At 44.2% G+C, this 238,591-nt stretch overlaps 2 protein-coding genes and 1 long non-coding RNA gene across 4 annotated transcripts; all 3 read left to right on the forward strand.

The window, feature by feature from the left end:
* Positions 1 to 62,517: 62,517 nt before the first annotated feature.
* med13a (mediator complex subunit 13a) lies at positions 62,518 to 181,874 on the forward strand. Its single transcript, XM_014137886.2, has 30 exons — positions 62,518 to 63,117; positions 72,626 to 72,860; positions 94,453 to 94,621; positions 128,545 to 128,690; positions 143,065 to 143,280; positions 143,442 to 143,636; positions 145,472 to 145,634; positions 147,238 to 147,348; positions 151,006 to 151,770; positions 153,053 to 153,272; positions 157,935 to 157,965; positions 158,456 to 158,577; positions 159,427 to 159,517; positions 160,282 to 160,493; positions 160,753 to 160,961; positions 164,225 to 165,159; positions 165,369 to 165,536; positions 165,922 to 166,145; positions 166,860 to 167,049; positions 168,867 to 169,293; positions 169,469 to 169,679; positions 169,896 to 170,087; positions 172,556 to 172,779; positions 173,145 to 173,287; positions 173,412 to 173,570; positions 174,169 to 174,357; positions 174,512 to 174,663; positions 175,901 to 176,065; positions 176,444 to 176,544; positions 180,763 to 181,874. Exons 1-30 carry the CDS (start codon positions 63,052 to 63,054, stop codon positions 180,893 to 180,895), a joined length of 6,564 nt encoding a protein of 2,187 aa, XP_013993361.2. The 5' UTR covers positions 62,518 to 63,051; the 3' UTR covers positions 180,896 to 181,874.
* Positions 181,875 to 182,984: 1,110 nt separating this feature from the next.
* ints2 (integrator complex subunit 2) lies at positions 182,985 to 205,492 on the forward strand. 2 transcript variants are annotated; one of them, XM_014137883.2, is made up of 25 exons: positions 182,985 to 183,569; positions 184,135 to 184,460; positions 185,029 to 185,167; positions 185,382 to 185,484; positions 185,675 to 185,788; positions 189,598 to 189,728; positions 189,935 to 190,105; positions 190,203 to 190,423; positions 190,655 to 190,780; positions 192,431 to 192,502; positions 193,235 to 193,349; positions 193,791 to 193,859; positions 194,096 to 194,230; positions 194,494 to 194,673; positions 197,043 to 197,154; positions 197,815 to 197,919; positions 198,402 to 198,566; positions 200,866 to 201,067; positions 201,885 to 202,010; positions 202,311 to 202,518; positions 202,864 to 203,145; positions 203,663 to 203,770; positions 203,954 to 204,059; positions 204,335 to 204,511; positions 205,018 to 205,492. In XM_014137883.2, exons 2-25 carry the CDS (start codon positions 184,168 to 184,170, stop codon positions 205,197 to 205,199), a joined length of 3,642 nt encoding a protein of 1,213 aa, XP_013993358.1. In that variant the 5' UTR covers positions 182,985 to 183,569; positions 184,135 to 184,167; the 3' UTR covers positions 205,200 to 205,492. The 2 variants fall into 2 exon arrangements, with proteins under 2 accessions (XP_013993358.1, XP_013993359.1); XM_014137884.2 differs by having other exon boundaries at positions 184,143 to 184,460.
* Positions 205,493 to 208,258: 2,766 nt separating this feature from the next.
* On the forward strand, positions 208,259 to 209,027 carry LOC123726145 (uncharacterized). The gene is made up of 3 exons (XR_006758465.1): positions 208,259 to 208,524; positions 208,673 to 208,815; positions 208,928 to 209,027. It is a non-coding gene; the product is annotated as an uncharacterized lncRNA (long non-coding RNA).
* Positions 209,028 to 238,591: the final 29,564 nt, after the last annotated feature.

Here is a 238,591-nt window from a genome sequence, read left to right on the forward strand (position 1 = left end):
ACTACCAGTGAAGAAGCGGAGAGAGTATTAAAGGCTCTAAAATCCACACTCGAGAGTGTAATATTCATATGTGAATACATACTGAATTATAATTGGATGCATTTTACCGCCGTATCATACTGTGCGGTGATTGGTTAAGACCACCCAGACGGTTAGGTCATGGGCAGTTGATCGTGGTTGGAGATAGGCTAACATGTAGTTGTAGCTAGTTAATAAAGAGTTATGTTAAGAAACATCCTGTAGTTCTGCGTTTTATTATTTTGTACAAAGTGTACAAAACAAAACAAAGTGTACAAAACAAAACAGTGAAAGCTGAGTTGCTGAGAATCCCTTGTTTGAAAAGTTGGATCATTGTTAGTAATGTTCACGGGTCCCCTGAAGGAAAGAGGAGAAGAGGAAAAATGTAGCTACCTGCTCCTCTGGATCGGTGAAAAAGGGAGAGATATTTACAACACATGGACACTTACCGAGGCTGAATCAAAGGTACTGAAAACATACTACGATCGTTTTGAAGCATATGTTGTGCCGAAGACTAATACAATTTTCGATAGGTACAAATTCCATGAGAAAGTACAGGGAGCTAGCGAGTCTTTTGAACAGTTTGTGACTGAGCTGCGTCTGCTTGTGAAAGACTGTGAAACAAGGATGAGATGGTCAGGGACCGTATTGTATTTGGAATACACTCACCGCGAGTGAGAGAGAAACTTTTGAATGTTGGGTCTGAGCTAACGCTGGACAAAGCTATCGACATAGCCAGATCTCACGAGCTAGCACAGGCTCAGATGAAAACCATTTCGCGCCGCAGCACGAGCGCATCACGTGAACAAGCAGTGCACGCAGTCAGGCAGACATCAAAGCACACCTCCGGTGCCCAGAGAGAGTGTTTCAGAACGGAGAGAAACATAACTCCAAAACAGAGCGACACAGACTCAAAACGCCCCAAAACATGTGGATATTGTGGATACAAAGTGCATGGCGAACAAGGAAATTGCCCAGCTAAAGGCAAACAGTGTACTAAATGTGGTAAATGGAATCACTTTGCAAAAGTGTGCAGAGCTTACCGTGGAAAAACAGTACACACAGTGAGTGAAGATGAAATGTCAATCAAAGAGTCAAATGATGATGAACTGTTTATTGATTCAGTGACACAGAAAAGTCACATATCAGAGACAGAGCAAGCCTTTGCTGACATTGAGATAGGAACACAAGGCACAAAGCTAAAGTTCAAACTAGACACTGGTGCACAAGTAAACATTATTCCTCTGAATAAGTACCGCAGCTTGACATCTGAGTGCGAGCTACAGCCCACCATGCGCAGACTGAATGGTTATGGTGGTGAACAGCTCCCAGTAAAAGGCACATGCACTTTCAAATGCAAATACAAGGAAAGTGACATGATGTTGGACTTTTACGTTGTTGACACTAGAGCACCTGCAGTGCTAGGTCTTAAAGCATGTTTAGACATGGACCTCATCAAGCTAGTTTTATCAGTAACAGCACCAGTAGAGACAGAAAATGTACAGCCTTCCCTGTAGCTCAGTTGGTAGAGCATGGTGTTTGCAACACCAGGGTTGTGGGTTCGATTCCCACGGGGGGCCAGCACAGAAAAAAAAATGTATGAAATTGTATGAAATGTATGCATTCACTACTGTAAGTCTCTCTGGATAAGAGCGTCTGCTAAAATGACTAAAATGTAAAATGTTACTACACTGCTACTACTACTACTGGAGGAGTTTGCTGATGTCTTTACAGGAATAGGATTATTCCCAGGAGAATGTACCATTCACCTTGACCCAGACGCAACCCCTGTGGTCTACCCACCGAGAAAGATTCCCCTTGCTCTCCGTGCCCGTCTGAAGAAAGAGTTGGAGAGCATGGAGCAATCTGACATAGTCACCAAGGTTACAGAACCGACTGACTGGGTAAACGCGTTAGTGGTGGTGGAGAAACCACGCACAGGCAAGCTCCGAGTATGCCTCGACCCAAGAGACTTGAACAAGGCTATCAAACGGCCCCATTACCCTTTACCGACGCTAGATGGTATCACGCACAAGCTAGCGGGAGCACACTACTTCAGTGTCATGGACGCTAGATCATGCTACTGGGCTATCAAGCTCACAGAAGAGTCATCTAAGCTCACAACATTCAACACACCGTTTGGACGCTACAGGTTCCGTCGCCTGCCTTTTGGGATTATCTCAGCCCAAGACGAGTTTCAGCGAAAGATTGACGAAGTATATGAAGGCCTCGACGGAGTTGTGGCAATTGTGGACGACATCCTTGTTTATGGTCGAACCAAAGAGGAGCACGACCGAAACCTCCGCGCGATGCTGCAAAGGTCCCGTGAGAGAGGAGTCCGGCTCAACCCCGAGAAGAGCACAGTCAGCGCTACAGAGGTCAGCTACTTCGGACATCTTCTCACAGCGAATGGAATCAAGCCAGATCCACAGAAGATCTCAGCCATAAAAGAAATGGAGCCACCAAAGAACCGTGCAGAGCTGGAAACAGTGCTTGGCATGGTCAACTACTTAGCCAAGTTCGCACCCAGCCTCTCCAATGCTAATGCACCCCTGCGTCAACTGCTAAAGCAGTCCAGTGAGTTTCTTTGGGACAAGCAACACGACATTGCTTTCCAGAATGTGAAAGACTTGATCACGAGAGAACCAGGACCAATCCTTGCCTACTACGACCCCAACAAAGAGCTCAGACTCCAAGTGGACGCGTCAAAGTATGGACTAGGTGCAGTGCTACTGCAAGAAGGAAAGCCCATCGGCTACGCTTCCAAATCTCTCACAGACTGTGAAATCAACTACGCTCAAATCGAAAAGGAGCTCTATGCCATTCTGTTCGGATGTAAACGTTTCCATCAGTACGTATATGGACGACAAGTCATTGTGGAATCCGACCACAAGCCCCTTGAGTCAATCATGAGGAAACCACTAGCTGCAGCCCCGCCAAGGCTACAGAGAATGATCCTTCAACTACAAAAATACGACTTCACAATCACTCACCGTCCAGGCAAAGACATCCCTGTCGCAGACACACTCTCCAGGAAGTTTCTTACCTACAAGGACAGCAGCCTCAGTGAGGGCATGGACATGCAAGTGCACACTGTGTACAGCAACTTACCAGTTAGTGACACGAAACTGAAGGAGATCCAAGCAGAAACAGAAAAGGACTCACAACTCACACAGCTGAGGAAAGTCATACAGGATGGATGGCCTGAGGAGAGGAGAAAATGCCCTCAGAGCGTCTCAGAATTCTGGAACCATCGTGATGAACTATCACAGATCAACGGAATCATTTTCAAAGGAGAGAAAATCATTATTCCTACCAGTCTCAGAGAAGAGATTTTGACAAAGATCCATGCTGGACACATGGGCATGGAAAAGTGCAAACAGAGAGCACGGGACATTTTGTTTTGGCCTGGAATGTGCAAACAAATAGAGGACATTGTTGGTAGATGCACCATCTGTCTTGAAAGACGCCCCTCAAACACCAAAGAGCCAATGTTACCTCACTGTATCCCAGACCGACCCTGGCAGGTTGTGGCAACCGATCTGTTCACCTGGAACAACGAGGACTACATCGTAACAGTGGACTACTACAGCAGATACTTCGAACTCGACAAGCTTCACAGCACCACATCTGCAGCTGTGATACACAAGCTGAAAGCAGCCTTCGCCAGGCATGGCATTGTAGAGACTTTAATATCTGACAATGGGCCCTGTTACAAATCAAATGAGTTTGAATCCTTCACAAAAGCATGGGAGTTCACACATGTCACCACAAGCCCACATTACCCTCAAAGTAATGGCCTTGCTGAAAAATCTGTGCAGATTGCTAAATCACTCATGGACAAAGCAAAAGCAGACAAGCGAGACCCCTACCTCAGTCTCCTTGAATACCGCAACACTCCAGTTGACAACTTCAAATCACCAGCCCAGCTGTTGATGAGCCGCAGACTTCGCTCAACCCTTCCCAGCACCAACCAGCAGCTGCAACCTGAGGTTGTCAGCTACAAGGAAATGCATGAAAAACGTGCACAGAGACAACAACAACAAAAGCGATACTACGACAGGTCAGCTAGACCACTGCCACCACTGATCGACGGAGAGTCAGTTAGAATCCAGGAGCATGGCCTCTGGAAACCAGCAGTCGTCATCCAGCCAGCTGACACTGAACGTTCATATCACGTCCGCACAGCAGAAGGAGCAGTGTAACGCCGCAATCGTCGTCACTTACTGAAAACAAAAAAACAACACACTGATGAGATGAACTGTTCCCCTGAAAGAGAACGTGATGGACTAAACACACACACAGCACAACATACACCACACTTACCTGCAACACCACAAGAGCTGTTGACTGACACAGAAGCATGCTCAACATCATATCGCACAAGGTCAGGAAGAGAGGTCAAGCCCAGAGCTGTCCTCGACCTGTGAAATGTCAAAGGGTGTAGGCGGATCGCTGCCCTAAAAGCGTTCCAGACTGTAAACTTGTTATTGAAAGTTCACTTGACATGCTTTGGTATTGTATTTGTTTCAAATGTTAAGATGTCATTTCTACAGTGAAAGCTGAGTTGCTGAGAATCCCTTGTTTGAAAAGTTGGATCATTGTTTCAGAGTCTATGTTGATTCAGTTGGTGTATTATGCAATATAAATGGTTACTTACCTTGAGTTCAAACTACAGAGCATGTATCCAAAAGAAAAGCTTAGAATATGTAAAACATTTGTATTTTGTTTAAAAGAAGGGGGATGTAATATTCATATGTGAATACATACTGAATTATAATTGGATGCATTTTACCGCCGTATCATACTGTGCGGTGATTGGTTAAGACCACCCAGACGGTTAGGTCAAGGGCAGTTGATCGTGGTTCGAGATAGGCTAACATGTAGTTGTAGCTAGTTAATAAAGAGTTATGTTAAGAAACATCCTGTAGTTCTGCGTTTTATTATTTTGTACAAAGTGTACAAAACAAAACAGAGAGCAACAGAAGAAAGGGTGGGAAAGAATGGAAGAGACGAGGAGAAAAACTCTATAAAGAATGGATAGAGGATGGTTGGGTATTGTCCCCCGATGGAGTTCCCACAGGAGGCGAGCCAGGTAGAATACTGGGAGCATTGAAGCGGAAAACCCAGAAAGCAGAGGGGGAATGGAAGAAAGAGGGAGAATCCAGAAAAGGTAAAATCAAGAAAGTAATGGAGAATGCCAGACTGAAGGAGAGAATAGGACTGGCAATGATGGAGAAACTTAAGAAAATGTGGAAAGAAAAACAAAGTAACGAGGAGGAACAGGAAAAGACAGAGAGAAGGGAACCAAAGATACTGTGTGGAACATTCGCCGAATCCTATAGAATTGTAACCACCGAAAGGTGTCTTATTTTTATGCTAAAGTGTTGAAAGAAGTATTTTATAAATTTGGAGATATACATGGTATTTTTTAAAGTCTTGGACATATCATAAGCGTGAAGCCGAAAGAGAGATAAAGTTGTAACATTGGTTTTAATCTTATGATAGAGGTAAGGCAGAACGCTGTTTGAAAAGAGGTAATGTTTTTCCCTACGGGTAAAACGAGGAGAGTTGGTTGTCAGCACTGGACTATATGTGGCTGGAAGCGATTCTGGTCTGAATAATGGAATCGTAAAAGTTTTGTGATAAATTCTGGTTATTGATTCGTGGTTTGATTGTTTAGTAACACCAGTAAATTGAACATGGCATGGAAAATGTTAAGTCAGTAAAGTGAATTGCAGGTGGAGTTAATTTTATATTTACAGGGACGGTGCACATTAAACACAGTAGTGTATAATGGCAGGGTATTCCTAGCAAACAGAATGGGCCGGTTCGGAGACAAACTGAAGGGGTTTTAAGGTTTTTTAGCAATCTTGGGTCAAATTAGTCAAATAGTACGTTAAATATGGGGGTTACATAGATTGGAAGTACAGTATTGTATCCAAGGGTAGTGTATTTCAATTAAAGTACACAGAACCATTGAGGAAGTTTAAAACGAATGATTAATGATTTGAGGAAGTACAGTGGAGTTATTATTAGGTTTTGTTTGTAGTTAACGTTTGGGTTTTTGAATCGGTATAGTATGATGAAATGCTGACCAAGTGGTTATTTTATGGAAAAAGGAGCGCTTAGCTCTCTTTGGGAAAAATTCCTAGGGACAGGATATCTTAAAGGTGTATACACATGGCATTTTGGAAGTTTTGTTTTCTGAGTTTGAATCAAGCACGTGAAATTATTTTGATAGGGAATGTTCTGGGAACCTGGGATACAAAATGTAGATACAGTTCTTAGCCTTCATTTGTCTAATGTAGTAAGAACCACGGTTCTGAAAGGGTGGTATGACTTTTGACCCCTCTGGTGACTTTTCCTTTTGTGGTCTGATCAGCCGCAATGAAAAGCCATTTGGATGGTGAATTTAAGGTCATTTGTGATACTGACTTTAAGGAAATTTGTAGAACTGATAATTATGATGGAGTTAAAGTTCTTAGACACAAGTGATAATTTTGAACCAATGAAAAGACAGAAGGATGATAAGGGTACAATAATTTTTCTTTGTGGAGTAGTTCAGATTAGTCATTTTGATCTGATTATGTTATGTGAATATCGTTTGATAAATAGGGGTATTTTTTACATTATCTAGATACGTTTATTTTCCCTTAGGAAGTCAGCTGTGGTTGTAAGCAGTGGAAGAGATTTAACACAACAAGGCTGTGGAATTGACATAATAGTAATATTATATTTTGTTGTGAATAAGTTTAATAATGGTAGACTTATGTCAACAGGACAGGAATATATGACATCTGTAGGTGATCCAGGATCATTGAGGGTATCGAGATACATTTAACCTGTTGGGGGTAGGGGGCAGTATTTACACGGCCGGATAAAAAACGTACCCGATTTAATCTGGTTACTACTCCTGCCCAGTAACTAGAATATGCATATAATTATTGGCTTTGGATAGAAAACACCCTAAAGTTTCGAAAACTGTTTGAATGGTGTCTGTGAGTATAACAGAACTCATATGGCAGGCCAAAACCTGAGAAGATTCCATGCAGGAAGTGGCCTGTCTGACAAGTTGTGTTTCATCTTGGCTCTTTTTATTGAAGACTGAGGATCTTTGCTATAACGTGACACTTCCTACGGCTCCCATAGGCTCTCAGAGCCCGGGAAAAAGCTGAACGATATCGAGGCAGCCTCTGGCTGAAACACTTTATCGCGTTTGGCAAGTGGCCGATCAGAGTACTATGGGCTTAGGCGCGTGCCCGAGTCGACCCCATGCTTTATTTTCTTTCGTCTGTTTACCTAAACGCAGATTCCCGGTCGGAATATTATCGCTTTTTTATGAGAAAAATGGCATAAAAATTTATTTTAAACAGCGGTTGACATGCTTCGAAGTACGCTAATGGAATATTTAGAAATGTTTTGTCACGAATTGCGCCATGCTCGTCACCCTTATTTACCCTTTCGGATAGTGTCTTGAACGCACAAACAAAACGCCGCTATTTGGATATAACAATGGATTATTTTGAACCAAACCAACATTTGTTATTGAAGTAGAAGTCCTGGGAGTGCATTCTGACGAAGACAGCAAAGGTAATAACATTTTTCTTATAGTAAATCTGACTTTGGTGAGTGCTAAACATGCTGGGTGTCTAAATAGCTAGCCCTGTGATACCGGGCTATCTACTGAGAATATTGCAAAATGTGCTTTCACCGAAAATATCGAGTGCATAGAGGAGTTCTGTATCTATAATTCTTAAAATAATTGTTATGCTTTTTGTGAACGTTTATCGTGAGTAATTTAGTAAATTCACCGGCAGTGTTCGGTGGGAATGCTAGTCACATGCTAGTCACATGCTAATGTAAAAAGCTGTTTTTTGATATAAATATGAACTTGATTGAACAAAACATGCATGTATTGTATAACATAATGTCCTAGGGTTGTCATCTGATGAAGATCATCAAAGGTTAGTGCTACATTTAGCTGTGGTTTGGGTTTATGTGACATTATATGCTAGCTTGAAAAATGGGTGTGTGAGAATTTCTGGCTGGGTACTCTGCTGACATAATCTAATGTTTTGCTTTCGTTGTAAAGCCTTTTTGAAATCTGACAGTGTGGTTAGATTAACGAGAGTCTTGTCTTTAAAATGGTGTAAAATAGTCATGTTTGAAAAATTGAAGTTTTTGCATTTTTGAGGAATTTGAATAACGCGCCACGGGATTACACTGGCTGTTGAGTAGACGCAAGCGTCCCACCTAGCCCATAGAGGTTAAACAATTTCCTGGGAAAGCAGAATACTGTACAGGAATTGGGGTTGGCCAGATTGAAGTACTCAGCCAACCCACGTCAGTTCACCTTAACTCCTGATGAGTACCAGTGTTATAGATACAAGAATGGCACCGAGAACTTGGATGATTTTAATAGATGGAAAGTAATTGTTAATGTGACTGACTTAGGTTTGAAAGATGAATAGAAAATTCTTAACCTCACAGCACCTATAACTGATGTAGGGTGGGCAATTACCAGCAAAGGACGCATACGACAGAAATTACCACAAAGGGTGGTTAGGAGCTTGCGCCCTGGGGTTATTGGTCCAACCAGTTCGAATTAGTTATCAGAGGCCAGTTATAGGAGGCTAAAGTAGGCACAGGAGGAGTTTTGACCAGGATGGGAGTAGCTTTGTCTAGATGGATGCTATTGGCATCCCCAGGGAAGTTCCAGATGAATACAAAGCTATGAATCAAATATGTGAAGGTTATAACAGTACATTATTTTGGTGGGTGACAATAAATGAAAATGTGTATTGAAATAATGACATCTTTTATAATCAACAGAGATTCATGAAGGAAACCGGGGATGCAGTAAAGAGGTTCTCTGACCAATTATCCGCCACCTCCCTCATGACCTGGTAAAATAGACTGACTCTCGATATGTTACTGGCAAAAGGGGATGGTGTAGGTAGAATGATTAGATTCATTGCTGTACGTACATTCCTGATAACACAGCTCATGTTTGGGAAATGGAAAAGTGTTGTAAGAACTGTATTATGGGCTGCTTTCACCTGTATGAGTGTGTTTGTTGTTGGGTCCCTTGTGCGAGAGGTCTCATTTCCAGGGTTCTGGAGAGATCGATAACGGAGCAGATGGTGAGATACGGACCGAGTCAAAGTTCAGACCAGTGGGACGGCTGCCTGTATAATCCCTTGTTTAAGAAAGTCTCTTACAGATGTTGTCAGAGCAACCGGAATGATGCCTTTGATAGAAGTGACCCCGGAGGACACTGAATCCAGCTCTGGGCAAAAGAAGGGTCTGTCTGAGGATGATCCTTGGTTTGCTGTTGAGGAAGTGGTTGAATAAAGCTTATCCAAAATGTTCTCATATGTATTGAATGTAGTGGAAGGTGGATGTGAAGGTTTTAAGTTCTGGGACAAAGAATCTGTCCCACACATGTTAGGTGTAGCCACTGCCGCAAGAAGGTCTTCTTTCTATAAGTTTTAAATAATATGTTCGGAATTTATTCTGTGTACTATTTGTCTTTCCTTATGTGAAGGTTTGAAGTTCCTGGGTGACTGGTAGTCAACCTAGTACAAGTGAGGTGTAGCCGGAAGGACTTGAGGGTTTATGTCTAATAATCTAAACATTAAATTGGAAAGTTACAATTGTGTTGAGTGACACCCTAGGGGGTGTCAAAAGGTGGAATCTCAAAAATGTCCCTGAAATTTTAGGAACTTAAGTATTCACACGTATCAGGTGTCAAAAGGGGGATTGTTAGGGTTTAACCAACTATTTGTTAGCATAACCTATATAAAATAACAGAGAAGCTATGCCACAATATTAAGTATATAAACTATAGATAATTGAATACTGCTATATGTTAGAGAAAGTGGCTCATGTGATGGTGGGTCATGTCCACAGAATGCTGATGCTTTAAAACAGGGTTTTGCAAGAGCTTTTTGCTGAACAACAGCAATAACAAGATAATGGGTGCAATGTAGGGGTTTTAGAGAACTGTGCATTGGGTAACAAGGTGTAGGCAGCTGACTTAGTGATAGGAGGTTGTGAAACCCATCACAAGGGGAGCATGTGAGGAACAGGTAGAGTGGAGAAACAACAGTATAAGTAAATCACTGGAAATTGAGTGGTTGCTGACTCTTGAGTATACACTAAGAAGATAAGATCCAACGCCAGGCAACATGTGATGCGTCACGAGGTTGGGACCAACCTGCACGCCAATGATAGGCTGGAGTAAGTCTAAACCACACCCAGTCTCTACTCTGACAGGCCCAGCAAGGAGGGGGAACTAAGTCTGTCAAGAAGTATTTAAAGAAGAACTTGTGATGACATTTCAGTTCTCTGTCTGCCCTGCGTGTGTCACGTCCTGACCAATATTTAGGTATTATATTTGGTCAGGACGTGGCAGAGGTATATTTGTTTTGTATTGTGGGGTTTTGTGTGTGGTGTAGTGGGGTGTGTTAGTTTTGGTATAGGTTCTAGGTTTGTTTTTCTATGTGTAGTTTTGGGTGCTGGACTCTCAATTGGAGGCAGGTGTTTCTAGTTGCCTCTGATTGGGAGTCCTATAAGTAGGTGTGTGTTTGTTTGGTAGGTTGTGGGTAGTTGTATTTTGCACTGCATTTATTCTGCCTGTAAAACTGTCACTAGTCTTTATTCGTTTTCTTGTTTTTTCTCCGTGTTCACATTCATTTAATAAATTAAGATGATGAGCACTAACTCCTCTGCGTATTGGTCCACGTTCTCCGACGATGATTTCGCTATATCGTCTGACGACAAAGATTTCTGTGACAGAACTACCCACCACAACAGGACCAAGCAGCGGAGAAAAGAGCGGGACGCGGAATATAGGCATTATTGTGAAAAGTGGACTTGGGAATAGATACTGGCCGGAGATGGCCCGTGGAAGAAGGCTGGGGTGGAACAGGAATGCTACGTTGGGACACGTCTGGCTAGGAAGCCGGAGAGGCACCCCCAATAATTTTTTTTGGGGGGGGCACACGGGTAGTAAGGCTGGGCGTAGGAAGAGCCATAAGCCAGCTACCCGTGAGTGCAGGAAGGGGCGAAGAAGGTGGAGAGCACCGTGTTTCGCCCTATCTCGCTCATACGCACGCACAGCCCAGTCCGCCCTGTACCAGCACCCCGCTTGTGCAGGGCTACTAGTTCCATCCAGCCAGGACGGGTTGTGCAGGCGGTGCGATCACGGCCACCTGTGCGCCTCCATGGCCTGTTCAGCCTGTTCCCGCTCCCCGCACTAGCCCTAAGGTGCGTGTGCCCAGACTGGCACATCCTGTACCAGCCCCACGCATCAGGCATCTAGTGCGTCAGCCCAGCCTTGCCAGTCTTGTGCCGCCAGAGCCGCTCGCCAGTCAGGAGTCGCCAGAGCCGCCCGCCAGTCAGGAGTCGCCAGAGCCGCCCGCCAGTCAGGAGTCACCAGAGCCGCCCGCCAGTAAGGAGTCGCCAGAGCCGCCTGCTAGTCAGGAGTCGCCAGAGCCACCCGCTAGTCAGGAGCTGCCAGAGCCGCCCGTCTGCCCGGAGCTGCCAGAGCCGCCCGTCTGCCCGGAGCTGCCAGAGTGGCCCGTCTGCCCGGAGCTGCCAGAGTGGCCCGTCTGCCCGGAGCTGCCAGAGTGGCCCGCCTGCCCGGAGCTGCCAGAGTGGCCCGCCTGCCCGGAGCTGCCAGAGTGGCCCGCCTGCCCGGAGCTGCCAGTGGCCCGCCTGCCCGGAGCTGCCAGAGTGGCCCGCCTGCCCGGAGCTGCCAGAGTGGCCCGCCTGTCCGGAGTCTGCCTGTGACCCGGAACCGAAGGGGTCTGTTTGTGACCCAGAACCGAAGGGGTCTGTTTGTGACCCAGAACCGAAGGGGTCTGTTTGCGACCCGGAACCAAGTGGGTCGGCCTGCGACCCGGGACTGAGGGAATCTGCCTGTGACCCAGAACCGGGTGAGTCTGGCTACGATCCCAAAATAGAATTAATTAACTGTGAATGTAATGAGTCTGCCTACAGCCCGGGACCGAAGGAGTCGGCCTACGACCTGGAACAGAAGGAGTCTGCCTACTGTCCAAAGCCAAACAAGTCTGTCTACGGTCTGCAGGGCAGTAGGCCAGAACAGGAGCCACCTCCAATATAGGTGGGTTGGGGAGGGGGGGGTGTAGCACAGTGCCGTCGTTGACGGCAGCCACCCTCCCTTCCCTCCCTTTAGTTTAGGGGGTTTATTTTTGTATTTGGTTTTCTTTATGTTGGTGCATTCGGTGTATGCACCTTTAGGGGGGGGGGGGGGGGGTAATGTCACGTCCTGACCAATATTTAGGTATTATATTTGGTCAGGACGTGGCAGAGGTATATTTGTTTTGTATTGTGGGGTTTTGTGTGTGGTGTAGTGGGGTGTGTTAGTTTTGGTATAGGTTCTAGGTTTGTTTTTCTATGTGTAGTTTTGGGTGCTGGACTCTCAATTGGAGGCAGGTATTTCTAGTTGCCTCTGATTGGGAGTCCTATAAGTAGGTGTGTGTTTGTTTGGTAGGTTGTGGGTAGTTGTATTTTGCACTGCATTTATTCTGCCTGTAAAACTGTCACTAGTCTTTATTCGTTTTCTTGTTATTTCTCTGTGTTCACATTCATTTAATAAATGAAGATGATGAGCACTAACTCCTCTGAGTATTGGTCCACGTTCTCCGACGATGATTTCGCTATATCGTCTGACGACGAAGATTTCTGTGCCAGCGTGGTGTTTCAGTGAGCCCGTATATACGAACAACATACTTACCACTCAAGTGTTTGCATTAATTAAAGTACAAAGAAATCAGAAGTTACTCTGTGCTGACTATTTTGTTCCGACACCAGATTCGAATTGACGTGACCCAACAGAAATAATTATAGAAAATACATTGAGGTGCTGTGTGACTTTAATTATACATATTTAGGAGTGTTTTGAAGTGCTATGATAGCATTTTAGGATTTGCAATAGCTGTGCAGGGTTCAACATTTCACCCTGGGCTGGGATGCTATGAACATTGATGTCCTTGCATGTTAAATGATCATGCAAGAAACAAAGAGCATTGAGAAATGTCTCTGTATGCAGTGTATTGTTATTTCCTGATCATGCAGTACTGTATGTTTGCTCTATGCTTCTGCAGTGGGCAGTGGATCAAACCCCTTCAACAGTGTTCATTTACCAGAGGAAACAAGCCCATCTTATTTGAACCTGAACAGGCTGTTAATATTCCTCTATTACCTGGGTCTATAGCCTCAGTCCCCAGGTGCTGCTGGGCCCCATGCCAGCCATCTGTTCCAGCAGGCACGGGGCCCGGCTGTGCTGGGCTCATCTGCAGCTAAGGCCAGTGGCTGGTGATCTCCCATTGTGTAATGGATGAGGCCTTCCCGCTGGAAGAGAGGGCAGCTGCCAGAGTGATACTCAGATTTATTTAGATATGTTCATTCCCACACATTCTCCAGAGACTTGAATGATTTAACACACACCAAACAATGTAAGCTCATGTAGAAAACCAAAACATTTAAAGGATTTTGTCACATCATTATTGTATGATCATACATATGATCTGCATATTCTGTACCTAGGCTAGCCATACACATACTGTTTAGATACTGTATGACACCTCTATAAGCGGATAAAACATGTTCTGACATGTTGTCCATTTATACAAGTCCTAAAGTATACCTCTTTCTCAATAAGCATCCTCCACAGAAGAATCTCTGCATATACTGTCTGTGATTGATGATATACTCCTCTGTAACCCCTCTCTGACTTATTTCTCTGAGAGGTTGTATTCTTTATTCTAGGTCTCCGGGGTTGCCTCTACAGTGAAGCACAGGCTAATATGAGCTGCAGCGCAAGGCTAGCTAGCTGTACCCAGTCATCATCCTGAAAGGAGGTTAATGTGGTGTGGCTGTGAGCTACTTCCAGTTCCCCTGCCTCTCATCCGCCTGCCTGCCTACTCACTGCCATGTAATTGTGTTATTACGTCGTAGGATTGTCAGAGGACTCCTGGGCCCCAGTGAAGATGTCTGAGCACGGAGCAGCAGTGCCTGTGGAAGTTAACTTGACATATAAATTGCTATCTGACTACCGGGAGATAGATAAATGCATCTCGCCAGAGAACAGATGCAGGGAGCAGTGACCTGACATCACTTTTGACAGACTCTATGTCGTCTCTTTCGCTTCCCCCCTCGTTTTTTTTCTCTCACTCACTTGTTGTCTCTCTGTTCACTTTGTCAGCTGCTGTTTTTTCCTTTGATATCTTTACTACAAGAGTTGCCACTGACGGAACAGTCTGAACCATGTTTGCCATGGGCTTACTGGGCTGTGTAGGAGTAGAGACAGGTTGGGGGCAGTTGGTTATGTATTGTGGTGAAGTGACTCTTGTTGTTGAGGTCACAAGTCAGGTCACAAACGTCATTATGAATATTTAGGTCAAATGCATATTGAATTAACCTGGTCTCTTTGTGCTGTTTTGCCAACGCATATGATGGGACTAAGCTAATGATGTACAACTTTCCCAGATGCTTAGCAATGACCTCGCAGTAAGAAAAGGAACTATCAGCTTACAGTTACATTGCATTCAGAATGTATTCAGACCCCTTGACTTTTTTGTTACGTTACAGACTTATTTCTAAAATTGATTAAATAATTTTTTCCCCCTCATCAATCTACACACAATACCCCATAATGACAAAGCAAAAACAGGTTTTTATACATTTGTGCAGATGTATATAAAAAAAAACGGAAATATCACATTTACATAAGTATTCAGACCCTCTACTCAATACTTTGTTGAAGCACCTTTGTCAGTGATTACAGTCTCGAGCTGATCGTGGACTACAGGAAAAGGCGGGCCGAACAGGCCCCCATTAACATCAACGGGGCTGTAGTGGAGCGGGTCGAGAGTTTCAAGTTCCTTGGTGTCCACATCACCAACAAACTATCATGGTCCAAACACACCAAGACAGTCGTGAAGAGGGCACAACAAACCTTTTCCCCCTCAGGAGACTGAAAAGATTTGGCATGGGTCCCCAGATTGTCAAAAATGTCTACAGCTGCACCATCCGAGAGCATCCTGACTGGTTGTATCACCGCCTGGTATGGCAACTGCTCGGCATCTGACTGTAAGACACTACAGAGGGTAGTGCGTAAGGCCCAGTACATCACTGTGGCCAAGCTTCCTCCAATCCAGGACCTACAAAATAGGCGGTGTCAGAAGAAAGCCCATAAAATTGTCAGAGACTCCAGTCAACCAAGTCATAGACTGTTTTCTCTGCTACCTCACGGCAAGCGGTACCGGAGCGCCAAGTCTAGGACCAAAAGGCTACTCAACAACTTCTAACCCCAAGCCATAAGGCTGCTGAACAATTAATCAAATGGCCACCGGACTATTAAATTGACCCACCCCCTCCATTTGTTTTGTACACTGCTGCTACTCACTGTTTATTATCTATGCATAGTCACTTCACCCCTACCTACATGTACAAATTACAAACTAACCTGTACCCCCACACACTGACTCGGTACCGGTACCCCCTGTATATAGCCTCGTTTTTGTTATGTTATTGTGTTACTTTTTATTATTGTACATTTTTTACTTTAGTTTATTTGGTAAATATTTTCTTAACTCTTCTTGAACTGCACTGTTGGTTAAGGGCTTGTAAGTAAGCATTTCACGGTAAGGTCTACACTTGTTGTATTCTGTGCATGTGACAAATAAAGTTTGATTTGATTTGAGTCTTCCTGGGTATGACGCTACAAGCTTGGCACACCTGTGTTTGGTGAGTTTCTCCCATTCTTCCCTGCAGATCCTCTCAAGCTCTGTCAGGTTGGATGGTGGAGTGTTGCTGCACAGCTATTTTCAGGTCTCTCCAGAGATGTTCGATCGGGTTCAAGTCCGGGCTCCGGCATCTCAAGGATGATCAATGAAAGCAGGATGCACCTGAGCTCAATTTCGAGTCTCATAGCAAAGGGTCTGAATACTTATGTAAATAAGGTATATATCTTTTTTGTGTGTAGATTGCTGAGGATTTTTATTTATTTAATACATTTTAGAATAAGGCTGTGACGTAACAAAATGTGGAAAAAGTCTAGGGGTCTGAATACTTTCCGAAGGCACTGTATGTTTCTGAAGTTGATGTCGTTCAACCTCTGTATGTTGTTAAGGAAACATGTGGTGATGATGTTATTGATTCTATCTTCATACAGTAATACAGCTGATCACACACCACAGTACATGTCTAGTCATTGTGCTCTGTTTATTGCAGCAAAACAGAGCAGATTCTGCGCCTCCATGCTCCAGCTCTTACAGTGATTCAAATCCAGCTATGTTTGTGCAGCTGAGGAGACAAAAGAGTTGACGACTGATTGATAGCCTGTTAGTTTGTAGAGATGTTGTTGTTGTGTGTGTGTGTGTGTGTGTGGCTTTTTGAGGTCACTCTTACAGCAGTCTGGAGACCCTCCAGTTGGCAGGGCATTGTGTACACGAATACCACATCTGTTATTTTGCAGCGTGGTGGTGGACTGGGCAAGGTAGGACCAACAGGGCCAGATAGACACATCCCAGCTAGCACATTTGGTTCTTTGGAAGTTGTGGGAACGTATGTTTTTGTTTTCATATTGGTTGTGGGAACAAAGCCATATGTTTCCTGACCGGTAAAACTTCTGTGAACAGAAGTGAAAATGTTGCCTGTTCTGGGAACATTTATTTTTTGTTTGCAAGTTTTCCTGGGAGAATAATATAAAAGAAGAAATATAGCATGTAAGTCAATAATTGTCAATAATTGTTCTATGGTTGTGTGTGTGGGTGAGAGGGTGTAAGTGGGTGTATGTGTGGCTATGTGTCTGTGAATGGAAGGGTGAATGTGGATGTGTGTGGGAGTTTGGGAGAAAGTGGGAGTGTGGAGGCGTGGGGTGTATGTTCTGTGTGAATGGATGAGTGGGTAGATGTCTAGAGGGGTGTAGATCTGTATGAGAAGGGGGAGATGGGAGGTTGGGATAAACTGGACCTGGGTGGGTAAAGGAGGACAAGGATGGGAGGGTGGGGCAAGCTTGGCTTGGGGGGCAAGGGGGATTCAATATGGGAGGTGGGGATAAGCTTGGTTTGGGTGGGATAAAGAGGGAGAACAGGGAGGGGGTGGTGGAGAGGGATGGATTTGGTTTGGGAGAGAGAGAAGGAAGGACTTAATTATACAACAATGTAATTGTATTTCTGTTTTCTTTTTTTATGACTTGTAAACCTGTGGTAAAATGAATAAGAGTTCTGGACAGATAAGCAAAGGATGTCAAACCATTATTATTCCTTGTTTGTCATTACAAGATTTAATGGTGGTTATTGGTGAGAATGGAGAGGGGCTATATCTGGGGTGTTGGAATGGGCTGCTGGGAGGGCATCAGACACTTTTCTGAGGTGTGTGTGGGGCCTCCACTCATCCCATCTCAGTCTCTCTGAGGACCCACTCACCCCAAGTAGACGTCCATCAGCCAATATACTTTGATTTAATTTACAAGGTAATATAAACCAACCACAGTATTTAAGGGTCAGTCTTTCTTCAAAAGTATGTACAATGTATGTACAATGTCTGCATCCACAGTCTTTTTTTGGGGTACATTACTAGAGGAGTTGGAGCTAAAAAGCCCTAAAAAGGCATTGCACCTCAAGTACAGATAGATATACTTTGCTTTTTGTTGGCTATATAATTATTTTGTGTGTTTTTTGTTAAATGTCTGCTCAGCCCACATGCCCACATGCTCTATATATGTAATGTATACAATACTATGTATTTATACTATGATCCTCCCATTCTATGGAATGCCCACCACTCTTATATGTCATGTCAGTTCAAGTGTTTTACTTGGTTCTTCAATGATAGATGGAACAGATATGGTAAAGTTTGATTCTATACAAGTAAAGACCAACAAAATCTAACTTATCACATGGAATGTCCACGGGCTCCATGATGGGGTAAAAAAACATGGTTTTCTCAAACACCTATAGAGATTGTCAGCAGATGTGTGAAATTTTAAAAAGGATACATTTAACATTTAAAGAGGAGCTGGGTTGGAGAGGCCTACGCTGCCACCCATTGTAATAACAGCAGAGGTATAGGCATCCTGATAAATAACATTTTCCCTTATATCCCAGCATACGGACCAAGAAAGCTGTTTTCTAATGATGAATTGTACCTTACCTGGTGAAAATACACATTGATTTCATTGTATATCCCACCAGGGACAAATCTGGGGGGTTTTAGATATAATTTAGGCTATATTCAATCAAATCCAGACAGGAACTATTATTTTAGCAGGTGACCTAAATCATACATTTAATAAGATTAACAGACATAGTAATAAAAAAGCCACATTTAGGGAGCCTCCAAAGAAGCTGAAAAATGTCATCTCTATCAGTAATTTACAGGACACCTGGATATTACTATTTCCAAATATAAAATACTATTCATTTTTTTCGAAAAGTAAGAAAAGCTATTCAAGAATTGACATTTTTAAAAATGCACTCAACAATTTACCGGATTCAAAAATGAATGATATAGTGATATCAGATTATTCTCCAGTATCATGCTTAATTACACCAATAGAAAATACATTTAGTGACACAATTTGGAGAATGGTCAGGTCTTCTGGACCTGAATAAAAAAATAAAAAATATAAACTTTACCATTACAAATGTAGACATAGAGGACAGAGAAAAGCCAACCCCCTATATAATTTGGGATGCCTTTAAGGCGTACATTAGGGGGAAAAGCCCAAAGAAAATATTTACAAGGTAAAGAATAAAATAAAATAACTTAAGCAGGAATACCATCTTTAACTTCTGAAGAAAGCCAACAACTACAGGTTAAACTCAAATAAAGCATACTACTTAATGGCAAATAAATCTGGTAAATATTCCGCAGCTCTCAGAAAACAAATACATGCTAAACCAGTTATAATTTTAAAATATAAAGAAAATAAGCGGTAATTAGAAACAATGCAATTAATGACAATTTTAAACATTTCTTTGCAAGTATATTTAAATCAGAATTAACAAAAGTGGGATGGATCCTAAAGTCTTCTTAGACTCAACAACTTTGAAGCAACTGTCAGCAGACAAAAAAGAATACTTAAAAACAGAGATCACCCAAGAAGAAATATTAGATACTGTTAAAACATTTGCATGGAGAAAGGCACCAGGAATGGATGGCTTTCCCATAGAATTCTATTAAACATTTTGGGACAAAGTCACCCACTATTTACACAAATGACAACACACGTCACTTAATTCTATACTTCCTAATTCCATGTATCAAACAGTTATTTCAGTTATATTAAAACCAGGAGAGTCCCCTGCTGATGATAGACCCATACGTTTAACAAATTATGACAATAATAAAGCTCATAAGGAATAGAATGGCAAAAGTCTTACTAGACTTGATACATATCTAGCAAACAGGGTTAATTAAAAAGAGACAATTACAAACAAATACAAGAACATGTTTCATTTTAATACAATATGCAAAAAAACAAGATATAGATTAGCAATAATGGCTGGTGATGCCGAAAATGACTTTCTGATAAAAAAAATGGGAAGCTTTCAACTTTCCAGCTGAAATAATACATTTAATAAAAAATGTGTATAAATATCCGAAAGCAAAAAATATACACAAATAATACATGATCTGATGAAATTTCTTTAGAAAGGGGCACAAGACAGGGATGTGACTTCTCCCCCCTCCTGTTTGCACTGGCAATTGAAGCACTTGCAGAAAGAATTAGACAGGACCCAAACGTAACAGGTATCAGTATTGGTAAACATGAGTATGAACTAAACTTATTTGCAGATGATCTCCTGATCTACCTGACCAATATCACTTTTATACAATGGGTTACCAATATATTCAAATACTGATTTACATATTTTCATTAAAAACATTATTTTTATGAATTTATTCATACCATAGATACTCGATGGGTAGAACAATACTCTTCTCATCAATTATCTTTAAAAAACAGTCAATCCTCCAGTAGCGAGTGTGCTGAGAGTCAGGAAGCAAGTTCAGGGAGTGAGTGTTTTAATAAATAAAAGTAACATGACACGAACAACACACAGACTTGACACAGAAACAGAAACAATAACGCCTGGGGAAGGATCCAAAGGGAGTGGCATTACCTCAGCAAAAAAAGAAACGTCCCTTTTTCAGGACCCTGTCTTTCAAAGATGATTCGTAAAAATCCAAATAACTTCACAGATCTTCATTGTAAAGGGTTTAAGCACGGTTTCCCATTGTCACGACTTCCACCGAAGTCGTTTCCTCTCCTTGTTCGGGCGGTGTTCGGCGTTCGGCGTCACCGGTCTTCTAGCCATCATCGATCCACTTTTCATTTTCCATTTGTTTTGTCTTGTTTTCTTACACACCTGGTTTCCATTTCCCTCATTAATTGATGTGTATTTAACCCTCTGCTCCCCCCATGTCCTTGTGTGGAATTGTTTGTTTGTAAGTGCTTGTACTCTATGTTACTGGTGTGCATCGGGTTTTGTACCCATGTAGGTTATTTTTGTATTGCCGTGGGTTTTGTATTAAACTGCTCCGGCTATTACCTATTTTCTGCTCTCCTGTATCTGACTTCACTGCCACCAGTTCCGCAACCCTTACACCCATGCTTGTTCAATGAACCATAAACAATTAATGAACATGCACCTGTGGAACGGTCGTTAAGACACAAACAGCTTACATGCGGTAGGTAATTAAGGTCACAGTTATGAAAACTTAGGACACTAAAGAGGCCTTTCTACTGACTCTGTAAAACACCAAAAGAAAGATGCCCAGGGTCCCTGCTCATCTGCGTGAACGTGCCTTAGAACGAACTGACTTTCCCCAGCAATACCTCCCAGTTTATGAGCTATTTCTCAGTTGGATCTTGATTTACACCACCATCATTACCTAGACTAATGAACATGAAACCAGTGGAATTTGAATATTTGAATTTGTTAATTAGGTGTAGAGTAGACACATTACACACAACGTCCAGTAGAGGGCGCCATATGTAAAGAGATTGGAGCCTGAAAACTAATAAACAGAGGCATATGAGGGAAATAGGTCTTCCCCTCAGTAACGTATTGTACACACCTTTATTCCCCTCAGTAACGTATTGTACACACCTTTATTCAACTGTCAAGGAATATTGAATAGTCAACTGGCTCTCAGACACCCATTCGGTTTGTGTGACTAGCGAGGGGTACAGTGTCTAAATGGGTACAGTTCGTGTGGCAGTCAGTCCAGAAGCCATGCACGGTTGCAGTTGAGTGATGTACATTTGGATGGTGTGCTACAGTTGTAGTGGTAGATCCTTGTGGTAGTGTGGCCACCAAGGTGAACAGAACCGTTCCACTGTGATCTCTGCCTACACACCAGTCCTTACTCAACTCAAAGCCTGGCTTTCCTCTTCTCCTGGTTGACTCGCCACCCACTCTCTCAACAGTCACCTTCCTCTCTACTCTCCCCTACACTCTTAGAAAAAAAGGTGCAATCTAGATCCTAAAAGGGTTCTTCGGCTGTCCCCATATGAGACATCTTTGAAGAACCCTTTTTGGTTCCAGGTACAACTCTTTTGGGTTATATGTAGAACCCTTTCCACAGAAGGTTCTACCTTGAAACAAAAAGGATTATTCTATGGGGACAGCTGAATAACCCTTTTTTCTAAGAGTGTAATGGATAGGCTGCTGCTACCTCCCGGCCGCTGTGGAGTGAGTGTGTATGTGTGTGTGTGTGTGTGTGTGTATGTCTGTGTCTGTGTGTGTAAGTGCTTTCAGGTGTAGGTGTGTGTGTCAGTGTGTGTCAGTGTTTGTATGTGTGCGTGTGTGTGTTTATGAGCTTACCAGCCACGGTCCATGCTCTCTTATTGTCACTGTGATCGATGTGTGTGCAATGGTTATCTGGGACATCACATTTAGTGGGCTGGGTGGCAGTAAGGACATAAGTAGCTTCCCCTCCTCCCCATCACTTCTTACTGTTGTGATGTAATGACGGTGTTGTCGCTCTACACACAGGGTAGGGGAGACTGGGGACACAACTGACCCGTGTTTTATTTGGCCCCGATCTCCCCTACAAATACTAAGCAGTATCCTCTTGAATATTCAATGTCCATTATTAATTAACCTTGATTTGCATTCTTTGTTATTTTTCTCTTCAGTGGTGCAATGTCAATGTGTGTATTGGAACAGCGTAGTCAAAGTGCCTCCCATCCCTCCGCAGTCATTAAGCATGAAAGACACTGTAAACAACAAGGCTTTTGAAAAAAACCTTAAGATGTGTTCCAATATCCACACTAGAATGCATGCCCAATACATTGCTTCATTGTAAGTGATATGCTAGTGTGGATATTGGAACACATCCTAAGGTGGTATTGCTATCCAGTTGGTATTGCTATTCAGTTTGCCACCCACTACATTATGTAGTGTCGATGGTGTATATCTCAGCAGAGGTTCTCCTAACTCCCCTGCTTTCTTGTGCTCCTCCTCTCCCAGAAGCTCCTCTTTCCAACAGCCTGGGCCCATATTCAAAAACCATCTCAGTGTGCTGATCTAAGATCAGGTCCCGACTGTCTATATAATTCTTATTCCTTATGATTTAAAAGGCCAAACTGATCCTATCTCAGAAGCACTCCTATTCCGAGAGTCTTTGTGAATACGAGACCTGGGCTCTGGGCTAACACACACGCACAACGCATGCACACCTCAGCCCCACATTCCGGAACAACCAGCACTTCCCTTAATCTGCCTCAGATTCGGGAGATGGAGCAACAGTTGGCTTGGCGGCCGGGAGGTGGGAGAGAGCTGTTGGGACAAGACCAGAGGAAAGGAGAGCTCCCGCTGACAACAGTGTGATGTATTTGTAAAACGCAGGGCATGTTGGTATTGGATTGATTCTCTACTCCCAGCTCTCCTACCAGCACTGTAAGGAACCACTGACTGAGAAGCTGATTTCTGACTGAGAAGCTGAAGTGCTGGTTTTCCCCAAAGTCTTGTGTAGACGTTCCTGCCACAGTTGTTTTTCCCATGATGTCTTGTGTGTGTGTGACATAATTCACCTTGTAAGAGCGTTTGATGGGTTGTGTTCCCTCCGTGGACAGATCTGTCCGAGCTAGCACATTTGGTTCCTTGGAAGTTGTGGGAACGTACGTTTTTGGGTTCCCATTGGTTCTGGGAATGAAGCCATACGTTTCCTGACCGATAATACGGAACGTTTTTAAACGTTCTGAGAACGGAGGGTAACATTTCGCCTCTTCTGGGAACGTTTATTTTTAGGTTGCTAGGAGGGTCTGAGAACATTTTACTATGGTTCCCTGGAAGTTTTCCTGGAATGTATTATTAGGGGAATTTCACCCTACGGGAATCTGGGCTTGTTTTCATCATGTCCGAGGCATTTCTAGGTCAGTGAGATGTGTTTCACACATAATTACCCGCGCTAAATGATACACCCTATGACGGCTTCCGGTGTATTAATCGTGCTCTGGGCATGTCCATCCCCCAAGGCAGGCTTTTTTGAAAGGGATGACGACATTAACAACACAATCCTTTGGGCAAACCTGAAAGAACTGACCAGACCACACTATTTTCAAGTGATTCCTCTCATCAATACTAATTCGACGATGGAGCATTTTTTGTTTACAATGTGTTCAACCGGAATATAGCAAAGCGGATTCTAAACAAACAGGGATTTAGCTTGAAGCTCAGCTACAGCTAATGCCAGGACCAAGAGGGCAGATGACAAATATGGTGGCTAGCTAAGTAAGTTGTTTTTCCTGCAAGCCACCTATCTAGCTAACTTTAGTTTGTCTACTGAAACCCATATTGTGTATTGCTGGCTAACACACTACTGTGTTACAGTGGCGGGAAATCTAGTTATTTTCTAGGTTGGTAGCTAGCTAGTCTAGCTAGCTAAATTAGCTAAACAACTACAGGTAACCATATCTATGACTAAAAATAGAAGCGGTTTTAAAATCAGAGATCTATTGTATCTTGATTGTAATACCTCTTCTCTTTTTAGTTGTAAATATGACTACTAAACAGCAAGCTATAACGTTACAACCAGCCATCTAAAGCTAGGTTTACCTGCAAATGTTAGCACATGACTGGAACTGGAGTTGGCTAGCTAGTTAGCTTAGGACCCGCTAACTTGTTACTATGCACCAGGCCTACCGTTTATAACTTTCTAGAAAACGTGTAACATCAGCAACTGTAAATCATTTTACTAGCTATGTAACATAATTGACAAGGGTAGAATTGGTTATGATTATGACCGTGGATTCATTTCTAAATCCCAAGATTATAGGCATGACGCAAGATAGGATTCCAAACAGATGTAAATAACAATTATTGGCTATCCAATTTAACTGTTGTAAATCTCAAAAACTGATAAGCTGGTTTTACTAAAGAAATATTTGCCTAAGCATGCCTGTTAGACATGGCTGTAGCTAGAAAACTGTCTGCCTCAACACATTATCACAGCTTATTGTGAAATAGACACAAATGACTTATTCGAAATTCGTGACAGGCACAAGAAAAATACCTTTTCGTATGTATTATATGATTTTCATCACAACGCATTTTGTGTGTTTTACACAATTTTCTTTCTTCATAACCCATTTGTGTACATTGCACAAATATATATATTTTTGTGGCTAACATTAGCTTGGCTAGCTAAGTGGCTAACGTTAGCTAGGTTAGGGATTAAGGTTAGGGGTTAAGGTTAGGGCTAGGTGTAGGGGTTAGGGTTAGTTAACATGCTAGTTAAGTAGTTAAAGGGTTAGGTTTAGGAGTTAGGTTAAAGGTTTAAGGTTAGGGTGAGGGGAAGGGTTAGCTAACATGGTAAGTAGTTGCAAAGTAGCTATACCCCCACTCATCCTCCACCAATTAACCTCCCTCCTATCGTTTCTGTCTTAAGTAACCTACGGTCTTATCTGTGAATGAAATGCACTGTATACAAAATCATGTACTGCACACACAAAAAAATAAAAATAATAAAATATTTTTTTGTGTGCCTTGCCTGTTACAAATTTCCAAAAGCAATCTGTGATACTAGGTTGGTCTGCCTATCTACCTAGGTACATTTGTACTGTCTGGTCACTGTGCAAAGGTTGAGAGTTATGCCATATTTGTTTCTATTAGGCTTGATATTGTTCTTTGCCTATGCACATATGAATGTTCAACTAGTCTACCCTGATGTGGTGGCACAGTTCAACTGTCATTCAAACTGTGCAATGGAGTATAGTTTATTATCTTTTTTTGTCTTACAGAAACTTCCCGATTCTACCAGTGAAATGAAAATGTGCTCGTTCTAGCTTGTGGTTTGGATAATGTTGATGTTAATGACAAACATTTAATGTTGTATACTGTAGTAATGACTATATGCTGTGGCAGAGACAAGGTGAAATTCCCCTTTAAAGTTCTGAGAACAGAAATTATAGGTTATTTTAAGATAATTAAACATATTTCAATAAGACTTTTAATAAAAATTATAGCTATGCATGGAATTAGTCCACCGTGCCACCAGGATGGAGCTAGCATGCAAAGCTATTAATTTTTGTCTATTTAAACAGACCCCATTTCAAGGAAACAAGCACTCATTAAGATCCTTTACTTAACAAAATAAAGGATAGAGAGAGTTTTGTTGATCCTGAAAACGGAATGCATATGTTTTTTATGGAATGTTTTCTTAACGTTCTGAGAATGGAATGTATGTTTTTAAATAACATTCTTAGAACGTTCTCTGAATGTTACTAACGTTTTCTTGTGTTTTTTTTAAGGAACGTTTTCTTAAAGTTCAAAGAGAACAGAAATGATAGGTTACTTTGAGGTTTTTGAATAACCTACTCAACTTTTTTTTCGCTCCAAGCACACATGGAAATTCACTTAGACATGAATTATGTAAACAGATTTCTTTATTGTGACATGGCATCAGTGAGATTTCAACCTATAATCTGCTGTTTTTCAGTAATGGAATTAGCCCACTGCGCCACCAGGAGGGAGCTAGCATGCCATGTTTTTTACAAAGCTGTCTATTCAAACAGACCCCATTTCAAAGGAAACAAGCACTCATTAAGATCAGGTGTGGCCAATTAATGGGAGCGGCCAACACACCTGAACATATTTAACAAGATAAAGGATAGAGAGAGTTTTGTTGACCCTGAAAACGGAATGTATATGTTTTTAAATAACATTCGTAGAACGTTCTCTGAACGTTATTAAAGTTTCCTTGTGGTTTTTATGGAAAGTTTTCTTAACGTTCTCGGAACAATTTCAGAACATGACTTTAAATTGAACCCTGAGGAAACCTGTAGGAAACGTTATCCTGAAGTACTGAAATTCCCAAAGAACAACGCTGTTTCTCAATGTTCTCAGAACAATGTCAGAACATTACTTTGAATAGAACCATGAGGAAACCTGTAGGAAACGTTATACTGAAGTACTGTAATTCCCACAATAAAAAGTTGTTTCTTAACATTCTCTGAACAATGTGAGAACATGACTTTAAACAGAACCATGAGGAAACCTGCAGGAAACATTATGCTGAAGTACTGAAATTCCCACAGAAGCACGTTGGTTCTTAATGTTCTCTGAACTATACTGAACAAAAATATAAACACGACATGTAAAGTGTTGGTCCCATGTTTCATGAGCTGAAATAAAAGTAGCGGATTTCTCAAAAATGTTTTGCACAAATTTGTTTACAGTATATCCTTTGCAAAAATGATTCATCCACCTGACAGGTATGGCATATCAAGAAGCTGATTAAACAGTATGGCCATTACACAGGTGCACCTTGTGCTGGGGACAATAAAAGGCCACACAACACAATGCCACAGATGTCTCAAGTTTTGAGGGAGCGTGCAATTGGCATGCTGACTGCAGAAATGTCCACCAGAGCTGTTGCTAGAGAATTGAATGTTAATTTCTCGACCATAAGCTGCCTCCAACATCATTTTAGAGAATTTGGCAGTACGTCCAATTGGCCTTACAACCACAGACCACGTGTAACCACGCCGGCCCAGTACCTCCACATCCGGCTTCTTCATCTGCGGGATCCTCTGAGACCAGCCACCCGGACAACTGATGAAACGGTCTGTAATGAAGCCCTCTTGTGGGGAAGAACTCATTCTGATTGGCTGGGCCTGGCTCCCCAGTGAGGAGTCTCGGCCTGGCTCCCCACTGGCTCCCCTTTTATTTCATACAGCCGGGAAGAACTATTGCATATCAGAGTGGCGGTAACTCACCAGCACTACCAGCATTACGACCAGTAATACGACTTCCCCGAAGCGGATACTTTGTTCACACCCCCCAGGGCAATTTAACTGATTCCAGAAGCCGACCCAAAACAATGTCGGCGAAGGAGAGGTACTCGGAGTGGTCTTCTAGTCCGACTTAGGAGGCATGCACACCACCCACCGCTTCCAAGTATATTACTCGTACATGTTCATTCTCTGGTTATTAAAGTTGACAAGCTCAGGGTGAGGCCTTCTTTCCAGCGAGACATCATGGATTGTAACATACTCTGTTTCATGGAAATATGGCTCTGTCGGGATATACTGTCTGAGTCGGTCCAGCCAATTGGGTTGTCAGTTCATCGCACTGACAGGATTAAATATTTGTCAGGGAAGAAGCAGGGCGGGGATGTATGTTACATGATTAATGACTCATGGTGTAGTTGTGATAACATACAGGAATTCAAGTCCTTTTGTTCACACGACCTAGAAATACCTCACAATCAAATGCCGACCATATTATCTCCCAAGATAATTTTCTTTGGTTATAGTCACGGCCGTGTATATCCCCCCTCAAGGCGACCGTTCCTCAGGTGCATGTTCATTAATTGTTTATGGTTCATTGAACAAGCATGGGAAACGAAGGTCATCAAAGAACTTTACTGGACTTTATGCGAACTGGAAATCACATATCCTGAGGCTGCGTTTATTGTAGCTGTGGATTTTACATATCGACTGTAGTATTCGCGCTACTAAAACACTCAACCTGTCACGTCCTGACCAGTGAAAAGGGTCCTTTGCCATAGTAGAATGGTCAGGGCGTGACAAGGGGGTTGTTTTGTTTGTTTTGGGGTTGTTTGTTTCTAGGGGAATGTGTTCTAGTTTTCATTTTCTATGTTTCGTTTTCCAGGTTTGGCTGAGTATGGTTTCCAATCAGAGGCAGGTGTCTTTCGTTGTCTCTGATTGGAAGCCATACTTAGGCAGCCCTGTTTTTCTTTGGGTTTTGTGGGTGGTTGTTTTCCGTATAGTCTGTGTACCTTACGGAACTGTTTGTCGTTTGGTTATTTTGTTTAAGTGTTCTCTTAAAATAAATAAAGATGAGCACTATACACACTGTGTCTTGGTCTGTTCACTACGAGCACTATCCTGCGACGGCTCTGCGCACTGTGTCTCCGGGGTGCTGGGAGGGCTCAGTTCGTCCTATGCCTGCGCTCCAAAGTGGGCATTGAGCCAAATGGAGAGGTGCGTGTAGCAAGCATCAGATCTCCAGTGCTCCCCCACAGCCCGGTTCGACCTGTGCCCGTGCTCTGGAGGGGCCGAGCTAGAGTGGGCATTCAGCCTAGAGGAGGTGTGTCAAGCCTATGCCCCAGATCTCCAGTGCTCCCCCACAGCCCGGTCTATCCTGTGCCTCCTTCATGGACCAGGCCTCCAGTGGGTCTCCCCAGCCTGGTCTGTCCTGTGCCTCCTCCACGGACCAGGCCTCCAGTGGGTCTCCCCAGCCTGGGGAATCCGCCGACAGAGTCGCCCGCCTGTCCTCCGACGCAGCCAGTGTCGCCCGCCTGTCCTCCGGCGCAGCCAGAGTCGCCCACCTGTCCTCCGGCGCAGCCAGAGTCGCCCGGTATGGCTGGTATGGCTCTCAATCAGGGACAGCTGTACAACGTTGTCGCTGATTGGGAGTCATACTTAGACAGCCTGTTTTCCTTTGGGGTTTGTGGGTAGTTAATTTTTGTTTAGTGTTTTGTTATATCTGACAGAACTGTTTGGCTGTCATTTTCTTGTTTTGTTCAAAGTGTCTCATTTACAATTAAATATGAGCACTCAACACGCTGCGCCTTGGTCTACTTCTTCAGACAGCCGTTACATATAGAGACAAAGTGGAGTCGCAATTCAACGGCTCAGGCACGAGACGTATGTGGCAGGGTCTACAGACAATCACGGACTACAAAAGGAAAACCAGCCACGTCGTGGACACTGACGTCTTTCTTCCGGATAAGCTAAACACCTTCTTCACCCTCTTTGAGGATAACACAGTGTGCCCGACGCGGCCCGCTACCAAGGACTGTAGGTTCTCCTTCTTCATGGCTGATGTGAGTAAGACATTTAAGCGTGTTAACCCTCGCAAGGCTTCCGGCCCAGACAGCATCCCTAGCCACATCCTCAGAGCAGGCGCAGACCAGCTTGCTGGAGTGTTTACGGACATATTCAATCTCTCCCTATCGCAGTCTGCTGTCCCCACATGCTGTCCCCATATCAAGATGGCCACCATTGTTCCTTTACCCAAGAAAGCAAAGGTAATTGGACTAAATGACAATCGCCTGTGGCACTCACTTCTGTCATCATGAAATATTTTGAGAGACGACTCAAGGATCATATCACCTCTACCTTACCTTACCTGACACTTGACCCACTTCAATTTGCTTACCGCCCCAATAGATCCACAGACCATGCAATCGCCATCACACTGCACACTGCCCTATCCCATCTGGAAAGAGGAATACCTATAGCTCAGCATTCAACATCATAGTTCCCTCCAAGCTCCTCATCAAGCTCAAGGCCCTGGGTCTGAACCCTGCCCTGTGAAACTGGGTCCTGGACTTCCCCAGGCTGTGAAGGTAGGAAACAACACCTCCACTTCGCTGATCCTCAACACTGGAGCCCCACAAGGGTGTGTGCTCCATGTTCACCCATGACTGCGTGGCCAAGCACGCCTCCAACTCAATCATCATGTTTGCAGACGACACAACAGTATTACTCTTCATTACCAACAATGACGAGACAGCCTACAGGGAGGAGGTGAGGGCTCTGGGAGTGTGGCTCCAGGTGCTCACTCAACGTCAACTAAAGATGATTGTGGACTTTAGGAAACAGCAGAGGGAGCACCCCGCTATCCACATTGACGGGACCGCAGTGGAAAAGGTGGAACTCTTCAAGTACCTGGGTGTACACATCACTGACAAACTGAAATGGTCCACCCACACAGACAGTGTGGTGAAGAAGGCGCAACAGCGCCTCTTCAACCTAAGGAGGCTGAAGAAAGTTGGCTTGGCACATAAAACCCTCCCAAACTTTTACAGATGCACAATTGAGAGCATCCTGTGGGGCTGTATCACCACTTGTACAACCACGGCAACTGCATTGCCCGCAACCGCAGGGCTCTCCAGAGGGTGGTGCTGTCTGCCCAACGCATCACCGGGGGCAAATTACCTGCCCTCCAGGACACCTACAGCACCTGATGTCACAGGAAGGCCAAAAAGATCATCGAGGACAATTATCACTCTATTATCCAGAAGCCGAAGTCATAGTCTGTGTACCTTACGGAACTGTTTGTCGTTTGGTTATTTTGTTTAAGTGTTCTCTTAAAATAAATAAAGAGGAGCACTATACACACTACGTCTTGGTCTGTTCACTACGAGCACTAACCTGCGACGGCTCTGCGCACTGTGTCTCCGGGGCGCTGGGAGGGCTCAGTTTGTCCTATGCCTGCGCTCAAAGCTGGGGCCGAGAGACTGAAAAACAGCTTCTATCTCAAGGCCATCAGACTGTTTAATAGCAATCACTAGCACCTAGAGTCTGCTGTCTATATACATAGACTTGAAATCACTGGCCACTTTAATAAACGGAACACTAGTCACTTTAATAATGTTTATTTATCTTGTATGACTCATCTCATATGTATATACTGTATTCCATACTATTCTTCTGTATCTTACTCTATGCCGCTTTGACATTGCTAGTCCATATATTTATACATTCTTAATTACATTCCTTTACTTAGATTTGTGTGTATTGGGTATATGTTGTGAAATTGTTAGATATTACTTTTTAGATATTACTGCACTGTCGGAGCTAGAAACACAAGCATTTCCCTACACCCGCAATAACATCTGCTAAACACGTGTATGTGACCAATATATTTTTTTTTATTTGATTTGAAATGTGCTGAGAATGTTCCAAAGCCAATCAACTATCCTGCACCATTCCCAGAAAGTTATGGGAAGGTTGTATTGCAAAATAAGCATAGGAAAACTACGCTCTCACCATATCTCGACATATGGTTCTCAGAACGTTATGTGCTAGCTGGGGTGTTAGTTGTGGGGCAGGTTTTGTGAATGCAGATTATGTCTCTCATGGTGAGTTATTGACTGTTTGATTGATAGAGTCTTGTCAATAGTAATGGCTCTAGTGTGGTTTTGCGCTGACGTGGCCCACACACAGATAGCAGACTGAAGTAGTCTGGACTGGACTGTAGGAAGTGGCCTGCGGTCTTCTCTTTTCTCTCTTGCTACTGGTCGCTCACCTCAATTGATTGCTTTAATTTGGCCTGTAATGGGCGGGTATCCTCCTATCTGTGATTGTTGTGTGTGTGTGCGAGAGGGAGGAATTGTGTGTGTATGTGTGTGTGTGTGTGTTTGCGTGATGCGCTGTGTTTAATTACTGCAGCAGATGAGTGCTGTGTGGCCCAGCGAGGCCCAGAGGAGTGGGAGGACCACAGCTCAAACAGGCTGAGCAGCGATGCCTGCTGCCGTACAGATACACACTACACCCCTATCCGGTGACTGTGTTACTGCACCGCCAGGGGAGAAGAGAGACAGGTCAAGACAGGGAGGTGTGATGACAGACTGCTTATCCATATTCCTCTCTCACTCTTATTATCCATGTCTGATAATTACGCTTTAAAAGCTGATGAAAGAAAGTGAGGTGTGGTATGCAGGAGTGTTTTTGCCTCTGTTATTCTGAAACCCATGTACAGTATATGTTATGTTAGAGTAACATCCCCTGCTAACTATGATGTAATCTCTCTGTTGGTATGGATTTACAGCGGTGTGAAGGGAGTATATGACGCCTGTTAGTGCTACACCCGTAGAGAAGAAGACCAAAAGAGGAGACTGTTCATGTCCTAATACAAACACTAGCGAGTGTAAATCACTTAAACAGATCTTCACCCTTCTCTCACCCCTTCTCTCTCTCTCTCTCTCTCTCTGTCTCTATCTCTCTCCCTTTTCCTCTCTCTCTCTCTCTCTCTCTCTCTCTCTCTCTCTCTCTCTCTCTCTCTCTCTCTCTCTCTCTCTCTCTCTCTCTCTCTCTCTCTCTCTCTCTCTCTCTCTCTCTCTCTCTCTCTCTCTCTCTCTGCTTTTGTTTAATGAAAACATGTTTACTCATCAGACTTTGGCGTCTTCCCTCTCTGGGCAGGAGTACCAGTTCCCCAGGGCTCTGGAGTGCATAGACACGACGTACATCGAAACACACACACCGAAACACACACACACACACACACACACACACACACACACACACACACACACACACACACACACACACACACACACACACACACACACACACACACACACACACACACTGTGATGGATTAGACTGGATGCAGATGATATAAACAGGCTTTTCAGCTTCTCTCCCCAAGCCCCCAGGGGATATATCCTCCTCCACCTGGATTTTAATCAGCTCTGATAACATTATCATAGTACATACTCATGTGCCAAAATATAGTGCCAATATACTTGTTTTATTACATATGAACTGAAAGTATGCAATGTGTTGTGTTTGATTAATGCCTTGCTGAATTAAAAAGATACTTGTGGAGATGGATTGTGGAAATTTTGATAAGCTGTTTTGAAGACAACTTCAACTCCCATGTGAGTACCAAAAATATTCCCAACTGAGTTGCCTACTAATACCCAAGAGAGTCCCATGATGCTCATGTGCAATAGCTGTGCCAAACAGATTGTGCACCGGATACCATGAAAACCGCATTCACAGTATCATTTGTTTACAAAGCAGTAACTCTTATCTGAAGTAACCACAACAACTGTTTTAATTATCAAACAATATTTCATGAATGTTCATTTGAAGTTTAGTACACACTTCCTAGTGATGTTGTTTCTTTGACCACACGGTCGTGTGTGTGTGTGTGTGTGTGTGTGTGTGTGTGTGTGTGTGTGTGTGTGTGTGTGTGTGTGTGTGTGTGTGTGTGTGTGTGTGTGTGTGTGTGTGTGTGTGTGTGTGTGTGTGTGTGTGTGTGTCTACCACCAGTCGAATGAATACCAGTTGTTTTTCTCTCTCACTAAGTAGATAATCTCACATTGATTAACAAAGCTCATTACAATTTCCAATCCAGCACAAGCTGCTGAGCTGTGCTCTATAGCGCTATAGGGTCTAACAACCTGCCATGTTGAGGAAAAAACATTATTTTAACTGCCTCTGTTTTTTCTGTTCCTCTATTTAGACATTTTAGTCACTCTCCATAATCCTTTACTTATGAACATCTGCTATGTTCTTCATAGAGGAAACACACACGTACGTTCGCACACACACGCGAGTTACGAACAGAGTTATGTTATATCCTACAAATATCTTAAGATTAATAAGTGGAATGAAATGTATGATGGCAAAAGGATGATGTAGACTTTATCATGTCCAATAGCTGTATCAAACAGATTGCGCACCAGGTACCACGACAACTGCATACACAGTATCATTTGTTTACAAAGCAGAAACTCTTATCCGAAGTAACCACTGTTTTCATTATCTAACAACCTTTTATGAATGCTAATTTTAATTTGTACAGGAGGTTTATGAGCCACACTAACAACAATAAAATCACTATTGAACAGTCTGCTCTGTCGTTGCAACAAACATGGAGAAACTAGCAAACACACTGTAAATATAAATCAGCCACTATATCCCACCAATATATCCCATCAATTATTATGTCATAATATTGTTGTTATAAGATTAATGTATAACATATTCTATATTTATTCTCCTGAGCTGTAGACAAGATAACGGATGTTTTTTTATTTCCCCACCCACCTTGTGCTCCCGCTCCTAGACACACAGAGAGAATGCTCTCCCCTGGAAAACATTTACTAGTTGTAAGGTTCTGCTTTTCTTTTCTTAGTCAACCTTGTGTTCTTTTTCTTTGTGACTTTAAACGTAGCCCTGTTTCTTTGTGTTCTGCAACGTTTTTGTTCATTGATTTCACCTGTGTTCGTTTCGCACCTGGTCTCATCAGCTCCCTATTTCCTTCAGTTCTTTCTGTTTGTATGGTTGTGAGGTACTGTTTGTTTTTGACTACCTACCTGTGTTTGACCATTGCCTGCCTGTGACCACGATTCCTGCCTTCTACGAAGGCTTAATAAACATCTGCTGTGCTCTGGGCGTGAATCTACACCTTTTTCTCCCTGAGTATTCACTACACTAGTAGCAGGACTGTGAACCTACACTACATTCCTGTAGGAATTCAATTGCCTACCCTCTCAATCTTCAGTGATGGAACTTATTACTCTGAAATAAATTAATTACTTTATCATACTTTGAATGTCTCATTTCTGGGAAACTACCTATGGTTATGTGGCTACACTGCATTGAAGTTTTGCTATGGCATAGTACAATTTTCTATTTCTTTTTTGTCTACAAGAAACCAGTACCATACAAAATGGCGCCGGAGAGAATGGCTGACGTTTTGCGTGATCCTAACAAACTATTATTTTGTTTGTTTTTTTGAGTTTGAACTTTTTCTTATTTTGTACATCTCTTATGATCGAAAATAACTTCTGGACATCAGAACCGAGATTACTCACCATGAACTGGTAGAAGCTTTTTCCTTTAACGAGTCCGACATGAAGGATATACTGCTTTCCCGGGAACAGGCCCAAATCCCCGTCATTTGCGTGAAGAGAAGACGGAGAAAAAGTGGACAAGGGTCATGCTGCCTTTTGAGAATTCATTGGCGAGCAATTAAACTCCCACTGTCATCCGTTCTATTCGCCAACGTGCAATCATTGGAAAATAAAATCGATGACCTACGAGCAAGATTAAACTACTAACGGGACATTAAAAACTGTAATATCTTATGTTTCACCGAGTCGTGGCTGAACGACGACATGAACAACAAACAGCTGGCGGGTTTTACACTGTATCGGCAGGATAGAACAGCAGCCTCTGGTAAGACAAGGGGTGGCAATCTATGTAAATTTGTAAACAACAGCTGGTGCATGATATCAAAGGAAGTCTCAAGGTTTTGCTCGCCTGAGGTAGAGTATCTCATGATAAGCTGTAGACCACACTATCTACCTAGAGAGTTTTCATCTGTATTTTCCGTAGCTGTCTACATACCACCACAGACTGATGCTGGCACTAAAACTGCACTCAATGAGCTGTATACGGCCATAAGCAAACAGGAAAACGCTCATCCAGAGGCGGCACTCTCAGTGGCCGGGGACTTTAATGCAGGGAAACAAATTCGTTTTACAAAATTTCCACCAGAATGTTAAATGTGCAACCAGAGGGGAAAAAAACTCTAGACCACCTTTACTACACACACAGAGAAAAGCTCTGTCTGTGCAGTAAGACAAAGCTCTCCCTCGCCCTCTCTGTTATTATCTATGCATTGTCACTTTAATAACTCTACCTACATGTACATATTACCTCAATTACCTCGACTAACTGGAGTCCTCGCACATTGACTCTGTACCGGTACCCCCTGTATATAGCCTCACTATTGTTATTTTGCTGTTGCTCTTTAATTATTTTTTACTTTTATTTCTTATTCTTATTTTTTTTTGTATTTTTTTAAACTGCATTGTTGGTTAGGACTTGTAAGTAAGCATTTCACTGTAAGGTGAACCTGTTGTATGTGACAAATAAAATGTGATTTGATTTGATATATAATAGTACCGTTATTCCAACGTAATGCAGTCTGCTGCTGCTGAGATGGAATTTGTCAGTAGGAAATCAATAGCCAGTGAGTGTGTGTGTGTGTGTGTGTGTGTGTGTGTGTGTGTTTTTCAGATTGCATGGGCTATGTAGATGCAGCACAGTGTGTATGTGTGATTGACTGCCTCCACTGAGCTGTGAGTGTGATCTGGCAGACTGAGCTCCCAAGGCCTGCCCCTCCAGCTGTGGGCTTTAACTTTTTACTCCTCTATCTGGGCTGGGCGGGGTGATCCGCACACATCCACACACACACACTCCCACACGCGCACACACATACACACACACACCAACAGTGGGCTCAAAACACAGCATGTGCACATCTTAAGCCCCTAATTAAGGCATTCACTTGGATACAATGTCGTTTGCTAACGCCCTCTCAATCTTCAGTGATGGAAAGTGTTGTGGGATTCTGGTCTCACAAGTCTGACGATCCTCTGGGCTGGAGGAGACTAGCAAAGGAGACTGTGATGGAGCCTCAGACTACAGACTGGAGCTCTTTTACAAACCCCAGCACATTGACATTGACGTGAACACTGAAATCTTGATTGATGTAATATGCTCTTAAATAAATAGATTGGTGACATTAGGTTAAAGATTATTTTGATTCTATAAGAGTGGTTTTGACAATTCTAGTTTGGGACTTTTCCACTCTCTCCCTCCCACCACCCTCCTTTCTCTCTGCTACCTGCTCATGCTGCTCAAATGGGCGTGTGAAATGTGAAATATGTAGGCGTATATTATAGGCATATATGTTATAGGCATATATATTACAGAATAATAACACAGTAGCACAAAGAGCATGTTTTCCTTTGTTAGCGCAAGGGCTCCTAATGCTAAACAATGAGGCTCCCTGTCTGGTTCTGAAGTGAATGTGAAGGTATGTAATAGCTGCGTGAGAGCTGGGCTAAGTGTGAGGAAGGAGAGAGAGAGAGAGAGAGAGACGCACTGAAAGAGTGGAGGCATGGGGTCCATCTACAGCAGACACAGTACATGGATCAAGCCATAACAGGCAAGGGGATCCAGTTGCTGCAAAACCAGAGGCCACTGGAGTAAATCATGACCTACACATCTCTAAGAGAGAGCGTGAGAGTGTGTGTGGGCTGCAATGGTACACCGCCTCCCTCCATCTCTCTCTAGATATTTTGTATTTCATTAGCAGGCCTGCTGTGAGCTCTGCTCTTTTGGCTTGTCTCCTCAAATATCAGCGTGACTCCGCCAGGGACCATTTCTAATGATTCTCATGGATGGCAGCATATCCAAATATACTTCACATCCAGTCCCATTGAAATTTATGGAAGCTGCACCACAATAGTCCTCTCTCTGTTTCCAAGTGGGATGGCTGCAGATGATGGTTTTTAATATAATCAATGTTCGTGTGTGTCCGTGTGTGTGTGTGTGTGTGTGTGTCCGTGTGCGTGCGTGCGTGCGTGCATGTGTGCGTGTGCGTTTGTGTGCATGTGCGTGTGAGACAGAGGCCCTTAAGTCTGGGAATGGATTGGTCCAGGAGCTGATACTTGAGACTGGGCTGGTGAGGCAGGCAGGCAAGTGCGGAGGATAATGTTATTTAAAGCATGTCATCATCTTAAAGGCATATTTTACTTTACAAGGGGAGGGAGTGTGTGTTTGTGTGTGTGTGTGAGTCTGTCTCTGTGTGAGTTGAGACGGTGTTTATCAGCTTGAGGAAGTAAAAATCATTGCACACTCTCTCCTCGGTATCGCTCCCCTCCCCTTCCTCTCTTTCTCTCTGGACAGGTACAGCTGTCACAGTGTCACTTTTCCCATCTATAATTGAGGAGTGCACAAAGCCCTGAAACTGTGTCATCCACTTCCAGTGGCTCCTGTTGAATAATAAGGCAGAACCATTGGGGACTGTAGGATAGGAGGGATCTGCACATGCACCTGCCTGTCCTGTGTCACTAGGTTGAGTAATCAGTCCCAGGTCCCCACCCCCGCCCCCGCCCCCGCCCCAGGACTCATATTCCCCTGGTCCTGTTGCTCCAGATGTGTTATGTATGGTCAGACCTGGCCTCAGTGGTCAGCTGTGTCGTGACTCATGTGTCTGTCTGGGGGTCATAGGGTTGGAGTGTCTGGATGGAACATAAAAGGCATCAAGCATAGCGTGTGTGTTGGGAAAGTAACCGAAAGGTCCCTGGTTTGAATCCCCGAGCCAACTACTGTAGGTGAAAAATCTGGTGATGTGCCCTTGAGCGAGGCACTTAACCCTAATTTCTCCTGTAAGTCGCTCTGGATGAGAGTGTCTGCTAAATTACTCAAATGTAAAAATGTAAATTGAACAGCAGAACACATCTGGGCCTACTGTTACACTGTGGTTATGGGGTGGTGCTTGGTGGTGAAGTTGAATTGGGTAAAGTTGATATTCAAATTAACAAAGCTTTGACTCTACAATTCTCAATCCCAATGGCAAAATTGTTATTTTAATATCTGACATTTACTTTAATTATATTATATGGTTATATTACCTACTACTATTAACTCTTTGGTGCTCTAAGCATTTGCTAAAAGTACATTGTTTGATTATTAAAATCTACTTGCCTTTATTCAAACCAACTGTTAATTAGTGAACTAGGCCTCCTGAGTGGCGCAGTGGTGTAAGGAACTGCATCGCAGTGCTAGTTGTCCCACTAGAGATCCTGATTCAAGTCCAGGCTCTGTCGCATCCGGCCGCGACCGGGAGACCCATTGGCCCAGCGTTGTCCGAGTTAGGGGAGGGTTTGGCCGGCAGGGATGTTCTTGTCCCATCTCACACTTGCGACTCCTGTGGTGGGCCGGGCACAATGCATGGTGACACGGTCGCCAGGTGTACGGTGTTTCCTCCGACACATTAGTGCGGATGGCTTCCGGGTTAAGCGGGCGCTGTGTCAAGAAGCAGTGCAGCTTGGCTGAGTTGTGTTTCGGAGGACGTACGGCTCTTGACCTTCGCCTCTCCCGAGTCCGTACAGTAATTGCAGTGATGGGACAAGACTGTAACTACCAATTGGATTGGGGAGAAAAATTTGGCCAACTAATGCTACTAGCTCTAAGATTAATTAACCACTGTGAGGTACATTATCAGGTGGGTTCATTCTCTCCCCCTTCCCCTCTCTCTCTGTCTCTGTCTTTCTCTCTGTCTCTATTCCCCCTTTCTCTCTCTTTCCCTCCCTCGCTCTCTCTCTCTCACTTTCTCTCCTCTTTTTCCCCCTTTCTCTCCTTTCCCACTCTCCCCTCTCTTTATCTCTCCCCTCTTTCTCACTCTCTACCTTTCTCTGCCTTATGTTTTCTATTTTCCCTCCCCCTCTCTCCTCCTCTCTTTTCTGATGGCAGGCCCTCAGTTCCACCTCAGTGTCAGGAATCAAAGCAGGCGGAGAAGTCCCAGGGAGCTGTGCGGTGGCATGTGTGTGACTGTGTGTGTGTCTGCATGTGGTGTGCGGGGAGACTGAGCCATCCACCCCCCTCCCCTGTCTTTGCATAATTAACCAACACCCTAGATAGAGGAGCCCTGATAATAATACCAGTCAACCCAGGTAATTATCACACATTCATTTGTGCCTTTAGAAAGTCTTTAAAAGACAAGTCACAGTGCAAAGACAGGAAAGACTAAGCAGACTAAAGTGCCTTTACTTGAAATACAATATTGAACCATATCAGTAGAGTAGAAAACGCTTGTGAAAAAGAGTGGGTGTTATCGACAATTTTCTATATGATAAAAAAAACAAGGAATGTTCAGTCCTTACACATAAAGGTATGGTGTTTCAAAGCACAGTAATCGGAGAGATTTAATTACTATGTAGTAGCTCAGCCAGGTTGTTCAAGATTGACGTCGAAATTGGACTTCGATCCATGTCCTGAGGATGTCTAGAAATACCTTCCAAACCGGCCAGAAGTCGGCTTGGGTTTTGCCAGGGCATTATGTCCGGGGGTGGTGGATGGACTTAATCCCATGACTCTGGATTAGAAGGTTGCGCGTTTGATCCCAGTCGTGAACACTAGTTTTATTATTTTTGGTTTTAGCCCCATCCCAAACTTCGAAATTTGATGTGTGAAGGAAAATGCTATGTTTGTTTGATAGTTTAAGCAATAACCAAAATAACCATAAAATGTAACAATAATTATCACACAGAAAAATGTTATGTTTGTGCTTTTCTAATAATCAATTCGACTGGGTTCATGCAAGTGACTGACTGATCGTACCTGGGAGGAATCCTCACTATCAGTATAAGCAATTTGGCAGTACGCCCAGAACATTGTTTTGAGAACTGAAAGGGGTGTCTCAGTTTCAAGGTCTCAGCTTGGAGAGAAGAAGCCTTGTGAGGTGTTGGTCACATGCATGAACCAAACGTTAATGATGAATACATTATGAATAATGAATAAGCTAAATCATGCAAATGTAACTTGTCTGTGTAAGCAGTATATAAGAGAGAGCTCCCGACCGACCTGTACTTTGGTGCATTAAGTTTGTTGGAACCTCTCCAGATTGCTGATAATAAAGAATGATTCATTTAATATTGACTTGTCTCTGGTGGTAATTTCCAGGACAGATGTTTGGAGAATGTGGATGAACGTATAATTCTGCAGTGAGATTGTAAAAGCTTGTTGAGTAACTTGTGTAAAATCTCCACTTCACAGGCGTTTGGCCAGGACATCCAAGAACTTGGCTGAGAGTGGATTTCCTCCATAACATGTTATGTCATGGTACCCTGAACAGGGGTCCTGGTGGAACTATAATACACCCAATACAAGAAGGGTCCAGTGGTGGTGAGTTATCAGTGTGAAATGGGGGAAGGAGAGGAGGAGAGGAGGAAGGGAGGAGAGGGATCTCAGGTTAAGATATATCTAGCTCTTCTCTCTGTCATAACTCATGGAACCATAAAGCGGTGTCACACACCAGGATTCAAAGGAGAGCGTGGCATAGGGTGTTTTACGACCATGACTAGAACTCACCGGGAGACAGCCCACTGTTCCTCAATGTCACTTTAATGGGGTGTTGGACACTGTTTTTTTAATGTACTTTTTGTTGTTATTGGTGTGTGTTTTTGAATATGTTTTTTAACTCAACCTATCAAAACTGTCACAATCGGGTTTGTGTTGAGGTCATTCCAATCTGCTTTTCTTCATTCACGGTGACATGGGAAGTTGAGATACTGTCTGTAGGTGAAAAAAGGTCATTATGGTTTCTCCGACAGCAGAGATGACTGACTTACTGTCTCCATAACATCCACGTTACAAGTCTTGGGGAAGAAGTTAAGCTACACTAAAGCGACCCTTATAGTTTACTTAAAAATATATAGTTAACTTAACTACAGTTACTTTGAAAAAGCAGTTTGCGACATCCACTAGGCCTACAAATGCTCCCCAACACTGCACATTACTGACGTAACTGTGGTTATCCAACCATCTGACTGCTTTTAGAGTCAGTAGATATTCATTGTGTCCCTGTGTATTTAATGTTTTGTGTTGTAAGTAGTATTTTTTTGAAGGTTCTGCTTTGACTGTCACTTGTCAGCTTTGCTGCAGGGTTATTACCCTATATCTTGATCAAGTCGGTATTGTATAAGATAATGTGTTCCCAATGACTTACCTGCTTAAATAAAGGTACAAAATAAAAAAATTAGAATTATACATGTCAATGTATGCTTTACAGTACCTTTGATATGTGAATCCGTATTTCTTATTGTGTAAACCCAAATGTGGAATAATAACAATTCAGAGCTGAGTGGTGCCAGGCAGGCAGGCAGGCAGGCTCTATGTTAATGCATTCAGTATCTGTTTGCCTGGAGGTTGAGAAGAAAGAACTGTAGTGTTTCCCTGTTTGTGTGTGTGTGTGTGTGTGTGTGTGTGTGTGTGTGTGTGTGTGTGTGTGTGTGTGTGTGTGTGTGTGTGTGTGTGTGTGTGTGTGTGTGTGTGTGTGTGTGTGTGTGTGTGTGTACGCATGCATGTGTGTTTCCCTGCCACTCAGCTGGCACACCACACCGCTCCATATGAAAGCAGACAGCTTCTCTCTACCAACCAACACTATTCATAGCTGTGACTGAGAGTGCCCCCAAGCAGAGCTTTATTTGTGTGTGTGTGTGTGTGTGTGTGTGTGTGTGTGCGTGCGTGCGTGCGTGTGTGTGAGTGGTGATTTGGTAGAAGAATCTTAAAGGCCCATCAAAGCCAACCATATCGGATAACATGAGTGAGTCTGTTCTCAGTGAAGCCTGGGTTTATATTATTATAGTGTGATTCCAAGAAACAGATTGTATGGTGTGTTCCATGCTGAAGAGAGAACAATTATTACTCAGTACATAAGTAAATGTTTTTCACCCTTACTGTATTTTGCTTAAGGGAAAACTTCTTTCACATTCCTTATGCTGGCAGGATATTTAAAATTGCAGTTAGAGGATAGTGATTCTATGCCATAGGTAATAGATGTAAACCCTCTCATTGGATGACAGCACCTTCTCTCCATTGGGGTGTGTGACTGTGATGTGGAGGGATGTCAGTGTGTGTGTGTGCGGGCATGCACGCTTGTGTGTGAGACGTGATTGAAAGTTACCGACGTCAGCAGAGTTTCAGGGGCATATGAGTCTCTCTGACTGCACAGGATTGGGGACACTTTTTGCATCATGGCATGTGCAGTAGAAACCGAATCATATATGGCAATAGTGTTTCTCTTAATATTTTTCTATATCTTATTAAAATGAAATCTGTAAAATGACTGTACTGTGTTATGAGAGCATCAGTGGTTGTGTGATAATTCATAATTCACAATGTAAGAAAGAAACTGCTGTAGAACGCTCCCAAAAACATCATCACATTACCTGTAAGCCATATTACAGGCACCGTTTGTCCCATGAGCTCAGATAGGGCTATTTTTCCCAGCGTCTCTGTCAGGCTAATTCTGAATGATTTCCCTCTCTCTGTATTCCTGAGTTGCCTGACAGGCATCTGAGTGTCTTTGGCCGCATCTCACTGAGCTGTCTAGGGAACCAGGGAGAATGTGATCTTTGCTGTGTGTATGTGTGTATGTGTGTGTGTCTGCATGCATGCCTGTGCTTTCCCGTGTGTGGTCATGTATGTCCGCCCATGCGGGTGCGAGTGTGTGTGCGTTTGTCTGTGGGCGTGCGTGCCTCAGTGTGTGTGTGTGTGTGTGTGTGTGTACAGTGAAAACCACCAGTCCTGGCCTCCTCCCCAGCCCAGTGCTCTGAGCCTGAGCGACGCTCATCAGACATCCTGTGTGTTTCTGGTGAGTAATCAGGTAATTGATCATAGAGACAGGTAATTATTTCTGTGCCAAACTCCCTGGCAAACCAACACCCCAGCTTAGAAGTATCCATCTGACTCCACTCTCCAACACAGTGGAATAGGAAACAGTGAGTAAGAGAGGCCAGGGAGGAGTAAAGATGGGATCTGAAGGGAATGGGATGTACGGCCAAAATAAAGCACTAAAGCCCTTAATTCTATAAGCTAAAGATTTGAGGCATTCAGCATCTGTGTATATAAGGCGTGTGTGCGTGTGTGCGTGTGTGCGTGTGTGTGTGAGTGTGTCAGATGACCACATCACCAGATGCACAATGGACAAAACTAAATGGGCAAACAATACAATTGACAAGCATTCAAAATCTTCAGGTCATTTGTGAGCTTTGCATTTCCTGTTTCAGTCATAATCAATCCCTGTCAGCACAGGTGTCAATACAGGTGAGTTACTCACATTCTAATCTGAATATGCAACTGAAATTGTGTGGTATAGTGGAATATGCAATTGCTTTCAATAGTTTCCTGCTTAATACAATTGATGACTGAGTCTTTGAAATCTGTGTCCTCTACATATTTCCTCTGAGCTATACTGTATGTTCCTGGTCCACATGGTATGAAAGGTGTGCTGATTGCAGGCTGTAGCTGTGACAGATAGCTTGCAGGAGGGCGTTTTCTTCCCCCTGGCCCAGTCTGACTACATCATAAGCCTTGCCTCTCAGCCTCTCAGTCTCACAGTTTCATTGGTGTCATTTGGGTTTGTTCTGGGTTAGTGAGTAAACCAATCTTCTTATATATACCCCCCTGTCTGTACTCTGCCTTGATTTATGAACAACCAATAACCAGAGCAGAGCTTTGGGGCCATTTGTAACCTGTCATTAAGATGTACTGGTACTGGTGGTGCAACCTGGTCTCAAAGCATTTTGTAGTATTCTGTAGGTAAATCCGAGATACTCAATTTAGTATGATATGTTATGTTTGGTATGGTTACTTGAGGCAAAAACAAAAGTAGGGTGGTTGGTCTGGGTGAATGGGTGGGCATATGACGTATTACTCTGTAAAATGTACGCTGAGAATCGGAAGCAAGTACAGGGAGTGAATTTAATAAATTACGGAACATGGAACTAAACAAGAAACACAAGTAGCGTACAGACATGAAACACAGAAACAGAGTCAATAACGCCTGGGGAAAGAACCAAGGGGAGTGACAGATATAGGGAAGGTAATCAGGAAGCTGAGGGAGTCCAGGTGAGTCTCATGAGGCGCAGGTGCGCGGAACGATGGCGGCAGGAGTGTTTAATAATGAATAAACTGGTGACGTCGAGTGCTGGAGAGGAGGAGTGGGAGTAGACGTGACAAATGCGAAAGTCTAGCAACCCAAAGGTTTCAAATTCGAATCTCATCACGGACAACTTTAGTATTTTAGCTAATTAGCAACTTTTCAACTATTTACTACTTTTTAGCTACTTTGCAACTACTTAGCAGGTTAGCTAACCCTAACCCTAATCTTAACCCTTTGACCTAACTTCTAAACTTAACTCTAACCCCTAACCCCTAGCCTAGCTAACGTTAGCAAGCTAGCTAAAGTTAGCCACCAAGCTAGACTTCGTCACATATCATACGTTTTGCAAATTCATAACATATTATACCATTTACAAATTCGTAACATATAATACTAATTGTAATTCGTAACATATCATACGAAATTAGTGATGGACATCCACAAATTAATACGTAACATACAAAACATAACATATCATACTAAATGGAGTGTCTCTCATTTACATAAAGAATAATACAAAATGCTCTGAGACCAGGTTGGGTGGTGAGGGGTTTTATTTTTGCAGACACATAGTTTATAACAGTCCAAAGTAAATTCAGTCAGTGTTCCCTCTCAGTGTATTGTGGAGGAGAGGAGACATCTATCCTCTGATGCTGTGAATAGATCAGACAAGGGGAAAGGGTTATGATATTGTTTGTTGTACAGTTTGTCTGTGGTATTAGCGCCGCATGGCCATCTGCACTAGAAGATCTTGTTCTCCTCACCTCTATCATTCTTTGTCATTTTTCATCTTCATGACTGAGAGTTTGCTTCCCTCCTCTTTTCCTTCCGCTTCCCTACCCCTCAGAATACCCTCTCTCCCTCCTTCCCCCTCCATGCAGTGAAGTGGCTGCGCTGCAGTCCTGTGGGCAGATATTATTCCTACTAGAGACAGCCACTTAACTTGACTACCGGATAGAGTATAGAGATAGCAGTGTGCTAAATGGAAATGTTAACTCTAGCGTGAAACCGATGCCATGGGAGACTAATCAGTTGTTGAAAAGTAAATAAACAAACAAAAGCTGCAGTGCAAATCTAATTTAGCCTGGACCTGGATGGACGTATGCTTCTTCTGCATTTCAAAGCGAGGGAAAATAATCCTGAACGTTGCTACGGCCTGAACTGTAAAACACAAGAGAACACAGAAAGCGTTTCCTTTGTCTCTGTAGAGAGGGAAGGAGGGAGGGAGGGAGAGAGAGGGGGAGAGTGAGGGGGTGGTTGAGAGGTATCATCCCCGCAGAGGTGAGAGGGGGAGATAGGAAGTGAAGGGGTGGGAAGTTGAAAGCAACGAGTCTGTATGACCAAGAAATTGTAGACATCACCATTAATTATGAATTTCTTCAATAGAAATCCCTCTAAATACACTCCCAGAACTGGCATTAAATTGGTTTCCTTTGAGCAATGGGGGGAGAGAGAGAGAGAGAGAGAGAGAGAGAGAGAGAGAGAGAGAATGTAGATGACAAGAAGTAAGAGGAAAGAGAGAGGAGAAGAGGGCAGTCAGAGAGAAAAAGCTAAGCAGACAAACCTGGAAACATAGCCCTAATCACATGAGAGGATGTTAAATATTCAGTGACAGAATAGAGGAATGTCTGAAATATAACTGCAGGCATTGTTAACATATGTCTACAACTATTTCAGTTCCGTTATTCATGTCAGTAGATTGCATATAATAGTAGAGAATTAATTTGACACCATAAATCAAATAATTGGTCTAGATTTGACAGCTGTAATGAAATAATAGCATATCTAAAGCTGGCTAATGTTTCAGTATAATTATATAGCAACTTATGCGCACTGTGCTATTTATGACCTTGTACGTTTGAGTTGTAGTACATGTAGTTAAGTATCGGTTATTTTAAGATTGAATACTGTCACTTTATGTTCATTATAATCTCTGGATATATCATGCTAGAAGCTAATGACATATGGTTAAGAACCATGTTGTAAAGGGGTGCGTAACTGGTGGCAGTGAAGTCAGACGCAGAAGAGCAGAACTAGGTAATAGCCGGAGCAGTTTAATATCAAAACCAATGGCATAAAGTCATAACCAATATGGGTACAAAACCCGACGCACAGCAGTAAACAAGTGCACAAGCACTTACAACAAACAATTCCACACAAAGACATGGGGGGAACAGAGGGTTAAATACACAACACTTAATGAGGGAAATGAGAACCAGGTGTGTAGGAAAACAAGACAAAACAAATGGAAAATGAAAAGTGGATCGACGATGGCTAGAAGATCGGTGACGCCGACCGCCGAACGCCGCCCGAACAAGGAGAGGAACCGACTTCGGTGGAAGTCGTGACACATGTTTGTAGGACCAGAATGAAAACATGCCTTTTAGAAATACGAGGAGTACCTTTCTCATATCTGAGAAACCCTCTGGGCCATCTCTGAATCTTAGTGTCAAAATACCCTTGACTTGATGCATTTAGGAAATTGCTTCTACCAATTACTGATAAGCATGCACCCATTAAGAAACAGACTGTAAAAACAACTAAATCCCTGTGGAAATAAGTCAGGCTGCACACCCGATTGGCAAACATACTGTAAATTGAGAAATCATGTGACTAAACTAAACAAAAAGAAGAAACTGTTCTACCAAACAAATATTAGGATATAAAGGATGATAGTAAAAAGCTTTGGAGCACCTTAAATTACATTTTGGGCAAAAAGGCAAACTCAGTGACATCCTTCATTGAATCAGACGGCTCATTCATCACAAAACCCTCTGATATTACCAACTACTTCAATCACTTTTTAATTGGCAAGATTAGCTAACTTAGGCATGACATGCCTACAACATACTCTTCATAACCATGCATAACTCAATCAAATGTATTTATAAAGCCCTTTTTATATCAGCAAATGTCACAAAGTGCGATACAGAAATCCAGCCTAAAACCCCAACAGCAAGCAATGCAGATGTAGAAGCACGTGGCTAGGAAAAACTCCACAGAGAGGCAGGAACCTAGGAAGAAACCTAGAGAGGAACCAGGCTCTGAGGGGTGGCCAGTCCTCTTCTGGCTGTGCCGGGTGGAGATTATAACAGTACATGGCCAAGATGTTCAAACTTTTATAGATGACCACCAGTGTCAAATACTAATAATCACAGTGGTTGTAGATCAGGTCAGCACCTCAGGAGTAAATGTCAGTTGGCTAGCCAGGCATTCAGAGTTAGAGACAGCAGGTGCTGTCACGAGTACTGTCTTCAAATTCCCTGTCATAAAGGAGCCAAGGCGCAGCATGCCGGTAATTCCACATCTTTATTGAAGGAAACCGAAAGCAAAACAATAAACAGGTACGCAGCAAGAAACGTAACGCACTGTGCAGTACACACACAGAAATAACAATAACCCTCAAACACAGGTGGGGAACAGGCTGCCTAAGTATGATTCCTAATCAGAGACAACGATAGACAGGAACCATACTCGGCCCAAAACAAAGAAATACAAAAAATGTCCTCAAAGAGTCAATTCATCTTGCAGCAGTCATAAAACATGTAACATCTAAAAATGTGAAATAAATTGCAAAGGATATTTACAAACAAATAGGCAGGGTAAGTGTAATTTCATAGTGCAAGTGCTAAGTGAAATTAGTCCAACGTGTTAAGTTGCAGAATGAATTCAGGGTGGAGTGGATGGGAAGAGTCAACCGCTATTTTATTCGCCTTATGGAGGGCTCTGCCCAGGTAAAGAGATGACAGTTCTTGCTGTAGCTGCCCCATGATTTTTCCACACGTCCTGACTATCTTGCCCAACCTATTTTTCTGTGCAACCTTGATATTTGTAACGATGTACACTGAGAGTCGGGAAGCAAGTTCAGGGAGTGAATACATTTAATAAATAAACAAAACAAGAAACACAAACAGCGCACCGATATGAAACGGGAACAATGACGACTGGGGAAGAAACCAAAGGAAGAGACATATAAGGGGCAGGTAATCAAGGAGGTGATGGAGTCCAGGTGAGGTCATTATGCACGTAATGCTGGTGATAGGTGTGCTCCTTAAAGAGCAGCCTGGTGACCTAGAGGCCGGAGAGGAAGCACACGTGACAATATTACCAAACCAGCAGGTCAAGCAGTATGACAGAATGCTCTCAATGAATGATTTATAAAAGAGAACCATGATGGTTAGATCAACATTAAAAAAGTGTAATTTCCATAGAAAATACAGTCTCTGTTGGCCTTTTTTAAAAATAGCGTCAGAACACTGATCCCAGGACAGCTTGTTGTCAATTTTTATTTAATTTATTGAACCTTTATTTAACGATGCATGTCAGTTAAGAACAAATTCTTATTTACAATGACGGCCTACCAAAAGGCTAAAGGCCTCCTGCGGGGACGGGGGCCTGGGATTAAAAATAAAAAATAAATACAATATAAATATAGGACAAAACACAATGACTAGCGTAAGGTATTTGTACTCCTCCACTATTTCAATGGGCTCACCTTTTATCAGTGATGGTGTGTGCATGGTAGTGTTCCTTTGAAAGTCAATCATCATGCCCTTTGTTTTTTATGTATTTAATATTAGATGGGATGACTTACACCAGACAGTAAAATCATTCAGAGCCGATCCGTGCTCTGTCTCATCCCCTTCGAGAAGACTGACCAAATAAAATAAAATAAAATAAAATTGTATTTGTATTTGTCACATGCGCCGAATACAACAGGTGTAGATCTTACAGTGAAATGCTTACTTACAAGCCCTTAAACAACAATGCAATTTTAAGAAAATACAAAAAAAAGTATGAGACAAGAATAACAAATGATTAAAGAGCAGCAGTAAATAACAATAGCGGGGCTACATACAGGGAGTACCGGCACAGAGTCAATGTGCGGGAGCATCGGTGTCGAGGTAAATGAGGTAATATGTACATGTAGGTAGAGTTATTAAAGTGACTATGCATAGATAATAACAGAGAGTAGCAGCAGCGTTCGGGGGGGGGGGCTCGGGGGGGGGGCAATGCAAATAATCTGGGTAGCCATTTGATTAGCTGTTCATGAGTCTTACGGCTTGGGGGTAGAAGCTATTTAGGAGAGCCTCTTGGACCTAGACTTGGCGCTCCGGTACCGCTTGCCGTGCGGTAGCAGAGAGAACAGTCTATGACTAGGGTGGCTGGAGTCTTTGACAATTTGTTGGGCCTTTCGCTGACACTGCCTGGTATAGAGGTCTTGGACGGCAGGAAGCTTGGCCGAGCAGTTGACATACCAGGCAGCGATGCAACCCGTCAGGATGCTCTCGATGGTGCAGCTGTAAAACCGTTTGAGGATCTGAGGACCCATGCCAAATCTTTTCAGTCTCCTGAGGGGGAATAGGTTTTATCGTGCCCGCTTCACAACTGTCTTGGTGTGCTTGGCCCATGTTAATTTGTTGGGAATGTGAACACCAAGGAACTTGAAGCTCTCAACCTGCCACACTACAGACCCGTCGATGAGAATGGGGGCGTGCTTGGTCCTCCTTTTCCTGTAGTCCACGATCAGCTCCTTTGTCTTGCTCACAGTGAGGGAGAGGTTGTTGTGACCTCCTTCCTATAGGCTGTCTCATCGTTGTGGCAATCAGGCCTACCACTGTTGTGTCATAAGCAAACTTAATGATGGTGTTGGAGTCGTGTTTGGCCACGCAGTCATGGGTGAACGGGAGTACAGGAGGTGACTAAGTACACACCATTGAGGGGCGCCAGTGTTGAGGATCAGCGTGGCAGACATGTTGTTGCCTACCCTAACCACCTGAGGGAGGTGTTTAGTCCCAGGGTCCTTAGCTTATTGATTAGCTTCGTAGGTACTATGGTGTTAATCGCTAAGCTGTAGTCAATGAACAGCATTCTCACATAGGTGTTCCTTTTGTCCAGTTGGGAAAGGGCAGTGTGGAGTGCGATTGAGATTGGGTCATTTGTGGATCTGTTGGGGCAGTATGCGAATTGGAGTGGGTCTAGGGTATCCGTGAGGATGCTGTTGATGTGAGCCATGACCAGCCTTTCAAAGCCCTTCATGGCTACCAACATGAGTGCTACGGGGCGGTAATCATTTAGGCAGGTTACCTTCGCTTCCTTGGGCACAGGGAGTATGGTGGTCTGTTTGAAACATGTAGGTATTACAGACTCGGTCAGGGAGAGGGTGAAAATGTCAGTGAAGACACTTGCCAGTTGGTCCGCACATGCTTTGAGTACACATCCTGGTAATCTGTCTGGCCCTGCGGCTTTGTGAATGTTGACCTGTTTAAAGGTCTTGCTCACATCGGCTACCGAGAGCGTCATCACACTGTCGTCCAGAACAGCTGGTGCTCTTCTGCATGCTTCAGTGTTGCTTGCCTCGAAGCGAGCATAAAAGGCATTTCAAATCAAATCAAATTTTAGCTCATCTGGTAGGCTCGCATCACTGGGCAGCTCGCGTCTCTTTCCCTTTGTAGTCTGTAATAGTTTTCAAGCCCTGCCATGTCCGATGAGCGTCAGAGCCGGTGTAGTAGGATTCAATCTTAATCCTGTGTTGACGCTTTGCTTGTTTGATGGTTCGTCTGAGGGCATAGCGGGATTTCTTCTAAGCGTCCGGATTAGTGTCTCGCTCCTTGAAAGTGGCAGCTCTAGCCTTTAGCTTGATGCGGATGTTACCTGTAATCCATGGCTTCTGGTTGGGATATGTACGTATGGTCACTGTGGGGACGACGTCATCAATGCAGTTATTGATGAAGCCGATGACTGAGGTGGTGTACTCCTCAATGCCATTGGATGAATCCCGGAACATATTCCAGTCTGTGCTAGCAAAACCGTCCTGTAGCGTAGCATCCGCGTCATCTGAACACTATCGTATTGAGCGAGTCACTGGTACTTCCTGCTTTAGTTTTTGCTTGTAAGCTTGAATCAGGAGGATAGAATTATGGTCAGATTTGCCAAATGGAGGGCGGGGGAGAGCTGTGTATGCATCTCTGTGTGTGGAGTAAAGGTGTTCTAGAGTTTTATTTCCTCTGGTTGCACATGTGACATGCTGGTAGAAATTTGTTAGGTAAATCGGATTTAAGTTTGCCTGCATTAAAGTACCCGGCCACTAAGAGCGCCGCTTCTGGATGAGCATTTTATTGTTTGCTTATGGACTTATAGAGTTGGTTGAGTGCGGTCTTAGTGCCAGCATCAGTCTGTGGTGGTAAATAGACAGCTACGAATAATATAGATGAGAACTCTTTTGGTAGATAGTGTGGTCTACAGCTTATCATAAGGTTCTCTACCGCAGGTGAGCAAAACCTCGAGACTTCTTCTTTAATATTAGACATCGCGCACCAGCTGTTATTGACAAATAGATACACACCCCCACCCCTCGTCTTACCAGACGTATCTTCTCTGTTCTGCCGGTGCATGGAAAATCCCACCAGCTCTATATGATCCGTGTCATCGTTCAGCCACGACTCGATGAAACAGTTGTTTTATGAATTCTCCAAGCAACAAACAAGACACTCAATGACAGTGACACATTTGGTTCAACAGTAATGTGAGCTCCATAGTGTGACAGGCCAGGCTGGGCTGTGAAGGGTTAACTCTGGGCCACAGACTCTTCTCTTTACTGTGCAGATAGAGTTCCCTGGGTCTCGGCAGGAATCCACCCTGAGTGAATGCAGTCAGTGGACCTCACATACAAGCTTCCCGACTGGGAGAGAGATGGTAGAAAAACATGGAAATCGCATTCACAAGCTCTCTGGGACCTGTTCTCTTATTCCTCTCTCCCTTTACTTCCCGTAGTAGACTCTGGATTGAGGCCCCTGTGTCAAGGAATGGTAGTCAGGCCTGGGCTGGTGCCTGGTGGGTATTGTTCTCTCTGTGTGTGTGTGTGTGTGTGTGTGTGTGTGTGTGTGTGTGTGTGTGTGTGTGTGTGTGTGTGTGTGTGTGTGTGTGTGTGTGTGTGTGTGTGTGTGTGTGTGTGTGTGTGTGTGTGTGTGTGTGTGTGTGTGTGTGTGTGTATGGTGTAGCGTGTGTTGTAGTGAGTGGCATATAGTAGTGGGCAGTTGTAAAGGCCATAGTATGACAGAGGGGCAGGATTCCAACCAGCCTCCCTGTGGGCTTATATTCCTCTGAGGCCATTGGCTGTCTGGACAGAGTGACTCATTATCAGCACCACAGAGAGATGAATCAGATGGGAAGAGAAAGGGCAGAGTGAACTGAGAGAGAGGAGAAGAGAGGAGAGGAAAGAAGATGATAGGAGAGGTAGCCTACCTCATAATACTGTACCTCACAATACTGCTCAGATTGGAGTGTAGCATTTGGACGGGGGAGGGAGAAGTTTCTTCAACCATAAACCATTCAACCATAAACCATTCAACCATAACGTAATCCAAAGCAGCACACTCCACCACTCCATACTGTAAACACAAGCACAGATGCAAGCCATACATAATTCATAAGCTTTGAGCAAGTGTGTAAATTGCTTTGCAAGGGTGCATGCTGAGATCGTTTATGGCATATTATACAATGGTTGGGTCTAATCCTGGATGCTGATTGGTTAAAACCACATTCCAGCCAGTGTCTATTCCACAAGTTACCACCGGCTAAAACAATGACGTTGAAATGCCTATTGGCTCTGTTCCATCTCACTGCGCAATCCGCTGTCTTATCAGCCCAGCCAGGCAATTTGTAAACTTGATCTCCACTAAAAAAAATCTAGACATTATCTCCCATTTATTTTAGACTAACATTTGAATTTCAACAGCGGAGATTTGTATAAACCTTGCTGTCTGTCTCTCCAACATTTGCAACGGTGTTTCAATATTGAAATTCGATCCCCAGCTGTCCCATAGTAATGAACGTGTTGGGAGTTGGGATGAGACAGGCAGGCAGCGTTTCTCAGCCAGTCAAAATCATGAATCAGCTGGCATCAATTTATGGATATATACAAATAGAAACAAGTAAAACGAAACGAAGTGCAGCTAGTTTGCTGTCTTTCCAGCTTCAGTTTGAAGTGATAGTGTTTGCTGTGTTATTGGCCAGCTCCTCTGAACAAAAGTGTCCTGACGAGAGAGCACATTTTCTATGCCAGGCGAAATCGGGCATCATTTTCTCATTGTTATGGATGTATCCAAATAAATGTCTCTAAAAAACAGCTTAAACAAATGCAAATGCAGCTACTTTGTTGTTATTCTGGCTGGACTGTTTGACGTGACTGTAAGTTAGCCGTAGTTGGCTAGCTCGCAGTCAAGGGATAAGAACGTTGCCAGCCAGTATGACAATGGAAAATTTAGAACAAACAACTTGGTTGCGTCCATAGATACAGAACAAAAAGACTGAACGACTGGGTCGCGTCTCTGGCAACCGAACCGTTAGAACGAACGACTAGCCGGTTTGGGTAGCAACCCTAGATTTATGTCGGTACTGTATCTTGTGGAAGGATGAAATAGTATGAACAAATTCATCAAAATAAAAAACATTGGTGAAAATATGTCAATAATTATTTGAATATGTTGGTAACCTGTTGTATAAAAGTGATAATGCCCTTGAAGCCGGTGTTTGAAGGATATATTGGCTCGACTTGGTCTTGGGCCTAACAACACCCGCACCAATATATCCTTCAAACACAGGCTTCGAGGGCATAATCACTTCATTGCACCATGTCTAATGCCCTCATACAGATGTTCACACATTCTCACGTTTATCCTCTCCTGGATGCTGATGGAGAAGACTGCTACCTCAGCAGATCAGGGCCTGTATCAGCCATACCTGCTCCCCTGATGAAAGTATGGCATATGGAATGCACATATTGTTGATGTCCCCATTTAATGGCAGATGTCTCAGTAATCAGTATAATTTCATATAAGTCTACTTTAACCATCTGATATTAAAACAATTTACTCTTCTGCCAAGGATGCAATAAAACTATTTTCAATTCAGTGTCTGTATATCTGTAAATAATTAAAGGAACCATCATGAGATTCAGCTATATACACACACCTCTGCCAAAAGCCTTTGTAATCATTTTGACCAATAACTGATAAGGTCACCTTCACCTAGCCTTTTCCCCATAAATATTGAGCTAGATACTATAAAAAGTTGATGGATATATCCTTAATAGTGTGTTTTCTGTCTGTTTCTCTACAGCTGCATTGAGGCCTTTAGAGGCTGAAGTTAGTAACTACATTCTGTGTTAGTGTTCCAGGAACTTCCAGGGCCTCCCAGTACCGGGCCAGGTGTGTGCCCCATGGGGATGTCTCTGTCTGGGGGGCCGGGTGAGTCACGTTGCCTGCCTGGCTGACTTCTGGGTCATATTCATTAGGCAGTAAACAGAAGAGAGACTGGAAGAGGGATGGACTTTCTTGAACTTGTCCAATAAAAAAATACAATGTTTTTGTATTCCGTTGCAAAACCTTTTGCTACTTTGTGCCCTAATGAATACCATCCTGGACTCAGTTAGGGGAAGCACCAGGAGGGCCGTCTCATAACAACCACCTCTGAACCAGAAAACCAGCAGGGCAGTCTCATAACAACCACCTCTGAACCAGAACTGATTGTGTTACTTTGCTACTCACCTCCTCTTAACATTCCACTGGTTCACTTTCTATTAAACATCTATCCATCAAACCAATATTTAATCTTGACTGCAATCTTCTGTTTGTCTGAAATATGGAATTGGATAGAGATCAATCATACCATACCACACCAAGTTTAAGCCTTTTCTGCAAGTGTTGCATTTCTTCTACCTTGTGTATGATCTTCTAATGTAATGAGCTTCCATGCAGGAACCTCAAGGGCATAGAATGCAATTGACACCCAGCCTGGAGGTCTAAAGGAATTGTATGAGCCCTGCTGCCTGGGGAAATGACTGCCTATTAATCAGCTAAGAAGACACATCTGGAACACATTGGCACTCTGGTGACTTGATGCTTTCCTTCCCAGAGAGAGGACAGCTTCCAATTAAGCAATTAAGAGATTTGGTATTTGGTATTTTATTAGGATCCCCATTAGCTGTTGCAAAAGCAGCAGCTACTCTTCCTGGGGTCCACACAAAACATGAAACATAATACAGAATGACATAATACAGAACATCAATAGAGAAGAACAGCTCAAAGACAGAACAACATACATTTTTTACATGAAGCATGTGAAGGGAAACTTGGCCTTTGAATGAGGGTCCTTTAGGTCTAATGCATGGAGCGCTAGTGGAGCAGCCCTCCAGGCATCATCATGAGACATGGTAATGATAATAATAATAGAGTTAATTTGCATAGCTCTTTTCATTACAGCAAGAATCTCAAAGAGGCGCTAGGCCGGGGATGGGCAACTTTGATGGGGGTGGGGGCCACAAAAAATCAGAACTCATCATGAGGCGCCGCAAGTAGTCCCCCCCCCCCCCAGAGTGAACATTTTTCAATGTTAGAGTTAATTTTGTTCAAATCTACACATTTTTTAATGCTAGTAGGCTGAAATTCTACACATACAAATGTTTTATTTTTGGTGTTCATTTAGTGCAATTCTACACATTTTGTCATAGGGTGGAGAGAAATATTTGCCGTTTTTAATATGATACCTGAGTGAGACTGGCCCCCAGGCCCCCAGGCTCTAATGCAATCTTGATTACTACAAGTTTAGATAACTGGTCGCTAGACTAACTTACCAATAAAAAAAAAGATTTGCTGACATGAGCTAATGGAGTGACTATCAGTGACTGCCATAACAAGAGAAAAACAGTTGATGCTCAACCAAATTTCTAAAGTGCACCTTGTGTATTTACTATTCTACCACGGAAACGTAAGTTGAGACCCCGACTGAGTTCCCCTTCGTTGGCCTTCAAAAGGGCTAGTTTCCATCCCTGCTCTAGGATATACACCACCACCCCATCCCATCTTCCCTACCTAAACTTGGGTTTAACCCCGGCTGGGCCAGGGCTCCCTCCCACCCCCCTGGCTCTGGTCTAATTGCTGCCTAAATCAGATGCAGGGGAAACTGTAGTGTGTGCAAACCTGACTGTTTCTCAGTGGTGGTTGGCCACATTGGCTAATGCTCTAGATGTCAGGACTTAGAACCCTTCTAGTTGTAGATCTGTGGTTGGGGGTTATTACATTCTCTCTACTAGCTGTTGCATGTTCCCCTTGTGTAATCGCCAGCTCACAAATGAATGAAAATAGTTACAAATAATTAAAACATTTGTGTAAATGTAGAGGAATTTCACACTGAAAATATCAAGCTGTTGATTGTTGATTTCATAAAATGCAGTGTGGGAGGTCATCTAGTGTAAACTAATCCCAAGTTTCACCATTAAGAAAATGACAAAGCACTCTGTCACAGAGAAACGTCAGACATGTTATAGCTCACTCTTTCACACAGCTCAGGTTCTTCTGACTGTCTGACAGTGGTCTAGTTAATGTTTTTCGCTGACTTCTGTGTTTGACGGCCTAATTTAAACAAGGATCTCATTCTTGCCTGGTAGGTTTCAGGAACAGAGTCTGTGCTCCCTTCATTTCCAGTTGCAGCAGCAGCAGACAGGGACCCAGGGAGGTGGGGGAGCTCATTTCATTAGCTTACAATTCATATTGAATTTATTAATCCCATGCTGTTTTCTGAAGGCTGGAGGCTGATTAAAGAGAGAGAAAAAAATCCTCGATATAGACACCTTTCCTCCATCTGCTCACAACGTGTGTGTGAGAGAGAGAGAGGGACAGAGAGAGAAGGAAGAGTGGGGGGGTGGGAAAGAGAGGCGGAGAGGGAGCAAGGGAGCCTTACAACGAGGGTCTGTGAAGACTGCAGCAGACAAAAGTGTGTCAGATCATTTACCAGTGGGGATACGTGACATCTTTTCTCTGGGCGGCAGCCCTGCAGAAAGGCTCTTGTATAGTTAGCAGCACAACAAAGGGATGGCCACAGCTTTATTTGTGACTCTAGAATGTTCCTGCACAGGCACTGTGTGAACCACCGCCCATACAAGTGGCCCCATTACTTCAACTGCATTGGGAGTAGGGAGTAGGGTGCTGCCATAACACAGAGCTGACTAGAGGTACACACGCACACACACACAGTGGCTTCAGAGTTGTAAAACAAGTGATGCCGCCAAACCACTTTATTCTCTCGAACTACAAAGACCCTGGCAGCCTTGGTTTTGACTCAGCTGAAAGAGCAGAGCACTGCTCTCTCTGCCCAACTGCCTTTAAGTGACAGAATCTGACACAGTTCAAAAAAGGCCCTTTAGCCAATAGCTGGTGTCTGTGCCACACAGGCCCTTGTTGTGTTGGACAGGAGTCTGGCCCTGTACAGCTCCACAATGTGTCTATCCCATGTCCCCATGCAAGGACATACCACAGGGAAGACAGCCAGACCTGCAATTACACCCAGAAAGGCTAGCCATATTAGGTCTCTTTCCAGAATGATGGTTTTCTTTGGGTTCCCTTGTTGACCTGAGCAGTGGAGGCTCCTCAGAGGAGGAAGGGGAGGACCATCCTCCTCAGTGAATTTAATAAAAAATATAAAATTTAAAACATTAAAAAAGTGATCTCTTTTAGATAAAACTATACTAAATATAATCACGTCAACAGATAATTGATTAAACGACACTGGTCACCACTAAACCTGAGCCACTATCAGGACATTAGGCTGATTGGGTGGAAAGGCTGTGTTTGACCCCTCAATCAGCAACATGCCTTTGAAACAGCAAAGGATCTGCTTTCCCAGCTCTCTACAGCGCTCTCAGAACACAGTTGTATACAAGACACAAATCGTATTTTGGATTATTGTCTTTTTTATTATCTTAATTCAGCTACTGACATAATGTGAATTGGTTCAAGAAGAGCCCCATATAGTGTTGACTTAATTCACCACATTACCACAGGTATATTTTCTGGCTACATTAGAGGCTATAAAATGTGCATATGGTTTTAGTATGCGTATAATTATGGCGGTTCTATTCATCTGTGAATTAACAAACCATGTGCATACCAGGCCATTGAAGAATATAATAAACCTACATTCTCTGAAAATGGATCCCTCAAGGGCTGACTTGAAAACCATTGAAGAAGGGAAAAAACAAATTAATACTTGAGTCCTGTGAGCTTTCATTTTTCAGATCAGCCCTCTGTGCCGTTTCAAACATAATTTCTTAAATACAAGCAGCAAAGGCTTGACTGTCACCAGGGCTTTTTAAATTTTAATAACTTTGCAGTCAGGTCCAAGTATCATTGTGGACAAATGGATGGGATAATTGCATGTTCTTATTGATATCACAAGCTCTTTACGATCCATCATACTATATTGGGTTTGTGAGCTATGTGTACTTAGGCAAATGCTGAATGAGGTGTGTGTGCTAGGTGTGTGTGCTAAGTGTGTGTGCTAGGTGTGTGTGTGTGTGTGTGTGTGTGTGTGTGTGAGAGTGGGGGTTGGGGTTGGGACTAGAGGTGTGCTAATTTATTTGAACATGGTGTTGACCCTCTTGATTACTAAAGCCATTTGTCCAGTGCAGAACTTAAGACAGGGCTATTGCCACTTAGCGTCTGTAAACAAGAGCTGTGCTGTTGAACTATAGACCTTTCATTCCTTCCCTGCCTGGCCTTCAATGCTAACTATGTGCCCACACACGCATGCACACAACACAGAAACACACACACATATATACACACACACACACACACACACACACACACACACACACACACACACACACACACACACACACACACACACACACACACACACACACACACACACACACACACACACACACACACACACACACACGCACACACACACATGCGGATGCCTTGGCTCTCAGAACAGCTGTGTCTGTCTGAGGAGAGAGAGAACACTTTCCTGGGTGGTCAATTTTATTGATTTACAGAAAGCTTTTTAAATTTGTCACGTGACTCTTCAGTAACGGCAATGTTCATCCTGTCTTGGGTTAAGATCACACTGTTGACTAAAGAGTCTGGATTGTTTTTCTGCTGGTTGCACACACACGTTCAGAAAACAACCTGGTCAACAAACAAAAATCTGGAATCTGGCTCCAATTCCAAACCAGTTCCAATGACATAGAATTTCCCTATAATTCACATTCCATGACTTAGCCTTGCCTATAAATCCAGATTTGAATCCATGTAGTTTTCAAATCAATATCAATTTGATAATAATTCACAATTGATTTCCAGCTGTTTTGACCACAATGAACGTCGAAGAATCCCATTATTATAACACTCTCAAGCTATTCAGGCTATTTACAGACCTCCAGATATCTGGCATTCCATTCACTCTACACTGTTTAGCTCACACACAGTCACTAATTTAGTGATCATTGCTCCAATATCCTGTTCCTCTTGTTGCTGTTCTCCTGTCTTGTTTAACCACATGTTTTCATTAAATGCAGATCATAGCCTCACAGGCAAAACCTCATATGTATTTTCCCCTTTCTTTCCACAGGATTTAGTTGAAGTACAGCAAGACCTTTAGACACATGCTGCACACAGCTTCTTTTGGTGCACAAACAGACAGGGACTGTAGACCATGTCGGTCAGATGTCCGTAGAGATTTGACAAGATAAGAACAATAAAAAATATCAGCAGATATAATAACAATCTGGTTAGTTTCCCATTAGTTACAATGTTATGTCAAATGTTTTACTCTTAACAATCCCACAGATACTTTATCGTTACCCAATTGTTTTTCATATCTAGTGGGAGCGATGATAAAGAGAGAGGAACAGGGAGAGATTATCAGTCCTGTCTGGTGGGAGATAGACATAAAAATGGGCAGGGGCATCATGCACCAATTATTTTAGAGGGGGCAGGAAGTACATGAAACAGCTTTTTCCTGCAATCTAGAGCCATAATCATTATGTCTAATTCTATGTAAAACATATGTGTATTGTTCTGCATAGGTTATCTAAGCATACCTCTTTACCTCTATGTGTCCCGTGTGGCTCAGTTGGTAGAGCATGGTGTTTGCAACGCCAGGGTTGTGGGTTTGATTCCCACGGGGGACCAGTACGGAAGAAAAAAATGTATGAAATGTATGCATTCACTACTGTAAGTCGCTCTGGATAAGAGTGTCTGCTAAATGAATAAAATGTAATGTAAATGTACCTGTTCAATTGTCATTTAAATGAATGATGAACATTGATTCTTTCCTAACTTTTATGGCTAAGGAGTGTAGTACAACTGTCACACTGGCCCAACAATGTATGGAAGCCTGCAAATGTGTCCCTTTCATAGCACACAGTAAATTGGCCGGTGTTGACTAGTGTTAACCATGTCATAATATATCATAACACCTGACATAACTTGTCATAACCTGTTATAATATGGTCATAATACTGTCATGACGCATATATTTTGACCTGTTGTGACACATATTGCATTATTTTATGGCTGGTTATGACACCTACATAAGAGTGTCAACACAAGGAAACACATTCATTTACACCATAGCCTACTTGTCAACAGTATGTTTTTGGAAATTCACCATCATTTTAACTGTGCACACATTGATGTCAGACATGCACCTACTCCAGTGCTCTTTTGCTGATGACTGGGATGAACGCAGGAGCAGATTTCAGGAGCAGAACAAGGCACCCTCTTTTTGACTGATGATTGACATAAAGGGCATGTATGTGATCGGCCTATCTGGCTTATATAATTATGATGGTCATAATGCTTCTTGACAGTGTAATAAAGTGTATTTTCTTAGTCCAAGTAAAGTGACACAGGATGGTCATAATGCTTCTTGAAAGTGTGTCATGAAGTGTATTTTCTAGAAGTTATGTAAAGGATTCATTACAACAACAACAACAACAACAACAACAACAACAACAACAAAGTAAATAGAAAAAAGTAAATAGCACACCCAAAGTACAAAGTAAGTTACAAAGTAAATAGCACACCCAACTACCTCATCCCCATATTGTTATTTATCTTCTTGCTCTTTTGCACCCCAGTATCTCTACTTGCACATCATCATCTGCACATCTATCACTCCAGTGTTAATGCTAAATTGTAATTATTTCGCATCTATGGCCTATTTATTGCCTTACCTCCCTAATCTTCTACATTTGCACACACTGTACATATATTTTTATTTTGTGTTATTGACTGTACGTTTGTTTATGTGTAACTCCGTGTCGTTGTTTTAGTCGCACTGCTTTGCTTTATCTTGACCAGGTCGCAGTTGTAAATGAGAACTTGTTCTCAACTGGCCTACCTGGTTAAAAAAAGGTGAAATAAACGACTTAAGAAACAACATTTCAAATGAAAGAAAACGTATTGGCAGGGGGTGTGTAGGTGTCATCACCTGCCATAAAATAATGCAATATATGTCACAACAGGTGTAAATTGGGCTAAATCGATTTAGCTTCTCAGAATTCCGTGCATTCATCACAATCAATTATCTGAAAAGTATTAACCTAACACATTTTCATACAAATGCAAGATCAAAGCTCAGTATCAATTGTATAAACATTTTTTTCAAAAATAAAAAATAACAAGTGCAGTCACCTTTTGGGTTTAAATTATTGAGTAAAATAGCTACTTCATCATGGCCGACTGTATTCAATAATCTTGAACGCTTGACAGCACATTTGTTAATATAATTTGTTCTCAGAATGGCGCAACAGTAATTTGTCACAGTTCATGGTACTTGTGGCCTGGGCAACTCGTGCATTGTATTAGCGTCGCGCGTGCTTTATGTTACTACAGCATTACAATAGTGTTATAATAGTGTTACATTGTACCCCCGCCTACACTGACACATTCGATTAGGTGAAAGTTTTTAGGGCTTTGCTGTGATTGCAAGGCCACACACCGTATGATGTAAATGTTGATGCAAGGAATGGATACATTTCTTTGTGTATGCACTAGGTGGTGCACTGTGAAAGTGGGTAAATTTAAAGGTTTGATCATTAGTAACAGAATCTGGTTGCTCAGTAGCGCCTCTTGCTCTCGCCTAGCGGCAATACCCATCAGTTACAGTGTTATTACACCCCTCATGACCACAATGAGCCAATAGGCTTTTGGAGGCAGAGTTCTCCCTGTGGCCGCCATTAAAGAAAGGAATCCATGAATTCAAATGGAACCAGAAGGATCAGAGACCGAAATAATGGTTAAAATGACCGTAGAGATAGGCATATGCCAATTTCCGATTGGTTTTTAAGGATGTTATTCGTTTTTAGATTGATTTTGATGGTGATGGAGGAGTAGAGTAACGTTTTTAGCAAAAACCGTTTTAAGCTAAGGGGGAGGGGGATAGTTGCTTCTTTGCTCTCCTTTTCTTTTTGTTTTAAGAGCATTTTTCGCTACATTTAAATGTTTTATTTCATGTGTATTCGAGAGGTCGATAGAGAGGTTGTGGAGGCGATATTTTGACTGCTTTTATTTTAGGGCGGACAATAGCATTCGAAGGGTTGTTGAATAACATTCTCCAGCCAATTGTTTAAAAATAATTATCGTTTATTACCTTATTATACATCTTGCAAAATACATTTGAAAATCTGTCTTTATTTTCCCGGGAACTGAAATGATGGAATGTTCGATCTCGCTGTGAAAGGATGAGTTCTTGTTTTGTACCAAACGGGGCCAGCTTGGAGGATTGCCACTCCAATCTATTCTGTCTGGTAAGAGATTTAAAACTAAAGGAAAAGCAGCCATTTTTAACTAGCTGAAAAGAGCGAGCTAACGTTAGTAGCCACAGCAATGGAAAAGCAGGCAGGGCCTGTCGAGCACTGCAATTCAAACATCATTCACTAAGGCAATGTTTATTTGCATACTTTGAAGTTGTGCAAGATTAAAGAATAATAGTGTTATCTGTCACTTGCAGCTGCATGCATGCTGTTTGCCATCACACATTTTCAGTTTGATCATATCCAATGCATTCCAGCCCTGAGAGTTTTAGGCAAAAAAAGTGCAACTAATGTAACGTGTGGTGATGATAAACATCCTAGCTACCTAGCTATCTATAGCAACGTTGAATACCATGCATGATTACATTTTTGTCTAGTTGTTTACTTGGTTGAATTAACGTTCCATATCATTATGCTTTTTATCGCATGCATTGTGTATCTTATTTATGTGACCTTAAAATAAACCCAAGCAGTTGGCTAGCCTGCTAATTAGCTTGCAATGTTGTTCATTTGCACAAATAGCAAACTAGCTAAATGGAAGAAACATTTGGCATTCGATCATGGAAAGTAAAGGCTCGTGAACATTGGCTTCTAATGTCAACTTCCATGTTCTATCGTGTTGTTGTTGTCAGTGGGCCCATGTAGTTGTGACGATACATTGATTGCTACATTGTTTCTTTTAAGTAGCCAATGAAGAGTTTAGCTACTGATAAATTGTAGCGTATTTGCGGGCTTATACTTTTCCTTTGAAGTTGTCAAGTTTGCTTTCCAATCATTTGTTGTTTACATTCTTGGCTCGTGCTCACCTAAAAGAGCTGAAATATTAAGAAACAACCATGTACTCTTGGATATTGTTAATGCATCTCTTTAGAATGTAGTACTTACATCCCGTCTGGCAAGTTTTCAAGTTGAATACATTTTTCATGACATATTAATGCAATTCACTGTTTTGTTTTATATCTGTGTATTTATTTGAATGTCTTAGTTCTCATAGTGCTGATTGATACTGTTGCTAGTCAGTCGTAAAACAATTGAATGATATAGCTATCAAAATACACAACCAAAAGTACATAATAGACTCAAGGAAAAAGCTCAGACGTTCCGTCTTGTCCCTCGCACTCCTACTACAAGCTAGACCAATCTATGAACTTCTCAGTAGTGCGCCAACTATATGTTTCCAGCAATGCATAGCATTTTTTTCTGTACAGTATGTACTGTATGACAGAGATGAACAATTCCCCTTCATGAAGGTTAAATAGATAAATATTGATGGACTTGAATCGTCCTTTTCCAAAGCATTTGACAGTAAAGCTGAATGAACAGGACAGGCTAGAAGTGAATGACTAGTTGCTGTATTGCAATAGTTGGGAGACATTTTACTGCAGACTGAGATGAGCATGAGACCAGTGCTGCTGTTTGCGGTCCTGTATGACTCACACTCTGAACAGGCATTGTGGTTTTAGGCTGAAAGAATGCAGTGAACACAGCTTGGCACTTTTCCCATAGCTAATGGTTCTCAGGAGTCTTATTGCAATGTTTTTTAAAATGTATAATTCTCGTTTGTTTTTTAAGTTAAGCGGCTTTTGCTTGCAAATTTCTGGGTGGTGAAGTTTGTTTGTAGATTAATTGGTATGTGTTATAGCACATTATTTTCATAAATCAATAGTCACGTCACAACGGCCCTGCTAGACTATGTCTTTTGTCAGGATAAGTTTTCAGCCTTGAGTAGAAGATAGTTATTGTAACGCTCATTTTGGGCCAGGCAGGATTAGAACAGACACTGCAACAGTGACAAAAGCCTGTGCTGCTGGAAATGCTGTAGACCGAGTGGATTTGCATTTCTCCAGAGTTTTCCAAGATGCAAACAGACTAGTTTCATGTTTTGCAGTGGGAGGGTGAGACCGTGACACAGAGAGATGCTAGTAGTGGTGGTGGGATGTCTATCTGTCTGCTCGGGGATGGTTTGAGCAACTTCACCTGTTGCTTGTCTCTGATTCAGAAAATTCTGAAAACTTTAATGTCCTAGAGGAAATTCATTTAGCAGCAGTCAAAGTACATACAGACAAGATCACATTAAAATGTAAAACACAACAACAGAAAAAAACAACAGATATGTACTTGCTGGGATATGTATTGTGATTCTCATGATTCTAAATATATTGCGATTTGATGCTCCAAACATCTTTCTCGCTATATGTCTGCTGCAGAGAGACGAGAGAGCATGAGAAACGCGTTTTGATCAGTCAGGGCAATATATACAAAAGTTCTGAAAACACGCTGGCTCACTATTTACAAAGAAGATGGAGAACAAGCTTTGTGATGAAAAATACCGGAGTTTTGCCGCACGTACAGTCTACTAGTGGTAGCTAATGCTACCTGCAGTAGCAAAACACTTTTTACAAATCGATACTTGGAGTCAAATATTGATATAATATTGTCCAAAATTAAAAATGCGATATGTAACTGTATCGATTTCTTCCCCTATCACTAATATATACAGAATATTTACAAAAAGTTGGCATGATAGTGCAAAGGTTTGCATGTCAAAATCTTTAGTGCTTAAAGTGCATGTAAGTCCAACATCTTCATTTGAACTATTGAAAATCGAATAATGAAGTAAGCTTTATGCAATATCTTTTTGAGTGCGAACTCATTACACCTTTTTGCTCATTTGAGCTATTGCACTTGGAGTAAAGCGGCTATAGGGGAATCTGAAGTCGCTGGGAGGGAGAATAGCAGGAAGGGAAAGCAAGGGAAGGGAAGGCAGCTGTTGGCACTTAGTGTGTTCCACAATGGGACCTGGAGCTGTGAGAGGGAAGGTGAGCATCTGACGAAAGGAGGGGTCGTAACCTGCAAATCCCAGACAGATTTTACATAAACTTTCTGAGTCTGTCAAATGGCTTTGCCCTCAGATTCCCCTATAGCCGCTATGGGAGTTTGGCCTGAAGGCCTCGGCATCTGAAAAAGGAATCTTAACTCGTACCCGGTTCTTGCACTTCTGGTGGGAGGACATTTTGCATACACAGTTGCTTACATACCTGAGCATTATACTAACACTCATGTCAGTTTGAAGGAAGCACACAGGTTTCTCTGACACGTTCAGACTGTAACTCAGATGTAGATTTTAAAAAGATAGATTGATTGATTGACTGCAGAAGGCACACAGACTTTTGCTGGCGCAATCTGCCTCTGGAAGATTGCCAGATAATATTAGCAGAGAATAATAGCCTAGTTTATGGATTGAAAGCTTGGACTTGATCTTTGACAGGGAGAGCGGCCATTCCGCGGCTTTGAAAAGCCTAACATTGACGGAAAAAACCTAAAAACAATTCAGAGCTTTCATCAAAAGAATGGATTGTGCGATGAAAATGCATTTCTGAAGAAGAATAAGTAAGACGGGCATATATGCAGGCTTACAGTCCAAGCGCCACCCGTTTCAGAAACAGTCAGTTTCTATAATTGCAGACGATCTGGTTTCACACAGTTTTTCCCCTCCCTTTTCTTTCCTTGCAGCACAGATGTTTCTCTGCAAGATGCAGGTGTCAGGTAGTTCCTCACACCACTATGTCTGCCACCATGAGAGAGAGAGGGCTTGGTGGATGAAGTTTCTGAAACAGAAACTGCAGCAACAGTAGTAGTATACTGGTGAAAGGAATAAGCTGTACAGCTGTACAGTAGCGCATACTTGATGAACCGGTAGGCTATAGGCCTATATGATAAATTAATATGGGCTTGTGAATGATGTCTTGACTGGAACAGCGTTTGAATGCCCTTGAGCAAAATTCCTGATGTGAGATATTTCCTATGATGTTGCTTGATGAATTGGTAATGCATGAAGAAGCTGGGAGTTGGTGTGCCTGCCAATCACAATAAATCCTAGCAATGAAAAACATGTAGGGACACGTGGGAAAGAGTAGTGTTGAGGAAAGTCATTTTTTTTTGTAGTCATATCTTATAAATTTGATAGATTGTGGCACTAAACTCAACAGCCTATGAGCTTTCAATATTTGGTATAAAATCTCTTTAAAAAAAATCTATATTTTGTAGTTACTGTTGCTCATCATATTCTAGTTAGATCATTGTAGTGTTTTGATATCTGTAGCATTCTGACTGGCCACTGTGGCCAGCGTATGGCCTTCCTGGCTGCCATGTTATAATGGATAACTAACTTGTTGTTGTGATCCACACCACAGAGCGCTCTGTTTTGACAACACCAACCCCCACCACTAATCTCCCAGTTTATACCCGTCTAGGCTAGACTAAAGACTAGTGATCTCCCAGTTTATAGCCGTCTAGGCTAGGCTAAAGACTAGTGATCTCCCAGTTTATACCCGTCTAGGCTAGGCTAAAGACTAGTGATCTCCCAGTTTATAGCCGTCTAGGCTAGGCTAAAGACTAGTGATCTCCCAGTTTATAGCCGTCTAGGCTAGGCTAAAGACTAGTGATCTCCCAGTTTATAGCCGTCTAGGCTAGGCTAAAGACTAGTGATCTCCCTGTTTATAGCCGTCTAGGCTAGGCTAAAGACTAGTGCGCCGCTACCACAACCAGGCTTAATCATTCGCTCACACTCGTAGTGTTTACATTGATTTAAATTTACCCGCCAATTTAATTGTAATTGTCTATTTCTAACAAAGAGAAAGTGACAGTTTGTCAACTTGAATATATCACCTGGCAGCGGAAAATAGCCCGTCTCAAGAAACTGTAGTAGGCCCAGTTCATGCAAATCAGTTGTCTGCCGTGCTGCAAGGATAGATAGATAGGTTGTGATGGTAGTGTTGGTCTTTGCTGTGTTTCAGTGTATGACATGGGCACTGAGTGTAAGCCTAAAACACTGGAAGGCATGATGTATTCGGAGGTGGGTGGTGTGTGTGAGAGACAGTGTATGGCCTCAGTGTAGGACATGGACACAGGAAGCGCTGACTGGTTGTACGTAAAATAAAATACATTTTTATTGGTTACATACCCATGGTTAGCAGATGTTAATGCGAGTATAGGAAAATGCTTGTGCTTCTAGTTCCAACAGTGCAGTAATATCTAACAAGTAATCTAACAAAATCACAACGACTACCTTATACACACAAATGTAAAGGGATGAATAAGAATATGTACATATAAATATATGGATGAGCGATGGCCGTACGGCATAGGCAAGATGCAGTAGATGTATAGAATACAGTATATACATATGAGATGAGAAATGTAGGACATGTAAACATATTAAAGTGGCGTTATTTAAAGTGACTAGTGATACCTTTATTACGTCCATTTATAAAAGTGGCCAGAGATTTGAGTCTGTATGTTGCCAGCAGCCTCTATGTTAGTGATGGCTGTTTAACAGTCTGATGGCCTTGAGATAGAAGCTGTTCAGTCTCTCGGTCCCAGCTTTGATGCACCTATACTGACCTCGCCTTCTGGATGATAGCGGGGTGAACAGGCAGTGGTTCGGGTGGTTGTTGTCCTTGATTATCTTTTTGGCCTTCTTGTGACATTGGGTGCTGTAAGTGTCCTAGAGGGCAGGTAGTTTGCCCTGTGCGTTGTGCAGACCGCACTACCCTCTGGAGAGCTTGCAGTTGTGGACGGAGCAGTTGCCGTACCAGGCGGTGATACAGCCCGACAGGACGCTCTCGATTGTGCGTCTGTAAAAGTTTGTGAGTGTTTTAGTTGACAAGCAACATTTTTTCAGCCTCCTGAGGTTGAAGAGGCGCTGTTGCACCTTCTTCACTACGCTGTCTGTGTGGGTGGACCATTTTTTGATGTGTACTCCGAGAAACTGAAAACGTTCCACCTTTTCCACTACTGTTCCGTCGATGTGGATGGGGGGGTGCTCCCTCTGCTGTTTCCTGAAGTCCACGATTATCTCCTTTGTTTTGTTGACGTTGAGTGAGAGGTTATTTTCCTGACACCACACTCCGAGGGCCCTCACCTCCTCCCTGTAGGCCGTCTCATTGTTGTTGGTAATACAGCCTACCACTGTAGTGTCGTCTGCAAACTAGATGATTGAGTTGGAGGCGTGCATGGCCACGCAGTCATGGGTGAACAGGGAGTACAGGAGAGGGCTGAGAACGCACCCTTGTGGGGCCCCAGTGTTGAGGATCAGCGGGGTGGAGATGTTGTTTCCTACCTTCACCACCTGGGGGCGGCCCGTCAGAAAGTCCAGGACCCAGTTGCACAGGGTGGAGTCAAGACCCAGAATCTCGATCTTAATGACGAGTTTGGAGGGTACTATGGTGTTAACTTGTTGGGGCTATGTGGGACGCTAGCGTGCCACCCGTGGTGCACCCTATCAACAGCAGGTGCATTTCAAGAGCGGCAAATTTGAAACCAAATAAATGTCAAAATTCAAATTTTTCAAACATACAACTATCTTACACCCTTTGAAAGATAAACATCTCCTTAATCTAACCACGTTGTCCGATTTCAAAAAGGTTTTACGGCGAAAGCATAAAGTTAGATTATGTTAGGAGAGTACATTGACAATAGCTGTGTGTAATGTTTTGTCAATTCAAAGCCAGGCGTCACCAAAACCATAAAACCAGCTAAAATGATGCACTAACCTTTTACAATCTCCATCAGATGACACTCCTAGGACATTATGTTAGACAATGCATGCATTTTTAGTTCTATCAAGTTCATATTTATATCCAAAAACAGCGTTTTACTATGGCATTGATGTTGAGGAAATCGTTTCCCTCCAATAACCGTCAGTCAAGTCAGCACCACAAATTAAATAATTAAAATTAGAAAACATTGGTAAAATATTATATTGTCATTTAAAGAATTATAGATTTACATCTCTTGAACGCAATCAACTTGCCAGATTTAAAAATAACCTTACTGGGAAATCACACTTTGCAATAATCTGAGCACTGCGCCCAGAAAAATATGCTTTGTCTGTATAGCAAACGGCCATGTTGGAGAGATCTAAAATCGAAAATACTATGTAAATAATCCATTACCTTTGATTCTCTTCATCAGATGTCACTTCCAGGAATCCCAGGTCCATAACGAATGTAGTTTTGTTCAAAAAAGCTCATCATTTATATCCAAAAAGCTCCGTGTTGTTAGCACATGATCTAAGCCAGCCGGACTTCTCGTCATGAACGAGGGGAAAAAATATATTTACGTTCGTTCAAACATGTCAAACGTTGTATAGCATAAATCATTAGTGCCTTTTTAACCAGAACATGAATAATATTCAAGGTGGACGAATGCATTCTCTTTTATAACGTATTGGAACGAGGGTACCCAACATGAACTCGCGCGCCAGAGTCTAATCGGCCATCACCGTTCCATGGCTCTTGTTCGGTCAGATCTCACAGTAAAAGACTCAAAACACTTTGTAAAGGCTGGTGACATCTAGTGGAAGCAATAGGAAGTGCCAAAACATTAATCAACCCCTGTGTGTTTCAATGGCATAGGCTTAAAGGTAATTCAACACATCAGGTATCCACTTCCTGTCAGAAAATGTCTCAGGGTTTTGCCTGCCAAATGAGTTCTGTTATACTCACAGACACCATTCAAACAGTTTTAGAAACTTTAGGGTGTTTTCTATCCATATATAATAAGTATATGCATATTCTAGTTACTGGGTAGGATTAGTAACCAGATTAAATCGGGTACGTTTTTTTATCCAGCCGTGAAAATACTGCCCCCTAGCCCCAACAGGTTAAATGCTGTACGTAGGGCCTGCTTTCTGATGAGCCTCAGCCAGCCGCCAGGGGTAGGCAGGCAGCTGTAGCAGTGGAGCGTAATGTTCCTGGTTTAACACTTCATAACCCTGTAGTACTCTGTGCTGCTGCTAGTGATTTACAACCAATGAATTTCTCTGAGTTGTGTTCCCCCTCTCTATAAAAGCCGGACAATGTTTGCTTATATAGAGCACACTCCCCAAAGCACTCATCATTAAAAAGGATTAAGGTGGTCAGAGCCCATTTACAAGCATTAGGGAGGTTTTGTTATTAGAGCATTGAACATGTTGTTCATGTTGTTCATGTTGAGATTGAAAGCACCTGAAGCTAAAGTGCACACAATTGGAACAAAAACAAGCCAAGGCTTTTTTTGCTGCTTCTCTCTTGAGCCACGATTCTTTCTGTTTATAATGAAGCCTTTCCTCTTGTTACCTATCTATCTATCTATCTATCTATCTATCTATCTATCTATCTATCTATCTATCTATCTATCTATCTATCTATCTATCTATCTATCTATCTATCTATCTATCTATCTATCTATCGATCGATCGATCGATCGATCGATCGATCGATCGATCGATCGATCGATCTATCTATCATCTCAATCCAACACTCTACGTCTTCCTTTATCTCTCTCCTTCTGCTATCTCTCCTCTGTCCATATTGTTATCTTCTTCCTCGATCTCTCTCCTCCCTCTGCCTCTATCTCTGTCTCTTTCTCCTCGCTCTCTCTCTGTTTTCCCATCTCCCTTTCCTCTATCTCTCTTTGTTTTTCTATTCCTGTGGCTGCCTGCCTGTGTGTCTTCTTGTCATAAGTGTTCCTCCTGATGAGGCGGAGGCTCCATAAAGGAGAATGAATGCTTTTGCTTTTTAAACGTTTACTGTAACACTAGAAGTCCTGGCCTCTTTGGACCTGCTTTCAGGCCAATAAGGACTCATTTTGACTTAACATTCTAACAGTCTAATACATACACTGAGTATGCCGAACATTAGGAACACCTTCCTAATGTTGCGTTGCATCCCCCTCTTTTGCCCACAGAACAGCCTCAATGGACCATTCTTGATACACCAGGAAACTGTTGAGCATGAAAAAATCAGCAGTGTTGCAGTTCTTGACACAAACCGGTGCGCCTGGCACCCACTACCATACCCCATTCAAAGGCACTTAAATCTTTTGTCTTGCCCATTCAACCTTTGAATGGCACAAATCCATGTCTCAATTGTCTCAATCTACACTGATTGAAGTGTATTTAACAAGTAACATTAATAAGGGATCATAGCTTTCTGTTGCCGATTGTTCACCTGTGGAGCGCATTGAATAGTGGTTGTTCTTGGAAAAAGTGATATTTTGAAATAGAGCTCATCTCTTCAATTTTGATAGATATTTGGCAATGTTAAGTGTTTTGGAAACCTCAGAATCTGTGCTTTCTGATACTATATAGAAGCATCTTACCTGCATGTGACAATGTAGGAGGATTTCAAAAAAGTCACTTTTTGGCGCCCCACTGAAAAAATGACATTTCCTCTTCAAACTGCTTATAACACATTCTGTTCGTGATCTCGAAATTCTAACAATATACAGTACGTGTGTTAAATATATGGAGGGGGCAATTTCAAAATGATCCCCATGGCCTTTCTAGTGTTAAAATGTTTACCCACGGGTACCTGGCTCCTGTGGCAGTGGCTGACTCTCTCCCTCCCTCCCTCCCTCCCTCCCTCCCTCCCTCCCTCCCTCCCTCCCTCCCTCCCTCCCTCCCTCCCTCCCTCCCTCCCTCCCTCCCTCCCTCCCTCCCTCCCTCCCTCCCTCCCAGGCTGATCTGACTGGGATCAAATGGAAGCGGTATGTGTGGCAGGGCCCCACCTCTGCGCCGATCCTCTTCCCGGTGACCGAGGAGGACCCCATCCTGTGCAGCTTCAGCCGCTGCCTCAAGGCGGACGTACTGAGTGTGTGGCGGCGGAGCCAGCGGCCCGGACGTAGGGAGCTCTGGCTGTTCTGGTGGGGGGACGACCCTAACCTCGCAGAGCTGATCCATCACGAACTTACAGGTGAGACAGGATAGAGGGAGTGGGCGCACGTACATACACAGACACACACTCACGCTAACCTGAATAGAATACCTGCCATGGTCCAATAACTTGAAACAGCAGTATTAAGCCTGTGTGATGGCTTTGGCTTATAATTTAAAAAATGTAGTTAGATGTATTTTTAACATTTTTATTAGTCACAGATGTAATTGCAGGATATAGTGATATTCTTCAGTTCTGAACTCCAACAGCGCAGGTCAAAAAGAGAAGTGAATGAAACAATAATACAAATAATAATAATAATAATATATACATATTTACAACTGTAACAATTATAAATAGTCGATTGGGGGGTGGGGGCAGGATAAATGTCCGTGGGGGGGAGTAGCAGGGGGGAAGTGACAGGTGAATGAAACAATAATACAAATAAGACTGAAGAATACAGTCCAAGCAACGGCCCACTCAGACCACGTTTAAGATTGCCTTTGCTGCACACAAGAGATAAATGAGGGATTCATGTTTCTTTCAATTAACCTTTTTATGCATTCATCGAAGGTTACAGAGCTGGTTAAATGGGTGATTATTGTAAAAGATCATGAAAAGGAGCCTCTTGAGTGCTGCAGACCTCAGAGCAATACCTAAGCCTATGGTGATAATGATGATAGTTAAAGGGCTGGTTGTATAATGTCAAATATTACAAGGTTCAGGGGCAGGGGTTGATTGTCAGGCTGACTGACGCTGTGAACTCTGGGGAGATCAATTCACTGTGAGAGCTTAGAAGGTGATAGTGTTAACCAGATAGCTCCCTTAGTTTCCCCCTCATCCCCTAAATGACAAGCAGCCAGCCTGGCAGAGAACAGCCTTCACCTGCAGGTCAACACTCACTACAGCCACCGTAGTTATTTCTTTCTGCGTGTGTGTGTGTGCACGCACTGTCTGCCTTATCGTGGCATCTAAGCGCCTTCTGCCCTCCAGCACACGATAAAGCAGCGCCCTGCACTTTGTGTCGCCGAGGCAATATCAGAAAGCTTATCGCATCTTCCCATTTAAAAAGGAGGATAGAAAAGAGGGTGGGGGGGAATGGATCCCTCCTCTCATGACTTCTGTGAAATGTTTTATATGCAGGAGCAACGATGCAGAAACGAGCCTATCACATCATGGAGGTCTGGCCTGGTGCTCTCTCTCTTTTCCCTCCTCCCTCCATCCTCTCACATTTCTTTCTTTCTACAGCAACAGTGGTTGATGGACAGAGACCATCTTTATTCATGCTCTCTGGCTGGGAGATTGAACTCCTGAGTCTGAGCCATGACACACACACCTGCACACAGACACACAGCCGGCCCGTGGCCCTCCTTCATTATGACATGTTGTGCTTGAAGTGGGCTGGAAGTGGAAGCTAAATGGCGTGATGGCAGCCAATCCAGCCCTGGTGGGCTGCGGTAATAACCTGCAGGGCTGGAGCATTAAATGAACTGTGTGTGTGTGTGGACAGCAGTGGGATGGAGCCTCTCCTTGGCGTGCTGGCAGTGAAAGTGTGAAGCAACACAGAAGATGGTGACAACGTGTGTGTTTTAGTGGCGGCGATCGGGCTGGCTGTTCCATCGGCAGTCATCTGGAATTCAGCCATTGTCAGCTGCTTAACACCTTGCCCTTTTTCCTCCGTGCAAGTGGCTGATGGGTTTGCCCTTTTCCTCCGTCAAACCGTCCAAGTCAAATTGGGGTAATCCCTGGAAATGTTAAGCACTTTTTTGTTTGTCATTTTTTTAACCCCCCTTATTGCAATGTTGGTGGTAAACATGAAAATCTGTTATATCCTTTCATGTCGGCAGCAGAAATGGTGGCGGCTCATTTTCCCCTTCCACGCTCATTAGATTAATGGCCTGAGAAAGTCTTTTAATTTTGAGCAAGTGCCATTTCTGTGTAAACAGTGGGCCAGTAATCCCTTTGAGAGAGAGAAGGGGGGGGGGGGGGGCAGACTGCTAGCTAGGCCCTGCACTATTCTCCCCATGTCGGAGGGGGACAAGTTACTCTGTTAGCCTGTTCTTTATCAGGACATTTGAGAAAACCAATTCTAATCTTCCTGTGGCCATGCACAAAAAATTATTCTGAGCAAGCGAACGGACGCGATTGCAAAATTAAACTGCTTGCATAGGGTTTTATCCTCATGCAAATACCCTCCTCCCCCCCGGCAGCCCTAGAAGCTGGTGGGGGGAGTCGCTCTCCTATCCAGGGGCATCCTCCACAGATAAATGCCAGCAGGGTTTCTTCCCGCGCTCAAAGAACGACTGATCTTTTTTGCATAGAAATTAGGACCAGAGGTCTGTCTGTCTGAGAGGGTAATTGTTTGGTGGTTAATTTCTCCCTGGTTCCTGTGCCTGCTACTTGTGTGCCCCCTTTCCCTCCCTCCATCTCTCCCTTCATCCCTCCCTCCTGCTCTGCCAGGCCCAAGTGGGCCTGCCTCCTATGGCAGTCACTCCCTCTCTCGCTTTCTTTTTCTTCATCTCTCCCTCCCTCTCTCTCCCCTGGGCATTACCAGCCCTCCCTACCTGTTCCCTCCCTCTGCTCCAGCCTCCACTCAGCCGCAGGTGACTCCAAGGCTGCAGACTGCAAGCTGCAGGCTCCACTTTGCAATCATGGCTCCCAGCCAGTCAGTTCCCCGTCTTTCTGATGAAATTGAAAAAGTTTCTCAAGCAGATGAAGCCCGGAAACAAAAGTTTAAAAGTAAAAAAAAACTTCTGGTTTAGTATCAGTTTGATTCAACCTTTTCAAGTGTTTACTCTTGTGGCTATTATGAAACCATACACACTATCAGCCCCTCTATATTGCAGTTGGACTGCGGGCCTCTTTACGCTACACTAGTTTGATGACGCATACTAGTTCCAGGACACACATTTTTTTGCAAGTGTGCAATGTGGTTTAGATGAGAAGCTCCTGTATAGTTTGAATCGCTGTCCTTATTTTGTTTGTCTGTAATATGGTATTTACGGAATGCTAGTAGCTGTACACACACAACGCAGGAATGTGGCTTTGGCCACACCACATCCAAGGCTAATGTAAGGATATTGTAAAGAGAAAGATGCAAATCGGATGTTGAAGAGAGATAGATCTTACTACACATTTTACTAATGTAAAACAGCCTAATATGAGCTTGCTGTGTGGGGGTTTAAAGGGAACGAAAGAGAGTTGTCTGTTGTGCAGAGCAGGATCTCTTATCAGCCCAGTCATCTCCATTGTGCTCCCTGGGGTGCCACAACTGAGCAGCACACGCATTCATTTATTACTGCATGTTGGGTCAGATCTCTAGAGAGGAGGGAGGGAGGGAGGGAGGAAAGAGGAGTGCACTTGTCTTTCAATGGTCCCTCTGCTGTTTAACGGATGGACAACTATGTTGTTTTGGATGTTTGTTCTGAGGGGAAGGAGATGTGCTTAATTTAGCTTCTCTTTGAAGGGTTTTATTTTAGTATGGATGTGTGTGGCACTAATAATCTGCTGGCATAGCTCTGCTCTTGTTAGTTTTTGTTGGCTCTGCCAAAGTCTTTACACATTTCCAGGCCTGCCCATTCTTTACTATTCAGAACAGCTCTGATGTGCACCTCTCAGGGCAGCGCCAAGCTCCAAAGGGCATATTTCAGTACACTGGAGGAGCAGAGCAAGCCAGTTTTCCTTTTTGTCTGCAGGTCAGGTCTTTGTTTCTCTTCCTTGCCCTGACACCTGTGAAGATGGCTGCCCCTCAGATTGAATGAGGCGTCTGGTGAAAATCCATCCATCCTGTGGGAAAGAGTAAAATATTGAATGCATATTGTTGTTTTTGTCAGCCTCTTTCGTTTCAATGTGGATGTCGATTAAGGCAGCCCTCCGCACCTCTCTGATTCAGAGGGGTTGAGTTAAGTGCGGAAGACACGTTTCAGTTGAATGCATTCAGTTGTAAAACTGACTAGGTATCCCCTTTCCCTTTCCGACCGACTCCAAAACTATCTCTAGGAGCACATCTTGATTGTGCCAGTTGCTCAAGGACGTGTGATTAAAACACAATTTATATGCCGCGGACCTAGTTTACTGTGTGTTCTTTTTTATTGTCTTTTTCTGCTTATGAAAATGGCAATATTCACAGGTGAAGTGTTTTAATTTGAGTGGGAAGGGCTGAAATAGGCTTGACATGTGCACACACACATACGCACATACATACATACACACACACACACACACACATACACTACCGTTCAAAAGTTTGCGGTCACTTAGAAATGTCCTTGTTTTTGAAAGAAAAAATATATAATTTGTCCATCAAATAACATCAAATTGATCAGAAATACAGTGTAGACATTGTTAATGTTGTAAATGACTATTGTAGCTGGAAACAGCTGTTTTTTAATGGAATATCTACAGTGGGGGGGAAAAGTATTTGATCCCCTGCTGATTTTGTACGTTTGCCCACTGACAAAGAAAGGATCAGTCTATAATTTTAATGGTAGGTTTATTTGAACAGTGAGAGACAGAATAACAACAAAAACATCCAGAAAAACGCATGTCAAAAATTTTATAAATTGATTTGCATTTTAATGAGGGAAATAAGTATTTGCCCCCCTCTCAATCAGAAAGATTTCTGGCTCCCAGGTGTCTTTTATACAGGTAACGAGCTGAGATTAGGAGCACACTCTTAACCTCTATGGGCTAGGTGGGACGCTAGCGTGCCACCCGTGGTGCACTCCATCAACAGCAGGTGCATTTCAAGAGCGGCAAATTTGAATCCAAATAAATGTCAAAATTCAAATTTTTCAAAAATACAACTATTTTACACCATTTGAAAGATAAACATCTCCTTAATCTAACCACGTTTTACGATTTCAAAAAGGTTTTACGGCGAAAGCATAAATTTAGAGTATGTTAGGACAGTACATTTACAAGAGTTGTGTGTAATGTTTTGTCAAGTCAAAGACAGGGTCACCAAAACCATAAAACCAGCTAAAATGATGCACTGACCTTTTACAATCTCCATCAGATGACACTCCTAGGACATTATGTTAGACAATGCATGCATTTTTAGTTCTATCAAGTTCATATTTATATCCAAAAACAGCGTTTTACTATGGCATTGATGTTGAGGAAATCGTTTCCCTCCAATAACCGGCAGTCAAGTCAGCGTCACAAATTAAATAATTAAAATTAGAAAACATTGGTAAAATATTATATTGTCATTTAAAGAATTATAGATTTACATCTCTTGAACGCAATCAACTTGCCAGATTTAAAAATAACCTTACTGGGAAATCACACTTTGCAATAATCTGAGCACTGCGCCCAGAAAAATACGCGTTGCGATACAGACTAGACGTCATGTTGGGGAGATCTAAAATCGAAAATACTATGTAAATAATCCATTACCTTTTGATTCTCTTCATCAGATGTCACTTCCAGGTATCACAGGTCCATAACGAATGTAGTTTTGTTCAAAAAAGCTCATCATTTATGTCCAAAAATCTCCGTCTTGTTCGCACATGATCTAAGCCAGCCGGACTTCTCGTCATGAACGAGGGGAAAAAATATATTTCCGTTCGTTCAAACATGTCAAACGTTGTATAGCATAAATCATTAGGGCCTTTTTTAACCAGAACATGAATAATATTCAAGGTGGACGAATGCATACTCTTTTATAACGTATTGGAACGAGGGTACCCAACATGAACTCGCGCGCCAGGTGTCTAATGGGACATCATCGTTCCATGGCTCTTGTTCGGTCAGATCTCCCTCCAGAAGACTCAAAACACTTTGTAAAGGCTGGTGACATCTAGTGGAAGCAATAGGAAGTGCCAACATATTCCTAAACCCCTGTGTTTTTCAATGGGATAGGTTTAAAGTCAATACAACACATCAGGTATCCACTTCCTGTCAGAAAATGTCTCAGGGTTTTGCCTGCCAAATGAGTTCTGTTATACTCACAGACACCATTCAAACAGTTTTAGAAACTTTAGAGTGTTTTCTATCCATATATAATAAGTATATGCATATTCTAGTTACTGGGTAGGATTAGTAACCAGATTAAATCGGGTAAATTTTTTTTATCCAGACGTGCAAATGCTGCCCCCTAGCCCTAACAGGTTAAAGGGAGTGCTCCTAACCACAGCTTGTTACCTGTAAAAAAGACACCTGTCCACAGAAGCAATCAATCAATCAGATTCCAAACTCTCCACCATGGCCAAGACCAAAGAGCTCTCCAAGGATGTCAGGGACAAGATTGTAGACCTACACAAGGCTGGAATGGGCTACAAGACCATCGCCAAGCAGCTTGGTGAGAAGGTGACAACATTTGGTGTGATTATTCGCAGATGGAAGAAACACAAAAGAACTGTCAATATCCCTCGGCCTGGAGCTCCATGCAAGATCTCACCTCGTGGAGTTGCAATGATCATGAGAACGGTGAGGAATCAGCCCAGAACTACACGGGAGGATCTTGTCAATGATCTCAAGGCAGCTGGGACCATAGTCACCAAGAAAACAATTGGTAACACACTACGCCGTGAAGGACTGAAATCCTGCTGCGCCCACAAGGTCCCCCTGCTCAAGAATACATATACATGACCATCTGAAGTTTGCCAATTAACATCTGAATGACTCAGAGGACAACTGGTGAAAGTGTTGTGGTCAGATGAGACCAAAATGGAGCTCTTTGACATCAACTCAACTTGCCGTGTTTGGAGGAAGAGGAATGCTGCCTATGACCCCAAGAACACCATCTCCACCGTCAAACATGGAGGTGGAAACATTATGCTTTGGGGGTGTTTTTCTGCTAAGGGGACAGGACAACTTCACCGCATCAAAGGGACGATGGACGGGGCCATGCACCGTCAAATCTTGGGTGAGAACCTCCTTCCCTCAGCCAGGGCATTGAAAATGGGTCGTGGATGGGTATTCCAGCATGACAATGACCCAAAACACACGGCCAAGGCAACAAAGGAGTGGCTCAAGAAGAAGCACATTAAGGTCCTGGAGTGGCCTAGCCAGTCTCCAGACCTTAATCCCATAGAAAATCTGTGGAGGGAGCTGAAGGTTCGAGTTGCCAAACGTCAGCCTCGAAACCTTAATGACTTGGAGAAGATCTGCAAAGAGGAGTGGGACAAAATCCCTCCTGAGATGTGTGCAAACCTGGTGGCCAACTACAAGAAATGTCTGACCTCTGTGATTGCCAACACGGGTTTTACCACGAAGTACTAAGTCATGTTTTGCATAGGGGTCAAATACTTATTTCCCTCATTAAAATGCAAATCATTTTATAACATTTTTGACATGCTTTTTTCTGGATATTTTTGTTGTTATTCTGTCTCTCACTGTTCAAATACACCTACTAGTAAAATTATAGACTGATCATTTCTTTGTAAGTGGGCAAACGTACAAAATCAGCAGGGGATCAAATACTTTTTTCCCCCACTGTACATAGGCGTACAGAGGCCCATTATCAACAAACATCACTCCTGTGTTCCAATGGCACGTTGTGTTAGCTAATACAAGTTTATCATTTTAAAAGGCTAATTGATAATTAAAACACCCTTTTGCAATTATGTTAGCACAGCTGAAAACTGTTGTACTCATTAAAGAAGCAATAAAACCGGCCTTCTTTAGACTAGTTGAGTATCTGGATCATAAGCATTTGTGGGTACGATTACAGGCTCAAAATGGCCAGAAACAAAGAACTTTCTTCTGAAACTCGTCAGTCTATTTTTGTTCTGAGAAATGAAGGCTAATCCATGCGAGAAATGGCCAAGAAGCTGAAGATATTGTACAGCGATGTGTACTACTCCCTTCACAGAACAGCTCAAACTGTCTCTAATCAGAATAGAAAGAGAAGTCGGAGGCCACGGTGCACAAGCAAGAGGACAAGTACATTACGGAGTCTAGTTTGAGAAACAGACGCCTCACAAGTTCTCACCTTGCAGCTTCATTAAATAGTACCTGCAAAACACCAGTCTCAACGTCAACAGCGAAGAGGCGACTCCGGGATGCTGGCCTTCTAAGCAGAGTTTCTCTGTCAAGTGTCTGTGTTCTTTTGCCCATCTTAATCTTTTATTTTTATTGGCCAGTCTGAGATATGGCTTTTTCTTTGCAACTCTTCCTAGAAGGCCAGCATCCCGGAGTCGCCTCTTCACTGTTGACGTTGAGACGTTGAGACATTTTGCGGGTACTACATTTTAGCTTCAAGACAAAAACACAGAGGTACTGCTAGCTAAAGCTAACAACGTGTCTTCATCAAGTAATGTTAGCCTATCAAAGATGAACGATTACCCCTCTAATACAAATATAAAATTACAGTAGGCCTACCTTACAAACAGTACAACAACCCATGCTTCATCTTTATCAATATCATGCAGATCATTAGGCTACATCTGGTAAAAGCAAATTGTGCCTGAAAACGTGGATATAATTCACCGGGGAGTTGAGATGTTGAGCTGTTTTATTTAAAGCCCATTCCCACCATGCAAAAATAAATTGCATATAGATCATACATATAGGTTATGTTTCTTCATTTGTAGCATTGTGTGGCAATTCGCACAGCAGGGCCGCCGACAAAACGTGTGGCGCGCTGGCATTTGCCTAAATACACAAGGGACAAAGTACTATTGTTTAGACTGATTCGCTTCATGATTTGTTTGACAGGATTTTTACATTTTCATCCTCCCTAGGGCCAGGGGTTTTTGCAGGATTCTTTTTGACCATATGACCTGATTAGACATTTTTTATTCCTGGAGTTTTACCTAGATTAGCCTGCCAGATCACAAAAAACTCTGGGCCCCCAACTTCAGAATGTAACGGGCTGTTACTGAAATTTCAGATAAAACAATTTAATCTCTTTCAAAAACATTGCTCTGCTTTTACCATTTATACTGTGGGAGTGTTGAGCTTGACGAGACGGTTTTGTTTACGCTGACGTGCTCGGAGGGGGGCAACTGTCGGGCGAGTATCGTGCGCGACACAACAGCATTTCCCTTTGCTATCATGAATGTGAAAACGGTCTAAGACTTCACTTGACAAGTGCAACTGCCTTAATAGTGTCAGTTTTCCTCCTTCTGGATATAACTGATAAACATTACATGATTAAGTGAGATGGAGTAGTTCAGGCTTATCTCAACACATATCCAAAAGGCTTTGTATTGTTATCTGGCCACACCTGGGGAAAAACATGAGTGTTTGCCCACCCAGATGTCCTGCATACAATTTGAACACAACCAAGCTGTAACCGCTCTCAATTACGTTAAGCTTGCTTGAGGTTGTTTGGATTAAGGTTGGTTGTGGTTGCAGCAGCACTGTAGCGGCAGGGCTGTTGATGTGGATCTAAGATAATTGGTGAGCAATATTCCCTATTAACCCAGGCTAAAGATTCTGAGCGCTTCGGTTTGACCCTGTTCTCTGTGTCAGCCGCGAAAGGCTTCTGAGATAAGTAAATGGATAAATCTACTCGACTGGCTTGTAGTTTACTTTTTAGAGATAGAGAGTCAGGGGGGGTTGATGCCTTTTGTGCTTTGGGATCCATTTTCCAGGGCTAATCTCCTGAATGTGACCCCCTCCCCTTCCCCTTCCCTCCCTGTTCTCTGATGGCTGGCTGGGGGGGCTGTGGGCCTGGTGCAGTGCATCACAGATGAGGATGGGGACTGGGAGGAACGCGGCCACAAGGCTCTAAAGTGCGACCATTTTAATTGCATATGCGGCAAAATATTTTGCTGTGCAACCTGGAATTTTTTATTTAGGAGCACTAGTGCGCCTAGAAAAATGTAGGATTCTAGCTTTTAACCCTTTCACGCGTGAGTTCCAAATATCTCTAACGGTCGCCTCAGCGTGAGTTTTTTTATGCACGTGATGTTCGAACGTTCTCTCCATTCCAGGATGTTATTGTTACATAAACAACAACACTGAATGGCTCAGAGTGGGGGTGAGAGGTTACCGTGATTGACTGCATGCACGCGCCATTTGTATCAATAAATCACTATCAGAAAATGTTTTGTGTGGTATTATTGATATATTTAGTATTTTATTGACGTTTTTCAATTACACGTGATAAATCATGCATTCCGATTTTTGCATAAATTGTAATGGGCGCATAGTATGTGTGTAAAATAATGTTTTGAAGGTTGTACTGATTATGATGAGCTAAGCTAATTCCAGCTATGTGTATGGAGCCATGTTTGTTGACATACAATGCATTCTGGGTTTCAAGTAATCATCCGTTTGACCAAAGATGTTATAACAAAATGAGGTGAGTAAGAGTTCACTCATTTTTTGAGGACTTCTGCAAATGAATGGTGGGATGTGAACGACAGTAGATGACACACCCCTTCAACATGCATACTGTAAACAGACCAAACTCATCTTGTCTTCTCTTATTATCTTCGGTTTCTGTGAGGAAACAATGCATGGCTGCGCGCTGAAACTAATCGACGGATTACTTTCAATTTCTAGAAAGTGTTTTACCTAATTATTTCGATCAATGGTGAGCTCACTCATGATGTGATTAATTATACATAGTAATTGCTATTAGCTAATTCATGGTATAGTTTAGTCAGCCGAGAGTTAGAAAATATGACCGCTTGTGTTGCTTCAATCTTTCCTCAGTTAGCGCTAGGACAAATGTAGCCTACATTTTTCCAGTTAGGATGATTGTGTTATGCTATAGATACTTCTGTGAATATCTGAACATTGCATCCAAAAATAAACTGCTCACATTCTGGACATAACTTTGTAAGGACTGTTTGTGTAAATAGTTTCTGAAAAAAGTGTGGCCAGCTCAAATGCTGATTGTTGCGTCATTCGAAACTGGCCGTTCTAAATGAGCGTTCTAAATGACTGTTCTAATCACACGGGGTGTGATCGTACGCTTCAGGGACCACTGTAGAACGATCACACCCCGTGTGATGGTACGTGTGAAAGGGTTAATATCTGAAATATGTTTTATTGTGCTAAATTTCTTTGTGTTCGCCAACATTTTTCAATTTAGGCACACGCGTGCTCCTTTTAAATAAAGCTCCGGCTCTGGGTGCCTGGGTGCTAGGCGGGCGGGTGCGCTCTCTCCCCTTACTCTGCTCTTGAAATGTTCATTCATTAGTAATAGAGACTTTGTGGAGCAAGCAGCACCACTACTGGTCCATCTCTCTCGGCTGCTTGTGGATGGATGGGAAGAGTGGGAAGGAGAGAAGGAGGGGGGGAAGAGAGACAGAGAAAGAGGGAGGAAAAGCTCCTCTACCTAGCCTGGATGGGAAAATCCCCTGGAGCCCTGTGGATCACAAGACATTCATCTTGGTGTTTAATGAGCTACCGACTGCAGCTTTAATTACCAGAGCATAGACACCTGTGACTGGAGGGACTGACCACCTCCAAAACCATGCCCTCTTACATTCACCTCTTAGCACAAACAAACACTGCTGGAATGGGCCCACAAACACCTGTGTGTGTGTGTGTGTGTGTGTTTACAGTTAGTGCATTCATCTTAAGATAGCTAAGTGGGACAAACATATCACTGGCATAGAAAGTACATTTTTCAGTAGAGTCAAAGCTAGAAGGGGGGGGGGGATTTAAGATATTGTTTGAAGAGGTAGGGTTTCAGATGTTTTTGGAAGATGGGCAGCTGTCCTAGCTTCAGGGGGAACCTGGGCTGAGCGGGAGCTGCCCTCCCGTAGGGGTGGGAGGGCCAAGAGACCCGAGGTGGCAGATGGAGTGATCGGGTTGGGGTGTAGGGTTAGCCTGAAGGTAGGGAGGGGCAGTTCCTCTTGCTGTTCTGTAGGTTAGCACCATGGTCTTGTAGTGTATGCAAGCTTTGACTGTAAGCCAGTGGAGTGTGCAGAGGAGCGGAGTGTCATGAGAGAACATGGGAAGGTTGAAAACCAGACGGGCTTCAGCATTCTGGATAAGTTGCAGGGGTTTGATGGCACAAGCGGGGAGCCCAGCCAAAAGCGAGTTGCAGTAGTCCAGACGGGAGAGGACAAGGACCTGGATTAGGATCTCGCCTCTTCCTGTGTGAGGTAGGGTTGTACTGCAGATGTTGTAGAGCATGAACCTGCAGGAGCGGGTCACTGCTTTGATGTTTGCAGAGAATGATAGGGTGTTATCCAGGGTCACTCCAAGGTTCTTTGCACTCTGGTAGGGTGACACTGGAGTTGTCAACCGTGATGGAGAGGTCTTTGAGGGGGCAGGCCTTCCCTGGGAGGAAGAGCAGTTCCGTTGAGGTTAAGCTTGAGGTGGTGGGCCAACCTCCAAGTTGAGATATCTGCCAGGCACGCAGAGATGCGTGTCACCACCTGGGTGTCAGAAGGGGGGAAGGAGAAAAGTAGTTGAGTGTCATCCGCATAGCAATGATAGGAGAGACCATGTGAGGATATGACGGAGCCGAGTGACTTGGTGTATAGAGAGAAGAGGAGAGGTCACCTGGTAGGAGCGGCCTGACAGGTAGGATGCAATCAAAGAGTGTGCAGAACCTGAGACGCCCAGCCCTGAGAGGGTGGAGAGGAGGGTCTGATGGTTCACGGTGTCGAAGGTGGCGGATAGATCTACGAGGATGAGAACCGAGGAGAGAGATTCAGCTTTGCAGTGCGGAGAGCCTCCGTGACACAGAGAAGAGCAGTCTCGGTTGAGTGACCTGTCTTGAAGCCTGACTGGTTAGGGTCAAGAAGATAGAGAGAGATAACGAGAAAGTTGATCAGAGACAGCACACTCAAGTGTTTTGGAAAGAAAAGAAAGAAGGGATACAGGTCTATAGTTTTTGACGTCAGATGAGTTGGTTTCTTGAGGCGGGGAGCAACTCGGGTCAGAGGGGACACAGCCAGTGGTCAAGGATGAGTTGATGAGGAATGGGAGGTCTCCAGAGAGGTCTGGTGAAGGGAGGAGGGTTTGGGGTCGAGCGGGTAGGTTGTCGGGGCGGCCAGACCTCACTAGTCACAGGATGTCATCTGGAGAGCGAGGAGAGAAAGAGGTCAAGGCGTAGGGTAGTTCTATTTGAGTGAGACCGGTGGACTCAGTAGGCTGAGTGAATGAGGAGCGGATATCATCAACCTTTTTCTAAAGTCATCCACTGATCTGTTGGAGGATTGTTTATTTTATTTTATTTAACTAGGCAAGTCAGTTAAGAAATAAATTCTTATTTACAATGACGGCCTACACAGGCCAAACGACACTGGGCCAATTGTGCGCCACCCTATGGGACTCCCAATCACAGCGGTTGTGATACAGCCTGGATTCGAACCAGGGTATCTGTAGTGACGCCTCTAGGAGGAAGGAGAAGGTGGAAAATAGTTTCCTTGGGTTAGAGACAGAATCTGGAAATGCAGAGTGGTAGAAAGTGGCTTTAGCAGCGGATACAGAGGAAGAGAATGTAAAGAGGAGGGAGTGGAAGGATGATAGGTCCTCCAGAATTGTAGTTTTCCTAAATGTTTGCTCAGCTGCCCGCATCCCTGTTCCGTATATTGGTATCTTGTGTCACCAGGCTCTTGGAGAGATCTCATACACTGGTGTCAGGGAGGTGTGTGCTGGTTATCGGTAGGGCTGTGACACTACCAGTAACTCTTTGGTCCTTTAAAAATCTGCTGTATGTAAAATATTGTGTGCTATAGCTTGGAAAATACTTAATGATGTGTGTTTCCAACATTAAGGCTGTTTTACTAAAGAAGTTAAAGCCGCTTTGTGTGTTGTTTCCTTGCAACGATACTAACGAGTATTATGATACTGGTATCGTTCTGGCTCTAGTGGTCGGCGCAGTGTGAGGGGAGTATGTGATTTGGGAGCTTCTTCTGAGAAGTCTCTGCTCTGTAGTGTGATCCTGTCTATGCCTGTGAAAGATTACTGCCTGCTAGGTCAGCTCATCTGGGACACCTCCGCCAAACGGGAGAGGGAGAGAGACATAAACCTGAATCTGAGCCAGGCTACTGTGTGTCTCTCTCTGCCTCTCTTTCTCTCTCTGGTCTCTCTCTGGTCTCTCTCTCCCTCTCTTTCTCTCTCTCTCTCCCTCGCTCTCTGGTCTTTCTCTCTTTCCCCCTCTCTCTGGTCTCTCTCTCTCTGGTTTCTCTCTCTCTCTTGCCGGCCAACCACATGCCAGCTAGCAACCTCCCACCTCACACAACAGCCAATTAACAGGCTGGAAGTAAGAGCCATGGAGTTAATTGGCCTATTAGCTGTTAATCTGACTGGGACCGCTCCTCCTATTTTGATATGGAGACAAATTTCACACATTGAAAACAATGTTGTTTTGTTTGGGTGAAACTGCTTATTTTAATTTGACAGTCTGTATTTCAAATGAGAAGAAGAGGCACTTTCCACATTGAGTGGAATGTTATAAGGGGTGGCCATTCAACATATAAGTTACTTGCTGCAGAGAAAAAAGGAGACAGGCCATCTTTTGTCCCTCCTTTGTCAGGGAAGAATGCTTTCTAATGGGTTGCTGTAAGGACTGTGGGAACTGTGTGTAAAAGTACCACTCTCCTTCCACATCAGTCAGTGGAAACAGGTTGCCCCCTCCATGGCTCTTATTGTGTCGGCTGCTTGCCTGCCTGTCGGGTATAGTCTTGAGACAATTCAAACGTTTCCTCTCTGTGATAACTTACTAGCTGCAGCTCTCTCTTTCTGCTCTGCACCACTGCTACACCCCTCAGTCACTCCTTCTCCTTTTTCCCTCCCGCTGAGGATGGACTGGCTGTCATTCACTCTCCTCTCATGGCCACACCCACTTCCCAGGTTGTTGTTAAAATTCAAGTTTTAGTGTTGTTTCTATGTGTTTTTGTTGGTTACGTTTTTTGACTTATATTAATAGTAGGTTTGGTCTGTGCACCTCTTTGTTTGTGTGTGTGTCTCTGACTGTGTCCAGAAAGAGTATTGCTCCTGTTCTCTTGGCTGTGGTGGACTATGAGAGACATAAGGTCGTTAGGAACGCTTGATGCAAACCAGATGCCTGTTTGCTTCTCTTCAGCGCTAGAGGAAAATACTAGAGAGGGGGGAGAGAGGGGGAGGGAGAGAGAGGCAGATGTGATCCTGACAGAGTAAAGCAGATGTGATATCTGTTTATGTAAATTAAGGTTTAGACGTTTCCCGTCATTTACGCAGGGGCTATTTTCTTCTTTTGTAAAAAAATGGATCGAGAAAAGGAATGCAAATTGGCCACAGAAGAAATGGCAACTTAGCTTTCGGTTCTTCATCAGCCTCTTGCTGTTTTATTGATAGATCTTTTTCCCCTCTCTTCACCTACTCCTACGCACTCTAACCCCATATGTGTTATTAGTAACAGTGAGTGGGGATCTGCCTATATTCAGTCAGGCCAGCATGGCTTTGCAATGGGATGATTCCCATGTTATCTTCTATAATCTACTGGTGTTGTTGTCAAGAACCAGCTGGCCAGGCTGGCTGGCTGCTTACTTGTTGTCATGAAATTGTGACCTTTGGACTGCCATGTCAGAGGAGGGTCGGTCGGCCGAGGCCTCAATGTTAAATGCTTATGAACAAACAGACGTAGAGAACAAGGGCTCCTGTCAGCCTACTGCACAGAATACAAGGGCAGCGCTCATTTTAGCTTGGAATACTATATATGGAGGGATGCCTGAGTTCCTCCTCCTACAGTTTCTGTTGTTTCCTCTACAGTGTTTCAAAGATAAGACATGTCAGTGTCTAAACACACACTTTTTGCTCGAAACCCACTCTTCTCAGCACACAGCTTAGGTTTTTTTGGCTGAATCTGAGATAGGTTTAGAAGCTGGCTCACAGTGTCCTGAGGGGCTAAGGAAAGGCATCTGAAAGAGGGTTGAAGGGGAGTTGAGGAATGGGGGATGTTTTGTAGTAGCTGGAAGGAGGGAGACTAGAGGTATGAAGAACATGGTCAAGCTCTGTCCAGGGTGGATGGACAGCTTTTTTCTTTTAGCATTGGGCAACCGAGTTAAAATGTCAGGCCTTTTTAAGTTTTTCTGGCGGCTGTTTACAAGTGCACCTGTGAAATGTAGCAGGCCCTCTACTTAAAGCCCTGAAAAATATATGAGCCCAGATCCTCTTAAACAAGCTGTTCAGCACTCACTGCTCTGCTTTGCCAAGGGCAAAAGGGCTTATTTTACTGTTGCTATGGGGGGCAAAGAAATCACAGTTTAAATTCCTTTTTCAGAGGCAGAGAGACGTATTCATTGATGTACCTTTATGTCCGTGTAGACTTTCTCCTCACCTAACTAAACTAATCTCTGTCTCCACAATGTAGGCCTAACACATTTTCATTTACCTGAAGTTTATAGCTGCACAGTTCGGTAGCTAGCTCAGAACTGAGTCTCGCCACAATAAGGAACAACATCTTGTCAAATAAGATACAGGGGATCATGTCTCGTGGTCATGTCTGGTGTTTATTTCTCTGTGCTGCACGGTGTTGCACACAGGGACAGAGGTTTGCTGGAGACATGTTTGAAAGGAGCTTAAGTGCTCTAAGATGTCTCACAGTGGCTGTTAGTGAGATTAGCAGAGCATCCAGGCCACAGCCGCTCATGATCCAGAAACAAACCCCACTATCAAAGTCGGGTAGTAAAGACACTGCTAGCCTGCTCTGTTTGTGCGATCTTGCCAAATCCTATGGTCACTGTCAAGACGGAACAAACTGGTCCGGGACCAGGATAGGGAAACTGCCTTCTTGTGTGGTATTCTATGCAGCAGCAGGCAGGAGCCCTTGTTCTCTAAGTCATCACGTGACAATGACCATAGGAGTTGACCAGACAGAGCAAACCAATCAGAGGCTAAGACAGTGCTCCTGGAGCTTCTATCTATCTATCTATAGACACACCTACTCATTCCAGGGTTTTTCTTTATTTGTACTATTTTCTACATTGTAGAGTAATAGTGAAGACATCAAAAGTATGAAATAACACATGGAATCATGTAGTAACCAAAAAAGTGTTCAACAAATGACAATATATTTTATATTTGAGATTCTTTAAAGTAGCCACCCTTTGCCTTGATGACAGCTTTGCACACGCTTGACATTCTCTCAACCAGCTTCATGAGGTAATGTAATGTAAATGTAATGAGGTAGTCACCTGGAATGCATTTCAATTAACAGGTGTGCCTTGTTAAAAGTTCATTTGTGGAATTTCTTTCCTTCTGAATGTGTTTATGCCAAACAGTTGTGTTGTGACAAGGTAGGGTTGGTATACAGAAGATATCCCTATTTTGTAAAAGACCAAGTCCATATTATGGGAAGAACAGCTCAAATAAGCAAAGAGAAACGACAGTCCATCATTACTTTGAGACATGAAGGTCAGCCAATCTGGAACATTTCAAGGACTTTGAAAGTTTCTTCAAGTGCAGTGGCAAAAACCATCATGATGAAACTGGCTCTCATGAGGACCACCACAGGAAAGGAAGACCCAGAGTTACCTCTGCTGCAGAGGAAAAGTTAATTAGAGTTAACTGCACCTCAGATTGCAGCCCAAATATATGATTCACAGAGTTCAAGTAACAGACACATCTCAACATCAACTGTTCAGAGGAGACTGCGTGAATCAGGCCTTCATGGTTGAATTGCTGCAAAGAAACCACTTGCTGCAAAGAAACCACTACTAAAAGACAACAATAATAAGAAGAGACTTGCTTGGGCCAAGAAACACGAGCAATGGACATTACACTTGTGGAAATCTATCCTTTGGTCTGATGAGTCCAAATCTCCAGGCTGTGTAAGGGCTATTTAACCAAGAAGGAGAGTGATGGAGTGCTGCATCAGATGACCTGGCCTCCACAATCACCCGACCTCAACCCAATTGAGATGGTTTGGGATGAGTTGGACCGCAGAGTGAAGAAAAAGCAGCCAACAAGTGCTCAGCATATGTGGGAACTCCTTCAAGACTGTTGGAAAAGCATTCCTCGTGAAGCTGGTTGAGAGAATGCCAAGAGTGTGCAAAGCTGACATCAAGGCAAAGGGTGGCTACTTTGAAGAATCTCAAATATAAAATATATTTTGATTTGTTTAACACTTTTTTGGTCACTACATGATTCTATATGTGTTATTTCATAGTTGTGATGTCTTCACTATTATTCTACATTGTAGAAAATAGTAAAAATAAAGAAAAACCCTTGAATGAGTAGCTGAACAAACTTTGTACTGGTACTGTATCTAGCCAGCCTGCAGTAGTGCTTTCACTTGACTCCTCTAACTGGGTACAGACACACTTCAGGCATGAATGGAAACTTGTAGTGAAATATAGCTGCTCTGTCCGTTTTCTGTGTGCTGCAGAGAAAATGACTTGCATTGTGTTTAAAAAAAAAAAGTATTTGTCATGAAGGAAAACAAAAACTCTCACCGAATACAAACATACACATACAGTTGAAGTCGGACGTTTACGTACACCTTAGCCAAATACATTTTACTCAGTTTTTCACAATTCCTGACATTTAATCCGAATAAAAAGTCTTAGGTCAGTTAGGATCACCATTTTATTTTAAGAATGTGAAATGTCAGAATAATAGTAGAGAGAATGATTTATTTCAGCTTTTATTTCTTTCATCACGTTCCCAGTGAGTCAGAAGTTTACATACAATCAATTAGTATTTGGTAGCATTGCTTTTAAATTGTTTAACTTGGGTCAAACGTTTCGGGTAGCCTTCCACAAGCTTCCCACAATAAGTTGGGTGAATTTTGGCCCATTCCTCCCGACAGAGCTGATGTAACTGAGTCAGGTTTGTAGGCCTCCTTGCACGCACATGCTTTTTCAGTTCTGCCCACAAATTTTATATAGGATTGAGGTAAGGGCTTTGTGATGGCCACTCCAATACCTTGACTTTGTTGTCCTTAAGCCATTTTGCCACAACTTTGGAAGTATGCTTGAGGTCATTGTCCATTTGGAAGAACCTTTTGCGACCAAGCTTTAACTTCCTGACTGATGTCTTGAGATGTTGCTTCAATATATCCACATAATTTTCCTGCCTCATGATGCCATCTATTTTTTGAAGTGCACAAATCCCTCCTGCAGCGAAGCACCCCCACAACATGATGCTGCCACCCCCGTGCTTCACGGTTAGGATGGTATTCTTCGGCTTGCAAGCCTCCCCCTTTTTCCTCCAGACATAACGACGGTCATTATGGCCAAACAGTTCTATTTTTGTTTCATCAGACCAGAGGACATTTCTCCAAAAAGTACGATCTTTGTCCCCATGTTCAGTTGCAAACCGTAGTCTGGCTTTTTTATGGTGGTTTTGGAGCACTGGCTTCTTCCTTGCTGAGTGGCCTTTCAGGTTATGTCGATATAGGACTCGTTTTACTGTGGATATAGATACTTTTGTACCTGTTTCCTCCAGCATCTTCACAAGGTCCTTTGCTGTTGTTCTGGGATTGATTTGCACTTTTTTCACCAAAGTACGTTCATCTCTAGGAGACAGAACGAGTCTCCTTCCTGAGCGGTATGGCGGCTGCGTGGTCCCATGGTTTTTATACTATTCTTTGTACAGATGAACGTGGTACCTTCAGGCATTTGGAAATTGTTCCCAAGGATGAACCAGACTTGTGGAGGCCTACAATTTCTTTTCCTAGGTCTTGGCTGATTTCTTTTGATTTTCACATGATGTCAAGCAAAGATGCACGGAGTTTGAAGGTAGGCCTTGATATACATCCACAGGTAAACCTCCAATTGACTCAAATAATGTCATTCAGCCGATCAGAAGCTTCTAAAGCCATGACATCATTTTCTGGAATTTTCTGAGCTGTTTAAAGGCACAGTCAACTTAGTGTATGTGAACTTCTGACCTGCTGGAATTGTGATACAGTGAATTATAAGTGAAATAATCTGCCTGTAAACAATTGTTGGAAAAATTACTTGTCATTCACAAAGTGAATGTCTGAACCGACTTGCCAGAACTATAGTTTGTTAACAGGAATTTTGTGGAGAGGTTGAAAAACGAGTTTTAATGACTCCAACCTAAGTGTATGTAAACTTCTGACTTCAACTGTACGTGCAAAAACAGCATTATTGTTTGCTGTTGGGGTGGGCTGAAACTGCACCATTTTGTTTCTCTCCGTAACTCACGCACTTTCAATATTTAAATATTAAATCACTTGGTTTTTCCATTGTGCTGATGATGGTGCTTGATAATTGATTGTTTTTTCAAGATGAGTGATGAGAAGAGAATCGGCCAATCCATCGGGTATCTCACTATACCCCCATATGCCATGTCTTGAAATATGCAGACAGGCGGATTAAAAGTATGTTTACATTGTAATACTTTTGACAGCCATGTTTCTAGCTCCACCCTCAACTTCTGGACTTGATAGCATTCTCAGAAAGCATGGATTATTGAGTCATTTTTTGTTTTACACTTAAGACATGACTCTGCCGTTGTGCTGTTGAATTTGTGCATTTTGTCTCTTGTCTAGCTTGTACTGGATTAAGCGTACATTTTCTTTAACTGTAATTTCGTTAGTTATGCCCCAACTTTCCCTACATCTTGTGTCTCTAACCCTGTCTCTCTCTCTCTCTCTCTCTCTCTCCTTCTCTCTCTCTCTCTCTGTCTATCTAACTGAGGACAGACAGACTTGCATTGTGTTTTCTTGGTGTAAAAATACTTTCCCGGTTATAGTTTGTCTTTTCTTCTTGCTTGCTTACGGTCAATAGATGATTTTCAGATGTCAGTAAAAGATATGACTGGTTATTTTGTTTCAAATCTATATTATGAGATGCCAGGTACAATATGCTGCCCACTTGAAATAGTAGGCTTGTGATTGTCATTTGCCTCCTGAAGAATACTTTATTTCTTTATGCTAAGATTTAGTGTGATATAATAATTGTATTTTCAGTGCAGTGTACATATGTCAGGTGCGTCGTAAAAGCTAGACCAAGGCGCAGCAGGTATCATGCTCATCTTCTTTATTTATTATAAGAGAACACTTAAACAAAATATAAACGAACGCCAAACAATAGTTCCGTAAGGACACAAGCACTATACGAAAAACAACCACCCACAAAACCCAATGGAAAACAGGCTGCCTAAGTATGGCTTCCAATCAGAGACAACAAAAGACACCTGCCTCTGATTGGAAACCACACTCGGCAAACCTGGAAAACGGAACATAGAAAATGAAAACTAGAACCAAAATCCCCAAGACAAAACCCCCCAAAACACAAAACAAACACCCCCTGCCACGCCCTGATCAACTACAATGACAAATAACCCTTTTACTGGCCAGGACGTGACAACATAGTGCAGCTGCAAGACATAGCTCACATCAACTTCCCTCCCTTTGCCTGTCTGGTCTTTTGATCCCCTTCACCTCTGCTAGGCATCTACTATACACTTCTGTCTACTGTTTTGGCATAGTCAGGATTCAGGAACTGTCTTATGTGTTGTTAGTGTAACATTAGCGTTTCTTGTAAACCACTAAGTCTTACCCGACTGAGTAAAACTGAGAAGACGGAGAGAAACGTTTGTGTGCATTAGGCCAATAAGTGAATTAATCATACATTAAGCCTAATACAGGCTGGTTAAATTATTCATATTCCTGGTAGTTTGTTCAACAGAAAAGTGAAACAGTGGAAATTGTAGCCAGTGTAGCTATATAAATTGTTTTTTGCAGCTGAGCTGATTAGCAAATTTGTTTAAAAAATATTTCTCTAACCCTGTCTCTCTCCGTCTGTCTATTTAGCTGAGGAGGACGGTGTGTGGGAGAGCGGCCTGTCCTATGAGTGCAGGACGCTCCTGTTCAAAGCCATCCACAACCTGCTGGAGCGCTGTCTCATGAACCGCAGCTTCGTACGCGTCGGCAAGTGGTTCGTCAAGCCCTACGAGAAGGATGAGAAGCCCATTAATAAGAGGTAGGATGCTCCTACTCACTCCTCCAGTTCTCTCCTTCTTCCTTCCCCTCTCCCCATTATCGACAGTCCTCCAGTTCTCTCCTTCTTCCTTCCCCTCTCCCCATTATCGACAGTCCTCCAGTTCTCTCCTTCTTCCTTCCCCTCTCCCCATTATCGACAGTCCTCCAGTTCTCTCCTTCTTCCTTCCCCTCTCCCCATTATCGACAGTCCTCCAGTTCTCTCCTTCTTCCTTCCCCTCTCCCCATTATCGACAGTCCTCCAGTTCTCTCCTTCTTCCTTCCCCTCTCCCCATTATCGACAGTCCTCCAGTTCTCTCCTTCTTCCTTCCCCTCTCCCCATTATCGACAGTCCTCCAGTTCTCTCCTTCTTCCTTCCCCTCTCCCCATTATCGACAGTCCTCCAGTTCTCTCCTTCCTTCCCCTCTCCCCATTATCGACAGTCCTCCAGTTCTCTCCTTCCTTCCCCTCTCCCCGGTGTCAACAGTCCTCCAGTTCTCTCCTTCCTTCCCCTCTCCCCATTATCGACAGTCCTCCAGTTCTCTCCTTCCTTCCCCTCTCCCCGGTGTCAACAGTCCTCCAGTTCTCTCCTTCTTCCTTCCCCTCTACCACTGGTGTTGTAGTAGCTCACTGAAGGATAGAATAAAGAGGGATTGAATACATCTGTCAATAGTTCAAGAACGTCTGATTTGTGCCTCATTTACACTTGGGTGCTGAGCTCTATTACTCAATCAGATAAGTACCCCTCTCTTCTTACTCTCTTTCCAGGTAGTCCCCATAGAGAAGTGTGTTTTCTGCATTGGTTAAATAAAGTTGTGAAGGTTTTGAATTGGAGAGCAGGGCTACAGACCCGTTCTTTCTACCCTGTTGGCTGTACTTCCAGGAAGTGTGTTGCCGAGCTGCAGCAGTGACTGAGTCGTCCCCTCTATCTGGTGGGGAGGATTTGTCTCTGTCAGTGTCTGGCCTCTGATAAGCGAAAGAGGCAGACAGCTGCTGAGGAGTAAACAACCGAGGTGGTGACACTCGGTGCTCCTCGCCACCCTAGTCAAAATATCTTGTAGGATTAGGGATTTTTTTCAATAGAATCCTATGGGATTCTCACAATCCTATAGGATTTTGTAACACCTCTATCAGAATCCTATTGGACAATTTTTTTCCTATTGGAAATAAAAAGTGATCTTATAGGATTCTTGTAGTCCTATAGGATATTGTGTCACCTGTATCAGAATCCTATTGGAATCCTATTAGACTACTTGGACAAATAATGCCACTTGAATAATATTTACATATCTTACATTACTCATATCACATGTATATACTATATTTTATACCATATATTACACCTTGCCTATGCCGCTCTGCCATCGCTCATCCATATACTTACATGTACATATTCTCATTCAACCCTTTAGATTTGTGTGTATTAGGTAGTTGTTGGGGAATTGTTAGATTACTTGTTAGATATTACTGCACTGACGGAACATTGATATGTCAGGGAATCAGTCTCAAGATCATTCATCAGTGATTTAAAAATACCAATCGGGACAAGTTCTTCCAGTTTAAAAGTATTTTGTAAGGCATTCCAAGACGATGGCGCAGAGTACATAAAAGCCCGTTTACCAAATTCAGTTCGGACATTTGGAACAGTTAACAAGATAAAGTTCCTCGAACGAAGAGAGTACCCACCACATTTCTCAACAATAAAAATGCCCAAATAAAAAAGGTAGTAAACCCAAAATGGCTTTGTAAATAAAAGTATACCAGTGACTGAGCCTACGAGTGACTAGAGAAGGCCAGCCAACCCTGGTATATAAAGTGCAGTGGTGCGTAAGGGTTTTGCAATTTAAAATAAATCTCAAAGTGCCATGGTAAAGGGTGTCAATTGATCTCAAACACTGAGCGGAAGCATTCATATATAAAATATCCCCATAGTCTAGTAAAGGCATAAATGTAGCTGATACTAGCCTCCTTCTGGCTTCAAAAGAAAAACAAGCCTTATTCCTAAAATAAAATCCTAATTTCAGCTTCAATTTTTTTGTAAGTTGTTGAATATGCATTTTAAAAGAGAGGCCATCATCAATCAAAATTCCAAGATATTTATATGAGGTTACAACCTCAATCTCCTTGCCCTGACAGGTAGTAATAGGTGAAAGGTTCAGAGGTCTATTTCTTGCTTTAGAAAACACCAGTAGTTTTGTTTTGTCAGTGTTGAGGATAAGCTTCAATTGAGACAAGGTATGTTGAACAGTATTAAAAGCAGTTTGCAAGTTCTGGAAAGCTTTTGTAAGAGATGAAGCACAACAGTAAATAACAGTATCATCAGCATAAAAATGAAGTTGTGCATTTTGGACATTTTTGTCTAAATTATTTATATAAATAGTGAATAAGAGAGGACCAAGTACAGAGCCTTGGGGCACACCATTTAAGACAGACAATTTAACAGACCTAAGCCCATCAAATTGAGTGCACTGAGTTCTATCAGACAGATAGTTAACAAACCATGCAACTGCATGCTCTGAAAGACCTACACTCGACAATCTCTGCCTTAGTATAGCATGATCAACTGTATCAAAAGCCTTAGAGAGATCAATAAAAAGTGAGACACAATGCTGTTTTTTGTCAAGAGCTTCAGTGATATCATTTAAAACCTTCATGGCTGCTGTAATTGTGCTATGCTTCTTCCTGAAACCCGATTGGTACATTGATAAAATAGAGTTAGTATATAAAAACTATTTTAGCTGGTCACTCACAAGGGTTTCAAGTATTTTCACCAGGGGTGACAGCTTTGAGATTGGCCTATAATTATTTAAAAGAGTTGGATCTCCCCCTTTTAAAAGTGGCAGGACAAATGCTGATTTCCAGATCTTTGGAATTTCATTACATTCCAGGGTTAGATTAAACAGATATGCAAGTGGTTCAGCTATGAAATCAGCTGCCAGATTTAAAAAGCAGGGATCCAAAAGATCAGGACCTGCAGGCTTTCTCTGATCTAAGGATTTCAGGGCCTTATGTACCACCTGCACTGAGAATGGCAAAAAGCTAAAAGTTTGACCAGCTCTCACTGGTTCATCAACACAAGGTTGTACAGAGACAGAGGACACTGAATCAAACAGTCTACCAGATGATACAAAGTGCTCATTGAAACAATTCAGCATTTCAGTTTTGTCATATATAGCAACAGAGTCCTTCAATACACATGACGGTAATTCATTAACATTACTGTTACCAGACATAGACTTAATAGCCTTCCAAAACTTTCTAGGGTCATTCAGGTTATCAGTGGTAACAGACATAAAATATTCAGACTTGGCCTTCCTGAGAAGAGAAGAACACTTGTTTCGTAACTGCCTAAAAACAAGCCAATCAGCATCAGAACACGATTTCCTTGCTTTAGCCCAGGCTAGATTACGGTCGTGAACAATGCAAGAAAGCTCAGACGAAAACCATGGATTATCCCTCCCTTTAACCCTGAACCTGTGGAATGGAGCATGTCTGTTTACTATTTGGAGAAAACCATCATTAAAGAATTTCCAGGCAGTTTCCACATCAGGGATAAGCTCAATCTTGCTCCAGTCAAAATAAAACAAATCATGAAAGAAAGCCTGCTCAATGAAACACTTCAGATTTCTCTTACGAATAAAACGCGGGTTAGACTTAGAAATCTTAGTATTTCTAATAGCAACAACAGCACAATGGTCACTTAAATCATTACAAAAAACACCAACCGCAGAATATTTATGTGGAACATTTGTCAATATCAAATCAATCAGGGTAGATTTATCTGGGCATTTTAGATTAGGGCGAGTGGGTGAGTTAATCAACTGGGTAAGATTCATAGAATTACAAAACATTTTTAAATCATCAGACACCGGCATTAACCAACACCAGTTGAGATCACCAATCAAAATCATTTCACTGTAAAGAAGTTTAGACATGAGGTGCGTCAAAGAAGAAAATGCATCACCGAGAGCAGAGGGGGGGTCTGTAACAGCCAATCACAGTTATAGAAAGACCCTTAGAAACCTCAATATTCAAAGCAAGAAATTCCAACTGTTTACAAATAGTTTCAGACTTTGCCACACTTATAGGGAATTTCGTTTTTACATATATAGCCACACCCCCACCTTTCTTAACCCGATCAGTGCGATAAACATTGTAACCAGTTATACAAATATCCGTATCAAGAACAGACTTGCTGAGCCAGGTTTCAGAAAACACAATTATATCAGCATCAGTTGATTTAGCCCAAATCCTAACCCCATCCATTTTTGACAACAGGCTGCGTACATTTAAATGAAAAATACCAAGACCAGATCTTGATTTAAAATCAGAGGGGGTTTGGAGACATTGCATATCAGGGCCAGGGTTAGGCTGCACGTTACCTGATATCAACAATCGAAGAATAACTAGGCACCTCTGTTTAATATCTTTGCACGGCTTCTCTTTTTTAAGAGACCTACTGCAAGCGAAGTCTACAAGTGAGTTTCCAGACAATACAAAACAGTCATTTAAAACCATTAGACTTTGGTAGTGACACAAATTCGTAATGTTCACATCATGCCACAAATACATCGGCACTTGGACGAGTGGAACGAGTGAAAAGGAGCGAGTTCCTGCAAACAAAATGGTTACCGCTAGCACAGGCTTGCAGTGTTAATTAACTACCAAGTTCAGTTCGCTGCCTGTGGTTGTGCATACAATCTCTTTATAACATTATTATTCTAACTGTTTTATCCTTCACTGTGCGTGAATGCAATAACTGTGAGTACAGTATTTGTTTCCTTGTGTTTCCTGACGAAGTTGTCAATGTTTTAGTAATTTTTTTGTCATTGTGCAGGATTTTATGCACTCATTTTAAAAAAAAATATTATTTTTTTACAATATATTTATTGGATGCACTCCAATATTGGATGCACGCTAGCTAAGAAACTACTGTTAGATACATTTTGCCTGTCAGCTGACTAGCTAGCTAGTTGTAGCCATTTGTATCTCATTTTGTAGTCACTGTATTATTATAGCAGATGAGAAATGTTTTTCTTCTTTGTTTTTGCTAAAAATACTGTATGTGCCTTATTGTAGGCAAGTCAAACCATCATGTTTTTGGACTCATTCAGCAGTTCTTACCCAATTAAGTAGAATACTAATGTAAATGTATGTTGAAAATTCCCTTTATATATCTAAAACATAAGTGGAAAATTATGCTGTTACTGCTTCCCGTTGACAATACATTTTGATAAATATCCCAATGTCAAAACACAGTTTTGAAGCTTCCAAATCAATAAACAGTTTGTGATATATTGAAAACATAAACATAAAATGTACTACCTACACATACGTGTGCTGAAATAGTAATCATATTACTTGTATTTGTTTTAAACAAGCACCTTATGAACTGCATATGCACCAAAAACCCTGTTGTTTTGACAAGTAGCAATGAATCACTCATATTGGGCTCCCGAGTGGCGCAGCGGTCTAAGGCACCGCATATTATCGCTTGAGGTGTCACTACAGACCCTGGTTAAATTCCAGGCTGTATCACAACCGGCTGTGATTGGGAGTCCCATAGGGTGGCACACAATTGGCCCAGTGTTTTCTGGGTTAGGGTTTCGCCAGGGGTAGGCCGTCATTGTAAATAAGAATTTACAATTAACTGGACTAGCCTTGTTAAATAAATAATTGAAGAAATAAATATTGGTAATGGGGAAATCAGGTTGTATGCACTGCTGAAACTAACTCAACTCAAAACCACATGAAACTGGGAATATCTGCTGAAGACAACAAGCTACATTTTGGAATTATTCATTTTGATTTGGGGGTCGCCGAAATAGAAATGCAACACTTTTTTGTCAATCACTCATATTGATATCACGTTAAAATCAATAGAATGAGAGGGGGAGTCGGGTTACAAGTCCTGTTCAAACTGACCTTACTAAAAAAAAACACAGAATCTTGGAATAATATGTACAGTACCAGTCAAAAGTTTGGACACACCTACTCACCTACTAAGGGTTTTTCTTTATTTTGACTATTTTCTACATTGTAGAATAATAGTGAAGACTTCAACACTATGAAATAACACATATGGAATCATGTAGTAACCAAAAAGTGTTAAACAAATCTAAATATTTAATATTTGAGATTCTTCAAAGTAGCCACCCTTTGCCTTGATGACAGCTTTGCACACTCTTGGCATTCTTTCAATCAGCTTCACAAGGAATGCTTTTCCAACAGTCTTGAAGGAGTTCACACAACACATATGCTCAGCACTTGTTAGCTGCTTTTCCTTCACTCTGCGGTCCAACTCATCGCAAACCATCTCAATTGGGTTGAAGTCGGGTGATTGTGGAGGCCAGGTCATCTGATGCAGCACTCCATCACTCTCCTTGGTCAAATAGCCCTTACACAGCCTGGAGGTGTGGTGGGTCATTTTCCTGTTGAAAAACAAATGATAGTCCCACTAAGCGCAAATCTAAAAAAAATCTATAATTTGGACTCATCAGACCAAAGGACAGATTTCCACTGGTCTACAGTCCATTGCTCATGTTTCTTGGCCCAAGCAAGTCTCTTCTTCTTATTGGGGTGTCCTTTAGTAGTGGTTTCTTTGCAGCAATTTGACCATGAAAGCCTGATTCACGCAGTCTCCTCTGGACAGTTGATGTTGAGATGTGTCTGTTACTTGAACTCTGCGAAGCATTTATTTGGGCTGCTGTCTGAGATTCAGTTAACTCTAATTAACTTATCCTCTGCAGCAGAAGTAACTCTGGGTCTTCCTTTCCTGTGGCGGTCCTCCTGAGAGCCAGTTTCATCATAGCGCTTGATGGTTTTTGCCACTGCACTTGAAGAAACTTTCAAAGTCCTTAAAACTTTCCAGATTGACTGACCTTCGTGTCTCAAAGTAATGATGGACTGTCGCTTCTCTTTGCTTATTTGAGCTGTTCTTCCCATAATATGGACTTGGTCTTTTACCAAATAGGGCTATCTTCTGCATACCAACCTTACCTTGTAACAACACAACTGATTGGCTCGAACGCATTAAGAAGGAAAGAAATTCCACAAATTAACTTTTAACAAGGCACACCTGTTAATTGAAATGCGTTCCAGGTGACTACCTCATGAAGCTGGTTGAGAGAATGCCAAGAGTGTGCAAAGCTGTCATCAAGACAAAGGGTGGCTACTTTGAAGAATCTCAAATATTAAATATATTTTGATTTGTTGTAAAAATTTTTGGGTTACTACATGATTCCATATGTGTTATTTCATAGTGTTTATTTCTTCATTATTATTCTACAATGTAGAAAATAGTAAAAAGGAGAAAAATCCTTGAATAAGTAGGTGTGTCCAAACTTTTGACTGGTACTCTATATCACTGGTTAGAGGACAACTTGTAGAATAATTTTGGATTGTTGCATTTTGTTTCAAGTGGGTTGCCAACGCAGAAAGTTAAACGCAAACTACTTTGTTAATCACTCATATCGGTCTCAATTTGAAATCAATAGAGCGGGGGCAAATGTTTGGTGTGTATGTGCTGTTTTAACTAACACTATTCAAAGGCCACAGTGAAATTGAAAATAATTCAGACATCACTGGTTAGAAGAGAATTTGCTGAAGACAGTCATCTAAATTCTAGAATGTTGGATGGAAGTTTTGTGAGGCTGTTGAAACAGGGATGAAAACAAATCAGTTGCTTTGTTGTTTAATTTCAACAAATCAAGACCAGCTATAGCATATCAACAGTGACAAATGTTGGCTGTTATTTGAGCGACTTTTATACAGAGAGCACCCCGAATGTTCCCTTCCATTTTGAGTTTGAAAATGATAGAATTCTGCTAAGTCCTAAAACCGCCGATGCGTATGACAAATCCAATAATATTGATCTGTTTTAAGCAATCGATTGTGTCCACAGACCCCAAACCAATCCAGATGTAGTGTGCATTGGTCAGAAAATGGACTAAAAATACCTGATCGTTTATGACAACTGATGCGTCCTCTCCGTTTGTACCAAACTGCATGTAACTGTGTTGACAGTCAATGATCTGCAAGTCATTTTGCATGCCGAGCCAACCCCAGGCAATATCAGTAGCCTAGTCAAACTGCGCACTGTACTCAGCATAGTGCGCTGATTAACACCAGGTAGGCAGCCTGAATATTGCTTATGTATTTCTGAGGTGAAGCTTGTGCAGATGAAATAACAGCCTAATGAGAGAAATGGCAGTCAGTGTGTTGTGGTGAGCAGCCAGAGCAGGGATTGAAAGGCAAATGAGGAATTATTGATAAGAGCCCCTAACTAACTAGCTAGGGGAGACAGGAGCTCTGTTCCGGCTCAACGTGGTGTCACGGTGCAGTCATCCCAGGGCATTGTGCGTTTTTGTTTTTGTACTAGCTAAATGTCTCACATGTTGTTGCCAGAAAGCCCAGGAAAGCAGTCGGGTGACAGGCAGGCAGCATTGTGAAAGCAGAGAGCTACTGGCTGGCTGGCCGGGTAGGGCCACAGGATCAGTGGATTCAGGATTCAGTGCTACTGTGGTATCATCCATAGTTTATTATCTGATGGTTGTTTGATTTTAATTTGATGGCTGTTGATGATCACATCAGAGGTTCCATCTCAGACAGTCTTTTTAAAGCCCCTGAAATATCCCCTCTTTCTTATTAAAAAGCACAAAGTTTTCATTGCTTTTGTATGGGAACACAATGGCTTAATTTTAGATAACTAATAATCATACTAATACCCTTAGTCTAGTGTGGCACGGCAGCCCTGCTCTCTATTTCTGCTGGCTGAGAAGACCCAGGCCCCAGTCGAGGAAAAGGAACAATGAGGTTTCCTCAGTCAGCCCTGGAATTCACAGCCAGCCAAGCCAAGCCCTCTCTCTCTCCAGTCTCCACTCCCTGTGCTACACAGAGACGGGGACAGGGTATAAATAGATCTACAGCTACCAAGAAAGAAACCAGCCATGTTCTCCTTAGAATGTTGTTGTTGTTCTTCACTCAGGACTTTGTTCATCTTCCGGCCAGATAGACGTGGAGGCCGGGGTTGTATTCATTAGACACCAAACGGAATAAACAGAACTGGAACAGTGAGGGACTACCTTGACTTGTCCAATAAGAATTGCTTGTTTTCGTTTTCCGTTTGAAAATGATTCAATAGCAGGTTAGCGTTTTTCGTCATGAATCTTGTTCTGGAGGCAGCTCTGCAGAGAGGTCACTAGCTGGCACAAACACAGTCATGAAATCAGATTTGAACCTTAACCACACTGCTAACCATAATGCTATCGCTGCAACTCCCCAACAGGCTCGGGTGAGGCGAAGGTCGAGTCATGCGTCCTCCGAAACATGACCCACCAAACCACCCTTCTTAACACCCGCCCGCTTAATCCAGAAGCTAGCCGCACCAATGTGTCGGATGAAACACCGCTCAACTAACGACCGAAGTCAGCCTGCAGGTGCCCGGCCCGCCACAAGGAGTCGCTAGAGCACGATGAGCCAAGTAAAGCCCGCCGGCCAAACCCTCCCCTATCCCGGATGATACTGGGCCAATTGTGTGCCGCCCTATGGGACTCCCAGTCATGGCCGGTTGTGACACAGCCTGGGATCGAACCCCTGCGATGCAGTGCCTTAGACCGCTGAACCACTCGAGAGGCCCAGCGCATGGTGTTTTAATGTTGTGCCCTGTCAGAACAGCTCGTCTATCTGGGGGATAATATTCTTTAAGAGGTGGTCTTAAACAGTTTTTAACTACACTTTCAAGAGGAAATTGCTTATTATCTTTTCTATTTAATAGAAAAGACTGTTGTTTGAGATGCTAGTATGTTACGTACACACAGTGCTGAGCTGCTGCTCAGGTTAGTGTTAAGACAGAGAGAAGGAGCTCTTTGCTTTACCTCCCCAGTGGCCAGCTCCAAGTCTCCCAGCTCTGTGGGTTTTTCACCATGGAGCCATTTAGGTTTGTCCCAGAGGAGCCACCGTAGAGGGCTGTTTTTCCCCCAGGGAACCTCCATCCACCAGGGTGGCGATACCTTTCATCTTGTCACACACTTTGCATCATTTCCAATCATAATTTCCCACTGCCCTGGAGGTCATAGAAGTGAGATTACTTTTCTGTTCTCCGAACAACTGGTCCAGGAATGGCTGAGTTTTTTAACTCCTAATTGAATGCAGTCTGACTGTCATAGGTGTCAACTGATCCTAGACCCGTGCATAAATGGTAGGCAAGGGAGTCTGAGTGTTGTTTACCATCTCCTGTGCTCTGTGATAGTTAGGTAAGAGTGTTTATTCACTTGTGTTGAATACAAATAAACGATTTTCTCAGATGACCTGGGTAAACCTGTTAGAGTGGTAGGCCATGCCATGCTGTCGTCACGCTGACCGTCCTGCAACTTAAAGTCACACTCTCCCAGTCACTATAATTATCTAACATCTTACATAAAGCAGGCTGCCTCTGACTGCAAAGTCACGGTTTCACTCTATGGGGACTTCTTCTTTTTCGTCTCACTGTCAGACAAGATGCTACAGCTGCAAACGTGTGGCACAGCATTTAGCCTATTGCGCACACACACTCTCAATTGTGGTTGTGCTGCGGTCCTGTAAGTAGAGAAAAGTCAACATGTCGGCCACTGCTGTCACTAAGTTGCCTCAGCCAGTCAGTCAGACCAATAGTAAACCCTTAGAGTGTGTGTTGCAGTGTGTTGCGTAGTGCAATTCTCAGGTCATTGATACCCACTAATCATCAGACAACTCTCAGCTCTAGAAGTCCTCCCAACTGCTGTTGCTATGTTCTCTGTTTAGCCTGTCACTCCCCAGCTTCCCTCCTGTTACGTCTGAGTGGCGTCACCTAGGACTCCCATTGGACGCCTGTGTTGCCATTCGTCTGTGTTCGTAACCCAAAACCCAAACCTCAGCTTGTTTGAAATGCTTACATCACCCCTCTCCAGCTCTTTCACACGCTAATGCACAGTGCACTCCCCCTCCCCCTCCTTCTCTCGCCTTCTCTCTCACTCTATCTCGGCTTTGCTTCTCTCGCTCTCTCACCCCCTCTTTTTCTGTCTGTGTTAGTGGTTGATTTTATGTGACCTCCCACTTGAAGAATGTATACAGGAGATTCCAGCAGCTCTGGGTTGCTTTGTGTTGTCTGTCAGTTCCAGACATGAGACAGGGAGAGAGGGAGACAGGGAGAGGGAGAAAGAGAGAGTGTGTTCCAGGACCTGTTTTGGTCTGTACACCTGGTCTAGATTACCCGCAGGCACCTCTACTCTGCTCCTGGAATGTGTTTGAGAGAGGGAGAGCAATGCTGCACTGTCTGTTGAAGCAGGGCAGGGGAAAGCAACGGAAGCCATTTGAAAGGGAGGGAGAGTGAGGGGATGAGAGGAAGGGAGAGAACCTCCTCGTTGTCATGGCAGCAGGGAGATGCACCCCGGGATGGGTAACACGTGTTTCCAAGGGAAGGAGGATGCCTGTCCTCTATTGGTCAGCTTCAAAGAGACTTGTTTATGTGTTGTTGATCCAGGACCTAATTGGTTGCATTTTCAAAGAGCTCAGAAACCCCTTTTTAAGATAGTCAACTCCTAGCCTATGTTCAATAATATTTATACAAATTGCTTGATATGTTGCTAGATTTTGCTTGATAATTCTGCTTGATCTCAACATATCCTTTTGAACATAGTGTTCAATAAATTGACTAAATGACACATGAAGGCGTTGACATTCAGTTTATTCTAGCTTCTGTTATATTTATAGCAGATTGATGTAACAGCTTGCCTGACTGGCAATGAATTAATGCAATGCAGTGTGTTATGCATTGGAGCATATGCCTGTGTTCTTTTCTGCGTAGCGTGTGTTAGAGCTAGGCGATATGGACAAAAATCCATATTGCGATAAATTGACCCAGCGATAAATTCTTTTGGCGGGAGTTGCTAGAGCTGGGTGATATGGGAAAAAATACATATCGTGATAAATGTTGCTATTATGCTCAATAACAATAAATAGGCCTACACCGATTATTTATATATATATATACTTTTTGAACGGACAATTACTTTATATTAGTCATATGAATAACAATATCTAGTGGCAAGACAACTGAGATGATAGCTTATGATTAAAACATGAAGCTATTTCATCTAACATATCCAGGAAATGCATGCATTTTGATGTCCAACCTGTCAAAATAGGATCCAGAATGATCAGATATATTTGTGGCTCTTCAGGGAATTTGCTGTCATCTTTGTGCTTATTGGACTATAGGCTACATTACTCACCACCTGAGGAAGTGGGAATTCAAAACACTTAGCTAGATTGCTAACTCTAAATATGATATTGTTGCTAGATAGATGAATAAATTAGCCTACATTGCCATCAGTAAATGTAGGCTAATGTCCTACAAAACAGGTCCATTGCTAGGCTCCGCTCCGCTCTGTGGGAGCATCACAACCATACTATAGCCTACTCCAGTTGTAAAGTGGTGCCATGAAGTCAATATTAAGAGGTGAGAAATAAATGATCTACTCCCAGAAAGCTGTGACTCTGCTCTCTGGAACGGGAACAACAGTAGTTGCTTTGAAAACTGCCTTTTTCCTCGCATTGCATTTTAAACAACGGTCACATGCTTGTTCTTCTCAGAATGCACCCCTCTTCCGGGTGCACAGTGGGGTACGGGAGTAGCTCGCTCACACATCAGCAAACAGCGAAACAGGGACATGCAGATACATTCATAGCATGAATCAACATAATGCATAGACTATTACTGTTGACCAAATAATGGTTTTAGAATAATCTACAGGAACGTTGTGTAGCAAAATTAAATAAAAATCTTCAGTAAAAGGAAGGCAATGTCAGTGTTGGTCATTTTCGGTTTATTGTCCCAGTTTTAGCACGTGTGTTATGCCTGGGTCATACAGTCCTCCTTGCTTGCGCTCCCCCTCCTCCCCCCTCTCTCTTTCTCTCGCTCTCGCTTTTACTCTCTCCCCCTCCTCTCTCCCTCTCAGATGGAGGTAGGGAGGTGAGGGAGACTCCTGTCCTGTGCTGTGGAGGGCGGAAGCAGAGAGCTGCGCTGCGTTAAGTAGGACAGTGCAGGATACAGACACACACACACTGCCTCCAGTCTGGGGCCAAAGCACTACATTTATACCCTCATCCCAACACGCATGTGCAGATACAGACACACACACACTGCCTCCAGTCTGGGGCCAAAGCGCTACATTTATACCCTCATCGCAACACGCATGTGCAGATACAGACACGCACATATACACACACTCACAGGCAGATAAACACATGTTTACATAGACAACACAATACCAAACACACATGTTTACATATACAACACAATGCCAAACACACATGTTTACATAGATAACACAATACCAAACACACATGTTTACATAGATAACACAATACCAAACACACATGTTTACATAGATAACACAATACCAAACACACATGTTTACATAGATAACACAATACCAAACACACATGTTTACATAGATAACACAATACCAAACACACATGTTTACATAGATAACACAATACCAAACACACATGTTTACATAGATAACACAATACCAAACACACACATTTACATATACAACACAATGTTAAACACACATGTTTACATAGATAACACAATACCAAACACACATGTTTACATAGATAACACAATACCAAACACACATGTGCACATAGACAACACAATGCCAAACACACATGTGCACATAGATAACACAATACCAAACACACATGTTTACATAGATAACACAATACCAAACACACATGTTTACATAGATAACACAATACCAAACACACATGTTTACATAGATAACACAATACCAAACACACATGTTTACATAGATAACACAATACCAAACACACATGTTTACATAGATAACACAATACCAAACACACATGTTTACATAGATAACACAATACCAAACACACATGTTTACATAGATAACACAATACCAAACACACATGTTTACATAGATAACACAATACCAAACACACATGTTTACATAGATAACACAATACCAAACACACATGTTTACATAGATAACACAATACCAAACACACATGTTTACATAGATAACACAATACCAAACACACATGTTTACATAGATAACACAATACCAAACACACATGTTTACATAGATAACACAATACCAAACACAGATGTTTACATAGATAACACAATACCAAACACACATGTTTACATAGATAACACAATACCAAACACACATGTTTACATAGATAACACAATACCAAACACACATGTTTACATAGATAACACAATACCAAACACACATGTTTACATAGATAACACAATACCAAACACACATGTTTACATAGATAACACAATACCAAACACACATGTTTACATAGATAACACAATACCAAACACACATGTTTACATAGATAACACAATACCAAACACACATGTTTACATAGATAACACAATACCAAACACACATGTTTACATAGATAACACAATACCAAACACACATGTTTACATAGATAACACAATACCAAACACACACGTTCACAGCATGTTAGGATTAAGATTAAGATCACTTTATTGGTCAATTAGGTCCAACCAAAATTTGACTTCCGCTTTTAACCCATCCCCTCTGAAAGACACACACACACACACACACACACACACACACACACACACACACACACTCACTCACTCATCAATGCATCCCGTGCTTGCACCCAAGTAGTCTCTGTAGCTACAGGAAATCCTGTGAGACCAGCAGTGTTGGGCCATGTAACCAGGCGACAGGTAGGGAGACAGATCTGTGGATGGATCATGTTGCCTCCCATCAGAACAGAGAGAGGCTAAACCATTAATGTTTCCTCTACCTCCTATTCTCTCCATCTCCTTCCCTCTCCTCCTCTGCCTGCTCCTAGCCCCACCAGGCTCCCATTCCATTCCTCTCTCCTCTTCTCTTCTCACTCTGAGGAAGTCGTCAAACTTAATCTGTCAGGCCCCCCACCCTCCCTTCATTCTCAGTGTTTTGTGTGTGTGTGTGTGTTTCCTCTGAACTAGCTTTAGTCCAGGCAGGGGTCAGTACATTTATGTTGCAAAGCAAATCCTTACTTATTACCCCCCCTCCCCTCCCTGGCTATGGAACACAAGGAACTGGTGACAAAAATGAACTGAGGATTTGCGGAAGCTGTGTTGTACAGTTCCTTTTCCTTTGCCCCAGGAGTGCTGTGTGTGTGTGTGTGTGTGTGTGTGTGTGTGTGTGTGTGTGTGTGTGTGTGTGTGTGTGTGTGTGTGTGTGTGTGTGTTTGGAGACAGAAAGTGTGTCTGTTTGTTTTGGGGGGTGTGTGTTTTGTGGTGCTTGTGAGCCAAAGACAAGGTGTCTGAGAAGTGGCAGACGTGACCTGGCCATTCATTAAACAGCGCCGTCTGTCTGGGGCCAATTCTAGTATAGACCTTCCTCTATAAGACACAGACAACAACAACCCTTCTCTCCTCCATAGGGATACATACACACTACCTCATCTAGGCAGAGACCGTAGTAAGACACAAGGACGCCCCTGTATTTTTAAAATTGTATTTTTGATTCATTCACGAAAATTCAGAAGAGTGATTGATAAATGATTTTAGCCCGGTAGTATCATCTTTTTCCATGTATGCTCCAACACAAAGCAGTAGACCTGTCCCAGTCTTGTAATACTAGGATAAATACAGCCACTGTCTCCCTCATACTTCTAGTACCATTATTCAGTGCAGTTTTGGGACTGTTTCTCTCTCCCTGATACATCTGGGGGGAATTGGATTTCTCTGGTTTCTAATTCTCCTGTAGTGTCTTTCTCTCGCTCTCTCTCTCTCTCTCTCTCCAGCTCTCTCCCTCCCTCTCTTTCTCCAGCTCTCTCCCTCCCTCTCCCTCTCTCTGTAGCTCTCTCTCTCCCTCTTTATTTAGCTCTCTCTCATTGACAGCTCTAATCTGACATATCTTTATTTGTGGCAGAAAGTAATATGGCTCGGCTGTGTGTGTGAATGTGTGGGTCTGTAGAGATGGTTTAGTGTGCTGCTTATGGTTATGTTCATGACTGAGGTGCATGTGTTTATTCTGTAGATGCCAATTACTATGTCTGTGTGTACTGTGCATGTTCGGGTATTGTGCCAGTCATGCACACATGTCTGTTTGTGTGCGCGTGTGTGCCAGTATGTGTGTGCCAGTATGGGGTGGCAGGTAGCCTAGTGATTAGAGCATTGGGCCAGTAACCGAAAGGTTGCTGGATTGAATCCCTGAGCTGACAAGGTAAAAATCTGTTGTTCTGCCCCTGAACAAGGCAGTTAACCCATTGGTCCCTCGTAGGCTGTAATTGTAAATAAGAATTTGTTCTTAACTGACTTGCCTAGTAAAATAAAAAATCTTCCCTGGCAGGCAGACTGTGCTGCTGTGTGCAGTGGTCAGGTGGTCTGACAGTAGTTGGAGATGACATCACTCTGGAAGCATCTCCTTAGCTCTGCTCCCCCCCCCACACACACTCTGTGTTTCCTCTTGACTGAGCTGGGGGATCCTGCCCTCCCCTTCTCCCCATATCTCTCTCCATCCTTCTCTCTCCCTCTCTCTGGTAATGTTAGCAACTCTCGTCATCAGAGCTTGTGCATTGGGCAGTACTGTGCCAGGCAGAATCTCCCAGAGCGAGCTAGTGAGTGTGTGTGTCAGACTGTGTGTGTGACTGTCTTCCCCTGTGGGATAATACAGTTAATCGTATCTTTGATTATGAGGTGTGTGTCAGACAAGATGATTAGAGGTGTGTGTTGAGCCCCAGCCCATGCTAGAGCCACTTGTTGTCAGGAAGTGTGCAGCAGCTAAACGGAAGCCCTGTTTTTATTGCACTGCTGGCCAAGCCCAACAAACATCTGAGGAATGTGGCATCTCTCTCTCTCTCTCTCTCTCTCTCTCTCTCTCTGTCCTCTGTCCTCTGACTTCCATTTCATTTTCTGCTTACTCTCAAGTTTGATTGTGTGTGAGAAATCTATATGTACAGTGCTTTAAGAAAGTATTCACACCCCTTTAAATTCAGTAGTAAAAATGTGCTTAACAAGTCACATAATAAGTTGCATGGACTCATTCTGTGTGCAATTATAGTGTTTATCATGATTTTTGAAGACTACCTCATCTCTGTACCCCACACATACAATTATTTGTAAGATCCCTTAATCGAGCAGTGAATTTCAAACACAGATTCAACCACAAAGACCAGGGAGGTTTTCCTGCCAAAGGCCTGTGATGATCCTCTGGGCTGGTATATTTATGTGGTGATAATGATATGATGCATATTCTGCCACAAAGTGGAAGCAGTAATAACGGTCAGCCTGATAATCAATACCACCAGGTCTTTCCCTTTTTCCCTCTCCTCCCCTGGCTCTGCCTCCAGGCTGCCCTTTGCCACCTAATTTTGATGGCATGCCTGTGCCAAACAACACAAGGTAAATTCACCACCTGGTCTTTAAAGTGCACCATGGCTGGTGTCCAAAACCACAAAGGATTATCTTATTGTCTCCTGTCTTCCTGAGCTAAAGGCCAATCAGGATTTGCATCAAAGAGAGAGGAAGAGTAGCAGGAAGAGAGCAACTCTGTTTGGGTGTGTTTACTGAAAGGGGGCTTATGTAAATGTTGTAATGAGATGACATTAGACTGCATGCTCTCTCAGTACAGGGCAGTACAGGGCAGTGTTCCAACAGTAGCCTAGTAGAGTATCCTTTCCCTGTTTGTGTTCAGATCAGTGAAAGGAGACAAGGAAGTAAAGCCGTCCAAGAATATTGGAACATTATTCAAACCTGTACTTCAATGGCTGCCCACTCTACACCCCCTACATACCTTCACACAGCCCAACCCCACCCTGCCTGCCACAGTTCAGACACACCTGCTATGTTTATCAGTCAGTGTGTGTAATGCTATGGGGCTATGGTGTGTGTTTGCGTGCATGGAGGACGTGGGGATGTTTCAGAAGAATTGAGAGCTTACAGAGTTTGTTTGGAGCTGACAGCGTGTGTGCGCTGGTCGTGACAGTCACAATGGGCCCATGGTGGCACGCCACACGGCCGAGGCAACAGCAGTCACGTCCGCCCAATGTGATTGTGCTGCACTTTTCAGCCAACACATGTCACTGGGGCTCGCGACAAATCCCCTGCCCCTTTGTGTGTGTGTGTGTGTGTGTGTGTGTGTGTGTGTGTGTGTGTGTGTGTGTGTGTGTGTGTGTGTGTGTGTGTGTGTGTGTGTGTGTCTCTGTTGTATTTGTTGTTGTTTTTATAATTCTGGGCAAGGGGGCTACTAAGGGTTAAAAGCAAACACCTGTTTTTTACCTAGTGACATTTATTTGTTGCACAATGGAGAAAAACATCAGCTGATAAGAAATGCCTCGATAAGCACTTAAGAATTGGATCAATACTCACTGTTTAATGTACTCTCTCCGTGTGATGATATTTAGGACAGGAAACATTGATTACATATCCATTTTAGACACCTCTGGGAACCTTCTCATCCTAAACTTCACATTTTTGTATTTAAAAAAAAATCTAAATCCATATTACCCTCTTTCAATGGTAGCTCACTGAATTGACCAGTGAGTTTTTCTGATAGAGGGTGAAAAGGATCATTGCCCAGACAGTCTGTGTTGATGTGATGTAGTTGCTGTTCTGCCTACTGGGCCACAGCTGGCAGCCCTCCATCCCTTTAGCTCCCTCAGCCGGGCAACACATAACATACACACACACAAACTAAAAGATTTTAGTGGTGTGTGTGTGTATATATATATATATACACACACACAAACTAAAAGATTTTAGTGGTGTGTGTGTGTATATATATATATATACACACACATCCTAGATCTGAATGAAATAAATAATCTTATTAAATACTTTTTTCTTTACATAGCTGAATGTGCTGACAACAAAATCACACAAAAATAATCAATGGAAATCCAATTTATCAACCCATGGAGGTCTGGATTTGGAGTCACACTCAAAATTAAAGTGGAAAACCACACTACAGGCTGATCCAACTTTGATGTAATGTCCTTAAAACAAGTCAAAATGAGGCTCAGTAGTGTGTGTGGCCTCCACGTGCCTGTATGACCTCCCTACAACGCCTGGGCATGTGTAACGGCTATCTATGGAAGAAGTGGACCAAAATGCGGCGGAGTTAGGGTTCGTCATATTTAATGTCACGAACACTATGCATTTACAAAAACAACAAAAACTGACAGCCAACACAGTCCTGTCAGGTGCAACCACATTGACAAGCACAATTACCCACGAAACACAAAGGAAACGTAGGCAACTTATGTGTGACTCCCAATCAACCACAACCCTCTACAGCTGTGCTTGATTGGAAGTCACACGGCCAAAATCAATGAAACAATAAAAAACACACACTCCCTTCTGCCACGTCCTGACCCAACTACACCCTCTACTGGTCAGGACGTGACAGTACCCCCCCCTCAAGGTGCAGACCCCGGGATGCACCTAAAAAAAGAACACACAAGAAAATCCCCAACAAAAAGGAACACCTAAACAATAAGGGAGTGAAGGGAGGGTGGCTGCCGTCACCGACGGCACTGTGCTACACCCTCCCTCCCCAACCCACCTATCCTGGAGGTGGCTCAGGTGCAGGACGTGGACCTCGCTCCACCTTCGGCGTCGCCCACTTTGGTGGCGCCGATAGCTGCGCCAGGCAGACGGGCCACTCGGGCTGACCCTGGCAGACAGACCACTCGGGCTGGGCCGGAGGACTGGAGGGCCACTCGGGCTGGGCCGGAGGGCAGGAGGACCCTTCGGGCTGGGCCGGAGAGCAGGAGGGCCCCTCGGGCTGGGCCGGAGAGCAGGAGGGCCCCTCGGGCTGGGCCGGAGAGCAGGAGGGCCCCTCGGGCTGGGCCGGAGAGCAGGAGGGCCCCTCGGGCTGGGCCGGAGAGCAGGAGGGCCCCTCGGGCTGGGCCGGAGGGCAGGAGGGCCCCTCGGGCTGGGCCGGAGGGCAGGAGGGCCCCTCGGGCTGGGCCGGAGGGCAGGAGGGCCCCTCGGGCTGGGTCGGAGGGCAGGAGGGCCACTCGGGCTGGGCCGGAGGGCACGAGGGCCACTCGGGCTGGGCCGGAGGGCAGGAGGGCCACTCGGGCTGGGCCGGAGGGCAGGAGGGCCACTCGGGCTGGGCCGGAGGACAGGCAGGGCACCCTGGCAGATCCTGGCAGGCGGGCACCTCCGGCAGCTCAGGGCAGTCTGGCCACTCCGGCAGCTCCGGGCAGTCTGGCCACTCGGGCAGTTCAGGGCAGTCTGGCCACTCGGGCAGTTCAGGGCAGTCTGGCCACTCGGGCAGTTCAGGGCAGTCTGGCCACTCGGGCAGTTCAGGGCAGTCTGGCCACTCGGGCAGTTCATGGCAGTCTGGCCACTCGGGCAGTTCAGGGCAGTCTGGCCACTCGGGCAGTTCAGGGCAGTCTGGCCACTCGGGCAGTTCAGGGCAGTCTGGCCACTCGGGCAGTTCAGGGCAGTCTGGCCACTCGGGCAGTTCAGGGCAGTCTGGCCACTCCGGCAGTTCAGGGCAGTCTGGCCACTCGGGCAGTTCAGGGCAGTCTGGCCACTCCGGCAGTTCAGGGCAGTCTGGCCACTCCGGCAGTTCAGGGCAGTCTGGCCACTCCGGCAGTTCAGGGCAGTCTGACGACTGTTGACTGGCGGGCAGCTCTGACGACTGTTGACTGGCGGGCAGCTCTGACGACTGTTGAATGGCGGGCAGCTCTGACGACTGTTGACTGGCGGGCAGCTCTGACGACTGTTGACTGGCGGGCAGCTCTGACGACTGTTGACTGGCGGGCAGCTCTGACGACTGTTGACTGGCGGGCAGCTCTGACGACTGTTGACTGGCGGGCAGCTCTGACGACTGTTGACTGGCGGGCAGCTCTGGTGACAGTTGACTGGCGGGCAGCTCTGGTGACTGTGGCAGTTCCGGGCAGTCTGGCCACTCTGGCAGTTCCGGCTCAGGATTCACCAGGCTGGGGAGACATAACGGAGCCCTGGCTCTGGGCGCAGGCCCTGGACTCACCAGTCTGGGAAGACCCGCTGGAGGCCTGGTTTGAGGAGGTGGCACAGGAGAGACCAGGGTGGAGAGACCCACTGGAGGACTGGTCTGCGGAGGAGACACGGGCTTGACCAGGATAGGGAGACCCACTGGAGGACTGGTCCGTGGAGGAGGCACGGGCTTGACCAAGATAGGGAGACCCACTGGAGGACTGGTCTGTGGAGGAGACACGGGCTTGACCAGGATAGGGAGACCCATTGGAGTACTGGTCCGTGGAGGAGACACGGGCTTGACCAGGATAGGAAGACATGCAGGAGGCTTGGTTCTGGGCGTAGGCACAGGACGTGCAGGGCTGGGAAGACATACAGGAGGCCTGTTTCTGGGCGCAGGCACAGTCTTTATCAGACAACCAGCACGCACCTCAGGACGAGTATGGAGAGCTGCCTCAGTTGACATCATTCCCACGACACGCTCATTAGGGCGAATGCCGTACTTAATGCACCATACTAGCAGCTCTCTCATCTCTCTCTCTCCTAATTTCCCCATTAATCCCGTCACAGTCTCTGTCTCATATCCCTCGCTCACCTCCAATGTCATCCCGACTGGCTCTGGTTCCGACCTCAGCTCCACCGACTGTCCCGTGTGCCCCCCCAAATTTTTTTATTGGGGCTGCCTCTCGCGCTCGTTGCGCTCTCTCTCCTCGTAATAGCACCTCTCCGCTCTCGCCGCTTCAATCTCCCACTGCGGGAGGCGATATTCCCCAGCCTGAGTCCATGGTCCCTCTCCGTCCAGGATCTGTTCCCAAGTCCATTGGTCCATAACGCTATACTCCTGCTGCTCCTTCCTCTTCCGCCGCTTGGTCCGGGTTTGGTGGGTAATTCTGTAACGGCTATCTATGGAAGAAGTGGACCAAAATGCGGCGGAGTTAGGGTTCGTCATATTTAATGTCACGAACACTATGCATTTACAAAAACAACAAAAACTGACAGCCAACACAGTCCTGTCAGGTGCAACCACATTGACAAGCACAATTACCCACGAAACACAAAGGAAACGTAGGCAACTTATGTGTGACTCCCAATCAACCACAACCCTCTACAGCTGTGCTTGATTGGAAGTCACACGGCCAAAATCAATGAAACAATAAAAAACACACACTCCCTTCTGCCACGTCCTGACCCAACTACACCCTCTACTGGTCAGGACGTCACAGCATGCTCCTGATGAGGTGGCGGATGGTCTCCTGAGGGATCTCCTCCCAGACCTGGACTAAAGCATCCACCAACTCCTGGACAGTCTGTGGTGCAACGTGACGTTGGTGGATGGAGCGAGACATGATGTCCCAGATGTGTTCAATTGGATTCAGGTCTGGGGTACGGGCGGGCCAGTCCATAGCATTAATGCCTTCCTCTTGCAGGAACTGCTGACACACTCCAGCCACATGAGGTCTAGCATTGTCTTGCATTAGGAGGAACCCAGGGCCAACCGCACCAGCACATGGTCTCACAAGGGGTCTGAGGATCTCATCTCGGTACCTAATGGCAGTCAGGCTACCTCTGGCGAGCACATGGAGGGCTGTGCGGCCCCCCAAAGAAATGCCACCCCACACCATGACTGACCCACCGCCAAACCGGTCATGCTGGAGGATGTTGCAGGCAGCAGAACGTTCTCCACGGCATCTCTAGACTCTGTCACGTCTGTCACGTGCTCAGTGTGAACCTGCTTTCATCTGTGAAGAGCACAGGGCGCCAGTGGCAAATTTGCCAATCTTGGTGTTCTCTGGCAAATGCAAAACGTCCTGCACGGTGTTGGGCTGTAAGCACAACCCCCACCTGTGGACGTCGGGCCCTCATACCACCCTCATGGAGTCTGTTTCTGACCGTTTGAGCAGACACATGCACATTTGTGGCCTGCTGGAGGTCATTTTGCAGGGCTCTGGCAGTGCTTCTCCTGCTCCTCCTTGCACAAAGGCGGAGGTAGCGGTCCTGCTGCTGGGTTGTTGCCCTCCTACGGCCTCCTCCATGTCTCCTGATGTACTGGCCTGTCTCCTGGTAGCGCCTCCATGCTCTGGACACTACGCTGACAGACACAGCAAACCTTCTTGCCACAGCTCGCATTGATGTGCCATCCTGGATGAGCTGCACTACCTGAGCCACTTGTGTGGGTTGTAGACTCCGTCTCATGCTACCACTAGAGTGAAAGCACCGCCAGCATTCAAAAGTGACCAAAACATCAGCCAGGAAGCATAGGAACTGAGAAGTGGTCTGTGGTCCCCACCTGCAGAACCACTCCTTTATTGGGGGTGTCTTGCTAATTGCCTATAATTTCCAGCTGTTGTCTATTCCATTTGCACAACAGCATGTGAAATGTATTGTCAATCAGTGTTGCTTCCTAAGTGGACAGTTTGATTTCACAGAAGTGTGATTGACTTGGAGTTACATTGTGTTGTTTAAGTGTTCCCTTTATTTTTTTGAGCAGTGTATATACACACCACTATAATGTTTTAAAACGGAAATAAGCTTTCCTTATTGGATTTCACTCTGTGTCAAAATGTTCTCTCCTGCCAGCTTTATAGATCACACTCTTTCAGCACAGTCTGAGGCTGGCTCTGAGTGTGTGTGTAGAAGGCCACTGGTGTGGGTGATGAGAAGTGTGTGTTTTTGTGTCCTTGAAAGGGGGTGTGAGTAAATGAGGATTTTGTGGTTTCTCTATTTACTCCTGCGATGCTGCTCTCTGCAGACAGCCTGTGTGTTTAGTCTGCACAGCTCACACAGGCAAACAGTACTACTGGTATTGTTTTGCATACTGAGAGGGATGACACCGACCCAAAGCACAGCAGCTATGCTCTCTCTCTCTCTCTGTCTCTCTGTCCCTCCTCTTAGACACCTCACCTGGTAGTCTTGACCTGCTCTCTCCCTCTTGTGGCTGCAGCGCCATGGTAACAGAAGGGGTGGAGCACATGCCTGATTTAGTCTCCAGTCCCTCCCCCCCACTCTCTATGTCACACCCTCACAGGTGGTTGCCTGAGCTGTCACAGCCCTGAAGGCTTGCCCTGCATGTGTATATGTGTGCAGTGGTGTAGTGGTGCCTGGAGAAGCGGGTATACTCTAATTTTGCCCAACATTTCCCAAAACGCCCCACCCGGTGAAGAAAAGGTGCCCTGTGTGAAAAATTCTATTAGAAACAGTGACATACACTCTGAATGACCTAACATGATAAATATCATATTGGTCTTTCACAGTCAGGCCAACCCAAGCTGTGCTGGTCATATTGGTCTTTCACAGTCAGGCCAACCCAAGCTGTACTGTGCAAGTATGCTAAAAGTAGGCCTACTATTGAAATAGGTAAATTAGTAAAGAATTCACAGGTTTCCGCTCTGTCACATCTTTTCATAAAGGAACAACAACATTGGATGTTCTAAGTTCACAACAATGTTTAAACCACATCAGGAGACCACTTTTGAGGTCTTGGAGAATATATTTTTTGTGTAGTTACCCTTTAATTCAAGTTCCCTGGCACTGTTGTTCGGTTAGCAGTGTTTCTGTAGCACATGAGATGGAGTTTGCAAAACACATGGCCACTGGATTGATGAAAATAATCATGATATCATTCTATTAGGTAGGCATAGGCTACTTTGTAGCTAGTTAACATTTAATTGAAAAGGATTTTGGGAAAGTCTTCCCATGTACCAGAAGACGGTTAGGCATATCATTAGCATCGCTATATTTTTCCTGTTCGTTAATTGTTTGAAACCTGGACGTTTTACTATATATTATGAGGCATGTCTTACCTTCAAAATCCTACCATAGAAACGTGGAGGCAATTATTTTATAAAGACTTCCTCATATGCATTCTCCTGTTGTATTGGTTCTTTCATTGTCTAGCAGACAAAGGCATTATCGTAGTCATATTAGCAACCCATGATAGTTGTTGCATCTTTAGATCTCTCCTCTTTCTAAATTTCTAATGGATATTTCCATCTCTGTCCATGAAACCGTTCACATGTGAAGTGCGGATTTTAGAACAGTGTTTTCCTGCTAATTTCATTAGGTCTATTGCCGTGTGTACATTGCTGCCCAAAAAATGTAAAGAAATAATAGTTTATCAGCATTTTAAGCTAAACATTCTGATCTGATCCATCAGCTTCATTAATAACCCTTTAGAACCCATAGGAGCCGTCGATAGCCTTTCTTTAAATTACTATAGCGGTCGCGAATGGCCTTGTTTTTCTAACAATAATATCTGTGTCAATATTGCAAAATGAACCTTCTAAGAAAGTGTTATTGTACTCGCGTGGCTTTGTCATCAACCAGAAACCAGAAACAGGGTATGCTGTCATCTGACTTTTCTCAGTTTTTTTAAACTTCATTACTCAAAATGAGTGGACACGTCTTTTCACTGTGAAAGACGCTGTATCTATGTTGGTTGATGATACGGATTTGGACACATCCTTGCACTTTGAAAAGCGATGATGTCGAGGTGAGTGAAATAAGTAAACAGTAGATATATGTTTGGTGTTGTCGATATTTGATGCTGGGAAACTTGGGGATTTGCTCTCAGAATAGCAAGTCATGTAATGGTAACTTGGTTGGTACAGGCGAGCACATTAGCAGTGGAGCTCGAATGATAGCTCTCTGTCTCATGGAAATAGTTGCAGTGTTTATCTATATAGTCAGCTAACTACTTGGTTGTTTTGTCTTGTTTCTACCTATGTAATTCATATGGAAACAGCCCAAGCTGCTTGCTAGTCTGTCAGGCAAGAAATGTTGTGTGTAGCTGTAAATTAGGGCTGTGCTGACAAAGCTTCAACCTCAACTGTCACTCTCACTAGCTATCCATACAAACAACCAGCTAACTAGCTACCGAAATGAAGGCTAAAGTAATTTGTTTTTATCTGTTGGGTTTAGGTTATGGTTTGTCATGTTTGCTAGGTGCAGATAGTCATATGCTATACATTGCCTCGTTTTCCTATTATTTGACAGCTTAGCTGTCGTGTTAAGGTGGTAGATGCCCGCACAGTGGAGGTCATATGATGAGTTGGATATCTGTTTACATAGCTAGCTAACACGTTGCTTGTTTTGTTCTGTTTCTACCGATGCAATTCATCAGCTAACATTGGCAAACTCTGCAGTTAGTCTGTCAGGAAAGAGAGAGAGAGAGAGATATGTAACTGTATCACACAGTTTATCATGGAATCCCCTTATTAGGAAGAGAGAGACGGTGAGAGAGAGAGAGAGAGAGAGAGAGATTATGTTCCTGACCACAATTGTATCCTATTTGTTGTTCCTCTGTTCCTCTAGGTCAGTGAAAGTGAGGGAAGTGATGTGGAGAGTCAGGGCTCAGCGGCAAAAGGCAGGGAGGAATAGGAGTTAGAGATGATTGGCGGGATAGAGATGGAGGGAGGAGTGGAGCAAGAGGAGAGTGGAGGGAGAGAGGAAGAGGAGAGTGAAGAAGAGGGAGAGTGGAGGGAGAGTAGAGGATGATGGAGAGTATGAAGCAGAGGGAGAGTATGAAGCAGAGAGAGAGGAGGAAGAGGGAGAACACACCTGAGTGTGTCTGCCCCAAGTCTGACCATTCACCCTTGTACCACACAGCCTGGGCCTAAAGTGACAGTGGCAGGGGGTTTGGAGTTGTTTTTAAAAGTGGTAGGAATTTACAGTATATCTGTTCCAGAGCTTGTAATGGATTACAACAAAAAAATGGGCAGGGTTGACCATCTTGACCAACTGAGGAGCTATTACACTGTTGCACGCAGCGGCAAAAAATGGTGGAAGTGTGGGTTTTGGGGGATGCTCAACATTGCCATCATAAATGCTACATTGTCTGGGGGACTCTGCAAAGGCCCGTTCTCAGAAGCCGCAGGCGCTGTTCCCAGAAGGCATTCAAAATGCAGCTTGTGCATTCACTTTGTGATATGACCAAAGTGGCAGGAAGAGGGGAGACGAGTGTGGCACCAGGGTGTGCAGACCAAGTTGTAACTCAGATGAAGTTTGAAGGGTGCAAGAGAGGGTGTGGGGTGTGCATCCGGAGTGGACGCAGGGCAAAGAGTGGGAGATGTGTAGAAACCTCCTTTAGGTGCTCTAAGTGTTCTGTGTGACTTTGCAGGATGGCGCCGTGCTTTCTAGTTTTTAATTAGTTAATTGTTTTTTTGATAGTGTGTATTTACACAATTGAAGGCAACATGAGTGTTATTACTATTGACATGAATGTGGTGTCATATTAAAGAAGAGGTTGTGCTCTTTAAAACTAAGCTGTCTTGTGATTGTCATTTGTTCTGTTTGTTTGAAATGTGTGACAAAATTAGCTTTATCTTGAAATGTTTCAGTAATTTACAGCATCATTCTATAATTCTGTTGGGGCCTAAAGTGTTAATTGATACGGCGTATACCTTCACTACACTACTTTGGTATGCATAGTGGGGAATAAGAAGCGAGTATACACAATTCCCACTGAAAAACAAGTGGTTATACAGTAGTGCAGAGTGATTGGTGCTTTTTGAGGTTAAATTTCGGGTTTAGATGTTTTATTTTTTACATTAAATGCACAGTGCATTATGTGGGTTAAATGCTGTAACAACACAGAATTCAACTATTAATACAAGCCCAATGATAGTAGTGACTGCCATTACTTCAAATCACTTATTAACCATCATTTATTCACATTATTTTACTTTATTAAAATATTTCAGTTATTGTGTATATTACATTTGATGACTTATTTCATTCCAAGTCATCATTTCATCTCTATAGAGATGCTGCCTATGCTGCCTGACAAAATCAATATTTTAGTATGAAACAACTGTTCTATCCCTCTTAATCGCGCATTCTTCTGTCAGACGTAAAATAAACATACCGGACAAGTAGGCATGCAATGGATTATGGTCATTGTAGTTAATTACCATGTTTTCTGCTATAAACTATGTGGAAAATTGTCCTGTTGGAAACTACAACTCCCTATTACGTCGCATAGTTCGGGCTTGATCTGATTTATCACTACAGAAACTGTGCAATGTGTGCATTGAGCTCACACAAGAAAAAAAACAGACCATCAATTAGTTGTTAAAAAAAGGAAAAATAACCGACTTGTCGGTTAATGCGCAACACTAATATACAGCGTATACCCTTCACTACACCACTGTGAGTGAGTGTATGTGTGCGTGTGATATCTGCTCTCCTAGATAATAAAGGAGAGGTGTGAGGCCTCCTCACTCGCTGAATTGTTGGCTCCCTGCCCCACCTTGCCTCAACAGCCCAGACCCACACACATCACAGGAGCCCGAGAGGATCAGCGCTCTACTTCTGGGCAGGCCTGACACACCTTACTAACGGAGCCTGTTCCCCACTCACAGCCAATGGGTGGCAATATTTATTACTCCTGTATTACTTTACAGCTCTTTTATATTAGCTGACTCTGATCTGGCAGTCACTCTCCTGGCTGTCAGGGCTCTTTTATATTAGCTGACTCTGATCTAGCAGTCACTCTCCTGGCTGTCAGGGCTCTTTTATATTAGCTGACTCTGATCTGGCAGTCACTCTCCTGGCTGTCAGGGCTCTTTTATATTAGCTGACTCTGATCTGGCAGTCACTCTCCTGGCTGTCAGGGCTCTTTTATATTAGCTGACTCTGATCTGGCAGTCACTCTCCTGGCTGTCAGGGCTCTTTTATATTAGCTGACTCTGATCTGGCAGTCACTCTCCTGGCTGTCAGGGCTCTTTTATATTAGCTGACTCTGATCTGGCAGTCACTCTCCTGGCTGTCAGGGCTCTTTTATATTAGCTGACTCTGATCTGGCAGTCACTCTCCTGGCTGTCAGGGCTCTTTTATATTAGCTGACTCTGATCTGGCAGTCACTCTCCTGGCTGTCAGGGCTCTTTTATATTAGCTGACTCTGATCTGGCAGTCACTCTCCTGGCTGTCAGGGCTCTTTTATATTAGCTGACTCTGATCTAGCAGTCACTCTCCTGGCTGTCAGGGCTCTTTTATATTAGCTGACTCTGATCTGGCAGTCACTCTCCTGGCTGTCAGGGCTCTTTTATATTAGCTGACTCTGATCTGGCAGTCACTCTCCTGGCTGTCAGGGCTCTTTTATATTAGCTGACTCTGATCTGGCAGTCACTCTCCTGGCTGTCAGGGCTCTTTTATATTAGCTGACTCTGATCTGGCAGTCACTCTCCTGGCTGTCAGGGCTCTTTTATATTAGCTGACTCTGATCTGGCAGTCACTCTCCTGGCTGTCAGGGCTCTTTTATATTAGCTGACTCTGTACTAGCGGTGTTCTTCATGTTGCTCTTTATCTATGGCACACAGTCTCTATCTATGGCACCCAGTCTCTCTCTATGGCACACAGTCTCTCTCTATGGCACCCAGTCTCTCTCTATGGCACCCAGTCTCTCTCTATGGCACACAGTCTCTCTCTATGGCACACAGTCTCTCTCTATGGCATCCAGTCTCTCTCTATGGCATCCAGTCTTCTGGCACCCAGTCTCTCTCTATGGCACCCAGTCTCTCTCTATGGCATCCAGTCTTCTCTCTATGGAATCCAGTCTTCTCTCTATGGCACCCAGTCTTCTCTATATGGCACCCAGTCTCTCTCTATGGCACCCAGTCTCTCTCTGTGGCACCCAGTCTCTCTCTATGGCACCCAGTCTCTCTCTGTGGCACCCAGTCTCTCTCTGTGGCACCCAGTCTCTCTCTGTGGCACCCAGTCTCTCTCTGTGGCACCCAGTCTCTCTCTATGGCACCCAGTCTCTCTCTATGGCACCCAGTCTCTCTCTATGGCATTCAGTCTTCTCTCTATGGCACCCAGTCTCTCTCTATGGCATCCAGTCTTATCTATGGCACCCAGTTTCTCTCTATGGCATCCAGTTTCTCTCTATGGCACACAGTCTCTCTCTATGGCACACAGTCTCTCTCTATGGGGCAGTCTGTTGAAGATAGATCTCACTAGACATATTTTACTAATGTAAATCCACCCCAGTCTGCCCTGGGGGCATGGAGAGACCCTCCCATTATGACATTCTAGTCAGTCTGCCCTGGGGGCATGGAGAGACCCTCCCATTATGACATTCTAGTCAGTCTGCCCTGGGGGCATGGAGAGACCCTCCCATTATGACATTCTAGTCAGTCTGCCCTGGGGGCATGGAGAGACCCTCCCATTATGACATTCTAGTCAGTCTGCCCTGGGGGCATGGAGAGACCCTCCCATTATGACATTCTAGTCAGTCTGCCCTGGGGGCATGGAGAGACCCTCCCATTATGACATTCTAGTCAGTCTGCCCTGGGGGCATGGAGAGACCCTCCCATTATGACATTCTAGTCAGTCTGCCCTGGGGGCATGGAGAGACCCTCCCATTATGACATTCTAGTCAGTCTGCCCTGGGGGCATGGAGAGACCCTCCCATTATGACATTCTAGTCAGTCTGCCCTGGGGGCATGGAGAGACCCTCCCATTATGACATTCTAGTCAGTCTGCCCTGGGGGCATGGAGAGACCCTCCCATTATGACATTCTAGTCAGTCTGCCCTGGGGGCATGGAGAGACCCTCCCATTATGACATTCTAGTCAGTCTGCCCTGGGGGCATGGAGAGACCCTCCCATTATGACATTCTAGTCAGTCTGCCCTGGGGGCATGGAGAGACCCTCCCATTATGACATTCTAGTCAGTCTGCCCTGGGGGCATGGAGAGACCCTCCCATTATGACATTCTAGTCAGTCTGCCTTGGGGGCATGGAGAGACCCTCCCATTATGACATTCTAGTCAGTCTGCCCTGGGGGCATGGAGAGACCCTCCCATTATGACATTCTAGTCAGTCTGCCCTGGGGGCATGGAGAGACCCTCCCATTATGACATTCTAGTCAGTCTGCCTTGGGGGCATGGAGAGACCCTCCCATTATGACATTCTAGTCAGTCTGCCCTGGGGGCATGGAGAGACCCTCCCATTATGACATTCTAGTCAGTCTGCCCTAGGGGCATGGAGAGACCCTCCCATTATGACATTCTAGTCAGTCTGCCTTGGGGGCATGGAGAGACCCTCCCATTATGACATTCTAGTCAGTCTGCCCTGGGGGCATGGAGAGACCCTCCCATTATGACATTCTAGTCAGTCTGCCCTGGGGGCATGGAGAGATCCTCCCATTATGACATTCTAGTCAGTCTGCCCTGGGGGCATGGAGAGACCCTCCCATTATGACATTCTAGTCAGTCTGCCCTGGGGGCATGGAGAGATCCTCCCATTATGACATTCTAGTCAGTCTGCCCTGGGGGCATGGAGAGATCCTCCCATTATGACATTCTAGTCAGTCTGCCCTGGGGGCATGGAGAGACCCTCCCATTATGACATTCTAGTCAGTCTGCCCTGGGGGCATGGAGAGATCCTCCCATTATGACATTCTAGTCAGTCTGCCCTGGGGGCATGGAGAGACCCTCCCATTATGACATTCTAGTCAGTCTGCCCTGGGGGCATGGAGAGACCCTCCCATTATGACATTCTAGTCAGTCTGCCCTGGGGGCATGGAGAGACCCTCCCATTATGACATTCTAGTCAGTCTGCCTTGGGGGCATGGAGAGACCCTCCCATTATGACATTCTAGTCAGTCTGCCTTGGGGGCATGGAGAGACCCTCCCATTATGACATTCTAGTCAGTCTGCCTTGGGGGCATGGAGAGACCCTCCCATTATGACATTCTAGTCAGTCTGCCCTGGGGGCATGGAGAGAACCTCCCATTATGACATTCTAGTCAGTCTGCCTTGGGGGCATGGAGAGACCCTCCCATTATGACATTCTAGTCAGTCTGCCTTGGGGGCAGGGAGAGACCTTCCCACCGTGACCTTCTAGTCAATCAGGCCCCAGGGCAGGAAGAGACAGGCTGCTCTGTGGGAACCTAACAGCAGCTTAAATGTCTGAGCAGAGAGAAAAAGAGGAGGGATTCTGCTTCATAGACAGACAGTAGTGAGGAAATGTGTTTGTCTGTGCTGATGCTTTTACTACTGTGTCTGGAGTGATGGGTTTACTACTTTTACTACCTCTGAGCCTGGAGCTGTTCCTACAGACATTAAAGAGTAGAGCAGCTCTGTTAACATGTCCTAAACACAGGGAAAGACTTCTCTGATGCTACAGCCATCTAGCCTGGCGACTCAAACAAAATACTTCCACTGCTCTGTCGTTCACCACATGTTTTAGTCTGACACTGCCATCATTGAAGTCGTTTGTGGTAACAAGGTGCACGAGGGGTGTTGCACAAAACAATCGTCTCCAATCAATCAGAGTATCAAAGCCAATGATGAATTTACTCATGTGTGTTCTGGTTCTGGCTCAACCCATTGGTTTCTGGACCAATCAGATGGCCCCCAGTGTGTTGGCATTCAGTGAAGGGCCTGGGAGGTATTCAGATCCAGACTCATTGCGGGGAACAAACTAACGGGCGTGGCCTAGTCATCAGCCACCAGGAATATGTTGTTGCTATCCCACTTTTTTATTGATCTTATGAACAAATCAGTTCATACAAGGGGATAAGTTATGGTGACTATTTTCATCGGTCAATTTTTTCAATAATTATCACAGCTGATATGATACGGCAACACCTCTCTTGGTATTGATTGATTTCATTGATTTGACAATTAATATTTTTTTTTACATTCGGTAGCTACATACATTTAGAAAACGATCAAGGATAATACAATCAAGTCACTGACTTATTTCCGTTGTATAGTCTATCCTTGTTAGTGCATGTCAGGTACACAAATACTCTCTGTAGTGTAAATGTTTATATACAGCCGAGGTATTATCCTCTCGTAGGAGACATGCTGTCTCCTCTAGCCTCGTGCCACTTAGTTCCTCAGACCCTCTCATGATCATAATATATTATTAGTCTGATCCCCTCACTTCTTTCTCTCCTTTTTTATTTCTCCTTTTTTTTAATCCTCTGCAGCAGCAACTCTGCCAGGGAGAGAGGGAGTGAGAGAGAGAGCGAGCGGTAGAGAGAGGGAGAGATATTTGCTTAACCAAATCCTCTAAAGAGGCACCCCCTTCTTTGATCCTCTCCCAAATTTACTGCGTCCGCTTTCATTTGGTCATCTGTCAGTTGGCTGTGCTGCGTAGGATGAGAGGAAGCAGACACAGAGAAACAGAGACAATAGGCCATGTCTTACCACTCTCTCGCGCGCTATTTTTCCCTGTCACTTTTCCATCTGTCTTACTCCCTCTCGCTTTCTTTCTCTACTCCCTCTATCTTTCTCACATCCTCTCATCCCAGTTGAAGTCATGCCGGCACTGGCAGGTGTCTTTTTAAACCTCAGAGATTTGGATGGCATGTCTGTAACTCTGTATGTGTAGGTTAGTGTTCTCAAGAGCTCACCTCTTTGATGGCATGCCAGAGTGAGCCAGGGTTCGCCCTCTTTGTTGGTCACTTGGAGTGCAAACAACAAATCCAAAATCAACACACACACTACGGTACAGACAGCATTCTTCTGTAGTATGAGAATAATACTGTAAAGTGATGAAGTTCTATGTTCCACTGGTGAAACGACTTGATTTGTTTTGTGACGATGTCATGTTATGTCTCCATTTAATCAGTGACATCATTTCCCTAACCCCTCCTCCTATTGTATTCCAGCCAGGAGAACGGTCATGTTAGAGCTTTCCATGGCTCAAAGATGTCATTGTAATCTCCCACAAAAGAGAGAGCTCATTTTTAATCTTCCTCCTCTTCATTCTCTCTCTCCGCTCCTCCACCCCTCCATTAGCAGGGAAATTGAGTGTTTTGCCCTTTCTCGCTCTCTCTCTCTTCTCGTCCTCCCTCTCCTCCTGCTCTGTTGTGTCCTCCATTCAACAGTTCACACACATCCGCTCCGAGAATGGGCCATCCTAGTTAAAATGACACACTCTGTTCTCGCTCTGTCTTTCTCTCCCTCCACAGTGAACACCTGTCGTGCTCGTTCCCCTTCTTCCTCCACGGGGAGAGTAACGTTTGCACCAGTGTGGAGATCAACCAGCACCAGCCTGTCTACCACCTGAGTGACGAGCACCTCACCCTGGCCCAGCAGGCCTCCAGTCCCTTCCAAGGTGGGTGGAGTGTACACACATGTGGACACCCACACACATGCAGATGCACGCACGCACGCACGCACGCAGGCATGCAGACACACACACACACACACACACACACACACACACATGTTTTTTTTTACTTTCCTTGTGGGGACCAAACAGTTGATTCCCATTCAAAATCCTATTTTCCATAACCATAACCTTAACACCAAACCCCTAATCCTATCTCCTAAACCTAACCCCTAACCCTAATAGTGTTGCACGGTAAACAAATCAAATCAAATTTATTTATATAGCCCTTCGTACATCAGCTGATATCTCAAAGTGCTGTACAGAAACCCAGCCTAAAACCCCAAACAGCAAGCAATGCATGTGAAAGAAGCACGGTGGCTAGGAAAAACTCCCTAGGAAAAACTCCCTAGAAAGGACAAAAACCTAGGAAGAAACCTAGAGAGGAACCAGGCTATGAGCGGTGGCCAGTCCTCTTCTGGCTGTGCAGGGTGGATATTATAACAGAACATGGTCAAGATGTTAAAATGTTCATAAATGACCAGCATGGTCAAATAATAATAATCATAGTAGTTGTCGAGGGTGCAACAAGCACGTCCGGTGAACAGGTCAGGGTTCCATAGCCGCAGGCAGAACAGTTGAAACTGGAGCAGCAGCACGGCCAGGTGGACTGGGGACAGCAAGGAGTCATCATGCCAGGTAGTCCTGAGGCATGGTCCTAGGGCTCAGGACCTCCGAGAGAAAGACAGAAAGAGAGAAAGAGAGAATTAGAGAGAGCATATTTAAATTCACACAGGACACCGGATAAGACAAGAGAAATACTCCAGATGTAACAGACTGACCCTACTGCAGCATAAATACTGGAGGCTGAGACAGGAGGGATCAGAAGACACTGTGGCCCCATCCGATGATACCCCCGGACAGGGCCAAACAGGCAGGATATAACCAAAACATTGATACTTTTTTGATACTAGAACATGAAAAACAGTTCATGTTCAATAGAATTTGGGTTACTTTCGGTACTTCTGTCAAATGTGTCATACGGAACAACCCTGTCTATCAGCACAGCCAACCCCTCATTGCTAGCCTGCACTGGGAGTCTGGGCTGCATCATGTTAGCTCCCCACTCATGATGCACAGAAGTTAACACACTTGAATAATGCGACACGGCATGTAGAAAGGTTGAAACAGTTCATTACTGTTCGCAAAACAATGTCCATATAGGCTAGAACACTTTACAATGCGATACCAGTAACGTCCAGCTTTGTAGGCTAACTTTCCTTGCTAGCTGACAGCTAAAGCTAACATCAATTAGTACTTTGTTTGTGAAAATATGCAAACCATAACGCAAAACATGCTAATTTCAAAGCTGATTGCCACCAAAAACTTTAATCATTAACTTATTCGGTCATCGTGAATGACGTCATTTCTGGTTAAAGAGACAAAGTACATTTTTATAAAAGAAGCTACTTCTATGCAAATGTTGTTTATTACAATAAGTCCCACATGGAAGGGAAACAGATTGTTTGTCATCTGTAACCCTATAAAATAAGCCAAAACAAGCAATGCATACACACTCCTATTGAATATGCATTCACCGGTATTGTGGATAGACCTAGGCTACATCTTGATTTACCCAGTTTACTACTGAAATAAATGATTACCATTATGTAGTTAGATTGGTAAAAACAAAGTCAAATTGATTGTATGATTGTATAATTGATTCATTAATCCGTAGACGACAGTCTCAAAAAAATTGTAAATGTAATGATATTTACCTCAAAAGATGCCCAATGATTGAACAGAGCAGTAGCTGAGTTTATCTGTCTGGATACAGTGGCATTCAGTGACTTTGGCTAATATGCCTTCTTTTTTTGCCGTGGTATCGTTTTGGTATCGAGTATCGTGATGGTATTGAGTTTTGTGATACTAAACCGTGTATTGGCATCAAAGTCAAAATTCTGGTATCGTGACAACACTAAACCCTCATGCTTACCCTAACCCAAATTGTAACCCTTGTTCTGGCAAAATGTCACCAATTATTACTATCCTTGTGAGGACTTCTGGTCTCCACAAGGATAATAAAACCAAAACACACACACACACACACACACACACACACACACACACACACACACACACACACACACACACACACACACACACACACACACACACACACACACACACACACACACACACACACACACACACACACACACACTGCTCTGTTCTCTCTGCTCTGTGTCGTGTATCTAATAGAAGACAAGGGTAATCCTCAGGTATTAAGAACAGGCCCCTCCTCTCTTCTCCGCTCCTCTCCTCCGCTCCGCCTCGCTTCATCAAACAGCCTGACAGTAATGATGTGCCACCAGCAGCCCTCACACACCTCTCTCTGTCCCTCCCCCCTCTTTCCCCTTCTTCTGGCTTTTCCCTGTCCTTTTCCTACTCCTCCTCACGTACCCTTCCCCAATACCTCCACCTCTCCCCTGCCACCACCACCTCCCATTCTACTTATCTTCTTGTTCTCCCTCTCCCTCCACCTTCAACAACCTCTTCTCTCTCCCTCCCTCCTTCCCTCCCTCTAGCCCTCAGAGGGCTGTCCCCACTAGCTGAGCTCTGCTGCTATAGACACCTGTACAATTAGCGGGGCCCAACGGCAGCAGCAAAGACGGCGCCAGGCAGCGTGTATAACACAGACACACAGAGAAGTGAGAGAGACTACACCGCAACAAAAGAGATCCCAACAAAAGAAAGAGAGCGAGAGAGGCTCCCTCACTACAGAGGAGAAGGAGGGGGAGTGAAGCTTGAAGAAGTGATCATTACACAAGGCACAAGGGCTTTGCCTTAGGTTAGGGAACAAAATGCCACCTCCGCTCTTCTCTTCCTCTCAACTCCTCTCTCAGTTAGACTGAGTAATTCCTCAGCCCCCCTGCATCCCCTCTCCACCCACCTAATAATGGTGATCACTTTGTTCATTCTCTGATCTGACTGGAGCACAGCGGCAGCGGCAGCGCAGCACAGGGAAAACTAGTTGTGCAGAGCCTGTGGTTTAGCGGTAGGCCTAACGCTCCCAGCCAGTCACATATACTCAGCTCCCCGCCGCAGACCAGGTTTAATCCCCGTATCCACCCTTCATACTGTTTTCCCACTTGCCTGTCTCCCCTTCTGTTTCCAGCTGTCTGAATAAAGTGTATAAATGAAATATTCTAATTTTCAAACCCCTTATATTAAAGCCTGGTCTATATAATCAATAGCAGGTTATTGAATGTAATTCCGGTAATGGTAGAGAAGGATGCACGCACGCAGGTCGATAGATAGATACAGTGAGGGAAAAAAGTATTTGATCCCCTGCTGATTTTGTACGCTTGCCCACTGACAAAGAAATGATCAGTCTTTAATTTTAATGGTAGGAGTACTTGAACAGTGAGAGACAGAATAACAACAAAAAAATCCTGAAAAACGCATGTCAAAAATGTCATAAATTGATTTGCATTTTAATGAGGGAAATAAGTATTCGACCCCCTCTCAATCAGAAAGATTACTGGCTCCCAGGTGTCTTTTATACAGGTAACGAGCTGAGATTAGGAGCACACTCTTAAAGGGAGTGCTCCTAATCTGTTTGTTACCTGTATAAAAGACACCTGTCCACAGAAGCAATCAATCAATCAGATTCCAAACTCTCCACCATGGCCAAGACCAAAGAGCTCTCCAAGGATGTCAGGGACAAGATTGTAGACCTACACAAGGCTGGAATGGGCTACAAGACCATCGCCAAGCAGCTTGGTGAGAAGGTGACAACAGTTGGTGCGATTATTTGCAAATGGAAGAAACACAAAAGAACTGTCAATCTCCCTCGGCCTGGGACTCCATGCAAGATCTCACCTCGTGGAGTTGCAATGATCATGAGAACGGTGAGGAATCAGCCCAGAACTACACGGGAGGATCTTGTCAATGATCTCAAGGCAGCTGGGACCATAGTCACCAAGAAAACAATTGGTAACACACTACGCCGTGAAGGACTGAAATCCTGCAGCGCCTGCAAGGTCCCCCTGCTCAAGAGAGCACAAATACATGCCCATCTGAAGTTTGCCAATGAACATCTGAATGATTCAGAGGACAACTGGGTGAAAGTGTTGTGGTCAGATGAGACCAAAATAGAGCTCTTTGGCATCAACTCAACTCGCCGTGTTTGGAGGAGGAGGAATGCTGCATATGACCCCAAGAACACTATCCCCACCGTCAAACATGGAGGTGGAAACATTATGCTTTGGGGGTGTTTTTCTGCTAAGGGGACAGGACAACTTCACCGCATCAAAGGGACGATGGACGGGGCCATGTACCGTCAAATCTTGGGTGAGAACCTCCTTCCCTCAGCCAGGGCACTGAAAATGGGTCGTGGATGGGTATTCCAGCATGGCAATGACCCAAAACACACGGCCAAGGCAACAAAGGAGTGGCTCAAGAAGAAGCACATTAAGGTCCTGGAGTGGCCTAGCCAGTCTCCAGACCTTAATCCCATAGAAAATCTGTGGAGGGAGCTGAAGGTTCGAGTTGCCAAACGTCAGCCTCAAAACCTTAATGACTTGGAGAAGATCTGCAAAGAGGAGTGGGACAAAATCCCTCCTGAGATGTGTGCAAACCTGGTGGCCAACTACAAGAAACGTCTGACCTCTGTGATTGCCAACAAGGGTTTTGCCACCAAGTACTAAGTCATGTTTTGCAGAGGGGTCAAATACTTATTTCCCTCATTAAAATGCAAATAATTTTATAACATTTTTGACATGCGTTTTTCTGGATTTTTTTGTTGTTATTTTGTCTCGCACTGTTCAAATAAACTTACCATTAAAATGATAGACTGATAATTTCTTTGTCAGTGGGCAAACGTACAAAATCAGCAGGGGATCAAATACTTTTTTCCCTCACTGTAGATAGATAGATCTACACTGCACAGCATAGCACTACACTGTGTGACTCTCTCAATCTCTCTTTAGTCACTAGTAGGGTTGCAAAGGGTCGGAAAATTTCCAGGAATTTCAGGGATTTTTCCGGTAAATTTCAATGGAAAGTTAAGCCCGGGAATTTGGGGAATTTTGCTTAAATTCATTAAAAAAGTTAGCTTATAACAGTGAACCTTTTTTGTGGGATAGACATAAGGCCTAGGTCTTGTGGCATATTTTGGTTAAACTATCCCCAATTCAATGGAATTGCAACCCTCTGCATGCACAGTGCATTCTTCCATCACATTTACAGCTGATTCTCAAGATCTTGAACACAAATGAGATGCTATTGAGCCGACACTACTACGCTGTCTGATCCAAGGACTACATGTTTTCTGGTAAGTTTTGATTACAATACTTGGTGGGGTGAATATATTGTATATGACATACATGATTTTTTGTTAACTAGTAAGTAGTAGCCTACAGCAAAGTGTTCAAATAATTTCTAACTTTTTAATTTCTGCTAGTTAGGTTTTGCTACCATGTGGGTTTTAGCTTGCTTTAGCCTGCTTACTGAGGAGTGTTAATTCACCTGTTTCCGTATATGTTTCATTTTAAAACATGTATCTTACAAAGCAGTTGTTTAATCTAACTGCTTAGCTATTTATCTGTACATGGAATTGTATAATATTTTTTTACATTTTTTTTCTCTAATCATTACAGGAAAATGGCACGGGCACTATCTGATGTGTGTAGACATTTCACTGCAGCTAATGTAGAAGGAAAAGCTGTGTACATTTGCAAATACTGTTCCAAATCATATGTGAAGAATGCAACAAAGATGTAGAATCATCTGGCCAAGTGCATAAAGTTCCCTCAGCGCTCACAACAAGCAACCTCTGACAAAAGTCCCTCTACTTCTATTTGAGGTGAAAATTATGAATCAGACACCTTATCGATAGCAACAGCTCATGGTCCTCCTGGAATCAGAAGTTTTTTTGACTCAATGGAGGAACGTAGTCAGAGAAATACTGATGAATGTCTTGCTCGAGTTGTGTATGCAACTGCTTCACCTCTGATGCTCACAGGCAATGTGTATTGGAAGAGATTTCTGAATGTTCTTCGCCCAGCTGACACCCCTCCAACCAGACATGCTTTATCTACTCATTTGCTGGATGCAGAGTTCAACAGAGTTCAAGTGAAGGTCAAAGAAATCATAGAGAAAGCAGACTGTATTGCAATCATCTCTGATGGGTGGTCGAATGTTCGTGGGAAAGGAATAATTAACTACATCATCTCCACTCCTCAACCAGTATTCTACAAGAGCACAGACAGAAGGGACAACAGACACACCGGTCTCTACATTGCAGATGAGCTGAAGGCAGTCATCAATGTCCTTGGACCACAGAAGTTATTTGCACTGGTGACAGACAATGCTGCGAACATGAAGGCTGCTTGGTCTAAAGTGGAGTCCTACCCTCACATCACACCGATTGGCTGTGCTGCTCATGCATTGAATCTGCTCCTCAAGAACATCATGGCACTGAGAACAATGGATACACTCTACAAGAGAGCCAAGGAAATGGTTAGGTACGTGAAGGGTCATCGAGTTACAGCAGTAATCTACCTCACCAAGCAAAGTGAGAAGAATAAGAGCACCACATTGAAACTGCCCAGCAACATCCCTTGGGGTGGTGTTGTCATCATGTTTGACAGTTTCGGAGGGGAAGGAGTCCCTTCAAGAAATGGCCATATCACAGTCTGCCGATATGGACAGCCCCATCAAGAGGATCCTCCTGGATGATGTATTTTGGGAGAGAGTGGTAAGCAGCCTGAAACTCCTGAAACCTATAGCAGTAGCTATTGCACGGATTGAGGGAGACAATGCCATCCTGTCTGATGTTCAGACTCTGCTTGCAGATGTAAGAGAAGAAATCCGTACTGCCCTGCCCACTTCACTGTTGCTCCAAGCAGAGGAAACTGCAGTTATGAAATACATCAAAAAGCGTGAAGACTGATGCCTGAAGCCCATACATGCCGCATCATACATGTTGGACCCCAAGTATGCTGGCAAGAGCATCATGGCTGGTGCAGAGATGAACAAGGTCTATGGTGTCATCACTACCGTGTCTCGCCACCTTGGCCTGGATGAGGGCAAGTTCTTGGCAGTCTGGTGAAGTACAAGCATGGACTTTGGGATGGAGATGCAATATGGCAGTCGTGCCAACATATCTCATCAGCCACCTGGTGGAAGGGACTTTGTCGATCTGAGGCTCTTTCCCCTGTTGCCTCCATCATCCTCCAAATCCCACCAACATCAGCTGCCTCAGAGAGCAACTGGTCCTTGTTTGGGAACACACACACCAAAGCACGCAACAGGCTGACCAATACAAGGGTTGACAAATTGGTGGCCATCCTGGCAAATTTGAGGCTTTTTGAGCCTGACAATGAGCCATCCTCAACAAGGTTGGAAAGTGACAGTGAAGATGAGGCCTCAGAGTCTGATGTTCAAGAGGTGGACATTGAGGAGGTCCAGGGAGAAGACATGGAAGCCTGAGAGGAAGACAACCAAAGCTTTAGTTTCTAAACTATAATTTTACAGATGTATATTGAAAACGGTTTTGGGAGATGCGATGTATCATTGGGGATCATTCAATATTCCCTTTCTTTTGTTGTTCAGTGAAATCATCTCATGTGAAGAGACAACTCATTTAATTAAAGTTAAATTTGTAAAACAAATGTTTTATTTTTTTTCTATTGGAAGGATTAAATCATTTGCAATTATGTCTACTTATGATAAGGTAAAAGGTTTACAAATCTGTCTTCATATGATATGGTAAATATATCCAATACAAAAACATCTACATTTAAATGGTATTAACTACATTTAAACATCTATATTTAAATGGTATTAACTACAAATACCTAGGTGTCTGGTTAGACTGTAAACTCTACTTCCAGACTCACATTAAGCATCTCCAATCCGAAATTAAATCTAGAATCGGCTTCCTATTTCGCAACAAAGCCTCCTTCACTCACATACCCTCGTAAAACTGACTAGGCCCCAACACTCTACTCAGCAAACTGGATGTAGTCTATCACAGTGCCATCTGTTTTATCACCAAAGCCCCATATACTACCCACCACTGCGACCTCTATGCTCTCGTTGACTGGCCCTCACTACATATCCGTCACCAAACCCACTGGCTCCAGGTCATTTATAAGTCTTTGCTAGGTAAAGTCCCGCCTTACCTCAGCTCACTGGTCACCATAGCAACACCTACCCGTAGCACGCGCTCCAGCAGGTATATTACGCTGGTCATCTCTAAAGCCAACACTTCCTTTGGCCGCCTTTCCTTCCAGTTCTCTGCTGCCAATGACTGGAACGAATTGCAAAAATCACTGAAGCTTGAGTCTTATATCTCCCTCTCTAAATTTAAGCATCAGCTGTCAGAGCAGCTTACCGATCACTGTACCTGTACACAGCCAATCTGTAAATAGCACATCCGACTACCTCATTCCCATATTGTTACTTACCCTCTTGCTCTTTTGCACCCCAGTATCTCTACTTGCACATCATCATCTATCACTCCAGTATTAATTCTAAGTTGTAATTATGTTTTGCCTCTATGGCCTATTTATTGCCTTACCTCCCTACTCTTCTACATTTGCACACACTGTACATAGATTGTTCTGTTTTTCTTTTCATCCATAAGGTGTATTTTTATCTGTTTTTTAATCTGATTCTACTCTTTGCATCAGTTACCTGATGTGGAATTTAGTTCCATGTAGTCATGGCTCTATGTAGTGCGCCGCACATAGTCTGTTCTTGACTTGGGGATTGTGAAGAGACCTTTAGTGCCATGTCTTCTGGGCTATGCATGGCTGTGTGCTAGTAGTTAAAACAGACATTTCGGTACATTCAGCATGTCAATACTTATTATAAAAACAAGTAGTGATGAAGTCAATCTTTCCTCCACTTTGAGCCATGAGAGATTTACATGCATATTATTAATGTTAGCTCTCTGTGTACATTTAAGGGCCAACCATGCTGCCCTGATATGAGCCAATTGCAATTTTCAGAGGTCTCTCTTTGTGGCACCTGACCACACGACTGAACAGTAGTACAGGTGCGACAAAACTAGATCATGTAGGACCTGCCTTGTTGATAGTGTTGTTAAAAAAGCAGAGCAGCGCTTTATTATGGACAGACTACTCCCCATTTTAGCTATTGTTGTATCAACATGTTTTGACCATGACAGTTTACAATCTAGGGTTACTTCAAGCAGTTTAGTCACCTCAACTTGCTCAATTTCCAAATTATTTATTACAAGATTTAGTTGAGGTGTAGGGTTTAGTAAATTATTTGTCCCAAATACAAGTGCTTTTAGTTTGATAAATTTAGATCTAACTTATTCCTTGCCACCCATTCAGAAACTAACTGCAGCTCTTTGTTAAGTGTTGCAGTGATTTCACTCACTGTAGTAGCTGACATGTATAGTGTTAAGTCATCCTCATGCATAGACACACTTGCTTTACTATTTTATTAGTAAATATTGAAAAAAGTAAGGTGCTTAGACAGCTGCCTTGGGGAATTCCTGATTCTACCTGAATTATGTTGGAGAGGCTTCCATTAAAGAACACCCTATGTGTTCTGTTAGACAACTCTTTATCCACAATATAGCAGGGGGTGTAAAGTAGAGGTCGACCGATTATGATTTTTCACCGCCGATACCGATTATTGGAGGAACCAAAAAAAAGCCGATACCGATTAATCGGCCGGTTTATTTTTTTATTGTTATTATAAAAATAAAAAAATTTATGACAATTACAACAATACTGAATTAACACTTATTTTAACTTAATATAATGCATCAATAAAATCAATTTAGCCTCAAATAAATAATGAAACATGTTCAATTTGGTTTAAATAATGCAAAAACAAATTGTTGGAGAAGAAAGTAAAAGTGCAATATGTGCCATGTAAGAAAGATAACATTTAAGTTCCTTGCTCAGAACATGAGAACATATGAAAGCTGGTGGTTCCTTTTAACATGAGTCTTCAATATTCCCAGGTAAGAAGTTTTAGGTTGTAGTTATTATAGGAATTATAGGACTATTTCTCTCTATACCATTTGTATTTCATATACCTTCTACTATTGGATGTTCTTATAGGCACTTTAGTATTGCCAGTGTAACAGTATAGCTTCCGTCCCTCTCCTTGCTCCTACCTGGGCTCGAACCAGGAACACATCGATAACAGCCACCCTCGAAGCAGCGTTACCCATGCAGAGCAAGGGGAACAACTACTCCAAGTCTCAGAGCGAGTGACGTTTGAAACGCTATTAGCGCGCACCCGCTAATTAGCTAGCCATTTCACATCGGTTACACCAGCCTAATCTTGGGAGTTGATAGGCTTGAAGTCATAAACAGCGAAATACTTGAAGCATTGCGAAGAGCTGCTGGCAAAACGCACAAAAGTGCTGTTTGAATGAATGCTTATGAGCCTGCTGCTGCCTACCACCGCTCAGTCAGACTGCTCTATCAAATCATAGACTTAATTATAATATAATAACACAGAAATATGAGCCTTAGGTCATTAATATGGTCGAATCCGGAAACTATAATCTCGAAAACAAAACGTTTTTTCTTTCAGTGAAATACGGAACCGTTCCGTATTTTATCTAACGGGTGGCATCCCTAAGTCTAAATATTCCTGTTACATTGCACAACCTTCAATGTTATGTCATAATTACGTAAAATTCTGGCAAATTAGTTTGCAACGAGCCAGGCGGCCCAAACTGTTGCATATATCCTGACTCTGCTTGCAATGAACGCAAGAGAAGTGACACAATTTCACCTGGTTAATATTGCCTGCTAACCTGGATTTCTTTTAGCTAAATATGCCGGTTTAAAAATATATACTTCTGTGTTCTGATTTTAAGAAAGGCATTGATGTTTATGGTTAGGTACAGTTGTGCAACGATTGTGCTTTTTTCTCAAATGGGCTTTTGTGAAATCATCCACCGTTTGACGAAGTTGGCTGTCTTTGTTAGGAAGAAATAGTTTTCACACAATTCGCAACGAGCCAGGCGGCCCACACTGCTGCATATACCCTGACTCTGTTGCAAGAGGTGACACATTTTCCCTAGTTAAAACAAATTCATGTTAGCAGGCAATATTAACTAAATATGCACGTTTAAAAATATATACTTGTGTATTGATTTTAAGAAAGACATTGATGTTTATGGATAGGTACACGTTGGAGCAATGACAGTCCTTTTTCGTGAATGCGCACCGCATCGATTATATGCAACGCAGGACAGGCTAGATAAACTAGTAATGTATCTGGTCAAACATTTTTTTTCTCCAAAAGTTTACTTAGGCTTGGTATCAGGCTGATTGGTTGGCTATTTGAGCCAGTAAAGGGGGCTTTACTATTCTTGGGTAGCGGAATTACTTTGGCTTCTCTCCAGGCCTGAGGGCACACACTTTCTAGTAGGTTTAGATTGAAGATATGGCAAATAGGAGTGGCGATATCATCCGCTATTATACTTAGTGATTTTCCATCCAAGTTGTCAGATCCCTGTGGCTTGTCATTGATAGACAACAAAATTGTTTTACTTCTTCGGCGCTTACTTTACGGAATTCAAAATTACAGTGCTGGTCTTTCATAATTTGATCAGTTATACTTGGATGTGTAGATGTATGCTAGATCAGGGTTAGGTCAAGTCTATCAGATAGTGGACCAGACCCTTAGCTACTGTACTGTACTGCCTCTGCTCTTTTACCAATATACCAACCTGTCCATAGCATGTATGGGACTTGAGGTGGCAGACTGAAAGACATGCTGCTCTATGTGTTTGGTTCCATATTGCACAGGCAAATGGATCAATGGTTTAATGTGGAGTCAATTGTCCTCTGGTCATCAAAGATGTTTATCTTCAATTAAATACAGTGTTTAATGCACTGTGGGACCACTGATGTGACGAGTACTGTATGTCAGAGCACTCCCCATCTTCCAATGGGTAATGTTGTGTGTTTGACATCAGTACAAACCAAAGGCTGAATTCCTAGGGTGTGTGGAAGTGTGTGTTCTAGCCACGAGTTGTGTCTGTTTTAGCAGATTGAGCGTAGCGGCAGATAAGGGCTGATGTCTGCTAGTCTCCCTCCCTCTCTCCCCCACCACTCACCTCTGACAGGCTTGGTTTAGTGTGCGGTAGAGCGCTCCAGCCTCTTCAGGATATGACCTCATAAAACAGCGCAGAGTGAATGTAATGAACTCTCAGCCCATTTAACTGATCTGAGCATATTTGACATGTCTTCAGGGAGATGGAGACAGAGAGAGAAGGGGAGATGGAAGGAGGTGGGGTGGGAGGGCGGGATAAAGGAAACATTTCCATAATTGTGTTGGATTTGATCTTTTCCCCCTGCGCTGCTAGATATTTTTTATTTAGTTCCAAATAGAAATGCGCACACAAAGAGAGAGGGTATGTAGTAATCATATCAACAGGAATTAAATTCAAACTCTCTCTGTGATGTGTAGTGCTTGTGTTTCTGCAATACAAATGACCTTAGGTTCTCCCTCAATAGTCATTCCATTTCTGCTGAAGCAGTTGTTGGATGTTAGAATGAATGAAGTCCTGGAGTCCTGGCTGTGTTGTGTGATCTGGAGTGGACCGCAAAGAACATCAGAGGTGTGTATGAGTCAGTTAGTCAGTCAGTCTGTCTGTTTCCTGTTGTATTCTCTGAGGAAACTGGATGTTCACTCAGTTGTCTGGTGAAGTCACCATCCACTTGCTACTTACTATGTCCCCTCCACCCAATCTCAGTGTGGTGGGAATATGAATATAGATTGACTAGCCTTCTTATAAGGTCCTGACCTTGAGTGGCTTGTGTTTAGCTGGCCAGCACCCTGTGTTCTAGATGTTCTCTTTCTCTAATACACTGTGTTCCCTGTGAGATTGCCTTCTCTTCCCCTCCTCCCTCACACCCACCAGCCAGCCCCTGTTATGTGGCGAAGGAGGAGAGAGGATGGTTTTACATGAATCTCTGTCTGTCTGTCTGTCTGTCTGTCTGTCTGTCTGTCTGTCTGTCTGTCTGTCTGTCTGTCTGTCTGTCTGTCTGTCTGTCTGTCTGTCTGTCTGTCTGTCTGTATCTATCTTACCCTTTCTCTTTCTCTCTCCATTTCTCTTTCTCGCTCTCTCTTTCTCCCCTTCTCCCTCTCTTCTGGAAACTCCATACTGTCCAGCCAGTGAGCCACTAGGCCAGATCAATACTCACAGGGACAGGGCCAAACACTACAACAGTGATTCTCAAGGGGTGGGTCGCGGGTGTCTGAGTAAAAAAATGATAATACTCCAGTCTGAACTTAAACTTCTAGATGACTACAACCAAGTAGAAAGTAGTAAAAATGATGAAATAATTTAATCTCTGAACTATTTTTCTTCAATCCCCGTATTTTCAATATAGAGCTTTTAACCAGCGCTTTTAGAGCTTCATCAAGAATATGGGCAAAATTGAATTATTTGAAATTATTTCCATAGTTGCTACAGTTACTATCAATATAGCATTAAAAATAGTTTTTAAGATGGCATTTTGGCTTCTTTTTTTCACAATGCGAATATTGGGTGGTGACTGAGAACCTGGTTTAATTTGGGACACGACAAAACTTGTTGACAACCACTGCACTACAGTAATGAGCACAACTGGAAGTAATGATCCCCAACCATTCTCCGTTTATTCTTCCTTCTCTTGTTAATTATTATCCTAATCTGTGAGGGGGTTGTCCACTCTTTGGTATCTAGCCCGGATTACTGTAAAAAGTACTTTGTGACAACTGCTACTGCAAAAAGGCTTTATTTACATGTGATTGATACCTGGGGCGGCAGGTAGCCTAGTGGTTAGAGCGTTGGACAAGTAACCGGAAGGTTGCAAGATTGAATCCCTGAGCTGACAAGGTAAAAATCTGCCCTTAACAAGGCAATTAACCCACTGTTCCTAGGTTGTCATTGAAAATAAGAATTTGTTCTTAACTGACTTGCCTAGTTAAAATAAAATACAGTGTAGGTCTCTGCTTGGTTTGAATACTGTCGGCGCTATCTATCACTCCCTATCCTGTTCATCCTCTACCTCGTTGTGAATCAGTACTTCATACAGCCCTGTTTATAGGCTCTGAGAGGCCCGGGCATGCCAGTGATGGGCTGCTGTATGTCTCTGGAAGTGTTGGGGAAAGGTCACATTATTAACGCTGGGATGGAGGGGTGATAGGTGGAAGGAAATGGATGAAAGGATGTGGGGGGTAATAAATCAGAGAGTGGTTCTAATGGTGGGGGATGGATGTATGCAGTAGGATGGGGGAATTTATTCTGATGTAACACAGCCTCTGTAGTGAGACTGACTGTGTGTATCTCTCTCTTTCTCTCTCTCCCTCCCTCCAGTCATCCTGAGTCCGTTTGGTCTGAACGGGACTCTGACGGGTCAGTCGTTCAAGCTGTCAGACCCTCCCACCCAGAAACTGATTGAGGAGTGGAACCAGTTCTATCCCATCAGCCCCAGCTCTAAAGACAAGGACAAGCACGGCTCGCCATCGGAGGACAAGATGGAGGACATGGACTGGGAGGACGACTCCCTGGCTGCTGTGGAGGTCCTTGTCGGTAAGACACTCCTAAACAGAACAGTCTCCCCTAAAAGTATGCTAAATGGCAGGGAAGAAAGGATGGGGGTTCAATTCCCTCAGGGATCACATACAAAAAATGTATTCAGATTTGATGACCCAGGTAGCTAACCGGGAGTGTATGTCTGTCTCTCGGTCCAGGTGGTGTGAGGATGGTGTACCCAGCCTGCCTGGTACTGGTGCCCCAGTCTGACATCCCGGCTGTTGCCCCCCAGGGGTCCTCCCACTGCACCACCGTCTACTCGGGTGGCCACCAAGTGCCTGCATCCCAACGAGACCCCGCCATCTCGTCGGTCACCCTCACGCCCCCCACATCACCCGAGGAGGCCCAGACAGGTACAATAAGCAAGTATTTACAAACCTATGGATGTTTATTTAAATGACAGTCTGTATAGTATAGATTATGTTAAAAAGAGTTACCATATCAATTAGACAATATTAAAATGTGTCTGGAGAGTTGGTGTGACACCTGTATGTTCCCCTTATATAGTGTGTAGTGGACAAGAGGGGTCTTGTCAAAGCTGGTTATTGTAGGACAATATACATTGCTCAAAAAAATAAAGGGAACACTTAAACAACACATCCTAGATCTGAATGAAAGAAATAATCTTATTAAATACTTTTTTCTTTACATAGTTGAATGTGCTGACAACAAAATCACACAAAAATAATCAATGGAAATCCAATTTATCAACCCATGGAGGTCTGGATTTGGAGTCACACTCAAAATTAAAGTGGAAAACCACACTACAGGCTGATCCAACTTTGATGTAATGTCCTTAAAACAAGTCAAAATGAGGCTCAGTAGTGTGTGTGGCCTCCACGTGCCTGTATGACCTCCCTACAACGCCTGGGCATGCTCCTGATGAGGTGGCGGATGGTCTCCTGAGGGATCTCCTCCCAGACCTGGACTAAAGCATCCACCTTTTCCTGGACAGTCTGTGGTGCAACGTGGCGTTGGTGGATGGAGCGAGACATGATGTCCCAGATGTGCTCAATTGGATTCAGGTCTGGGGAACGGGCGGGCCAGTCCATAGCATCAATGCCTTCCTCTTGCAGAAACTGCTGACACACTCCAGCCACATGAGGTCTAGCATTGTCTTGCATTAGGAGGAACCCAGGGCCAACCGCACCAGCATATGGTCTCACAAGGGGTCTGAGGATCTCATCTCGGTACCTAATGGCAGTCAGGCTACCTCTGGCGAGCACATGGAGGCCGCTGTGCGGCCCCCCAAAGAAATGCCACCCCACCATGACTGACCCACCGCCAAACCGGTCATGCTGGAGGATGTTGCACGGCGTCTCCAGACTCTGTCATGTCTGTCACGTGCTCAGTGTGAACCTGCTTTCATCTGTGAAGAGCACCGGGCGCCAGTGGCGAATTTGCCAATCTTGGTGTTCTCTGGCAAATGCCAAACGTCCTGCACGGTGTTGGGCTGTAAACACAACCCCCACCTGTGGACGTCGGGCCCTTATACCACCCTCATGGAGTCTGTTTCTGACTGTTTTAGCAGACACATGCACATTTGTGGCCTGCTGGAGGTCATTTTGCAGGGCTCTGGCAGTGCTCCTCCTGCTCCTCCTTGCACAAAGGTGGAGGTAGCGGTCCTGCTGCTGGGTTGTTGCCCTCCTACGGCCTCCTCCATGTCTCCTGATCTACTGGCCTGTCTCCTGGTAGCGCCTCCATGCTCTGGACACTACACTGACAGACACAGCAAACCTTCTTGCCACAGCTCGCATTGATGTGCCACCCTGGATGAGCTGCACTACCTGAGCCACTTGTGTGGGTTGTAGACTCCGTTTCATGCTACCACTAGAGTGAAAGCACCGCCAGCATTCAAAAGTGACCAAAACATCAGCCAGGAAGCATAGGAACTGAGAAGTGGTCTGTGGTCACCACCTGCTGAACCACTCCTTTATTGGGGGTGTCTTGCTTATTGCCTATAATTTCCACCTGTTGTCTATTCCATTTGCACAACAGCATGTGAAATGTATTGTCAATCAGTGTTGCTTCCTAAGTAGACAGTTTGATTTCACAGAAGTGTGATTGACTTGGAGTTACATTGTGTTGTTTAAGTGTTCCCTTTATTTTTTTGAGCAGTATATATTGTCACTTGTGGTTCGGTGAGACGATTCAGAACCTCTCCCTTCCCACCTCCTCTTTCCTCCAGTGGTCTCCCAGTCGGCTCAGAAGTGGGTGAAGATGTCGTCGGCTGTGGATGGCGTCAGTGTGGACAGCACCAGTCACCACGAGGGGAAGATCCCTCGCAGGCTAGCCAGCCAGGTGGTGGAGAGGGTCTGGCAGGAGTGCAATATCAACAGAGCTCAGAACAAGTACGTCTGTCTCATACACACTCTCTCAACAAAGTCCTAGAACCAGTACAATTGCGCACACAAACACATGCTCACACACACTGTCAACGAGCACAGGCTCACACACAGCTGACAGGAAAGCTATATCTACACCTCACACACATGCATTCACACACATACACGTTTACCCTATCATAGACACACTCAACAGAGCCTAGAGCAGTGATCATCAACTAGATTCAGCCGCGGGATGATTTTTTTCTTGAGCGGATGATCAGGGGGCCAAAACATCATTACAAATCATTTGTAGACTGCAAATTGACCTCAAGAAGCCCAAACATATATAATATTATACGTTGGAACATATTTCCAAAATGAAAATCACTTGGAGCTGATTTGCTGGTATTTTTACAGTATTTTATGTCCAAAATAAAAATATTAAATATAATTATTATTTTTTGCCTCAGAAAACTGTGGGGCAAATTGGGCCTGTGGGCCGTCAGTTAAGGAATCCTGTGTGAAGGAAAATGTTATGTTTGTGCTTTTCTAATAACCAATTTGACTGAGCTCATGCAAGTGACTGATTGATCGTCACCTGGGAGGAATCCTCACTATCTGTATAAGCAATTTGGCAGTATGCCCAGAACATTGTTTTGAGAACCGAAATGGGTGTCTGTAACGGTCGTCGTAGGAAGTGGACCAAGGCGCAGCGGGTTGAGTGCTCATTTTAACTTTATTTAGAACACTGACGAAACAAAACAAGAAAACGAACGGACGACAAACAGTAATGCAGGCTATACACAGCTATGCACAAACAACCTCCCACAATTCCCATAACAAACACACCCCTATACATAGGACCTTCAATCAGAGGCAACGAGGAACAGCTGCCTCCAATTGAAGGCCCAATCCCAATTAACTAAACATAGAAATAGATAGACTAGACTGAACATAGAAATACACTAACATAGAACATAGACCAAAACCCCGGAATACTCTAAACAAACACCCCTCTACAAAACACATATACCAACAAACCCCGAACCACATAAAACAAACACCCCCTGCCACGTCCTGACCAAACTATAATAACAAATAACCCCTTTACTGGTCAGGACGTGACAGTGTCTCAGTTTCAAGGTCTCAGCTTGGAGAAAAGAAGCCTTGAGGTGTTGGTCACATGCATGAACCAAACGTTAACGATGAATTAATTATGAATAATGAATAAGCTAAATCCTCCAAGTATAACTTGTCTGTGTAAGCAGTATATAAGAACTAACGGGACTGCCCCGGCAGAGCTCCCGATCGACGTGTACTATGGTGCATTAAGTTTGTTGGATCCTCTCCCGCTTCCTGATAATAAAGAATGATTAATTTAATATTGACTTCAGGTGTCCCTGATGGTAATTTCCAGGACACCTGGCCTAGAGTATATATACAGTATCTACCTCAACACGTATACACTCATCATTTGCCAAATAGGTCTGTCAAATAACAGGCACACGCCACTGACATGAAATAGTTAATAAACCCTTAATGTTGACACTTCGTTTACCTAATTAATATTTTTCAGAAGTAGACAATAGTAACTAAGAAAAATAATGTGTTGTGTGTGTTTCTCCAGGCGTAAGTTCTCAGCGACAGCCAATGGGACCTGTGAGGAGGAGCTGATGGAGAAAGTAGGAACCTGGGACTTTGTAGAGTCAGCACAGAGGTCACACTGCAACTGCTCCAGGTGAACAATGCAGTTTGTTTGTTTGTATCTCTGGTTAGGGACCTGCGCCCTAAGCCTTCTGTAATGGGATATACTTTTAGTTTAAAAGTTTGCCTTTTAAGGGAAGTTGACTCATTTTCATTGGAATCTTACTCAACAAAACAACGTTCAACACTTCAGTCTAAAATGTGAGATGCATTTTAATGTCAATACGTACAGTACCAATCTAAAGTTTGGACACACCTACTCATTCCAGGGTTTTTCTTTATTTTTTACTATTTTCTACATTGTAGAATAATAGTGAAGACATCAAACTATGAAATAACACATATGGAATCACGGAGAGAATGCCAAAATATTTGTAACACTTTTTTGGTATCTACATGATTCCATATGTGTTAGTTCATAGTTGTGATGTCTTCACTATTATTCTTCAATGTAGAAAATAGTATAAATAAAGAAAAACCCTTGAGTGAGTAGCTGTGTCCAAACTTTTGATTGGTACTGTGTGACATTCATCTATATTCCTCTGTTAAGTGACAACCCTGCCAGGGTTCAAGCTTGTATTTTATTTTGGTGGCTCAGACAGTGTATTCTCTTGGTGGGGCTAAAGCTGTTGTTCTTCACCAGAGACAGTGTCCCCCCCCCAAATGGCACCCTATTCCCTACATGGTGCACTACTTTGAACAGAGCCATGGTCCCTAGTCAAAAGTAGTGCACTATGTAGGGAATAGGGTGTCATTTGGGACACAGTTGCAGACACCCAGGGGCCAGTCTGACCTCTAGAAGGCCTGTTTAGGGAGATGTCTGCTCTAAAAGGGAGAGAGTGTCTGTAGAGCCTAATGTTGACAAATTATCTGCTGCGTCTAGTTAATGTGTGGATGCGAGGTTGACTGTGGCCAGGCTGTTTCTGTTGGGGTTGGAACTCAGACAGTCCGACATTATCACAGCCCTGTGCCTGTGTGTGTCCGGGCATGTGTTCTCTCTGAAGGGAAAGGCTGCAGTCAGCATGTCCCACTGCTGTCTCCTGGCACAGACGTGCACACACACAGCCGCAAAAGCACACGTCACGCTGCAGCTCGCACAGAAATAGATGCTTGACACTCTGCACTTTTATGCTGTTTCTCTGGGCGTTTGCTTTGTGTGTTTCTGCTTTAAGAGCACTTTCACAATAGATCGGGGGAGCGCCTTGCTCCGCACTGGTGGTGTTAGTGCAGGCAGGCCTTGTACAGGAGGTGAGGACAGAGCTGGGGGAAGTCTGTTATTACTGGTGGTGTTAGCGCAGGCAGGCTGTGTACAGGAGGTGAGGACAGAGCTGGGGGAAGTCTGTTATTACTGGTGGTGTTAGGGCAGGCAGGCTGTGTACAGGAGGTGAGGACAGAGCTGAGGGAAGTCTGTTATTACTGGTGGTGTTAGCGCAGGCAGGCTGTGTACAGGAGGTGAGGACAGAGCTGGGGAAGTATGTTATTACTGGTGGTGTTAGGGCAGGCTGTGTACAGGAGGTGAGGACAGAGCTGGGGGAAGTCTGTTATTACTGGTGGTGTTAGGGCAGGCAGGCTGTGTACAGGAGGTGAGGACAGAGCTGGGGGAAGTCTGTTATTACTGGTGGTGTTAGGGCAGGCTGTGTACAGGAGGTGAGGACAGAGCTGGGGGAAGTCTGTTATTACTGGTGGTGTTAGGGCAGGCAGGCTGTGTACAGGAGGTGAGGACAGAGCTGAGGGAAGTCTGTTATTACTGGTGGTGTTAGGGCAGGCTGTGTACAGGAGGTGAGGACAGAGCTGAGGGAAGTCTGTTATTACTGGTGGTGTTAGCGCAGGCAGGCTGTGTACAGGAGGTGAGGACAGAGCTGAGGGAAGTCTGTTATTACTGGTGGTGTTAGCGCAGGCAGGCTGTGTACAGGAGGTGAGGACAGAGCTGAGGGAAGTCTGTTATTACTGGTGGTGTTAGGGCAGGCTGTGTACAAGAGGTGAGGACAGAGCTGGGGGAAGTATGTTATTACTGGTGGTGTTAGCGCAGGCAGGCTGTGTACAGGAGGTGAGGACAGAGCTGGGGGAAGTCTGTTATTACTGGTGGTGTTAGGGCAGGCTGTGTACAGGAGGTGAGGACAGAGCTGGGGAAGTATGTTATTACTGGTGGTGTTAGGGCAGGCTGTGTACAGGAGGTGAGGACAGAGCTGGGGAAGTATGTTATTACTGGTGGTGTTAGGGCAGGCTGTGTACAGGAGGTGAGGACAGAGCTGGGGAAGTATGTTATTACTGGTGGTGTTAGGGCAGGCAGGCTGTGTACAAGAGGTGAGGACAGAGCTGGGGGAAGTCTGTTGGAGGGAACCCAGCATATGGGAGGTAACATTGAAATGGAGTCCCCGTGTGTGCGGCACAATGGTGAGTGTTTGTGTAAAGCCTGTTTTAGCATGAGAAACACTATTGAGGACTCAACTGGGTGGGACTTCCTATGGGTTAAGGAAAAATCACAAAACCAGGTCATCAGGAGGGATCAGCCAATTAATTATACTCGTGAGCAAACATTCCATAACTGCAGATGGCAAGAAATTGCCAATCTTGGCTTTATGCACCCCTTCAGTTTGTTTACTAACTCATAGAAGTAGTAGAAGAAGAACATTGACTACTTCAAAATGGAGGTAGCCTCAATGGCGCTGCCCATGCTCGCAAAGACGCCATAATGAGACAGATACAAAGATGAGTCATCTATCTAAGTCTATGGTGTTTACCCACTCCATGTGTTGTTTTTGCTGCGACTTGCCTACTCTCTGCCTGCCGACAGTTAAGCAGTTCCATTCTTATCCTTCCAGGTAGTGGGAAGGACAATACATCCCTCCCTCCCACCATAAAAGAGGGAGAGCTTAGCTTAGCCGTCAACATGCTGGCTGCTTCACGACAACAAGAGCTGCCTGCAGTTACCATGCTGACATACTAACGGCCAAATAACAACACCCATCCCCAGCTGACCTGACCCTGAGTAGACCCCAAGCACCCCTCCCCCCACAGCCACTTGTCAGTATCAGAGTCTGGCTTTGGACTTGTTGCTCCTCGGGCCCCTTACAGTTAAATGAGAGGTGAACAATACTGGTTCTAACTTAGTGGCTGGCTCTCCCCTGGCCTAGTCTGGGGAAAGTGTGTGTGTGTGTGTGTGTGTGTGTGTGTGTGTGTGTGTGTGTGTGTGTGTGTGTGTGTGTGTGTGTCGTAGGGGCAGTGAGGGCCGGGGACCACCACAACATGTTCCAGGCCATTTAAACCCAACAAGAAACAGGCCTCCCTCCCACCTGGGTCATGTTCAGAAGGGTTTCACTTCGTTTTCTCCCCAATGAACTCAGCAATGGGGGAATGCTCTATTCTAGATGAAGTGCATGGTTTTGGTTAGAGAATAATAGAGTGCAGAATAATAACATCAGTTTATGTTTGTAAGAGTAGCATCAGCATGACATGAGAAGTTTATTAGATTTGAGAGGGACTCATTTGTTCACTTAATTGATTCCGTGCTTTTCAATTGCTACTCGGTTCTCACAGATTCAGCTTTATTCAATTTGTTGTTGGTTATTGATTGCACTAGATTAGTGTTGCTGCTCAACGCTCGTTATTGAGCTAATGAATGTTCACGAATGCTAACAAATTATATTATTGTTAGTTTATTTATGCTTCCTCTTCCTCTGTGTCCTCCTAGGCATAAATCTTTGAAGCAGCGAGGTGGGAGCATCCCCGGCCAGCCCCAGTCAACAGGCCAGCCCACCCACACCCAGCCACCCACCAAGCACAAGGCTGGGGGCGACAAGCCCGAGAAGGGCGACAAGCAGACCAAGAGGCCGCAGACGCCCTTCCACCACCGCAGCACCACCTGCGACGATGTTACCAAGGAGACGGAGGTGGCGGCGGGCCAGCGGCTAGCCATGAGGGCCCAGCAAGCGGGGGGTGGTTTCTCCGGCCTCCGCCCCTCTGACAGTGTCACCAAGCCCCCCCAGCTGCATGGTGGAGGGGTGGGTAGCGGCGGCTCTTCCTCAGAGATGACTGGTTCCCCCCAGCCCCCTCCCCTCAGCCCCCACCCCTGTGAGCGCGACCGAGGAGAGGAGACGGGGAACGGCTCGATGAAGAACCCCTCAACCCCCCACAGTCAACACTTCTACCAGCCGCCCCCAGAGCCCTGCCTGGTGGGGCAGAAGGGTGGCGAGGGGGAACCCCGGAGGCTAGATGGCCTGGCCCTGCACTTCCACCACCCCCACACGTCTTACCCCTCAGAGCCCCTGGAACCCACCATGTATGTAGGCTCTGCTGTAAACCTGGAGGAGGACGGCTCCCCTGCGCCATGGAGGTTCTTCAACCTACCCAGGAGGAAAGAGGCCGAGATACCCACGCCAATGCTGCCTGGGGACAAGCTGAGGGACAGGGAAAGAGACGAGGCCTCGGGAGGACAGGAGGTGGTTTCTGTCACAGAGTGAGTGTATCTCCTCATTCATTCATTCATTCATTCATTCATTCATTCATTCATTCACCATCCATCCTTATCTCCCCATTGAACAGCCACTATTGCCCATAGAGGGTGCTAGATGCCCCCAGCCATTTACTGACTCACTGGTCAGGCATCCAACCCTGACTCCCACTACCCATCCACTACCCAATCATCCCTTTTGGTACACAGACAGACAGGCCCCTTTTTAAGGATTTCCAACATTCTACAAAAAAAGTGTTTTGAAAGAGCACAACCAGGCCTCTCCCCTTCCCTCCCCTCCCTTCCCCCTCGCCGCCCGTGCCTCAGAATGTTCTGAATGTTTGGTGGCGCTGAGCGCATACGGCACGTTACAATCTCGCTATGTGCCCTTTTGACATCATACATCACTAATGTGCATGGCCAGCACTGCAGCACAGACTGGAGAGAGCTTATTGAACCCCCTCAACACACACACACGGTCCCTCTATTACAACTCCCCCTTCTTCCTTCCTCGCCACCCTGAACATGTGAAGGACAGTGGCTTCCTTGAAACCTTGATGTCAGAGCAGAGGTGTCGCTTCACTGAGAGAGAGACATAGTAAGAGAGAGAGAGAGAGAGAAGTGGACTCGAGGGAGCAGAGCGAGAGGGATGGAAGAGAGAGAGATGGAGAGAGAGGGTGAGCTGGACTAAGGGATAGGGGGAGGATGGTCCGGAGAGCAGGCAGGTCGGGCCGAGCAGTGGTGGTCTTGGGAAGTATCTGAGGGGTTATGCATTTCAGGGATGGCTGATGGACAGTGCTGTGGACAGGGCTGTGGGCAGGGCTAAGGACAGCAGGGCTAATCTGGTGAGGAGAAAGGGAGGGAAAGGATGGAGGGAGAGAGAGAGAGGGAGTAATCCTGGCGGCAGGGACATAGCTTTGAATGGATGCTAATCTCTGGCTTGGGCCACTGCGCACTGTCACCTCACATCACAGCCGAGCCGGAGAGAGGGAGGAGGGAGCGAGAGAGAGGACCTACATGAGCTGGCTCACTCCCCATTGGTCACTCCCCCTCCCTTCCCCCCCTTAGAGGGGCCGGCAGGGCTCACTGTCTGGTAGCATCTGAACAACCACAACATCAACAACTAGAACACAGACACATGAAACACAATGATTCACAGATTACATTGAAAAAGAGACATGCATTGCTTTACCTCCCCACATGAATGTTGATGGATTACTATTGATAGCTTGCACTCTGTGGCATTGCCTGACCTAATAAATCGCCCCCTGTCCCCGTCCACACCCAGACTGATGGCCACTTCCAAGCGGCCTCTGAAGGTGTCTGAGGAGCGCGTGCAGATGTACCTCCAGCGGAGGAACCAGTACCTGGCCGCCGCCATTACCGACGACGATGACCACGAGCCTGAGGTGGACCCCTACGCCTTCGAGGACGGGGACGTCAAGTTCTCCTTTTCCGACAAGAAGGACAAGACGGGCGGCGAGCGCCAGCCCGGGAAGAAACACAAGGTAGGGCTAAAGTTACAACTTCATCAACTGGAGCGGCTGAGGCAAATCCTTTTCTCCCATCGCTGTTGCTGCTGCCGCCAACATGCCACTGTTGGTGACCGCCTTTAGTCTCAGGCAGCAGGAAGGGTTCGGTTAAGGGTCACAAGATAAGCGATCCTGCACTGTAAATGTCTCGCTAGCTAGACTCCGCTTTTTCCCACCCAAATCTACTGCGCAGGAAGCCAGCTCCAACTCACATTGTTATCCCAGCAGAGGGGTGCCAAAATAGTTTGGTGCCTCTCTAATTTCCTCCCTCTCGTTTAGTTTAGTTTGTGTCTTCCCTATCTGCTCCCTCTCTCACTCTGATTCTCCTCCCCTGCCATGTGGGCTCAGGATGTTTTCTTAATATTGTCTCTTTCTGTTTTCAAACCTAGACCACCTGTTAGCTGTGGAAGCTCCCCCAGCACTAGAGAGAGAGCAGGGGGGGAGTGTGTGGGAATGGGAATGGGAATGGGAGAGGGCTGCCTGTCACCCTGTCTGCTTGTCTGTGAGGCATGGAGGAGGGGGAGGGAGGCACTGTGCTGGCTGTGGCTTAAACAGGCCAAATCAACCTGGCTTACTGAAGTGTGCACGTTTAAAATAGCTTTTTTTGTATTTTGTTTTATTTCACAAGGGCTGCTGAGCTTTTTTTCTCTCCCTCAAGTTAGTGTGTGTGTGTGGTACTGTACTGTGTGTGTGTGTGTGTGTGTGTGTGTGTGTGTGTGTGTGTGGTACTGTACTGTGTGTGTGTGTGTGTGTGTGTGTGTGGTACTGTACTGTGTGTGTGTGTGTGTGTGTGTGTGCGTGCACATGTGTGCGTGTGCGTGTGCGTGTGTGTGTGTGTGGGGGGGGGTACTGTACTGTGTGTGTGTGTGGTAGTGTACTGTGTGTGTGTTGTAGTGTACTGTGTGTGTGGTACTGTGTGTGTGGTACTGTGTGTGTGGTACTGTGTGTGTGTGTGTGGTACTGTACTGTGTGTGTGTGTGTGTGTGTGTGTGTGTGTGTGTGTGTGTGTGTGTGTGTGTGTGTGTGTGTGTGGTACTGTACTGTGTGTACTGTTACTGCTGTGCTGCTTCTGATACAGGAGGTCCCCCAGTGGCCACTATGTGCAGAGGAGCCCTTCCACAATCTGCTGAGCACTTGGGCTGTGTGTGTGTTAGCTCAGCTATACATCTTTCCCTCTTGGTCCTGCTTCACTCTGCATTGATGACGCTGCAAAGCGACGGCCTATGTTTTGTGCAATTTTATGTGTGTGTTCATGAGTGGGTGCGTGCCATAGACTCTCTCGGCATTGCCAAATTGGCTTCTGTCCCATCCCGCTGAGTTGTGTGTGTGCAGGAGGTTGGCATGCTGTCAAAGCTCCAAACGTGTTCCAGTTACACCACTAGAAACAATGTTCCCTCAAATTTATTCCTGCTTAACGCAAAATTGAACATTGTGAAAATGATGTTCAACTTCCGGCGCGTGTTTACTGGGAACACTGAGGCTTTACCCGCTTTAAGTTACAGTTTTAACATGGGCCAAGAAGGCTAGAGTGGCTATTTGATCATAATGTAGGCCTACCAGAGTGGTCTACCATAAAAAAAAATGGAGAAAATGCATCCCATAACATTTTAAATGAAAATGGTGGTTCTTTCATTCAGCCTACAGTAGCAGCCAATGTGTGGTGTTCAATGTAGGCCTACATTCCATGAGACTTTTGAAATAACATGCAGGGCTTGACATGAATCTGTTTATCCACTTATCCTTCAGACAAGGAGATGACTGAAAATGTTGTGTTGTTTGATGCAAGAAACCACTTTACAAAATAAAATGTATTATTAATCAGACAAATTATGCTTCCCTTTGCCTTTTGGCTACTTAGCTCATTCAAGCCTGTTTCAAAATACAACACTGCCCCTTTAAGGCATAAAAAGGCTATTTACCTGATCTTTGCTTTTCAAAGATGGCTAGAAATGCACACGTTTTGTCCCCTTTAGGAAGCAACCACTCCTACATTGCTGACTACAAATGAGCTATAACTAGGCTAATAACTCACTAACTTGCAAAGGATATGAACAAACAAAAAACAAGCGCATAATAATCACGACCGCTCATGCTGTAAAACAGTCCAGTTCGGAGTGAATGGTGCAAATCCATATATGGCAATGGTCTATTTGCATATAGGCCTACTGCAGCTCTGATTGGTTATGGCGCACCGATCTGTGTAGAGTATGGGCCTGAGTCGTGCCTGTCAATGCAATAGAATCCTACTCCGATGCGCTCTGCCTACAACACAATCTCTTACATCATTAGTTTTACATTCTTAAGTCTTGCATAGTTCCTTTTGTTTCGCTATGTTGCATTGAAAGTAGCTAATACTGCGTTGATTCGATCCCAATTCCCAGAGTAAAGGGAAACGTTGATAATGTTCACTCTAGAACTGGGAGCGGCAGGTAGCCTAGGGGTTAGAGCGTTGGGCCGAAAGGTTGCTACATCGAAACCCCGAACTGACAAGGTAAAAATCTGTCGTTCTGCCCCTGAACAAGGCACTTAACCCACTGTTCCTAGGCCATCATTGTAAATAAGAATTTGTTCTTAACGGACTTGCCTAGTTAAATAAAGGTTCAATTAAAAATGTAAAACTCTAGAAAGTTGAGTGAAATTAAATCTCGTGCTTCTCTGCGCGGGGTGATATTTCTTCTCTTCTGTGCGGCAACCCCGGGGGAGCTGCGCACCAGCGCACACATGCAGCTTAGAGGGAACATTGACTAGAAACCCCTGCCAATGAAACAAAACAGTACACTCACTTAGCAGTGGAGCTGGGCGTACAGTAGCAGCAGAGAAAACAGGAAAGGGTAGTCTCTGGTAGGGCTGTACTGTGGGGCACCATATGAACATCACACTGACTGGCTGGTCTAAGGTCGAAACCAGTGGTTCTCAACTGGTTTTGCCATCGGGACCCAAATTCAACCAGGTTTTCTCAGGGCGACCCAATATTCACATTGCGAAAAAAAAGAATCACCAAAATGCAATCTGGAAAACTATTTTTAATGCTATACTGATTGTAAATGTATCAATTATATGACAAGGGAACAACATTCCCACCTTTCATTGTCACTTCTTACATTTTGCCCATATTCTTAATGGAAAATGTTAATAAACTCTGGTTTGAGCCCACAAAATCAACACAATTATTGCTGCTAATAGCTCTATATTGAAAACACTGTGATTGAAGAGAAATTGTTCGGAGATTAAATGATTTAAAATTGTAAGATCATTATTACTTCTACACACTTTGTAACTGGTTTAAGTCGTTTAAGTTCAGACTGGAGTATAGAATCCTTGGTCTAAGCTGTGTGTTGTTCAGTGGCTGTAGGCTCCTCTACTCTGCTTTACATGTCACTACAGCAGACGCATTCTTTAGATTTACAGACTGAAATGGCTGTGTCTTCTGAATAAGTGCCTGACCCCTCAGATGAAATGGCCGGAGATGGGGAGAAAGAGAGAGAGAGAGAGAGGACTCTTTCATGCAGACAGTTTTGGAATAATAAGGGCAGTGTGACGCAAGGCTGGAACACATCCATACAAACACAGGCTCCAGCGTTCCAGCCAAGCGTCGGTTATTGATAAGGGGCTAGCTGGCGTCATAGGTTTTTGTTTGCTGTTTGTGCCGGGTTTTTTTCCCCCGTAGTGCAGCAGGCTTTCAAAGGAAACAGATTAAAGGTCCTTTACACAGACAGAGAGAGAGAGCCCCTGGAGCGTAATGAAATCAATGGCTACTGGAACATGCCATTCCTTCAGCCCCAACCCCTTGTGTGTGTGTGACTCTGTATGCCTGGCATGTATAACGGAGGCCCCATCATAATATATGACATTTAGCTGACGCTTTTATCTAAAGTGACATACAGTCAAACATACATACATTCTCTGAATTGGTGGCCCCAATGGGAATCATACCCACAATCCTGGCTTTGCATGTGCCATGCTCTACCAACTGAGCCACAGAGAACCACAAGAGCACACAGCCCTATCCCTGAGAGATATTGACGTAGTGTAGTGGCATTAGGGCTCCCTCCCCGGCCTAGGAGGCCATGGCATTTCTCACATACACTGGTAGCCTTGTCTGGAAATCTCATTAGTACAGTCAGTACAGAGACGTTTGTTCGTTCCCCTCTTTTCTCTCTTCTCTCTATTTTTTTTAAGTCTGCCAAAAATAACCTATTCTCAATTGAGACTGAGAGAGCAGAAACAGCTCTCATGAGCTGGAGGCACCTGTGTACTTTCTGCATTTAGACAAGAGATTTCCCTCTTGTTATGTGGTTTAGACTGTGTGTATTAAAAATGTATTTAAAACAGTTTCATATAGACTGTTTCTGCTATAGCCTTTTATCCATTATCAATATATTTTGATTGTGTTTGATCAGCTATATCCTATTGGTTTTGTTTCTTTGCATTTGTTTTGTGCACAAGATTGATCTCTCTCTTGTCTGTCTGTCTCTCACTCACTCACTCTTTCTTTCTTTCTTTCTTTCTTTCTTTCTTTCTTTCTTTCTTTCTTTCTTTCTTTCTTTCTTTCTTTCTCTCTTGGTCTGTCTCTCTCTCACTCTCTCTCTCTCTGTCTTTCTCGCTCTCTTTCTGTCTTTCTCTCTCCCTGTCTCTCAGGGGGAGGATGGAGCAGCAGGTCTGTCAGATGGTAAGGATCCTCTGTCTGTCTCTGCTGTACTGTGCAGCTCTGTGCTCTGTTAGATGACAGGGATATTACCTGGGTCCACAGCCTACCAGAGTGACAGCAGTAGCAGCCTAAGCCAGCCTTTGATGATGGTGTGAAACCATACTGTAGCTTACCACCTGTCTGTCATGGGCTTCTCTCAGCAACAGTAAATGCAGTCAATCAGTCTGAGCCATCATACTGTGGTGTATCTATAACTCATACCACATATGATTTGTAATGGTAAAGTCTTATCTAGATTCCTCAGGCATGTAGACGCATTAGTAGGTTTTATTCAGACTTAATTCAGATATGTTTTATTGGGGTGTTATAGCACATATATATGTGTACTAGCTATTGAATGCAGCCTCAGGAATAGGCCCACATGTAATACTGACAGGCTCTGACGTCAAGGTATATTTGGGAGCTACAGGTGGGTTACCAACCTAATCCCTGTGTGTTCCTTCTCCGCCAGACGCAGCGCGGGCAGCCGCACACGCACGCACTGCCTCCACCAGTCTGATCCATGAGACAGATTTGGCTGTGTCCATCAACGACCTGGACAACCTCTTCAACTCAGACGAGGACGAACTCACGGTCAGTACGGTGTGTGTGTGTGTGTGTGTGTGTGTGTGCGTGCGTGCGTGCGAGAGAGAGAGAGAAGAGGATGAACTTGCGGTCATTGGGGCCTGCCAGCACTACAGCCTGCCCGCTGCACTAAACCACAATAAATATCCCATTAGCTAGAGTACCGCCTGGCAAGTGTGTGTGTGTGTGTGCGCATCTGAGTGTGTGTGTGTGTGTGTGTGTGTGTTGGTGAGCCAGAATGTTGCGTGCATGCAGTACATCAGTGTCTATGGCTGACATGTCACCCTACAACACATTGCAGTGTTATTGGCTACGTTTACACAGACACTGATTCGGATCTTTTGCCCAATTATTGGCTAAATATCTGCTCTGATTTGTCAAAAGCTTGTGTAACCGCGGCTTAGATTCAAAAAGGCTTTCCCCAACCCCCGCCCCAAAGGTGGATATGGATGGCTTCCAAAGGGCTCTGTTCTGACTTTGGCCCCCACAGAACAGTCACAGTCCAACCCCCTCTGAGACTGTCTGGCACCAACAACACTGCAAGAACACACTGAGGGCTGCAATGCCACCGCTGGGTTACGGCCTGCCAACAGGGTTCCCCATCCCCTCACTACAGGGGATTTGTTGTTGTGGAACTAACATCACATCGATTTGTTGACTGTCACTGTTCTCGGGTTTCAGAAAATGTGTAATATTGATTTATGTTGTGTTCATTTAAATTAAACGTTATACAGTTTAGTCTCGTTGAGATAAAATATATATAGAGACATGTCATTTCATTTTCTGTGTTGTTTTTGTGAATAAACTTTTGAATGTTTTGAATCTTATTTTTGCCATGTCTTTGTTTATATTCAACAGCCTGGTTCCAGACGAGCGGTGAATGGAACAGGTGATAAATTTGGCAACAAGGAACCAAAGCCAGCCACTCTGGACCCAGTCTCTTGCATTAGTAAGCCTGCTTCTCCCTGCTCTCAGATCAGCCTGTTCAATCAGCTCCTAGCTCAATGCTTATGGGATAGGATACCCCTAAGCTTTCCCCACTCCTCAGCCTAAGGATGATGCACTGAAAATGTGCTTGAGGCAACTCAAACCCATGCAGAAACTCATAATATAACACTTGGAAAGCACAGCCTGTTCATACTCATTCATTCACTAATGAAGCATGAAACTTCTTCAGTCACTAGTCTCAGCACATGTTTACATTCCAGGATCCTTATGTATCAGGCATCTCAGTAGGAGTGCTGATCTAATATCAGGTCTCCATGTTCATAAGGCAAAAGGCAAAACTGATCATAGATCAGCACTCCTACTCAGAGACACTTGATACGTACAGGCCCAGAGATGTTGTTTACCTATGCTGCGCCCCCTTGTGGCGATAAGAGTTCTACAGATGTCACTGGCTGTCTGAGCAACCCTGCTCCACTCCAAACAGACAGCTCTGAGCCATGGGGCAGGAACAAGAGTCTCATTATCTACCCCTCTATGTGACTAGTGTATAGCTTTGTGTGTGAAACAAGGTGCTTGTTGCCTCAGCAGTTAGACTGTCAAACTGTTGATCGTACCTGTTGAGCCATGGCTGCCTTTGAGACTTCAGATCTTCACTTGTTGTTGTCACTGAATGAGAACCTTGATTCATCTCTAGTCTCTAACGCCCCCTCCTCTCTTTCTTCATTTATACCTATCTTTCCCCTCTCCTCCCTCTATCTGCTCTAGGCTCGGCAGATTTGCACCAGATGTTCCCCACTCCCCCCAGCCTGGAGCAGCACATCATGGGCTACTCTCCCATGAACATGGGCAGTAAGGAGTATGGCGGCCTGGAGGTCGGACAGGGCATGACCAACCTGGACGGTACCTCGTCCCTTGGGGGACACTTCAAGATCGAGGTGGAGGAAGGCTACTGCAGCCCCAAGCCACAGGAAATCAAGGTGGGTTTGGCCCCTAATTTTCAACTTGACCCCTATCTGACCCTGATTAGGAGTCATGGATAATTCCTCTGCATCACCTAACTGTTGCTGAACTTAGAACTGCTGGTGTTTTCTAGCCTAACCTTGCCAAGGAGTTACAATAAGGATGAATGTGAAATGAATAAGTCAATTGAAGTCATAGTACTGTAGCCTCAGTGTACATACAGCACATGGTCTAACCCCAGTGTCATACGCCACCGCTCCCTGTCTCTCCCCACAGGACTTCTCGTTTGTGTACAAGCCGGAGCTGTGCCAGGCATTTGTGGGCTGCTCCATGTTTGCCCCCCTCAAGACCCTGCCCAGCCAGTGTCTGCCCCCAATCAAGATGCCAGACGAGTGCATCTACAGGCCCAGCTGGACCACCGTGGGCAAACAGGAGATGCTCAACCACCCCCATGTGCCTTCCATGGCCTACCTCAACAAAGACAGGTAAACATATTTCCTTCAAGTACATAGTCCAGAAACCACTTATCTCCTCACTTGCCATTGCATTGGTGTGTGGTTGTGCATTTGAATTGTCTGATATAGTAAATCAATCAATCAGTCAATCTCTATATGAACCACTCATAACCAATGTGTTTTGTCTGAATGCCTAACTGCTAGGGGCCCATCTGCTATGGGAGGGCTGTCTGTCTGCGTGGCTAACTGACTGTCTCAGGACCCTCTCCTCTGCTTCTAAAGCCTATGGAACCAATGGAGACTTTCCCAGCTGCTCCAAGGATTTTTTTACAATTTCTAATGCTCATCTGTGCTGAGGGATACTGAAGCTGCAGTGTAATTTAGACTTAGACGATACAGACCCACACACACACATACACACACACACACACACACACACACACACACACACACACACACACACACACACACACACACACACACACACACACACACACACACACACACACACACACACACACTTGGGTTTATCCCCCTACCCCCTGAGGAGCCTGTTCCATTCCTCAGGCATGGCTGATTGAGAGGAGGGGAGATGAGTGTAGAAAGCATGGTGGTGATTGAAGGTGAGGATTATTAACCCTCAGTACTGAGCCTGGTCTATCAAATCAAGTCAAATTGTATTGGTCACATACACATATGTAGCAGATGTAATTGCGGGGGTAGCGAAATGCTTGTCTTCCTAGCTCCAACAGTGCCGTAGTATCGAACAGTGCAGTTGTATCGAAAAACGATTCACAACGATACACACAAATCTATAAGTAAATAAATATTAGATTGAGCAATGTCGGAGTGGCTTTGACTAAAATACAGTAGAATAGAATACAGAATATACATATGAGATGAGTAAAGCAGTATGTAAACATTATTAAAGTGACTAGTGTTCCATTATTAAAGTGGCCAGTGATTCTAAGTCTATGTATATAGGGCAGTAGCCTCTAAGGTGCAGGGTTGAGTAGCCGGGTGGTAGCCGGCTAGTGATGGCTGTTTAACAGTCTGATGGCCTTAAGATAGGTGTTTTTCAGTCTCTCTGTCCCAGCTTTGATGCACCTGTACTGACCTCGCCTTCTGGATGATAGTGGGGTGAACAGGCAGTGGCTCGGGTGGTTGATGTCCTTGATGATCTTTTTGTCCTTCCTGTGACACCGGGTGCTATAGATGTCCTGGAGGGCAGGTAGTTTGCCCCCCAGTGATGCGTTGGCCAGACCGCACCACCATCTGGAGAGCCCTGTGGTTGCGGGCGGTGCAGGAGAAGGTGGAAATCTTCAAGTTCCTCGGCGGACACATCACTGATGATCTGAAATGGTCCACCCACACAAACTTCAGGAGGCTGAAGAAATTTGACTTGGCCCCTAAAACCCTCACAAATTTTTACAGATGCACAATTGAGAGCATCCTGTTGCGCTGTATCACTGCCTGGTACGGCAACCGCTGCATATGGATGTGGATAGGGCCGTGCTCCCGCTGCTGTTTCCTGAAGTCCACAATCAGCTCCTTTTGTTGACGTTGAGGGAGAGGTTATTTTCCTGGCACCACTATCCCAGGGAGTTTATCATTTTCAACCATTTTACAGGCCTCCTAAACAAAAACTCCCAATGAGTAGTACTGTTATTGCGGACCTTTTTCCTAGTAGTGTAATTACCATAGGGTGGCAATTGAGTGATTTGAAGTTCTATTTTAATAGTAATGGCAAAACCAGGTCTGTTTCCCTAATATATGGCTGTATGATCATAGCTGTACCTCTCTGCATAATTTGGGGCACACCTGTTTAAGGGCTTAGAGGACAGCACGTAACCTAGTGGTTAAGAGCGTTGGGCCAGTATTTACATGTTTTATTTAACCTTTTATTTAACTAGGCAAGTCAGTTAAGAACAAGTTCTTATTTACAATGACGGCCTACCCCGGCCAAAGCCTCCCTAACCTGGACGACGCTGGGACAATTGTGCGCCGCCCTATGGGACCCCTTGTGATACAGCCCGGGATCAAACCAGGGTCTGTAGTGACATCTCTAGCACTGAGATGCAGTGCCTTAGACCACTGCGCCACTCAGCAGTCCAGTAACTGAAAGGTTGCTGGTTTGAATCCCCAGGCTGACTAGGTGGAGAGAAACAATCTGCCGATGTGCCTTTGAGCAAGGCACTTAACCCTAATTGCTCCTGTAAGTCGCTCTTGATAAGAACGTCTGCCAATTGGACCTTGCTGTTCCATTGTCTGGGTAGAGGGGGGTATAGATGGGGCCTCTGTTCCTTGCAGAGTGCTAAGAATGGCAGTAAAGGCCCAGGATGTCATGGGAAAGCCCTATAAGCTGGTCATGCTGTTTTTACGAACCTCACTACTTAACCTGCGCTACTGCCGTGTAAGGGCTGCATCCCAAATAGCACTCTATTTCCTTTATAGTGCACTATGGGCCCTGATCAAAGGTAGTTCACTCTATAGGGGTGGAGAGAGAGGGAGGAGGCAGGGGCCTATTGCTTTAGGTTCAGCCACGATTTGTTTCTTTCTCACACATGTAAGTAGCCTAGGTATGGACAGGGACAGGCTGTGCTGTGCTCTCCTCCCTCTTTAGCTCTCATCACAGCTGCTCTCCTCTCGCAAGGCCCAAAAATACTCTTCTCCCTCATTGAGGGGCTGCTTCAAATGGCAGCACCTTCCGCAGTGGCATTGGGATACCCCGATAGACAGCCAGGCAGCCACTTTTCTCTGCTTTTTTGTTAACCATTCCCCCTCTTGACGGTTGTTGTGTTGTTTACCTCTGCTGTGTAATGGAGGTTTAGTTGATACTGAAATGAACTGTTGATTGTTGTGTTACTGTATACCAAGCTCTGGTTTGTTGTGTTGTTTTGAATCAAGCTCTAGCACAGGGTTCCCCAGTTGGCGACCTGCGGGACGAATTTGTCCTGCGGGTGGTTTTATTTGGCCCACCAATGTTTTGTTGTTGTTGAATTTTCATTGTTGGACATAAAAAATTGTAGAAACACCAGGAAATCAGCTCCAAGCGATTTTAATTTGAGAAATATGTTCCTAGGTATTTCCACGCATAGTAGAGAGACGTGATCATAATTATACAAATGTAAGCAGTCTACAAATTATTTGTAATTATGTTGCGTCCCCCGACCATCCGTTCAAGAAAAAAATCATCCCGCGGCTGAATCTAGTTGATGATCCCTGCTCTAGCATATTGTCCCCACAGGCTGGTTTGTGTGACTGATTCCTCTCTTCACTTCTCTCTGCCACAGTAACATCCCCAGTGTGGGCAGTGCCATGGACCAGGACTACAGCCAGAGCTACACACCCCAGACCCATACGCCCTTCATGTCCAACAGTGCCCCCCCCAGCAACAGTGGCACGGGCATCCTGCCCTCCCCGGCCACCCCGCGCTTCTCCGCCCCCACACCACGCACTCCCCGTACCCCACGCACCCCAAGAGGGCCCGCCAGTGTCCAGGGTTCGCTCAAGTATGAGAACTCGGACCTCTACTCGCCTGCCTCTACCCCCTCCACCTGTCGACCCCTCAACTCAGTGGAACCTGCCACCGTGCCCTCCATCCCCGAGGCCCACAGCCTCTACGTCACCCTCATCCTCTCTGAGTCCGTCATGAACCTCTTCAAGGACTGCAACTTCGACAGCTGCTGCATCTGCGTGTGCAACATGAACATCAAGGGGGCCGACGTGGGGGTGTACCTGAGCGACCCCACGGGAGAGGCCCAGTACCCCTGCACCTGCGGCTTCAGCGCAGTCGTCAACCGCCGCTACGGCAACAGCTCGGGCCTATTTCTGGAGGACGAGCTGGACATCATCGGACGCGACTCGGACGTCAGCCGCGAGGCGGAGAAGCGCTTCGAGGCGCTGCGGCAACACTCGCTGGAGAGGACAGGGGGAGGAGGAGGAGGGAGGGGAGAGAGGGTACCAGATGAGCTGATCTTACTGCTACAGGACCAGTGCACCAACCCCTTCTCGCCCATGGCTGGGATGGAGCCTGACAGCCTGGCAGCGCGGGGGGCCGGGGGTTGTCCAGTGCCGGCCTGTGTGAGGGTGGAGGAGAGGGACTACCATAGTGACTGCTACATGGCCCTGGAGCACGGCCGCCAGTTCATGGACAACATGTCAGGAGGCAAGGTGGACGAGGCCCTGGTCAAGACCACCTGTCTACACCGCTGGTCCAAACAAAATGGTAGAAAAGAAAAACACAATTTTGTTGTTCTAACCATCCTTAAAATCCATGTCTGATACATTGATACCTTGTTCTTTGCATTTGGCCCTTTAGAGCTTCAGTTGGCTAGCATAACTAACCAACAGAAACCAGTCTGTTCATTTTTCCTGCCAGTTAGCGGTATGTTTATATTTCTAGTTATATTTCTCTCCTCCTTCTCCTCTCCCCAGCGGTGGACATCACTGCTCTGTGCTCTCAGGACGTGCTGCGGGTGCTGCTCTCCCTCCAGCCTGTACTCCAGGATGCCATCCAGAAGAAGAGGACGGTGCGCTCCTGGGGCGTTCAGGGACCCCTCACCTGGCAGCAGTTCCACAAGATGGCTGGACGGGGCTCCTACGGTAAGCCACCAGGAACTAAATTCTCCAAGAGCTAAAAACTCACGTAGGCAGATACGGTACAGATCAGTAGTCATCTCAGTCACACTGCTCTAGTCCAGATGTCAGCTCAGTGGGGAAGCTGCCACTGCTGCTGTGATGGGTTCACTTTGGGCTTTCAATCCTTCTCTGAGAGGTGACGGGTGGCACGCTGGCTTGTTTAAGTAATTACTCACTATCTTCCCTCTGTTCCTCTCCTCCTCTTCACCTTCTCTTATACCTCTCCCCCCCACTCTCCACTCCTCACCCCTGCCCCCCTACTCATCTCTTCACCTTCACTTCTCTCTCCTGCCTCTCTCTTCCTGCATCCTTCCTTCTCCTCCCCCTCCCTTCTTCTTCCTTTCATCAGGCACAGATGAGTCTCCTGAGCCTCTGCCCATCCCTACCTTCCTGGTGGGTTATGAGTATGACTTTGTGGTGCTGTCGCCCTTCGGCCTGCCCTACTGGGAGAAGCTGCTGCTGGACCCCTTCGGCTCTCACAGGGACGTTGGCTATCTGGTGGTCTGTCCCGACAACGAGGCCCTGCTCCAGGGGGCCAAGAACTTCTTCAGGGACCTCACCGCCGTCTACGAAGTAAGGCTGGAGAATGTTACAACGTTAACGTCCATTTACCATGCAAGAGATGGGGCATCTTTGGACAGCTGAAGCAAGATATTTTTCTTCCGGAAAATTTTATTTTTCAATGAAAATGACCATAGGAGTTGTGAGTTAAGAGGATATGACCATAGGAGTTAGGAGTTAAGAGGCTATGACCATAGGAGTTGGGAGTTAAGAGGCTATGACCATAGGAGTTGGGAGTTAAGAGGCTATGACCATAGGAGTTGGGAGTTAAGAGGCTATGACCATAGGAGTTGGGAGTTAAGAGGATATGACCATAGGAGTTGGGAGTTAAGAGGATATGACCATAGGAGTTGGGAGTTAAGAGGATATGACCATAGGAGTTGGGAGTTAAGAGGATATGACATTTTGGGAAGTGAATTGAAATGTCAGTGTGAAAAATAGAAAACTCCTAATTGAAAACAAAGGGCACATTTCAATTATTGAATGAAATGGAATTGAAATGGAATTGACCCATACCTTGCTAGAGGCTTAGTGTACGTATTGATGACAGAAAAAAGAGCCTGTCTCCTTCAGTTCTGTACCATTCCTTATTGGACTGTCTACCTTGACATAAATTCACTCAAGTCGTTCCTGTGCTGTTGTCTAACCATTCCGCCATCCCTCCTCTCTTTCCCTCCCTCCTTCTTCTCCTTCCATCCCTACCCCCACTCTCCATGTGCCCTGCAGTCATGTCGTCTGGGCCAACACCGCCCCATCTCAAAAGACCACCCGGACGGCATCGTGAGAGTGGGTGGAGCGGCCGCCAAGAAGCTGGCGGAGCAGCCTGTCAGCGATTGGTTCCTCAAGGCTGCCAGCGGCAACAGTGACGCCTTCGCCAAGCTCAAGCTTTACGCTCAAGTCTGCCGCTACGACCTTGGTAGGTTCCAATGACTACACGGTTGGGGAATTGGCCGGCGTCGGACCTTTCGGTACCTGCCATCCCCATATTGCCAAGAACATGGTTTTACAACGTGGTTTCTATTGTTCTTTATACACTGCTCAAAAAAATAAAGGGAACACTTAAACAACACATCCTAGATCTGAATGAAAGAAATAATCTTATTAAATACTTTTTTCTTTACATTAGTTGAATGTGCTGACAACAAAAATCACACAAAAATAATCAATGGAAATCCAATTTATCAACCCATGGAGGTCTGGATTTGGAGTCACACTCAAAATTAAAGTTGAAAACCACACTACAGGCTGATCCAACTTTGATGTAATGTCCTTAAAACAAGTCAAAATGAGTCTCAGTAGTGTGTGTGGCCTCCACGTGCCTGTATGACCTCCCTACAACGCCTGGGCATGCTCCTGATGAGGTGGCGGATGGTCTCCTGAGGGATCTCCTCCCAGACCTGGACTAAAGCATCCGCCAACTCCTGGACAGTCTGTGGTGCAATGTGGCGTTGGTGGATGGAGCGAGACATGATGTCCCAGATGTGCTCAATTGGATTCAGGTCTGGGGTACGGGCGGGCCAGTCCATAGCATCAATGCCTTCCTCTTGCAGGAACTGCTGACACACTCCAGCCACATGAGGTCTAGCATTGTCTTGCATTAGGAGGAACCCAGGGCCAACCGCACCAGAATATGGTCTCACAAGGGGTCTGAGGATCTCATCTCAGTACCTAATGGCAGTCAGGCTACCTCTGGCGAGCACATGGAGGGCTGTGCGGCCCCCCAAAGAAATGCCACCCCACACCATGACTGACCCACCGCCAAACTGGTCATACTGGAGGATGTTGCAGGCAGCAGAACGTTCTCCACTGCGTCTCCAGACTCTGTCACGTCTGTCACGTGCTCAGTGTGAACCTGCTTTCATCTGTGAAGAGCACAGGGCGCCAGTGGCGAATTTGCCAATCTTGGTGTTCTCTGGCAAATGCAAAACGTCCTGCACGGTGTTGGGCTGTAAGCACAACCCCCACCTGTGGACGTCGGGCCCTCATACCACCCTCATGGAGTCTGTTTCTGACCGTTTGAGCAGACACATGCACATTTGTGGCCTGCTGGAGGTCATTTTGCAGGGCTCTGGCAGTGCTTCTCCTGCTCCTCCTTGCACAAAGGCGGAGGTAGTGGTCCTGCTGCTGGGTTGTTGCCCTCCTACGGCCTCCTCCACGTCTCCTGATGTACTGGCCTGTCTCCTGGTAGCGCCTCCATGCTCTGGACACTACGCTGACAGACACAGCAAACCTTCTTGCCACAGCTCGCATTGATGTGCCATCCTGGATGAGCTGCACTACCTGAGCCACTTGTGTGGGTTGTAGACTGCGTCTCATGCTACCACTAGAGTGAAAGCACCGCCAGCATTCAAAAGTGACCAAAACATCAGCCAGGAAGCATAGGAACTGAGAAGTGGTCTGTGGTCACCACCTGCAGAACCACTCCTTTATTGGGGATGTCTTGCTAATTGCCTATAATTTCCACCTGTTGTCTATTCCATTTGCACAACAGCATGTGAAATTTATTGTCAATCAGTGTTGCTTCCTAAGTGGACAGTTTGATTTCACAGAAGTGTGATTGACTTGGAGTTACATTGTGTTGTTTAAGTGTTCCCTTTATTTTTTTGAGCAGTGTATATATATTGGTTTCTAAAGTATAATGCTAGGTCGTTCACATAGCTTATGAATGAGATTGTGTTAAAGGTTGTTTGACTACTGTTAACCTGTGCTTTCTGCTCCTGTCTCTCCCCTCAGCTCCATACCTCGCCTCGCAGCCTTTACACAGCTCACTCCTCGCACAGCCCACACCCCCTCCCTCCAGCCAATCCTCATCCATGCAATCCTCCGGCTCCTCCTCCACCACCTCGACCGGCCCCCAAAACTCAGCGACCCCCGGAGGCCCCTCCCTCCCCAACAGCAGCGGCAGCGCGCCTAGCAACAGCACGGGTGTAGCCAACAGTGCCAACAGCGCGGCATCATCAGGGAGCCTGCCCAGCAGCGGGATGCAGTCTGCCAAGCCCAGCTCTTTCCCTCCCTTTGGGACCATGGGCTTGCAGAACCAGGGCCTGGATGGTGGCACCCAGGGAGGGCAGCTGGGCCAGCAGGCTGGTTCCCAGAACACAGGACTCCCCGGGGGGGACTCAGCCAGCCAGGCCCAGGCACCCACTGAACCCCTAGAGAGGTAGCTACAACACCAGGGTCCGCATTCACTCATATGTACACACACACACACACACACACACACACACACACACACACACACACACACACACACACACACACACACACACACAGTGCCTGGAGGGAAACCCCATTCCTCGTCCTAACTCCCCTCTCGCTCTTGTCCCCCTCCTCAGCACCATGGAGCGAGAGAAGGTGGGTGTGCCGACAGACGGAGAATCTCACGCCATCACATACCCCCCGGCCATCGTGGTGTACATCGTGGACCCCTTCACCTATGAGGAGCCTGAGGCGGGGTCCAGTGTGTGGACCCTGGGCCTGCTGCGCTGCTACCTGGAGATGCTCCAGTTCCTCCCACCACACATCCGCAACGCTGTCTCTGTACAGGTAACCTCAACACAAGTCTGTGTGTGTTGATGAAATAATGTGTCTGGCATTGTCAAGAAGTGTCCGTTTATTTAGAATAAACTATCACTAACAGTTGCTAAGACTTTGCTTTACTTCTAAAGATGTCCGATGGGACAATCAGTATGAAAGAAGACAGAACTGGGCGCTGTATGTAATGTACAGTAGTTTTATTAGTGTTGTATGCTGACCTCTCAGATCATCCCGTGCCAGTACCTGCTCCAGCCGGTGAGGAGCGAGGAGCGTCATATCTACGCTCAACACCTCAAGTCCCTGGCCTTCTCAGTGTTCTCCCAGTGCAGGCGGCCCCTCCCCGGGTCCACCAACGTCAAGTCACTAACCGGCTTTGGCCCTGGCCTGGCCATCGACACTGCGCTGAAGAGCCCAGAGGTACACAAATCATCACTGACCAACATTATCCTAACATGATCCTAATTAATATGCAGCTCCTACACCAGAGATGGGCATGTCTGGACCACAGGGACAGCTGTGTCTGAATCAGTGATTTGATTTAGATTGTGGAAACCAGGTGTAGGAAAGCATCGACTTGAATGGATGAATGAAGTGGCAGGGAGAGCAGTAAACCAGCGGACACAACCTCCCCTGAGAACCAGGGTTTCCCAACCCCGTCATAGCCTGACCCTCCCCTCTGCTCCTCAGCCCTCTGATCCTCAGCCCTCTGCTCCTCGGCCCTCTGATCCTCAGCCCTCTGCTCCTCAGCCCTCTGCTCTCGAGCCCTCTGCTCTCCAGCCCTCTGCTCCTTAGCCCACTGCTCTCCAGCCCTCTGCTCTCCAGCCCTCTGCTCCTTAGCCCTCTGCTCTCCAGCCCTCTGCTCTCCAGCCCTCTGCTCCTTAGCCCTCTGCTCTCGAGCCCTCTGCTCTCCAGCCCTCTGCTCCTCAGCCCTCTGCTCTCCAGCCCTCTGCTCTCCAGCCCTCTGCTCTCCAGCCCTCTGCTCTCGAGCCCTCTGCTCCTTAGCCCTCTGCTCTCCAGCCCTCTGCTCTCCAGCCCTCTGCTCTCCAGCCCTCTGCTCCTTAGCCCTCTGCTCTCCAGCCCTCTGCTCTCCAGCCCTCTGCTCCTTAGCCCTCTGCTCTCGAGCCCTCTGCTCTCGAGCCCTCTGCTCCTTAGCCCTCTGCTCTCCAGCCCTCTGCTCCAGCCCTCTGCTCCTCAGCCCTCTGCTCCTTAGCCCTCTGCTCCTCAGCCCTCTGCTCCCCAGCCCTCTGCTCTCCAGCCCTCTGCTCTCCAGCCCTCTGCTCCTTAGCCCTCTGCTCTCCAGCCCTCTGCTCTCCAGCCCTCTGCTCTCTAGCCCTCTGCTCCTCAGCTCTCTGCTCTCCAGCCCTCTGCACCTTAGCCCTCTGCTCCTCAGCCCTCTGCTCCTTAGCCCTCTGCTCTCCAGCCCTCTGCTCTCCAGCCCTCTGCTCTCCAGCCCTCTGCTCCTCAGCTCTCTGCTCCTTAGCCCTCTGCTCTCCAGCCCTCTGCTCCTTAGCCCTCTGCTCTCCAGCCCTCTGCTCCTTAGCCCTCTGCTCCTTAGCCCTCTGCTCGATAGCCCTCTGCTCTCCAGCCCTCTGCTCCTCAGCCCTCTGCTCCCCAGCCCTCTGCTCTCCAGCCCTCTGCTCTCCAGCCCTCTGCTCCTCAGCCCTCTGCTCCCCAGCCCTCTGCTCCTCAGCCCTCTGCTCTCCAGCCCTCTGCTCTCCAGCCCCCTGCTCTCCAGCCCTCTGCTCTCCAGCCCTCTGCTCCTCAGCCCTCTGCTCTCCAGCCCTCTGCTCCTCAGCCCTCTGCTCTCCAGCCCTCTGCTCCTTAGCCCTCTGCTCTCCAGCCCTCTGCTCTCCAGCCCTCTGCTCCTCAGCCCTCTGCTCTCCAGCCCTCTGCTCCTCAGCCCTCTGCTCCTCAGCCCTCTGCTCTCCAGCCCCCTGCTCTCCAGCCCTCTGCTCTCCAGCCCTCTGCTCTCCAGCCCTCTGATCCTCAGCCCTCTGCTCTCCAGCCCCCTGCTCTCCAGCCCCCTGCTCTCCAGCCCTCTGCTCTCCAGCCCTCTGCTCCTCAGCCCTCTGCTCTCCAGCCCCCTGCTCTCCAGCCCCCTGCTCTCCAGCCCTCTGCTCCTCAGCCCTCTGCTCTCCAGCCCCCTGCTCTCCAGCCCCCTGCTCTCCAGCCCTCTGCTCTCCAGCCCTCTGCTCTCCAGCCCTCTGATCCTCAGCCCTCTGCTCTGGCCATGTGTAGTGTGCCAGCAAGAGAGGGAGCACTGAGCTGGAGAGAGGGTTATACTAACCCCCTTAGTCCTGGAACAAGACCAGTTGAACCTATAACCCTCTTCCTTCTCTACAGTTTTCTTTCCATTATCTGCTTGGCTAGCTCCCTGAGACGTCCCTAATGGATTCCAGGCTGCAGGTTTAGACAGGGAGAGGCCCTAGACTGGCACCCAATCCTATTTAACTCTCCCAGGCCAGCTAGCCACTCACCCACCACCCACTACATTGCATTTCCCCCTGTACACAGTGGAGTGGAGTGGGTACTAGAGACAAACGCTGAGCTACTTAGCTAGCTGGATAAATGTCATCTCTTCAGGGATTTGGGTGGGGAGAGGGGACAACTGTAGTGACACTTTTGGAATGTTGGCTCAGTCGACTAACCAACTCAGTGATTCTCATACGTCTTTCTAGTCCTGGAGTAGATAGATTTAAGTCCTGGATTGTGTTCAGCAGGGCACAATGTACCCAACCGTGTTGCAATGGAAAACAAAAAGATATCATAGTTATTTGACAAATTTAAGTAGTACCTCCCAGTCAAACATGTTCTGCCTAATAAACACGACCCTTGTATAACCACTAACCCCTAACCTTTGACCCCTCTCTCTCGTCACCCAACAGAGACCAGAGTGTTTGCGGCTATACACGCCTCCCTTCATCTTGGCGCCAACCAAGGACAAGCAGACGGAGCTGGGGGAGACGTTCGGAGAGGCCTCTCAGAAGTACAACGTGCTGTTTGTGGGCTACTGCCTGTCCCATGACCAGCGCTGGCTCCTGGCCACCTGCACTGACCTGTACGGAGAGCTGCTGGAGACCTGCATCATCAGCATCGACGTGCCCAACAGGTGGGACCACCCGACAGCACACACCATCATCATCCTCACCACCATCTAGAGTCATCTAAACCATCTAAACCTCGAGCAGAGCAGAGCATTACAAATGGCAGGCTATTGCAGCTAGCAGTTTTTCTTTTTTAGCAAAACAATGTTTGTTTTGCATTGAGTTTTTCGTTTTTTACGATATACCAGGTAATGATGAAAACTGTCTAATAATGAAGTGTAGTAATGAATATTGCAAGGTCAACAATCTACAACTTTCCTTCCAACCTGGCAACTCTAGTGATTTGTAGTAATAGGTGTTGTGTTAAATGTTCAGCTGTCGTTTCAGAGTGTGACAGAATGTGTGTGTGTGTGTTTTTGTTTCGACACAGAGCGCGGAGGAAAAAAGGCTCTGCCCGGAGGTCGGGCCTGCAGAAGCTGTGGGATTGGTGCTTGGGGCTGGTGCAGATGACATCAGTACCATGGAGGGTGGTGATTGGTCGACTGGGCAGAATGGGACATGGCGAGTTGAAAGGTGAGGTGGAGCATTCTATTTTACTGTTATACGTTTATTTTCTTGCGTTTATCTTGTCTTACTTGTTCACTCACTCGTCTCTCTCTCTCTCCCTCTCTCGCTCTCCTTTCTGCCTCGGTCCCAGACTGGAGTATTCTGTTGAGCAGGAGGAACCTGCAGTCTCTGAGTCGCCGTCTCAAGGAGGTGTGTCGTATGTGTGGCATCTCTGCCTCCGACACTCCCAGCATCCTTAGCGCTTGCCTAGTCGCCATGGAGCCTCAGGGCTCCTTTGTCATCATGCCAGGTACTACGTTCTCCTGCCCTTTGTGTGTGTGTGTGTGTCTGATGGATGATGGCAGCCTATCATAATGCCTGTCGCTCCCTGTTGTTATCAGATTGATGGGTCTGAGGACAGTGCTTCTCTCAGCCATAAACCACTGGTTCTCAAACTCCATTGATTTCTGTGTGATGTGATGGAGACTGGCATGGACCATTGATACTGTGGGTGTATAATATGGGTCTACTGCTGTATATGAGGAGGGGCTGGACTGGTCCCTCCGGACCAGTGGTTTTGGTTAAAGGAGATGGATGTCTCCTCTCCCAGGACTTGGCTTTGACCCAGACATTGTGGGTTATACTCCACAGATCCAATGATAATTATAAAATACAATAGAGCACTGGACTGAATAAAAATGGCCAGTTGAAAGATCGAGTTTGCTTTTATTGGCACCACTTACATTTTTGCTGCATTAATTAAGTGTTGTTACTAATTAATTGACTAATTAATGGATGATAGCTATAGCAGATGCCACCCGTTTCCATTTGCGTGTATACTGTATGCCTTCAATGTAGATTCAATGAAGATGAAGGCATTATTAACCTGTCTCCCTCTTTCTCTCCAGACTCTGTGTCTACAGGCTCAGTGTTTGGCCGCAGCACCACTCTGAACATGCAGACGTCCCAGCTGAGCACTCCTCAGGACACATCCTGTACCCACATCCTGGTGTTTCCCACCTCAGCCTTTGTCCAGGTGGCTAGCTCCAACTACACTACTGACACCAACATAGATATCGCCTTCAACCCCATCCCCGGTGAGTCTACTGTACCTCTGCTCCTCCCTCTGGCCTCAACTCTCAACTTTGACCTTACCTTTTTCTTATCCTTATTGACAATAATTGATTTAGTCCATTGGAAAGAAGTAGTTTTTTGAGTTTCTCTCCTCTTCTCCTCTCCTCCTCTGTTCAGATGGGTCGGACGCCATTGGGATCTTTGACCTGCTGGACCAGGAGAATGACCTGGTGGACCCCGACATCATCAATATCCTGCCCGCCTCGCCCACCACCTCGCCGGTACACTCCCCTGGCGGCCACTACCACCAGGGGGGAGACGGCAGCAAGGTAGGCCCACCACACCACAACATGTCTCACCTGTATAGACTATAAGAGGTACTCTAGTACAGACTTTATTGAGGAAAAAACTTTAACTTAAAGGGGCAATCTGTCACATGGATGACGCTGGAGAGACGAAGCAGGTACGGGGAGTAAAACATTTAATGTAGAACGGACATGGAACGAGACGGTAACAGTGTCAGCAAACAGATAACACAGACAAAAAACAATCAATGCATCAGCAGGGAACAGAGCAAGGGAACTGACACATATAGGGGAGGTAATAAACAGATGATGAGTGAGTCCAGGTGAGTCCAATGTCGCTGAAGCGCGTGACGAGGGAAGGCAGGTGTGGGTAATAGATGATAAGCGTTAGTGATGCAGGGCAGCCTGGCGCCCTCAGCGCCAGGGGGGTAAGAGCGGGAGCAGAAGTGACACAATCTGCAGTTGCTACATCCATTTTAACACTTTTAAATTAATGAAATATACCCATTGATTATTGAAGAATATAACTTATAAATGCCTCATGAGCTTAGTTTAAATGTCATACCCCATCAGAATAATAAATAAGCTGGTTTCACTTCTTTGTAAACAGAGTAATTCAAACTATTTTTACATTGTTACTTTGCCACCATGGCCTTTTTTGCCTTTACCTCCCTTATCTCACCTCATTTGCTCACATTGTATATAGACTTATTTTCTACTCTATTATTGACTGTATGTTTGTTTTACTCCATGTGTAACTCTGTGTTGTTGTATGTTGTCGAACTGCTTTGCTTTATCTTGGCCAGGTCACAATTGTAAATGAGAACTTGTTCTCAACTTGCCTACCTGGTTAAATAAAGGTGAAATAAAAATAAAAATAAAATAAAAAAATTGTATCAACACAAAACATGGTTAAAACTGTAATTATGCATATATTATGGATGGTCAGTTCTTGCATCCATAGCTCATATGTCTATGAATTTGAGAGTTACATTTCTCCAGCCCTCAGCTTTAAACCAAAACAGTGGCAGGTTACCGCTTTGTTATTGTTTCAATGGCAGATTGCCCCTTTAAGATGAACACAAAGATGACATTTAAGTAAAGTAATTTATTCAAGTAGATTTGGCCTGGATTGATAATGCTAGTGCTACTTAGGTTTCTTGAACAGTTGTTCTGTAATGTATGAAAAACCAAAAAGACTTTTACAGTGTACATTATTACACGCCAGAGATGAACTCCGCCTCCTCCTCTTCCCTTCCAGGGCCAGAGTACAGACCGGATGGAGTCCCACGATGAAGCTCCTAACATCCTGCAGCAGCCCCTGGCCCTGGGCTACTTTGTGTCCACAGCCAAAGCCGGCCCACTGCCTGACTGGTTCTGGTCAGCCTGCCCTCAAGCTCAGAACCAGTGTCCCCTTTTCCTCAAGGTAAAGCTGTCAGACATCTGCACTCATACTCCTGGGCCCATATTCATATTGTCTCAGAGTATGAGTGCTGATCTAGGATCAACATTGTTGTAGTCTGAGACAATTTATGAATACGGGCCCTGGATTATAATACGTCTTCTGATCTCATGCCACTTTGAAGTCATTGTTAATAGTCATTTTTAAAATAATTGTTTTTGACTGACAGGATTCAGTATCAAACACTCATAGTTAATTAACACATCATTTTATTTTAACCTAGATTCTATTCACTTGCTCCAGATATCAGTGATTGACTGACTTTTGTTTGCTCTGTTATTACTGTGTGAATGGTTCAGCTAGGCCTGTCACTGACTTCCTGTGTGTCTTGTCTTTCCCCAGGCTTCTCTGCATCTCCACGTGTCTTCAGTGCAATCAGATGAACTGCTGCACAGCAAACACTCCCACCCACTCGACTCCAATCAGACCTCAGACGTACTCAGGTAAACATTGGGGATGGGCATGAGTAATCAAGTAATTCAAATCAAATCAAATGTTATTTGTCACATTCACCGAATACAACAGTGAAATACTTACTTATAAGCCCTAACCAACAGTGCAGTTTAAAAAAATAAAAAATAAAATACCCCCCCAAAAATATGAATAAGAAATAAAAAATAACTAATAATTAAAGAGCAACAGTAAAATAGCAAGGCAATATACAGGGATTACCGGTACAGAGTCAATGTGCGGGGGCACCGGTTAGTCGAGGTAATTGAGGTAATATGTACATGTAGGTAGAGTTATTAAAGTGACTATGCATAGATAATAACAGAGTAGCAGCAGTGTAAAGGGGGGGGGGGGGGGGCAATGCAAATAGTCTGAGTAGCCATTTCACTAGATGTTCAGGAGTCTTATGGCTTGGGGGTAGAAGCTGTTTAGAAGCCTGTTGGACCTAGACTTGGCTCTCCGGTACCGCTTGAGTAGCAGAGAGAAAAGTCTATGACTAGGGAGGCTGGAGTCTATGACAATTTTTAGGGCCTTACTCTGACACCGCCTGGTATAGAGGTCTTGGATGGCAGGAAGCTTGGCACCAGTGATGTACTGGGCCGTACGCACTACCCTCTGTAGTGCCTTGCGGTCAGAGGCTGAGCAGTTGCCATACCAGGCAGTGGTGCAACCAGTCAGGATGCTCTCGATGGTGCAGCTGTAGAACTTTTTGAGGATCTGAAGACCCATGCCAAATCTTTTCAGTCTCCTGAGGGAGAATAAGTTTTGTCGTGCCCTCTTCACGACTGTCTTGGTGTGCTTGGACCATGTTAGTTTGTTGGTGATGTGGACACCAAGGAACTTGAAGCTCTCAACCTGCTCCACTACAGCCCCATCGGTGAGAATGGGGGCGTGTTTGGCCTTCCTTTTCCTGTAGTCCACAATCATCTCCTTTGTCTTGATCACGTTGATGGAGAGATTGTTGTCCTGGCACCACACAGCCAGGTCTCTGACCTCCTTCTATAGGCTGTCTCGTCGTTGTCGGTGATCAGGCCTACCACTGTTGTCATCGGCCAACTTAATGATGGTGTTGGAGTCGTGCCTGGCTGTGCAGTCATGAGTGAACAGGGAGTGCAGGAGGGGACTGAGCACGCACCCCTGAGGGCCCCCGTGTTGAGGATCAGCATGGCGGATGTGTTATTACCTACCCTTACCACCTGGGGGCGGCCCGTCAGGAAGTCCAGAATCCAGTTGCAGAGGGAGGTGTTTAGTCCCAGGGTCCTTAGCTTAGTGATGAGCTTTGAGGGCACTATGGTGTTGAACGCTGAGCTGTAGTCAATGAATAGCATTCTCACATAGGTGTTAATTTTGTCCAGGTGGGAAAGGGCAGTGTGCAGTGTAATAGAGATTGCATCATCTGTGGATCTGTTAGGGCGGTATACTTGAGTACTCAAACAGACGTCAAAGCTCCATTGTTAACCAGAGATTTAAACAAATTCAAATACTGTAAAACTATTTGGTGGAATGTGCTTTGTGGCTGCCCGAACAGGCAAGTGAAATTTTGTCTTGAAGACAACATTCATTTGTTTTGACTCTAATGTCCATTTGTACATGTGCATTTGCGGGGCACAACAATAAAGAAACCAAGCCAAGCATCGCACTGTTCTTCTCCCTAAATGTCCTTTCCCCTCCGTTTCTCATTCACTCAATTGCGTTCCGACCGCTCCCTCTACACACACATACTGAGTGCACACACAAGCTCCCGTTAGGCCTACAGAAATAAATGCCTAAAAAACGTGTCTAACTGATGGGATACACAAGCTATATTCCTTGCCAAATTATGACACAAATTCAAAATGGACTGGTTGATTGACGTAGGAAAATATGTGTTCAATCAACAAGTTGCAGTTTTGGAATAATTGCGTCCCATCTATTTTCCGCTTAAGCTACTTTGTGAACTGCTAGTGCCATGTAGAATTGGTTAGCGTAGGCTATAACCCTCCTGAACATAGACAGGTTCCACACTGAAAAAATGCAAAAACATTCGTTTTTAAAAGACAAAGAGCGTACTTTCATCAGAATCCTTAAGTATATGCTTATTCACCAAACATATGTCTTGGTCGTAATTCATTACCATGCAGTTTTCAATTTGGAATTGTTCATACATTTCTTTATTCCAAAGAACAGTCAGAATAAACTAAATTCAATGTCTGTATATCTAGTTTTGGTTTGTAACCCTGAAAAAAACGTGCTAAATTGAGTCCCGTTTCAAATGATCACTCTTTGAGAACCACTAACTGTTCCAGGCATGAGATGTGCATCACTTTGCACTGGCAATATTTTTCATTTGGAAAAATGTTCAGTTCTATTTTATTCTGTTATATTACGTCATGTTTTTTTATACTATAAAATAGGTGTGTCTCCACTGTGATAAGGGCTCTGGAAATAAGAGTGTATTGTCTACAAAATGAACAAAACAAAGCTATGTCATTGTAAGCTCCTTCTATGAGCAAGCGCCGCTGCTGAGGTTACTGCCTTTTTGAAGATTGTGTTCCACGATATAATGTAACCAGTTGAAATTATGGTTATGGTTTCAATAAAATAATTTAAATGGCACTTTCTTTTCTATTAACTGAATATACACTGAGTATACAAAAAATTAGGAACACCTTCCAAATATTGAGTTGTACCCACTTTTTCCCTCAGAACAGTCTCAATTCATCGGGCATGGGCTCTACAAGGTATCGAAAGCGTTCCACAGGGATGATGGCCCATGTTGACTGCAATGCTTCCCACATTTGTGTCAAGTTGGCTGGATGTCCTTTGTGTGGTAGACCATTCTTGATACACACAGGAAACTGCTGAGCGTGAAAAACCCAGCAGCGTTGCAGTTCTTGACACACTCAAACTGGTGCACCTGATACCTACTACCATACCCCGTTCAAAGGCACTTACTGTAAATCTTTTGTCTTGCCCATTCACCCTGTGAATGGCACACATACACAATCTAAGTCTTAGCTTTTACCTGGATTCACCTGGTCTGTCTATGTCATGGAAAGAGCAGATGTTCCTAATGTTTTGTACACTCAGTGAATATGGGCCAATTTAGTAATTAGGATTTGTTATACGTAATGGTTATGATAAATTAATGGTTATGATAAATCATTGTTGCTATCTGATGGCATATTGTCACTGCGCTCTAGGAGTGGTGGGGAGGGGAGGGGGTGAAGTCAGCCGCAGGAGACCAAATGTGCACTAGCAGAGCGTTTTATTCCAGAGTCCAAAACACCATGAACAGGCATAAAAACAAACCAGACAAAAATAGTCCACCCAAAAAGGGCCAGAACGCAGTCCAGAAAGAAACGCAAGTCCACAATAGACAAAGAAAATCAACCGCAACCCCAAAACCCACAACAGGTAACAACAAACAATCCCGCACGAACCCAACCTAGACAAGCGAGACTAAATAACCCACTAATAACCCAACTCAAAACAGGTGCAACAAAAGACAGACAAAACCAAACGAAAAGGGAAAAAGGGATCGGTGGCAGCTAGTAGACCGGCGACGACGACCGCCGAGCGCCGCCCGAACAGGGAGAGGAGCCACCTTCGGTAGAAGTCGTCACACATATAGATAAATGTGCACTTACTGTATGTTTTTCCAGCACGGACCTTGTGTTCTAAAAAGATGTGTTTTTCCAGTTGATTAAAAAAAATCATGTGAGTACTCGAACAATCAAAAAATGTAAAATTCCCTTCCCTAGTAAACACACACATACACAGAAATGTACTTCCATTCAAAATCCAATTTTCCTTAACCCCTAACCCTAATTATAACTTTAACACTAAACCTAACACCTAAGATTAAAATAGCCTTTGTCCTCATGGGGATGTGGGAAATGTCCCCACGAGGGATAATTTTCCTTGTTTTACCATCCTTCTGGGGACTTTTGTGGATTTCAGGTCCCCTCGAGGATATAAAAATGAGACCACACACGCACACATTATGCGGTCACAAACACACTCCGCAGTCAAAGGGTGAATCTCATCCACGGCTCAGCCATTAAAGATCTTAGGACATGCTTTAAATCAATTTCTGGTCTATCTAAAGTGCTTATCAAAGAGATAGTAATGTATTCCACTTGATCTCAAGGTTTGTGCTCACTTTGAGAGGTGTGTTTGTTGTGAATAACACATGCCGTGTCTCTCCTCCTCCCTCCTTCCCTCTGTAGATTTGTGCTGGAGCAGTACAATGCCCTTTCCTGGTTGACGTGTGACCCCGCGACTCAGGATCGGCGCTCCTGTCTGCCCATCCACTTTGTGGTGCTCAACCAGATGTACAACTTTATCATGAAGATGTTGTAACGAATAGCCTAATGGGTGGAGGGGGAAGGGGAGAAAATTAGGGGACATGCCAAAGGAAATTCCAACCTGGCAGGGTGATGCTGGACTTGAATAGGAGTAGATTAGAGAAGGCTGCTGTATGGAAGGAATGCCTTGGCCGTAGCGACGGCAATAGAAACGGGTCATAGAAACGGGTCATAGAAACATCTCAGTCTGCTCCTACCACTGTGGTGGAAGAAGAAGAAGAAGAAGGGAGATTTCTGGAACGGGTGATGCTAATAACAGGAACAAGAGAAAAAGAGAGAGATCCCGGTTGCCACTGTATTTGCTGTGGTAACGCCATGTTAACACTGTGGCAAAACCGTTTGGGAAACATGTAAAGTATTGGAAATCAAGGCACATTTCAGTGATCGAAAAACTTGAATGGATCCTTGGTTTTAAGACCCGAAAAATTCCCTTTTTTTCCTTTGGATGACATTTTATCCAAATGAAATGCCTGCATCTATCTTATTTATTGTAAGTTTTTAAATGTATGATTTGTCTTAATCTCTTTTATATATTAAAAAAATCTTGAAGGTTTATATCGCCTTCCTGCTTTAAAGCAATTGGTCTAAGATATATGTAATCTTCTTAATTAAAAAACAAACAAAACCCCCAGAAAAATGAAATAAAGTCGCAGTAGTTTGCTTTTAGAGTATTATTTTTTGTATTGGGGACAGAATATTTGTATTGTCACGATGTACAGAAGAAGTAGATTGGAGAATTATGTCCATGCCTTTGTGCATGGAGGATTTACAGCTAAGCTGTAGCAGCAGAGGACTTGTACAGCAATGAAGTTCACTGTGTTCAAATAAAGAGGTACATTGTCATATATAGTATTTTATACCACACATTTAGACAAAAAAAAAAAACGGCAATATATATAAATAATTATATATGAATGCCGTGCCAGCGATGGGTGGTGCGGCTTCTGTTTTAGGAATAAAGTGCGTCAACTCAATTTTACCTGTGCATTTGTTGTGGTTCTTGCTTACTGGGAGAGGGATTGTGATGTGCAATTATTTGGAAGAAAACTGGCTTCTTTTGGATGTAGCTGACCTCAGGTTTGACCCCTGTCTGGTGACAGATTTGTATTTATTTTGTACCTTTATTTAACTAGGCAAGTCAGTTAAGAACAAATTCTTATTTTGTTCAGGGGCAGAACGACAGATGTGTACCTTGTCAGCTCGGGGATTCGAACTAACAACTTCTCGGTTACTAGCCCAATGCTCTAACCACTAGGCTACCCTGCCGCCCCAGATCTTGACAGAGGAATAAAAAAGAATAGAGCAAAAAGAGCTCCTATCCTGTCCTTTCAGATATGCAGTGTCCTTTTTAGCACATCCCTCTATACCGCTAGCCTGGCGAGCCAGCCTGAACTTGCGAATTTACATGAATGGTCGCTACACAGATAGCTCAGCTGTAATCAGTCTGGTATATACGAGGCTACTATACCCCTTATCCATACAAATCCCAATTGGTTTGTTTTTTTGACTCCATTTCTGAGTGGTTACGGATGCATTTAGACCAACTCTATTTTACTTCTATGTGATAGTAAATGTGTGGTGTAAATGAACTTTAACCGGATATGGAGGGAAGCCCATGGATATGCAGTGTTTATTTGTGCACAGAGGAAGATTGATCTCTTGTATCTTCGCCTGTTCGGAATAAAACTGTACTTTCACTAAAATCCAATGTCATGTATTTTCTCTTGCATACTTCTGACACCTGAACATATTCATGCATAAGACTGCAAGACATTATTTATTGTAAAAATCTAGGCCTATGGACGATGGTCTGCTTTTGTGTGTAGACAGGCCTGTATACAGATGTATCTATATATTATTTGAACTCAGAAAAATGTGATTCCAATGTATACAAATAGTGCCGTTTTTTTTACTAAAATGTTTTTTAAGTCATGGTCCAAATCGGGATTGTTACAGGATCTGCATTTTTTTAAATAGTCTGTCAACAAGAAAAAAATATTTGTGATTCAGGCAGATAGTAGTCCGCAAGGATGATGAAAGCATTGACAGTCCCGGTCCTGGAGACCCGATTGTGCAGGGTTTTATTCTAGCCCAGTTCTAACCTGATTCAACATCAGTGTGCGCTGGCACTAGATAGTGTTCACTGGAACAAAGTCCTTCAACCCTGTAGAATAATAAGAGGGAAAAAGCGTTATAGACTTTTGTAAAACAGTTGCTAAAAGATAACGTATTAATATTGTTCCTTTATTCAACCATGATTTTGTTTGGCTGTCATCCAGGGGGGTAGAGGAGCACTCTGACAAAAAGTGCACGCGGAGCGCCCGAATGCATGCTAGTAATGCTAGTGCTAGCTACTCCTAGGCACTCTGCTAGCTAGCGGTGGTGGCTGAACATTTTGCCCACATTTGCCCATATAGCCTTTAATGTTGAAATAGTCACTTATGTACATTATTGTGATCACATTGGAAATATTTATCTGAACGTTGAATTACTTTGTACAGACAGATTCGTAAGAATGAGACTGTCAGAGTTCGCGAGCTAGCTACGTTAGCTAACTGTTAGGAGAAATACGGATACAGCGAATGCATACGAGTGGTTGTTGTGTTACGTGAGTGAGAGGTTTGACGTCCTAAAGGCTACATTCCTTCGTTGAAACATCTCTAAAGAAGGTAATGTTACATTTATACCGGTGACGTGATTTATTATCGATTAATGGTAACATGTATATTTAAAGAACCACCGTCAGACATACTAGGCAAGCTTATCTAGCTGTAGCTGACTGAGCTAACTAGCAAGGTAGCTAACTAGCTACTAGTTATGTTAACATCAGCCCATATTGCCATTTTTTTTATCGTGAAATCATGTTAATGTAAACTAGTTTAACTAACTATGTAAGCTCCCTGCTCTTAAAATCATCAGGAAGTGTTTCATGATCATGTTGTAACGTTAGCTAGCTAAGAAGTCTGCACAAAGCGAGTTTAGCTTAGCTAGTAGGCTTGTTAGCAATGCCTTTTATTCACAGCCTGTTCCTGAATAAGTCGCTAACTTGCTGATAAACTAAGGATGCTAAATTATTTTTGTGCACATGACTGCATAGAAAACACTAACATTGAAGCTCCAAATCCAAAGCAACATAAACTTCTGAAGCAAGTTAATTGAATGCCAAGCTACAAATAGTTCAACTTTAATTTGGAGCATCAGGACAGCATCAACTAGAAACCTCACTCTGTCCAGTCTCTCAGGTGTGGACCCAGAGTACCAGCAGAGATGTCAGAAAGTGCAGGGCTGCAGTTTGTCAGCCCATATGCCTTTGAGGCCATGCAGAAAGTGGATGTGGTGCGTCTGGCTGCCCTGAGTGACCCAGAGCTGAGGCTGCTGCTGCCCTGCCTGGTTCGGATGGCTCTGTGTGCCCCAGCCGACCAGAGCCAGTCCTGGGCCCAGGACAAGAAGCTCATCCTGCGCCTGCTCTCCGGGGTGGAGGCTGTCAACTCCATTGTGGCCCTCCTGTCTGTCGATTTCCATGCTTTGGAGCAGGATGCCAGGAAGGAGCAGCAACTCAGGTAAAACCTTTGAATGATCTCAGAGACACTAGTTAACTGTATTATTACACTCAAGGACACTCAACTCAAGTAAACAACTCATACAGATCGAGTAGATGTGTTTGGTTAGTAATATGACTAACCTCATATTTAGCTTTTTGTAAAAAAAACTTGGAGAATCAAAATCAAATACATATTTTTTGTCTCTCCCTTTTGTTTAGCAGCATAAAGAGTTTGTTCAGCATGTTGTGTGGATGGTAGGGTCAGGACCAGTAATGCAATATTTTTTTCCATTGCAAAAATTTAAAACATGAAGTAGACAACTCTTTTGTCCTTTAAAAATCTGCTGTATGTACAATATTGTGTGCTATAGCTTGGAAAATAAATACATGTGACTGGATGACAACATAATGATTTGTTTTCAACATTAGGGCTATTTTCCTAAATAAGATAAATCCGCTTCGTGTTTTCTTTCCTTGCCATGATACCAACAAGTATCGCAATATTAGTATTGCGATACTGGTGTTGTCCCAGCCTTAGTGGATCGGAGATACTGATTGTTCTGGTGTGGTGGTGTCCCCTCTGACAGGCACAAGGCGGGTGGCTCTAATGGAGAGAGCATCCTGGTGTCTCAGCTGCAGCATGGCCTCACCCTGGAGTTTGAACACAGTGACCCTCTCAGGAGACTCAGGCTGGCACTCAGTGAACTACTGGCCATCATGAACAAGGTAACAGTCATCTCACTGCTTCCCACGTGGTTAGTTTAACATGTGTATGGCGCTTTTCCAGGTCCTCAAAGCACTTTACCAGGCAAGGGGGAAGCTCACCACCAATGGGTAGCGCCCAACTGAATCACGTGGCCCTGCCTTTAGCAAGCGTACAGTTTATCATACTCAATTTTGTATTTGTGTGTTGTTAATTTGGCTGTGTTTTGTCTTACAGGTGGCTGATTCCAATGGGGAATGGTTCCTGAAGTCCTCTGAGCTATTTGAGAGCCCTGTTTACCTGGAAGAAGTTGCAGATGTTCTCTGTATACTTCAAGCAGGTACTCGCATCAATAGAAAATACCTCATTATGTGGAAATGACCCTGTTTTCTAAAACATACCTATTTGAGAATCAGCAATTTCTCTGATTTTTGATTTGGAAGCTGAAGCTTTTCTCAGATCAAATAACTGGTTTTGCACGGAACCCCCAAGTTTGATGTCTGCAGTCTCTCTCCCCCCCTTGTCCTCAGAGTTGCCCTCTCTGCTGCCCATCATAGATGTGGCAGAGGCTTTGCTGCATGTGAGAAACGGTGACTGGTTTCTGTGCCTGCTGGTTGCCAACGTCCCTGACAGCTTTAATGAAGGTAGGGTGAAAGATGCAAAATAATGTCTATGAAAATTAACAATAAATATATATTCTGTGTTTGGACTGTTACACAAATTGTATGTTGCACAAATTGTTTAGCTTTACCATGCCTGTACTACTAATTATAAGACCGCATTAGTTGATTAGCTGGTTTTATTGAGCCTGCAGCCCACATATGTTTGGCAAGCTGATCCTAGTCTATAGGTGGAGTATATTTAATCTAATAGAATAATCAGTGTCTGTATAGATCCCATTGTAATTCTAAGCAGATAAGTATTGACATTGGCTGCCTATTCCACATTTCTTCACCCAGTTAGGTATTTCCCCTTGTAATTGGACAATGTTTCAGCCCCAGAGGTAGGACTAGATTAATGTGTTCTCCTTATAATATAGATGATGAGTATAATTGTCTTGCTACTGGCCCAGAGTGTGTGTGTTCTCTGCTTTGAGAGACACGTTATGAAGATCTAGCCCTGCTAGCAGCCTCTCTGGTGCCTTCTTATCACCCAGGGGGTCAGGCCTGAGTCAATAGCTTATTTGCGTTAGCGAGGCCAGCGAGAAGGAAGCAGTCAGTCAGCAGACATTACATAGCGCTGAACATTAGTGAATCCTCATGGCTTGCTATTGGAATTGGCCTCTTTCATATAAATGGGCGGGAAATGGGCCCTGTCTCGAGGCATAACTTTGCCCAGCATATTTACTTTTTCCATTCCTTTACCTAGATTTGTGTGTATTAGGTATATGTTGTGAAATTGTTAGATATTGTCGGAGCTAGAAACACAAGCATTTTGCTACACCCGCAATAGCATCTGCTAAACGCGTGTATGTGACCAATACAATTTGATTTGAACATGAAGAGGTAACTAACTTGGTCTCCTTGAGTCTTTTATGGCTTATGCAATTCTTCGTAGGTAGGCGAGATGGAAGATAAAAAATAGTTTCAGTTAGTCCTGAGCAATTAACCGAAATCGTTATTTCTTGGGGTTATTAAACAACTAATTGACCGACGTCGGTTCAATTACTTGAATAACATTTACTTATGTTTTTGTGAGCTCAACGTGCCGTTTCTCAAGAGAAATCAAATCATTCATGAGATAAATAACTATGTGGGACGTTTGGAAGATGTCGTCTTCATTAGACAAATATAAAACTTAGTTCTGCGCAGAAACGTGGTAATTGACTACGATGAGCATAATCCATTGCGTATGTTCATTACTGCCACGGTCAGAGGCAGATGCACACAGACCATGAGAGCGGAATGACACCACCAAGACGAAAGAAATAGAGTTCGTGAGGTAGCTCTACCAGATTGATCGTTAAAGTAGTTGATAATAAGCAGTCTTGAAAGTATGCCTTATCTACTTTGAAGAACTAGTACAATTATTTTGTCAGCCAGCTAGCTACTACTAGCCTAGCTAAATAGTATGACTCATTCAATAGGGAGCACAGAGATAAAGGGCCCCAAAGCGCACACATTCCTGGAACGCGCCTCTTTTCAGTTTGCTGCAGCTAGCGACTAACGAGCTGCAAAAAACACTCAAACTGGAACATTTTATCTCCATCTCTTCATTCAAAGATTCAATCATGGACACTCTTACTGACAGTTGTGGCTGCTTCACGTGATGTATTGTTGTCTCTACCTTCTTGCCCTTTGTGCTGTTGTCTGTGCCCAATAATGTTTGTACCCTGTTTTGTGCTGCTACCATGTTGTTGTGTTGCTACCATGCTGTTTTCATGTGTTACTGCCATGCTATGTTGTCTAAGGTCTCTCTTTATGTAGTAGTGTGGTGTGTCTCTTGTCGTGATGTGTGTGTTGTCCTATATATATCTATGCACTCACACTCTGTCGGAGCTAGAAACACAAGCATTTCGCTACACCCGCAATAACATCTGTTAAACAAGTATATGTGACCAACACAATTTGAACATTAAGAGGTAACTAACTTGGTCTCCTTGAGTCTTTTATGGCTTATGCAATTCTTCATAAGTAGGGGAGATGGAAGCTAAAATAGTTTGTTAGCTAATGACTGCCTACAATGACGGCCTACCAAAAGGCAAAAGCCCTCCTGCGGGGATGAGTCATCCCCGCAGGAGGGATTTTGCCTTTTGGTAGGCCGTCATTGTAAATAAGAATTTGTTCTTAACTGACTTGCCTAGTTAAATGAATAAAATAAAAGATGGTTGGCTGGTGGGAGGAGCTATAGGAGGACAGGCTCATTGTAACGGCTGGAATGGAATCAATGGAACTGTATCAAACATGGAAACAACATGTTTGACTCGGTTCCATTTATTCCAGTCCATCCATTACAATGAGCCTGTCCTCCTATAGCTCCTCCCACCAGCCTCCACTGTTGTCTGGCTGGCTGGCTGCTACTGCCTGAGTACCACTGAACACGCAGATTGGCAAGTGTTTTTCTGTTGGTCATTAGAAAAACAAGATTTCAGTCTTGGTGTGTTTCCTGACTGATTCCGCATTTGGTTAATAATGTTTGTCCCCCGTGAGACACTGTAGTCACGGAAGCCTACGTCACTTCCTCAAAATTCCCAGAATGAATATAAGATGACAAATGTAGATGTTTCTGCCAAGGATGTTTTAGTTGCGCAATTGTTCATCTTAGGTGTTTGGTGCAGTATTTCTCAAGTAAAAGAATGTTCAACATGTTGTCTTATGTAAATGAAGTTGGACTGCTGGACAGGCCTGTCTCAATGTCTATGCTATTGGATAGAGAACTCACCGCAGCTGTTCACCCAATGTTAGTGGGCAAACGGACATTGTCAAATCAAAACCCAACCTTCATTTACCCATTGTGATGCACAGATGTTCCAAACTCTGTTTTAGACAAGACTGACTTTATGGCACAAATTATCCTATTTACACTTTGTAGTAAAATATGACACGATAATAACTGTTTCTGACTCATATCGATGCCACATAGGCCATTCAAAGGGATTTGTTTCTTTTTAAGGAATGAAAAATAATAGTCATCAAATAAGTAATATACAGAACTGAAATGTTTGATTTTAAAGTCGGTAATGTGAATATGTTATGGCTAATAAGTGATAAGCCGTAATGGGCATTAACTACCATAATGGGGCTCTAATTGTTTTATTTTGTGTTACAGCATTCCACCCACTCTGTCAGAAAAAAGGCAGGTGATGGCTGAGGGAAGCTCTAAAATAATGTGAAATCTTTTTTATTGAACAAACGAACCACAGCCGAACCGACCTCAAACAGCACTAATCGCTCAGCACTAGTTTCAGTGCATGTCAGTCTGTTGGCCATAAACATTTAGTCTTTTAAACTGTCAGCTACAGGGAATAACCAGTCAAAAAGAGAAGCCCTGTTAAAGTGCATGTGCTTTTGAAAGCTATTCGATCTTATTTACAGGCAAATAAATGAGTAATGATTCCATGCTTCATTGGATTTCTGTAAGCAGTCCGTCTACTATGGCATAATGCACTGCTACAGGTGAAGCAAACAGAGAGAGAAAATGCTCTGGTGGGACAAAGAACAATTGTTACAGATCCTTGAGAGAAGGTTAAAAACATGGAACAATGGCTCGTTTTCATGCATCTTTCATATCTTATTAATAACAACAAATTATTTGAATAACCCAAACATGAAAATGTATTATCAAAATCAAATTTCCTCAGTCAAATCCCATTATTCCATAACTTTTTTTATTTGTACGGATTTCATACAGATGTATTTGTAAAATAGTATTTTGATAAGAAAATGTAACACATCCTCTGAAAAGAACAACCGTTCTCCGCATAACATGTAACTGATATCTGTGGTGTGTTCAGTGTGCAGGGGCCTGATAAAGAATGGGGAGCGTCAGGATGAGGAGAGCATGGGAGGGAGACGCAGGACAGAGGCCCTGAGACAGCTGTGTCAGATGAACCCCTCCCAGGCACTCAACATCAGAGCCATGGTGGTGAGTCCATCTCTCTTATGGCTTTTTCACACTGTCGTACTGACATGAACCATTTGTCCTTTCCAGCAACTAGGGCGGATTTGTAACCGGGCCAGCATAGTACAGCTCGGCTCTTAAACCGTAGAGCTGTGCAAATGCCACTGCTGTTTGCTGCCCTGATGAAAACTGTCATGCTGTCCTGTCCACTGTGTGTTTGTCCTCCCCAGGTGGAGGAGTGTCACCTGCCAGGTCTGGGTGTGGCCCTGACCCTGGACTATAAGCCTGACACGGCCGATGATGCAGTCAGCCCTCTGGTGTCCTACGTCAGTGGGCTGCTGCTGGGCACCAATGGGAAAGTACGCACCTGGTTCAGCATGTTCATACGCAACGGACAACAGGTGAGGAACACTGCCTACAGTGAGATTTGAATTATACAAATGTACATTCTGCTCCTCAAACACACACACACTCTCTTACAAAACTCCCCTCCCTCAGAGGAAGCGTGAGAGCAGTTCAGTGCTGTGGCAGATGCGTAGGCAGCTGTTGTTGGAGCTGGTGGCCATCTTGCCCCGGTCACGCAGCACCCACGAGCCCAACGACAGTGTGGAGGACGCAGAGAGCAGCTCTGGGTACTCTGGTCTCCGGGAGGAGCACGTGGTGAAGGCCTCCGCCCTGCTCAGACTCTACTGTGCCCTCATGGGCATCGCTGGACTCAGGTAGGTGACACCGAGGAGGAGGAGAGGGAGGGGAGATCAGTTGGGATAGCACTGATGGTCTCTGATAGTTCCACTGTTTGAAATGTTCATGAATTATTTTCATGAGGGAGGGGTTGGTACCTTGGGTGATTTTATTATTAGAATTTTTTTTAAAGGATGTAATTAACCTTTGGAAGATTGCTGTGTGTTTGTGTCATGTTGAAGTAATGTGTGTCTTTCCCCCGTTGACAGGCCCACTGATGAGGAGGCAGAGCAGCTCCTCCAGCTCATGACCAGTCGACCCCCGGCCACTCCAGCTGGGGTTCGATTTGTTTCTCTGTCCTTCTGTAAACTACTGGCCTTCCCCACACTCGTCAGGTAGGACCACGAGCAACATCTTTATATGAATTTGATGTATAAAAACACACGTCAGGAAAAAATGACACTGACGTGTTCAACATTAAATGGTTGGGAGGAGAGGGCAATACTAGTCAGGGCTTAACATGAACTTTTTTAGCCACTTGTCCTTTGGACAAGAAGGACAGATTTAAAAAAATAAAAATAAATAATAAGTAATACTTTTAAAAATGTTAAATGGTCTATAACACAATTTTAAAACGCATTGCTATCTTTTTTTTTACCATAGAGAATCAGACAGAAATGAAGGCTACACTCTGCCTATTGGTCTCAAAAAGTCTCAAAATACAACACTCCCCTTTAAAGGCTCTCCTGGAGGATAGTTGGCCACTCTTGTTAGCCTATAAAATATTACAACATTAGTCTACAATTACAACCAAATACTTTTTCATCTCTTTATAAAATACTTCCCTCTAGGGATCCAAAATTAATACAAACACTGCACGTAATTGTATTTTTTTAAAGCAATGAGGTTGATTCAACCGATCAGACCGTTTAGCTTAAAATGTTGTTCAACTTTTATTTCTTCATATTATAAGCTGAACAATGTGCACATGGCTGTAGGGTACGTGCCAATGTTCCAACAATGCAATTTGCGGGAAAACACCGTTCTCAAAAGCGCATGGCACGTGCAAGTGGTTTCATGTGACAGAGATGAAAATATCCATTACAAATGAAGAATGAGGGGAGCTCTAAAGATGTATCAACTAGCATGGGTGACTAATATGGCTAAAATGTATGTCTTTGGCTGCTGGACAATAAAATAATGTTGATTTTGAAAACCAATAGAACATGAGAAAAATGTTGGTTTCAATCAATTAATTGTTTCTAAAATAATTCCCTCAACATTTCTGTGGTTGTATTTTGGCTAGGCTACTTTAAAACAAGGTAAGACATGCTTCATAAAATGACATAAAACGTCTAGGTTTTAAACAATTACGTTTATGGTTAAACCGTTTTGAAATGCTCACCGCCTCCACTCAGATTCAAGGTGGGTGATGTGCAGTGCTCAACAGGCACGGCCCTTAACTCTTCAGTCTTGTGACCATTTGATCTGAAGTAACGTGCCTCCTTTGTTGACCGAATCAGGCCTTTAGGTGTTAATGTTAATTATCCTTCGTTATATTTGTCAAACATGACTGTTCAGCCTATATTTATATAATTAAAAGTAATTCAAGTTTGGATACATTTTCTGGAACATCCCTCATGTCAACATCGGTTTGGACATGAGGCTGTAGCTAATATGCGCGTAGGCATTTTTATTTATGTGTGTAATTGTTTGAAATTGTGATTTAACAACTTAAATCTATTATTCTTGTCTGACTTTTTAAAACTTGTCCTGGACAAGAGGACAAGCGTTAATGTCGAGCTCTGCTAGTATAAAAAACACACAAATGAACACAGTACAAAGTATTCACAGCTCTGATCTAATGTGTCAATGTGACAGTGAAAGGCTAACAGTAGTCTTTGTATCTACTACCAAGCAGATGGCAGAAAGATTCTCGCTGGGTTAACAGAGCCAGATTAAACAGGTGGCTTCTCTAGAGTGTTATACTGAGTGGTATCTGTGGCTACATGACGGTGTTTTGTGATATTGTGTCTCTCCTGCAGCACCCCGGAGCAGGAGCAGCTGATGGTGATGTGGCTCAGCTGGATGATCAAAGAAGAGGAGTACTTTGAGAGGTGAGGATGGTGACTTGGTCCTTATGTGATGATAGACATTATCAGACCTGGGTTCAAACAGTATGTGTTTTCTTTCATATACTTTAGCTTTCCTTGATTGCGGTTCAATCGGTGCAATCATTTCACACGATATGGGCATTTCATTAGCAAAACTCCAAAATGGTCATGATGACATGAGTCATGCATGTCTCTCGACATTCAGTAATTGTCTTCCAGTTAAACAGGCTCAGAATTTAACAATGTCTGACAAAGAAGTGCCCTGAGTGTTCTTTTTCATGCCCCCAGTTCCAGTCAGAGTTCCCTGTATTTCTGTAGTAGGAGAAAGGCTGAGGCCAGACAGAGCTCGTCTCAAAACAAACAGTGCAGGGATGCGAGGCAGGGTGGGTGGTGATGGATGAGGGGAGGAGTTGGGCTGGAAGGGGGAACAAACCCGGGAGGCCCCGACAGGCTTTTAAAAATGTAATAAGCTCTTCATTGAACCATGAGTTATCACTGCAGCAGCCCAACTCCCCCTCTGGGATGGTAAATGAGTGTTGGCCGGCGCCGTGGAGGGGACACTAGGCCGGAGGAGGGGGGTGTCTAATATAGCTGGGCATAATCATTTTATTAAAGCGCTGTCCTCTAAGATGCATTGTAAGCCGCTGGTTTAAATCTCTCTCTCTCTCTCCTCTGTCTCTCCTGACCCCCTTTTTTTCTCTCTCTCCCTCTCTCACACACTCTTATGTTGTACAGTGCTGCAGGGGTCGCCGCTTCCTTCGGAGAGATGCTATTACTGGTTGCCATGTATTTCCATAGCAACCAGCTCAGCGCCATCATCGAGCTGGTCTGCTCCACTTTGGGGATGAAGGTAAGGTGGAGGGATCGATAGTCCAGTCAGAGGGAGAGTGGCTAACTGTTTTACTTCCTCCACTTCAGCTATGCAGGGATCCTACAAACAGAGAGGGCTGCCTGCTGATACACTGACTGTTGTGTTCAGTTATTTTTGCTGTCATTTCATTTCTCAGAGAAAGAGGGTGCAATGTAATTTGGTTGTATTGAATTTTATTCTCACCTTAGGCTGTCTGCACTGTATCCATTCTGCTTTTGTCATGTAGAATTTCTGTTATCCAATATGAATAGAGTGGAATTATTAACTGCCAGGTTCATTCATTGCCCTCAGGATGTTTTCACTAGGTACTGGCTGCAATAAAAGCAACTCTCTTGGTTGATACCAGTCTAACTGATCCTTCTGTAAATGATACCAGTCTAAACTGATCTCTTGGTAAATGCCACCCTTTCTTCCCTGCAGATTGCAATTAAGCCCAGCTCTCTGAGCAAAATGAAGACCATCTTTACCCAGGAGATTTTCACTGAGCAGGTACTTCAGCCACATATACACTTGTCCACAGTTAGCCTAATCTTTTTAGATGGCATATTTCTTTATGATTTACATGTTGTTTATTTGCTATACAGTGCCATATTATTTCAGTAATTTAATCATTTACCTATTTCAACTTGTTTCATTCTTCATTTATTTTTATTTTTTTGGACTGATTTGATCCTCCATCCGTAGTATTGGCCAGGTGTATTGAAACTGTATTGATTTTTGTCGAGGTGGTCACTGCCCACGCTGTGCGGGTGGCGGTTACCAACAACCTGAGTGCCAACATCACAGGCTTCCTGCCCATCCACTGTATCTACCAGCTGCTCCGCAGCAGAGCCTTCACCAAGCACAAGGTCTCCATCAAGGTAGGCCGTTCTCCAGTCTGTGGTTCTGTTATTGGCCTCGTGCCTTTTCTGTTCATTCATGGCTCCATCTACTGGTTACTTCCAATGAATGAGGGTTGTGGCTTTGGTGAGCAGCATGGTGAATTCCACTTGCTATAAAAGGAGATGTGGGAAAGAGCACTTACACCTGATAAATAGTTTAACTGTTTACTGGTACAATAGTCTATACAACAAATGCATATTAATATTCACATTAATACTGTTGAATTCCATGTCTCCAATAGGACTGGATCTACAGGCAGCTGTGTGAGACATCCACCCCACTCCACACCCAGCTGCTGCCCCTCATCGATGTGTACATCAACTCCATCCTGACCCCAGCCTCCAAGGCCAACCCTGAGGCCACCAACCAGCCAATCACTGAGCAGGAGATCCTCACCGTCTACCAAGGCTCCACTGCAGGGGTGAATGAGTTATTAAACACGCACGTAACACACACACACACACACACACACACACACACACACACACACACACACACACACACACACACACACCCACCCACATGGGGTAAGGTTTTCTACAGACTGGGGTGGGTTTTCCTCTTACTTTTTACCTAGCCTTTGCTCCTTTCATATTTATTTTGATCCTGACAAACTCCCCAGTCCCTGTCAGTGACAAGAATACCCATAACATGATGCTGCCACCACAAAACTTGAACATACATGGGGTTTTCACCCAAACCTGTAGTTTTTAATTTAGGCCAAAAAGTTAATTCCTTTGTCGTGCAGTATTACCTAACGGCCTTGTTGCCAACAGAATATATATATATTTTTTTTAAATTTTGACACAGGCTTCATTCTTTTCATTTAGTCATACAGGCCAATGTGGACTGAATGCATTGTTGTTGATCCTCTTAGTTTTCAAGTATTGTGGTGGCAGCATCATGTTATGGGTATGATTGTCACTAGCAGGGACTGGGGAGTTTGTCAGCATCAAAATAAATATAGTAGCAAACGCCCAGGTAAAAAGAGGAAAACCCACTGTCTTTTCCTGTAAACCTAACCTAGTTAAATAAAGGTTAAATAAACATTTAAAAAAATAATCTTGGGATAGTTTTATTTTTCAGCGGGACAATTACATTTCATTGGTAAAGACACCGAATGGCTTACCAAGAGGTGCTGAATGGTCCAGTCACAGTCCTTATGTAAATCTTGTAAATCAGAGACAAGGTTTGAATGTTGCTTTCCATCAATGATTCCCAACCAAATGTATTGAGTTTGAGCAATTTATACAAAAACAATAGATTTATGTTGCCCTCAGAGTAGTGCAAGGTTGCTAGAATCTTATTTAAAATGATCCACAGCTATAATAGCCCCTGTCGGTATTCGATAGAACGTGACCTTTTGTTGTCTGCTTGTTTTAGTCAATTGCAAAACTACATTTAAGAAAAGTACAATACGTCTAAAAATGACTTTTCCTGACCATTCTCACTACTTAGAAAAATGTAATATTGTAGGCCTGCGTGAGTGCTAGCTAGCTACCGACCGGAACAGCTAGCCAATACCAACAACACAAACAAACGGACTATACAGCTACAAGTAGTGAGTGGAGTTAAACGGACTATACTGAACAAGTTAAAAGTCTTACCTGTGATGAAATGTTTTCCACACACATAGCTACGTGTAGCCTACTTGAACACAGCGTCCCCACATTTCCCACTCCCACACCAAATAGCCTGAAGCCACAGGGATCTTCTTGCAGGCTCCATTTCCCTACATGGGAGCATTTCGAACTGTAGGTTGGGACTTTTAACCTGGTTACGTGTACATTGAAGAATACAGCAGCTTTTCGGCGTGTTTTGTAATTTCTGTATAATTGATGACGAAGTTGGCTCTTATTTTACAATGGTGGCCAGTAGGAAAGAGTGTTTGGGGAAAAACAATCTATGGGTGGGGTCAAGGGAATTTCTGATTATTATGTGAATATCGAGTATGGCTGCCATAGGTGCTTCCACTAAGTGTTAACCCAGGGGTCTTTTATTAATTTGGAAAATGTTCTATAAAATAAATGTCACTTTGAAAATGTGGAGTAGGTTGTGTAGATCGGTTGGAGAAAAAAATCGAATTGAATCCATTTTTATATTTAATTTTAAGGCAGTGAAATGTGGAGACAGTGCAAGGGGTCAAAACCCCTTCCATCAACGGCTAATTAATATGAGAAAAACATGTCAAACAGATCAAACTAGCTCTATTAACAGCCCAAATATATAAATGTATCCATCCCCTCGCATGCTGTAAAATATAGATTGCTCAAACAGGTTGTACATGCTTTGGAGATAAACAAGGTTTGACACAATCACTGGATGGTGCAGATTTAAAAGCAAGCAGCGATACAAAGCCACCATGTAAAATATTCACGTTAAATGGTAGTTGGTCCGTTTCAATTAATCTGACCATTCGTTATGTTTAGAGGCCATTGGGAGTAAATTGCCTTTAATATCATTATAGTCTCCCTGGTCTATTGGGATGTCTGCAGCCACTGACATAATATTTAACGATGTCATACATCAGCAACGCCGTATTCATGTCCTGTCATCCACTTTGTTCTTTTATTCCGCCTTGGTTGCCCTAGAAGGTCAGAGAGGGGGTCATTTGTCGCTAGTAGCCCATTGGCCCTGCAGTGTAGAACACACTGTGGTGACCTGCCCCTGACCTCTCCTCGTCTCTGTCTCTCCATGCTCTCTCTTCCCTCTCTTTCTCTCCTCCTCTATCTCACTCTCTATCGGTCTCCCCCCGATCTCGCTCTCTCTTTCTCCATCTCTCTCTGGCAGGGAGAGGGTGGTCGAGCGGTGCGTTCCAGATACAGCATCACCACACAGCTCCTCATCCTCTACTATATTCTGTCCTATGAGGAGGCTCTCCTGTCCAACACTAAACAACTGGGTATGTATCCTACACGATCTCCTCCTGGGTATGTACCATGGGGATCCCCTAGTAAAACCATAGTGTATGTTACTCCTGAACGTCATTCATTCAGCCACTCTTGGCTTCTCTCCTAGCTACCCTGTTGCTGCTTTTTCTTCTCCTCCACTCAGGCACTTTCATTGTCTTCTCCATTGAAGAAGGTATACTGTGTTTGGAATGGGCAGAGAGAGAGTGTCAGGGAACCAAGAGAAAAGGCAGGCTTTGTCCTCTGTTGTTAAGCTACTAGGAAACTGTGTGTTGCTATGGGGGATTCCTTTCTCCCCTCCTGGCTTGGCTGGCTTGGCTTTCTCTCAAGCTTCCATTTATTCTCAATAGCCAGCCAAGTATAATGTCCAGGGGAGGTGTTACCTACTGGACTGAAGGACATGGCAAAGTCAGTATTTCTTGGATGATAAGGTCTTCCCACCCTTCATTAGTCCTCATTTACGTCTGTGTTAGTTTATACATATGCTCCCCTCTTAATTGTTGTGCTGCTGCACCCTTCAAGCAGGAATAATGATGCCCATCAGCATTGTTATTGAAGCCATTTCAGTGAAGAATCACCCCACTCTGGTAGTACTCACGCAGGGTGTTTTTAAGTAGACAGCAGGGCCAAATCAACCTCTCCTCTCTCCTCAGCTCTGATGCAGAGGAAGCCCAAGTCGTACTCTGCCATACTCATGGACCAGATCCCCATCAAATACCTCATCACCCAGGCCCAGGGCCTGCAACAGGAGTTGGGGGGTAAGTACATCAAATGTACAGGGTATCCCTAAGTACTTATTACAGTAAGTAGGGGTTGGAGTGTCTTTGAATTGAATCGGTCATATGTAATGCCCCATCAACATAGATTCTGTGTATATGCAAAGTGCACCCAGATCATTTAGGGAGTCAAAGTGTATAATTTGTAACTTAAAATGTAATTTATTATATTTTTTTACCAGATAATTGTTAATGTTATGAAAGCAACTAGCCTACTGATTAACCTACTACACTTTCTCTTTTGGTGCTCCAGGAAGTTTAGGTAGGCACCCATTTGCCAGGTAGCCAGTGTTTAGTGTAGGCTACCATCAACCTAATGCAAGCCATTCTTACCTGCTAATTTGTAACACTGTGTGTATAACTTATTTCAGTGTATTAGCCTTCTTTAGGGTCAGCGTTCTTTTACTTTGCTTGTTTTAATGTCATGTCTTTTGACTCCTCTCCTTTCCTCCCCCCCTCCCCAGGCCTCCACTCGGCCTTGCTGCGGCTGCTGGCCACTAACTACCCCCACCTGTGTATGGTGGAGGACTGGGTGTGTGAGGAGGAGGTGACAGGAACCCTGCCTCTGCTCCGGAGGATGCTGCTCACCTCTAACACCTGCAGATACTCCCAGACACAACTCCACGACGGTGAGACTGGGGAGGTTGAGGGGAATTGTGGGGAATGGGGTTTAGGGTGGAGAGAGAACACTTTTGGGAATGGTGAGTTTACATCAGATTTTATGGGACTAGTTGTTGAAGAAGCCCTGTAAGAGGCCAATAAAGAGTAATGTGCAGTGTTGGGCTTTGGGAAGGTAGTTGGGACTCAACAGAGAAGAGTAGTTCTAGACTCCGTAATAGTGAGTGGGATAAACACAGGGTCATGTGATGAAAAGTGTGTTGTTATCCTGCAGTAAGGGCTTCAGTGTCAGATTATCATGCTGCTATTGGCCTCTAATAGAGAGATGGAGCCCCCTGGTAGATCATCATGGCTGCATCCCAAATGGCACCCTTTTCCCTAAATATGCACTACTTTTGTAGGGCATAGGGTGCCATTTGAGACACAAATACTTTCTCTGTCAGGGAATCAGACTTACTACTGCTGCATAGCTCCAAGGCACTGCTAACCTAATCTCATCTGTAAAACTACATCTGATTTAGGAGGGAAATAATCTATCTACACGCAAATTTAATCCAATATTCTCCCCATCAAAAACAAAATACATATTCTTTGTAAGAAAATCTTTAAATTTGAATCGTAACCTGGAGCTTGTTTCTTGGTTATGTAAGTAATTTCACTAGTGTGCCGTTTTTGAAACGAAGAGAAAGAGAAGGCCCAGAGGCGACCGTCTCCTGGATTACAGTGGACACAGAGGGGGAAGGAGAGGAGGGATCCTACACTGCAGCAAAACAGAGGCTTGGTGGTGTTCAGTAGAGCCTGGGATGCAAGCAGTGCTTTTATGTCATAGTGATATTAACAGCCTCTGTTGTTGGGGAGGTTGACCTTTTAAGTGAATCAGCTGCAGAACAGAACAGAGCAGAAGAGAGAGGAGTTGAAACTAGAGAGGTGTGTATACTCTCCCTCTCGCTTTCTCTTGCTTTTTTCCCTTTCTACCCATGCCATCTGCTCCCTCCATCCACATTGATGTGAAATAAGTGGACAGGTGAAAGCAAGCCTCACGATTGACCTCTGCTATATCACCTTCAGGCTGTCCTGTGGTTTCAGATCAGTGGAGTGGAAGGAAAGGAGACTAGATTGGCTTGATACAATCTATTAACACTCTGGGCCAGTTTCCCAAACCCAGAGTAATTTTAGGCCTGGACTACACATCTCCATTGAAAGTGCTTTTTAGTCCAGGACTAGGTTTGATCTGTGTCTGGGAAACCAACCCTAAATAAACCGTCTTAAAGGGGCAGTCTAGGATTTGTACATTTTTATTTTTGGACTTCTAAATGAAATATAAGAGGTTTAATTTCTCCAGCCCCATCCCTCAGCGGTAGGGCTGCATGATATGGGCAAAAAATCTAATCACTAATTATTTTATTTATTTTGCACTAAATATTGCGATTTGACTTCCGATATTTAAAAAAACACTTGGATGAACTGTTGAAATCATATATAATAATTATTCTAATTATGTGGTTGGAATACAGTGTTTGGAATGACAACGAATGAAAAAGACAGGTAGGAGTAGTGACAGGGTAGGAACCTAAATATTGGTCATTTTTCCAGGGAACCCTAGTTAGATTTGAATAGCTGTTACATTCAGACAAAGATTTTAGAATATGCTTCACTATTCCTCTCTGATTCAGAACATGCTGTAGCACAAACATGTTGATCTACACCACCACTGTATTAGAGCTACAGTTTGTTAGCCAGATTTGCCCTATCTCAGTCAGTGCATTTAGCTAGCTAGTTAGTGTTAGCAATTAGCATTAGCAGCTAACGGCCCAAAAAATTGGGCACATGCAGCTTGCTAAGACTAACTAACTAGCATTTGCTGATGGCAAGATAAACAAACTAATAGTAAAATAAATAAAAATTGATTTATTTTTAAGAAGCAAAGTATGCAGCATCGTTCTTGTTTGGATTCTGTTGAGGGTGAATCTACAGCGAGGAGAACTGCTGCCTGCTTGAGTGAGTGACAGGGGGCGGGACTTGGTTTGTGTGGAAAAGCATCCTAGAGGGAGAAACTACAATCGGAGTAAACTATGAAAACAGATGTTACAGGTGGCTGAATGGTGTTTCAAAATATTGCCAAAAATATGGATCTCTTGCGATGTGGATAAGCAATTTTTATGTAAATTCGATAATTGTTCAGCCATACTCAGCAGTTTACCAAAACAAGTTCCTGGGTGTCCGCTTTTAAGTTTTTTCGAATCCAGGATCGGCCCTTTTAAGACTCCACTCTCTAACTAAAAGCTTTTTCTTCTCTTCCCTCACTCCCAGCCTTCCAGAAGGTTCCCTCCAGTGGTCCCAGACTTATGAGGATGCTGGACCACCTGACCCTGCTGTCAGCTGGAGATCTGATCCCCTACGCCGAGGCTCTGACGGGTAGCATGGGTCTGCTACTGGGCCCCAGTGTCCCCCGACGCATCCCCCAGACCCTCAACAAGCTCTGGATGGTCCTCAACACTGTCATGCCCCGCAGGTCAGCAATATTATAGAGAGGAAGGGCTTGTTTGCTGGATGTCGCGACCAGAGATGGGGTTCATGTTCAATTCCATTTCTGTGTCTTCACTGGTGGTGATAAGGGGGTGGACCCTCAGTGCCCCAGTGTTTCCAGGGGCACAGAGCTACAGTCAGCAGGAGCAGGCAGGCGGACCAATCAATCCCCGCATGCACGGATAGCTACTCTGTAATGAGGACACGACAGCTCAGGGCAGGAAAAAGGGAGGGGACTCTCCAGGGTTTGGGACATAATGGATTGTTTTCCTCCCCCTCCTCATCCCCTCTTCAACTGTCTGTGATGGTATTGAATGGTGCTGTGCAGAGGGAGGCCTGTGGGGAGGAAGGAGTGATAAAGCTGGAAGGGAGCGCTGGTGTTGGAGTGTCGGCCTCTCACAGGAACCATTTGATTAATGTCATACAGTCTGCAGGAGGGAACACAGACAACAGACTCTGGGTGAAGAGAACTGGAGGAAAGCTGCTTCTCTGTCTGAAAGGACAGCTTGTCCTTGCTTGACTGCATCATTAGAATTTTCAATGGGAAAATGAAAGGTGTTAGCAATTTAATAGATTTGATCATCACAAAATAGATCTGCTGCTACTGGATAGCTAGTAATAACATAATCCCTATAAAGAAACCTTGTGACTATGTTTAGAAGTCCACAGCATAGTGAAACATTCTGCAACAGAAAATGTGTGTTGGACAAGTTCAGGTAATTCATCAGTGGGGCACTTTGTCTGAAAACATTTTCTCCCCACTGACCATGGCCCTGCTCTCTTTCCTCCATGTTTTACTCCAGGCTGTGGGTGATGACGGTGAATGCCCTGCAGCCCTCAGTGAAGATGCTGAGGCAGCAGAGGTATATTCAGAATGACCTGATGGTTGACCCCCTCATTGTGCTGCGCTGTGACCAAAGGGTCTACAGGTAGGCTACAGCACATGGTTATCTTTACTGTTGCACCTTTTGCTTTGCGTACGGTCTGAAACAAGTTTCAAGGGTCAGGAAAACAGATTGCCAACTGTCTATAGCTGGAATGTGCAGAGACACACACACACACAAGTGTACTGTGGGAGACATTTTGATCAAATTTGGGCGGGAGAAGGGCTCAAGATATTTTAATCCCAATGTATTGTTTTGCAATTGTACACTTGTACACTTTGTAAAACACACAATGAAGCCTACATCATTATGTGAGTAAATAACATCTTTGTGTCCCTTCCTCAGGTGTCCCCCTCTGATGGACATTGTCCTCCACATGCTGAATGGCTACCTCCTGGCCTCCAAGGCCTACCTCAACTCCCACCTGAAGGAAACAGCAGACTTCGACCGGCAGAGCCAGACCATCTCTAACCTGGGCCTGGGACAGGCTGGACAGCCAGACACCCCAGAGGTCACCAGAGAGGAGCTGAAGAACGCACTGCTGGCCGCTCAGGTAACACAGTGGGAGAGACACCCACTCATACATACCCTTTCACACAGCTGTACTATACTTGGGAGGACTTTTTGGGGACCAACAATGGATTCACATTCAAAATCCTATTTTCCCTAAACCTAAATCTAATCCAAACTCTAAAAATAGCCTTTTTGCAAGTGAGGACCGGCAAAATGTTCTCACTTATCAGAATTTTAGTTGGTTTACTATTCTTCTGAGGACTTCTGGTACTCACAAGTATAGTAAAACGTGTCCACACACATAGAGTGTATAGTACGTCAGTCATTTCAGTTGTAGGTAGAATCTCACATTACGTCTCTGTCTTGTTCATCTCTCTGACTCCAGGACAGTGCTGCAGTCCAGATCCTGCTGGAGGTGTGTCTGCCCACCTCAGAGGTGCAGACTGGGCCCCTAGGGGCTGGGGGCGACGCTGAGAGCCTGCTCCAGAGCATGAGGGCTGCGCCCGGGCCCATCAAACAGGAAGAGGGGGCCAGGAGAGCGGAAGGGGAAGGCGAGCCGGATGGGGGGTTACTCAGTGACCTGAGGGAGGTGCAGTGTCTCATCTGCTGTCTGTTGCACCAGATGTTCATCGCTGACCCCAACATTGCCAAACTGGTGCACTTCCAGGTGAACACTGTTCTACTACGTACAATAGATGTTTTTTTCAAAATTCCAAACGGACCCCTAGCCCCTTTGTCGATAAGGCTTCAAGGTCTGAAAGTGTCAATACAGATGTGATCCCGTCATGGCAGCATTTAGTCATAACCAACAGTATAACAAAATGGCGTCTACAGGCTGAGATTATGAATGTGTCCTCCCGTGTGCCACAGAAGAGCTGTTGTCAGTGATCAGTATGTGAGTCGTGAGAGGGGAAGGAATGTCCTGCAGCCTGAATGACTGCAGCAGTCCCAGTAGTAGGAGGCTGCCATATGTTTCACTTCATCAACACAATCCTGCCCCTCTGTCGCAGTAATCCTGCCTGCTTGGATCCATGCTGTGCACACAAGCTGCCGCTGCGGCTACCTTGTGTGTTTACATCACAAGACAGAAGCTCAGTCAAAGCTACTACTTACCCTCTGCTTTTCACTCCTCTTTTTACTTTCATTCCATTCTGTCTCCTTTCTTCTCTCACCTTCTGTCTCAGGGTTACCCTCAAGCTCTGCTACCCCTGACCGTGGCTGGCATCCCTTCCATCCATATCTGCCTGGACTTCATCCCAGAGCTGCTGGCCCAGCCCCAGCTGGAGAAACAGGTGAGCCCTCCTGTGTCCTCATCTGGCATGCAAGCCCACAAAGCTGAGCAAGATTAGCCCTGTACCTTTGTCAGTGTTTTACATCAATTTGTTTCCAGGCCTGTTTAAGCAACATTTCTACTGAAACCTGTCTCTCAGGACAGAAAGTACTGGCATTACTATGGTTCTTGACTCCCTCTACAGATCTTTGCCATCCAGCTGCTGTCCCACCTGTGTACCCAGTACGCCCTGCCCAAGTCCCTCAGCGTGGCCCGCCTGGCCGTCAGCGTCATGGCCACGCTGCTCACAGGTCATCTCTCTCGCTTTATCCATCTATCACTCTCCACCTCCCCCGTCTCTACCCTGTCATTGTTGGCCCTCTTTTTGCTCCCCTTACTGCATCATGTCTTACTGGCAGTGTCTCCCTGTCTATGTACTCTGGTATGTTAGTGCCATCTCCTGGTGGGTCTCTGTTAGTGCAGCATTGTCATCACTCATAACAGCCTTTTCCCCTGTTAGGTCTAGGTACAGCTTGTTCTAGCCTCCTTGCTGTTCATGATGTTTATCTCTATCGCTCTCCCTCAGTGCTGACCCGTGCCAAGCGTTTCTCCTTCTTCATGCCTACCCTGCCGTGCCTGGTGGCGTTCTGCCAGGCCTTCCCTCCACTCTACGATGACGTGGCGACCCTGCTGGTGCAGGTGGGACAGGTCTGTGCCTCCGACGTGTCCACCAAGACCAGGGACATCGACCCGCTCATCACCAGTAAGTGTGTGTGTGTGTGTGTTGAAAGGGAACACTGCCTCTACCTCGCTCTCTAACCAAGGGGCATGAATTGAGGAGGAAACTGAAGAGGAAAGTATTGGAGGGCAGTGGAAGTTGATAAAAACCAATGTGTCTCGGCCCTTAGCCATCAGCCTTTATCACGGTTAGTGTAATAAAATGTGTTTTTGTGTGCTTTGGAATATACTAGAGAACTCATTCTAATTGCAATGCTCCCATAGTCTTTTTTTCAGTAGTGTTGGATCTAATTTTATAGGAAAAGACCATGTACAGATTTACTCATTAGTGTAACTGCATTGGAGATGTGGTCGATTCCACCTAAATTTCAGTCAGTTCAGGCACTACTGTATGTCCAATTCATCTGCCAGGAATTGAATCGAAGTTGACCCGAACACTGAACAAGAGATGAGCATTTATAAAGGTGCATCAATAGCAGTACAGTCTAACATCCCTCTTCTCTCTCCTGTACCCCTCCTTCCCTCCCTCAGGGCTGCAGTACCTGAAGGAGAAGCCCCAGGAGGTGTTGGTTCCAGGAGGGGACAAGTCCAAGCTGAGCCTTCCCCAGAGGGCAGCAGAGGACCTGGGTGGTGCCGACCCGGATGTCCAGCTCTGCTACCGGATTGAAGCCACCTTCATGGACATCATCAGCACCAGCCAACACGGACTATAGACACAGAGACTTGCAGGTGTGCAGGTGGAGGGAGCACTGGGGCTGGGTTGTACGTTTAGATATGAGTGTTATTTTTAATGTGTATGTTGTAGTGTGCGATGTCTGTATTTTGTAGGTAATGAAAGATACAATATTCTGTAGGTCTGTTTTCTTGACCATTGTAAAAATATTTTTCTAAGCTGACTTCTTTCTCAGCAAAAAAAAAAAGTTTTTTTGAAATGATCAGGTAACCTTGAATTATGTAGTGTTTTTGTATTGTACATCTTGTTTGTATTAAAAAAAACTTAAACTTAGACTCATCGATATGACATTGCCACAAGCAGCAGGATCAACTGCAGACATTGCAAATGAGCGCAATGCAAGACTATGCACTCACAACAGTTGCGCTCCACTCTGCTGCAACGTTGGCTGCTATTAGAAACACTGATATGTGAATGCTTCCATACTAGGTTACTGCTTGGAATGGAAAACGCTGCCAACTAACCTGGTATTGGTGATACTCTCTTCGTTCTCGATTCTGGAGCACAGTTATCTTATAAATGTCCAGTTACAGATGGTTCTACAAACACTAAAGAACTCCGAAATATAGTAAATCCATATTTTGTATCGATTGAGAAATGCCTTTTGCTTGTGTGTAGATCTTTGTTTTGGTCGCATTGTGTGATGTGCTGTCGTCTACTTCTACACGTGGCGGAATCGCATAGAAACACTAGTTCTGGGAAATGTTAATGTGTGGCAGCTATAATGGCAAGGAACCTTGCGCAGTACAAAACATGGATTTACACATTTTCTGCGTTCTCGCTCGTGTTTGTGCACTGAACAAAAATATAAACGCAACATGCAACAATTTCAAAGATTTTACTGATTTACAGTTTATATATGGAAATCTGTCAATTGAAAAAATCATTAGGCCTTAATCTATGGCTTTCATATTACTGGGAATACAAATATGTATCAGTTGGTCTGAGTGAGCCTCAGGATCTCGTCACGGTATCACGTAGTTTATGCCTGCCCCTACCATAACCCCACCACCACCATGGGGCACTCTGTTCACAACTTTGACATCAGCAAACCACATGATGACATACACGCTGTCTGCCATCTGCCCGGTACCACCAGGATTAATCCGTGAAGAGCACACTTCTCCAGCGTGCCAGTGGCCATCGATGGTGAGCATTTGCCCACTGAAGTTGGTACGATGCCGAACTGCAAGCAGGTCAAGACCCTGGTGAGGACGACGAGCAAGCATATGAGTATCCCTGAGACGGTTCGACAGTTTGGGAAGAAATTCTTCAATTGTGCAAACCCGCTGTCCGGGTGGCTGGTCTTAAGACGATCTCGCAGATGAAGATGCCAAAAGTGAAGGTCCTGGGCTGGCGTGGTTACATGTGGTCTGCGGTTGTGAGGCCGGTTGGATGTCCTGCCAAATTCTCTAAAACGATGTTGGCTTATGGTAGAGAAATTAACATTAAATACTCTTGCAACAGTTCTGGTGACATTCTTGCATGCAAATTGCACGTTCCCTCAACTCTGGCATTGTGTTGTGTGACAACTTCACATTTTAGTGGCCTTTTATTGTCCCTGAAATAAGCTTTTTCTGCGTATGGAGAATGTCTAGGATCTTTTATTTCAGCTCATATTTTGGTTCAGTGTAGAAGCTCCTGGACACTGACATTTATAAGAACTGTTTCCCCTGAACCGAGAACGAATAAAGTATCTCCAAATGCAGGTTAGTTGAAAAATCTTTTGCTATTTTTATAGGTACACCTGTAATGTCCATTTTATATAACCAAAGGTATTTGGCTATATCACATTACCTGGCTTACAAACTAGCAACTGTAATGTGATCGCTGTAGGACCAAAACAGAGGAGAGGTTTAGCTTCGCGGATATCCCAATACTGTAGTTTAATTCTAACTTGACCTTTTAAAGGAAGCCACGTACATGATTTTATGAAAGCAATGCATTGAGGTTTTTTGTAATTTAATAAAAATTACCTCAGATTTCATGTGTTTGTTATCTGGTTACATTTGACTGTTGCTTATTTTTCTTATATTTTGCCTATTGTATAGTTAATGGTATTCCAATGGACACATGCTTCACTGGGACATTAGAATCACAGTCCTTTTCCAGCCTGGTAGTTAATTTCTCTCACCTGGTGAACCAGGTCTAAACCAGTCCCTGATTTTAAATAGGTGTTTCAGCCCTCCAGGACCAGAGTTTCCAAACTATGCAGTAGAGCAATTCCTGTTGGAGAGGTCCAGTGGTTTTGACCCCCAGGGGCCTGTCATGCCAAGCCAGAGAGGAGGGGGAGTAGAGAGGATGAAAGTGAGAAAGAAATGATAAAAGTGAGAGAGGGAGGGAGAGGTGGGAAGAGAGTGGAAGACCGAGAAACAGAAAGACAGCACTGCAAATGTACTTGGACTAGAGTATTTCAACAACTCTTTTCCAACTTGTTAGGCAATCATGCCTACAGGGGAAGAATGGCCAGCCACACAGGAGGGTGATTTTTACTAAGGAGGAGAAGGAGGCCGTGCTGACCGAGATGCATGCTGGCCATTTCGGAGTGAAGCACATGATTGCCAAAATCAACCTACTCTTCTTCTGACGGGGAATTGTCAAGGAGGTGAACAGCTGGGCAAGTGAAATAACCTTTTGTTTATCAATCACATTCTATTATATCTGAAATTATTATGATTTCAATTAATATATCAGAGAGCACACAATGTTTCAATTTGTCACTTTTTGCTTAAAGGTAAGTACCCTGTCTAGCCTGCCAGAAGTTTGAGAGGGTGACTGTGGCGCCGGAGTTGAAGTCCATCAAAGTTGTGACACTAACCATGATCGCTTAGTGTCCCAATTCAAATTTTGCCCTGATAAGTTGTTTTGTAATGGTTGCTTTATTCTACCACAGCAGAGTTCAATATTATAGTGTGTGTGTGTGTGTGTGTGTCGTCAGTCAGTATCCTTACAAATATGAAAACCTGCATACTGTATGACACAGATACGGGTAAGAATAAAGTAATCTTCTCTCTAACACTTTAAATGTTAAGGGTGGACCTCATTGGACCACTTTAAATGTTAGGGGTGGACTTCATTGGATCACTTTAAATGTTAGGGGTGGACTTCATTGGATCACTTTAAATGTTAGGGGTGGACTTCATTTAACCACTTTTAACATTAGGGTGCTTGGAACCAATAATAGATTTTCATTTTGTATGATTACTTTCAAGGACGAGACTGGCGAGGCCACCTCGAGGCGATGATGGACATCTTCAACACCCATGGTTATCTTGAGTGACCGAGTTCATGAGCACTGGAACAAGGTACGGATGTTATAAGTTATATTCTGTCACCAATGGTTTTTAAAATTTATTTTTTACAATTTGTTTTTGTTTTTCCATGGTACATAATCAGACATATTTCAGTGTCTTACATTGTCAATAGATATCACTTTCCTACACCCTTCTCCAGGTTTGGTGAATAGACCAACCAGACCATCAAGACTGCCATGAGCAAGTCCCTTGATTGGTACCAAGAAGGTAAATCTCTTTGCACACAACAACAGCATCCAGGCCTCTACTGAGTACGGATGGGAGCCGCAGCTGTTGACTGAGGTGAACAATGCAATTGTATATACAATTATTGCATTTACTGTAGTCTTTCAAATGTGTGATTGACTTAGTGTTGTTGTTTGTCTATTGCTATTTTTGTATAACGTGCTTTCAGATCACTGAACCCCCACCTGATGTGGTGGAAGTTGTGGAACCAGATCAGAACGCCTTCAAGGACCACCTTCAGGCATGGACTGAGAAGGATGCGGAGGTTTTTGACTAGGTAAAAATGATTTGGTTGACATATGAGAATGCAAGAAATGGTAGTCCTCTTCAATTTACCTCTCCAAATGACTGTAGGACCATCGACTGTCCAAGCCCCCAGGAGGTATCCCATCCACCAGAACCAGTGAGTTCAGATCAGTCTGATTTTATGAGTTGGAGGGGGACCAGCTTGAGGTAGGCTATACCTTCTAAAAGTGTTGAAAAGTACATATCTCCCATTTATAACACTGCATGCTTGTGGGTTTTTTTCTACCACAAGCATGCAGTGTTGTGTGTGTGTGTATATATATATATATATATATATATATTATGTATGTATTGTAGGTCCTTGTATACAACAATGAATATTCCATCACATTTTCTCACAGTAAAGTGTAACCTGTGTGTTTGCTTGTTTACGTCTTCTACCCTGTTCCCTTTTAACTCTGCTCCTGTTCTCCCGGACCTAGGGATTCTGCCAAACACTCAGATGTAGATCCACCTGATGTCCTCCATTACCAACTACCCTCCAACTTTTCATTACATCATCTACAGCTACTGTTATTGTCATGTTGTTATTATCTGCTAAGAAAATGTTCTTGTTTTATCATACTGGCACATAATATGTGAGATACACAGATTGAGAGCCGCAGTGCCTGGACTTTGCAGTCTCCCTCTTCAAGTCCCCTTCCGAGACTGGCTGCCTGTTGAGAACAAGTGACAGGCAGAACCTCCCACCCACACAGCAACCAACTCCTCAAAATTCTACACACCAGAATTCAGTATTTTAGTCTGATTGCCATGTGAGTGTACAAAAACATTTGAAAATAATGACACATCTGTACCAAAAAAGATCAAAGTTTATGTATTACAATCTTAAATATTGCCAGGTTGGTTTTCACAGCTTTTTCACAAGGTGTTCATTATTGTCAGTTGTATCCTTTGATGGTATTTATTTGTTTCACATGATTCATTGTTGTGTCTTACGACCTACAATATATACATATACATTCCACCACAAGGGTGTACTAAAGGAGCTATGATAATGGCTTTTATCATAAGAGGACTACTGAAATGCTATTATTTCAGTGTAGATAAGGGAAGGGCAGGTTAAAATAAAAACATGACAGCCAGACAAGCCAGTGTATGAATCAAACGGATTTGCATATTAATGGTGTGTAAATTAGCTGACTTCGTGATCTGTAAGGTAAGTAACTTTAATGTGTCAAGCAGATTCCAGTGTTTAAGACGTGGATTTCATGTTGTAATGTTAACAAGGTACCCAGAAGTAGTTTGAAGTAATATTTTCATTTTGATAACTAAACAAAGCTTGTTAAAACAGCGACATTTTCGTGGAAATCAGCCTTGTTTGCATAGAGATGATGAAAAGAATGTTGTTTAGGCTGTAATGATATCCAAAATTCTTATCCATTAGGTCATCACATCATTGATATAGCAACCGACGCTAATAGTTTATCCAATCCAATTGTGATGCAGAGGGGGGCACTTTTGGCCGGAGAACATTATTTGGCATGACAGGCCCCCAGGTTTATCTTCCCTCTGAGGCCATACTACAGCTCACAGCACAGAGCTGGGAATACAGCATTGGCAACCTGCTAGATCAGTAAAGGCATCCGTCTCCATTATAATCAGCAAGGAAAAGTGTTTGTTTAGACACACCTACCACTTACCTAGTAAATTCAGCAAAAAAATAAACATTCTCTCACTGTCAACTGTGTTTTATTTTCAACAAACTTAATATGTAAATAAATATGTGTATGAACAACAAGATTCAACAACTGAGACACAAACTGAACAAGTTCCACAGACATATGACTAACAGAAATGGAATAATGTGTCCCTGAAAAAAGGGGGGGGTCAAAATCAAAGTAACAGTATCTTGTGTGGCCACCAGCTGCATTAAGTACTGCAGTGCATCTCCTCCTCATGGACTGCACCAGATTTGCCAGTTCTTGCTGTGAGATGTTACCCCACTCTTCCACTAAGGCACCAGCAAGTTCCCGGAGATTTCTGGGGGAATGGCCCTGGCCTTCACCCTCTGATCCAACAGGTCCCAGACGTGCTCAATGGGATTGAGATCCGGGCTCTTCGCTGGCCATGGCAGAACACTGACATTCCTGTCTTGCAGGAAATCACGCACAGAACGAGCAGTATGGCTGGTGGCATTGTCATGCTGGAGGGTCATGTCAGGATGAGCCTGCAGGAAGGTTACCATATGAGCGAGGAGGAAGTCTTCCCTGTAACGCACAGCGTTGAGATTGCCTGCAATGACAACAAGCTCAGTCCGATGATGCTGTGACACATTGTCCCAGACCATAACGGACCCTCCACCTCCAAATCGATCCCGCTCCAGAGTACAGGCCTCGGTATAACGCTCATTCCTTCGACAATAAACGCAAATCCGTTTATCACCCCTGGTGAGACAAAACCGTGAATTGTCAGTGAAGAGCACTTTTTGCCAGTCATGTCTGGTCCAGCGACGGTAGGTTTGTGCCCATAGGCGATGTTGTTGCCGGTGATGTCTGGTGAGGACCTGCCTTACAACAGGCCTACAAGCCCTCAGTCCAGCCTCTCTCAGCCTATTGTGGACAGTCTGAGCACTGATGGAGGGATTGTGCTTTCCTGGTGTAACTCGGGCAGTTGTTGTTGCCATCCTGTACCTGTCCGTCAGGTGTGATGTTCGGATGTAACGATCCGTGCAGGTGTTGTTACACGTGGTCTGCCACTGCGAGGACGATCAGCTGTCCGTCCTGTCTCCCTGTAGCGCTGTCTTAGGCGTCTCATAGTACGGACATTGCAATTTATTGACCTGGCCACATCTGCAGTCCTCATGCCTCCTTGCAGCATGCCTAAGGCACGTTAACGCAGATCAGCAGGGTCTCTGGGCATCTTTCTTTTGGTGTTTTTCTGAGTCAGTAGAAAGGCCTCTAGTGTCCTAAGTTGTCATAACTGTGACCTTAATTGCCTACCGTCTGTGAGCTGTTAGTGTCATAACGACCGTTCCACAGGTGCATGTTCATTAACTGTTTATGGTTCATTGAACAAGCATGGGAAACAGTGTTTAAACCCTTTACAATGAAGATCTGTGAAGTTATTTGGATTTTTACAAATTATCTTTCAAAGACAGGGTCCTGAAAAAGGGACGTTTCTTTTTTTCTGAGTTTATTATTACACCTCATGATTGACAGGTTCTTAACAGAGCTGTTAGAAAACCTAGTCTGCGCAATTTGTTCATTTCAAGAGTGTTTTTGTAACGTTAAACTGCTTGTCTACTGCTGATTGTTTCCTGGAGAGAGAGGGTGCAACCTTCGGTGTGTCTTTGAACTGTCTTCGTTAGGGCTGTTTTTGATGTAGCTGCTGTCAGAGTGCCGGTGGATGGATGCTGGGTGTATATTAGCATTAATTACGACAACTCTAACCTGGAGACTCCTCTCCCTCTCTCTGGCTGTCTGTCGGTTCCTTCTGTGGACTCCCTCCTGCTCCCAGGTCTCAACGGTTAAGTGGTTTACAGAGCGGGGGGATGCCTGTCACATCCGGAGCTATGATCTTATAAGAACCCCTCCTTCCTCCCCGGTGTTGCTGGATCAGATCTGCATAATGGGGGTGAAGTGAACGAGCTCAGTTAGTGACATACCTGTTTAACCTCAATTATCTGCCAAACAGCCAGGGATCAGGTCACTGAACTTTGAGCTCTCTGAAAGGGAGCATGTCTGCTAGCGCTTACTAAACAGTCAAACTAAAGCAGGTCTCTACTCGACAGTAACACACTGTACATGCTTATGAGAAGACGGGCTCTGCACATCCCTTATTTATGGAGCGCTGTGTCAAGATGCAACCACAGCTGTCCAGGGCTTCTGTAATGGGTCTTGTGCTGCTGCTAAAGGGCTTCTACAGTCTTAGTGGTGAGTGTTTAAAGAGAGACTCGAGATCCCTTCTATAGACACTTACTAGATACAAAGTGATTGCCTTGACTGTGAGTGAATGGCAGACACTCTGTGCTTCTCCATCTCCTGTAGGGTTTAACAGCTTAATCTTAAGCAATGAATGAGTGCTGCTGCTTCTTGATTAAGCTTTGCGTGTTACATTTGAATAATAAAACTTGAGCTGATAAAGAATAATACTTAGAATTGTCTATTGTTAAAAGATCCACTGCAACTTCATGTGAATTGATTTTTTTCACTCATCTAAATGTATTATTTCAAAATCATAATTCTAAGTCTACCAGTCAGTAACTGTAGTTTATGCGAAGTTGTCAGAAAATGCTAACATACGGGTTTCAGGAATACAGTATTTTATACCTAACTTTGGGTTTCCCTTAAACAACTAAAGTGGGAACTCCGGGCAAGCGTGTTTCTACGACTGCTACTTTATGTTGGTAGCTGTCAGATGCATCACCTTCAAAAAATTCTGACTGGCCTACTATTTCAGGGATTCACCAGAGGGCAGTCTTGCCATGCGATAGACGGGGGATCCCAGGCAGGACTCCTCATCAGTGTTGGGGAGCTACTTTGATAATATAGCTACCGATTACTTCAAACTGGAGAAGTTAAGTGTATAGCTTAAGAAAAATATGGTTTACTTAAAGTTACTTTAAAAAGGTAGTGCACTACATCCAAACTACTTCGTAAAACAAATGCATATCTAAAGCTGAAATGTTATAGACATCAAATTAGGCATGTCTTATGCATAGTAGGAAAATAAGAAAGTTATTGCATACCTCACCCATATTTTATATTTTTACCCCAAGAAAGTAGTGTGTAGTTACAGTGGGTATAGAAGGTCCCCACCCCCTTTCAAAATGTTGCTTTTACAGCCTGAAATAAAAACATAAAACTAGACTTTTTCCAGCTTTATTTACACATAGTAACCCACAAAATTCTGGCTTCCGTCTGCGATCAATTGTAGTGACTTTGATTAGTTCAGAATAAAAGCAGTTGTTCACAGAGGACTCCACTGCTTAGTAGTGCAATTCAAAGCAAAGAATCCACTATGGGCGGAAAGGTACTTTCAAAAGATCTACGAGATAGTTGTGGAAAGGCACAAGTCAGGGGATGGATATAAAAAGATTTCAAAGGCTTTGTCCCTCGGAGCACAGTTAAGACCATTATTAAGAAGTGGAAGGCATATGGCACCACCCAGACCCTGCATAGATCAGGCTGTCCCTCCGAACTGGATTACCGGGCAAGGAGGAGCGCTCCACAAATCTGGCTTCTATGGGAGGGTGGCAAGAAAAAAAACACTCCTCCAAAAAAAGCCACATCAAGTCTCATTTGAGCTTCGCCAAAAACATATTGTAGATTCCGAGGCCAAGTGGCAAAAGGTGCTGTGGTCAGATGAGACCAAAATGTAACTTCATATGTCTAGCAAAAACCCAATTATCTTTCCACCCAAAGAACTTCATGCCTACAGTACAGCACGGCGGTGGCAGCATCTTGTTGTGGGGGTGTTTCTCTTCAGCAGGGACTGGAGCACTTGTCAGGATAGAAGGGAAAATGGACAGTGCAAAATACAGACAGATTCTTGAGAACCTGCAGCACTCTGGCAGGAAGTTGAAAATGGGAAGATGGTTCACGTTTCAACATAACAATGACCCAAAGCACACCGCCAAAGCAACCATACAGTTGCTGAAGGACAAGAAGGTGAATGTCTTTGAGTGGCCTAGTAAGAGCCCCAACCTAAATCCCATCGAGAATCTGTGGAATGAGCGGTCACCATGGAATTTGCCTGAGCTTGAACAATTCTGCAAGGAAGAATGGGGCAAATATTGCAAAGTTAGTAGAATCGCATTCAAATAGACTCATGGCTGTAATTCAAGCAAAAGGTGGTTTCACCAAGTATTGACTCAGAGGGGTGTTCACTTATCCAAATAGAGTATTTTACTGTTTTAATTGTAATTCATTTTAGAGTTTTTTTGGGGGTTTTTTCTCATTCTGATATTGTGGGTTACTGTCTGTAAATAAAGCCAGGAAAAGTCAAATTTTATGTGTTTTCATTTCAGGCTGTAAGGCAACAAAAGGGGGTGGTGACTTTCTTACCCACTGTAACTACACCGCTACATGGCAAAAAGTAATGAACTATTGAAAACACTATCAAGATTAGAATTTTATTTAAACTACCACCAAGCTACTGCAAAATGTAATTAAATTACTAGTTGAACTAAACAGCAAAAAAAAGAAACGTCCCTTTTTCAGGACCTTGTCTTTCAAAGATAATTCTTAAAAATCCAAATAACTTCACAGATCTTCATTGTAAAGGGTTTAAACACTGTTTACCATGCTTGTTCAATGAACCATAAACAATTAAAGAACACGCACCTGTGGAACGGTCGTTATGACACTAACAGCAATTAAGGTCACAGTTATGAAAACCTAGGACACTAAAGAGGCCTTTCTACTAACTCTGAAAAACACCAATGAAAGATGCCCAGGGTCCCTGCTCATCTGCGTTAACGTGCCTTAGGCATGCTGCAAAGTGGCATGAGGACTGCAGATGTGGCCAGGGCAATAAATTGCAATGTCCCTACTGTGAGACGCCTAAGACGGCACTACAGGGAGACAGGACGGACAGCTGACTGCTGACGAGGCTGGACTGACGGCTTGTCCAGCGACGGTGGGCACAAACCCACCGTCGCTGGATCAGACAGGACTGGCAAGAAGTGCTCTTTACTGACGAGTCACGGTTTTGTCTCACCAGGGGTGATGGTCGGATTCGCATTTATCGTCGAAGGAATGAGCGTTATACCGAGGCCTGTACTCTGGAGCGGGATCGAGGTGGAGGGTCCATTATGGTCTGGGGCGGTGTGTCACAGCATCATCGGACTGAGCTTGTTGTCATTGCAGGCAATCCCAATGCTGTGCGTTGCAGGGAAGACATCCTCCTCCCTCATGTGGTACCCTTGCTGCAGGCTCATCCTGACATGACCCTCCAGCATGACAATGCCACCAGCCATACTGCTCGTTCTGTGCATGATTTCCTGCAAGACAAGAATGTCAGTGTTCTGCCATGGCCAGCGAAGAGCCCAGATCTCAATCCCATTGAGCATGTCTTGGACCTGTTGGATCGGAGGGTGAGGGCTAGGGCCATTCCCCTCAGAAATGTCCGGGAACTTGCAGGTGCCTTGGTGGAGAGTGGGCTAACATCTCACAGCAAGAACTGGTGAATCTGGTGCAGTCCATGAGGAGTAGATGCACTGCAGTACTTAATGCAGCTGGTGGCCACACCAGATACTGACTGTTACTTTTGATTTTGACCCCCCCTTTTTTCAGGGACACATTATTCCATTTCTGTTAGTCACATGTCTGTGGAACGTGTTCAGTTTATGTCTCAGTTGTTGAATCTTATGTTCATACACATATTTACACATGTTAAGTTTGCTGAAAAATAAACGCAGTTGACAGTGAGAGGATGTTTCTTTTTTTGCTGAGTTTACGTGTTGTTTACTACTCCCCAACACTGATTGTCATCCACCATAGCCCCTCAGAGAGGCAGAGGTTCTGTCCCAAACGGCACCCTACATATACTGAACAAAAATATAATAAAACATGTAAAGTGTTGATCACATTTTCAATGAGCTGAAATAAAAGGGGCTGAGGAATATTTATTTCTGTAATAAAGCCCTTTGTGGGGAAAAACTCATTCTGATTGGTCAGTCTCTTTCTCAGAGAGTCAGTCTCTCTGACTCCCAAGTGGGTGGGCATATGTCCTCCCAGGCCCACCCATGGCTGCCCCCCTGCCCTGTCATGTGAAATCCATAGATTAGAGTCTAATGAATTTATTTCAATTGACTGATTTCCTTCTATGAACTGTAACTCAGTAAAATCTTTGAAATTGTTGTTTGTTGCGTTTATATTTTTGTTCAGTGTAGTACACTATTTTTGACCAGGGAATACAGTGCCATTTGGGACGCTAACAGTATATAAGCTGATCTGGAGTCAGAGAGATTCTCAAACAGCTGCCTCAGACTTCAGTGCCTGATGTACCTCTAGATGCTAATGAGTGGATACAACAATGTTCTTTCAGAATAAAATGTCCCAAGCTGTGAGTGCTGCGCCATGTAGCCAAAGACATCAATTACTCTGCAGTCTGGCTTTTACAAAGTACTGTACTGACCTCCAAAATATGTCAGCTCAGATGGTTTATCCCTAAGAGGCTTGACATCTCTTTTTAAAACCTGGGGCATTAGTGAGGGGTCATGTTAGTAGTTTGCCCTGGGGTCAACCATCTCATAAAATAAATGATACAGATCATAGTTTCACTTACTGGTGTCTCATAATAAATATACAGTACATCCTTTTATAGCAAAGTCTGAGATGCCGGCATATATTATTGTAGGGCGAATAGGACAAGTAAAGCATTCCGTGGAGGGATTATTTCGCTCCATCTAAATTTGGATCTGAAATCTGAGTGCAATCTTTACTCTGTTGTGTGCTGTAGATGCCTATTCTAGTGGATGCTGTTGTAAGGCGCTGTACCTGCTTATTGTTGCTGTAACAGACGCCTCAGGCAAAGCGGAGGTGAAATCACAGAGGGGTTTTGTTTTCACAGAGCGCTGCTGGTTTGTTTCTCTTCAATAAGCAAAAGAGGATTTCGACAACTACCATCTCAGATTGTTCTGAAATCGATTCTGTTGTTAGAAACAGATAGGATTAGCATTCCTGCAACATTATTTTCTTGAAATATAATTCAATGTAACTTTTTTTATTCACTTTTTTCACCTAATAGCAGGAACAACACTATCTAAATCAAACTTTATTTGTCACATGCGCCGAATACAACAAGTGTAGACCTTACCGTGAGATGCTTACTTACAGTACAAGCTCTTAACCAGTTCAAGAAGCGTTAAGAAAATATTTATCAAATAAACTAAAGTAAAAAATAATAGAAAGTAACACAATAAAATAACAATAACGAGGCTCTATACAGGGAGTACCGGTACCGAGTCAGTGTGCAGGGGTACAGGATAGTCCAGGTAATTTGTACATGAAGGTAGGAGTGAAGTGACTATGCATAGATGATAAACAGCGAGTAGCAGCAGTGTACAAAAGAAATGGAGGGGGTCAATGTAAATAGTCCGGTGGCCATTTGATTAATTGTTCAGCAGTCTTAATTGTTCAGCAGGCTTGGGGGTAGAAGCTGTTAAGGAGCCTTTTGGTCCTAGACTTGGCGCTCCGGTAGGTTTTGTCGTGCCCTCTTCATGACTGTCTTGGTTTGTTTGCACCATGATAGTTCGTTGGTGATATGGACATCAAGGAACTTGAAACTCTCGACCCGCTCCACTATAGCCCCATCGATGTTAATGGGGGCCTGGTCGGTCCGGCCTTTGCCTGTAGTCCACGATCAGCTCCTTTTTCTTGCTCACATTGAGGGAGAGGTTGCTGTCATGGCACCACACTACCAGTTCTCTGACCTCCTCCCTATAGGCTGTCTCATTGTTGTCGGTGATCAGGCCTACCACTGTTGTGGGGTGGCCCGTCAGGAATTCCAGGATCCAGTTGCAGAGGGAGCTGTTTAGTCCCAGGGTCCTTAGATTAGCGATGAGCTTCATGGGCACTATGGTGTTGAACGCTGAGCTGTAGTCAATGAACCTCATTCTCACATAGGTGTTCCCTTTGTCCAGGTGGGAAAAGGCAGTGTGGAGTGTGATTGAGATTGTGTCATCTGTGGACCTGTTGGGGTGGTATGCGAGTTGGAGTGGGTCTAGGGTATCCGCAAGGATGCTGTTGATGTGAGCCATGACCAGCCTTTCAAAGCACTTTATGGCTACCGATGTGAGTGCTACGGGGCGGTAATCATTTAGGCAGGTTACCTTCGCTTCCTTGGGCACAGGGACTATGGTGGTCTGCTTGAAACATGTAGATATTACAGACTCGGTCAGGGAGATGTTGAAAATGTCAGTGAAGACACTTGCCAGTTGGTCTGTGCACGCTTCGAGTACACGTTCTGGTAATCCGTCTGGCCCCGCAGGTTTCTGAATGCTCACATCAGCTACCAAGAGCGTTATCACACAGTCATCCAGAACAGCTGGTGCTCTCGTGCATGCTTCAGTGTTGCTTGCCTCGATGCGAGCATAAAAGGCATTTAGCTCATCTGGTAGGCTCGCGTCACTGGGCAGCTCGCGGCTGGGTTTCCCTTTGTAGTCCGAAATAGTTTTCAAGCCCTGCCACATATGACGAGTGTCTTGGCCGGTGTAGTAGGATTCAATCTTAATTTTGTATTGATGCTTTGCTTGTTTGATGGTTCTTCTGAGGGCATAGAAGGATTTCTTGTAAGCGTCCGGATTAGTCTCCCGCTCCTTGAAAGTGGCAGCTCTAACCTTTAGCTCTATGTGAATGTTGCTTGTAATCCATAGCTTCTGGTTGGGATATGTACGTATGGTCACTGTGGGTTCGATGTTGTCGATGCACTTATTAATGAAGCCAATGACTGAGGCGGTATACTCTTCAATGCCATTGGATGAATCTGGGAACATTTTCCAGTCTGTGCTAGCAAAACAGTCCTGTAGCGTAGCATCCGCGTCATCTAATCACTTCACTGGTACTTCCTGCTTTAGTTTTTGCTTGTAAGCAGGAATCAGGAGGATAGAATTATGGTCAGTTTTTCCAAATGGAGGGTGAGGGAGAGCTTTGTATGCATCTCTGTGCGTGGAGTAAAGGTGGTCTAGAGTTTTTTTTCCTCTAGTTGCACATGTGACATGCTCGTAAAAAGTTGGTTAAACTGATTTAAGTTTGCCTGCATTTAATAGACGGCTACGAATAATATAGATGAGAACTCTCTTGGTAGTTATCCGTGTCGTCGTTCAGCCACGACTCAGTGAAACATAAGATATTACAGTTTTTAATGTCCCGTTGGTAGGATAATCTTAATCGTAAGTCATCAATTTTATTTTCCAATGATTGCACGTTAGCCAATAGAACGGATGGCAGTGGGAGTTTACCCGCTCACCTATGGATTCTCAGAAGGCAGCCGAACTGCGCCCCCTTTTTCTCTGTCTATTCTTTCCCGGGCCTGTTCCCGGGAAAGCAGTATATTATTCTCGTTGGACTCGTTAAAGCAAAAATCTTCTTCCAGTTCGAGTAATCACTGTTATTTTCAGTCATAAGAGATGGTAGCAGCAACATTATGTACAAAATAAGTAAAAAAATAAGTCACAGACAATGTAAAAAAAACTAACAAAATAGCACAGTTGATTTGGAGCATGTAAACCGTCAGCCATCCTCTTCGGCGCCATCTCAGAACATGGTAATATCAGGAAATAGGATGGAACATAAACCTATCAACTTCAATTACTAATTTCTCTGAACAGAAGGAAAAACCATCACCAAATTAACTGGGAATATATTACATAGCATGAAGAAACGATACTCCGAGCCGCAGCTCCATACTGCGTGTCAGACATAGAAAACTGATACTAGATACTTGTTATTGCGGTGGGATTGGCATGTGGTGTGGGTGGCTTTTGACCATTTATTTGGGTTCCTCGTTTCTTCGTCATTGTTAGAAAAGAGTTTGGTCCAAATCAGACGTAAAATAGCCAATTTGAATGCAATCAATTAGCTTAAAGACATGCTCCGGAACTTGGCGACTACAAAATATTTTTTAAATCTCCCGCTTTGGGCTGGATGTGTCAATGTGTACTTCATATGTTTAATCTTTGAGCAGAACTACTGTCTTACCTCAATTAGCGACGAAATCCCTAGTTTGAAAGCGACAGTTTTTCTGTAAGCTGCGCTGCATCATTTTCCCTACATTTTCTCCCATTAGGCCAGCCCCCTTGCAATTAGAGTTCGAGCTAATGAGCTTCAGTCCGTCGCCATTTTAGTGGCAGCTAGAAAGATGCGCACACAGCAGAGTGAGAGAGAGGGCAATGACATGGTGCAGATATCTGCACATATGTGACGTAGTACGCACTTTTTTGGACCACTTTTGGCTCGTGAGAGCTACTTTCAGAACTACTGCCAAAATAATGTTTCAGGAATGCTAATCTTATGTTTCTAACTACAGAAACGATTTCAGAACAATCTGAGATGGTGGGTGTCATGGCTTTCTGAAATGCCATGGAACAACCATGCTGTTTTCTAACACCTTTCACTCAAACCACACGTCTCATACTTTTCTTTTCCACCCCACAAACATCCATTTTCACTGCAATGCAGAGAAAGCGGGAGAGAGAGAACATAAAACATCTACGAGCTGAGTCATTAGCTACCTCGTCATTAGATCTGTCAGTGTCATACAGTTTGTGGGTTAGTAATTATTTGCTCATTTGGTGCAGACAGACATTGAATTAGTCAGTTATATGTGTGGTAAATGACTGCCCAGCCACAGTGAGTGAGGAGTGAGTGGGAAGGGAGTCTTCAATAACACTGCATGTCAATGAAATTCAAGCTGTATGATCTTTTACTGCAGAAGTGTGCTGCCTCCTCCTCTCTGTTCTCCAAAGCAATCAGCAGGTTAACCAGGAAACAGCCTCTTAATGACATCCAAATACACACATAATCACATTCAGGCTTTGATTTGTACGATTGACATCTGTTGTTGCATTTTCCATGTAGATCTTATCATATGTCCAACTGATGCCAACTTTTCACATGGTACATTGACTATATTACAAGTGTGATCAGTGTGAATAGAGATAGATAGTGATCTTTCCTAACAACATCACTGAGAATTCCTTAGACCATCCATCATTGCCATGTAACAATCAGTTGATCTTGGGCACAGAGGCACGGCACGGTCGATGCCAAGATATGACATTCCACAGCAGGCATGTCCAATGTTTTGTTTTGTGGTGTTGGATTGTGTATTTATTGGATTTGTGTATTTAATTATTTTTCTATAATTTTTCTCTCTGCGTTGTTGGGTAGGTACAATGTAAGCATTTCACTGTTAGTTTACACCTGTTGTTTACGAAGCATATGACAAGTACAATTTGATTTGGATCAAATGGATGTGTTGAGAGCCCTCTGATCTCACAGACAATTAGGAAATGACTGGGGTTGTTACAGTAGAGCCGATTTAGACATATTTGAATAAAAGACAGGGCTCGATGTACAGTACGTGTGTGTAAATATATGAAATATGAATGAAATATTAGGTACGTACCTTTATGATTTATATTTACCTGATTGCCCATTCATTGTACTGTGGGAAGTGTGTAGATATAACAAGAATAAACCTTTATGTTGCACCATATCCCTGGATCTCATTGAATGTTTTTGCTGTTTGGGAACTTCGAATGTGGACTGTATATATCCGAAACAACCCCGCTTCAGGCATGGGCATGTTGACAAAAGCCCCCAAAAGGCTTTAAAACAAGCAGGTTGTAATTTAGAGGCTCACAGTTTAAGATCATGCTTTGTGGTTCCTGTTTGCTATATTAAAAACAAGCTGTAGTCTAAATCATGCTGTCATTGCACTGGCTGGCACTACTCCACTTACCACTGCTATTTACAGCAGTTTCACATTCAATTAGCATAATGTCTCCTGTCATAAAGACTTAGTTTAGATGTCATTTATTTCCGAGTGAATATAAAGAAACAGTCTCACTGCATGACATGTCTCTAGGCAGGTTAGTGAAATTGAAGCTTTATTCAGGTTTTGGCTGAGGGAAAATTGGAACCATATGTTGTTCCAGGCAACATTGTGGAAACTGATGCTGATTAGCTTTTTTACCACCTTTTATGGCAATAATGGAAAAGTGAATACTTTGGCATGCAATATTCAGTTTACAGCACAGCAAGGCCCGTGTATTACAGTAAAGTTAACAGTATCTGTAGGTGTTGGTCTAATGTAGACTTTTTCACCACGCACCAGCTTTCACAAGTTAGAAACCAAGGTACTGGAACATCCAGGTTTTATAATGCTACTGCAGTATTCACTGGGGAGGTATTTTCAGTGGTTTGCTTGATACACTAATTCAGGTACACATTACCTCAAGCATCTACAATGTACTCTTCCCACAGGGAGGCTATTTGTTTCTATTTACTTGATGGCAACATAAGCGAGGCCCTTAAGAGCCAGCAGAAATAGCACTTCCGCTTGTTCTAAGAGTCAATGTGGTCACCAAAGCATCCTTTCACCAAACGGCTCTCACAGCTTGCAGAAGAAAGCTGTACAATGGGATTCAACGCCTACATGGTGGCACAGTACATGTACTGTATACTGCTGAATCAACTGCAAGGCCAACCATCTGAAATGTTTAGGATATTTTACATTTCTTATTTGGTACTGAAAATGTAATTTCTTGCATTCCTTTCAACGCATTTCTTGCTTTTATTGACCAGTCAAAATGTCTTCTCCACTGTGGAAATATTTGACCAGTCTAGAATGTTTAGTTTTAAGGGGTGACAGAGTGGTGACATTGACATTAGGCCAATTTGACCAATTATGAGGCTTGGCTTAATCCTGACGTCCCTGCAGTTGGAAGACAGGCATGGTGACATGAGCTGGTAAACCAGACAATAGCATGCAGTTATAGCAGTCACCTCAATGTCAAGGGCCTTTTCAATTAGAGTCAGGCAAATGTCAGACAGGTCATATTGTAGCTCAGAGTAGCATCTCCATTGTCAGTTACAGAGATTCATTGTGCTAGCTGCCCCTGTATGTCTGTATGTGCAGAATGGCAAGTGTTTAGACAGTCGAGGCAGAGCCTAAGTCTGGTGTGGCTGGTGGGCCATTTGGTTTGGCAACAGCCAAATCTGTGTGTTTCCAGTAGGTGGTTTGGTACACCATTGTTCCTCATCATCTCCCTGAGACCAGTAGAGGTGTGTGCCCACATTGGACTGTCACAGTCTGTCACCTAGGAACCTGGGCGATGCTCGCTGCTGTGGGGAATATCCTTATTTTATCATATCACTGGTACTACTGAGCTAACCCTGAGACGTGGCTGTAAACTCCTATGGCGATACCAGGGTTAATACTGAGTATGATGGAATGCATCTCTCTGAAGGGTGTGGATACTGGATAGGGCAGTTATGGTGGACTTCTCTTCTCCACTAAGATTCTCTCAAGGCTAACATGTATCAGAAAGCACTGTTCTGCTTGATCAGAGAACAAGACTAGACAGACTGAGACTGTCACTCTCCACCTCCCCACCAGTCTTTTTAACCTTGACTGCTAGAAGCTCAGGGAATTGATTATATGCAGCATAGGTACTTTGTAGGGTTTGAATGTATTTTTCACGATGTGTTGCCAGGAACAAAGGGACACCATCAAAGAGCTTTTATATCATCCTCCAAAACTTTTAATTGAAACCCTCTGAGGAGAGAGACGAGTGTTGGAAATGAACGGATCGGGAAGTAATTGGCAGCGTGTCAGAAAGCGTATTTACATTTTGTTATTTTAAAGACGCAATTAATTACAACAGATGAAGAAATCTGTGGAGAGATGAAACATGTTGCACTTGTTCACTTATCCCCCATCCCCCTCTCCCTCCTTCCTCTCCTTTCAACACTCCTTCGGCGTTGTGAGGGGGTGTATTCAGGCTTGCCAATTAGCATTCAGCCTAAAAAAAGATCCAGTGCTCCACTGTTTCAGCAGGTAAAGGCCTGAGATTTAAATTGGCTGGGAAGAAATGTGAGAAGTGCCATAACAAGCAGACGACTAGGTCCTACTAGTTCACATGCTCTTTTCCATGTGGTGCTCTAAGCTTCAAATAAATGAAAGCATTCTTTTTTAAGGGTTTAAAACTCAGAAAGAACACAGTCTAAATCGAATCAAATTAGTTGCCTTTATCTCCCAAATAAGTACTTTTTCTCTGAAACTTTTGCACTGCACAAACTTTTGAATGTTACTGGTCAAATAATGTATACACTAAAATCTAAACCGATAACTTCATGTTTCACCCTGAAGTCATCTTACTGCTTCCTTAAGACATGATGGCTAATGGGAGTTGCCCTTCAGAGCCCTGAAGTAACCAATAAGATCCATAACCATGTATTATATTCACATATTGTATTGGGGGGAATGTGATGTCGGTGTACAGTTGTATTTGTATTATGTGGAGGTGAGGATCCCCCTGAAGCCATAGAATGATGAGGGGACTTTTAAGACGTTACCACCCTCTTTCCCCTCCAGCATCCAAAAACAGAGTGGGAGATTCTACAGCTGCTGTGGAGAAACTTTGAAAAGAAACGGTAACATATGCTTTTGTACTGGAAATGCATTAGTCATAAGAGAATGCACAAGGAAGAAGGGCCCTGATTGAAGTTTAGGAATAACAACTTTAATGCCCCATATTTCCACCCCAGTGACTATGGAAAAGTTGGGAGAATAAAGAGAAAGTTTGATGGCGGAACATAAAAAAGAATAATGTAAAATACCTAGAGAGCTCTTCTTTCTCTGCTTGTGTTTTTGTGTAGAGGACCAAAGAGGGTATTTTAAAAACCTTGTATAATTGATGTTACCAGAGGTAACCGAAGGCATTTACAATCAACTTGGTAACCCAAATTCATGGAAAGGGGTTGCGCATTTATTTATGATAAGGACTTTTTGTACCTCTGAATGATTTTGAATGGCTATATGTGTTATGACGGTTGTTATGAATGCCTTATGTATACCCCCTTCAAGTAAGGTGTTATTCTATTCTTCTTTAACACGTTCTGCAGTCTTTGCCATCACCTGGAGAAATAATCCTTTGAACAATTAAATGACAGAGAGAGATGCAAAGCTGGATAAACACTGACTAAATTAAGAGATTGATGGGTCAATTTGGGTCCCACATCGTCCACATTGTTGGTGGTGGCATTCACATTGATTATGTTCACCATGGACAGCGTCCAAAACAGTCTTTGAAATGAACACGTTGTTTGGAGTGTTTCCCATTAGTTTCCCCATCCTAGCCCAACAGACAGATGGCTCCCAATGCTGGAGAGATCCATATTAATAGCATGATTACAATGCATTACATTAAGGTCTCGTCATTAACGCAGTGAATTTAAAAAGCTATTATGGTTTTTGATTATCATCAGCCAGTGGGGCTTTAGAAAATCAAAACGGCAGATTGATTTCCTATTTCCTCAGTGAAGATGCTGCTCGGTGTTTTGAATAGCTCTCCTCAACTGACTAACACTTAATGAGCTGATATAGCATTAGCATAATGTTTTGAGGATCGAAGAGGGGAAAATGGCTCCAAGGAGAAGACTAAAAAGTAAATATGGTTAGGCTCATGAATGCATTTCTATGTTACAGATGGAGCTGGAGTCCTACATGGAGGTATTGTGAGGGCTTCTAGCCCCAGGTCGGCCCAAACTGTCCCATTGGCAGCCTGCATCCATCTGGCTGGTGGGGTTGGATCCAGACGCGCCTCTACCTTTGGAGCTGTCTGCACTGTATGGAGCATGACCAAGCATTGGATTCACGGGTACATCCATTTGATAATGACATTTCTGATAAGGGGTACTAACGTTACATATTACATTAGTGCTAAAGTAGTTATATGATTATGATTTAAAACTCCTTGTCCTACTAAATTATAACGCTCTTCCAAAATCTCTAACACTAGCAACAAAAGAGTGACCCACAAACAGAGCATGAGGATTTGAATTCAGCCTTCACCAAAATTCAAAGGCACTCGCACATCTGAGTCATCTCTGTTGCAGGTGCATGGTAACAGTAGAATAAGATGAGAACAAGAAGAAACCTGCACACTGCTCTTGATAGTATCACTGCTCTTTAATAAGCTTTATGTATCGGCCTCAAGGCCTTCGTCAGAGCTTTTGAGCCTTCACCCCAATGTAATTCCATAAGTAGGAGGATAAAAGGATAAGAGATGAATAAGGAGTAAGTAAATGTAAGATATTTTGTTGCTGTGTTAGACCTGGTGTTGGTTTAAAACCCAGCTGAGGGGCATAGCCCACTTCCTAATGAAGAGAATCAGCTTCTCTGTGCGTGAGAATCTGATCCCAGCTTTGATGTGGTTGGTTATTATCTCAGATGTGAAATCCTCTCTTCCAAACACTGTCGAACCGGGTGGGCGTGCTCAGCTGTGAAATTGTATATTTTCTATACCCACTCCCTCCCTCCGTCCCCCTCTACCCCTCTCCTCTGACAGTGAGGTAAACTGCTCTCCCCTCGTAAAAAAAAGACATATACCGCTGCGATACGAAGCTATTGCATTCCCTCCCTCCCACCACTCCTATCACAAACTATGAAACACCCGAGGTGCGTCAAAACCACAACCGCTTCAAACTGCCGGACACAGTGTCAATGGGTGATGTTTTCACCTTTACAAGTGGATGGGTTGATCTTGCATGTGCTCATGGGAAATGAAGTCTTGAGCATAGGTGGTGAATTGATCAGATAATCCATCCATTACTTTCAATGGACATTGATAGATATTGTTTATATGGAGTCCCTCCATCATGGAGGATGTATTCTGGCCATATCAACAGAATGAGGTGTGAAGCCTATATACTCTGTTCATTCTGGAGGCCATTTGGTGGTTTCCTATCTTGACGACAACAATGTCCTACTATCTCTGTGTAATCCACCAAGAGACCCAGCAGATTGCCCACACACCCTCACAATGCTGCCAGCAGGGCAGAGAGGCAGTATGTCTGGCCTGCAGCACTCTGGCTCTGTGGGTCAGAGACTGTTATGTGCTGGTGAACAATGACATACCAGCCTAGTGCAGCTTCAACTATGGCTGAACAACCATGGGCATTGGCTTTACAATGCTTGTGTTCTAGCTGGTAATTCAATATTTATAACAAGCATACATAGTTATATTCCTTGGTGAAGAGACACAGGTTACCAATGGCCCTATGACCAATAGCTAATGCTTCTAAAATGATAGTGAAAGTGAGTATTTTTCTGCAAAGAGGATTTTATTTTCTGTTGCGCGTGCTGTAATTAAACGCTCATCAAATTAGAGATGGAATTAAATGAGAAAATGAAAAATAATGCATTTATCAAAAGCAGGTGTTTATTTTCTGAAACCCAATGAAACACTTATGAAGAGAAAGGGTCGAGAAGATATTCTGCACGAGCTGTTTGTGTACTGTAATACCACTGGGCTATATTTCATAGTCTACTCACATAACCATAACAGGTCAGTCCATGAAGACATCTACTATCAATATTTAAGACTCATTCATTGATTTTCTTTTTCCAGACACGCTCTCTCTCAAACTATAAGATTTTATTTTGGAGAGAGTCAGGTTACGAGAGCCACCCCACTGGGCACAAACTTGTTCAGTCAACGTTGATTCAACATCATGTACATTTTTCAATGTATTGTGATGTTGAAACTATGTTTGAAAACACATTTGGATTTGAAACACATTTGGAGCTGCAAAAAGTCATCAACCAGTTTTCATATAATTTCAACCACCGTTACAAATATTGAAATTAGGGTAAAACTTCAACTTACATACAATGGCTAAACCTGACTAACAGGTTGTTACATCAATCTAATTTCAACGTAATCATCAAAACTATGTATATGTTGAAACCTGTCTCCTACCCTTCATCTACACTGATTGAAGTGGATTCGACAAGTGACAAGTCACCTGAATTCACCTGGTCAGACTATGACATAGAATAGAGCAGTTGTTCATAATGTTCTGTATACTCAGTGTATATTGAATATTGGATGAAAAACAGATGTTGATTAAACAGTGAGAATATGCGAAAATGTCAACATCTAAAATATGATGAAAATGCAACGTGGATCTGATGTTCCATGTTCACATATTTACAACACCACATGACATGAATTGTGTTGCAATTTCCACTTAGATTCTACGTGAGATTTTCTTAACCATTCTACGTGACATCAATAAGGGATCATAGCTTTCACCTGGATAGTCTGTCATGGAAAGAGCAGGTTTTCTTAATGTTTAGTATACTCAAGGTATATCTCCTTTGTGAGATCTGTGACCTTTTAAACGACAGTGGCCCGAGACTAGTTTATTTAAAAAAAAATGTGTTTATTTAACTAGGCAAGTCAGTTAAGAACAAATTGTTATTTACAATGACGCCTACCCCGGACGACGCTAAGCCAATTGTGCGCCGTTCTATGGGACTCCCAATCACGGCCAGATGTGATTCAGCCTGGATTCGAACCAGGAACTGTAGTGTTGTCTCTTGCACTGAGATGCAGTGCCTTAGACCGCTGCGCCACTCGGGAGCCCACAGTTAAGGAATTCAACCTGAACGAGACAGAGGAAGATTTACTAAAGATGGAAGAGCAGCTAATTGAGAATGATTTTTGAAAATAAATGGTGAGAAATTAATGTTTCATTGGTATGAGTTGAATGACATTATATTGCCATGTAGTACTCTATAAAAAAATCCTGCACATATGTAATGCATTAGTCCTTTTGTAAAATTACAGATATCTCAGATCTCAAAACTGAGATATCAGGTCAAGAGAGCAATGCACCGGTAAACTACCATATTTGTTTAACTTTTAAATTAGATCATGGTGTGTTGCTTGTAAAGTACATATGTTGTGTTCTATACAGAACCCTGACAAACAGCCTCATGTCAACGATGAATGTGAAAGGAAACAAAGGCAAGAGGACCTTACAGCGTCATTATAGGTACAGTGCAGTCCAAATCATGACATTTTCCATGACATTTGAATACGTTCTAATATTTGTCTTCCCCTTTTACAGCCGATGTGTCTTTGACGAATTAAAGGCTACAGAAGCAGAAATACTACAGGCATTGTCAACCAGCATAAAAATATCTGAACGCAAGGAGGGCAGTGGAAGAGGACGAAAGAGTTCTTAAGAAGTTAAAAGCATCAAAGCCTGTCCCAACAGTGCCTTTTTTTGTTGGTTTATTGTATATCTGATTTGTGTTTCCAGAAGCCTGTGCCAGAAAGGGTATTTATTTATTGTGGTATCTATTTTGTGGTATCTATTTTGTGGTGAAATACATTTTCATTTCAACCGTTCTTGACTTTTTACACAAAGGTTTACACAATGCTGTTCCAAGTTACTACTCTAATTGTGTTAAACAGAATGACAATAGCCAACCGTAGTCTAGACCCTGAGTCTGGAAGATACAATTTGCACAATGAGTAGAATTGTATTATACATATCAAATCAAACTTTATTTGTCACGTGCGTGGAATACAACAAGTGTAGACTTTACCGTGAAGTGCTTACTTACAAGCCCTTAACCAACAGTGCAGTTCAAGAAGAAGAAAATATTTACCAAGTAGACTAAAATAAAAAGTAATAATAAAAAGTAACACAATAAGAATAACAATAACGAGGGGGCACCGGTACCGAGGGGGCACCGGTACCGAGTCAGTATGCAGGGGTACAGGCTAGTTGAGGTAATCTATACATGTAGGTTGGGGGCGAAGTGACCATGCATAGGTAACAAACAAACAGCGAGTAGCAGCGGTGTACAAAAGGGGAGGGGGGGGGGTCAATGTAAATTGTCTGGTGGCGATTTTATGAATTGTTCAGCAGTCTTATGGCTTGGGGGTAGAAGCTGTTGAGGAGCCTTTTGGTCCTAGACTTGGCTCTCCGGACCGCTTGTCGTGCGGTAGCAGAGAAAACCGTCTATAACTTGGGTGACTGGAGTCTCTGACAATTTTATGGGCTTTCCTCTGACACCGCCTATTATATAGGTCCTGGATGGCAGGAAGCTTGGCCCCAGTGATGTACTGGGCCGTTCGTACTACCCTCTGTAGCCCCTTATGGTAATATGCAGAGCAGTTGCCATACCAGCCGTTGATGCAACCAGTCAGGATGCTCTCGAAGGTGGAGCTTTAGAACCTTTTGAGGATCTGGGGACCCATGCCAAATCTTTTCAGTCTCCTGAGGGGGAAAAGGTTTTGTCGTGCGTTCTTCACAACTGTCTTGGTGTGTTTGGACCATGCTAGTTCGTTGGTGATCTGGACACCAAGGAACTTGAAACTCTCGACCCGCTCCACTACAGTCCTGTTGATGATAATGGGGGCCTGTTCTGCCTGCCTGTAGTTCCTTAGTCTTGCTCACATTGAGGGAGAGGTTGTTGTCCTGGCACCACACTGCCAGTTCTCTGACCTCCTCCCTATAGGCCGTCTCATTGTTGTCGGTGATCAGGCATGTCGTCAGCAAACGTCATGATGGTGTTGGAGTCGTGTTTGGCCATGCAGTCGTGGGTGAACAGGGAATACAGGAGGGGACTAAGTACACACCCCTGAGGGGCCCCAGTGTTAAGGATCAGCGTGGCAGACGTGTTGTTGCCTACTCTTACCACCTGGGGGCGGCTCGTCAGGAAGTCCAGGATCCAGTTGCAAAGAGAGGTGTTTAGTCCCAGAGTCCTTAGCTTAGTGGTGAGTTCCGTGGACACTATGGTGTTGAACGCTGAGCTGTAGTCAATGAACAGCATTCTCACATAGGTGTTATTTTTGTCCAGGTGAGAAAGGGCAGTGTGGAGTACGATTGAGATTGCGTCATCTGTGGGTCTGTTGGGGCGGTATGCGAATTGGAGTGGGTCTAGGGTGTCCGGGAGGATGCTGTTGATGTGAGCCATGACCAGCCTTTCAAAGCACTTGGCTACCAACATGAGTACAACGGGGCGGTAATCATTTAGGCAGGTTACCTCGCTTCCTTGGGCACAGGGACTATGGTGGTCTGCTTGAAGCATGTAGGTTTTACAGACTCGGTCAGGGAGAGGTTGAAAATGTCAGTGAAGACACTTGCCAGTTGGTCTGTGCATGCTTTGAGTACTGGTAATCCATCTGGCCCAGCAGCTTTGTGAATGTTGACCTGTTTAAAGGTTTTGTTCACATCGGCTACCGAGAGCGTTATCACACAGTCATCCAGAACAGCTGGTGCTCTCGTGAATGCTTCAGTGTTGCTTGCCTTGAAGCAAGCATAAAAGGCATTTAGCTCGTCTGGTAGGCTCACGTCACTGGGCAGCGTCTGGGTTTCCCTTTGTAGTCTTAATAGTTTTCAAGCCCTGCCACATCTGACGAGCATCAGAGCTGGCATAGTAGGATTCAATCTTAATAATCCTGTATTATTAGGGCATAGCTGAATTTCTTATAAGCATCCAGATTAGTCTCCCGCTCCTTGAAAGCGGCAGCTCTAGCCTTTTAGCTCGATGCAGATGTTGCCTGTAATCCATGGCTTCTGGTTGGGATATGTACGTACGGTCACTGTGGGGACGACATCATCTATGCACTTATTGATGAAGCCGATGACTGAGGTGGTGTATTCCTCAATGCCACTGGATGAATCCCAGAACATATTCTAGTCTGTGCTAGCAAAACAGTCCTGTAGTGTAGCATCTGCTTCATCTGACCACTTCCGTATTGATCGAGTCACTGGTACTTCCTGCTTTAATTTTTGCTTGTAAGCAGGAATCAGAAGGATAGAATTATGGTCAGATTTGCCAAATGGAGGGCGAGGGAGAGCTTTGTATGCATCTCTGTGTGTGGAGTAAAGGTGGTCTAGGATTTGTTTTTCCCTGGTTGCACGTGACATGCTGGTACAAATTTGGTAAAACTGATTTGTTGCCTGCATTAAAGTCACCGGCCTCTAGGAGCGCCGCTTCTGGGTGAGCATTTTCTTCTTTGCTTATGGCCTTATAGAGTTGTTTGAGTGCGGTCTTAGTGCCAGCTTCACTTTGTGGTGGTAAATAGACGGCTACGAATAATACAGATGAAAACTGTCTTGGTAGATAGTGTGGTCTACTGCTTATCATAAGGTACTCTACCTCAGGCGAGCAATACCTCGAGACTTCTTTAATATTAGACATCGTGCACCAGCTGTTATTGACAAAAAGACACAACCCCACCCCTCGTCTTACCATAGGTAGCGTCTCTGTTCTGCCGGTGCATGGAAAATCCCGCTAGCTCTACATTGTCCGTATCTTCGTTCAGCCACGTCTCGGTGAAACATAAGATGTTACAGTTTTTAATGTCCTGTTGGTAGGATAATCTTAATTGTAGGTCATCAATTTTATTTTACAATGGTTGCACGTTAGCAAGAAGAATGGAAGGCAATGGGAGTTTACTCGCTCGCCTCCGGATTCTCAGAAGGGTGCCCGATCTGCGGCCTCTTTTCCGGCATCTTTTCTTCACGCAAAAGGCGTGGATCTGGGCCTGTTTCAGTGAAAGCAGGATATCCTTCTCGTCGGACTCGTTAAAGGAAAAAGTTTCTTCCAGGTCGTGGTGAGTAATCACAGTTCGGGTGTCTAGAAGTTATTTTTGTTCACAAGAGACAGTAGCAGCAACATTATGTACACAATAAGTAAAAAATTAGTTACGCAAAAAAAATAACAAAATAGCACAATTGGTTGGGAGAATGTAAAACGTCAGCCATGTTCTTCAGCGCCATCAGGGTGCTTTTCAAGTGTAAAACATCAGAAAGGACCTGGGTGATAGTTTGATTTCCTGTTCTTAGCTCAGCCTCTTATTCTTGTTTAATGTAATGAAGCCTACATCACAAAATGGCAACTACTTCTATATATCTAGTCAACAAACTTCATGAATTGGTGATAATCCCTGTTGAATTCATGGTGTGTTTTGGTCAAATTAGATCACAATGGGTTCTCAACCTCCCTCCAATATTTAAATGTAGTTGATTATTAGTCAAGTATATAGTTTTCAAACTAGATAGTACTGAAATAAAATAACAGTTGGCTGTCTCTTTGAGTGGGTGAATTAAGGTTGAAATCTCATTGATCAACGTCTCAACCAAATATTTCCACCTTGAAATGAAGTGATGTGCTCAGTGGGAGAGTTGATTAACAGTGTGTTTGATCCCCTCCCACTGTCTGTCGAGCTGTGTGGGGTGAGAAAGAGAGGGGATGCTTCTAGAATAACTCAACAGAGCCAGGGAGAGAGAGGCTATAGCAAGAAGAAAAGACAGAGCCCTCCACTAGAATCCTGGAGGGCCCTGTAACTATCCACTGTTCTCCTTCCGACACCACCCTTACTGACAATAGATTATGGGCCACTGAGTGATTATACAATTCAGCTCTACCCATCAAACCGATGCAATCACTCAAGCACTCTCTTTTTTGTAATAAATGATAGACTGTCTAGGAAATAAACAAGCACATGAGAATGGTCTTAGAGAGAAATAGGAAGAGGGGGAGGAGGGCAGAGAGAGCTAAATAAATATGGCACAGCAACCTTTTCATATGCTCTGAAACATTTACATTGTCCTCATATTAAAGTGCTGGGCATAGTGTCAGCTTTTGATGCGGCAGGGCGGCAGGGCACGGAGGAGACATGAACAAGCCATAATGGAGTACCACAGAATCATAATACCCATAAAACCTAGCAGTCAAACAAGGAAATGGTTCCAATTATTTTTATACCGTTCATTTTTCCTATAAGGGATTTTAGAAAAACTTAAATTAAGGGCTGTGTTTCATGTAGACTTACCCTTTTGTGACGTTTTGATAACCGTGTAAATCTTTCTAGGACAAGGTGACTTTTATCAATATATTCGACTGTATTCACCCCCAAAAATGAAATGCTAATTAGCTGCTAATGTGGCTATCATAAAGAACTACAAATACCATAATGATCTGGACGAGACTGCCAAATCGAGGAAAAATTAAGAATCTCTGGATTAAGTATCTAATGTTAGCTAAATTTAGTCATCAATAAATTGGCAATTTTCTTTCAATTGACAATTCTGTGAACTGTCTTGTGCAAGTTTTAAATTGACTCAATACCTGTTAGAAAATGTGTCAGCTGGAGATGACGTGCAGGAGCTCACAGGGACTTGTAGTCTTGCATGATGTCTACTTTTATGCTAATTAGCTTTTCGAATCTGAAAGTAAAGAGAGCCGAATATATTGATAAAAATCACCTTGTCCAAGAGAGATTTACACGGTTATCAAAACGTCACGCCAGGGTAAACCTACACAAAACACAGCCCTCATTTTAAGTGTTTCTAAAATCCCCTATGGGAAAAATGAATGGTGGCAAAACGATTAGAACCATTTCACTGTTTGACCGCTAGGTTTTATGGGTATAATGACTCCTCCACTGTGGGGCTCTATTGCCTCATAGGTCGCTTGAATTTGTAACTAGGCAGCCTGACATTTTCTAACAGCCTTGATTCTGAAGCGATCAGGACACCCAGGCAGGTGCACCAAAGGCTTTTTATTCTAAGCAGCATTTAGGTAAGAAAGCTTCAACCTTTGGGTGGAATAGAAAAACAATAATTTTATTATGATCTCATGGAATTTCTGTATGAATAGAAATCTGATGTATGCATCTGTCCCTTGTAGACATGCAAGAGCACATAGACACACACACACACACACACACACACACACACCAGGTGGCCTTCTTGATTTAATTAGCACTGCTTCCAATTAGCGGCGATGCTAAATCAGATGGAGAGGTTTCATCACAGCATGGTGCATTAGATAGGATAGATAGATCTGTATCTCTTCTGTCTGCACCAGGGTGGGTAGATGATTACAGAGGTAATGGATGTATAAAGGTTGTGTAGATGGCCTAGATGAGGCCTAAGTATCCGCGCCAATGTGTCAGAGGAAACACCATACACCTGGTGACCGTGTCAGCGTGCACTGCGCCCGGCCCACTACAGGAGTCGCTTGTGCGCGATGAGACAAGGATATCCCTGCCAGCCAAACCCTCCCTAACCCGGACGACACTGGGCCAATTGTGCGCCACCCCGGCTGCGACAGAGCCTGGACTCAAACCCAGAATCTCTAGTGGCACAGCTAGCACTGCAATGCAGTGCCTTAGACCACTGCACCACTCGGGAGGCCCAGACACACCTCCATCTTGACTCCAGTTGGCAAATCCTGGTAAAGCATTTAGACATTTTCCAGGACAGAAATAGTCTGAAAGACTATCCAGAACCAAAATTACTGTTTCAGTCCTAGATCATCTTGTGCATGTTGCTTGGAGTAAGGAGGGTTCAAGGAAGAGGAGGTTTGTGGTGTTGTAAAGGTTCAGGAAAGCAGACTAGCTAATTCAATTATTGTTGTTGGTGTAATCAAACTCTGTTAATCAGGTTCCTAACCACGCTTGGCATTTGTCTTCATGAATCCGTCCAGCGTGTAATTGCTATTTTCACACAGACCTCGCTGCAGTGCGCTTTAATTCCCTGCTCCTTCCCTGACTGCACCTAAAGTATACTGAACAAAAATATAAATGCAACATGCAACAATTTCAATGTGTTTTACTGAGTTACAGTTCATATAAGGAAATCAGTCAATTTAAATAAATTCATTAGGACCTAATCTATGAATTTCACATGACTGGGTAGGGGCGCAGCCATGGGTGGGCCTGGATTCCAAGTGGATGGGCCTATGCCCTCCCAGGCCTACCCATGGCTGCGCCCCTACCCAGTCATGTGAAATATTCCCACTGGGGAGCCAGGCCCCAGCCAATCAGAATGAGTTTTTCCCCACAAATGGGCTTTATTGCAGACAGAAATACTCCTCAGTTTCATCAGCTGTCTGGGTGGCTAGTCTCAGATGATCCTGCAGGTCAAGTAGCCGGATGTGGAGATCCTGGGCTGGCGTGGTTACACGTGGTCTGCGGTTGTGAGGCAGGTTGGACATACTGCCAAATTCTCCAAAATGACATTGGAGGCAACTTATTTTTTACATTTACATTTACGTCATTTACTTACAGTAGTGAACGCATACATTTCATACATTTTTTTTTATTTTCTTTTTCTTCTCCGTACTTATGATAGAGAAAGGAACATTATATTGTCTGACAACTCTGGTGGACATTCCTGCAGTCAGTATGCCATTTGCACGCTCCATCAAAACTTGAGACATCTGTGGCATTGTGTTGTGTGACAAAATTGCACATTTTAGTGCCCTTTAATTGTCTCCAGCACAAGGTGCACCTGTGTAATGATCATGCTGTTTAAACAGCTTCTTGATATTCCACACCTGTCAAGTGGATGGATTGTCTTGGCAAAGGAGAAATGCTCACAAACTGCACAACATTTGAGAGAAATAAGCTTTTTGTGCGTATGGAACATTTCGGTGATCTTTTATTTCAGCTCATGAAACATGGAACAAACACTTTACATGTTGCGTTTATATTTTTGTTCAGTATATTTTTTTACAGCTTCTCATATCCCCAAACCCTGCAGTTGGGAATGGGAATGACAAAAAGAGAGAAAGACTAATAATCATAATCTTACCAAATTATATCGGTAAACAACAATCTATTTACATTGTTGTTGGCCTTTTCTTTCAAATGTGTTGAGGGAAAATGTCTGAAATGCTATTACGGATTATATTATTGTCTAAAACCACTGGAAACACATGATGTTCCAGGAGGTAGCAAAGGACACACACACACACACACACACCCACACCCACACACACACACACAGTGAAAGCATAGGGGAGAGGTAGTTATATACTTGTCAGTGGTGCTTTAGTGTACTGGCTCTATGTGCCCTCTGGGGTGTGATGAATATATCAGGATATGTCAAAACCCACCTCCCCACAGTATCCAGGTAACCCCGACTTGGCCCCACAGCGGCCTATCAAAGTAGGCCAGATGAAAGCCTGACCCGGGGATGCATGCTCACTTAACCAAACAGTGGCATATGCTGCTGAGTCTCCTGACCGTACAGAGGAGATGGATGCCTAGCAGATGGAGGCCAGGCTGGCTGGGTAGTAGGGGCTATGGCAGGGGGGTTAGAGAGGGCTGGGTAGTAGAGGCTATGGCAGGGGGGTTAGAGAGGGCTGGGTAGTAGAGGCTATGGCAGGGAGTAGAGGCTATGGCAGGGGGGTTAGAGAGGGCTGGGTAGTAGAGGGTATGGCAGGGGGGTTAGAGAGGGCTGGGTAGTAGAGGCTATGGCAGGGGGGTTAGAGAGGGCTAGGTAGTAGAGGCTATGGCAGGGGGGTTAGAGAGGGCTGGGTAGGGCTGGGTAGTAGGGACTGTCTGTCTGTCTGTCTGTCTGTCTGTCTGTCTGTCTGTCTGTCTGTCTGTCTGTCTCTCTCTCTCGTCTGTCTGTCTCTCTCGTCGGTCTGTCTGTCTGTCACTCTCTCTCGTCGGTCTGTGTCTGTCTGTCTGTCTCTCTCGTCTGTCTGTCTGTCTGTCTGTCTGTCTGTCTGTCTGTCTGTCTGTCTGTCTGTCTGTCTCTCTCTCTCTCGTCGGTCTGTCTGTCTGTCTCTCTCTCTCATCTGTCTGTCTGTCTCTCTCTCTCTCGTCGGTCTGTCTGTCTGTCTCTCTCATCTGTCTGTCTCTCTATCTCGTCGATCTGTCTCTCTCTTTCGTCTGTCTGTCTGTCTGTCTGTCTGTCTGTCTGTCTGTCTGTCTGTCTGTCTCTCTCTCACGTCGGTCTGTCTGTCTGTCACTCTCTCTCGTCGATCTGTGTCTGTCTGTCTGTCTGTCTGTCTGTCTGTCTGTCTGTCTTTCTCTCGTCTGTCTGTCTGTCTGTCTGTCTGTCTGTCTGTCTGTCTGTCTGTCTGTCTCTCTCTCGTCGGTCTGTCTGTCTGTCTCTCTCTCTCTCTCGTCGGTCTGTCTGTCTGTCTCTCTCTCTCTCTCTCTCTCGTCTGTCTGTCTGTCTGTCTCTCTCTCGTCAGTCTGTCTGTCTGTCTCTCTATCTCGTCGGTCTGTCTGTCTGTCACT

Source organism: Salmo salar, chromosome ssa13 (assembly GCF_905237065.1).
Source record: "Salmo salar chromosome ssa13, Ssal_v3.1, whole genome shotgun sequence".
Taxonomy (NCBI): Eukaryota; Metazoa; Chordata; class Actinopteri; order Salmoniformes; family Salmonidae; genus Salmo; species Salmo salar.

Excerpts from the sequence above, each read along its gene's own strand:
- med13a (XM_014137886.2), top strand. The coding sequence starts at position 63,052 with ATGAGTTCTTGTTTTGTACCAAACGGGGCCAGCTTGGAGGATTGCCAC. Across the intron at positions 145,635-147,237 it reads ATCAACAGAGCTCAGAACAA|GCGTAAGTTCTCAGCGACAG; the intron begins GTACGTCTGTCT and ends GTGTTTCTCCAG. Across the intron at positions 151,771-153,052 it reads GAGGTGGTTTCTGTCACAGA|ACTGATGGCCACTTCCAAGC; the intron begins GTGAGTGTATCT and ends GTCCACACCCAG.
- ints2 (XM_014137883.2), top strand. The coding sequence starts at position 184,168 with ATGTCAGAAAGTGCAGGGCTGCAGTTTGTCAGCCCATATGCCTTTGAG. Across the intron at positions 184,461-185,028 it reads AGGAAGGAGCAGCAACTCAG|GCACAAGGCGGGTGGCTCTA; the intron begins GTAAAACCTTTG and ends CCCCTCTGACAG. Across the intron at positions 201,068-201,884 it reads AACACTGTCATGCCCCGCAG|GCTGTGGGTGATGACGGTGA; the intron begins GTCAGCAATATT and ends GTTTTACTCCAG.